Source organism: Poecilia mexicana, unplaced genomic scaffold (assembly GCF_051168715.1).
Source record: "Poecilia mexicana isolate PSO_F unplaced genomic scaffold, ASM5116871v1 scaffold_5, whole genome shotgun sequence".
In the NCBI taxonomy this organism is placed as follows: Eukaryota; Metazoa; Chordata; class Actinopteri; order Cyprinodontiformes; family Poeciliidae; genus Poecilia; species Poecilia mexicana.
In genome coordinates, this window is record NW_028263374.1 from 18,015,100 (window position 1) to 18,299,747 (window position 284,648).

Genomic DNA, 284,648 nt, shown 5'->3' on the forward strand with positions numbered 1-284,648 from the left:
CAAAGAAAGGTGGGGGGGAGCATGTTTCTCTAAAATATTATGATAATAAATTCCTTCCATTTTAAACATCACGCATTGCCATGAGCAATAGTCAGCAACTCTGCAAGGCAGGAAAAGGCAGAGGTTTTGTTGGCCCTCTGCAAGCTGATTATGCGAGTCAGAACTCCAGATGGATTTGGTGCACAGAGGCTATTTTGGCTCTAAAAGGCTGAGTTTTAAATCAGGTAATCCCATTAATCCTGTGTTCAGTGATATCCAGACTCGTGAGAGCGAGTAGTGCAGCAGTGTGATGGGTGACGTTGCTAAATGCTGACGAGAATTTATCAGGTGCTCATTTATTTGAGAGATATCAAATATTATATACATATACATGTGTGTGTATATATATGGGTATATAATAAAAAAATCAATCCTATCATACACACAAATTGAAATTCAGTGACAATATAACAATTGGACCCTAGTTACATTGTACGCCAGTGAAATTTAGATTATAATGCCAATTGATAAAAGTTATCTATGGAAGCTTAGATTTAATCAAAACATTGACTTTGCAGCATCTCCGGAGCAAACATATGCAGACAATTGAGAGAAATGATTTGCTTTTAACAGGAGAAGATCTCCAACAGGTTCTGTTGTAGCATAAAGATAGTTCAGAGAAACCCAAGACACTCTAAGACGAAGCTTTATCATAAAATAGACTTTTATGCCTAGTCTTAAAAGTAGATAGGTCTGCTATTACAACTGGGAGCAAATTCCACTGGAGAGGAGCCTGATAGCTAAAAAGATCTGACTCCCTTTCTACATTGAGGAACTCTGGAAACCAAGAAATCAGATGTTTAATGTGATTTGTATGCTGATTATTCAGGGCTTTGCATGTAAGAAGAAAACTTTAGGGATATTAAAATAAAAATATATATAACATTTTATTTTGAAATATTTACAAAAATAAAAGAATACATCTAGTATTTTAGATTGCCTTAAAAGTCCATGAACTTTTTCAAGCAAACCAAAGTAACATATCCCATGATGTGTAACAATTTTGCAAAGTGGAAGTGCAGCAAAGAGAGGTGGTGCCAAGTATTAATATCTGTGGGACTCCATAGCTAACTCTGATGTCAGAAAGATTTATCATTGATATGAACAAACTCAAATCTGTGTGACAAATATGACCTAAGCCAGCCTATAACCATCCCTACAGCCTCTGTAAGAGAAGACAATGATCAGGTGTATCAAATGGAGCTCTGATAATATAATCAGAAAATGAATTACAGCTAGTCTTTCCATTTCCTTCCAATGCAGTTCTGCTGGATCCTCGAACGAAGATGTGGAGAACTGTAGTTTGCCATGTTTGTAGTTTGGCAATGGCAGGTGAGGAAGTGAATGACTCCGCTCACTTCGTATTAACATTTACAGGACTTCTCTCTGGGGTGATGGATGTTTACAGCCCAGGCAATTTCTGGTAACCTTGACAGCATAGCTTCCTTCATGATCATATAAGCTGCCATGGCCAAACATTAGAGACTGGGTGAAATCAGATGCAATTGTTTCAAACTTGAACAGAGTTCATGCCTCCAACAAGCAAACGTTTCTCAGGAGCTGAGAGTCCAGACCCTCTGTTTGAAGCAAAGCTTATAAGGGCCTGGATTTTACCACGGTAGCAAATACAGGACCATCTTCAGTTACTTTCACCAGAGATGTTTCAGGGCTACTCTGAGCTCTGAAACCTGAGTGAAACTTTGCAAACAGGTCAATACTGTGTAAATGGTCACTCAAGTTGCTACTCAACTTTTCTCAAGAATTTTAATAAGAGAGAGGGATTAGATAGGCTCCTGTAATTGATTAGGCCTCTAAAGCAAATTTTGTAATGGAAAATCCGTTCAACAATTATAGGATAATCCAATAAAACAAAAAGCAATATCCAAACAGAGAGGTCATTTCACACAATGGAGTATTTTTTGTTTTTGTTATTTTGCCAAGTGACAGTAATGACGTAGGAAAAATAATATTCCCTTGCAGCAGTCTACCAACTGTGCATCTCTACTTTCCCACCAGGCTGTGTCAAAAGATCCAGAGGGATTATGAAGCCCTTAGCGCACCAAATAATATGCCCACATGTTGACAGACACGTTGAGCTGCCTACATCTGCAGAAAATATCACTGGCGAAACAGTGATTGCACACACTTGTTCTTGCCGGTGCACACAAACCAACAAACATGTTCTCATTAGAAAAGTCACAGTGTAATAGGAAACAGCACATCATGTTTTTATATATATATTAGGTTTTAAACATACATAAAACCTAAAGTGATCAATCAGATGCTGAATTTAAAGATCTTTGCTTGATTTTCTCGGCGTCTCTCAATCTTTATGCAATGTTTTTGTTGTTGTAACCTCTGTGGTATTAATTACAGTCAATTTCAAACATAGAACGAGTGGATCTGTTGAGAAACAATGTACTATGTAGGAAGAGAAAGTCTCAACGTGGTCATCAGTGGTGAAACATACGCTTCTGGATGCATCTCTCAAGCGGCCCAGAGGCTGCTTAACACTCCGCAGAGCAGATGGACTTCCTTTAAGGTGCAAAGGGCAGAGAGTTTATTGAGCTAAAATCCTCTGGGTATCTGCCTGACTGCAAAGGGGGAAGTTCATTCTACAGTCACATGCATGCACACGCTCAAAGCGTTAAACCAAAAGTACATGGCTTTTTTTTTTTTTTTTCCCCTAAACAGTGGAGATACGGTTTTTAGTCGTGCGCCGGCTGCACCTGGGGCCTGTCGTCGTGGTCTGGAAGAGGGGCTTTGTTTCACACATGGCAGAGCTGATGTGAGTGAAAGGTTTCTGCCTCCAGTTTTTGATTACATGACCTGGTTTCAGGGCTCCAACAAAAAAAAAAAAAAAAAAGGTGTGGAATGTGGAAAACAGTTTCTCTAACAATACCCAGCTGTAATCCCACTTTATATCTAGACGTTAATTAAAAATTGCGGTCATACAAATAAAAAGCACCATTTACTGTGCAATTGTTGGCTGTTTTACCCACAGATTTGTTTAAATAAGAACTCTTTTATTGCTTCATAGAGTGAAGAATTTCTGTGTCAGCAGTAGGTTGACATTTCCTGGAGCAATACATGTTTCTTTTTGTGGTATTAGCTGTTTGGACCATGTAAGGTAATGCTTAAACAGTGTGAATAACATTTCATCACAGTCACTGTTCGGCCAAAGCTCTGTGGAAGCAATTATATTAATGTGTTATTTGATTCCATTGATCCATTCGCAGTACCTGCTCCCATCCTTAATATTTTATTGTATATTTTTAACAGTTTGAATTTTTAAACGTCATTATAGACAGCTTAGAAGTTATAATTACTATATTACTATTATAATATACTGCTACTATATTATAATAGTAATATAATTACTTTATTATAGTAATTACTAGTTAGTCATTACTATGTTATAGTAATACTAATAATATCAATACCAATAATTGGTATTATTATAATATATAATTACTATTATATTGTTGTCTTGAAAGAATATTCACATTTCTTTTACAAAATTGCATAGACCAACACAAAGTACCCGATAATTTTGAGATGGTTGTAAACAATAAAGATTAGATTGAAATTTTTTTACTACTAATAATCAGAAATGTGCAGAGTTCATTTGCAAAGTCAGACTGTTAAGCAGATAATCAGGGTTGACCTGGATCTGTGCCAACCCCACACATCCTGGACACAAACTGTTTTAGGTCAGCGCTACAGAGCATTATTTGCAAAATTGAGCCTCCACAGAGACAATTTATTTTCTAAGGCTGTCTTAAATTTAACATATGTACAAAGCAAAGTGGATGTTAAATTCTTTGCTTATTCAAAAAAAACTTAGCTAATAAAGCTGACTCTGATTGTATTGAACCCCTTTAACTCTGACACCTCACAATAAAGTCAAATCCAATCAACTGCAAGTCACATAAGTAGTAAAAATAGCCTACCGATGTTTAATTTAATTTTAGTTTAATGCAGCTCATCTGTGAAGGCCTCGCAGGATTGTTGGTTGAACATCAATAAGCAAACATCACAAGCACCAGGGAGATTATGTTAATCATATTTTAGAAGCTCTGAAATCTAACTAACTCCACAAATTTAGCTTTTCTGGATGAGAGGCAAAAATAAATCAATTGTAAGTCAAGTTCAGGATACAGCAAAAACATCAATCGAAAGCTAACCTTTTGGTTTACATTTAGAAAGCTAGCCGTGCTGGAAAACCAAATACAGAAAAAAAATGAAAACTGCACATCCTTTTTTACTTTCATGCCGTGGTTCATGCTTGTCTATCAAATAAAATTGCAATAAAATAAAATTATCAACGCTAAAGGTTGTGGTATTTATGAGGAAAATGTGAAAAAGTTCAGGTTTTGTAATTACTTTTGCAAAGCATTTTTGATGTCCTCTGTGACTAGTAAAAGGCTTAAAGCATTTGATTTTTGACAATGAAGCATGCTCTTACAGTTACAGATCCAGTGAAAATCCTATTTTAGCAGCCAAACCAGCCATCTGCCTCATCTCCACTGCTAATTGGCTGCAGGTTCAACATTTGCACATTTTTTTTTTTACTTTCCCTTCTCTGTGGATATATGGTTTTATGATTTATAAGACCTTACATGACAAGCTAGAGCCCAGAGTATTTTTCATTTTCTCTGTTTAAAATTGTAAAACTATATCTTAAAGCCATACCTTTCAGCAAACTAGCTGCAATATAAACATAAATCGTGGCGTGTTTATTTTCAGAGAAAGTTGCAGTTTACAGTCTTATCTTTGCTCTCGCAGTGCTTCTGTCAAGTCCCATACATACACCCAAAAGACCCTAACAAAGCTGCTCCCCATTACCTGCTCCTAATGATACCTGGCCTTGTCTGGAAACACAAACAGACATATACACACAGAGAAACACACACCCTATCTCATTAGTGGGCTTTGTCTCTATGGAAACACAAAACAGGTAACTATATTCCGATGGGGAAAGGTTTGAGGAACTGACAAGCTACCATCCTGCATGTGTATGTTGGAACGACTGTGTGAGTGTGTGTTGGCGTGCACATGGTTTGCTGTGTTTCCTGTGTTGGCAGTGCAGCTCCGGACTCTTGCAGTGAGTGCATTCAGGCTTAGCTGTGTCTGGAAAGACAGGATGGTGCCAGGTCACACTGACAGGATATGTCAGCTGCTTCCTATCCACAGAGAAATGCTGCAGGTTGGTCAGTCTTTCACAACTTTGAATTAAAACCTTTGCAATACTCACACAAGCCTCAAACAATAAAAACACTGACATAAATGGTAATTTATCCAAGTGGTTTTACTGGAAATAATTGTGAGAAGAACATTGTTGTTGTGTTTTCTTTTGTGCAATTGACTGAATCAGATTCTTCATTTGTTTAATTCAGAACAAATGTCCTAAACAGGTCAACTTTAAACTGTGGCTCTCACAAATCACTGGTAAAAGTTCTGTGATGTAAAACTGAGACAAGAATAAATTATTTAATGAATAACCAGCCATTAATGTTGAATTATGTATCTGGAAAATACACAAATCTGTTGGATTGGGTGTAGAAAACGGTTCATTTTCTTTTGGGCAAATTATTCAGAAAACCTACAGAATACAAATAAACCTTTCTGAAAATGAGGTAGGAAACAACAATTGTTAAAACTACAAACAGTGGTACTCAGTTTAATTCGGAGGGGAGTTGTTGATTTTTCAGTTTTAGTCTGACTCTTCTTGCATAATGCATGCAGCAAGTCTTGTCTTCATGCAAAGACTATATTTAGATTATTTTACAAGACCAACTAATACCCATGGCTTAAGGCTGGGTGTAATGTTATTTTATTAAGGACAGTCAAAAGTGACCAAAAACACTTTTGTATCTTAACAGAATCTGAGTAAGCCAATAAATACCAAAACTTGAAAACCATGTCTCAATTTCTTTCTGCATCCCAATAACATAAAATCCTAGGGGCTACACTCAAGCTTGTGTTTGAGTCGTAGCCTAAAATTTAATTTGTGAAAAACAGTGTATGTTTGCCTTTTTGAAGCATGATGAGAACAGTTACTAATCATGCATCTCTAACTTTCCCTCTATCTCTGGAATCCTGCTTTCCTATGACTTGTTGCATGAGAAGACTCTCAGAGACCTGTAGGGTTTTATATCAACACAGTAATGGATCAGTTCGGATCCGTTAGGAAATAATCAAGCCTGTGCAGTATATTCAGATGTTTTCTGCGGGTGAGCCCTCATCAACCCGCAGGGTGCTGAAGCACTTGCACGCATACAGCTGTCAGCTGATGAACAGGTTGGGGGAGGAAGAGAGAGAGAGCGAGAGAGAGTGTGTTAAACACTTGTGTGTGTCAGCAACTCTGTCACCACGGTGGGCTGTTGTACACTCAAAGTCCTTTCCTTCCCACCATTCCTGCTGATTGTAGCCTGCACTGCAGGTGAGTGCCAGCCTTAAGCTTCATTAATATTAAAAATCAAACCCACCATCAGGAATCAAGCTCAGCTGAGCTGGAGAGCTCATTGTGGGTTAGCTGGAGGATTCCTCCAGCTGTGTGTATGAAAAGAGAGATCTGCAAAAAAGGGTATGAGGTGTGGGAACAATTCCTTTTGTAGGGAGAATGAATAAAACAAAAAGACACCAACTATAAAATGTAGGACATCGTTTCTGTGCTTAGATTAATTTAATGCTACAGTAAACACATTCTGTGAAATTAGAAATATTCTGCATTAGCCCGGTCCCTGTGGATGTACAGTAGACAAGCAGCCTACTCTAACCTGACGCTTTATGCTAATGAGAAGTGACACTAAGGATGTGGCTGATTTCCAGCACGACCCCAGGAGTCGCTCTGCATTAGCAGGGATGACGGATGATTTAAGGGGGAGGCAGAAAGTGGTATCTCGCTGAGTGACAGTCAAATGAGGGGAAACATAACTAAGGCAACGACTCTGAGAACCAGGAGCTTGATTACTTCAGCGTTCCCTCCTTTGTTGCTGCTGAATTCATGCAGACTCCCCAGCAATATTTAATGAGAAAAAGATGTAGATGTAGATAGTCCAGCTGAGTATCTATTAGTGCTAGGAAAATAAATGTGTGCATGTTGAAGGATTTGGTACCAACATGCTGTTTATTGTAATGTTGCACGTAGGATGTGCCAATGCAGTAACAGCAAAAACACTCCACAGTTCTGAAAAATTATGCATCGGTGCCATTTATAGACTTGTAGCCTTTCTCAGTTGACATTAAGCGTTTCTATCTGACATTTAACTGGTATATTGTACAAAAATGCCAAGGTCAAATAATATCACTTGGCTCCACCAACATTTAAGTCACCATCAACTTATTTTTTCAGGGCACCACAACATTTCATTGCTGTAGGTACAGTTTCTTCCATTTTCTTAAAGGGCACATGTCATGCTTTTTCAACTCTTCCTTTTGACCTATGCTCAGACTTGCAGATCATGACAGGCACATTCATGTCCATGTACGTAAACAGAGAAATATGCATAAAAAGAGTGAAAGACAAAATATTAAGCGCAAGGGAAAGTTTGTGAAAAGAGTGATGATGTTATGTCTCATATTCCAACTCAGGCATATCACAATGGCTACCAAACACAATATAGTGACAGCAAAGTCTTCAGCTTGAATTTGGTTTCATGAGGTAAAAGATTTATATGGCGGTTCATCCAGTTTGGAGTAGGAAGTCAGGGTAAATATTGTCTGTTTGAGGACGTTTGGAGACCTAGTAAACAGGCACCATATATGGGGATATATAAGCACTCCATGATTGCCTACTCTGCCTGTAATTCACACAGGTTGAAAAGATTATATGTAGCCAAATTGTAGTTCAAATCAGTGAAATTTCAGATTCAGATTAGCAATGCTCTGGTTCCCACCAGTGTTGTTGCTCTGATTCATAAAAGAGTCAACCCTCCCATTTCTCTAACAGCTGTGTCACCATCAGAATATTTTACATTAGCAAGCCATGAGCTGAATGTGTAAGTCTGAGTTTTCTACATATAATCAGTCTGAGTTGTACTTGTGGTGATTGTAACTCAGTGCTATTTACAATCTGAAAAAGATGGACTCATCACAGCTTCTTGTTTATCGATCTATGAATGTGTATTTGGTTTGTAAATGGGATCGGAAGAATGTGGCTGTAGTGTAAATGTTTCAGCAGAAAACTGCTGCATAGAGTTGCTCTGTTTACTCAAGAGGTTTTAACAACACCCAATAAGGTAGAGGTCTTTGCTAATACTATTTAAGTCCCAGTGACATGATGTCATACACCCAGTCGGGGTGGTTGGACAGGAAGTCAAAATACTCAACATTATCTTCTCATGAGAGAAAAATGGTACACATATATAATGTGTACCATTATATATATATATATATATATATATATATATATATATATATATATATATATATATATATATATATATATATGCATATAAAGCCTTCTCTTACCTTCTGTATCAAAAACAATGTTTTTAAATTGGTTAAATCTGTTTGAAAAACCAACTGGAAAGCTGCACGCACTGTGATTTACTTATGTTTTATACCTTGAGGGTCTTCAGGTTTTGTGACTAAATATGACCTTTTAAATATTTACCCTCAGTTGCTTTCGACTGACAGAACTGCACTCTTAAAAAAAAAAAAAAAAACAGGAAACCATAGCTCTAATTTGATTTCAAATGCAGCCATTTTAAGAAAAGTATCCCACTGTTCTCTCTCACTCGATCAAATCACCATTTCCTGACATTTAAATACCTAACCATCCTTGTTTGGATAATAAAGGGTTTTCACAAAATTTTCTCCCTAGCTGATGGCATATCACTCTGGAGGACACCATAAATGATGGCCTGCTGAGTGTATTTTGTGCTTCCGGGGGAGCAGGATAAATGGTTTTCCGCAGTTGTTTAAAGGACAGAGATCTGTGAATGTTTTGTGGTATCTTTTGCTTTCTGCTGAAACCATTTTTATTTATTTATTTATTCTTTGCTCGGAAGGCTGTAGACACTTTTTCCTGAAACATGTTAGCTTACCAGAGTCTGTGCTCCACTACTGGAGTCAGTTAATTACCACGTCATGTTTCACTCAAATGAACATGTTTCACTCAGATCTGGAGACGTTTCAAAGGAGAACAACAAAGCAAGCACACTACTTAACATTTCCCATACATATCAATTTACATTACGCTGATTCAGTAAGTAAGTACCTAAAGGTGAGGGGTCGTGTCAGCGCCGACGGTGACCCGGGTCCAGGGGAGAAGTCTCAGCGTGATGCTGTGGAGTGGCTCATGTTCCATGATGTCTAAAAGTCGCAATCCCTCAGGAAAAGACGACCAATATCACATTAACCACTGAACCCCGCCGACCTAAACGTCGGCATGATGAAAACTTAAAGGTCAATATTTTCTCTTAGTGACCTTGAAATGAATAGTTTGCAAAACATATTCGCTCAATATTTTCCTGGTAACCTTCAGCTACAATTGAACAGTTATAATTCCAATAAATGATCCACCTCAGTGCCAGGAAGTTACTTAAAAGCCTGGATGAGGTTCAACAACAAACAGCACTAAAACATTCTTACACTAAATCAGGACACAAAGCAGAGATTACACTTTTTGGACTATCAAACTTTCACATCTCTCAAAGCTCTGAAATGGGGCCTTTGGGTTCTGAAAATAAACTTTTTACAATCAACTTTAGTGCAATATTTGGCAATGTTTTCCCATTTGAAAGGCAATTCCACACAGGTTTTCCAATTAACGGTTTATGCTAAAGTGGCCTCATTTCTCTCCTGGACTTTGAAAGAGTGATTCAAACAATAATCTTATCAAGACATGCCTATTGGAATAAATACACAACATGTTAGTGTTTGCTGATCTTTCCTTGCCCCTCTGTAACTGGACCAGAATACTGACAAGCAAAATTACCAAGTCACTATTTTAGCTTCTGGCTCTTAATTTATTTTAAAACCAATTTTAGGATCTTTTTGTTTAAATTTATTTTTTTAGGTTCTTTGCTAGTTTGTTTTTGGGCAATGAAAATGTTGATCACTTCTAGACATTTCATGACATCACACTCTGGGACTTTATCGTTCAGGATGCATGTAGCATGACACACTGCACGCTGGTTTCTTCCCAGGATGGATTAAATATGATATACTTCATATATCTACAGGGCTGTCACAAATGAAAATGCCAATGTGGAATATTAAGAGCTAACACATTCACATGCACAGATGCTCAGTTCTGTAAATAGCCCAAATTATTTTAATCTTTTGCCAAAACTCTTTCTCAATTTTATCAGCTTCACATTTAGACATAATTCAGATGGGTTACGGATTACGTCAAGCAGCGTGTCAGAGATTGTTGGGAATCCTTGTGTCCGCTTTGAGGGATGCTAGCAAAGCCTGGACTGGGCACGCCTGCCAGAGGAAGCCATCCGTGGCCTCTGTCCTGGGCACCGTGCCACAGGTCTATTGCTGGACACATGAACTCTCGGGAATGCTAGGATGAACAGTAGCCCACTGTGTGATTAGATCGCATGTTCTTTTTTATGTAACACAACAGCAAAATGAGAGTGTAAATATCAGGTCTGCTTGGTCAACTAAATGGGAATCTGCAGGCAGTATCAGTAGTCGTCATGTTGATAAAAGAGATTGAGAATTAGACTAGCTTGCTGATGGTAAATGAAACATTATACCTTTGTCTATTTAGCACAGAAATTAAATTGTTAAGATGGTTTGTTGCTTTAGAGAGCTTTATATTTGTTGGCCATAAGTCTCATGTTTTTTTTTCCATCTGTTGCAATCACAATGTGTGCTTCTAAAAGCTTCTGCTCTAAAGCTGTGTGCTGTTATTTTCAACTCAGACAGTCACAAGATCTACACAAAGTATCTGACAGCAGAGAATATATCACTGTATTGTCCTCAAGACCAGGAGGAGATACAAAAAATTAGAAAATCTGATTTCAGATTCTTAATCTTTGGTCTGCTGTAGGATCAAATAGTTAAACTATAACTTGTTTATTATCTTTATTTTGTTGAACAGCTTTCCTTTTTTCTTTCTTTTTAAGTTTCAGGGCAAAAATTACTCAGATACAGCATGTAGCCTTGGCTGCATGTAGAAGGTTCTTGGTTTGAAATCCAGCCTGCGGTTTTTCTGCATGGAGTTTGGATGTTATCTCCACCTCTACATATTAATATTGGAGGCCAGTCCAATAAGCTGTGGCTCTGGGTGCATGTTTTGGGTCATAGACCTGCTGGAAGGTGAACTTCCACTTCAGTCTCAAGTCTCATGGCCTCCTAAAGGTTTTCTGCCAGCATTGCCCTACATCTAACTCCAAGTCTTCCCGTTAACTCTGGTAAATGTTTCTTGGCCCCGTTGAAAAATAGCATCTCCACAGTATGATGCTGCCAAAACCACATTTTACCAATAGGACAGTGTGTTCTGGGTAACTTGTAGTATCTGCTTGTCAATCTGTCTGAACTGTGATTTAGAAACTATTTTTCTAAATCCTAAATCACTTCTTTCCATTTTATAGTAGCTCAGAGAGATGTTTAGCTGCATGCAAAGGTTTTCTTTACAAGTTCAGGAAAGGGCATGTTGTCTTTCATGCAGCAAAACAGTCTAAGGCATTTGAAAAAGGTCTCCCACCACCTACTGTTTAACACAGCAGGTTTTTTTTTTTTTTTTGTTACTTGAGTTGGGTGCACTTGCTTGTGATTGGCAAGCCAGTGGATAGAGGTTCAACGAAGGCTGGGGGCACACCTGAGAGGCTTTGGCCCACTTGTTATGCAGTTGGCTCTCCAGGGGCAGAGAGGAAGGACGGGGTTTGAGTCTCGGCTAATCTAGTTGGCAGATGACTGACGTCTCCCGCGTCCATCAAAGTGTGACCCGGGGCATACTTTTAATGAGATCCATTCCACATGACAGGCGCCACCTCTCCCTGGGCTGTCTGACTGATCGCCTTCTCTGTTTCAATCAGGTTGCTGTCTACATGTGTTGTTGCTTTATGTACAATGTACATGTGTCTATTGAAGCGTCTTGGAAAGAGGAATCGTACCGAGGCTATGAACAACTCTTGGATGTGTTTGTTTCTGAAACTCCTCCTTTGATTTGGACAACATCCCATTGTGATCTTCACAGAATAAAAAAGACGCCGGATCTAAAGGCTTACGCTGCGTAAAATTTAGGAAAAAATAAATAAAAAACACATGCAACAATTGAGAGAAGAAGCTTTTCTGTGCTGATTTAATTTGGATTAGGAACCCATCAAGCAGGGAGGTTGTAAAACACATGTTGGGAGAGTCAAACCCTCTGCTTTAGCTTGACAGAGAAAGTAACAATAAAACAGGACAAATCTTCAGAAGAGGAGAAACACATGGGGTCTGCACTCTCTTGGCTTGTCCAGCATTGCTCAATCTTTGTAGTAACCATCGCAGAGCGCAAAAGCTGCTAACCATGTGGTCTGAAATAATGAAATAAATGTGTCTGCACTGTGTGAGTTATCGGCAACAAAGGGAAGAAACTTTTCAGTCAACTAATGACAGATTCGAGCAAAAGACAAACACACAAAGTCTCGAGCTCTTGTGTTATAGAGGACATAAGCAGCGAAGTCGAGAGACAAATTATCCGGCTGACATCTTCACACAGAGAAGATAATTATGTTGGCTTACTTTGGCTTGCAAATGCTAGAACGACTGGTTCAACTGGGGGCCTCAGCTTTTTGGGGGGGGGGTAGAATTTGGCTGCCAGATGTGCCCAATGCTGACAGCTGTTGGAGGCTGGACACTGTCCTATGACACTGGTCATAAAATAGGCAACATGCTTGCATGCCCATTTACAGTCTTGGTACAGCAAATGAATAGATTTTGGGATAGTTTTATTGATAAAAAAGACTAAATTCAAATAAACTTTTAAATAAGTTATATGGCTAATATAAGTCATGAATAATAATAATATGCCTTTTGATTGCTTTTTAAAGCAGGTGAGTAATTTTAAGTGCTTTTTGACAGGAACAATGCCTTTGTAGCCACACCTCTTTAAAACACAGGAACTGATTACCTTATATAACAATATGTCATCTGGTGTTTTGCCGCTAGTTTGATAAGAATGGTGTGAGCATCTGTACTTCACCAACAGACCTCAGCCATACAGTGAAATGAGGGTAAGAGCCATCAAATTAAAAAGACTGGGCTTCTCCTTCTCCTTCCATATCAAAAACAGGTATATCTGCATATTGTTATACAGAGACTTGGCTTCAAGAAAAAGAGCAACTGACTCAACGGAGCACACCCAAAGGTTCATTAGCCAAGGTAGAAGTCTTAAGAGATCAACAGGCAAACCGGATGAGCATGCTGATGAGAAAGCATGCATTGTGCTGTTTACATTTATATGCAAGTGAAAAATCCGTGATTGCTTTTCCAAGCAAAAATGTTTTGATGTATGTCCTGCATGTCCCAGATTTGAGGAGATTTTGTTACAAGCAATTTGTAGACTCTATAGCGTTTAAAAACTGTAAAGAAGCTTTTTAAAAGAATAGCATGCAGGTAAAACTACCAACACCATCGATGTGGATTGTAACTGCATGTATAATGCAGTTGGACTTGTACGTGTAGGTCATGCAATAGTGGTTTCAGCTGGAGGAGTCTTTGTGTACAATAAGTAGATGTTGGATTAGCAGCTACTGTACTGTGTCTGTCTCACTCTGTGGGGCAGAGAAGAAGGAGCATGTGTGAACATCTGTGCAAAAAAAAAAAAAAAAACAGTGATAGAGGAAAATTGGTTTAGTTACAACAACTCTATTTTCATTGTTCATGTTAGAGACACATTCAGAAGATTTGTCTCTAACATGACAACATCTCAACATCTACAGCTGTTTTTATTCCTCATAATTCTAACACTGACAAATGTCGAGATGTGCTATTTAAAGCTGTCGCTTTCTAATAACACTTGTAGTAGAAATGATAATGTAGATGCTGTCTACAATATGCAAGTATATTATTCTGTCAAATGATGTCTTTCCTTATCTTGAGATAAGGATTATTATGAATGCTCTCTTTTTATTGTGATTGTGCACATCATGGTCATGCAAAACAATCATTTAAAGCGTCAAAAACAGAGATAGTACCAGTCAATATTTACTGTTCAGCTTAGTCTATTGCCTCCTCCAGCTTCATTCATAGCTTTACCCTCTCCTTTTCTTTGGTCAGGCTCAAACTGAAAGGCTGTGGGGACATTAGATGTTCATGTTATAACCTCATTGTTAGGGCTGCACAATATATTGCAAATTTATCATCATATTTCATGTCAGTCTATGAAATATACATATCGCAATAAGTTTGCTCAACATTTAAGTACCATGCATTCATTTTTCTCAGTAAAAGCTTGTTTTTTGAGATGGAAAAAAATAAATTAAAAAAGTTTTCTACAGCCGGATAGACAACTTATTTTCTGTGGTTCATGTTTGCAATGAACTCTAACAGAGAGACATTTTTAATTAATTAATTGTTTATTTATTGTAAGTTATATACTGATATTTAAATTTTCACCTGCATCATTGCATGTTGAATATTTCCCTGATATTCTGCATTTCTTCTTACTGACGTATTTGTCCTGACTTCCTCCTCCTTTTTTTTCCTCACTCAAACAATTATCAGCAAAGTCTCCATCATCACGATCACTGCTTTCTTCCATTGTGGAAAATTAAGGTCCTCCATGTTTTGTCAGCCTTCTGCTGAGTACTCGGCTATTTTATTCTGCTTTTCAAAGTTTTCAACATAAATCTCAACATCAAACATTGAAATTAATTTAACTATCATTAGCACAACCAATCATCAAGAGAAAATTGTGTAAAAAAAAAAAGAGTAACAAATTAAACATGAAACACACAGTAACAAATGAATAACTTGAGTTTTTTGGAAGAAGAGAACATTGACGGGAAAGCAGACGGTGATAAGACTGAGTGTCTCTCCTCTGGGATTGACTGGAGAGCCACCGACAGTTGTGACATCCCTCCCACAACATTTCCACAGCTAATTAAATTGCGAACTAATCCACAGAGAAAGACATAGTTTAGAGGAGGCTCTTGATCTCCTATGCCGTCTCCAGACAACGTACTGCAGGGTCTGACGCAGCTCGACTGGTGCAGGAAATTCTGGGAACAGATGTCAGCGAGTATTTGCCGTCTTTCTGTAGAACTGAGAAAACCTTAATCTGCTGTGGATGTCCGCAAACAAATTTGTCATGTTGAATACCCTATTGCAGTTGGAAAACCCCTTATCTGAGTCCAATTAGCAACACAAAGTCAAAGCTGTGAAACCTTTTGTCTTGCATGACTGGTTCAGATTGTTTCCAGGCACGGGAAACAATCTGAAATAACCAACTTCATATATTAGTAGTAAATATTGTCTCATGCTTTCCTCTTCCTCCAACACAAGTATCCAAGTATTGGACATGGATACTTCTTGTGAAATTCTTCTTTGTTTCTGTGACACATACAAACTTGCTGGAGGTTCCTTCTGTGTAATTTTGGATTCTTGAGCCACCTGTTTCACAGACTCATCAGAGCGAGTGACGACAGGAGGATGAGAGGGGAAGTCGAGTGGAGGGGGGGGGGGGGAGTTCAAAGGATAAGAGACTGTGTCCATTTAAAAGAGAGCCGAAGAAAATATCTGTGAAGAAAATGCAATATGTTTTAGGTAATCCTCAACAACAAGTCTTGCACTGACTTTCCAGTGATATTCTGTTTTTTAAGAACAACATTGCAGTCATAAATCCAGCAACATTCACGTTCACTTAGATGCTCTCAAACCTGTCAAAACACCGACTGCAGAGGACGGCTTATCTGTCATCTTTCATTTCACATCATTCTGGTTATGGGGGAATCGAACCACTGATATCCACCTCACATATTCACTAAGGTAAATGCTGACCTAAGTTACAGGAAGAAAGCATATTAACAGAAGGGTCCTAAATAAATCATACTTTTGGACACAGTTACACAGATCTGTGGCTGGGTTTAGAAGATGAGGTTTTAAAGGTTTTTTTTTTTTTAAGAAATTAACTGAGAATCTATATTTTGTTTATTAAATATTTTATAAAACATTTTTTTTAATAATTTATACGGGGGAAAAAATTGTGTGGCAAAAATCAGCCACACAGTACAAATTTAACTTTTTCATTTCATTCAGGGTTTTTCAAATATCAAACCTTGAAAAAATTAGGTGCACCCCAGAAATCCTAGAGGCGTATGAAATATGCTGACATTTACATACTAATTCTAATGTTTGCAACTAATGTTATAATCTGATTAGAACAATTGTATTAGATCCCTTGGCATATTTATCTGCTTAAACAGCTGTCTGTACAGTGAACATTTCAAACACACCTTTAGTTTTCTACTGTCCACCGTAAAGTTGATCATTACTGCAGCCTGTCTGTAATTATTTCTGCTTGCTGAGCGATTTGTTATTTGTTTTGCTGAATAGCCCAGCTAACTACTATACCTATAAACATTTATATGTATCTATGTAGCTTATGCTACATAAGATTCTTCAAGATTCTGATTGTGACATTTAGTTTAGCTTTTCTGAATAAATGACCGGAGCTTAGCATCCCAATTTTGTTGGTGTCAAGCATTTCTACCCTTTGCACTATGGACCTTGAACTGTCCTGTATCTACAAAACCCCAAGTTGGATTTCACAAAGGTTTCACGGGTTACTGCTGAATTTTTGTTTTTCCCTTTTCCCCTTTAAACACAGTTTACTTGTGTGCACAGATGTTTTCAGAAGGAGCGTTTCTCTTATAAGAGGTTCTTACTGTATGATCTATTTTCACACTGTAAACACCTGGTATTATTAAATGTTTACTGACTCAACACAAAGAACAGGGAAGACACATTAAACAGTCGTGTAACCTTTTTAACTTTTATGTTTTTAACTCACTGACTTTAAAAAAAAAAGGCAGAATGACGTGACTCAAACAAAAACAATGCACACAAAGGTTTTATTTTCTTCAGTTATGGTGAAACCTGAAAATTCGAGGCATTTCCCTGTCAGACCACAGAGTACAGTAATCTAAGCACAACTACTAATCCTCACTTTTTTGGCTTGGAGAAGAAAGCCGGCTCATTTCCTCTCTTGTCTACAGTATTGCCCTCAGGTCGGCGGCCTGCGGCTGGAGCCCCATAAAGAAAGACACTGAGACAAGACTCACAGAACCAACACGAGATGGGAAAACTGTTACGCAACCCTCCCCCCCTCTAGCCCACTTATGACTGGTATGGTTGTAGTGCTATTACACATAAAATCTTGCTTAATACAATACCCTATATTTTATGCATGAGGTAGAAAAGACAGGAGAGAATGAGAGCTAAAATAACATAATGCACTCTTTACTCCAGTTGTGGAGATAATCCAGCGGGAAAGCAGCGGACGGGATCAGACCCCGCGGAGCCTGTTAGGAAACAGCTTTAATTCATACCAAATCATCCCACCACAGCTGCCCTCCTCCTCTTGTTCCCAGGCAGAATTCATGCGAGCCAGATACAATGAGACAAACTTTTATCATTTACAAAAGGCAGCTGTACCATTTTTAGCTCCGCAAAGCCCCAGCTGAGTCATAGTCAGCCTCCGTGACAAAAGAAGGAGGAACAAGAAAAATGACAATCAGCTAAACACGCGGAGATCTGGAGAATGCAGAGCGGGGTTTGATTTTTGTTTTATTATGAACAGCTGAAAAGTCTTGTCATGTGAGCATAACTAAAGAAAAAGAGAGGAAAGTAAAGCAAGAATGAAATTTACAACCTTGTGTAAGAATCCAGATCCACTTGTGAGACTGTTTCAACAATACAGTGTGTTAAAGTCAACACGGTCAATGTCTGGGCCGGCCAACAAAAATAGCAAATGTCCAAGTTGTTTTTTTATTGCTTGGTTCACAAACTGTGGTTTTAAATGGGAATCTAAAACCACGGGGTGAATCTCTCTCCTGAGGACATGAATGCACTTCATGGAATAACAGACAAATATTTCTCTATTTGTACAGCAAACACAAAATGTGTAATATTAATAAGAAATACCAACAAGTTCTCCGAAAACCTCACTTAAGGTTTGCAAGCAGGGTTTTTGTTTCTCATGTTTTCTAACATTTCTTTCCCCGCTAATTAAATAACTAGAAATTCTACTTTCTACACATTTTCACATAGTAAAAGTTTTTACAGATAGATGTGACAAAGTGATTCATTACAAGAGTCAACTCAACAACATACACAGTAAGAGAGTAAACAAAACTGACATGAAACAATCATTCATAAACTGAAGTATATATGTTAATTCAATTAAACTGATTTTTTTAATAAGGGCTTAATAACACAAAACTATCACATTCACACAACATGAATAAATATGTTGTGAAAATGTGAAACGTTTGACGCTATTTGTCTTTGGTGGTAAGAAAGTCAAATCAGACGTCGATGCATTTGTCACCCTGAACAATCACACACCACCAACATACATTTCTCACACAGATTTTCTTGCAAAGCAAAGATTATTAAAGTTTATGCTTTAGGTTGTTTCGGTGCCATTTGAATTTAGGCTTGTGGACAGTTGTACGTTTCCAAACTGGACAAAAAGTTGTGTAGTAGTAGCACTTCTAAGTAGCTAATAAGAGAGCTAATATTTCTTATCTTGCTGTCTGTATCAGTCATATTTTCCTTTGGGTCAGCCGTTGCCTTACTTCTTACCTGGCTGGATTCAAACTAGTCATGAACTTCACTTAAAGCAGAACGTTGATGTAATGTGATTCTTTTGTGCTTTGGCATCCATGAGCACTCATAGTTTGGATGATGGCTTTTCCTTGACATCTAGGATGGTCCAGTCTGTGGAAATTTTTCTTTATAAACTTTCCTCTCAATAACTGCTTCAATTCTTCCTTTCTCAAGTGTTGCAGCACATGTCACCATAGTCACATTTGTTTTGTTTTTTTCTTTTTTTCCTTCAAAGATGGGTCATGGGTACATTTTGTGACATCGCTGAAACAACAGTGAGAAGGGGCTTCGAAACATGAGAACATAGCAACAGGACTATTTTAGAAGCTTTCCAACTTTAAATTTTAATAATTTATAACTGACTCAGGCCTCATTACTTTTGCATTTGTACATTTTAAACACAAGTTGAGGTTTTGTGTTTTTTGAGGGTTTTTTTTTTCCAACAAATCACTTCATTATCAGATAGCCTACCTCCATGCCAATTCTGTGAATGGCACAGCAAAACAAAATCAGCAGCTGAACAAACTTAGTCGTCAGATGTGAGGTAGCTGTTTCCAGCTGTAGTTGTCTAAAACAGACAAGTTTTTATCCTCTAATTCATTTTTTTTCTCTCTCTGTCTGGCAGCTTTGTGATGGGGATACGAGTCTACGAAGTGCAGAGTTATCTTTTCCCCATTTAAATGCTAATGAGCATGCTGCAGTACCAGTCAAAGCACGGCAGAAACAGTGTGAATTTTTAATATCTCATCGCACCAAAAGGTAACAGCTCTCCTGGTGAGGTTAGAGGAATGAGTACATGTTCCCTCATTAAATTCAACACAAGTGATGTGTCCCTCCGAGTGTGCGGCGGGCCACCGTGTCGCAGCTTCCTCGTCTGCGTGTCTGTGGTCAATTTGTGTGTAAGAATGCGTGCACACTCACATCTGCCCGTTTCATTTGGGTGGGTGCAGACTTCCAGATGTGCACAGCGGATTGCACTTGATTCCTCACCTCATTGGTAATGAACAGCTGTTAATTGCCTCCCGAACACGAGGGGCAAGCCAGGAGACGGGGATTGAGCTCGTCACAGCATGTTAATAATTACTTTATGTGAGTGATTAAGCCACTGGTGGTAAAAGGTTGGAGGTTAAACGGTATTAAATGTGATGACAATCGTATTATATAATGACGTCTGCTCATGTGCAGCTTCAATTTGTTGTTCCTGTATATTTGCCACTTCTGTAAATGATTTTCTTTTGCCTGTTTTTATATTGATGATGCCTTACAATGCCGACAGACAACTACCGGTGGCATTTGAATTATTTATGCAGTGTTATTGCAAGTCTCTAGAAAAAGAAAATTACATTTTTAAATAAACATGTTCAGCTGAGAGTCAACCTCATCCAGTACCTTGAAAACCTTTTTTTGGATTGTGTCACCTTCCAGCCACAAACTTCAATCTGTTGCTTGTGGATTTTATTCAATAGACAAAGATAAAGTAATGGTTAATTGTGAAGTGGAAGACAAATATATTTAAAAAAGAATACTTTTCAGAACAGCCTTTCTCTGAAATGAAACCTGCAGGACTTTTGTTCATTCTCTCTTCCTTGGAGATGCTACATATTAGTCTAGTACATGTAGGTCAAACAATTCAACTTTGGTTTCATCTGACTATCATGTAGGAGACGTTTCCTGTCTCCTACATGATAGTTGCAAACTGCAAACAGGACTTCTGAGACATTTCTTTTAGCAATAGCCTTTTTCTTGAAACTCTTCTAGAAAGGCCAGATTTCTAAAGTTTATGATTAATAGTTCATTGCCCCACCTGAGCTTTAGCTCCTGGGTTACTCTGATGAATGTTTTCCTTGCTTGTTCTGTCAGATGATGCGGAAGACCTTGGCAGGTTTGTCAGTGTGAATTGCTGATTTTCTTTCAGTGATCGTGCTGGTTGATATTCTAAGCCTGCTTCAAATTTCTTCACATGTTTATCTCTGACTTGTCTCTTTGTTCTTTAATATTATTATTATTATTATTATTATTATTATTATTATTATTATTATTATTATTATTATTATTATTATTATTATTATTATTATTATTGTCTAATATTAAGTTACACACTGATTTGTCTACAGGTTAGCTTACTTGTGAAAGCAGCTAGCTTTAATTAAACATTTCAGAGTTTAATTAATAAAATAAATTGAAACCCATTTTATTTTTTTCCCTCTTCTGACTTATCCTCAAATGTGAAACACATTAGAGTTTGTGGTTTTTACACTGTATGGTGACACAATTTTACTAGGAGGAGAATGTTTTTATCTGCAGTGATGTCTAGGAAATATCGCAGACGTCATCTAAGAATAATTTTTAAATATAACACCAGTTCCTCTTTTGGAAAACAGAAGGTCTCAACCACTGTTTTTACAGAGTCCCAGGGACTGATTTTTCTGGTAGCCAGCTGTAATCTTTGGTTTCGTCGACATTTTTCACTTTTCACTGCTCAGATAGTTGCTGCAGAGAGCCAGAGGAAAATCTGGAAAGCACAGAGGGACTTTTGTGAAAGCAGGCACTCCTCAAAGCCAGGATTCAATAATTGCTTTCCTCTTGTCTCACGCAAGTGACAGATGGCGAGGCCACCAGAGGGCTGAAGATGGGAATAATATTGTTGATTAAAAAGAAATATAGGAAACAACATGCAGCTGTTGGCTGCATGACAAAAAGAGAGACTAGGAGTGGGACAAAAAAGAAGAGAAAGAGCCGGTTAGCAGTGACAATAAAACTCATCTGGCCCACCCACATTTTAATTCCAGGTCATTTCAGCTGCCGAAGTGTGAAGGATTTCTGGAAGGTGAGTTATTCATGAGAGCACAAACCCCTTTCAAGGATCGCACACCTTTATGTATTAATCTAGTTTTTTTTGGGGGGGAGGGGGGTTGCTTTGTTTAACTTGGACTCAGACACTTGTCTTTTAAGTTCAAAGAAACTCAGACATCATAAACATCTGTCTGGTGTGTGAAGGCATGTTAGTTGTTTCTTGTATTCAGAAAAAATAATTTCTGCAGAAGTCATAAGGATCCAACCTGCACAGCATCTTTTACGCATGCTAATATATTTCCAAGAATTTCCTCAAAATGTGGAAAACTTAAACTTCCTACAAAAGATGTAGTTTTTACTTAACACAAAGACGCCCAAGGGGCCTTTTTGTAATGAGCTGTCACAAAAACAGACATCTGTGTTTCTCGTTCCAATGAAATCTTTTGTATTTTTCTCTAGAAATAGTCCAGCAGACATTATCCCCTCATATAATAAAAGGTGTGCAAAGACTCAAAAAATATCTTTATACAGTTGTCTTTTCTTTTCATCTTGGAAATTCCTGTTTGACCTCACATGACTATAAGGTAACTCTAATGTCTTTAACAGTACATGCAACCTAAGCTACTGTATCTATGCTTTATAGTACAATAAATATGCACGTTGGGTGTCAGCTGCGTTGTATGTTGTCCGGATAAGAAGGGAAATAAGCCTCTGTGATCGGCTGGGTAGATCAAGCGAGATTAAAGGATTTAAGGCTCCATTTGCCCATGAATATCTGATGCCTATCTGAGGCAGGAGCTGGCGATCCTCCGTTAGGTCACTGAGGTGTTGGTGGAAATCCGCCTTATCTGCATCTGGCCATTTTTTCCCCCAACCGGCTCTTTTGTGAATAGTCAGCCCTTCCTTTCTCTTTCTCCCTGCCTGAGTCAAAATATAGTAAATGATTCATCCGTTCGTCACACATCAAAGCATTTTCAGAATCAAGATATCGCCAAAGCAAGTAGAAATGAACTATTGTTCTGTTTTGATTTGACACGCAGCCTGGTGCTGCTTGGCTGCGCTAAATATAAATCAGCAGCTGGCAATCAGCGGTTAATTAAAGCTGTGAAATGACCTGGGTCTGATTGTGATTCTCCGGTGGTCGTGTAAGACAAGCCTCCTGTGGTTTCTCTAAAAGTCATCAGCCGCATATCTGAGAGTTCATGGCTCAGAGTTCAGACACGACACACACAAGTCTGTCTATATGTTCTCCCCCTTCTGCTGTTAATCATTTTGGGATGTGTGGATGAGAGTCACTGAAATTAGAGAACTGAACTCAGATTGTTTTATTCGAATGTGTGTTAATCACCGTCTTTTCAAGGGAGGAGTTCGATAAGTGGAGACAAAAAGTGTTACAATCATCCCCTATTCATTTTTTTTTTCTATTTTGTTACAAATTCTGCCACATTGCAACCCTCCACTTTCATGTGATTTATTGGAAATGTACTTGATAAAACAACACAAATAGGATTCAAAATATGTAACAAGTAAAACAATCTGAAAAGTGTGGACTGTATTAGTATTCAGCCCCCTTCACTCTCATCTCCCTCGGTAAATCTTTCAAACAAATGAATCCAGACTAACAGCTTTGCTGCTTCAGACTTGAGCGTCGCTGCACATTTTTCATCCATGACAACGAATTGAAAAGCCAGAAACATCAGTAATAAAGTTTGCTTGTTTGTTTGTTTATTTATTTGGATCTCCACTAGTCATTACCGTAACAGTGGCTACTCTTCCAGGGATCCACAGTAACAAAGTTGTGGAGAAGCTTAAAGAAAAAACAAATATCTAAAGGTACAGTTCAATCTTTCATGTAATGCACTTAAACTGACAGAGCAGAGAAGTGCTTTGAAGCAGCCAAAAAAGACACAAGGTAAATCTGGAGGACATGTAGAGACGCACACAATCTGCAAGAATAAAACCTGTGAAAATAAAGGAAGTCATAATAAGCTCTGATTAAAGCAAACATCTGTTAGCAGGTAGGACCAAAATTTAACTTTTTGTCTACTTGCAAAATGCTGTGTGCATCAGAGAAATGACAGGAGAGTAAACATACTTCTGAACACACATCTATGTGATGAAACACGGTGGTGACTGCATTATGCTGTTGGGATGTTTTCATGAGGAACAAAGGAGCTGCTGCTAGTCATGCAGGTTAATATTGGAAGAGAATTGTTTGGAAGCTGCAAAAAAAAAAAAAAAAAAAAAACTCAAACTGAGGTGAAGATCCACCTTCCAGATGGACAATGAGCCAAATCATACGGCCAAATCAAGAATAGAAGGATTTAGATCAAAGTTCATCGATTCATTAAAATGGCCCAGTTAAAGCCCGGAGCTAAATGTAACAGAGAATCTCTCAAAAATGTTGACTATTTATCCACATTTTAAGTTCAGTCTCTGCTAGAAATAGCTGGTAGAAATTTACCCAACACACTTGCAGTTGAAACTGCAGCAAAATGTGCTGCAGTTTTGAATATAAATTTCTGCTGGGCTTTTTAGATTGTATTTGTAAACCGTTTTGAAAACCATGTATCATATTCCTTCTAAAAAATGTGTGCCACTTTGTGTAGTCTAATCACAGAAATCCCACTCGTTTCTTGATGACAAGATGAAAAAAAAACACTAGAAAAATAATATTTTTGTTAGGCACGCAATATTGGTGATCAGAAAGATAAATGTTCATGGTAATGAAAATAAATTGAAGCCACCTCTCTTATTTCAGTATCTACTTTCAACATTTTGGACTAGATTCTTCATTTTGAAACAAACTTGAATGACTTTTGGCTCGAGACGAAATGGAGCACTGTTCCCACTCTTTATTACTAAAATATAGTTTGAATGTGTGGAAAATGTGGTTTGATCCTTCATGGGAACGATAAATACACGCGGAAAGACTAGACGAGGCCTGCAGAATAAGCTGTACTGTCGTGCAAATCATTTAATAAAATGTCCCAATAAAACGAATGAAAACATAAAGTTAACGTTCTGAAACGAGACAATAAATCAGAAAAGTTGAAGGGTGGTGTCGGATAAAAATGTAGGATTTTGTGAGATTTTAGGGAGGGCTGCTAAGGTAGGTTCCCTCCCCCTTGGGTGTGTCCACAACCGCGGAGACTTCAGCCTATCCACCTGCAGAAATCCGCTTCCTTCCACTCCAGACTTGAGCGTCGCTGCGCGCGGGTTGAATCTCCGCTCCGACGATTGTGTCCAAGCGAAAACTCGTCCTTTTTTTGTTGTTGTTGTTCACCTTTTCAAGGGTAGAAATAAAAACCCCACGGAATCTTCTGTTGCAATAAAGTGCTCACTTCAAGTTGAAGGGGCTCCGTGAAGGTAATTTAAATCCAAGCTTTGTTTGGCTCTGGGATAATCGTGCAGGATCTGCGATTGATACGCCTGCGGACGGAGCAACCTGAGTGGATGGTTTTAAATGGTGACCAGCCGTAGTAAAATCTAGGAGCATCTAGAAGGTAGGTGATTATTAAGGAATTGTTTTGTTTTTTTTATGAAAAATTATAACCTTAAACTATAAGTTCACTTGTGACATATGCGCTTGAAGAATGAGGTGGGGGAAATAGTTGCTTTATGAGTTCAAATGGATATTTGCAAGATTATTTGGTCATTTATTGAAATACTTAAGCTTTATATTTTTTGGTGCGCCTCCCTAAACGCGTGGGAGGTCGTTTTTTTTTTTTTTTTTAATAATGAAACTCTATTGAAAATCACGCAAGGCGCAGAAGCCGCGCGTCATTGTCCGTGTCTGTGCGTTTTGGTGGACATTTAAAGTTTCTGCTGCATGTGCATTCTGAGATTTCAAAGTAAGCACACATCCATTCTCCAGACAATAATTTGGATTTCATGTAAATGCCATATTTCGCTTCCAAAAGGCATGTGGATCATGTCCTCCTAACTCGGAGCCCATGCAGTCGGGCTTTATTTTGGTTAGCGGCTCTCCTTTGGAGCTCTGCCTTCTGTGGCTCAGTGTGGAACTTGATCTTAAACCCTGACTGTAAATCTGACCTCAAACTCTGATCCACGTTTACAAGGAGATCAGTGGCATACATGGATGATTACATCGAATCCCCCCTCCATCTCCTTGCTATCACTGTTTTGTTTCCAAACCTAGACCATCATGCATTTTTTTTGCACGTTTTTCTTTCTTTCTCTCCTTTTTTTTTTTTTTTTTTTTTTTTTTTTTGCAAATCCGTCCACACTCTGATTTCTTGGATAGTCCTCAGAACCCATTTATGAGGATATTATCTCCAGCTCTCTTTGTGGCGGATGACAGCATGCTGATGCGCTTTGTGATTTAATCTGTGAGCGCAGCCAGTGCGCGCCAGGCTTAAGGGGCAGCAACTCTTTCCAGCCTTGCTATCAGGGAAACAGTGCAATATCTCCTCAAATTCGTTGCTATGCATTTGTAGCAAACACGCTATGTAGCTTTAGTCAAAAAGTTCAGTCTTGCCGATTTTTATAAGGGCAGAGGCAAACACCAGCTGGATCAATCATGGAAAAAAAAGCTACAGAAAAGAGTAGCTTGTGATAAAAAAAAGTAGATTTTCTTTGCAAAAAAGATTCACAAAGCATGATTTAAGTTGCATGGCTTGGTGATACAAAAAGGCAGCCAATCATGCATGTTGAGTTCCTCATTAGATCAGCACTCAGATGACAGAGTTTAACCCTGAGGCCTTATTTCCTTCACTTCAACACAAAAAAATTCATAATTAGCAGGTGCAGTTCTTTGGATGAATAAGCACAGAGCGAAGACTTTCTGCTGCCAGCACATATATAACATAACAGAATAGGTGGCCACTTCCCTAACTAAGCGTAAGACCTTACAGATAAATGTATGGATATTTAAAATAATCAGAAATAAGCCTTAAGCTTCAAATATGAAACTGACTTCTGTGTCATCTGACACCTGCTGTACAGTGCTAATTATTTTTACAGTGTACAAAATGCACAGCTGTCAGATTGGGGATTCAAATAAGCAACAGGACTCGTGTTCAGGTGCCCATCTGACGGATTACTTTTATTTTACTTCATGGCAATTCACATGACAAGATAAGTACATACGGTTTAGTAAGGGTGAGATTTTTATTTATTTATTCTTATATTGCTTTTTGAATTTAAAGGGCCTGTGGATTTTTGACGCCTGGTGTTGTCTGTCTCACAGCTACGGGACGTCTCCTCTGTTAACAAATAGAGGGACAATGTTGTGGGACAAACTGTCCTGGCTGCTGGCCCTCCTGGCCGTGTTGGCGGGCGGGCTGCCACCTTCCAATGATCCTCTGTCTGCTCCCAGAATCTTCCTGTCCTTTAAAGGTAAGGCACTTGAAAACACTGTGGCCTTTCTTTTTGTGTTTCATCTGCAGACCTGGTACAACACCTTCTCTCCATTTTGGTCTCTATCTGGAATGGGTTTACTGTTGGCAACAGCAAGATTCGGGGTTTGCAACCCTGGCTCTTGTTCAGCCAGAGCTTAACTGGGGTTTGATTGTGTGCGAGAAGCCGGTGAGAATAATGAGATGTGCCGCTGATTGTCCGAACTATTCAGGGCCACAGAATTTGTCTTCATCAAATTGCACGGCTGTTATTAGTCCCCCCTAAAAACAAGCCTTTGTGTGACCTCGGCTGCTTTCTAAAATCAAGTCAAATTTAACACTTGGCTGTGCACGTAGTCCGGGTGCAGATCCAGCATGTTATGAATGTCGGTCAATGCCAGCGTGAGAGCCTGTGTGTTGAATTGTCCGGCTAAAATAGGTCCCAGCAGAGCTGTTTCTGCTGCCTTGTCAAAGTGGCGTCCAAGATCGTCCTCGAGGTTTTATTGTACCTGTCTCTGCTGACGACTTTAATATCGCTGAGTTCGGATCTGTCTCCTTTTATGAGATCACCACTCTTGAGTACTGTTAGCCAGACAGCTTTCATGTGAGAAAATTGAGGAACGCAGAATGAACTGCAGCTTTGAAGCCTTGAAAACCAAACCTCTGGGTGATTCCAGATGAACTTAGGTGACGCGTGCTCATAAAAACAATAAAAATCCTGGATTGTCTCACACAGTTTGTGTTATTTAAGTCGGTTAATACAGAATTATTGATTCATGACGCTTGTTTGTCTGTATACATGATACCAAACAAGGGCAGCACTTAAGTCCATAAAAGTAGGTCGAGAGGTGGAGCATGGCCAAAGGGAAAACCCATTAACTTTTGTTACAGTTTCTCTCAAAATTACAACATAGGGCATTGGTTTTGATGGAGGCCTGTACTCTATTAATGCCCTTCAATTCCCCCTTTTGGTTTAACCTTTGACTCCAATCTTTTTCTCTCAGCGGGTGTTTCACTTGTGAATAGTCTCACATTTACTTTGCTGGGAAATGTCAATTTATTTTCTACTATCTTAAATTTGTTTGCTTGTTTTTAATTAGTTTTGGAGGTTAGTTTATGCACGACGGAGCAACTTCAAGTGGCCTGAGACTAATAACGCATCTAATCTGTGTGATCCGCTAATTGTATGGATTTTTGCACTGCTCCACGAGGAATGCTTTATTAATTTTTTATGTGCCGGTGTACTTAACAAAGCACTTGGCTTTAGGCTTCATAATGGCAACGTACAGCAGTTATCTCTTGTGATAAGTGCCTCATGATAATGTAAACAATGAAATTTCCAAATAAGCATTTGAATTTCTAGCCAATATCAGAGTAAGGAAATGCAGAAGGTGAAGGCATTAAAGGTTGCTGAATTTTGCTGCACATGACCCAGCCTCACGTCTTTATCCATAAAGGTCTCTGATTATTTACATTTTAGGAAACTGGTGGGGAGGATTTTGCTACATTTGGCTGCCATTCAAGTTTTTTTTTTTTTTTTTTTCTTATTCTGTATCCACAGTTCATATTTGCCTTTCTGACATTTGCTCTCTGTCGGAGCCACTCACAATGAACCATAGATGGAGCTAAACATGGCTTTTAATAGGAAAAAAAGACACAAGTAGAGCATTTTTGTATAAGGACAATGCTTAAAAACCCACTCTTTATTTCACACTCACATTAGGCTGCATCTGAGATGTGCATTAATATGCATGATAAAAAAAAACAACAACTGACAAATTATATAAAAGCATCGCTGTGATATAACAGCACTTTTGCACCATGTTTGCGAGAGTTGATGTTGGCTTTTTTCCTTTGATGCTGATAGGCTGCGGTTTATAAATCCAACATCTCCATCGTTGAAATGAAAGGAATTAGTTCCTCGTTTTGAAAGGAAAACATGATTTCTTTGATGAAATGAAGGAAATTGTCTCTACAGAACCAAAGCTGCTTTATGTATCCTGTCTTTTGAACTATTTTCCTTGCAGCTGATTTGAGTGTGTGTAGTGAACAACTGGACTTTTTTCTTCACTCTTTCTGCTATGGGATGTAAATCTGATTATGGTTGCAGACACACAAATCACTCTGGAAAGCTGACAGTATTTTCCCTGATGGTTAATAACAGTGTGCATTGCAGACTGAGTTTAGACCGACAATCAGTGAGTCAATGAGCTAAAATCTCTTTACAGTTCATCAAGCTTTTGGGTTGCTTTTCTTGAGTATGAGCAGGAAACTCCTCAGAATCGATGGGAAAGTGGTCGGATCTAAATGCAAAACAATCTAGGAAGAAAACCAGTTAAATGTCTCAAAAAAAATTGAGAATGGTAACACAAAATAACCTTAAACAAAAAATCAAATTCTTTAATTCATAGCTTATCAGAATGTTCAAATGGCCCAGTCAAAGTAAAACCTAAATCCAAATGGTTAAACACTACAAATCTAATTTGAATTTCATTGAATCTGAGATATTTTCCAGAAAATAAGATGCATAGACCTTGTAGAGAAATACCCCAAAGGATTTGCAGCTGTGTTATATTGAAAACCAGTGATTCAGGAAAGTATCGACTTGAAAGCATTTATATGCCATAATGTACTTTTTTGTAAAAAGTTTGAGTTGTAGGCATACTTTTCCATCCGACTTAACAGGTGTGCAGTATCTAGTATTTGTCCATCTCTGAAAAGTATTATAAAATGTACTGAAGCTTACAGCTGCTGTTAAGAGAGGTATGAGTACTTTTACAAAAAATGTAATGATATCACTTCTAGAAGCAATACATTTAGTGTCAGGCAATTTTATTTATTTGTTTATTTCAATCATTTCACATGTTGACATACAATTTCTGAATGAAAATGAGTAGTTTGAAGTATGGTACCATGATGCTATTTGCATTAAGAACTTTGTGAAACTGCATCATATAAGACGAAAGGAATATCGTCAAATCACCATGCACGATTCCATAAAAACACAGCTGAGAAACTAAATCCAGGCGGCACACCTTTCAATTTCTGCATCATCTTCATTAGGATTAATTGAAAGGAGTAACTGACGATTTAGCACAAGATTTTATTTAGAGAAACAGGACAAAAAGGCTCAAATTTGTGCGAGTATGTAGCTCTTCTGTCTCATAAAGGCTGAACTAGACTGGCTTGTGTCATCTGCTGGGAACTCCTATAGTTACATTTAAACAAGGTCTATAATCACCTGCTATTTTAGTGCACAGGGCTCAGCGAGGTTTTGACCCTTCAAACAGGAGCCAGTCACTCCCGAGGTTAACTGCTCTCAAACTGTGGGAGAATGGCACCATATTAACCAATAATAGCTTGTTAGGGCAATCCTCAGGCACATTTGAAAGTGTTTAACTCTGTTTTTCTTTGGCCTCTTTGTGGTCCACAGAAGAACACCTGGGCGCAAGGTTAGCTGTGGGAAGAAAGCCTGCAGGAGGAAGATAAACCCAGGCAGTCCTGTAATTGAACTAATTTTCACGGATGGTCTTTAGGTTCGTTCAGCCTTTGTAGTCCCCCTCTCCTTTGGACGGTCTTCCTCTGACACGTAATGAGCTGATGGTTGTCACGCCTGAACAAAGACTTCACTATCGTGCTCATCTTTCCTGACAGTTCTCAGGGCGAGCGTCAGGAATGGTGACATGTCCTTCATCTTCTCATTCTCTGAATAATAAGCTGCTGCCACTGAGTTTGAACTTGCCGTTTTTAACTTTCCAACAATGGGGTGCTTCTGCAGATTATATCCCACTGGCAGATTTGTGAGAGACTTTTAGTTTCCACATGTGAAGTCAGCGTGACATTCCTCTACGTAGGTGGCCCTGTTCTGTTGTCATTTATTGGGCTCCTCTGGCAAAGGGAAAACATTAATCACGCCTGTCATGCCTGAGCTGTATCCCCAAATAGTTAAGGGGGTATGAAAGCATGCACCGTTGTCCACTTAGATTCAGCTTAGACGTTACCATGTCAAGACTAGAGAGCCGATCTTCATCTTTTCAGCGTTGACCTTGCCACTACTGCTTTTAGCTTGTTCTGAATTCTCTTTAGCATTCACAATAATCTTTAAGTAAAACTTTACCTTAACGGGGAGATTTTCAAAAGTCTTCCAGTATTTCAGCGTCCAACCTTTTCCATGACGGACTGAAGCTTGAAGCTCAAAAGGAGAAAATAAAGCAGGTTAACACATTTAGCCTTCCTGTTATCTCTCCTCTGGGTCAATTTGTCTAAATTCTGCTAAATATTTGTCCAGCTGATACAAATAGAGCCTAACATATAAATATGTATCAGAAGAGATGAAGTATAAAACAACCATACATTCAGAAATACAAAGCAGTGAAGAACTTCTCTGTGCTGCCTCTGACTTTCATTTAAACACATACGTGATCATGAAAATAGTTATATTTGAGTGATTTTCCTTCAGTGACAATTTCCACATTGAGGATTGTTATAGGCTAGTAGCACTTAAGTATATGGTGGGTTCACTCATCAGAGAGGTATCATAGTTTTGAGTTTTTGATCGATTGATCAGCGAACCGTGCTGGTCAAGGTGAACGTCGTCTGATTCCCCAGATGATTTCTTGGTGCATCCTATACGGCGGATATCCTTTAATTAATCGTTGCTGCTGAAAGTTTGTTGAATTTATTGTTGCAGGATTGTTTTTTTTCTGAAATCTCTATCATCATTGTTTTAATCTTATGATGATGATTCAAAGTGATGCAACGCCTATAAAAATCAGTGCAACGTCACAAGCCTGTTGCAGACCAGATTAGTTATTCATCAGACCCCATGATTGACTCTGGGTGATATGAATCATCAGGGAAGGTTCAGAGTCATTTTGTTTTGATTTCTACATGCATGTATAATGCTAAGACAGAAACTGACTGTAAATATTTTTGAACTTTTGTAAAGAAATGACTCGAAGAAAAAATGTCTTTAAAAAAAATACAAACTTTCTCGTTTTCCATGAAACGAAGTTTGTCTAGTTTACGTTCGTCATCTTTCAGGTCTTTATGTGACCTGGAAACTTTAAATTCAAATTGATCAAAACCAGCCATAAAATGGACAGTAGATTTTATGGCTACTGTCCATAAAATCTCTCACTGTCATTCATCTGAATAAATTTGCATATTGCCTATTTGAAAAGCTTTTGTCAAAATTCTGTGTCCACAATGCTTCATGTATTTCTTCTTGCTATGATGCATTCACCTGTTATTTTCTTTAAACATGCAGAATTGCTGAAGGAACATCTAACCTTACTTGATCTAAAAAAATATGTGGAAAGCTTCTGCAAAATAACGTTTGGTAGCTGTAGCACGTGAGCCCCTAGCAATTATTACAATACTTAATTAGTTTCTTCCTCAGAGGCGATGCTAGTGGAGAAAGGTTGGTGTATCCCAGCAACCTCTGCGCCACAGGATGCGTTGTGTCAAACTCTGATTATTCAGGAGAGCCAAACAGAAGGTGACAGCTCCACTGCTAAATATAGTGGCCCTCCTGTCTTCTCTTTTTTTATTTTTTACCTCCCTTCCCTCCTCTGCATCGTCATCCTCCTCTGCTTTTACGCCATGCTTACCCTCTCTTCCTGCCTCTTGATGAGAAGCTGGCAGTGTGAGCTTAAGGAGGAGAGCACCCAGTGTGCCGCCCACAGCAGGGACACTGTTTTACCACATGCACAACAAAAAGAGAGGGAGCATGGATTTTTAAGTGGCCACAGTTGAAGGAGGAAGCTCACACTGGGCTACCAATCTGAGGGCAGGAGCATGTTTAATTTGATTAACTCATGCAGAATAAGCAGAGATGGTGTCTCGGGCTACGTTAGGTTGTATATGGTTGGTAATAGTTGCTTGATTGCTATAGCAGACGTGGGTTTATTGTGATAAAACAATATTAAAATGTTTCTGTTTATTTTTTTTACTCCCCTTTCTGTCCCTTTCATTCTCTTCAACGTTTTCTCTTCCATGAAAATTTTTGTTTTCGTTTATATCTTTTTTATGTACCTTCTCCTTGTGCTCTTTAATTTTTAGAGCTCCCTAGCAGGAGAGACATCTGGTTCGGAGCATTTTCTTTCTTGTTTTTTTTTTTTTTTACGCTTCACTTTTGCCCTCAAATGTTTTCCTTTTAACCGTAGCTTGGTAGACGTAAAGGTTTCTTGACTGTGTCTTCTCCTTGCGTCACTGTGTACCTTGTAAAGGTTATGTTTTATGTCTCGGAATAAATCAGCAATTTCACATGATTAAAATGTGTGCAATTCTCGACCATAAATCAACTTCTACTATTCTTCTGCTTAAATCAAGCAGCAAGTAAAAATTACACCACAGTCATTAAACAAAACAAAGAAAACACAGCGCTCTGATCTCTCTTGACCTTTTCTAGTGATCTTTTGAAGGTGGTGTCAGAAATTCCCTCTTGGTATCCAACAATCTCATTGTGGAAAGAGCAAGATCACAGAAGGAGGCTGTTCTATTTCTGTCTTTCTGCTGGGATTGTTCTGCTTTTGCAAGTTCAGTAAATCAGATAAAAATATTGCAACTACGACTGAATCTCCACTTGTTCTTGTTTATATGCAAGCTAATGTTAGCACTAGATGTAATATGGGCTTCTGTTGTATTTACTATAAAAATTATGATAAAAACTATTTTAAAATTCACTTCTATCCTTTTTGGGAAACACCTGCGACTTCAGGATGTCAGATCCCCAAAAAACGCAAATAGTGCTGTAAATAAACAAGTTAGCAAATAGCCTACTTTAGCAGACTAATTGTTTATAAATAAATTAAACAGGATATCGGGTACATTAAGTAGTGTGATGAGGTGTTTATTTTTCTTGTTTTTCAGTGTGACAAGTTTAAAGATGAATATTGAAAAGGTTTATAATGGCCACCATATTTCTCACTCATTTCAATTTGAGTGTAGACATTTAAAATATCACATTAATAAATCAAATGGCAAGCAAATAGGCTTTTCAGTGCATCCTAGACCTCTTAAATCTGTAAAAAATCCAATGCCATAGTACTTTAGGACAAGTTACCCTAACTTCTATCGTCAGGTGTTGTCCGTACAGCTCTGTAAAAAACTAGGAGCCCACTGCACTGAACCCCTTTGAAAACCTCCTGGCTTTTCCACCAAATGTTGATTTCTGAACTCTTCCTGAGTTAAAGCATTAGTTTTGTTGTTTCTAAATGATTACAAACTTGTTTTCTTTGCATTATTTGAGGTCTGAAAGCATTGCATCGTTTTTGTTATTTTGACCATTTCTCATTTTCTGCAAATAAATACAAAATTTTTGCCTGGGATTTTGGGGACATGTCAGTAGTTAATAGAATAAAAGAACAATGTTCATTTTACTCAAAAGTGTACTTATAAAAAGTAAAGTCAGAGAAACTGATCATTTAAAGTGGTCTTTTAATTTTTTTCCAGAACTGTTTTTTGCAGCACAAAGCAGGAAAGAACAATTCTCCATTGACCCACAGTGCGTACCTATTCTAAAAACCCGAATCTCAGTCTCAGGCTCCGTCCACTGCATTAAGAGGGACAACCCTCAGCTGAAACACATCATGATTTGTGTGAGTGTGTCGGTGACTGTTTGCATGTGCCTGCTAGTATGTTTGTGTCTCCTGGTCTCTGCTGTTGCCACTTTTTTACATGGAAATGTGGCAGACGGGATATAAATAGATGCGAGCCACTGTGGCACATCAGACTTGTCTTCTCGTTCTCTCATTCTTAGGAAGAAGCTTTCTGATGTTTACGATTGTTTTCTTCTTCACCCTTGAATTTTCTTTCAGAAGCAGTGATTGTGGTTTTGTTCATTAAGAAGTGCAGTTTTTATACAGACTTGTCATAGACCTCGGGTGAAGGAGGATGTGGGATGAAAACAGGGTTCAGGATTATAATGGATTTTATACCAGAGGTGGTTTGGTACAGATTTAAAGTGACAGAGAGGAATGTTTTAATATTCATTTCAGGTCCATGTGGCTATGTCTGAGTTGTTTGTTGATGCCTGTGTGTCTCTACGTGTGCGAGTGTGGGTGCTCGCATGCTTGCACAGCTTCTTAAAAAAAGAAAAGAAAAAGAAAACTGCTATCTGTGACACTGCTTCGGTTTGGTTTCCATAGCAGCCTCTACCTGTCACTCCTCACAAACTGAATCAGGTTCAAATGATCCCCTCCGAAGAGAGGAGGTGGGATGCAATCACTGCCTTGCGCTTATTTCCCCAGATGTCGGCTGTCTTGTCTGTTGCAGGAAATCCTGTAGCACGGCACCCAGTACTTGGCTTAGTCAAGACAATTGTGAAAATAAATTTACTGAAACAATTGAGTTGGAGGCCAACTCGGAGTGAAATAAAACTGACATGTAAAGAATGATTTCTTTGTCAAGCTCCAGACTACATGGACATTCTCTCCAGATATGGCTGAAATGCTCGAGTCCTAAGGGGGTAAAAGGGAGGCTGCTTGCAGTCGATCCTGAAATTAAATAGAAAGCAGGTCAAGGACACTTCTCCCCCTGTTGACTTTTGACAGCTATCATTCATTTTCATGTGTCTGTTAGTGTTTGGATCATGTTCCTGACCAGACTGTCATGATGGCCAGTTTTAACATTTCTCAAATGCGCTGAATGCGATCACGCAGTCATCCTTTCATGAAAGCCATGAAAGCTTGAGACATTCCAACACTGGTAAAATTATATTCTTTTTCCAAAATATATTCAGGTGCAAAATGTTAAAAGGTGGGGTTAGTTCAGAGTATTTTAGTAATACTTTTCTAGGGCTGGTTTATACAATTTTGACACAAGAAAGGGAAAGAAAAAATACCTATTAAAGACACAAGCTCGCCTTACAGGGTTTTTACTGATTAAAACATTCATTTACATTGCTCTATTAGATGATTTTAAAAGAAAAACACTCATTTAGATAGAGTTTGAAAAGTTCATACTCAAATAAGGTTGCCTGCTCCGTTGGAACAGTTTAAGCATAAGAAGTTCAGAAACGCCAACAAACACGTTAAAGACACTCAAACTGATCATCCTAAGAAATTATTTCTCTTCTCAAAACACAATGTACTGCAACTAGAGTCCCAATGGGCGAGGGGAGCCAAGTTGTTTGGCTACTACGTCTGAGTCTATAATCGGGAGCAGTTAGCTGCTCGGCTAACATCTTGTAGCATGTGTGGGGTAAGCAGGCTTGGAGCGTGGCGTCTTTGGCTAGTGGCTACTACAGGTCAACGTTTCAGTGTGGGGTGGCCTCTTCCTTCGCTAAACTGTTCTAATTTGCAGCCTTACTCTGCAGTAAATTACAGATCAAGCAACAAAGTAAATGCTTACTTTTTGTTGTTGTTTGTTTGTTTTTTTCTCAGAATGTCATTTGAACTTGTCTCGTTGCATCCTAGATGCTTCGGAGAGTGGATGTACAGCATGTAGGAGTGAAACATGCAGAAAAACGAGTCAGCCAGCGGCTGGGAAAGTAATAAGAACTGTCGGGAAGATGAGCTGAGAGGAGGAAAGTGTGAGGGGAGCAGCGGAGCAGAATCAGACAGTGCTCTGAGAGCGCTAATGGACTACAGGGCATCAGTGTCAGGTTTGCTATCTCAGCCAGAGTGTGGATAAATGGAAGGATTTGAGAATGAAGAGCAAGAGAGCAGCGTGGGTGCACAAAGGCATACTCTGGACAAATTGTGTGTCTGCTTCCCATTAGCTTCGTGTGAGTGTTGGACGAGATGGTTTACTTCAGATGCTGACTGCCCAGACAGCCTCCACAGGTCAGCTCTATGACGAGGCCCTGACTGTAACCTCATGGTGCAAAGTTTGTTGTTGGACTCAGTGAAACTGCCAACTTGGTTCACACTTGCTCATCGTCACACTGATTGCTTTGGAGGGATTGTTGTAATTTGTCATTGAAAGGTATTTTGACCTAAAAGCTGAAATGTGTGCTTTGAACAATACATTTTCTCTTCAACAGAGCAAAATTATTTCAAATGCTTTTAGAACTTTTAGCAACATTTTTATAGGAAACTTATTCTTTCCTCAAAGTTGCGTCGGAGCTGTTTTTGGGGCGAAAGCTTTGCAGTCTCATGAGATTTTCAGGTGTTGTAGAGACAGTACAGTAAGTGTGTGCATGTGGGAATTTGTTTTGGGTGAAGTCCAATAAACCGCTTAGGTAAAAATGAAACCTTTAACTGACCCTGACCCTGAACGTGTGGGAGGCTGCAGTGGAGACTTTGGATTCAAAATGCCAAAGAATTCCTCCTTCTCTTCATGCCTCCCTCCGGAGATGCAGTTAATAATTTTTGCTACTCTTCGCTCCCTTTCCGGGTTGCTGTATGATGCTTAACTGATAAAAATGGAGCCCTTCTCAAATGCTTACCACATTACTCACATACGTCAAAGTTTGAAATTTAAATGGTTAGTAACTGGGATGAGATGCAACAATCTTTTAGCCAGAAACTACATTCTTCAGAGGTCTGCGGTCCGCTAATGTCCCTGTCCTGCAATTTTTGGATGTGACTTTTCTCCTACACACTGCTCCATCAAATAAAGGATTCACGACCAGACATTTGAAAAAAAAAAAATCCTTGCTGACGTTACCAGAAAAAAAACCTGGCTGACGCCATCCTTTTTTTATTCAGGTGTGTTGGAGTTGGGATGCATCCAAAATTTGCAGAACAGTTTCACTTGAGAGCTAGAGTTGCTGATCTCTTATCTAGCTCATGTTTTGATCAAAAGACAGTGTGAAAAAGAGATGGAAATGAAATACTGCTTTCCTCTGGTTACTTTCCTGGAATGGAATTGGTCAAAATCAGAAACGCAACGCAAAGAAACGCACAACGCCGTATCATCCAGGAGACGCATGATCTGTGCATGTCTTGTAATAACTTGTCTCTTGAAGAATTACATTCCCTAACTTCAGCTAACAGCCGTGGCTGGAGGTAATAAAAGCAGACTTTTGAGGTCAGAACTCAGAGTGAGACAGAGCCTTTGGAGCAGAGAACCTCCTGAACTCATCTTGTCTTGGAAAGACAACACAGAAAAATTGAATCCGAGAGGAAGGGCAGCATGTGGTGGAAGATGTAGTTTCCAAACCTCGTTTGAGGGTTAGCACACTGAAAGATTCTTGGGACGGGACGGCCTCTCATTCCCGATCTTTGTTGGGGCTGCATTGACACTATGCCAAGATTTTCTCCATGCCTGCCCCGGTCACGCCCCTCTGCCTCAAAGCATTGTTTCACAGCTATGTTCTCAGGAACCTTCTCTAGGTGTCTCGCATGGTATGTTGGCAGTGCCGTCCGTGGTGTTTGTGCCATATGTTTGTGTCTGTGTTCCTGCATTTACAAATGAGAAATGGGAGTACGGGCCTCCTATGTTGCTGTTGTTATTGTTGTTGTTGATGTCTACGCCTCACTCATCCCTGTGAATGGACTGCATGGACTCAATAGGCAAGGAGGCGTTTGTGTGAGTCGAGTCCATCATTCATTTACTTCATTCGTGTCCCCAGGGAAGCGGAGGGGGAGTGGCGTACAATTCTGGCACAGCGTTAATGCTCTGGGCACCTCTGCCTTTCCTTTTCCTCTCTCCGCTCACGCTCTATCTATCTATCCCTTATCGTTTGGGTCTCTTTCCTTTTCTTCTCTTGACATAAATGGTAAAACAGTCATTGCTCTGATCTCGTGCTTTCACCTTCTGTTAGACATCACTTTGGCTGAAGCGGTGCTCCTCTGGATGTTGTGCTTTGCCACACTACGTTGATGGACGACCACAGACGGCCTTTCACCGAGCAGCACTTCCTGGCACAGATACGCACAGACAAACTTTTTCTATTCCACGTCTGACAAATCTGCTTTTAATGCGGTCGACTCAGCTGAGAGGAAATGTTGCATGCTTTCTGGCACTGAAGGATCTCCAACACATACACGGGCTTTGTTCAAACGTAATCACATTTAGAGAGAATGGGATGATTGCTATTCATTAGTCCATAGCCTGTGTCATTAACAAACAGGATCTGTGCACAGTGTGAAATTTACCTTTTCTCTGCTGTGGCTTGATTGTGCTGTTCTATGAAACCATCTGTGAAAGATTAATTAGTTACAAATCATTACAGCCATTCACACCACAAGAAAAAAAAAACCCTGAGAGAACCTTCATTTATCTCAGCTCCTGCACAATTTGATTAAATGTTTAGCTGAAGGGTTGGGTGATGTCTGGCATTATAAAAACCGCTGGTCAAAGTTGTAAAAAAATCCATCAGCGAAATGTGTGTGCATGTAGTGATTTCATTAAGTTTTAATATTACAACAAATTTGGAAAAATTATTTTACATGCTCTATCAAGTGTGTTTTCAACCTATGTGTACAACACAGAGTAAACTCTGGTGCCTACCTCAAGGAGTCATTTAGCAAGAGGCAGGGTACAGAACAGACAACCATGCATGCACACAGAGTGTTGCCGGTGTTAACTATTTCATTTTTCTTGGAGTCCCACTCCGAAACAAGGGAGAGGAAAAGGTGGCAATGTTTTTGACAATGCGTGGTATTTTGTCATTGTTTTTGTATTTTGCTAGTGAAAGTGTTAAACTCGCTGTCAGTGAGGCTGTCACTCCGGACAACCAAAGACCTCTTCAAATGATTTAAAAAGAAAACACTTTGCCAAACACTTTGTTTGGTTTTGCACAGTGTGAACCAGGCTTTAAACACTCACACTTACAGACCTGTGCTCACAACCTGCGGGGAAATATTCCACCTCCTTTTTCTTTGCACCAATACTTCTCTCTTTGTGGTACAGAAATATGTCCATAAAAGGAAAGTTTTCTTTGTGCTGGTTCTGCACGCTTTTTATAGAACACATTGCGACATCTGAAAATTGTCTAAGATGTGACTTTAGTTACTTTATTCTGTAGCTGCTCGTTCTTTTAGGAAGAAGTTTGGACAAAAAGTTCTACAGCTTGTGAAGATCATCAGGCAGTGGAAGAATAAAGTAGACGTCAAGAACTTTTTACCATTGTATACGTCTTGTTGGTGTCATGAATCATTCAATACCTGCACTCTTATATTTACGTGCATGTGTGTCTGTTAGCTTTGCAACAATTATTTTCCATGCAAAACCTGAAGACACTGGAATCAGATTTTTCTTTGCACTTTTAACTCTATGTTGACAGTGCTGGAAATGACTCGCACGTACGTTACATGATCATAACCAGATTGCCGGAAAAGCAACAGAAAATAAACATGGGAGACTGTGCATGAACCCAAAGAGAGAGAAAAACAAAACTGCCTGCATTTCAGATGAATGAAAACAGATTTAAAAAAATGAAAGGGAATGTGAAAGTACTTGGTGAGAGAAAACACTCATGGAGAAAAAGCTTCTTTCCATTTGTGGTGTGGAGCAATCTGCATTTGGGCTCCTTATCTGTGCAGGCCGGATAGCTGAGCGCTGATTTATAACAAGGTACGACAGCTGAAGATAAGAGGGCTCTTAGTCTCCGTGGATCTGTGAAATCACTGGCCTCCTTTAGCACCACATGTGAGAGCGGATGGAGGGTGACTGTCACGAATGTTGCTTCATTCAGGCTGATAAGACTCTAGCCATACTCTGACTTTTCTTATTGTTGGACCACAGTCGTCTCTTCCAGCTAATAATATTAGCGGCTACAAATATAATGTTTGCGTTCCAGATGTGGTAAGATATTACTCGTAAGCCTTTTGGAAGAATCAGTTCAAATTTTCTTCTGCAAATTCATCTCTAGATCAGCTTGAGCAGAACTTTCAACAAAAACAAACCAGAGAAACAGAAGCCGCCCTCCGACTCGTTGCATGCAGGGCTTTGTTTTCCCTGCGGATAAAGTCGGTTATCTCAACGAGGGGCGTCCCAGTAATTGCTTTGCAATAATCAACATGACGGGCTTCTGAGAACAACAGGCCTTGATGTGGTTTGTTTTACCTGTTTGATTTTTTTTTTTCTTTTGTCCATTACAGTTTTTCCAAATCTCCACTGAAATTTCACCCTGTCAATGTCAGAATCACATGGGTATAAATATGACTAAAACCAAACAACTATTCACATCTTCTCCTCAATAGACGTCGTCAGCACGGTGACCTTTATGGTCCCAAGTGAAAAAGAGGCCACAGGGGTCAGAGAGTAGGACGTCCCGGCTGTCTGTCAAGCACAAAAGGCTCCAAATTAACAAGCTGTGGTGGGTTAGAAGGTGCATCAGTCAGCATGAAGTTTTTAATAAAATATCACACATGACGACAGTAATATATAGGTTTGTACAGACTGCCACTTTAGGGTAGCTGCGGTTTAATTGCGGGGTATAGGTGAGTGAGTAGGGCCCACCTTTGGCAGATAGTTCACATTATCCATTAAAAGAGTAACAGCTGCCAGCAGGTTTTATCTTGACTGACATTTTTTTTTTTTCACTACACACATTCAACTTTTAGGAATGTAAGTGGTTGTCATCAACTTGTAATTACTCTGTGTGAAACAGAGATGGGGAGTCTGGAAGTTAGACTGGAGCTGCAAAAAGAAAGACTTCATGCTTTACTTTTACAAAGGGCATTTTCACACCTGAAAGTAATGTAGACTCAATTTTGTTCAACTGCAGACCAAAATATCAGTATTTGTTACATTTCCAGGTGGTGCAAATCCCTTTAACATTGAAACTGTGTCAAATGATCCAAACCCTTTAAAAAAAACTTGTTCCTCTCCCCTCATCTGTGGCGGCATAGTAGAACAACTGTAGGAAAAAAACACGATGACCTCCAAAGAAGACATGAGCGCAACTTCATTTCTTCAAAAAAATGTAAGCAAAAATGGAGTTGTATCAGATTTTAGCGTCTGTAGGATTTCTCTTTTGTCTTTGGTGAAAGACGACTAGTGCAACACTCACCCGTTTGTTTAGGGTGTATTTACCCAGAATGCCCTGCGATGCAGCATATTTCCTGCTTTTGTGGCGGTCTCTGATCTGCTTGCTGCCACATATGCATTCAAACCGGGCCAAAGTTCACTTCAGCCAAACCAAGACGTAGGATTTTAGGCAGACCAGAGTTTGCTTTTTGGTACGTGTCACAGTGTGATTACACATTCACACCTTTCCAAAAGAACCAGTGATATGGAAGCTAAGCGTCAAAAGCACATGCTAAAAGCATCAGATTAATTTAAGACTTGAAGAAAAGTGAGTTGTGAACTTCTCCGTGAAGAAAACAACTTTTTTTTTGTTTTTCCCAATAATTTGGGAAAAACAAAAACCCATCCTTGCAAATTTACCTTGCAAGTTGCTTGATTGGCCATTTTCCTCTTGTTTCATTCCTTTACACAGCTTTGTTAAAGAACACTCAAACATAAACATTTTATGTTTTGTTTTTTTCCCCCCCTAAATATATAAGAGATTAAGCTTTAACAAACAACATGCACTGTTTGATTTTCGTCTTCTTTCAAGCCGACCTCAAATGTAACTCGGTTTGACATTTTATGATCACTAAAATATGACTGTGCACGTTTACAGATGTTCCCACATCTAACTATTTCCATAACAATGTTCTCAATTGCTTTCCAAATGTCTGTATTTCATCTACTCCTCCTGGCTCTTCTGTTTCTTCTCCTCTTACCCCAACTCCCACTTATTCCCAGTACGACCGTGTCCATCCTAAAGGCACTTGGAAAGAAATAAATGCCCTTGACTCGGGGTCATCATTCCTCATGTCCTATTTATGCTAAGCAGACAGACAGGCAGACAGCAGATGCATAAAGTGACACAAACTCTCACTTATGCCCATTTAAGTTAGTCAAATGATTAATTTTTCCCACTTTCCTGACACATTTCCAATTGGTTTTCACAAAATATTTAAATTAAATCATCCGTTTTGTAAATGTTTGTGTGGATGTGAGGCTGAATTAAATACCTCTTATGCTACATATTCTCCAAAAACGCAAAACAAACACTGGTAGCTTAAAGTTGCAGTCGACAGATGTCACCGGCTGAATGAAGTTTGCTCCTTCGTGAGGCTGCACAGATGGCCATAAAACAGATTTTTGTGATCAAATGATATCTACAGAGAAGACAGCTGGACTGAGAACAGATTGAAGGACACACCGCCTCATGTGACCCCCTTCCTGGGAAAGTTTCTGGTGATACAGGATAGGCTGAACACGAAACTCTAGAAAGCACCATCACACATTTGCAAGGCGAGGCTTTTATCCAGGTCTTCACAAAAAGAAACAACATTTTTCCTGGAATACTTCCAGTAAGGCATGGGTCGTTAAAACATTCTCACAGTACGATAACTTTGAGTCAAACAGCCCAACTTTATGGCGTCAAGAAAATATTTATATTTTGTTTTAACTAAAACTGAAAAATTCATTATTCCTACTTTTGCTAAATTAATGTAACGTGTTATTATGGTCATAGTTTTGTCTATAGAATATTTTTGTTTATTTTACATGAACTTCATTTAACTCTATTTTAAAATAAACACCTGCAATATTTAGTCGTTGCTCAGATTTGCCATTCTGCTTTGCAATAAGAGTGAGAGTCTAACAAGCTACTTACTACTAATGGGTAAATCAGTCATTTTGTCATCCTGACGTTGACTGCTTAACAAAGATTTAACTTGCAGCTTACCAATTCTAGTTCTTAGCACAGAATTACATTAATTAGAGTAATTGTCTGTGCTCTTTTAGGTCACAATTACTGCCTGTGTTTCCCATGATCAGAGACATTTTAAACTGACACGTTTTCTTTTTTTGTCAGTGAGGTAAAATTGAAAGAATCTTCATTCAGTCAGCAGATCAGCACTTTGTAGCAACAGACAGAGGAGAAACAGAACCACATTACTCTGCATCATTCTCTTGCATCTAATTAAAAGGACTTTAAATCGAAAAGTTTAGGGGGTTATAGATTTCCTAAACTTTTATATCTCGATGGTGAATACCTCCAAGTAAAGATAGCGTCTGTATTATCTGAAATAACTTGTCAGAAACTGTGTTAGATTTTGTTTGAGAAACTTAAAAAAGATCCGCAGTTACTACTTTGCCGAGTTTGTTGCTGCAAAACAAAACAAAAAAAAAACTGAAGCACTTTTCTCTTCTGTGTGCAATTACGTACCCGATTCTCCTGGGATGTCAGAGCCGTATTGATTTGTTAGTTGTCCATTACACAGTAGGGTCGCTGATGAAATGGATTCCTGGAGAAAAGTTATGATTGATTTCTTTTTCAGACAAGGAATGTCTCAAGAGACAAATCTTGACCTTCTGGTAAGTGTCAATTAGCAATGTCCACTGGAGCAAACCTTGATATTTTATTGGATATCTGTAATATTGGTCAGCAGAAGGCAACATCTGTGCAGAGGTGTGCTACGTCCAACATAAAACATGATGACAATCTTAGTTTCACATGTTTTCTTAATAAAACTTGCCCTCTGGCTTTAACTTGTTTTCAGGTCATATCAGATTGATTTACAAGTCATGAGAGATTAATTAAATTAACTCCGAAAGTCTCATGGGATCTTGATAACGAACCGTTTTAAGACAGAAAAAAAAAACAGTCATTTCCAAAGAGGCATTTCAAACTGATTGACACCAGAACACGAGCTGCCAAGTATGAGATTATAATATTTATGAGCATATATTATATCAAACATAAAAGATTGTATGACTGTGAATTAAGAATTCAATGCCTGAATAGACATTGAAGTCGTCCTTTCAGCAAGTTTTCACATTAGGTCTTGTCACAAACACCACGGCCATGGATCTCACCACACTGTGCAACAACTAGGCGCACCATTGTGCAGTATTATCCGCCTGTCCCCTGCCTGTCATATGGCATTAGTGCGCAAGGTTCGGCTGGAGGTTCATGCTGACATGTACCTGGTTGGGGGGGCGACCCTACCATTGTGTGGCACTGACATGAGGTCAAGTGGGTGCATGCATCAGCGGGGCATGCAGTATTATGTCCACCGAAGAGAGGCAGATGGGCTTCTGACACACATTCATTTGGGTTTTGCAGACGATAAACTCACAAATGCTGATGACTCTGGAGCTTAACTAGTTGCTCTGTATTCCTGCTGAGAGTCAGAGTGAAAACCGTCGCCTGACGATGCAGTGCGATGGCTACCAGAGTTCACCTAATGCTAAAATGACCTTTATGCATTTAAATTAACTCCTGTTTATAATGAAACTTTGCATGTTTTTTTTTTTTTTTTAAGGAAAGTCATAATTCCTCTCTGCCTTGCAACTCTTTGAGATATTAAGTTGTATAGGTTTAGGTTGGATTGTGCAGTTTATCAACTTTGTATTGCAACTTTCATTTCTACTCCAATCACAAAAGCAGTATCATCGACAAAAACAAAATATGTCATTGCAGTCATTTTGACAACATTCTGCATTGCCAGTATTCTTTCATTTTAAGTCAATTATATGTAACTTGTGTTCCAAAATTGACCCTATGGTTCTGTCATCAAGTAATGCAAACAATAACTTTAAAAAAAGGAAATCTTCATGGATGAGTACATTCTGAGTTTTGGCATTCATTTTTTATGTAACTCTCAGTGGGACAACAGAGGTAAACAATGGCTGCAGATGAAAAGCCTGTAACTTGTCAAAAAATTAGTTGTTGCTTTTCTTGAATATTTTATTTTAAATGTTTCCCAGACGTCAGAATATTTGCATAAATCATGTCCTGTTTAGAAGTGACACTTGTCAACCTTATTCTGTTCAAGCAAGAGTTAAATGCTCTCTGCGAGTGAAGTATTAATCTGTTAGCCGGAGCAAAACTGGTGCAGTGAATTCTCCCCATCTCCTATTTCCACCTGTAAAATGCATGGTGTCAAAGAAAAGAGAGAAGGAATCAACCAAAAAATGGGGCGTTTGTCAGCTCTATGAACTGGTATGCAGACAGTGGCTGGTGGATGCTGGCAGGACCAGACAAGCCAAAGCAAACAAAAGGTGTCAGAGGAAGGCTCTAGATAAGCAGAAATAGAATTAGAAAAGTTTGATTTAAGATGGATGTAGATTCTGTAAATGTAGGTAGATGTGCGTGCATGACAACATCTTTAAGGAATTCCCACTCGATGCTGATTTCTGCTGGAAATTCTCAAACTGCAAGACAGAGCGATCATAACTGAGATATATATATATATATATATATATATATATATATATATATATATATATATATATATATATATATCTCCAAAGCTCATCTGAGTGAATGTCTTATTGAAATGATTTAATGGAATAAAATGTTCTGTTCTGGCTTTAGGTCAATATAACATGAGTTAGTTTTTCAAAATATATCTAAATCTGTCGTGCTTTGATGATCTGGTTCAGCTGGTTTTTCTTAATCTCATTAACTCCAAGTCTCACTACATTTATCATCTCTATAACAGACAACTACATAGTCTACAACCTGATCCAGGAATAAAAATCTCAAAACTGTACAATTTGAAAATATCGCTATATTGTTGGAAAACATTAAATTCATCCACCAAATTTCAGAGAGCTCAGAAAAAGGTATAACTTCAGATTAACAATAACTCCTCCTCTTACGGAGTCTGTATCTAAACTTCATTTATTGGGTATAATTTGGAAGTTACTGTAACTAGCTAATAGCTGACTGCTAACAACATTGCCTTACAGTCTCTGGTAAATTAAAGTCCAGTGCTTTGAGTTTCCCTAATTTGTCAGATAGTTATTAGCAAAAATAATCAGAATGCAATTCAAACAATTGGTTTCAGTTTGTTTGGAGCATCCTGAGGTGAGTGAATCTTGTATTCACACATAAAGAGCGTTGACATGAAACTACAAAAAAGTTATTGAATAATTGGATAATCAATATTGGATAATCATTACTTGAGTAGCCTGAATTCTGTGGCAGTGGCTCAATGTATAGTTTCAAACCTATCATTCTTTCTTTGCTTGGTCTTTTATACAAAGGCCAGGAGTAACGAGATGCACAAAGGTTATCTTGTGTGTATCTGAGAAAAAACTTTAAAAGTTACAATTTTTTAACTCCCAACTTCCATAAAAACATTTCGGTGGTAAGAAACGGCGGTAGGAATGAACATCGGCCTCTCCTGACCTCCCGACAACCCTGACCTCTTTCCTCTGCGTGACATTTGAACAATGTCACACCAGTTTTTTTGTTACTCCTAAGGGACGCGAGTCTGCAAGCTGCTCAACGTTTATGGCACTGAGATGTGAAACGTTTGAGAGAATTAGCAGAAACAACTGCTGCTGTTGTTTTCCTTCGGAGGACAGTCCGCCCTCCCACCAAGCTCAGAGCTGTGTGCCTTCTCCCCATCTGGGAAAATATTTCCCAGAGAATCCAAACTCATGTTCACAGGTTTCAGTTTCATCATTTCTTTTTTTTTTTCAAAACCCCCTTCCAAAACTTAATAAAGCGTCTTACAAAATGCCTGCAACATTCATCTGTTCTACTAACTATTTGGCAATGCGTTTGCTTGACAATTACTTTGTTTCCCTTAATTTTTAGGGTTAACCTCAACTCTGCAATAATTTCTCATTTTGTTACCTAAGCTGGCAGCTGAGATCCTAATCAGGGTTTATGCGTATTTGGGCAGACAATCAGGGTTTCTTTGTGTCCTCATTCTGAGTCATGATTAGTACTTAGTAGTCTCTGTGTGCCTTTGTGAGCTTTGTTGCTCTCAGCAGCAGTAAAGGGGGATTTCAGTCTTCTCTCTCTGCATCTTGGCTGTACATTGGTGCTTTCTTCGAGTTTGACTCAGAGTTTCCATGGCTCTCTCTGCTGCCTGATTTGATAAATGAAAGTTCTTAGGCTTGCTGTCAGGCTCCTCTACCCTCGGGACTCCTTCCTCCATTCTCACTTCTCTACGACAACATTTGCTGTTGCGGGTGAAAAATGACCGCAGGGAATAGAGTAGATTGTCAAAGTCGGTCTGCAGAGTGGAACACCCAGAGAGGGCGGAGGTGCCCGCTGTCCCCAGCAGACTCCGAATCAACACTTGCTGCTAATGGTCTCTCTAAATTTACCTACTAATTACCCCGGCTTATTGCCCCCAGCAAGCAGCACTCTGGCTATGACCTTGAGTCAAAGGGAGGCAAAAATGTTTTGAAAAGTGGGCTTTTTGTTCAGATCAGATTCGCCTCAAATCAAGAGGAAGGGAACGGGTCAGTCAACGATTTCACCGTTTCTGATCAAATCAAGATTCTGCAGAGGTCTATAAATAGGAATGAGGAGATTCTTTTGAGAAAACAGACTACATCTGGCTCTGTGTTGGCGCAGCTGACACAGAGAGAGTATTTGCTCTAAGTGCCAGGTCAGAGGTCAGCCGGGGAGAGGAGGATTTTTCACTCATTCATGCCACGTCGTCTCATTATTCAGCCCGTTCCATAATCCCTCTAACCTGTGTTGTCACCACTGACCGCTGCCGCTGCCCGGAGTGACCCACTGCAAGCGACGGCTCAGCTACACAAACAAACAGGGCTTCATCATCATCATTACAGCTCAACTTGCAGTATCAGCACAACTGACGGCCCACCTTTACTCGCACGTGTAAACATTTGTGCACGCAACAGCCAGCCGCAGATCCGGGAGAGCTGCTGGGAAAATTGCTGTAACCAAAACATGGAAACAAACAATCCCGAATTTCATGTTCTTTTTAAAAAATGGCTTGTTGGACGAAAAGAAAATCTGGAAAATTAAATGAAAAAGAAATTCAGATGTTTTTTTTTTATTATTATTATTCGACAGAGGAATTAGATTTGTTCTGGAAGATCTCATTTCACAGTTCTGTATGTAAATGAGACATTAAACTTTGTTTTACTACGATGAGACCAAACTGAGCTCTGGACTGGGAAATGCATCCAACAGATCTTGTGGCTGAATTACCAATTTCCAATATTTTCTTTAGGAAGTATAATTATGTTTGTCCTTTCACGAGAAACTAATAACTTGTATTAAGAGTAGAGGCAGTCACTTTGTAACCTAGTTTTACTCATATTTTAAAGGGGATACAGAAAACCTCACTGATGCAAAAAGTGGCTAAGTTTGAATACCATACTCTCCTGAAGTAATCCAGTCTGATGGTGCCCTCCCAGGTCACTTGAGTAGAGAAGCCATGATGAGTTTTCACTTCAGACCCTTCTTGTCCTTTAACCTTTCACCTGCAGCCACCACAAGCTGTTAAAGACAGCTGTCCGTAGAGAAAAATCAGTCTCATCCACACCGATTTCTGTTTACATGTTAAGATACGTCCAAGTGAGTAGATAAAGGTGAAAAGTAGAAATGCATAGTGCTTCTCCTTTTAATAACTTTAGTTTGCAGAGATGTTTTAAAACACGAAGTTACTGGTGGCTCAGAGGCAGAGTAGAGAAACTGTATGACCTTTGCTGTCAGCTTTGAACCAGAGATCTTCCCCCTTGTGCTTTAATTAACCTCCTCCGTCATGTGAGACAGCAGAAATAGATTTGTTGTAATCTCTCATTTCCACTCAGGATGAGAAGGCGCTACTTAAATCAATCTCTCTATGCTTTTGATTCATGCAAAGCGAGGACCTGTGTCTTCTGATTTGATATGAGGCTCAGGAAGCTTTTGGTTTAATTCCACCGAGCGCACGCAGACACGTATAAACACACAGTATCAGTGGCAGACGAGTGTGAAGAGCTTCTGAGTGACAGCCCCCAGAAGCCTGGAGATAAGACGTTATCCGGTGCCAATTATTTCTCCTTGACAGGCGCAGGTAAGCGGTAATCAGCTCCAGCGACATGTGTTCTGAGTCAATAGTCCTGACTCTGTTTGGTGCAGGGAGGCTGATTATTAGGTGCTGAACTGAGGCAAATACAAAAGACAAACACCGTGACAGGCTGAGGCCGATAAGGCTTCCCACTGCTGTTCAGCCGCTGATATCTGCAGTGACCTCTACTTCCTGTGTTTAAACAAAGATACGCTGGTCTTACAGGATTAATTCACCATTCTGTTTATCACTAATAACAGAGAAGCTTCAAATCCACAGCACGCTGCACTTACCCATCAAAAAAAGTTTCGCTTATCTCTCCAAACTGCTTTTTTCACAGAGTCAAATTAGCAGGTTTTTAGCAGGACTGTGGAGAACTTGACTGGTTGTTGAGGAGGTGATTCAGTCATTTGGTTCAGGTCTGTTGGATCAGGGACACGTCTAGAAGTTGCAGGATTCTTGAGGACTGGAGTTGCAGACCACTGCTGGGAGGTCATTTCTCCTACATTTTCGGATCATATTAAAAGTTGTGATCTCCAACAAGTCGTAAACTCTCAACGTAAAACTTGTTGAAACGTTTTGATCCTTGCTGTGAATGTAAATGTTAAAATGGTTGCCGAATCTTTTTTTTGATTGCAGCCACAAATACCCTGAGTATTCATCAACTCTAACCATCTCTGTGAGCTTTCCAAGACATGGATTACGTGATCAACGGAGCTCAAGTTTGACTCTTTCAGTTTAAATGGTATTCTGCTATTACAACATCACAAAGGTTTTCCAGACTGTCTCAATGAATTTAATTACTTAAAGCGACACATCCTTGCACGCTTGGCTGCAGACGGGCTTCAGCAAGGTGGGGCCACACCTCTATTTTAAGCAAAAGTGAACGTGAGCAAGCTTAGGGAATTCAGACAACAGTCCATGGGTGCCTGGGCAGGTATGTGGGATTTTCTGCTCTGTGCACCCTAAAACCTCCTCCTTTTTCTTTTACTCCACAGACAAACTGCTGCTAAGAAAGGGACTTGGATTACAGAGGCTTAAAAAGGGGGGTGGTGGAGGTTTCTGGGTGGTGCATCCTCCTTGATCTTGCAGATGCAAAGAAAGGTCCACTTTCTAGGGTTACCAAGAAAGCTTCTCTTATTTTACACAAAATTTGACACAAGTAGTCAATCATTTGGATTCATTGGCACCAATAAATAGAGGAAAAATGTGACAATACCGCAGATGGATGTTCAGTTTGTTAGCAGGCATTTTTAACAACAAAAATCTAAGGACATTTTAGGACACGAAGAACAATTTTCCATGTCTCTCTCTGTGTCTGGTAGTCATTACTAAGGCCTTGTGAGAAAGCGGGATGATGAACACCAGATCCTGACATTTGTCCCCCATCAATCGCCGAACCTACCAGCTGGTTGTAAATTCAGCCGCTTAACGTCATGTCAAGGCTTTGGTTTGTTTCACAGCATTTCTCTTGTCCTGATAGGGCTTGTTTTGCTGACCCATAACACGCAGGAATGCTTTTTTTAGCGATTGAGTTTCTGTTGACGGTAAAGTGTGTGCACACTTCGAGGCTGATCGCTATCATACTGTACTCCTTATCTAGCCGAGCTGTTCGAGTTCAAAGGAAATGTGTTTTAGCATGCTTGTGTACAAATTCTTCATCCAGGGTAAATTGTTGTCATTTTAACAAAACCAATTAAAATGTCAGAGTGAAAGGAGTGGCTAGTGCTAAAAAATAATTTTACTAAATCTCCTAATTTATACTTGAATTATTTAAGATGAACAAAATGTCAAGGAACTTTTACTTGGTAGTTTGTTAATTTTAGCTTCTGGGCACCAGTCTGGATGCAGCGCTATAGTTTGACAGGCAGCTGAGTGAGGAAGATGCTAAGGAAGGTAAAGAACAAATCGCTTAGGCTCAATGTTGGGGAACTACTGCAAGTAGTGCAATTACAAACCATTGGATGTGAAACTCTTCGCATACCAAGTGGTTGTTAGGGAGACAAACCAACTAAAAGCCTGTTTCATACATTGAATATATGTAGAGTTGCTACTGAAACTTTGTCGCAGTGTACTTTGGTGAGCAGAGACTAAGATTAAGATTTTCTGTCGCAAACTGTCCAGGGACGTCTAGAAAAAATTTAAAATGTGTGCAAAATCACTTTGTGCATATTTTTATTTATGGTGGAGCATCCATAGCACTATGTATCAATTTTAGTCTTTTTTTTGTTTACCTCTACTGAACAAATGTACCCAAATTGATGGCTAACATTTTCTAAGGTTTTACTGTTTGAAAATGTAGTACAGCACTAAAATATACATTTATTTCAAGGATTTTTTTTGTTTCTATAAATGTGAAATGAGCTCCATGTATAAATTTATATGACACTACCACTAACTGATGTGGATTGTTTTCAGGGATCATACTGCTGCAGCTTGGACTCTGTCTCACTCATTGCAAACCACAACGTCGCAATTAGTTAAATTTTTAATAAAGCTGAAGAACAGGACTGCATGATAAAAACATGCGCCGGTGATGGAGATGCGTTAACTATTCATTTCGTATGCTAGCCTGCATTTGCCTTTAATTTAGTTAGTAGAAATGTCCCAGACTTGCATGAAAAGATGGTGTTTTCTTTTGCTTTTAGAGAAAACATTTGCTCTATCATCTTTATCAGCTGTATGATTTGAAAAATAAACTGAGTAATGTGTCAGGAGGGTGACTGTTAAATAAAGAAAAAAACTTTTTCACAGTTAGTTATGCTTTGATAATTATTTTGAACGTTTCAATTTGTTTGACAGGATTAAACTTAATTTTCCAGATGGAAAACTGACTTCAATTAGGAGGCCTTAAAGTTGGTTCCCCTTAACGGTTAATAAGTTGTGACGACTGTTTATTCGTAACTCAGGGAATTATCCGTCAGTCTGCTTGTCAGGTTTTGTTTGCAGTGGCCCGAGTGTCCTTCCGACTTGTAGCAGCCAATTTTTGTCCTCTTACTCTTGAGTGGGAATAAAGGTCCACAGGTGATAAATATGAAATATCATTTGATGGCATCTGCAGTCCTTAAAGCCCAAGTACAATTCAGGAAAAGTGTGGTTCCTTAGAATATGACAAAAGGTTTCTAGAAAATTATTTCTCCTTATCCTTAAGGTATATTTCCTTTTTTTTTTTTTTTTTTACATCAGATTCAGATAAGTATATATTTCACAAGATCCATGTAGAATATAATTAGATTGCTTGAAATATAGACTGGAGATTAGGGATGTAATCCATATCAATTAAAGGTGGAGTTTCCTATGGCTTTGGTGGATTTTAATAATAGCAGTGTTGTAACCAAGTTATTAAATTTAATCAGATAAAATCAGAGACATGAGTACTAACCGTTCTGAAGAAAAGAAAGGGTTGGAAAAATAAATGCACAGACCTTTGAGTTCTGTTAAATACTTGACATAATTCTAAAACTACATGCAAATTTTTTCCTTGATGATAGGATTACTTTTAAAATAATCTCCAGCAGAAAGAACACCAAAAATCTGAAGAAAATTTGGATAATCACTTTCTCATTGGAAAATTTTACTGTCTTTATGTACTCAGAAAAGTGTTTCAACCCTAAACATTTCCTCTCCTTGTTTTATCGTCTATAAACGATTAGATCATCTCAAAAGTTTCATATCAGAAAAAGATATCCTGGGTAAATTCATGTTGCCATTTTCAAAACTATTATCCACAAATGAGCAAAACATGGAACAGTTGGCAACTCTACCAACATTTCTCCAACAGTGCATTATGTACATCTAAAGTACAGCAGGCCTCACTTGCCTCAAATGTTCATGGCTCAACAACAAGAAAGACACCAGGAAAAGGCGGCATTTATGGGATCGCTTCAAGGTGAAAACCACTGCTGACTAAGAACAACACAAGACTTGTTTGCTCAAAAAATAAAGTGTACTGTCTTTGAGTTGTCAAACTGAGGAATCCTCCAATACAGATTGATCATATTAACTCACCAAATAGAAATAAGCCACATTTCCTCCTCAGTAAAAAAAACTCTGGGTGGTAAAAGCAGTTCAAGACTCAAGCAATTTTTCACATTTTTTTATCTTGGTTATTACAAAAGTGCATTTTGTGTTTACTCAGATTACATTTATCTACTAAAATGTGCATGATGTCGTGAAACAAGACTAGTTCTGTAAATCTGCCGTCCACCATTTGAAATACCCCGTATTTTTTAATACGGAGGGTTGTGAGTTTGTGCAGCTATATGTTTAAACACAGTGGTAAAGTCTGTTCACACCGGCTGGTTCTTTAGTGCTTTGCAGGGAAACTGGGAGCTCAAATATATAAACCTGAGATGCTACTAAATAAATCCTGGAAGCTCTTGCTTTACTACCCCCATATACTATTGCTTAACAGATACATTCAGAGTTAATTGTGGCACATTATTCTTTTATTTAGAATGTAAAGCAACAGGAACAGGAAAGCAAACAGCTGCAGCACAGCCAGATGAGAGATGAATCTATAAACAGCCATTCTGGATTACTTTAGGCAACATTTCCTGGAATCCCTCGTGCAAACACTCTCAAAATCCCAACTTCAGCAAGTAATCTTCTTATTCTTACAGCCGAATTTTTAAATCCTGATGTCACCACATCCCCGCAGTGCGCTGCTGCACTGCAAGTTTACAAGTGTGCATTTGTGGGAGTGGAGACCAATATATTAGCATGTTTTTAGAAGCAGCTTGTGAAAACTCCCAAGGGTGACAGCCATATCCGTTGCCTTTTTTTCTCCTTTTTTTAACTACCTGCATGTCGGAAAGCTGCACTGTGACGACAGCCTGTTGGTGTCTGATGGGGCTCAGCACATCAGCAGCTGGGAGTGTTTTTTTTTTTTTTTTCTGGGAGGATTCGTGTGGCTGTGTTTCATCATTTCACTTGCTGGTGGAGAACTTGAGGTGTTCCTTCTGCTCAGTGTGTGACCTTCCCTCTGCTCAGGGAGGGTTTCTTCTAGCTGTTCTTGCGAACCTTTTTTATTATCAGTGACTGTCAGACCTTGATTCACAGAGGCATATGTCTGCACCTAATCAAGCAGAACTGGAATGTGCTCTTTAAGTTTTCTTCCTTCTCGTCCAGCTTATTTTTCATTTAAAAAGTAGGTAGAAAAGACGCACTTAGTTTTGTTTGCACTTTTCTAAGGACGAAATTAGACGCCGACAAATTTTCGTAGAAAATACAGCTGCCTATTAAAATCCTTCTTATAGCTTTTCTGTTTTCACTGACTTTATTTTCTTTTTTAACTTATCCGTTTCTTTTTTTATGTCTTCTAACACAAATTATTTTTCACGATTGAATGACGTTCCCAGAGGAACCAGCTGTGATAACGTAATAACCACAATAACTCAAGATTCAGAACAAGCAATTAAAAATCAAAGCTCCGAAGCTCTAAATAAAAGGTCAAAGCTCAGACGTCCAGACCTTGAACTTTATTAAATATCTGACCTTTAATAATTTAAGATGCGCCGTGTGACTTCTTGCAGTTGTCGTAGCTCATTGGCTGCTCCAACTCTTTCAGACTCTGCAGAGTCAATTACTAGTCTTCTTTTCTTTGTCAAGCCTGTCAATAACTAGATTTATTCCATCCATAACCGCATTAAAGCAGGATGTGATTGGGGGAGGGGAAGACCAAACGGATCCTGTAAATTCATTTACGAGTGTCTGATGGTAGCATCTGAATCATTAGCATACTTAAATCCCATTAACTTTCCCTCACCCAGGACTCCGTCTGTGGTTTGTACATTCTTGGCGTATTGTTGTTATTTTAATCACAGGCACAGCTAAAACAGAATCCTCTGCTATTTTTACAGAGTTGAAGTCCACTGGTACTGCTCATCACTTCTCCTTCCTGCTCAACTCAACCGACTATCGGATACTGCGCATGGACGAGGACCACGATCGCATGTATGTGGGAAGCAAAGATTACATTCTTTCTCTGGATCTGCACGACATCAACAAGGAGCCGCTCATTGTAAGAAATGTTCCTGAGGCACAGATAAAGTGGGAGGGAGCAGCATGCGTCTGCAGCTTAACTACTCTTGGATTTTTCTTTCCCTGTCAGATCCACTGGCCCGTTGCGTCCCAGAGGAAGACTGAGTGCATCTTGTCGGGGAAAGACACAAATGTGAGTAACTTAATTGAGTTAGAACTCACCAAACTCTAAAATTATGTTTCAACTTGGATAGGAATGCATTTATTTTAGTTTTATTCATTTAAGAACTGAACAAAAAAGGTTAATTTGCTCTTTTTTGAAGACAGCAGAAAAGCCAGGGATAAAGTCATAGAGAAGTTTAGAACAGGGTTGGGATATAAAAACAACTTTCTAAAATTTTAAGCATCTTATGAAGCTCTGGTATGGCAGAATCCATAGTAACTCTGCTATGGATTAGTCCTATTTGTCAATAGGACAAATCTGGCAAACTATTGTTTAAGAATCACAAGAAATGCAACTTTTTAGCCTATATGCAAAGCTGTGGTGTAAAACTACCAAAATACATCATCCTAAACAACCTGTCGCCAAGCTATGGTGCTGGCAGTATCATGCTGTGGGAATGTTTTTCTTCAACACAGAGTTAGAGGTGATTGTAAGTTGAATACAGGGCAACCCTGTAAGAAAACTCCATCTGCAAAAGACTTGAAACTGGGATTGAGGTTCACCTTTCAACCAGGTCAAACGCTTACTTTATTTTTTAGAGAGGCCCAGTTAAAGTAATACCAGCATTCGGCTGATCACAATACTTGAAAATAGATGTTCACATATATTCTCCATGTGGCTAAGATTGAGCTTTTTAGCAAAGTAAAATGGGCAAAAATGTATCTACATGAGCAACGCTGGTGAAGTTTGATAGACTCTCACTTGTAAATGAAGTCAAAGCTCCTTAAACAAAGTATTGACTTTGAGGAACCTGAATATGAATCCATGTTTCGCTCTGTTCAGGTTTTATTGTACAAATTCTGATAACCATTTATAATTTGTAACATAAAGGGTGTAAAAAATGTTATTAACATTAAGGCTTTTACAAGGCTCTTACTCTCAGAAATAGAGGGGAAATGTGTATTATTTTTCTTTCTTTTAAATAATCCTCTTTATAGCAGCTAATAAAATTTAAAGGGTTTTTTGTTAATTTTATTATTTTATTTTTTTATTATTTTTCTTTCTTTTAAATAATCCTCTTTATAGCAGCTAATAAAATTTAAAGGGTTTTTTGTTAATTTTATTATTTTATTTTTTTTTATTCTCATCTGCCGTTTTAAAAGCACCACTCGGGTCATTAGGGGACATTTTTTTAAGCCCTTCCCAGCGTGCTCCTCTCTATGGCGCTCTTATTTACCGGCTTTGCATCCCTGATTGCTGATTGTGTACAGCTGCCACCAATTAAGCTCTTCCAGAGACTCTAAACCTGCAACATTTTGCCTTCTTCATTCCGACCTGAAAGCATTTCTGCATGTTTTCTCCTACATCTCTCGTTGACGTTTTAATGTCATTTGTTCCTCCATTTTCTCGCTGTGCAGTAATTATTTTATCCTATGTTGTCCAGACGAGCAGACAAAATGAACCGGCCAACGGAGGCGACAGTCCCGTCTGAAGTGTTAATAAGACTCAGACATTCAGACGCAGCCACCGCCTGCGCAGCCCCCACAAGAGACGGAGGAAATCCGTACAAAGAAATCCCAGATCCATCTCTTTTGATTTGGTTCACACATTGCGCCACCCCGCATCCTGAAGCACACACATTCATGTTTTATCAGCGGTTAGTTTAAGGGTGTTGCACAAGCACAGAGCGACGTACGACGAGGTTTGTACTAAGCTGCTTTTCACCCAACTGCTGTGTGCGCTTGTCGTTTGCTGATTCTTGTTGCTAACCTGCATATCTGTGCACAAAAGCAGATCTTTGTTTATGGCTGGCCCTCAGCAGATGACGGATGACGATTCGAGAACAATTCAGGGCAGGACATGGCGAGGTCAAAGGCAATAAGTCCCGCTGCGCTCGCTGTGGGGAGAGCACAGCCCAGCAGGGAATATTGTTGCACGCAGGCCAACATGTGGAAACACACAGAAGCCCAGCCTTTGAAACGTCTGACTCGTGCATCTGTCATTTGGAGACTATCTGCCAAAATAGCTCATCCCACTTAGCGATTCTACAATTTATTTTTGGTTTACTTTGCGCATCCTTTTTTTTTTTCCATCACCAGCTGTCGCCACTGGAAAACACGATGGACAAATCTGAACATATCTCTTCATTTCAGTGACGGGAGCTGCAAGTTGTTGGCTGAAGCCAGGGAGGTAGACAGCTGGTCAGCCAAGAAGAATAGAGCTGCGCTCATCAGTAGCAGCAGCAGCAGCTCTTTGTCTTCACTACTGATATTTAAAAGAAAAAGAAAAACGTACAAATATCTGAGAAAAATACCCTAACATCATAAACATTTTACATGTAAGGCCACTATTTTTCTCTATGTGGTCGAAGCATGATGTTTTTCATTTGTCAAGTTTGAATTGTGCTTAACCTCAGTAATTTCAGGAAAATGCTCTTGACATCCCACAGGCACTGATTTTCCATGGTCTGCCTGCTTATACAATGTTTGGAAACATTTTAGCTCTTGCATTGTGGTCTGATATGAAGGAGCCAGAGCAGCTAAATGGAAGCCAGCCAACACAAAAAGTAGATTCAGCTTCTCACGATCATTCATGAAACTTTTTGTTTTCAGTAAAAAAAAAAAAAAAAAAAGGAAAGAAAAACATCCCAATGTGTGTGTGTGTGCTCTACCACATGACTCGGTGGTAGAGCAGCAGCATCACATACAAAGACTACAGTCCTAAACACAGTTTTCTGTGGTTCGACTCCCGGCTCCGGACCATTTGCTGCATCTCATCCCCTTCTTCCTGTCCGTCCGTTGCATAAAGGCAACTTGTACCACAAAACCTTTCAAAACTCCCAATTTGAAAAGAAGAAGTGGACCTGAAAATGATTTCGATGCACAATGGAGTCTGTGGGGAAAAAAAAAAATTGTATGCTCAGTGGGTGGAGAGGTTGTCTTGCAATCATAAGGTTGTAGGTTTGATTCCTGTTAGTGTCTCCCTTGACAAGTCACTTATCAATCTGCATGTTAATGTAGAAATGTATGTGTGACTGGATGAATGTGGCTAAGGTGCTTCAAGTGTAGTGCTTTTATAGTATGACTATAAAAGCACTACATTAATTTAGCTTATTAATTTTTACGCCGTAATTTGGAATAAAATCAGTATTAAGTAGCTGCAAGCAAGCACCATGATGCCCCAACTCAACAAAAAACAAAACAAATTAATACTTTTTGTAGATTGGAAAATAAAGAAAAATTAAAAGAAACAGACAAAATGTATATTTTTTGTAGAAAATATATGAAAATTAATCAGTTTTTGAGAGTTCTAAATAAATTATTTCATTACCAACACCAGATGTATTTCTCTTTTCTTCTCATGACAGATTTTCCACAAAAATGTGCTGTTTTAATTATGTTAATTTTCCTAAAATGATCAAAGATATGAAAAATGTATTGATTTTTGTATTACCTTATTTATTTATTTGATAGGTTATGTTGTCTTGTTTTGTCCTGATTGTGATCCTTTTTTTTTTCTTTTTAAAAAAAACATATTTTAGCATGTGGTGAATTGTGACATTTGTGATTAGTGGAGGATTGTTCATTAAATCACCTTGTTAAGGCAACACAAAGCAGAGACTGTGACAGCAGATGGGGATTATAATGCAGATCAGTCTTGGTCGCAGAAAGGATTTTTATCTGAATTGCCATCTTAACTATGCTTTTGGTCACTTTTATGGTCACTTTTTTCTTTCGCAGTCCAAACTTTTTACCTAATCCAAGAGACCAAGATCTACAGCAGACAGATTTGCTGAAAAATAAAAAGATGTCCTATAAAATATGCCAACAAAGACCAAACAAATAGACTGGTTTTTATCCACGAATGGAATCTATAAAGCGAAGCAGTCTGGGGAATTAAATATTATGTAACAGTTTTTTTTTTTATATATTTCATGTTTTAGCTTTTTTTTAAGACCTAATCCTAATCTTGTTGATTTTGTTTTGCCCTTCCTCAGGGGGAATGCGGGAACTTCATCCGTCTGATCGAGCCGTGGAACCGGACCCACCTGTATGTGTGTGGAACAGGAGCATATAATCCCATCTGCACATACGTGGATCGAGGACGTAGATCCCAGGTAACCAAAAGATGCATCCACCCCTAGAGACGTTTTGACCTTTGCGCCCTCGTTTTTAAAAGAGCCCTATCAGTCGATCAATCTGAGGTCAGAGTTTCCCCGTTTAACCCCTCTGCCCATCAGTTTCTCGGGTTCTGCTTCTCTTCCATTATTTTCCTCCTCTTAGCTTTCATTGATTTTCCCCCTTCCACAAGCTCCTGGCTGGCCCTGTCCACATTCCCATTATCATTCCAAAATTGGTCTTGGTGCGATTTCTAACTCCTGCCGTTTGAAGCCTCTTTCCCCTGGGAATGTTGTGGTGTCACTTTATCTAGAAAATCCCCCCCTCGCTGGGGGTCCGATGTCTCACCTGTTTACACACAGCAGTGCCTGTGGCCTGTCTTTCTTTCTGTCTGGGTGAGAGCCTCTGAAAAGCCATCATTACTGATGGAGCTTCTCATCCATCATCAGGCTTGTAGATTCCCCCCCCACCACCACCCTCAGCCCTACCCCCACCTCCATGGACGCCCATGCAGAGCTGCAGCAGCTGCTGGCCGCGTTATAATCGGCACACTTACATTCATCCGCCGCTGTTTAGTCTCCCTGTTCATTTGGAGGCTTCAGGTTTCGATGGAAAGGTCAGTCTGCCTCTTGTCATTCTGCTTCCCCCCTGAGGTCCGAACATTGCGCTGCTTCACACTTTAAGGATTTTCCTCTGCAGGAGTAGATGTAAACATAAACGCATATCCTTCTTTGTGTCGCGCAGTGGGCTTTAAATTATTTGTATTTTATTTTTAGCGTCTGCTCATGCTGCTCCAGGGTTGCCTCTATGGATTTTTGTTTGTATTAGAAGTTTAATTTTAACACTGGAATATTTAAATAGATACATTTGTAAATGCTTAAGGGTTTTTCTTAGTAATAAATTGCTATACAGTAGTACTACGCTGTAAAATAGTTTATAATATTCATTTTTTTACATGTATTTTGTAGCTAAAATATATATATTGCACTTTGTTCATTGTGAGCTGGTTTAAATTATATCTACTCATGAATGTTCCAACAATTTGGACTTCATGATGATTTATTTAAACTTTTCACACAACAGCTTAAAATCTAAAAACTAGAGCTGGGAGCTTCGGTTTGAATATCTGTGGATTTTCTCTAATCCATACAGGTCTAAAAACTGCACATGTAGGCATTTATACAGCATATTTTATTTTATTTTTAAAAAAAATAAAAAACAGTGGTCAATGTCCTTTCATTACATTTATGGTTCATATTTTGACTGAAAATATCTACATTGGCCTGCTCTTCATTTCACTTTATACATTTCTTTCCTGTTTTCTTCTTTTAGTTTTGCATGGTTTCTTTTTTTTCTGCACTCTTTCTTGCACGTGTCTGAATCTAATTCAAACATGTCTCTCTTTAGCTCTTCACTCTGTCCACTTCTTCATGATTTATCTTTTCATTTTTCAGAGTTCCTCATGTTGTTGATTTCTCCAGTCCTGTTTCACGTACATTCTTCTTCAGTCTCCATCATCATCAGCTGAATCTGGACTCGGTCTGGGCTGCGACAGGTTGCTAACAAGACGGCTAATTGTTTCTGCTTTTTAGGGTTTCAGCAACCTACAGGCACTTCAGTCAGGAGGGAGAACGAGTCGAGCAGCAGACTACAGCTCAACATCTGAGCCTTTGAGCAATAAGGTGGGCGGCGGGGTTTATTCCAGTAATGGTGTCCACCAAGTGAAGAATTGGGGTTAAAATTGCTTCAGGTTTACTACTGGTAAAGGCAGATTTCCTTCTGCCAGATTTGTTGAAAAATTGCAATGCAGATAGATTTTTGAGTGCAAAACAAACATCAGTCAACAAAAAAAAGGTTATTTTTCAGTCTTTTAATGGTCTCATACAAAAACACAAAGAAAATGGGGGGGAAAAAAGCTCAAACTTTTCAGCACATTGACCATAGATGGATCTTAATTAAAAGTATTTTTGTTCAAACTTTCGTCAGATAAAATTCAGCTGCAGCCAGTCCCGTGTATATGAGAACTTTTGGTTTAAATGATGTCCACAAAGCCGAACACTTGACATTTTTATTGATTTATGGAAATGTTCATGTTTTTCCCCAGCATTTTTGCACAGATTTTGCTGAGTTACTCTTTCAAAAGATAATATCCAACTGCAGGTTACAAATACAACTTTACCCCCGTCTGTGCTCTGCTGAACATTTGTTGTACCTGCGAGACAACATAAAAGCATGAGTGTTGACACAGATGTGTAAAAACTCCTCTTGCGCACAGGAATAATTGAAATTTGTTAGGGCAAGCAAACACTGGGCCTTGGATTGTTCCCAGCCTTTTCCTGCATCACTTCAGATCCTTGACGTGTGTGCCTGTTTCTCCCTTAGAGTGATTTATTTTGCTTTTAAAATGTTGCACAGTGCCTTAATGACCACACGTTGCTTCCTTTACTAATTCTTACTTTGTTTTTCCAAAGAATGTTTAGAAAATATTTCTCCATCCCTCTCTGTTACAGGAATACATTTTCCGTCTGGAACCTGGCAAAGTGGACTCTGGAAAAGGGAAATGTCCCTATGATCCTAAACTTAACAGCGTTTCTGCCCTGATCCGTGAGTTAATTCTTTTTCTGATTCTTTTCTTTGTGCATAAGGTCATTCAAAATGCTTTAACGGAATACGTATCAAAATTAAAATTAGAATAAAAACAACAAATGCATTGGAACTTTAGAAGACAATTAAGGCATCTCATTGAAATAAAACATAATGTAATGTAACTGTGACACAAAGATACATAATTGTGTGTTATCAGTGAGCCACTGGTAGGAGATACAGTGCTACATAATTTGTTGTATGGCAAGCATCTTGAAACTAGATATGTAGAATAAAAGTGGAATCTTTGTTTGCTGATATAATTACAAAAAGTTTTCCTTGACTACCAACCCAGATCCTAACCAGTGTAAACCCAATAAAAGATCATTTTATCCACTTTTTCCTCTTCATTCTATTTTGATATTATTATTTCATTTCTTTGCTTGCAACATTTGCAATATGTTTATTTTACAAGCTGACTAAGTAATAATTTCATCAAGAACTGCAAAGAAAATCTACCTGTGTTCCTGAAATAAGTTAAAAATAATTTAATGAATCGAGTGGCGATAATTGGTTAGTTGTCAGTGGATTATAAGTAATCACTTATCTTTTCACACAGATGTGTGTGCTGTTATTTCAGTGGGTGGTCATCAGTTGTCATCATCTTGCAGGTGGCCAGACATGGCTGTCGATAATCGACACCTCTGTGTGAGTTCATGTGTGTGTCAAAGAAAGAAAGAAAGAAAGAGCTTATGTTTGGCTGTGACACACTTCATTTGACCTTAGAAAACCTGACTGATGCAACAAAGATATCCCACAATAATAACATTATTGTAAGGTTTCTTCCCATTATGTCTGTGGGATCCCAGTGCAGACAAAACTAATTAGACATAGTTTTAATTTCATTGGAAATGAACACTGGTGCGCAAAATATAATCTGTCTTTGGATGAAAATGGTTTTCAATGATATGAATTTGGCTCTGGAAGAGCTGTAGCATGAGTGTCGTTACAAAAGAATTTAACATGTTCAATACTGACACGTCACATACACTAGAATACAGTTTTATCATGCATTCTGCTGCCTTCCTTTAATGTTAGCAACTCCCTTGAAAATATATGGCTGCTTCAAGTGATATCAAAGGGAATTTAGTAAAAATCTGGAAAACAAGTTTCTATTACTAGTGTTGAACAACATGTTGTGTGTCTTTTGACCTGGGAGTATTTCCTGGTATCCTAATTCTTTCTTCTTCTCTTTTCCCTTCGCTGTGACTGGCAGATGGAGAGCTCTATGCTGGAGTCTACGTGGACTTCATGGGAACAGACTCCGCCATCTTCCGTACTCTGGGGAAGCAGACAGCCATGAGGACCGATCAGTACAACTCCAGATGGTTAAATGGTAATGTCTTAGCTTACCGCTTGATCTGCATTTGCCTTTTATTTCTCTTCCTCGTCTCTCGACAAACCATTTTGAATTTATGCACCAGGAAATTGGGAACACAGTTTGAGCATTTTGCAAACCTCCATAATGCTGACGCATGCGTGTCATCTGAGCTTCCTGATCTTTTCCTCCTGCTCCACCAGACCCAATGATGCTTTGAGTCATTAAATCCTTTCAGATCCTGCGGATGCCTGCAGACTCGGCCGTATTTGTTGGGGAAATCCTGGAATGTCAATAACGACTCAGTTTTCTCTCTAATGAAGTACAACTGTTACAGTGATATTATTGCTGGTCTGCTGCTTTTTGGTTGATTTTTGCCAAATCAATAGCAGACTCCCCGTCTGTGTTGTTGGCTCCCAGTTTTTCCACTGACCCTGTTGCCCTGACAACAGTCCCCTGCTGGCAATCTGGCGAATCAGGACACCTGAGTCCTGCTAATCAGCCGTTTTGAAATATCTCGGGTAACACCCTCCCCCACATTATGGGGGTACTGGTTGCTCCCCTCCTTCCTCTGGCTTTTTGGTTTGTCCCTGTTTGGGATGCTGGTCTTTCACAGCGGGGTGGAGGGGGTGGCGCTGTGTGTGTTGTGAGTCCTGTGGTGACCCAGAGAATCAGTGCGACTGTGTGTGCACTATGTATGATCCCTCACATAGTGCAAAGACATTAATACCGAACAGAAACATAAATGATTTCTGTTCCCTAAAATTAAGTTTTGTGACTGTTTGGCCTTAAGGAGCAAAGGTCTGCTGCTTCTTTTTATTTGAGAATTATAATATAGGTGCAACTGCATGAATTAAACTATCTTTGAAAAGTAAATTTACTATAGTGATTGAATTAATTAGGATCTTACGGAATCATTAAAAACAGAGTGATACATTTTAGCCATCATTTTCTGTTAATTTTTATCATTTTAGCTTCCAGTTTTTTTTCTTCCACCCAATTTTCCATCAGTGTTCCTTGCAGATCTGATCCAATTTACTGAGATGAATTTGTACTTAGAAAAAGATAATATATTAGCTTGACTCATTTTACAAATATTGTACTGTTCATTAGTCCAATCCTTACAGCATGAAATCAGTATAATTTGGTGGTTGATTTGAAAGTCATCAAATATCCTAAAACTTGCAAAACATAAGGGCAACCTCTATATTAAATTTAGTTGAAAAACATATAAAACAACCCACTGCAGGCAGGTCTGGACAGCAAATGGGCCAATCATCCTTTTTCCGTTTTTCCCTTCAGATCCGACTTTTGTCCATGCTCACCTGATCCCAGACAGCGCTGAAAAGAATGATGATAAGCTCTACTTCTTCTTCCGTGAGAAAGCCTCTGAGGTGGGCCAGAGTCCCATGACGCAGTCCAGGATAGGTCGGATCTGCTTGGTGAGTTATCACACAGGTCCGAAACCACAAGCTGATAATCGCCAGTGAGCTTTAAATAAATCGAAGGGCTTGGTGAGTGATTGCCTTTGACCTGTTTTCATTTGTTTTGTCCTCCTTTGAGGGTGGCCATCCAGGATGTTCTGCAATACATGCTCTTCATAGAAAAAACAAATGAATAGAAAAATGTAGCAGCCTCCACAGTTACTGACAGCTCTGGTAAAATTTGTAAAAACCCCTTAAAAATATTTATAATTGACACTGACATAAACCTGAACTGAATCCAAAACTTTAAAAATATTGATTTTTCAAATAAACAATACAGTTAGTGGCTCCCCTAACAATTCTTATATTACATGTGTAATTAAAGGATATCTTATTTTTGCATTTTCATGGAAAAAGATCTGATTGTCTGCAAATTTTTAATTAGTTTCTGTGAGCTACAAAGGAGATTGACAGAGAGGCTTGTTTCTAAGAAATGGTGATGCTATTGAAGTAAGGTTGGTGTGTTTTGATTTTAATAAATCAGGAAAAAGATCCAAGAAAACAGCTACCGACTCTGATGTGGCAACAACTAAAGCTTAAAACAACTGAAACTGATTAACAAATCCTTGTTAATAAAGATTCGTTTTGATCTAACTTCTTCTGGGTGGATGGATGATAAAAACGAAAAGATGAAAAAAAAACACTGTTTGAGTTTATGGACCTTTAATAAAACATAAAATTATGTTGGTCTTTTTTTATAGTTCTTCCCCAGGGGTACTAATTATTGACAGAGGTGCCATATGTTTATATTTCTTGGATAACTGTTTATTATCAGATTTAAAAATATTCCTATTGTTATTTATCTTGCCTGCAGGGAGGAGACAGTTTTGAATGTTTTGGATTAGTCACACAAATAAGATGACCTGAGTAATTTGCTTAGTGATCTTTAAATCACTAGGAGCAATGATTTTATTTTTTTTTTAAATTTGTCTTCATAACTCAAGGTAAAAGTTAAAACGTGTCTTTTTAATCCTCACAAATCATCCAAGCTGAGCTGAGGTTTACTCACCAACTCCTTTTTCTCAGGACTTTATGCTTCACCTCAGTAGCACAAGCTGCAGCTGGCTGACCCCTTGTTCAGGCAGATGATGGTGACCATTATTCATGTTAACTTTGGCTAACAGCTGTTTCAGACACCTGTTAGACAGATACTGTTGGAGTCGGCCTGACGAGTGACTCTGGATGTTTGTTTGGATGTGATTCCTGCAGAACGATGACGGTGGACATTGCTGCCTGGTCAACAAATGGAGCACCTTTCTGAAGGCTCGTCTCATCTGCTCTGTGCCTGGAGTCGACGGCATTGAGACGCACTTTGATGAACTCAGTGAGTCATATTCATTTTCACTTTTAAAGCTTTCTGTCATCTCTGACTCTCGTTGGTCCATCATCAGTTGTGTAATGCACCTGTTGGCCATTACGTCCAACCTCGCACTTTTTAAACCTATGAGCAAAGTGCCGCTTCATCTTCCTTACAAAGGACGAGTTGCAGCTCTGGCCATTTACAGATTGATTTCTGCAGCTCAGGGGACCTATAATGACTCTGCAGGGAGCCGGAGTGAACCGCATATTGAATGTCTCTGACCTCAGAGGAGAACTAGCAGATGGAAAGGGACCATTTATAACCTCAACTTTCAAAATAAAGCTCCGCAGATGGACAGATTCAGGACCAACAACTTTATCATTTCTACAGTTTGCTTCACATTTGCTCTGCATAGTTCCAGAGTGATGCTAATTCCCAGTTCCTCCTCAGTCTGTTTCACAATGTTTTCATTTGGGGCTGATGATAATATCATATTGTTCAGAAGCAAAAAGTGCTCCGCCAACCTCTTATGTACGGCTACGTGATGTAAGTTCAACTGAAGCTCAAACTTTAGGTTGAGACATAGGTGGAGCCTTTAAGGTTCAACTGTCCCATTTGCAGAACACACTGATCCATTTATTTTAGTCAAGTGGTTGGAGAAACTACATTTGGGGGATTTTGATCCGGGTTTTCATGCTGTAATAGACCAACTCTGGGATTTTCCAGGAACTCCACTTCTTACAACTGATTCAAGCTGGATTAGTCAAATAAAAAAATTCAGTGAGACAAAATTAGCTGGCAGGAAGATACACTTACAGTCTCTGTTATAGCTTTGCTTTGTCTCCAAGGCGATGGGCACCAGGAAGTCTCTGAGTGCTTGTATTCAGAAATAGAAATATGGTATTTTTATTGTCCCGCCATGGGGAAATTCAAGTGTACCATCAATAAGTTAAGGATCATTAGGAAAAAAATAAGAAATTGAACAGTAAAGTAAAATATGCAACATAAGATAAATGATAATTAGGATTTAATTCTCTTAGATCAATCTAAAATAACACATTGTTTTAAAGTGGAAGGAAAACTTGAGGTTACTTCACTCTGATACCCTTCAATAAATTGCTGTGCAGCCAGACGTCACCTAATTAGTAATAATAGTCCAACTTAAAATGAGTTAATAATTACAGCCATTCTACAAGATAATTAAACAATAATAAAGATGCAGGAGGCCCATGGTGACTGTGGAGGAGCTGCAGAAATCCCCAATTCAGGTGGGACAATCTGTCATCTAGACAGCTGCAGGGTTAGTTGTGTTTCCACAAATCTACCCTTTCTGGGAGAGTGGCAAGAAGAAAATAATTCTTGAAGGAAGTAAAAAATATAATAAAAAAATATATTTTCAGATTTCTACAGGCTACAAACATGTTCTGATCAGATGAGACCAAACTTAAACTTTCTGCTCTATGCGGAAAATTGTTGTCTGCATCACTATAAACGGCAACAAACAGGAAGAACTGTAACTGCGGTGAAAGGCGGTTCTCATTCAGTCCCACTCAGTGGGAGTGAATATGCAAACCACACTTTACAGATTTGTATTTAGCAAACATTTTAAAAACCTTTTCACACATATCATCTTCCTTTCATTTTAATTTCATGCACTGCTCACGTTAGTCTGGCACATAATTCCCAATAGCAAACATTACAAACTTATAATGCTGTAATGTGAAGAAGTATTACAACTTTTGTATTTAAACTGACAAGTCACCATCAGACAGACGTAATAAACCACAATCGGAAACGGCTTCTGAATAGCTCAGAGTTGAATATTTAGTAGCATCTCGTACTCATGCTGTAATGGTGTTCTGCAGATGTTCTTCATGCAGTAAGAGCACTCTGTGTGACAGAAAGCACTCTGGTGTCAGTGTTACTGTAGTTTTAGTGGTGCCGCTTGGCGGTTGCAGCCTACAAGCAGATCAGCACTCGCGGTGAGGTTAATGTGCGTCCTGAGGTGCAGCGTAACAGCCCACAGAACCACGGCCATTTTTACCACAAACCACAGTCGGTCTGGGAGAAATGTACTGCTGGTCCCGATTGGAGCCCAGCAGAGGCATCGGAGTGCTTAGATGAGGACTCAGGGGGCACAGAGTGGGGCGAGGTTTACCAGATGAGAAAGGATTCAGTGTTTTTGCCAGAGGAGAGGACGACTGCTAAGGGACAGAAAGGCAAGCAGATGCAAAAGAGATGAAAATGTTTGCTGGAGAAAAACAAGAATGAATTTATGGGACGTTAAGTTTTACACTCTTTTTTTTTTTTTTTTTGTAGCGTAATAATAACAGAAACCTTATTTCCACATGTTTTGGATGTCAGGGCTGTGTGCCGAGCCCAACATTTCTTAACACTCATGTTGCTTTATAAATTAATTTCAGTGGGATATTTTAATACATTAGGCTATGTTTTTAAAAAGATGACTTTTCTTTTCCTGAACTGATCATTACTCCTCTCTTTTGTCCTCATGTAACACCTCTTTCAGTTCATCTCTTTGTATTAATGCATTTCCAGTAATTAGTGACGTTTCCCAGCATGCATGTTACTCAGAGGCCCTCAAAGTCTCTGTCTCCTCTGACACATCAGAAACAAAAGTCAGAATGATGCAACCTGTTCCCAGTTCTCTGCTGATTTATTTCTTTTCTTCGCTTTCCATAGCCAGGGGCTCTGTCAGACTGGCGTCAGATGGGTTATGACTCTCTGCTTCGCTTGCCAAAAGTTAATTTTCGCTTTAGTGAGCAGACATTACCTGTCATTCTGTACCCTGGGACGTTGGCATAGTTTTTCGTTTCAGAAACGATTTCAAACATTTGATCAAAGGAGGGCTTGTTTATCTTTAAAACTGTGCACAACATATTTTCTCGTGCAAGCAATTTGAGTTTATGCTACTTGTTTATTGAATCTTTGCTGATTAAAGTCAAAGGCATATGGATTAAGTTTCAGTCAGTTATAAAATACATTCAGGTTATTTGAGATACATTTTTGTTTTTGTTCTGCTTGGGGAAAAATGTCTCATTTTTTTTAGTCCTTACAATCCCTTGAACAAAAAAAAAACATTTATAAACGAGAGACTCGTGTATCCCTAGTTTTCAATGTAATGGTGTTTTTTATTAACGGTAAACTACCAGGTAATATTGTTGTGGGTTTTTTTAAGCTGAACTCTTCCCTGTAAAGCAAAACAATAAATGAACTGGTGTGTGCATAGCCTGTCTACTTTAAATTTATTTCACTTTTCCTCTGCTTTGTTATTTCTTTCTCTTTTCTCTCATGAAAACATTAGAGGATACACACTGCACACCGCTGCCATGGCCCCACAGTCCCCGTATTGCATATGGCTCCTATTAAAGTCATGTTTCAGCAGACATCTCCGTTTCACTCCTATTCCCCACTGAGACCGGAGCAGTGTAGCTCCAGGTTTGGAAGAGTTTAGATTCAGGATCTCGCTGGGACTCTGGAAACCACAATTCACGGGGAGCTCATTCTTAGCAAACCCCCCTCAAAGGAAGCAAAATGTCTCCATATGTCACAATTAGGATTTCTTGGGTTGGAAGTGATCTTAAAGTCTCAAGATCATTTAATATGAGACACTAATATTTTCCTTCAAATGTTTTCTGCGAAAGAAATGTCTGACCTTGTTTAATTTGAATTTGAAAGAGGGTTAAATTCAGTGCGGCACAAATCCCAGGAAGCGATCTACATTTGTGCATATACATCGAAATCATGTTTAGAACTATGAATACTTATTGTGAATTAGTAACTTTTCATAATTCATGGATGTGACTAATGTGTAATTCATGTGACTGTCTACAGGGGACGTGTATATCCAACCAACCCAAGACACGAGGAACCCAGTCATCTATGGAGTCTTCTCAGTTTCAGGGTGAGTAATGGCTTTTTTTAACTCTAATTTCAGTGTGAATGTTAGGTGTGTTTTAATGTCTGTCAGCAGTACGTGCTCATTTGCACTCAGCCGTAAGGTGTCTGCTCTTTGTAATGTTATGAGTCTGTATTGGTTTGTAAGAATCCGCCTACAAGCAGGAGACAGAAAAGTGACTGTTCAGCCCAGAGGGAGACGCCGTCCGCTGAGTCTTTTATAGAGACAGTCAGGTTTGATAGCAGGTTGTCAGTCACTGAAGGTGGACAGTGTTGTTGGGTTTTATAGATTATAGACCCAGACATTAACTATAGGATTTCCAAGAGGCTGCAAACATTTCTAAATTCAGTCAGCACGTTGGATAACAACGGCTGAAAGCTCAAAAGGATAAAAAAAATTAAGCATCGTTGCTTCTTGTTGTCTTTTGAAAGTCTTACTCTCGATAACTCTCTTGCTGTCTCAAGAATTCAAACATTTTGTCATTTTTTAAAAATTACAATTTCCTTTTAATTCTCTTTGAACATCTCTTTGGTTCCTCCGATTTATTTTTTATCACCTGAACTGACGACAAAAATTACCAATTTGGAGTTTTCTGTTTTCAGTGACAGCCTCCTCACTGACTGTTTAAAGACCTAATAGTGCTAACTATGATCCATTCACTGACAGTTTTCCAGGTTTTTCAGTTTTTGACTGATAAAACAAAGACTTGTCCAATTTCAGTCAGTTGCTGGCTTCCCAGTGCATCTCTCGTTTTCTGCTGACCTGACATATTGAATGTATCATTTATGTCAGTATTGTTTATGTGATATGTAACAGTGAAGACTTAATGCTTCTATCCACTTATTGTTTATCTATATAGGCAAAATGGCATAATGAGTAATCCTACATAATGGTATAATGTGTGTGTAAACCTTTCAGGGATTAGTCAAAACTAAGTTTCTCCTTAATTGTTCCAGAAGGTTTTTCTAATGTAGATAAGATACTGACTACTCATTCATTACCTCACTTCCAAAAATACACACAAACTCTTTGAGATTTGTAAACTGAGATTCTGTCAGCGCACAGGTCAAGAAAGGTGTTCGCAAAGTCATAATAAATGCATTTTGATTAATGTGTTGGAGAAAGAAATACTGTTATTGTTGCAATCGCCATTATAGCCATTGAGAGCATTTAAGCCCAGCTGATAGAAGCACATGTGGTGCTAATGATAGGGGCTCATGACACAAGTTGCAAACATACCACACTGCTCTGCAGCAGTGAGAGCCTGTATTCTGGCGATTCTTTGGGATACGTGGGTGTTTGTATGTCAGTATGTCAGACAACTTGTCTCTGCTCGAGTCAGTCTGAGTGGTTCTGCATCGTGATGTTTCAGCAAGTTCTTGCAAACAGAGGCAGACTGAATATGTGGAAGGAAGTCAGACTGAGAAGCCACAGAGATACCTTGCAGTAATTACCTCGGGGTGTGAGTTAATCTGCATCCTGTCTTGATAATATCTTTGCAATAACTTGTGCTAATCTGTCCTCCTGCAGGTCTGTGTTCAAAGGCTCGGCGGTGTGCGTCTACTCCATGGCCGACATCCGTATGGTCTTCAACGGGCCGTTTGCCCACAAAGAAGGGCCCAACTACCAGTGGGTGGCGTACACTGGGAAAATTCCCTACCCTCGACCTGGCACTGTGAGTTCAAAAATAAAGAAAATCAATGTCCATGACATAAACCGCACTCATGGGGAAATAAAGCAAATGTCAGAGGAGCAGATTTGACATTAAAATGTTCCATCTGTCAATAGTGTCCTGGAGGTACTTTCACTCCCAACATGAAATCCACAAAGGATTACCCAGACGAGGTTATCAACTTCATGAGAAACCACCCCACCATGTACAACGCCATTTACCCGGTGCACAAGCGCCCCCTGGTGGTCAGAACCAACGTGGACTACGAGTTCACCACAATTGCTGTCGACCAAGTGAGAGCGGCTGATGGGAGCTATGAGGTGCTCTTCCTGGGAACAGGTCAGCGCTGTGAGACCAGAACATTTAAAAGTTACTGTAAAGATACATAGCTGAATGGAGTTTTGTGTTTATCATAAATGTTTCCAGTAAAGCTGTTTTCAGTGGAAGGTTTTATAATATGAATTGATATTTTTTGGTGGTTCAGATCGTGGGACGGTGCAGAAAGTCATCGTGTTGCCAAGAGATGACTTACAAACAGAGGAGCTGGTTCTGGAGGAGGTGGAGGTGTTCAAGGTCAGTCAAAATAAAACTGGTCCAAAAACTCCTTTTTTATTTGTCTTACTTTATACAAAGGTATTGGTCAGGCTTTTCCTGACCGATTTTGATTTCTAGTTTTCTTTGACATCTGACTGACTATTTGAGACTTTGACCACTCGACTTTTATTCAAAGGGCTACTAAATAGGGAATAATGTGCTGCAGATTAAACAGTGCGCTATTTTAAAAAACAAATATTATTATTTTGCAAATCTGTCCTTTAGTGTATAATCTCTTATTCTTTTCTTATTTTTCTATTTATAATTTATTTAGGTTTGGCTAGAGAGGCAATTTCTTCTATTATATGCTTTGACATGTTTGTCAACTTTTTTTCTGTTTTTTCTTACTTTGTGTTGATGTAAAAATTCCATCTGCCACTTCAGGTTCCCACCCCAATCACCACCATGAAGATTTCATCTAAACGGGTAAGTTACCACTCGTTTTGCTTTTGCCAGTACAGCTTAATCTGAGCCAAAGTATTTTTATTCATCCAATTAACTTAGTGGGAGCTATCTATCAGATTTATTTCATTTCCGAAATTATTCTATTCTAAGCCATTAGAAACATGACTTATGAAATGAATTTTAAATGTCAAAAAAAGACAATTTGCTCGGGTATTTGTAACCATTTTACTATAAAATGTGTTTCTAAAATGTTTTAAAACTCTCCAATACATACATTACAGAATTTATTTTTCATAGTAATTTAACGTTTAAATTTATTGGTTTAAATTAGGGACCCACGCATATCGATTGTTTGAAGCGCTCAAATAATCTATATTGTTGCCTTTACTTTTGTCTTTAAAAAAAACTAATCGAAACCTAATTAGGTTTCAATAATACTGAGTGCTGATGATGTTTGTGTCGTCATTGTACCCTGTCTCATATTATTATTGGTTATGCTAATACACTCAGCTCTTTTAATATTTTGTGGATCAGAAGCTGAAAAGTTTTGCAACCACTGATTCATTAAATCCAAACTACTACTGTTGCTACTTCTTACCAGTTCTGTGTTTTTTTTTTTTTTTTAATAGCAACAACTATATGTGGGGTCTGTCCTGGGTGTGACCCACCTGGCTCTGCACCGCTGCGACGTGTATGGCGAGGCCTGCGCTGACTGCTGCCTGGCCCGGGACCCGTACTGCGCCTGGGACGGCAAGTCCTGCTCCAGATACTCTGCCTCGCAGAAAAGGTGAGACCGAGACGGTCTGGACGTTTACAACCTCAGGCTCACATTATCTCTGCGGATTATTGTAGCACAGGATATTTAAGAACCGTGCGGATGCTAAGCTTTATTTTCGGCTGTTGATTCGATCTCCCAGACGAAGCCGTCGACAGGACGTAAAGTATGGAAACCCGATCCGCCAGTGCAGAGGTTACAACTCGAATGGTGAGTTTCTCTGTGGTACAAGACGGATTTGTGATGCAGTTTTCAGTACAAAAGCATTAAGTAACGTCTTTCGCATGTTTCACAGCAAATAAGAATACGCTGGAGACGGTTCAGTACGGAGTGGAGGGAAGCACAACCTTCTTGGAGTGCCAGGCTCGCTCTCCTCACGTCTCTCTGAAGTGGCACCTGCAGAAGGAAAACAGCGACAGGAGAAAAGAGGTGATTAATTTTATTTCTTGTACAACAGATGTTGACTGATGTCATATAAAAGTAGTAAATGGATCTTTCACACTTTAGCTGCTAATTGTCTTATTTCAGCACTAGTTGAAATTAATTGAACTATCAGTCTTTATGACAGGATGAGGATAAGGTGTGAAAACTGGCAACAGATTTGTGATTCAGAATTTTTGTTCTAGGTTTATTTACTTTTTGGCCTACATGTAAATTGCAACGTGAGATGGAAAACGAGCACTCCATGTGAAAAACCACCCCCAGTGTAAAACATGGCGGTGGCAGCATCAGGCTGTGGGGATGCTTTTCTTTAGCAGGAACAGACGAGCTGATCAGAGTTGACTGGAGCTAAAAACAATCCTGGAAGAAAACCTATTAAAGGCTGCAAAAGCCTGGGGACTGAGGCAATGGGTCACAAAAACCAAAGCATACAGTCAGAGTTGCACTAAAACACTTAAGATCAAAGCATATTCCTGTTAACAGTTGGGTGTAAATTGATGTTCACATATGTTGTTTTTTTTCCAGTCTGACTGAGCTAGAGCTATTTTCCAAAGATGGGCAAATTATTAAAAAATGTTATAGATGTGCAAAGATGTGTAAAATCCTAATAAAATACATTTATATTCTGGTTTGCTTTTGGAAAGCGTTGTATTCTTTTACCTTTTTAACTGATAATTAAATATTCTGTGCTACTTTGTCCGTGTCTTTCCTTAAGCTGTAAAACTTCCCTCCCTGTGCTCTCCAGATTCGCTCAGAGGGTCGCATCCTGAAAACCGATCAGGGCCTCCTGATCCGCTCGCTGCAGTCCTCCGACGGCGGCATCTACCACTGCACGTCCACTGAGAAGAACTTCAAGCACACCCTGGTGAAGCTGCAGCTAGTCGTCCTGTCCAGTCGCACGGTCAACAACGTCCTTGTGGATACGGGCAACCCAGCCCTCCCCCAAATTCAGTCCAGCGCCTGGACCCCGAGCGTTGGGCAGTACAAGGACCTGCTGACCATCCTCAGCCAGCCGGAGATGGGGCTGATCAACCAGTACTGCAAGGACTACTGGCAGCACGGGGACGACGGCCTCGGGGACGGCAAAGCTAAAAGCCTGAAGGAGCTGAAGGAGCAGAAGAAGCCTCGCAACCGCCGGCATCACGACGACCAGACGAATCCAGCTGAGACATGAAGAGTTTGGGTTTTCAGCCCGTCGCGTTCAAACAGCACCATTTGTCTACCTTCTAGTTTCTCCTCACAACCCTCCATTTAAGGGAAATGACTCCATTTAACAGACCCTGCAACAGAAAGCATCATTTGTATGTGACTGTTGGAAGAACAAACACAATATTTATTGTAGGTTGTACAAAGTAATTCTTTATACCTATCTAGAAAACATGTTTTTTGTGAATAGATCTGTGCAAATATTGTTATATTATTATTGTTATTATAATTATTAGTGTTATTGTTTATGACATTGTGTTATTATGTTGGGAATATCTTTGGTGTTTTTTTTCTTTTTTTCTTTTTTTTTTTTTTAAATAGCAACTATTACTCTGGACTTTAACGGTGTCCAGACAAGGACTGGAGTGGTTAAGCTTCCCATTTCTCTGCAATTATGTCTGAACAATTGACTGCTGGCAGTATCTAAATCCAGAATTACACCAGAAAAGCCTGGCATTTGTTAGGTAATCTCACCTGGACAGTCATTGCAAAGGTGGACACTATTGTACTGTAAATAAAACGCCATTGACGATGGTAGGAATGCCGACAAGCTGCAGCTGCAACAGCACATCACAAACTCCCAGGAACGTGAATTTTAAGCTCTTTCACAGAAGGTCGACGGACCTAAGGTGACAATTTCAAACTGCACCGTTCATATTCTTCCATGATTAGTTGCTGCCAAGTGTTTTTTGTTTGTATGTAAGCATCACATCTCAGTGTTGTGTTCTCGGCATCTTGTTATAAGCTGTTTATCTTTGGAGGAAGTGTTCTTTTAACGAAACAGAAGTGGAAAACAGAACATTGCCTTCTCTTCTCTCTCTGTGGAGATGAGTTATTCCAGCAGGCAGCTAAATGTGAGTCTGTGATTAAAAAAAATATATATCTATATTATATTAGAGAAAGCACCTTTTGTTGCCAGATTGGTGATTTTTCTTTAAATAAATCTTAGAAAAGTTTGTTTCTAAACGTATTAAACACCCTATAAACTACAATGCTGTGGAAAAAGTATTTGCTCACTTTGTGATATTTTGTCACTTAGAGATTTCTGATCGTCAATCAGTTTTTAATAACGGTTACAAATCTGCTGAGTAAATACAGCATGCACTTTTCATTTATGGATTACTTTAGATAAAGTGAAGGAAAAATCTATCTAAACTCACCTGGCCTTTGGTGAATATAATCAGTCTTTTACATCTGTGGAGAAGATTCAGACACTTTTTGTTTGAATTCAGCCACATTGTCACATCATCTTTATCAGATTTACGTCCAGATTTGACAAAGAAACTTCCTAATTTTTGAGTCTTTGAGAGATGAAGTTGTTGGTGTCTATTGGACCATTGTTCAGTTGTACGACTCGAGTGCTTGAGCTTAAGTTTTTAAAGGTTTTCTGCTAGTGAGTAAAACCTTTTATTTCATCAATTATAGAAAAGTTCTTGAGTAGCAACACACTGAAGTGAAGTTCATGGTGCTTGTTTTGGTACCTCCTGGATGACTGATTGATTAGGTCAGCCACTCATCCATGTTTTCCCCATGTATGGCTTTGTATTTGGTTCATTGGAGTCCAAAAGACTTCAGAATGGCTTTATAACTCTTTCCAAACTAATAGGAAACAAAGTTATTGACATTTGTTTGTCCTTGAATATCTTTAGCTCAGGGCTGGATGTTTTTTTTTAATGTTATGGGCTACTTCAAAACATTTAAACATGTCTTTTTGTAACTTTTTGGCCCTGCATAGCTTTCAGTAATCACAACCTGGATATTGCACTCACCTCTCCAAAATATGTTGATTACACTTTATTAAAGGGCATAGAGCAATGTTATTATTTTGTCACACCGAGCCAGGTTGTTTTGAATAGTTTTTTCTCTTTACCAAATTAAATGTCCATAAATCCACTGTCTATTCTCGCTTGCTGTTGCAATATCCCCATCAGTCATAGGGCAAAAGGCAAGGTTCACCCTGGACTGGTCATCATTACACCATTACAGAGCAACACACAGGACTAACGACATTTATGCCTAAAAGCAATTTAGAGAAACCTGTTTACCCAAGAGTCATGTTTTTGGACTTTAGGAGTACCTGGAGAGTACCTCCACTTGCATAGGGAGAACAGAAAGACTCCAGGCCAGGACCTAAACACAGTACCTTCTTGCTCCAAGGCAACAGGCTACCAACCTCAACAAAACTGCTTAATGATCAGAAAAATGTAATACTTTTTCACAGCACTGTCGTTGTTGTTTTCTTTTCCATTCCTTCCATTTTTATGTAAATATTGGTGAAATTAATGTAATCAGTCTATACAAGTGTGCAGATTTATAGTGCTATGATGACTGGTGCTGTACTTTATGTATCATCTGGTTACCAGAGAGCTCCTGCCGCTCTATTTGTCCTGGTACAGAGCCATCCTTTATTACTGGTGCCACAGACTTCACACCAACTATGGAAACGAACACCTTTACACAGTAAACATCATGATAACTTGCCAAACCTGAAGAAAAAAATCATACCACAGTCTTGAGACAGTGAATTTTAAATGTGCATGGCATGTACAGTGTATGTATGTAGTGTTTTGTCTAAACTGTTGCTGTGGATGTCTTTTTATTGTTGTGGGAGTTCGGATCCTTTTTGTTTTGGGAAATGCTGAAAGATCAGAAAGGCTGATTTCATCTTTGAGTTCTCCTTGTCAGATATAAGAAGTAGAGGAAGAAAACAGGTTTTCATATATTTCTACTGTGGGAATCTGTTTTCTCTGTATGACAGCTCTGTGAGGTAATGTATAATAAGCACACTTTGTGGTAATGTAATGACTTGTAAAAACTACTATCTTTTCTTCCTCATCAATGTTGCTAACTAATAAATTAAAGCTCTATATTTTATAATAACAAGTGTTCTCCTTTGTTTAGTCTGCATGGTGACTTTAGAGCACTTCATTTTTAATATTTATTTTTCTGCATTAGCATAGCAATTAAAATACTTCCAATTACGTTAACATAAAATAAGAAATAAGAATCAGTCAAACCCATTATAACATCAATCTAAAAGATAAATTCATGACGTTTATATTGAGTGATTTTTAACACATTTAAAAAAGAATCAGCAAACGTCTGTATATTTCTTAATATTAGGATTTATTTAGGATCAATCAAGACTAATTACAACTTTATTATGAATCAAATTATATGCATTTAATCATGATTACTTAACTGCATTTTGTGGACTTCCTGACTGCAAATATTTACATTAGTCCAATAACAAATGTATGGATCACATGGTGGCCTGTACTACTTTTTCAGCGTCAAAACTAGACAGAATATTTTTAATTTCTGCAATATTCTAGAAGAGAAAGAAGGAATCCTTCAAACATGTTTAGTATGGGATTTAAGTGACATACCTTGGTTAAAAATAACACAAAGAGTATTTACTTTAAGAGTCAATTTGATGCCATCAGTTATCAATGGATTGACTCAGTAGTTTCTCTTTCAAAGACTCTGGTCCAACGTTGACACTTTCTGTCTTGTCAGAATTTAAAATTTACAGTGGACAGGATTGTATCCAAACAAAATGGGGTTAGAAGTAAAAAATTACCTCAAAAGAGAAGCAAATACGTTTACAATCAAACTGCATCTACACCCAGTTACAGATGTTCTATGTTTTGATCCTGTGTATGCCTTCTGATCCAGGCGCTAGAGATAACACAATAATAACACTATTCTTCAGTTCCTGAGTTTGTAATGAAATATGATGCTGTGATCACGAACATACACTCATGCCGCATCTTCGTGCACGCAGAACTGAAAGTGTGAGTGGATTAGGATCCTTAACCAGCTTCAGATTTAGGTCAATGAGATCTGTCTGGTGAAACTGCAAAGCTCTTTAAGCACTTCAGAACTCACCCTTCAGGCTATTGGATCCCATAAGGAATGTTTGGACCCATCTTTGCATTTGTGTGTGCATAATGTCTCTGTGTTTAGACTACAGGTTGATGGTCTTGACATGCATTTCCTGATTTTATGTTGGTTCTAACAGTCTCATCACATTCTCATCCCTCTTGCAGAAATAAAACCACAATGAGTTCACCATCAGATTTCACTTTTATTGTGGTCACATCAGATACTAAACTTAGTTTTGGTAGCAAGACATGAACCAAGTTATTTTAGTTTTACTGGCTTCTCTTCTGAAGGAGCCTAAGAAGAGCATGAGATAAGCACTTGAGCCGATGTTCATCTTCCGCTGAGCGCAGCAAAGTACCCTAAAGGTTAGAGCACTCCTACAGTGATGTATGTCTGCTTCCCTTCACACCTCTGCCCTGTAGCTGTCTTGTCCTTGTGCTCCATTGGCCACCACTGGTCAGGTGGGCTGAGGGAGCCCAAAATCCTTCCCTGTGATGGGAAAAAATACTCAAACAATCCCCAGCTGCCGGCAGTTGGCGCATCAGCTGCGTGCTTGAAGGCACCGGTCAGACAGTAGCAGGCGAGCAGCCAACCGGGACCTGCTTCCATTTTCCCTGACATTTGGCTTTTGAAACAGAGGGGCCCTAGCCGGGAAAAGTAGGATGGGGGCCGGAGCTAGCGCCGAGGACAAACACTCCAGGGAGCTGGAGAAGAGGCTGAAGGAGGATGCTGACAAGGACGCAAGGACCGTCAAGCTGCTGCTGCTAGGTACAGACACCTGTTGGACAAGTGATTTAGAAGCAATGGTTTCAATACATCATGATCTGATCAGAGCCATTCCCACACCTTAGATGGTTTTAGTGTGCTGTTTTAGTTGAGCTGTAAAATTACCTTACTGTGACTTCCTAACTTGTTTTGGTTAAAAACTTTCCCTAAAACAATTCCTGCTTTGACTTTCACAAGCAATTTTAGTTCTTGTTTAGCAATCATAAAAGCAAATGATGTCGGTTTATGCATTGTTGCAAATAACACACCTAATTAATTTCCAGGGCTGATATTTTTTTTACTCTTTAAAGTCTCTAACTGTGCATGAAAAGATGCAACATATCAAGTAAGAGCTTAATAAACTGTGTCACTGAATTGCTGAGACACTCAGATAATCATGCAAGGCAATCCCTGCTAATCCTGACACAACAGGTTCTTCCGCACAAAGGGCTTAACACTGAAGGACACTGACCCTGAATCAACAAACCAAAACAGATTTATAGCACCTTCATTTTACATCTTCTGAATTTAGACTGAATGAGAGAAACTGTCAGAGTTACAGTTTATTCTATAAGCTAATAAAATACAGAGCATACAGTCAAATGTAGTTGGGCTGCTTGAAGTAATTCAGAGTTGTAATATTAGTTGACAGTTGAAAGACTGCACCATCTGAAAATACTTTGCATACACATAAGAACCTGTTTCAGACATTGTTTCATGCACTGCTTCATCCTCTCCTTATGGTGATGCAGGTCAGGGGCCAGTAAAAAAGATTAGGGCTGAAGTAAGAAGAATTATGCCACGCTTGTTGGGAACATCTTTTGGAGGATATAGTGGAGGACCTGAGAAAAACAGATGTTATTCCAACACCTTCAAATCAAAGAAAATGTTGGGATATTCTGATAAAATAGGCGAAGATATCTTCTAAAATGATTTCTTGTCTTTCATAGGGGCTGGAGAATCAGGCAAGAGCACCATTGTCAAACAGATGAAGTAAGAACTTTGTATCTAAGCAGCATTTATTCCTTCTTGTCCGAAGCTATATTCAATAGTAATGCTACACTTTCTCCACAGAATTATCCACAAAGATGGTTATTCGCTTGAAGAATGCTTGGAGTTCATCGTCATCATCTACAGCAACACCCTGCAGTCCATCATGGCAATCGTGAAGGCCATGAACACACTCAACATTAACTACGGCCACCCCGATCAACAGGTGACACCACACGTCTATATAAATCTTAGGTCAAATGTTCCAAGTTAAACTTATTGATGTGACTGTCCACCTGGGTCCTTCCTGCAGGATGATGCTAGGAAACTGATGCATCTTGCAGACACCATTGAGGAGGGAACCATGCCCAAAGAATTGTCAGACATCATTCTGCGTCTGTGGAAGGACTCTGGCATCCAGGCCTGCTTCGACAGGGCTTCAGAGTATCAACTCAACGACTCAGCTGGATAGTAAGCAACAACACATTGAAACACTGCTCATGAAATCGTAAAAATAAGTCCACTGACAGAGTTTAATTTTCACACAGCTACCTCAATGACCTGGAGCGACTGGTCCAACCAGGCTATGTGCCCACTGAGCAGGATGTGCTGCGATCAAGAGTGAAAACCACTGGTATCATTGAGACCCAATTCTCCTTCAAAGATCTTAACTTCAGGTGAGTCTACGAATTATTGCTCATTAGTAGGAATTAGGATTGATCGGGCGATCACACAGCAAATTGCCTTTTGTTTTGATCCAGAATGTTTGATGTGGGTGGCCAGAGGTCAGAGAGGAAGAAGTGGATTCATTGTTTCGAAGGTGTCACCTGTATCATCTTCATTGCTGCTCTGAGCGCCTATGACATGGTGTTGGTGGAGGATGACGAAGTGGTATGACAGAGTTGACCGTTGCATCTCATAATTTATGGTAAGAAGTAAAAATCTGGGTGACTTAAAAGTTTTTTTTTTCCTTTCAGAACCGAATGCACGAGAGTCTCCACTTGTTCAACAGTATCTGCAACCACCGCTACTTCGCCACCACCTCCATTGTCCTCTTCCTGAACAAAAAGGATGTGTTCCTTGAGAAGATCAAGAAAGCCCATCTCAGCATGTGCTTCCCCGAGTACGATGGTGAGATTTTCATGAACTACTTAGATTCTTTTTTCAATGTATAAATGACAGTATCGTTGGCAAAACATGATCTAGCTATGTGAAGAATAGACTAGCTAGCTGCAAGTAAGTTTAGCTCTTCATTTTGTTTGTGGATGTTAAAGTGGAAAAACAACTCTTCCTCATTTCATCGATGTTGTTGTCATTTATCTTTTATATCTCCCTGTTGTCCTGCCCAGGGCCCAATACTTATGAGGATGCTGGCAACTACATCAAAATCCAGTTCCTGGACCTGAACTTGCGCCGAGATATAAAAGAAATCTACTCGCACATGACCTGCGCCACAGACACAGAAAACGTCAAGTTTGTGTTTGACGCCGTAACCGACATCATCATCAAAGAAAACCTGAAAGACTGCGGCCTCTTCTAAGAGCCAAGCAGGGAAACTAAATGAAGGTGAGCAAAGTCAAAAATCATGCAAGTCTAACCGAGAGTGATTGTTCTCCTATCTAACACTTGTGTTTCTATGTTATTTGACAGGGTAGCATCTTAGCCCTGTCACATTCCTCAGATTCCTCCTCAATTCAAACAGGGAGACAGCCCTATCAAAAAGCCATCATCAAACCAGTGAATGCAAAAAACAGAAATAACATTTAATTTGCTGTGTTTAAAAACTAAACTTGTAGCTTTGACCAAAGACTCCTTGTCATTGAGACATGAAAATAATCCTGTGCAGATTTTAAGATGAATTGATTTTTTTTGTCAAACTTTTCTCATTTGCCCATCTTTGGAGATGAATGCAATCTGTAGCTTTTGTCTGCATAAACTGATTTCTTTTCAGATGTACTCATGAATAGACGCAGTGTCTCTAAGCTCAAGTAATCAGACAGCATATAATTAAAGGGCTAACAAGATGGCCTCACCACCTGCATATGCACTTCAGCATCAGTTAGACTTTAAGATGAACTGTCATTAGAAAAGGCTTTTTCTAAAGACACAAAACAGCACAATTTGTGACACCAGAAGATTATAAATTGAACTTCTGAGAGAAGCACTAGATTTTTTTTGTCTTGTTTTATTGCAGTAGTTGAAAAAGGGCCATTGTACATAACTAATCAAATTTCTAATGGTGTGTTGTAATACTGTTAATCAATAAACTGTTAAGCTAGAGATTAATTTAACCCCAATTTGAATCTTCCTGTCAAAAAGCCTTTGAGTCAACGTATCTGTACTGAAATTCAGAGAAATATAAAAATGTACACGTTTGATTAAATTTATTAAAGCTTCTGTAGAAAACTCAGCAGTGTGTCATTTTTTTCCAGAATTAATGTCTTGTTTTTAATCTCCTCAGGTTCATGGAAATCCCTTTTATGACTGACTGATTTAGACTCAAAAATTAGCTATTACATTTTTTTTAAATCATTTTTGTCTTGGATTGACAAATGAGAGAAAAACTGCAAGTGCTAAAATGGAATAGCTTAGAACAGTACATATTTATGTACTAGTGTGGCCAAGTCAAATTTCAGACCTACATTGAATTTAAAATTGGCACGATTTCATGTTTTCCGATGATTCTTTGTTCGTTTGCAAAGCGCAGATACAAATTTTAGTCTCTAGATGTGGAAAAAAAGTGAATGTTTTCAGCATAAGAGGGCTAATGTCTCAGCGAAAATATATCTGTGCATTTATTTTTAGTCAGATTGATTACTGCAACAGTGTCTACAAGTCAGACAGCTGCAGCTGATCCAGAACGCTGCTGCTTGTGTTCTTACTAAAACCAGGGAAACAGAGCACATCACCCCATTTCTGTAGCTAGAGAATTGATTTTATAAATCCATGAATGGCTTAGGACCAAAATATGGTATATTATTGCATCAACTTTCTGGACCACTCAGGTCTTCCTGTTCAAATCTACTCTGCATCCCACAATTAGAGCCAAACAAAGAAAATTAATCTGGAAAACTGCAAAAACTGCTGATTTTTGCAGTTCATTTTAATCAAGGCTAATAACTCATTTGCTTAGGGTTGCATTTGATTCATAATAACTTTAACATTCTAGACTGTTTAATTTTATGAGTTTGCAAGCACTTTGTGTTGCCTTGCTGTTGAAATGTGCTGTACAAGTAAATTTGCCTTTCCTTGAGGCATAACCAAAACATAAAGGTGTAACTGAAAAAAAGGTGCTTCTAAAAAAATTACAACTGCATGTTTTATTTTTCTGATTTCTATTTGAAAGACATTTTTGAAACAAAACAGTTCCTTTAATTTTAGAATTATGCGCTACCTTGAGTTGGCCTCTAAAATATATTAGGTAACACTTTATTTGAAGGGGGTTGAATAAGACTGTCATGACACTGTCATAAACATGACATAACACCTGTCATGAACATGAATGAGCCTTCATGAATATTTATGACTGTTGTCATAAAGCGTCATTCGGTAAATTATGACACTTTTAATACAAAGTTGACATTATTCAAAATGTCTTTGTCATGACAACTTGACATTAACCAAGAAATCATTACTGATATAAATTTGTTATAAAAGTATTACTGATTGCACTTTAAAAATTAGGTAACTTTATGTTATTAAAGGTAAAGTTTAAACAGTAATGATTTCCTGGTTAATGTCAAGCTGTCATAACAAAGACATTTTGAATAATGTCAACTTTGTATTAAAAGTGTCATAATTTATCGAATGACGCTTTATGACAGCAGTCATAAATATTCATGAAGGCTCATTCATGTTCATGACAGGTGTTATGTCATGTTTATGAAAGTGTCATGTCAGTCTTATTCACCCCGCTTCAAATAAAGTGTTACCATATATGAAAGCTTGTGGTTATGATATAAAATGTGATGAAAAAGGCATATGAACAATTTTGCAAGTCACTCCATTTGCATTTGCCTCCCTCACAAAATTCACCAGAATGGGAGGTGCATCTGTTTTCCAATACGTCAATGACCTTTGACCACTTCTGAGAACTACATGTGACTGCATCACATCCTGAAGGGAGGCGTTAGTAACGCAGATAACTATGGAGGATTTCTACTTTATTCTGAGAAAAAATGAAGTTAGGTGTAACCACATCTACATCTGAATATGCGAGACGTGACCTGGGTATTTGTCACAAACGCAGACAAAATCAAAGGAAAGCGGACCTAAACAAAGACCGCAGCAGAATTACACAGTAGCAGAAAGATAATTTCAATGTATCAAATATTTGTAAATTATATTGAGTAATATTGCATAGAAATGTACCTCAGTATTGTGAACAATATTTAATGTTGGAAACAATAATAAAATGGAAAATAGTAGGCAACATTGCAATTTTATTTCTTACAAAAGCATTCACTGATTCTTGCATTTCTAATAAACCCTGAGTTTTTAACCACATGACAGGTATGAAGTGCACCAAAAGAAACAGCTCCAGTCTCTTCTATACAAGTACAAATCATAAACAATGCAGTAGAATTGTCACCAATACAAACTTAGCATTTAAAATAAAAACATTTTATGGCTTGTGATGGTTAAAAGAACCGCAGATAGACATGGAATGAAACATTTGTGCAATATCAAAAGTGGCAATAAAATATGTTCAAAAATGTTATCCACGGCTAATATGCACCACATGGCATCCAGAAATACTAAGACAAATAGAAGGCACTTAAAGAGTCAGCCCTGAACCTCATTCTGATGGGGGCACAAAGCCCTAAGACATAGAGTCAATAAAAGTTTGAAAGATAAACACTTATCTCAATATTGTATTTTCTCAGTATTGTCAAACATGAGTCAAAGGCAAAAAAATGCAGTTTACTCCCCAGACTTTCTGTCTCTGCCCAGATATGCATAGAGATGCACCAAGAACCTGACTGACAAGCAAAATAAGAAGATTTTGGAGAACTGACTGGTGACCAGATCCGTTTCTGAGCTCTCCCGGTGTGTGCATTCTATTACTAATGGAAGAAGTTTAACTATCATCAGCAGGTGATCAAAATTGAAGTGAAAGGAAGTATATAAGATGTAAAGAGCCATTTCAAATCAAAGCATTTTGCATAACTTATTAAGACGTGACTGCTGTTCATTCAGGCTGCGGGGGACAGCAGGAAACTTCACCAGAGTACAGCAAAGTTGCTCTTTCAAACGTGTAATGAAACAAGCTACATTTAGTAATGTGTGCAGCCTTTCTGGAAATCTAACAATTAAGATAAGAAACTATGTTCTCTAGGAGAACAGAGACTACCCTCTCATTACAACACAGTCATTTTGCCTTTGCTCTGAAAATAAATAATTTGTGATTTCACGTAGCACAAAGTTAGAAAAAAAGATCATTGTTCCTATATAGTTTTACATCTTAAAGAGAAATTAGAATTGGCTAAAAATCTATATTAGTCTGCCATGAGACTCTGATTGGTGCATCTCTAGTTTTAAACACCAGAGTTTTGCAGTAATGCTGTTCGATTAAAAAATATCTGGAGTGAAAAGCAGCTCTTTTAAGAGTTTTATCTCACAGCCCTTACATAATAGCACTGATCTAATCAGGTATATCAACTTAAAAAAGAGGCATTGATTCTCAGGTTTAGAGAGTGGCTTGCTCAAAGGTCAACATTTGTTTATAGGCTATGCACTCCTCTTAGTTCAGACAAAAACTAACAAGCAGAACTAATTCTCCTGACCTTGGACGAGTCACCTTTGTTGGCATCATTCTCTAAAACCAAAAACCCTTCGCTTTAATACAGTCTCGTCTTCTCAGGATTCATTACTGTCCATTTCCTGTCTAGATCCAGATCTGAGAAATAGATGGTACAAAGACTCTGAACTGAGGAAGTCCTCCTCTCCAGTCCTTTCAAACAAGCGTAACCACATCTGTCCTTTTTCGTCAAAACACTCCCACCATATGATCAATCTGCCTCATGTAGACACTCTTTAATGGCAGAGCATATCGACGCTCCTCTGGAATCCTGTTACACTGCAGAGAGACGGAAGAAAGAGAATAAATACAGAGTTCCTTCACAATGATTGAAAAGAAAAAAAAATCACTTTAATTTATAGAGAATGGATGAATGGACTGATGGATGGATGAAGGAAAAGAAATGAGAACTAACAGATATTCTACATACTTAATTTTCTTTTTCCATACTGATTCACGCCTGGAAAACACTCCGGCCAAGTTTTATGTTTTTCCAGACTGAGAGTGAACCCTGAGGCGAGCTGTTTTTCTGGTCAAACTCGCTGGCCACATTAAATGAACCGGGATGATGATCTTACGTTGCTGATGTTGCTCGGAGGCGGCTGGTTGCTTGTTTCCGTTTCTGCCAGCGCTCCCTCTTCACATGGAGACAAGTCGTTCCACTGCTTCTCCCTGAAGCGCTTGTCTATAGGCACAACATGACCTTCTGTAGTGAAGATATATTTGTTATCGGATTTGTGCAGTGGGTTGTCCTCGTCAAATAGCTGCAATGCAGAGGAAAAGACAATAAAATTCCCCAACAAATCAATTCATATATTCAAAATGGTGCATTGGGGGCATACAGTATTCAGATATCCTCTTAGCATGTGGAAGGTAATCAGAAATAGAGTATTAAACATATACATATATATTTATTTTTTACACTCATTCTGGTATAGTACGATACGTAGACCTTCATGCGTGTTAACACATGAAGTTTGCTTTTCATCAAACTTTAAAATGTGATTCAAAGATTGCAAGTCTTGCATTTTAGCACAAGAGGTCACCAAATCCTACACTTTTGTCTTTAAAGTGCACTTATGCCTCAGGAAACAATAAAGTAAGTTCCTCCATATCTGAGAGTAAAGCCTCAGATTGAAAACTTACAAGATAAAGGTATTTGCAGGTTTCACTGAGAAAAAAGCTCTCCATCCGATCCTCTTTGGATTTATCCACAACATGGTGGAGTGTGGCATATCCGCATCTGCAGTAGCAGTAACACAGAGCAGAAAAGTAGGCAAATGCATATCTTTTTTATATATATATACATGTCCAAAATCAGTAAAAACATAAATAGGTACCTGACTTTGGCATTTTTCTCAAGGCTCTGGAGAATATCCATTCCAACATGCAGATAGAAAGGATTTTTTGTTGCCTGTGAGAAGAAAGTAAGGAAAATTGATAAAAAGCAATCTCCCACAAACAACCACTGCTGTCACCGAGTTACTACCTGGTACAGCAGGTAGGTGGACTCCACCAGCTCTGGTCTTAAAGGGTAAAATAACACATCGGGAGCTTTGAGCTGCCAGTTGTATCTCTCCGGCAGCGCCCCGAAGCGCTTCCAGATGGCATAGTAGAAGGCATGCAGGCAAATGGCGTCATCGATATCCCCGTTCAGCACCTATGAGTTACATAAATCCTTATTTTAGTTTACTGGAACTATATACATATATATATATATGTATATGTATATATATATATATATATATATATATATATATATATATATATATATATATATATATATATATATATATGTGTGTGTGTCAAAGGAAAGTAACAGAAAAAAAAAAAAAAAAACACCTGCAACCCGGGAAAGAAGGCCTGAAGGGAGTCGATCCACGTGTTCATAATCTCACCACTAAACATGTTCACATTAACGTAGAGAGGCGGGTCACCCTCACCTTCATTGCAAGACTCGCGCCTGAAGGAGAACAACAAAGGGAAAAGATTTCACACAATTCAGTTATACAACATTCCTCTCCACATTAAAAAAAACAAAAAAAAAAAAACATACAGTGACTTTCTAGAGTACGATGACTTTTTTCATATTTTTTCACATTAACACCGACATTAAGACCAACAAGAAGGAGGCCATAGCTGGAAAGTAGAAGGAAATTCATTGATGGTTTTATTTTTTTAGCCTGTTTTTGTGGGTGCATTTCTTCCAGCAGCAATGGGGAAACTACTGGAAGAAATGCAGCTAAAGTTATTAACCCAATAATAAACTCAAAACTTTAGAGTTGCAGCTTGACACAATGTAGAAAAGTTCAGAAAGTTTGAATACTTCAACAAAGCAATGTATATAAAACATGACTATGCTGTAAACATTTCTCAGTTTTAATTCCTCTCTTTGGTCATTCCCAGACAGACTCAGATCCTGTTGCTGCGATATTTTCACATTTCGGCTGCAACCAAAAGAGACTCTCAACAATGCAGAAAATTGGAAAATGAACAAAATCAATCTCTCAAATTGTTTTTCTCCGTTTGGGACTCACCCTCTTCTCAGGTGGTTCTGAATGCTCTCATAAGCTGCCTTAAACATGCGGTAATCCTCTTTCTCACCAAATAGGATGTAGGATTTCAGCAAGTACTCATAAAAAGAGTCCATTCCAGCTCCAAGCCCACTCTGCTTGCCAACCCACTGGCCTGTTTGGATATTAATGACATTTCCTGCAAAAAGAAACCAAAGAGGGATGTTTGCACCTTTGGCAACATCAGGCGAGAACCAAGTATTGAAAAGAAAAGAAAATCAACAGGCAAAGTGGAATTAAAACTCCTCCACCCCAAATGGAAGCTGTACTTACCCAACAGGCCAGTTTCGTTGCTTCTCAGATTCCACAGAGCTCTGACGGCTCGCCTCGCCACCCATTCGAACGTCGAATCCCCGATCAGGCGACTCAGAATGCCAAACTCCACCAGCAGGGACCCGGCTCCTGCGGTGCACGTCTCATTGACGCCGTCCTGAGGGACTCCCGTCTTCAGGTTCACCTGCACGCAGGACACAGGCAAACAATCAGCCTCGGCCTCGCGCACGGAAGAGGGATGACTTACTTTGTAATCAAAGAGTGATCTCTCTCACCCTGGGGTAAGGAATGCCCGTGCTTGTGTTCTCAAAAGCAGGAAGCAAGCGCACAGCCAGGTCGTGAGCCAGATGCAGAAGTTCATTATCATAATCTCTGAAGCCCACCTCCCCGAATGGGTGCTTGGGGTCAGTCAGCAGAATGTGTGCTGAGATAAGGCTTCCAAGGATCCTTCAAAGATTAAATAAAGAACTAAGAGACGCCTTTATTGCTGTCGCTGCAAAATTGTATCAGTCTTACAAAGAAGTACAGCTACAGCATTTATGTTTTTTTCAGTAAATGTACAGCTTTATTTTTTAATATCATTGGAGATGCACGAAGAAATTGACTGCTGACCAGCATTATGCAAATTGCTGATTGATCAGCCCTGACCAGTATTAATATATATACTGTATATACCCATAAAGATAAATGTAATTAATATTTTCAGTGATGTATTGTTGTTTTTGCTATAATGTGTTAAATTTGCAGTCATTTTGTTTTTACAGCTTACAGCCACTATTTGGGCCTTTACATACATTCCTACTCTACTTCTAATGTAGATAACTAACTAGCACTCATACCAAGCTCAAAAGAAAATATAACGATATAACATAGTTCTTGAAGAGAAATTGGAACTGAGTAAAATTGGTCAAAGCTTTATAACTGAAAACTGGGCAAAACATGTTGAGCAGAACAGAAAAGAATGACCCAATCAACTCATAAGATGCTAAATGAGTGATAATTTGAGATAAATGCTCTATAACATGTATTGGCGAGCACCTAGAAAACTTTACGTAAGAGCAAAACTTTAAAGTTGATCACAAGTTGGAGAGTTTTTGGACATTTCTAAGGTAACGTTTGTACCTGATGTTAGCCTCGAAGACTTGCACAGTTGAGTCCTTGTCAAAAGACACGGTATCTATAACCAGTTTGACGGCTCTCTGGAACTCTGACACATTGCCAAGCACCTGGTGAAACAAGACACCCAGTTTAACCACAGCGTATTCTGCGTTATCTTTCTGGTTTGTTTAAGATTGTGAATGCTGCTGCAGCTGGGTGAAAGGAAAGCCCTCAATTGCCAACCTTTAGACTGACAAACAAACACATAACTAATTCAAAAACGGGTAATTTTGAGAGCAGTAGACGACCCACAACTTATACAGGAAGTGTTAACCACCATGACATAAAACACACCACTTGTGACTAGCAATGTGTGCAAAACGATTATTTTCTATGGAAAAAGACCAGAAAGAGTTCAGATTTATATTCTAGTTTTGTATTTTCATTTTATTTTTCTTTTCTGCTGAAGTTATAAGATCAAAACCTCTAGCATGTCCTCAAGGAGATTTTCTGTGTTAAACAAAACCCAAGTGGAAGCTAACTTACCAGCAGGGTGTCTAAGGTGTCAATGAGTGTGAGTGAATAGTTCCCCAAGACGTCGTTAATATTGATATTTGACCTACAACAGAAACAGGAAACAGTGGGAAAGCTTTCTTACGACACCACAGAACAGAAAGTACTTTTTGCTGAGCAGTTTTGATGGTTACACAAAATCTAATGTTAGTGGAAGACATCTAATCAGTCTTATCAGGTCTCCAAAGTTACAGTTTGCTTCATCTTGGGAAACACGCAGCTGATTTGGAAACAAAAGGATCTTGTTATTAAAACGGATTAGTATTTTTATCTTCATTTCAGCTGCAACTTGTCTGCAGCTATATTGCTTTCACTCCAATGTAATCTGACTCACATTTGGTTAAAAATAACATTGAGAAGTTTTGTAAAACTGTTCATTAAAAGTCTCCCATTTGTGCAAAACAAAACTTATATGTATGGATTTATTTAGTAGATTATTTTAATTTTGTACTACACAGTCTGTACTTTTCATAGAAGTTAAATGACAGTAAAGGAATCTTTTCTTAATTGAACCGAATATAATTCAAATATAACTAATTTTGCAATTTATTTTCCAGTATTTCAAAATAACTACAATTAATGTGAGCTTCATTTTAAACAAAAACACTGTTCATACACCAATTAATTATCTGCTTAAAATTAAATTTGTCTGAAAACAGAAATTTGTGAAACTCAATTATATTGTTTTAAGAAGACTTCCTGTCAGTTTGTCTCAAATAACAGTTTCAGAAAGAAAAAAATGTTTCTTCATTTCATGTTTGATGGCCTTTTTTTTTTTTTTTTTTTTTTTTTTTGCTTTCAGAATTACTACAGCCTGTCCACTTCGTTGCCTGAATCTCTGGCAGTCTGTTTTACCTTTTAATTCAATTGTTCAACAAGAGAAGTTCCATTCTGCTTGTCTGCATTTGTAGAGCAAATCTGGTTGGAAACTGTTAGGCAACCAGATTCACCATATTGTTTACTTAGGCTGTTAAAACAGAATTAACAAAAATGTAATGAAGTTTAAAATATTTCATCTGAAAGTCTTTTTCTAGGTCGCCATATGGAGGGCGCTGGGTGGTCAAAATGAACAAATTTGCTGTAGCTAGGATTTTGATGATATAGGATAAAATGTATATTTTGCTAAATAGAATAGAGACAATATACATTTTAAAGCTGCCCTGTGTACTGTTGAGCTTTGGATTAAAATGTTTTCAATGTCTCCCAGCCATGCAACACTCTGATCTACATGCCTAACAAGTTTTTATGCCTTAACCTACCTGATTTAAATTTGTAAGCTTCAACATAAAGGAATGACAAGCTGCTGAGGTAATTCATGCCTTTGAGTCAGGTATGGAATATCTTAGACATGCAGGTCAGTGTACTCACACGACCCGAGTTGGTCAACACAGGATCAGTCAATGAATCTTGTGTGTGAATCTGAACCATGACCTGCTTGTTTCCTGGGCCAGCTTATTTGCTGCACTTTAAGCTGATTTGCCTACAAACTGCAACTGGAAATCTCAGCTTATTTAAAATAACTAAAGGACCAGGACCGGCCAGATCAGAGAGAGACTCACGGGTTCAGCACGTCTGGACCTCTCCCCTCACAATCAATGGGATTCAGCTCGTCCTCTGGAAAGGCATATTTCATGTAGTTCTCGTATCCAAAGTAGAACATTTCTTTGGCCATGTCTTTCATTTTCACCCTCAGCGTGTCAGGGAAGGACGTATACCTCCGGACGTACTCATCCTTGTTGCCATCGAAGAGGTTCAGGTAGGACCTCCTGGGGGAATCCTCCCCGATCTTTGCGCAGGTGGTCGCCGTCTCGTCATACCTGTGATCCTGGATTCTTTGGGACCAAGAGGCAGCGCTCGGGTCGGCTTCCTTTTCCTCGCGGAACAGCAAGTCCAGTTTGTGCAAATTAAAACCGAGGTGGAAGTTGAACCCGGAGCTAATCTCAGGTCCCAGCCCGAAGGCTAGCCACAGAACCCAGCTTACAGAGAGTCTCAGGACCACCAGACCCACTACTATTGACCTCCATTGCATCTTTGCCCCAGGTCGGTCTTAAAGTACATAATCCAAGTCCTCATTACCTCCGAGGTATATCTGAACACGAAAACCGCTGTTTGTCAGGCTAAACTACAGGCACGGAGGCTCGTACGGTGGAGATTCTTCCTCACTCACTTCCTGTCAACAAACCAGCCCATCCCAAATCCGGTGATGCGATTGGCTAATCGTTCTCGTCATTATTTATTTGGAAAGGCGGGCTTATTGCTGATTGGCTGATGACGAGCTGTCAATTCTCCTGTTAAGTTTCGTGGCACTCCGGTGAAACGCACCAATAAAAATGAGCCACAAGAGTGAAACTGTCAGAAGCCGAAACATTATTTGGTTACATTTAAATCTAGGACTGTACGTTAGACAATTTTGCAAAGTAAATGGTGCGCTTAACTGTTATGTCAATCAGCATGGTCAAAAACAAACTGTGTATATGGGCCACCCAATAAATGAATAAATCATTAAACTCACAATAAATATACAATATATACTGCTCAAAAAAATAAAGGGAACATTTCACTTTAATTTTGTGTGTGGCTCCAAATCCAGGCCTCCATTGGTTAATAAATTTGATTCCATTGATGATTTTTGTGTGATTTTGTTGTCAGCACATTCAACTTTGTACAGAACAAAGTATTCAATGAGAATATTTCATTCATTCAGGTCTAGGATGTGTTATTTGAGTGTTCCCTTTATTTTTTTGAGCAGTGTATGTTCTTTTTCATACATATCCACTTATACTTATAAATGATAACTAAATGTGAGACTTTTGTGTGCTTTTTGCCAGTGGTGGTTTGTGTTTTAAATCTCTACCGTGAGTGCAGTTGTTGCCCGCTGTCTTTTTTTTAATTACTGAATCACAAACACTGACCCTGACTAAGCCAAGAGAGGCCTGCAATGCTTTATATTAGTTAGAGATGTCCGAAACACGGCCCCTAGACTGAAATTGAAGAATGTTACACATTCAAGCTGAAGCAGGCAGTCTTACAATGTGAAATATTTGAAACAACACAAATTATTAATCTTTTAATAATCATGCTTTCTGCTGTCCTAATTTCTTATTATATAAGACCACACATGTCCAGCGATTGTTTCTAAAAAGGACCCAAAGGTTCACCCCAATCTTGCATTTAATTGATATATTAAACTTGGATAAATAAAGCAAATTATTTTTGTCTAGATCCAAAGCCAATTGTTGCCGAGACTAGACAACATGGAATCAAGTAAACCTTGGGAAAAAAACAGTAAAACATGGAGAGCTGAATGGTTTTTGTATATAAGGCAAACTTACAAAACCCTTTTTTGTTTATGGCCTGAAATGATTTATAAATATCTTTCCTCCAAAATGACTACATATCTTGTCTTACTAAAATATTGCATGTGTAGTTTATTGTTAAACAGGCTAAAACATTGATTTTTAAAAAAATAAAACAAACTCATATTTGGTGGCTGCTGGAAATATTACTTTAATTATGCTGCTTTTAATGCTAGCTTTAACTTTAGCACATGTTGAAATATTAGACTGATCCTGATTGTTTTGAGTAGGCCTCAATTTAGGTTAGATTTAGACTCATAGTTTAATCAATATATAACTTAATCAGTAGAACATTTTTCTTAGCTATAATGATCCTGATTTGATTAAAATTAGCCTAATCAATACTTTTTTTATAGTAGATCATATTCTTAAGAGTCTATAAATCATATATTCATCTGAAAATGTTTTAGCTCATTATAACCAAAGAAGTTGAAAACTAATCAGAAAATATTGAATGTAACAGATGTTTTGGTTATGTCTGTTTTATAAGAGTTTGAAGATATTATATGAAACGTCTGCTAATTTTTATGTATAAACAAAATCTGCTGTTTGATGCACTGGGTCACAGGAGACGTCAGGAGAGCCAGTTTGAGGCAGTTTGAAATGAGAAACACAGATAGCTGATGAACTTTGGTCCCGCTTTCTTCAGTAAAATGTTTCTGTATGAAAATGAACACATCTATTGTTCGTACCCTGGGAAAGTACGCAGGGAGGATAGCTTAGACAGCGATGAATTCATCCCTTGGCCTTGGTAAACACCTGCATGGTGGCTGGCATGCAAACAGCAACATATTTCGGGCTCTTTGAGTCCACCTCTAAATGGTATGTTAGACTCATAAGACAGATATATAAGTAATTGAGCTAAAACAGCTGGTCAGATCACTGGGGTGGAACTGTCTGAACCACACACAGTGGCGAAGGCGCGTCTTCGTATTTTTTGTATTTTTCTAAGGTGATTCATTTCTTCTTTGTGGCTTTGGTTTCTGATGATTATGTTGAGCTGTTGGTGTGATTTTATCCATTTGATTGTTTGAATAAATTCTGGTTGATTGTTGAAGTTGAACAGCGATTGCTGTCTTTATAGTTTCACTTTTACACCCGACATTAACGGACCTGGGGAGACGAGATAACGAGCAACAGGTAGTAAATATATCGCTTTCTCAACATGGCCCACAAACACTTTTTATTGGCAAAAAAATGCTATTGATATTCTTGATTTTATTTTATGACCATGTGACTTAATGATGCTTTTGGAGACATGCTAGCATACTTCATGTTCTCAGACAGGTTCCATTTAAGACGATTTATTAATCAAGCCTAAAACACCTTAGGCTGATGAAACTGAATTGTGCTTTACAAAAGCACAACTCTTTGATTGCTCTGGTCTCATGATTTAACAAGGGGAAGTGATCATTTCATCAACTTGATTCATTCAAGTTGGTTTTGGGTAGCTTTTTTGAATCTTGAATGAAATCATTGTTTTAAAACTGCCCTTGTGTTTCCACTGAACGTCTCTGATGAACTATTAGCCTTTGTGTAATCATCTGAAACATGCAACTTTGACAAAAAAAACAAAAAGCAAAAACTAAATACTATTTCAGAGCATTATGTTCCAACTATAGTATTTAAAAACACTTGTGTAGATACACAGAGCCTAAATGATATAAAAAGCCAAGTGTTTTGTCATCCGAAATCCAAATAGTTTAGGTTAAATTACACTAAAACTATGCTTTAAAAGCAAATCAAAGCATACAAATAACACAACCAGGTTTAAATTAAAAAGCATGCCTTTTTATTTTCTAACACATTGAGGTGGAGTCGTTGTGGCTCTACCTTACATGCTGCTTTGTTCAGAGGAGAGAGAGAGAGACGCTGCACAAGGCACTTTAATTTCTGCCACTCTCTCAGCAGCACAGAAGACATCATCAGACTATATACCGAGGCCAACATGAACCACACGAGCCTGTACAGCTTTACTTTTGGTACATTCAGACTTTAAATAGAATCATATATTCATACACACACATCCCACATTGGTAAAAATCATACTAGCAAGATATTTGTACAGATCTGCTCAAATTGAATGCAAAGAATGCAGAATTTTCTAAAAGAAAAAGACGCGCACTGATCCAAGCGAAGAGTGACAGTCATCGGAGGACATTCACAGGAACAGAGCGCGATAGAAATGAGGTCCAAATCAGCCACATCCTGGCATAGTACCCGCCTGTGAAGAACATTTCCCATTGTGTGAGGTCTGTTGGACAAAATAAACACCTTTCTGTGAGAGTGTGCATTATTATACCCACTATCGGTAGCCATTCCCTGGATAATGCTTGCAAGAGAAAAGGTAACTGAAAAGTCAGTCTCCTTTTTCTCTGTAAATTACAGCTTCACTTGATGCATTATGTTAACTTCCTTCTTTAAACCTCGAATCAGAAGTTTAAGTAGTGCATTATGAGTTTGTGAAAGAATCGCTGGGGGTAAAAAAGGTAAGAAGCAAGCAGAACAGGGCAGCACATAAAGTGAAAATGCGGCTGTACATCATTGCGCGGTAGTGAGAGTGTGACATGACAGCAACATGGCAAATACAGAAGAGAAAATAAATGCAGTATTCAGCTCCTGCGAGACTTCGAGTGCTGGATGAGCCATTGAAGTGTGATATCTGCAATTGAGAGAAAGACACAAGCTCAGTTTTAGAAGCAAGAATTGATGTAAAAAAAACATAGTTCAAATATACCATATTAGAGCTAGACAGCCTAAATATCTGGGAAATATGGAAGACAAATAAATCACAACTGGCATTTTAATTGTCTAAAAAAAAAATTCTGATGGAATAAGAGCCTTCAGAGCCGCAACTCTAAAACAAACGCATTTCAGACGAGGTGGAACTTCAGAGCACTGCATCTCTCTGAGAACTGCTCATTTCCTGACAACAAAATGCCTCTTTAATTTAATATGCTGACTGGATTTGTGCCCCTTACTGAGAACGCATAAACAGATGAAGTGAGCACTCCTGCAGTCACTCTGTATGAAGGAGAATATCTCTTCTTTCCTTACCAGGATTACGAAACAACTGGGATATTGTTTTAAAGGGGAGGAACAACCGAACATTGAGGGATAAAGACAACACAGGTCACACTACCAGAGTGAGCAGCCTAACAATCAAGGAGACTACACGCGTTCTTTGTAAGCATCAAGTTTCTCAGGTCTGAAAATGTATTGTTTTTACTGGGTTACTTTTTTTATGTGTCCTCTATCAATAAAAATACTTCTGTCTGTTATTTCAACTTAAATCAATTATAATTTTGTCCAAACATTCCCCCTACATGTTTACCCCTGATATTTAGCTACAACAGCAACTCTTTTTTTCTTCAATGCTTGAGCCAAATGAATAATAGCGTATCAATAATTCGACTTCCTTTCCATCCACTACAACCGTAGCATGAGCTTAAAGTGACTTTTTAAGGATAATGAATAGATGCTTGAAAAACTAACTCCAGACATGCTTTTAAAGATTAAGAGTCTAGACCAGGAGTCTTCAAATCCAGTGTCCTGCACCTTCCTATTCCAACACATCTGAATCAAACAGCTGAATTTCCTCCTCAGAAAGCAATCTAGTTCTTCAGCATCATTTTAATGATCTCATTATTTCATTAAGGTGTGCTGAAGCAGAGACACATCTAAGGCCCTGTGAACATGAAACGAGTACAGTATATTTTTGCAAACAATTAAGAAAAATGTGCATCCACACTGCAACGTGCAAAACAAAAAAAAAAAAAAATTGAAGTAGTTGATATTCTGGACCAATCGGTGGCGCTCTAACACTGCTGGAGAAACACAAAAAAAAATCACAATGACATTTGTGAAAGTGACACATGGGGGATCAAGAGAGATGGAGATGGAGCTTCAGCATTATCATTTAAAAAAGAAAACAGAAAAAAGAACAGGCTCGCAGTGGTTCTGAAAATTTTCCACTCTGGAATATGGATTCAAAAATGATCATTTCTGGTCTTCCAAGACGTCAAATCTGTGCTGACATGCAGCCTAAACAACAAAAACATTTTTGCAGATCCACCTAAAATCATGTCCATGTGGATGGGGACAGAAGTTGCAGGACACCAGGCTTCAAGGCCTGGACTTGAACTCCTCTGGTCTAGACTGTGTCCTCAGCGCACATTACTGTGGAACAGTTAAAGCTTGACAAGAAAAAAGCTTATTGACTACATCTATGAAAATTATACTTTCAGCTGCTGCATCATCAGTGTACATTTTAAATACTGGTCAGAACTGCAGCACACATGTCATCTACCAGACTGCTGCCGAAGTTTTATAGGGTTTCTACAAATTTTAATAAGTTAAATTAAAGACATTTTACAGTCCCCCATTACATCAATCTGAGGCTCACCATCAATTACAAAAAACAACTTTGTTTTTATAAACAACTAATATATAATTCTGAATACCACAACAAAACCTTTTGAGTATAAATGCTTAATAAAACTACAAAAATGCTGTTGCTGAAGCAGAATCCTCCTACAGGTGAAAGGGCGAGTGTCACAGCATCCACTTACTAAATGCAGCACAACACATTTATCAAACGAATTCCTCACTAACAAAACTTAAAAAAAATATGAAAAGGTTAACAGAAGAAATGACGGGCATATTAAGGAACTAAATTTAACTGAAGACCTATTTCTCTGGAAGACCTATATCTGTGGATAAATTTGCTTTATGACTTTTTAATATTCTTCAGAAATCCAAATTTTAACTTCAACTACAGGTGGAAATAAAACTGTGCAGTCTAAATACCTGTAAGCATAATGCTTCAATAGAACAACACTACAGAAATTAAGTGCAACTTGCCAATGTTGTCTTTCTCTTTGCAGGAAATGGAGTAGCAGCATATCTCTCTGTCCTGAATAGCTGCAAGGTTCCTGCAAATGGAAACAAGGGTGTGAACATACATGACAACACATCCTCTCCCCAGTTTATTCGCCGTCTGGGAGATGCATGCATATTCTGAACTTGACACTAGATGGAGCCAGTAATGCACAAACGATAACGGCTGCAGTTTAAAAGAAATGTGGATGAGGAACTTAGGCAAGACCTGTCAGCAGGACAAAAATGTTTGAAATGCTGCAGGACTTAAAAAAAAATTACATTACATTCATAATTGGTCAAAGTTTTAAACACAGTTAAACTGCTCTAATCTGCAGGTTTTCAGCTGAATCAATTTCAGACGTTGGCACGTTTTGTTTTGCATCACTCATACCCACATTTTCTCAATGAGCTGCTTTTCATCTAAAGCGTTGGGGAGATCCCTTTTGTTGCCAAGAACCAAAACCTAAACAGAGAAAGGAGAAACACAACATTACTACTGCAGAGTGAAACTGCAGGGATTAATCTAAAGGAAGCCACAAAGTTTTCCGTAACCGGTATGGAAATTACACACATCTGCAAAAGTGCTTGCAGGGAGACACTTACAGGAATTCCTTGCAACTGAGGTTTGTCTAATAAGTTATGAAGCTCATTCCTGGAGGCCTCCACCTTTTCTCGATCTGCAGCGTCAACCATGTACCTTCAGTTTCGTACGTATGAAAAAAAAAACTGCTTTAGTCATCATTAGCAAGAAAGTAACACTTTTGTGTCACTCAAGCTGTCCCTAATTTAAATAAAACCAGAGAAACGGTTTGGATACTCACACAATAGCATTAACTCCCCGGCAGTACCTCTCCCACATGCTCCTGAACCTGGGCTGCCCTCCTATGTCCCAGATCTGCAGAAAGAACAGCAAAGTCACTGGATATTCACTTCTGCATTTGGGCTGGAACTGTAGTTTTTCCACAAAATATTTTAAACATTTAGAAGTGAAGTGACTGTTAACAATAGATGAAATAAAGCTGAACCTTGATGGTGACATTTCCTTTAGTGACTTTCCTCATGTTGAAGCCGACTGTAGGGATCATGTCTTCACTGAAATGACCAGACTGGAAAAACACGAAGGTGAAATTAATTCTTCCTTGGTTCACCGTTTCTGCACATGCTACACATCTTCACAAATGTTTATTGAAAAAGGTCGTTTTTGAGCTTTCCTATCAAATGTCATGAGAAAATCAAAAGCTATGAGAACCACAATTTTAGTGGAGTGATTAAAACAAACACACTTTAGCGTCAGCATCCCAATAAATGAGAAATTTTAAGTACATCACATCATAAATTGAAACCAATTTCAGAAATATTTATCACAGACACAGACCAATAAATTTCAAGGTTTTATTTAACTTAATTTGCATGATTATGGCCTACAGATAATGAAAACCCAAAATATACTTTCTTAGAGCAATTGAATATTACAAACCAAAGAAAAATAAAGGATTTCTCATACCCCTTGCCAAAAATATGCTCATGTTTTCTACAGTATCCTTTGCATAAATTACTGCATGAATGCATAACACCATAAAGGTAACCAGCCTGTGGCTCTGCTGGGGTGGTAAAGCAGCCCAGGTTGCTGTCCTGTCTTCCCATTTGCTTACACAAGCATTATTTTTCCTTCCACTCTCTTTTTGTATACCTGGATATAACGTCAGCTTCTTCAGCGATGACATTTTGCGGCTCACCCTCTTTCTGAAGAGTGTAGTTTTTCTCATGATTATGTAGGTCAAAGCATTTCCACATGAAAATTTATTTTTATAAACTTATGCCACATTGTGATTTCCAGAGAAACTGAATTTTTGGTTTTATTAATTGTAAACCATAAGTATCAAACGTACAAAAAGTAAATCACTGAAATGCATCACTATGAAGAAATGTGTATGAATTTCCCTCGATAATTTAAATAACTGAAATAAATAAACTTGAAAACAGTCTAACTTATGGAGATGCACCAGTAGCAACGATTTCACCTGGACATTTTGTAAGTTTACGCTGTTAAAGTTACCACAAAATAAAAAAGGAGTCAAGTGCTAATATATGAAAACATAACTTCTAGAACCTTAAAAGGACTCTTTACAAATGACAAGTCATATGGGTAACATAACATATGACTCGTCTTAAAATAAACCCAAACTATAACTTGGATAAGGGTATTTGCTTTTGAAATTACATCAGCTAGCAGTACAAGTTTCTGAAGATAGCTGTTCCTTCTCTGCAGGAAAAGTTAAACTGTTGTAGGAAGGTGAAACTCTTCGCAATCCAATGCAACGTGTGTCAACATTTCCTCTTGAAAAACAAATGAAGATGTGAGAACAGAAAATGTTCCCCTGAATTCCTGTAGGCGGAAACAACTGACTACTGTGAGCTACTTTATGTTCAAATTGTTTTATTCTCCCTAAACTTTGATTACTTTGCAAAGTAAGAGTGCATATGCAGCTTTGATACACAGAGTCCGCAGCACATGACTTCCCGGAGTCACCTGATGAAGCCAAGTGGCTCAGCAGTCTTATGACTGAGAGGAGGAGAAGCCACCCCCACCACAGCCATTCATGAAATCAAAACTATGCGTCACTGGCTACATGGGCCGGGTTTTTTTAAGCCTTTACACATAAAGGAGGGAACAGAGTCACGCTCAACTGCCAAACAAATTTCCCTTCTAACAATCGGTAGAGTACAATGCAAACTGCAAAGTTATTTAAGTACAGGTAAATAAAAAAAAATCAATTTGCAAATCTTTGGTGTTCACTTATATGTCTTAAGATAGTGGTGATGGTTGCAGCTTTAGGCAACAAGCATTCTTAGTTCCTTATTTTGAGAGTTTTCTGCGTATCTGAGGTCAACAATAACCTATTTTCAGTTGCAAATAATTGGCAGTGTTAATAATCTGACCAACAAATGGCTAAAATGACTGAATATATTACAACATCAGTTCCTCAAGTTTGTTTTCAAATGTTTGATTTTTTTCTAAAACATCAGAACAAAGATTAAAAAAAAGGTTAAATGGCCACTATTTGGTATTTTCTACAGAAAAACGAGTATTAGTCATTAGTCAGAAAAACCCCAAAGAAATCATAATGGTGTCTCTCACTTGGTGCATAGACCCCAGTAGTAACCTAATAAACATTTTAATTGAAGAGCTGAGCCCAAAATGCAACAGGAATCTAGAACTAATGTTTGTTATTATGTAATCAGAAAAAAAAGACATGCTAATATTGGCCAACATTAGCTAAGATTAGCATGTTGCTACAAAATCTTATTCTAAACCTCATCATGCTCACATTGGCTGTCATACAAGTAGAACCTTACAAGCTACTAAAAGAATGCTAGCCAACAGCAGATAACACCATTAGAGATAGCATTCAAAATAAAACATCTACACTCTTAAAATGACAGATTATGTTGATGCAATGTTTAGACATTTATCTTCCCATCGATGTTTACAAAGTGCTATTTGCAAAAACCAAAACCACACAAGACAGAAACTTCTTCCCCTATGCATACGGTGACTCAGAAGGGTCAACAAAATGCAAAATTCACAGCACAACAACAAAAGCCACAACAGAAGTCATTCTAAGTTGGTATAATTTCCTTTTAAGCATATCTTCTGTTGTGGCATTTGTTGTCACGTTGTGGGATTTGCACTTTGTTGACCCTTCTGGGCATCCATACAGGCTGCCTCATACAGCTTGATTAGTCAGCTCCTCTACTGTGAACAACATAAGCATATCTGACCCTCCACAACCTGCTTTCCTTTTATTCTTGTTCTTTACACAAAAAAACTGGTTGAACATACACACCATTTCTTTTATCCCTCATTTTATTTCTTCTAACATTTATACTTAATGTCTGTGCACTGGGTGTGAAAACCAAATGTCAAAGTCCTTGTTTATGTACACAACCCTGGACAATAAAGCCGAACCTAATAATTTGCAAGCCAATTTCATGTTTGCTAACAGCATGCTAGCTAGTAGAAGATAATGAGTTGTCTTGCTGTGGATTTACTGAAAAAAATAATGATTTAAGTTCCTAATAATATCAGCAGTGCTGACGAGAAGTTACAACTACAAGACAAGAGGGAGGTGTGGGGTTAGCATGTTGGCTATGAAGGCTTAGCAGTTACTGATAGTGAGCAAATGCAGAAAGACTCTGATCAGTATCTAACACATCCTGCCATCTTTTGGCTTCCTCATCTAAATTTTAAGTCTACAGTTTGGCTAACCATTTGCCTTTTCAAATAAAACCTTCTTTTTTAATTTGCTGAATTTCACTAGTTAATTCTGTTTAGAAATTTTCTGTTTTGCTTTTTTTCTACTAGGGGAAGCAATTATAAAATCATTAATGTGATAAGGGGTAAACGAATCAAATACTGAGATAACGCAGTTAACATACTTTACTAACCACTCTCTCTATTCCATCATCACAATGTGCAATGACGCTCCAAATAAAAATCCTTTTCATTGTGTAAAGTAAGATTTAATTGCTCCACAGACAAAACTGATGGAGAAATAAACGAGGCAACAAGGTACTGATGAGCTGCTCAAGACACATCTAAAAAAGGTAGCACTGAGAAAAATACAACACTAAAGTGACCCAGAAGAAGGAAAAGGTGCAACTGGACGTTACGCTAATGATTCATTGTCCTCTGAAATCAAATTGCTAGTATTGAAATCAAACAATTCGTGTACCAAATCCAATTTCAAAAACCAGTGGGATTTGCTAAGGATCAGTGATCTATCAACAAATAATTTTAGTCATTTATTGACATATCAGTATTGGTCTCATAAGTAAAACAGAATGGTGTTATAAAATGTAGCTTTGTAGTTATTTTTCATTTTATTGACCAGGTAAAACTGTACTTATCTGTCATTTACTTTGAAACACTGCAGAAACACATTCACGAAATGATAATGAAATCTAATAGGCACAAATAAGCAGATTTAATTTAGATTTTTTTCTTTACAGAAGCCATCAATAAGTTTCATTTGCAAGGCTGCCATCTTGAATTTAGAAGTAGGGTTTGATGAGAAATCTCAGTTTCTCACCTGGAATATCAAATAGAGGACAATCATTCCTTTAACTTCTCCAAATTAAACATCTGAGCAGAAATGCAGCATACAATCAAATGCCAGGTTTCAAACATACATGCAGCTCCTTATATAGAACTGTGCGTTTGTGCTTCTTTGGTTTTTAAGTTATACAAAAACAAACCGAAAGGGTGCTGACCCTTATACTAGTTTTAAAATATAAGTCTGTATGAAGATACTTAAGAAAATCTGTTTTGGGTGGGGTTCCTTTTTTTTTTTATTACCGAGTTGCCAATTATGATAAAAAAGTTAGAGCATCCCTGGATTAGACAACATTAGCTGCAACCAATATTTGAGAAATCTCTGCAAAAGTTGCATAAGAGAGGCTTTCTCAAACATGCAAAAGAAAACTGTAACACAAGTATATCGAAATATTTCCATTTGTTTTGGTCCTGTAAATAACTAAACATATTTGTGCAACATAGAAAGTTAAACTGAATCAATATAGGCATAACAAAGAAATGACAAGCTGTTATGTTGTTGTTTTCACAAAATTCCGCATATTCATCCGATTAATGGAAGCTCATGAAACTGTGGCATTTATTTGATTCACAGTCTCATGGTGTGAATGACAACCACACGTCGCTCTTGCTGACTTGTTACAACAGTAACACTTAGTCTAGAAGTCTTCACATGACTGTGAGATCCATCCTGTTTGTGTGCAATTCTTGCAACAGTCGACATGTTTTTGTCAACTTCCTGATGACAGAAAATTTCTAAACACCTCTGTAAATTTCCCACACCTCGAAGGTGACAAAAACCACAAACGACTGGGAAGATGTACAGTAATAACAGAGTTAACAAGAGCCGAAAAGCTGCAAACTAGTTAGCAGACGTGTTGACAAAACACCAACAGCGTGGCTACCACAGGTGTGTTTTTTACTGATTTCACATAGGCAACGGAGCGACAGCTGTAAAGCCAAAGAAAAAAACACCGAGTTTCAGTTAGTCCCTGCCCAATCTGGGTGACTAACCTCCTATTAAAAAGGCTAATGGTATTAGCATTAACCTAGCAAAAGTAGCTAGTAGTAATAGCCGCTGAGGACTTACAGCGATCACGTTTACAAATGTTGTTTTTCCAGAGTACTGCAGGCCGACCAGTGTCAGCTCCATCTCTTCCTTCCAAAACAGGGACCTGAACCAGTCCAAAAGCCGATTTATTAGCGCCAGCATCTTGATGTCGCCGATCACGCTCCCCTGTGGTGGTTTTCTTTCTCTCTCTCCCTGTCAGATGTGGCGTTTTCCAGCAGTAGCAGCAACAGAGGGGGAAGGAAGGGAACTGGGACACATAGGCAGTGGTCATATGATCAGTCAGTCAACACTGTTTCACAGCGCCCCTACTGGTAGATAGACGAATTACTCTTGCTTTCATCTTGATCTTGTTCTTCGTTTTCTTGTTCTTTTTCTTCATTCTTCTTCTTAAGGTGCTTTGTCGCGGTTGGAAGACCAACTATGTAGGTGCATTACCGCCACCAAGTGGACTGGAGTGTGGACAGGAAATTAACAGAAAAAATTGATTATTTCAAGAAAAATTGTTTTTCAAGAATCGCATGACTTGATCTTTTATTTTAAGTATATTCATTCCAAAATAATTTTCAGCTATATGTTTAACTTATGATTTTTTTCACTGCCTTTTTGAGATGTTTCATTATTGGATTGTATGCATTCCATGAATTCCATGAATGTTTGCAATGATCGCCCCTTATTAGTGCTTAAAGCTTCAATGTGAAGCTTTTGCATATTTGTTGAACTATGTCGTGATAGTATGGTATGAGACAAATAATCTGTGGAAAAAACAGAGCTCCGCTGCTTTCTTCCAGTGCTCCAGTTTTAGAAACAACCAATCAGAACTAGGAGGCAGGTGTGGTGCTGCTCATCCCCTTCTCACTACTCCTCTTGTTCTCTGCTACCGCTACAACTTCTCTAAGTCAGCAGAGCCGGTCATGAATGTTCAGACTAATTATAGCCACTGATAACAATAAATAACAATAGAAGTGCATGAGGTTGGGTGATTCCTCCTGACTCTGATTTGTTGTTTTTGGTCTGGAGTCATGCATATCTTCAGACGGCTTTAATAGCTCAGAGGAGATGTCTTGAGTGAAGGATCAGAAGTGATGAGAACTAATAAATATATAAATAAATAAATACATAAATAGATACTCTTATATCCATGGATATTTGTGAAGTTTAGAAACATATACTGATGTCCAATTATTATTTGTTTCAGAATAAAGGAAGTAAACTCATCACAAATACTGCGATTTATGCAATATTTATTTGAAAAACACAAAAAGTACACTTCATAGCGGTTCCATTTCAATTGTATTGAAGGGCAATACAGACATTGGGAAGTCTATAATTTAAAGTATGAGGAGTCTTGAAATTATAATTTTCCCTTAAATCCAGCTGATGGATACAGAGAAAATATGACAAAACACAAATAAATTACAGTTAATACATACATTTCAGTGTATTTTTCATCATTTGTAACTATCGATCTGATGATCCTGCTGATTGGAATTAACTTGCTCATATAATGGTGTTTCCTATTTAAGTCTTCCAAAACATTTCTCATCATATAATATTACATCATAAGAAAAAAATGTGATTTAAAAATCATTAAAATGTAAGTTTACGCAATTTCTTGTAACATAAGAACTAGCAGGACCAGTTCTGATTATGTTCATATTCTAAAAGTTCATATCAGTTTTTAAAATGCTTTAACAAACATACAATAATTTAATATAAATAACCAAGCTCCTTTGCTTCTTCAGCAAAACATCAAAAACTTGAAATCAACATAACATTTAAATACAGTTGAGGGTTCTAAACATTTAAACAACATTTCATTTATGTTTGACACATAAATTTATATGTTTCTAGTAGGACTGATCAAAAAATATGTTTAGGTTGGAAAAAAAACATGCATTTTCCCTTTAAATACTGATAACTTATAAGAATTACTAAATTAAACGCAGAACAAAAACCTAGAGACTGGAGCAGTGCTCCACTTTCCTATGCAACAACCATAAACACACAGCCAGAGTTGCAATGTAAAAGTTTTATATCTAAGCAAATTTATGTGTCAGAATTGCCTAGTCAAAGTACTGACCAACTTTTCAGATTTTTGTTTGTCTCTAAATTATGTGCTAGTTCATCTGTCACACAGAAGGTGGTTGCATTAACCTGAAAAAATGCAAAAGGTTCAATGTGGTGTGTACACTAATGCATACATGTTCCAGTGGTAGTCATAGCTTATCAGAACGAACAAGATATATCTTGATGAAAAAGAGATGAGTCCAAATGAGTCACACTGCAACAGTCCTTGAGTTCATCCTGGATGATGAGCTTGAGTCCGCTCTCCTCCTTTGAAAGGTGGAAGTCACTGGTTTTGGATGAGACCGCTTGGACTGAAATCTTACCTGAGGCGGAGACATAATTTAGTGACGGAATACTAGAAAAGTATTTGCAGACAATGTTGGTTCTTCTAAGAGTGGTACTCCTTCTGTCGCCCCTAAACCAATCATAATGCAGGAAAACCACTAAAATCTTCAGCCAGATAAAATGCAGTGCCCTAATAGGCATGAAAAATAATCTCCCTATTCCCAGCAGCAAGTAAGGAACATTAACTTTTCATTTACAATATATCCAAAAACCCAATTAAAAACTTGCTAATTTCAACTTTCACATTAGTTATATTTTACACCCCCCTTTCCGATGCTACCTTCGGGAACTGTCCTAAATGCCCATAAATAAGAAGTTTTAACAAACACTGTAGTTCAAGTCCTACACACAGCGTGCCATAAATTCTGCAATTGAAATGTTTTTAATATGTATGAGGTTGAATTCAGGTTTCAGTTACAGGATTTTATCCATCTATCCTATAAGTCCAGGAGGGACACCCAGACATCTCTTTCCCCAGGGGCTGTTAGTTCATTCTGGGGGAACTCAAGGTGTTCCGATGCCAAAAAGGACAAGTAGTCCCTCCAGCATGTTTTTGCCCCAAGGGTTTCTTCTGTCTGAGAAATGCCTGGGAAGCCTCCAGACTCCTAAATAGAGGCTTGACCCTCCTTAGCTTACCAAGCATCCAACTAAGAGATCTTATCAACTTATTTTTAACTCTGAGCCCTATGGAAGAAAGTCACTACAGCCACTTGTGTTTTAGGGCCATCTTAAATGAATACTGACAGCTATTCAACACGACAAGCCTTTTTTTCTCTACCCTGCTACTTTATGAGTTTTTCAGTCACATTGCCATTTCATAAATTACTGCTTTGTAGTATCATCATACATTATGTCTGCATACATGCATCTACTCTTGCATTTATGTTTGATGAAAATCAAACATAAATTAGTCCTGCAGAGTCAAAATGATATCTTAAACTTGTTTACTTGCAACACTGTTCTTCTGGTTGCTCCTCAGTTTCTTCGAGCAGGCGTAAAGCATAAACAGAAAGAGGGTCAGGGAGAGAAAAACAAAGCCAATGCTCATGATCCAGTGAGCATTGCCGTAGTCACTGCCATCTCTTTGTGGATCTGGAAAAAAAGTCAAGTAATAGTTAGCTTCTCAGACTGACAATTCTTCATATATTCATCCATCCGTCAGTCAGTCAGTCATATGTTTATCCAGGGTTGGGACATGGAAGTAGCACCTTAAGTAGAGAGGTCCAGACTTCCCTCAGCGACTCCCCTTGCCCTCCCATATCGCATCCTGCATCTATTCCTCTTAGAACATGCCTGGAACATCTCACCAGGGAGATGTCCAGGAAACACCTTAACCAAATGCCTGAACCACCTCAACTGGATGTGCCTCTTCTGGATGACTGAGCTTCTTATCCTATTTATGAAGGAGAGCCCAGACACCCTGTGGAGAAAACTAATTTCAGCTGCTTGTATATGCGATCTCATTCTTTGAGGGTAAATCATAGATGGCCGGTAAATCAAGAGCTTTGCCTTTTGGCTCAACTCTCTCTTCACCACAACAGATCAGTACAGCGCTTGTATCATTGCAGACATAGCACCCATCCACCTGTTGACCTCCCACTCCATTTTTTCCTCGTTTGAAGAAAAAATCCTGAGAAACTTGAACTCCTCCACTTGGGGCAGGACTTCATCCCCCATCCATGGAAGGTATTCTACCCATTCCCCACTTAAGACTCCCCACATGCTCTCGGATTTGGAGGTACTGATCCTCATCACCGACTGCTTCACACTGAGCTGTAAACTGCTCCAGTAAAAACTGGAGATCATAGTTTGATGAAGCCAACAGTACAACATCATCTGCAAAGAGCAGAGACCCCATCCAGAGGCCACCAAAACATATCTCCTCAACACTTTGGCTGCAAAAACAAGACCTGTCCAGAATTGTGACAGAGGACAACTTTGACAGAGTCTAACTTTCACCAGAAATGAGCCTGACTTACTGGTAGCAAAGCAGACCAAGCTGTGTCATACAGGGACCTACCAGCCTACAAAGGGCTTGTTAACCTGTGCTCCTGCAGTGACCCAAACAGGACTCCACACCTTCTCCAAATCCACAAAGAACTTGTGGATTGGTTCGGTGAACTCCCATGTATCCTCCAGGACCCTTCTGAGGGTGTAGCACTGGTTCAGCTGGTGTTCCACAGACAGGATAAAAATCACACTGTTCCTTTTGAATCTGAGGTTCAACTATCCAGATGACACCTCTCCAGAACCCCTGAATAGATCTTAACAGGGAAGCTTAGGAGAGTGATCATCCTTTAGTTGGAAGACACTCTGCTACCCTTCTTTTAAAATATGGGAACCGCCACCCTGGTCTGCCAATCTAGGGGAAATACCCCCGATATTCACACGATATTGTAGAGTCATGTCAATGAACACAGCACCACAGCATCCAGAGTCTTAAGGAACTCTTGGGGAATCTCATCCACCCTACCAATTTTGTAACATACTGGATGGGAGAAACATGAAAGAAATTACAGCCAAAATATTGTCATGGAAGTATTCACATGTTAACGTACCAATACAAACAGCGTCGTGAGTTTTGCTTCCTGGAATCTTTTCAACAAGTCCCTTTGCACCGCATCTGTAAATCATACAATATGTTAATGATAGTCTAAACTTTATCACTCTACACAGTTTTTTTTATTTTTTTTTCCTTTTCCTCAAATACAATTATTATTTCTTGGTGGCTTGTTGAGTGAGACTGATTGTTGCCACTATAAAATGCATGAGAAGAAAAAGAATGGCAAGAAATGGGTACAGTGCCTTGAAAATATATTTGAATTGGGATTCACAGTTTCACTGAAGTTTTAACTTTGACAAGGCTATCATAGCAAATTCATGCTTTGGTCTAAACCATTCCATTGTTTCCTTGGGTGTATGTTTTTCCTCCATCTTTGCATCAACTCTGACCAGCTTCCATGCTGAAGAAAGCAATCCAGCAGCAGGATTCTGCAACCATTGTTCAGAGTTAAGTGCAATGTTAGAGTTTTCCTTAGTCACTTTGGCACATTTCTTAGATCTGAATTGAAATTCTCAAAGCTGCTTATCCAGTCTTCATTGCAAAATCTAAGAAGGATTTAGAGAAATCAGTCAAGCTCACAGTCATGCTTTTGGACTGAGGAAGCCAGAGTACCCAGCGAGAACCCAAGCAAGCGCAGAAAGACCCCGGGCAAGAATTTGAACCCTGAACCTTCTTTCTGCAATGCAATAATGCTGCCTCCTATATCTAAACTTGTTTTTTTTTCTAAATCTGTCCAAAACTCGTACATTGCTCCCAGGAGAATCCTGACTTTCTCCAACCAACGTAAAGCATTATATCAACAAATGATCAACCAGTTTTCTGAAATCAGGTGTAGAAATGCTGCACTGTAATTCCTACAGCAATGCATGAATAGTTTTCTTTAAAAAGATTGTCCTATGTTCCCATTTCTACTTTTGTTTTTTTTTCTCTGCTCCCTGCAGTGTTATCTTTTCCATACAGCGAAGACATAGTCTGTCAACAAATTATTGTATAAATATTAAGCGTAAATTTGGATCTTACAATTAATCTCCAACAATTACATTTTACAATAACTGTCACCAAAGACAATAGTTCACATTAAACTATCCCTCCAGAGAACTCTGTTATATTGACAGCATAACTAAACAATTTAACTGCCTAACCTGTACACAATGACACAAAGTCAGCACCAACATGATTATTGACACAGATGAGAAGGGAACTAAGGATTTTGAGCAAGAGACCTTTTATGGTGTTGTAATATTTTGTACTGTTTTACTGTATTGAAAATATCAAAGATGATTCAAGTAATGGTACATGCCATGGTTTTTTTTCCAAAACTCATGGCATTTTTTGCAGGCGTTCACTTTTTGTCTCGTCTTACCACAGCACATACTTCAACATCTTTGGTTTTTCCCTACATTGCTTGTCACAAACCACAGGTGGGGATCTCTTGTGGCTTTCTTTTAATGATGACTTTCGATTACCATAGAATAACTACCGTATTTTCCCAACTGGGAAATTTTGCGCACAGTAGAAACGCATGACAGTCGAGAAAACAAGTAAGACTTTATTTTTCCCACTCATCCATTAAGATCATATGTGGATAGATTCTTCCACCTGTTTTGCAGATTTATGGATTTGCTCTTGCTTTAAACTTCTCAACAACTTTATCCTCAGTCTCTTAGCACTGTTCCTTGGTCTTCATTGTGCTTAAAGTTAAGTAATATCCTTTAGCAAACCTGTTAGGTCTTGACAGAGTAGCTGTATATATACTGAAAAAATTACACACTGGGCTATCATTACTTTATTCTATTTTGGTCAATATTTTGGCATCAGTTCCACTGGATTTTGTTTAGGGCTGTTTGAAAGGGGGAGAATAAACGCAAGAATGTGTTACATATTTTTATTTTTGAGAAATATTGAAAACCATGTATCATTTTCCTTTCATTTGCCATGAAAACTCTGCTTTTGTTTGACACAGTCTTGGTGATCTAAGAAACGTTTGTGGATTTTCTGTATTTTTAGTCAACTTTTGAGCTCAGAGAAAGTATTTAATTGGCTTAAAATTGCACCAATTTCTTTACAATCAAAAATAAATGATCAAAGATCAATTTCTTTTAAAAAGGAGATTAAAATACATGCTGTTACTTGCTTCTATATACTCGAGTTATTAAGAGTTAGTTCCAGTAGTGCATTGCCTACAAATTTACATAAGTTTTTTTTTTTTTTTTTCTGTGACTCTATAAATATATTGCAACCTACAGCAATGGTAGAAATGCTAAGAAATTTGTCTTACTGTGTCCATGGCTTGCAGGTGTCCTCTTCTGCATCAAAGAAATGATTTTCACGGCATTTAAATTCACAGTCATAAGAATTGTTTCCATTCTCCAACTCTATAGATAGACAGACAGATTAATCATTTCCGTTTGTGTAGATGTGGCAAACTTCTAATGCCATCCACACTCATGTAAGGGATAAGGAGTAATATCGTCACCTTCCTAAAATAATGGCATTTCTTTTTTCACCAAAAGTGAATTTGGCAAAACAATCACCACCTCACTACCTGCCAAAAGGTGACATCCAAAAAAGGAATCACTTTTGGCAAAAAAAAAAAGTGATTTCCGTTATTTTAAGAAGGTGACAATATGTAAATAGCTCTAGCCTAGTTGATGACACACAGATATCTCATGTCACCAAATAATTAATTTCTGATATGTCTGAATATGTCCACTCTCACCTGTCTTTATTGGTTTCTCTCCTGCGCTGCATTTGTTTTCCTCACAAAGTGAGCATGACTTGTCTGAGCACAGGAAGCCAGGTCGGCACTGACAGTTTCCCTTTGTGGTTTTGGTACAGTTCTCGGCAAACCCTGCAGACAAACAAGAATTCCAACCTTTTTTTTTCATTTGCTTTGAGCCACTAAGTTAGGTGAATTGCTATTGTACATGCAAAGTGTTACCTTGCTGGCATGAAGGACATTTCTCACAGTGGTCAAAGGCATTGATGTATTCTGCATAAGTCCCTTCTGGACAGGCTATGCAGACAGTTTCCCGAGTTTGAGAGCAAAAGTCCTTCATATAAGTTCCTTCCAATCAAACAACACATTTTGTCAACTCCAAGAGTATTCAAACTTAATCCTCAGTATATTTTATAATTAATGTCATTATTAGATCTAACAACACAAAACACCTGCATAAAACTATGCCTTGCTTTCACAAGGTTTATGTAGGGCTTTAAAAATGTCAAAACTTTAAGCACTTACCAGCCTCACACTTTTTGCAGCATCGTCCATATTTTTCATACTGATCATCTCCACAATTTTCTGTCTCTCCTATAGTCCAAGTGCTCAGTGAAAACACTATTAGAAGTGCTCTGGAGAAGCTGAGATGAATCATTTTAGTCAGAGCTGCATTTGTGTGTGTGGGATTTTATATTGGCTTTCTGCGTGACGTCACTGTCTGGGTTTTTTAACAAGAGGTGGTGTTAGACTCCAGGAAGTGAAAGACCACTCATCTCTACGCAAAGACATTCAAAGAACATTCAACAGTACAGGATGAATCACAAATGTGTTCATCTTCATTTTTTTTATAAATTCACTACAAATCTGTGCTTTAATACAACTTAACTCATGAGTTGTGGAGTTTGAGTATTAAAACACCATTTAAAATTTGTTGTAAGAATCATAACTTTTAAAGTAATGTCAGACATACATTCACTGGCCACTTTATTAGGTACACCTTTTCAACAATTCAATGTGTCAGCACTTCAACCAGCCATTTCATGCCAGCTACTTGATGCTCTATGGCATGTAGATGTGGTGAAGATAACTTACTGCTGAGTGTCAGAAAGGAGACTGAAGTGACTTTGGATGACTTTGTCATAAATTGTGAGTATCATAAATTGCTAACAAGAAGATCAAAGAAGATCAAAGAAGGATCTGAGAGAGAGTGAGTGAAAAAAAATACTTGTTGATGTCAGATGTAAGAGGAGAATTAGCTGAGTGCAGTGTGATACAAGCAAAGTCTTTGGAATAGCATTTCTGGACAAAGTACACATCTAACCTGAAGCTACAATTATCAAAAGTGGACGATAAAAGATTGTAAAAATGTCGCCTGGTCCAATGAGTCTTGCTTTCAGCTGTGATATTTACGTAGATAGTAGAATCAGAGTTTGCTGTAAATGGATCCATTTCTACCTGGTATCAAAGGTTGAGTGTGCCATTGGTGTGAGATATTTATAATTTGTTGCCCACTTTAAGTCTCTTAGCACCAATGGAAAGGACACAACCCACTTGAGTACTGCTTTTAATAATTTCCCTCATCATTAAATCACACTATATCAGTCTTTTGATGACTGATATAGTGATATAGGAACTAATCCTGCTTGACTAGTTCAAGCAGGATTATGGATTATGTTACAAAGCTCAAATATGTTCAGTCTGCTTTCTTGACAATGACAATAAGTTCACAGAAATGTCCACAGTCACCAAAACTCAATCCAACTAAGCACTGAGCCGATGTGGTGGAATAGTAGATCCTCTGACAAACCTGCAGCAACTCTTTGATGACATTGTCACTACAGACCAAAATCCCTTCCAACTGTTGCCGACTATCTAATACATACAACCAGATTCAACACAAAGCTTCATGAAGACTTTGAGAAGTTCTGTAAGTGACCAGTGAGTGAAGTCGACCCTCTAAAAATCAAAACACTACAACCAGTTTTCCATTTGTTTAACTTATTTAACTGTGCAAAATTTACCCTTACAACAAACCAACTTCTACATTTCGCAACCGTCACCCACATAAGTTTGAGCCATAAAAGGAGGGTGTATGTTAACAGAGAGAGTGCCATTGTCTACAGTTATTGTACTACTATTACTAATAATGCTTCCTGTGTCTGATCTTCATTGAGTTCATTGTATGTCCCTCAGGTAAAATGTCTATCAAACTAGATGAAAATTCTTCAAATCCATCAAAAGTGGCTTAATCAGGACAGTGTTTACTAACGTCAGAAAATTATCCTTAAACTGGACCCATTATGAAATAATTATTTTTTGCACATTTTTTACATTTCCATTTTGGTCTCTACTCCTAAGTGCTTAAAAATCCCTCTCAGTTGTTTTCCAGCAATAAGTTAGCGTTTTTGTTTTTTGTTTTTTTTATTTTTTTGCTTTTTTTTTGTAGTCTGGAAAATGAACCGTTTCAAAAACCTCCACATTATTAAGTCACAACCACGAGGCACTGCCTGTGGCCTAGTAACGCTAGCTGAGCCCCCACTCCTCACCAAGCAACCCAAGCAGGAACTCGGGCATGTTTGTGAGCTGGTTTCACCACTGCTAAGCTGTACAATGGCTGCTGAAAAAGGCAAGTGTTTTGCTCTGACTCAGGGTCATTTCACAATTCCACATCTGGTAGAAATCAAACAAGCAGCAACTTATTTTGATTTACAGAGATAAGAGGAACTAACACAGCTCATTCTGAAAGCTCATATCAGAAGAACTGAGCAAAGTGAAATCTCATCATCTGAGAATGATTTTGTGCAAAAAAAATGTAATGAACATGTTTTGTATAGCCCATAAACAAATCCTAACTTGTTTAAGGAGGCATAAAAGATAACCTTTAACCTAAATTATTTTTATCAATCTCTGCTGTTTACTACTTTTGTTCCAGTCCTTTTATATTATATGATGTTTATTATGAGGAAACACGTTTTATTGAATGGTTTAAAACTTTATATTTCATTGAAATCCAGCCAAAGTTGTTCAGATTTTATTTTAATCCTGCAAGTTTTTATTAAAACGTAAATGTCTCTCCCTGCAACCTTTTTCTTGACGCTATGATCTATTTGTTTGTGACTGATTTATCCGAAATAACAAACAATAAGGAGTATTTTTCAAACAATCTGGAGTATTTTTCAAAGTTTTACAATGTTTTTTGACACTAGACCTAAAGAATCCTGAAAGACAAAATTTCTGAAGCACTATTACCATACATAGCTTACAAACAAGCTTATTTTATACAATTTATTTTGAAGAATGATAAGTTTTGATTTCAAAAGTCATTTCATTTGGCACACAATGAGAGGAAAGCATGAAAATGTACCTATATTTTATAATTTCAATTTAAGGTGCATTTCAATTTACTTTACGTTATTTTTCATTTAAACTCAAGCAAGCTAATTTAAAGAGCTGAAAAAAATATTTTGGTGTGATCATCAAGTTCATACCAACCCCAGTTTTTAAAGAAAAATACTAAAATGTGGTTAATAGACTTCTGAGACTTAAAAAAAAATCTGTTTTGTTCCCCTGAAAGTGTATGCATGATAAAATCTCTACTAGTAAGCTCAATGTGGGTTTTTTTGTTGTTGCTTTTCTATGAACCTCTGTTAAAACAGTTTCCGGTGCCCAGAACCAAATGTTCAAGTCTGTTGCTGAATGTTGAGTTTTATAGTTTCAGAGACGTCAAAAGAACATTTGAACATCTGGTCTGCAAAAAAACAAAAATAACGATTGATTTGGACACCTAGTCCAAATCAATGAAGGTTTTCATGTACTCATGTACTGTAAAATGACATGTGAAATCTTGAGTATCACAGAGCGAGCTGGGTAGGTTTATTCAGAATAAATGACTTATGTTACGAATGTTTTAAGCCCATCTTCTGAATCAGGGCCCTGATGTTTGGTTTGGTTTTGTTTCGGGGTTTTCTGCACTATATACATTTTCACAGAGGCGTTCAAACATTACTGTTAACTGATAATGCATGTTACTTTATGGGTTTAATTAAATTATCTCCCTAAAATACGACCGTCTCGTCGTATCTACCTCTGTTTGATACGGTCCTTCCGCTGGGCTGCAGCAGCTTGTAAATGTACTTACTGTCATGCAAGATACATTTCAGACAGAATCTCAGAATAAAGTATTATTGTTTCGTATGCGATCATAAGAGTTGGGCAATAACCAGTTATGTTTACTCAATTATATTTACTTGAGTAATTTTTTTTTAAAGAATGTACTTTTTCGTATACTTTTTACTTTTACTTGAGTAGTTTTATTATGAAGTATTGCTGAATGAGAAGAACATGTTCCAATCAAAAATTCGCCAGAGACAGACACACTCCTGCAGGTTTTATTAAGATTTCATTTGTTTTTATTGAAAGAAACTGATTTGGAAACATTTTTCTTTTGCCTGATTTTGTTATTTTTTTGCCACTTATGTGAATTATTGTTATTTTTGTTCGTAAAATCCCCAAATTTTCACTTAATTTTATACGTTGGTCCATCTGATCATGTAATTTGATCAGTTAGTCAGTACTTGAATGGACTTTTCACCACGTACTATTTTTTATTCTTAAGTCATTTCTCGGATACCTACTTTTTACTTTTACTTGAGTAAAAATACGTTGAAGTAGTGCTGCTCTTACTTGAGTACATTTTTTCATCTACTCTGCCCACCTCACCTAGATTGAAGTTTTTGCAGCTGATATTCATCAACTAATCATTCAAACTATTGAACATCTGATTTAAAGCTTGTCTTCTTTGAAGAACCCTCTAAAGAAAATGATAAAATAGCTTTATTATTGGTGCACTGGATTACATCTATTAAGAGAAATAATAATTGATCAATAAAAGTGTTTATTTGTCTTTTTATTTTAAGTCTTATGATTCATTGACTATCTAAAATAAAATATTGTCACCTTCCTAAAATAATGGCCTAAGTCATTTTTTGTCAAAAGTAATAAAGAAAAACACTAATAGATGATTTAGGAAAAACAATGATACTTTTTACAAAACAGTGAGTTAGGCCGTTGTTTTGCGAACTTATTTGTAGTTTTGAAGAGAGCATAGGAGGGGAACAACATAGTTTTGCAGACCCTCTATGTAGACGTGCAAACTCCACAACTACGTGAAGAAATGTAAAGCATACTGCTTTTAGCCTGCTGTCATTGTGGTCTGGCATACCTGTCTTGTCTAGCCTGGGGTTTCCTGGCAAATGAAACTCAGACTCTAGACATGCTGAAATTAATCCTCAGTAAGCCAAATGTTTGCACCATTAAATGGCAGAAAATTACTCTGAGCAATTCAACAACTCAAAAATCCTTTAGGTTAACCATCAACTACAAGTACATTTTATGAGGACGATGAAGCACGAAACCCACCACAATCCATCAATCTCCAGTGCTCTCCCCAGAGACCTCATCAGCCTTTAACCCAGTAAGACTCATCAGAAATTATTCATGTGGATTATTCATTGCAAAATTCTTGCTGTACCTGAAAGCCTCCCCTAGAACAAAGTTAACTAAGCAATCTGCATATTCTTTAGCAATTTTGCTTTCTAAATAAATATTGTTGAAGTGTTTTGTGAGTTACTTTATCGAATGTCAAACCATGACAAAAGGCAGAAAAGAACAATATACACAGTAAAAATTCCAGTGTTGAATTAATACCCAAAAGTGTCTATATGTGTCCAAGTCAGCTGGTGTTAAATTCAACAATACAGAGTGTCACATTAACATTACAATGGTGTTAGTGTTAAAATATATTAAAAGTAACACCAGTGTAGTGTTGATCACAAAACATAATGTGGTGTTAAAAAAAAGTAAATAATTGACCCACAAAGTGTCAAAATCAATCAAATCCAGTGGAAAATATTCAAAAAAATACACAGAAATGGAAAGTTTAGCTTTTCTTAAACCCATTTCAGTATTATAGACCAATGTAAATTTAACAAAAAATGGGTGTCAATATTTTAACACTTTCAGAAGTCTTACTTTTACACCTGCTGACTTGGACATATAGACACTTTTGGGTGTTAATTCAACACTGGAATTTTTACTGTGTTCAAACCGTCAAGCCAAAGAGTGGAGAAAACATTCTTGTTGTGTTCTTGCTGTAGCCAAAGATAACACAATGAGTTAGCCAGTAAAAGTAATGCTGTTTCTTTCAGATGTCACCGTCTGTGCGTTTGAAGTAGGGTAAGGATTTTCCTCGTTTTGCCTTTGTTTACAAAGTGACACAAGCATACTGTTTGGGTTTAAGGAAAGTCTGCATAGATGTCGATTGTTCAGACACATTCTTGTCTGTTGGAAACAAAAATAATCCACTGTTCACAGGAATAATCCCTTCTCAATATGGCTGCATGACTCATCCAGAGAAGCTTCATGTCAGTGAAGGTGAAACCTCAAAACGAGCAACAAGTACTTGTGTCTGAGATTTGTAGGAACATGTCCTTAGGTGTGTGGATATTGAAACGGACAAACAAGAAGCTAAACTGCAGTCAATGTTTAAAAAAACAGAATTTAAGTCTGAAGTAATGTATTTTTTATTTAAAAAAAACTCAGTCGATCTGTCTACAAAACAAAGGTGTAAGATTTTCTGTCCTGCCCTGATTGTGTACAATCTAAGGAGTACCTCAGCACTTACGTAGTGTTTTAAATGTGAAAACACTAGACTATTACTTGGTGCTTGTTGGCGTGTGCTTTTCTAGAGACAAACAAGAAACTGAACTGAAAAAAAATCTTCCTCCATAACAGTGAAATTAATCTTTGTGTTACAAGTTTATGAACTTTACGGAAGCGCATTGCTATCATGCAGTAAAAAAAATTTTTCGATCGCTATCTCGTTAAAACGAGATACGTAACTCGTTATAACGAGATACGTAACTCGTTAAAACGAGATACGTAACTCGTTATAACGAGATACGTAACTCGTTAAAACGAGATACGTAACTCGTTAAAACGAGATACGTAAGTCGTTAAAACGAGATACGTAAGTCGTTAAAACGAGATACGTAACTCGTTAAAACGAGATACGTAACTCGTTAAAACGAGATACGTAACTCGTTAAAACGAGATACGTAAGTCGTCAAAACGAGATAGCGATCGAAAAAAATTTTTTACTGCATGATAGCAATGCGCTTCCGTAGAACTTTGTACATAACGTAAGTTTATTCCGTCACACAGGTGTGTATTGCAGCTAAGATCTTTCCAGAACATTCCAAAAAATAATAAAACTTGGAATTAAAGTGATTAAAAAAAAGAACAAATATATTTGAACTGAAGAATAGGTGGAAAGAAGTCAAAAGGAAAATGGTTGGCAGGCAAAATCAAATTTAAAATTGAAACATCAAGAGAAGTTGTAGCTGAACACTTTCAGCAAAACGGAAATCAACGTTTAGCTGTGGTTGTTCACACTCTCCAGCTAAGGTTAGCATGTCTGAGTGACTCAAGCCACAGTAGATTAAGATCTTTTTTACATGATGTAGTGTGCAAACACTTTAAGTTAAATTTGTTAATTTACTCCAAGTCTACCGTGAATAAAATATTATATTTGAGAGTTGACTAAAACATGGCTTACTCTGTGAGCAGCATTTTAGAGATTTAGATTAAACTCTTTTTTTCCATACATTATCACAACTAATTGTGATTTGTAATTTTTTCCCCTCCATATATCTGGACCAGCTCATGTTCCGTCTGTAGGTTACATCTGGTTTTGGTGACAAGCCATGCATCTCAAAGTTTGATCTTTCTTTCACAGTAGTGATGCCTTAAAGCTGATGCTTTGCAGTGAATCAGAAGATCTGGCTCACTCACTGAGAGTGATGGAGTCACTCTCAGTCTGGCTCATGGCAGAAATTTTGTCTTAATTGGCAGCACAGCGGCCTTGTGGCCGGTCTAAAGTGAGACTATCTGATCGCACCACATCATGTGAAAACAGAGAGGGGAACAGATGCGACAGTCAGGTGGATAATCTGTCCATCCCCTCAGTCAGTGGACACTGGTGAGGAGGAAAGTATCCTGCTAAAACCCTTGAAGGAAGCACCATCTTGCTGCAATTTAAAATCATTGGGATAGTTTGGTTTTAGAGTTTGGTTCTGTTTCTGTTATGGTTCTGTTCCGAAGATTTTTCAGCAGTGTTTTGTTGTTGTTGTTGTTGTTTTTGTTGTTGTTAAATGAAAATTAAAAGTTTGACTAAAACTTTACACAAAATTAAGAATGTCAAAAAATGTAACAGAACAAATGCATAAAATTAGGCAACCCTAAAAGCCATATTAACATACGAAATATTAATATTTGCTAATTAGTAACCGTTTGGGAGACAAAGGAGTCGGCTCTTCTTTGGGACCTCAAGAGCCTAACTTCCCATCACTATTTCCCCATCAGTGCAAAAAAACTTGATACCCAACAATACAAGCCCACACAGATACAGACGTAACTTCTGACTTTTTAAAATCTATCTAAAGCAACATTCAACTTAAGTTACAGTCACGTCTTCTGCTGCACATCTGTGGTTAACAGCACAACCACACATTCAGCCTTCTTGTGTTTCGCTCACGACACAATTACATCAAACTGCCTCCTCAGACTTTCTCTAATTAAAGAAATGTCAAAAGTGCACTCCACTCAGCTATCACTGCAGACCGGACCAAATAAAAGGTCATTGATAAAAAATAAAAATAAAAAATGGGTGAGAAAAGTGGAGGGAAAAAAACTACAGCTAGTCTGCACAAAACAAAATAACGTAAAATATATTTGTAAATCTGTAGGAGCGAGTGTTTCATATTTAATAATATGTTCCATGCACATGATTTCCTGCCCAATTATTTCAAGATGTAGGGATAAGAAGCTACACTTTTAAGTGCACCCACGCAACAAAAATAAAAAATCAGCCCAAATCTCAGTCTCTGCTGACACTTGTGTTGAAGCATATAATAAGGAGCCCATCATAAGCACACAACTGCACTAAAACAAACAAAAAAGTATCCAATACTTACATGCATTTGTGCCAAAAAAAAAAAATAAGAAAAAACATATTTTAGTGACCCGCTGGGGGCGGTTCACTTAATTCTTTTGCAAAAGCAAAAGAATTAAGTGAAATTAATGTAAATAAGTCCATAAGATGAACTGCAGCCCAAATACACTTTTTAGAGTGTAGTTGGCCTTGAAAACCAACCAGACTGTGATGCACGTTTGTGAAAGGGGCATCTGGATTCCCTTAGTGCATTGCCAAATCTATGTAATATTCTAGGCTAGCTAAATTAGGGTCAAAAATATTATTGGAAACAACAATGAGCCTGTTTGCTTACTCACTGGCATTAAGGTAACCTACAAGTAAAATAATTTGCAGATACCTAATAAATTAATAAGTCCCAGCACTCTAGACTTACTGTCTCCACTGGCTGCTCTGGTGTACTTGACTTGTTTTTGGTTGCACCAGCCCAAAAGTTCGATGCGCCCAAATATTCGACAGGTATCTTATTTAACATCACAGCTGAAGGGCTTTGCAGAGAGCGGTCACTTGACAGAATGTTTTAAATGTGCTTTTTAAGTGTTTCAATTCTAAATGTATTAGAACCAGGAGGCATTATGAGAGGTTCGTTTACATACTCGAACAGAGACATCGGGCCGAACACAAGGAGAGTCAGAGTGGAGCGCGTTTGAGAACTGCGACAGAACCGAGAGCGAGCACAGAGCAGGCAGAGCAAGAGTTTGTCAGAGTGGAGTACATGCCGAGGTTTAAGAGCACATTTGACAAATTGTTTGTTCACACAGACATATGCTTTAGTGTCACTGCATACTCAGGTTGGTGGCTGTGCATTGAGGTTAGAAGCACAGATAGAACAGCATAATTACCAGCAGCGCAACACAAAGGAACCAGACTGGAAGTGATATCTCTGATTGGCTTAGACTACGATAAGGGTCTAATCTATGTCTGTATCAGAGACGTTTTTTTCTCAGTAGCACCAGTGCAACCTCAGATTTTTTTTTATTGTACTATTGAGAAATTTGGTCACATTTACGAGCACATTGGTCACACTCCAAAGCCCTGACACCATAGGAGGCTTCCTCAAAGCACAAACAAGGCAGCACCCTCCAGAGATGTGACGAATCATCGATTTTCAAACATCATTTTAGCACAATCACAAATCATGATTAATTAAAGGAGATATTTATAAGACAAAAGATGATTAGCTTATCCTACAAGTGCATAATACGCCATGTTGTCTACATATTTAATTTCATATCTAGGTATCCCATATTTCCAGAAGTAAAACCACAAGGTTTATAGGTTTTTGAGACATCAGCAGGCCAGTACTTGGGCTAGGAAGTCTAAGCCTACAGTTAAATGTAGCGCACGCACATAAAGAAAAATTAATCTATACAGTGAGCGTGAATTGTTGAATTTTAGACAGGCTGGGCAACAAAATAAAACTGGGGGTAACAGCCAATAGACAAAGCCAGGTTTTGTGTTGCACTGCATGAAACCAAGTAAGGTAAGAAAAGGTATGGTAATTGAATTTATATAGCACATTTTCAGCAACAAGGCAGTATAAACAAAACAAAGTATAAAACAAAAAAGCCAAAAGAAAGACAAAAAGGTTAGAGAGGTATAAAAGTAAATGTTGGTTCCAGTTGTTCTGGGTTGAGTTTTAGATTTGTATAAAGCTACATGTTGGTTCTCCATGTTTGATGCTTGTTGACTCAGTAAACTAACAGGAGTTTCTCTGGGTCTTTCTCTGATATTAAAAGTATAAAGCTAAATGTTGGTCTAAAGTAATAAGTACTCCACAATTTATAAAAGCAATAAACTAAAATGTATAAAGCTAAGTAGTTCTCCATTTATCTGTCTTTGAAATGTTCAGTTGCCGAAGCTCCCAAGATGCCAACTACATTTGCTATTTGGCATCCAGAATGGGTCTAGTAGTTTATTTTTGTTCTACAATTGATTTTATACTTGGTTTCTCTAATGTTTCTGTCTGTGTTGGCAGAGTTACAGTCTCTGTTTGCTCTCCAGGTTGACCATTGGGTACTCTGAGTTCGTCTTATATGCTGAAGCCATTCCCACAGATGGAGATCAAGGCGACAGATGGCAATGCCTCAGTGCTTCACTGCGCCAAACACATTCCTTTCTCATTACCATGTATTTGCAGTAATTCTTTTATCTTATTCTGTGGTCCTGTTTTGCTTCAGTCTGAGTTTGCTCTCGTTTCAAACGTCATGATCTGTAGCTGTGCCACCACAGATATCAACCCTCTCTTTTCGGTTTATTAAAGACATGATACAACCACACATGTAGACAGCTGCAGCGAAACACCTCCTTTAGGACGTGACGTAGCCAGTGACTAGCATTTGCGTAGCTCAAACAGTAGTCGGAGGAGTCTGCCGGTGTAAAACCACAAATGGCATTGATGACACTGTGGAAGCAATTTCTTCCATACACATGGACACCCCCTTCTGTAGCTCACAGCGTAGGCGGTGGCTGACAGAAACGCATATAATGTCTCTCCACATGCAAGTAGAAAGTGCAAAGCTGAAGCACGCAGGTGTGAAACAACAGTTTAAGAAGCAGATATTATGCCCCTGTGTTAGAAATATCAAGTAAGACAAGAAAAAGATGTTAGTGGCTAAATGTATTAATGAAAATTCAATTCTTGAGCTGAAAGTTGTGTGTGAGTCAAAGTTAAAGAAAACCAAAGAAAAATGTCATTCAAACCTACCACAAATTTACTTCATTGAACCAACTGAAGAAAGTTTGTCATTTACCCAATTTTTTTTTGTGGTATTTTCCCTTTGTGGGGGAAAGGAGATTTGTATGACTAATCAGAAAAAACATATATGTTTTATGTAGCCTTAGGTAGCAGATGTATGTTTTGTTCTAGATTAATTAGCTTTTCTTTTGTCAGGTTAAAAAAAAGATATTTAGTTAACTGACAACTTTCTTCTTTCTTCTTACCTGTCTTTGTTTTTGCTCCTTGATGTATAAACTAAAGATACTCAAACAAAGTTGACAAAGGATCGCAGTGACAGCCCTCACAAGAACAAAGGAAGTAAATGGAGCAGAATCCATGAAAGGAAGCGGCCGACCACAATGCAGCAGGGACCACAATTCAAAACAGAGCTGGAGAAAATCCAAAACCATAAATTACAAACCCAAAGATTATGATATTGGCACAGACCCACTGATTGATCAATGCCTGTGTAGCAACAGCAAACTGTGATCCATGCTGTGATGGACACACACACACACACACACACACGCACACACACGCACACACCCACACACACACACACACACAAAACACACAGGCACTGATTGATCAATGCCTGTGTAGCAACAGCAAACTGTGATCCATGCTGTGATGGTTTTATTAGAACCACTAACACTGCATACTGGGAACAAGAGCTGCAGCTTTGGAAATGCTAACCATCTGCCCATTATTATTTTTTTTTTTATTTCCAGCACCTTTGATGATCAAATGTTCATTTATTGCCTAATATATCCTGGTCCAGTTGTTAGAAATAGCTTAACCACCAACGCATAGTCCTCAAATCAAATCCAAATATTGGATGTCTTTAAAACTGTTAACTTTTAAAATAAAATGGATGAGTTCATATTAGTTGACATGAATTTTTGTGAAGATAAGATTCTCCCATTATGTAGCTATTTGAAAACAAGAAAATGATAATGATAATGAACGTTAGCCCATCAGTTCTAACCAGAGAGAGGTTGAAGAGTGTGTTTTATCCTTTTATTGTTGCTGTTTTGCGTGCGTGCGTGCGTGCGTGCGTGCGTGCGTGCGTGCGTGCATGCGTGTGTGTGTGAGTGGTGAACCAAAACTTGCTCAAATCCAATGGCCCATCCTGTTTATCTTCACTTTTTAAGTAATCGTAATGTTATGTCTGATCAGTGTGATTATAATAAGGTCAAGTTCAACTGGTAACAGAAGAGAAGAATATTTGAAACTCACCATACTGTGATGTGCACAGTGGATATTGTAATGTTAATCAACTACTTAAAATGAGGGTCAGTGAATTTAAAAAGCACACCGATAGCCGTCTTACAGCTACAGAAATAGCACAAAGAAAGTCACAAAGGCTTATTCAGAGACCAATACATTTTTACTCAAATAATATACAGAATATAAACACAAGTTTGTCATACACGCACATTAAGAAAAAACGTGCAACATGGGTAAAAAAAACAACTAGAAATATATATAGACATGAATGGATGTATGATATTTATCTTCAAGTGCTTGTAAATCAGGCTACAACTCAAAAAACCCCAAACAGGTTTGTTCCGTGTAAAGTACGCTTAATTTCTCTGAAACTGCACACCAGCTTCCTGAATCAGTGACATTTACAGGCAGTTTTGGGGAGGTACTCTTTCATCTGTTTATTCTGTCTGCAGCAGATCTTCACAGTTAGAAGCCATGGTGCCTGAATAGCACCTTGGGTAAGTCACATCTTGTGCAACTCAATCCATCAATGGTACATAATAAAATAAAAAAATAAAACTTTTCTAGAACACTTAAGATATTGATCTGCAAAGGTTTCATTCCAGAAAGGCATTAAATTCTCCTCTTTTATATGATTTCACAAACAAGATGATTTTTCATTTTATTATCCAGTTCTAGATTTTAAACTAGAGGTAGTAAAAAGCATCTGAGACGTCTAAAAAAAACACAAAAATAGTCTCTGATGTTGTTGTTTTATTTTACAGTGCCTAAACTTTACATTCCACACGAGGGCGCCCACCCTATTGAACTAATTTGAACATAAGCAGGACAACTATGTAGGATTCAACAGAGAATTGTTTTTGTTTCGTTTGTTTTTCTATTGTGGTGTCTCCCCCTTGGCTAGAGAGAGATGTCATCAGTAAAAAAAAAAAAAAAACACAAAACTGCTCATAAATAGTACCAAAAGCTGAAGAAGTAAAATGTTTATAACTTCACATCAGTATCAGTGATATTATTTCAATAAATAATACATTTTCAGAAAAACTTGAATAGAGGAGGCTTTACTTTACACTGCATATGTAACATGCTCATTTTAATGTAAAATAAAATAAACAAATCTAAAATTAATCCAGTCATGATATATTTAAATATTTTGGTAACACTTTATTTGAAGGGGGTGAATAAGACTGTCATGACACTTTCATAAACATTTTAAATAAACTGTTTAAACTTTACCTTTAATAACATAAAGTTACCTCATTTTTAAAGTGCAATCAGTAACACTTTTATAACAAATTTATATCAGTGATGATTTCTTGGTTAATGTCAAGTTGTCATAAAGACATTTTGAATAATGTCAACTTTGTATTAAAAGTGTCATAATTTACCGAATGACGCTTTATGACAACAGTCATAAATATTCATGAAGGCTTATTCATGTTCATGACAGGTGTTATGTCATGTTTATGACAGTGTCATGACAGTCTTATTCACCCCCCTTCAAATAAAGTGTTACCCATATTTTTCCTAATTAAACCAATGCCACCTTCTTGAAAGGAGCCTTCAATTCTTAGAATTAATCAACATATCTGCAGTTTCCCTTCGGGTCCATTTTACAACTCACTGAGACTCAACCAGGCATGAAGCTACTTAGTGCTCATCTGGCAAATGGTGAAAGGTAATTAGAACAAAGTTTCATACTCCTCTGACTGCACTAATCTGAAAAAATATTTCCAGCAAGGCACAAACAACATGAAAGTCTTCACATTTACAATATCAGTCTTTCCAAACACCAGAACAAGAAAACAGAGGAGGCAAGTCTTGGTGGGGGGGGAAAGTAGCACATTTTGCTCCATGTGGTACTTTCCCTCACCCCACATATTTCTGAAAACAGATTTGTTTTTTGTTTTTTTTATCTTGTGCAAAAGAGACATATGACTGTTGGAACAGACCAAGGAAACACTGAATAACACAACAAAAGAAATTTAAAAACAATGTTAAAGAAAAAGAGAACTTTTATTCTATATATTGTTTTAACTTCTGTATCTGGTGTGTTTTATAGTTTCTACCCACTTTATTATTGTTCAAAGTGCGTATTTCTCAGAGTTGTCCCAGCCCTGTTAGAGCATGTACAATGTCAGCAGAAGGTCTATAACACCTACATATAAATGCATATAGTAGAAAACTCACCAGGTAGTATTGGCAAATATATACTTATAAGAAAAAAAAATCCTTATTGACCATGTCAGCCATAATAACTCCTCCTAAGAAGTATAACATCAAGAGGATGGACGTCTACCTTGAATGGTTTCACAGTTTTAAAAAGCGAGGTATTACTCAATAATCCTACACTGTATTACAACAGAACAAACAGTCAAATTTTGACAACTGTACATATTAAAAACACCCCTGTTACAATGCAGACGTTGTGTGTTTAACACACAACAAACAATACAAGGAGCATCTAAGGGGTCTGCAGTAAATTAAACTTTTCCAGGGATGGCTCTCTGAAGCATCAGATGAGGATTTTCGTCAAAGGAAAACTTCACCTCATGGCTCTGGGTTAAGTTTCAAAGAGGACTCACTGCTGTCACCGCTTTCCTCAACTGGCCTCCGACACAAAGAGTCCTTGGCTGCAAATAAAAATGTACACATGATCAAGAAAAAAGTAATTAGGAAACATTTTGCCACTATTTTCCATCATGCTATGCCAAACCATCCTGGATTATTAAATCAAAAAACACAGAAAAAGAACATAAACATTCAACAAAATGCACACAAATGTTTTTATTTACTAAATAAAGCGTTGTCTGGTGGTAAGTTAAAATGGACAATCACCTGTGCAGGAGAAACACACTAGCACCTTATTCCAGTGTAAAAGCTGAATGACTTTTTTTGCTATAGGTGTCTTCAATGTTCTTGCACTTAAATGAATAAATACAGCTCAAGAAAGAATCAAGAGACCACTTAAAATAATCAGTTCCTCTGATTTTACTCCTTATAGGTTTATATTTGAGTAAAATGAACATTGTTCTTTTATTCTATTAACTACTGGCAACATGTCTGAAATTCCAAGCATAGATTTTGTATTTATTTGCAGAAAATGAGAAATGGTCAAAATAACAAAAAGATACAGTTCTTTAAGACCTCAAATAATGCAAAGGAAACAAGTTCATATTCATTTAGAAACAACAATTCTAATGTTTGAACTCAGGAAGAGTTCAGAGATCAATACCAGGCAGAATAACCAGGAGATTTTCAGTGCAGTGGTCTCAGTTTTTTTCCAGAGCTGTATATTTTTTCACTAAATGAAAGCATGTGAGCCCAGATTGCCTTTAACTTACTCTGTACTGCTGGTTTTGACTGCCAGCAGTGGGTAACATGCAGCTTGCAGGTCATTGCCGTCAGCCCGAGCAGTCCGGCAATTCCCAAAATGAGAATGGCCGTACCTGGAATAAAACGAGACAGTCGGGCTACAGCTTACACCACCCTGGAATCTGAGCGTAACAGAAAGCAGGAAAAGTCTTACCTATGTGAATGCTTGTGGGCTGCGTTGGGGTTATCACATTGGGGCGCTGAACAGTAGTCGTGGTGGTTCTCGAGGATGTCTTCTGTGTTGGAGCCCCCTCATGTGGGCGACGTGTTGTTGAGAGCGAGGAGAAAACCTTTGTGATTGTTGTGGGGGCTACAGTGGTCTGACTGTCATTTATCATCTCATTACACACGACGTCAGAGGTTGAGCTTCCAGCCTGTTTGATCCCTGCAGACTTACAGCTGCAGAAACATAACAAAGACAAAAACAACAGCTTTTAGCTACATGTGAACTTGAGGTTTAAGATGGTGTGCAACTATTGAAACTTACTCTTTCCATTTTTGACATTGTGTGTCAATCTCTTTGGTGAAATAACCTTCCTTGCACTTTGAACAAACTGCCAGTGGGAAAATTTTTTTTTTCATTAAGGTTCAGCCTTTGGATCAAATAATGGAAGCTAAGAAATTTGTTTGAGTCTATAACTTACCCCCGTTTTCCAGTCCAGATCCTATATCACATTTACAGTAGCTTGAATCTCTTGAACGTGGAACAAAGCCATCACGACATCCACACACAGTATTCTTCACTTTGGTGCACTTCTCTTTGATAACACTTCCTGATTCTGAAAAAGCAAGAAAATAATGCCTTTTAGGATTTAAACTACAGAGTCGTTGGTTTAATTTGGGAAAAGAAGCTAAAGGACAGAATCAGTGGCTGGGATCAACTGATAATGATAATGTTTGTAAACAATGTAAACAAATGATAATGTTTGCACTTTATCATTTGCTGTTCATAGAACAGTTTTCAGTCAGTACATGTTGACAAGGTTTTTACTTCTACCTATATAACACGTCATGCATCCATCACATCTTTTGGACTTCTTTGGCGTTGCCTGAAAAGTTCCTTCCCCGCATGGCTCACATACTGTGTGGCCTGAAGGCAGTTCCTTCACTTTCTCACCTATATAAATCACAAGTTGGAGAAAAACAACAGTTTAACTTCTAAGTACTTCAGAAAAAAGACAGAAACAAAAAGAAATCTACATCATTACACAGAACAAGAACAATTTTCTGTCAAATAAAGCGTTACCCAATTTTTTTAAAACACCCAAAAGGTTATGTTTCCTACCTATGTTGCATCCTGTGGCATCCGAATCAACAATAAACCCACTAAGAGTCGAAATGAATATAAGCAGATTAAACAGAAACATGTTAAGTCGTTCTCTTTGAGTTGACAAGGTTGTTTGTGCTCAGCGACACTCGACTGTGAAACAGGAACCCTTTGTGGGTTTTTAGTCAGCATCACATCGCCATTTCCCCTAAAGAAAATGAGAAAAAACCCAACCCACTCGTGTCATGGTTGGTTATCTGAAAATCTATAGCTTTAAAGCTAAAAGTAATTTCAAGAGAATATTATTTATTTCCATTCATAATTTCAAAACCCAAGGCTCTAAACATTAATATGCTTATATTACAATCTCTTTTTTTATTTGATTTTTTAAAAAGATAGCGAATTGCCATAAAAGAAAATCTGATGACATATAAACTTAGAAGGGATGAAGTTCTGTGTCTCTAAAACGATAGTAGCAAAAATAAAAAAATAAATAAAACCAACAAAACCTGATCCTATTTGTAGGGATTGAGTTGTCAACACTGTCCTTTTGTGTTAGATTACAATTTCTCCATGAATATTAGTGTCTTCTCAGAGGTGTTTAACAAAGTCCCACACTAGATCCACTGTCCTTTACATTTTCTCTTTATAAATATAAATCTCTTTTATTAGTCATTTTTGTGCTTTAGAGCCCAACAGTCCGATGGACCATCTACCTTGATTTCCCTCCTTGTCCAACTCTTTATTCACATGCTACATCCATCAACCAATCTTCTCTCCTTTAATAAAGAAACACTGGTAAAGCTAAACCTGCTGAAAAAGCAGCTCATATTTTTGCTTCTCCACACTTATCCCACTGTAACACATTGTTTACTGGGCAGGAAAAGGCTTTCCCGAAACCATCAGTCATAAAAACGTTCTAGTCGGGTTTTAAAATGTTCAAACAGTGAGTTTCTAATTCATCTCTGTGTTTGTGTGATCTTTGAACTAGTAATTTCATTGACTCTAGCTCTTTCTGTTCTAACCATCATTCCCCCACAAAGAAGGTCATAGTTTCAGGTTATGGCTGAGGATGTTGCCTAGACAACTGCACTGGTTAATTCATTGAAGAAAAAGATGTCACAGACCCAACAGGCATTTAGAGTCATTACTGCATCTTTACATATAGTCATACTCAGTAAATGACTCAGGTTATACATACCGATGAGGTTTGTTACATTAAAATTACCTTTTGAAAATAACAACCTTAACGAAGTGTTAAACATACTTTTCAATAAGCCCACGTCAGTCTGTGTCTAATGAATCCTAAATATGTTTTTCAATGGTATTCTAATTTAATGAATGTGGCTGTATATTATTTTTCCTTTATTTTATTTTATTGCCTAGTTTTAAAATTGCTCCATACATTTGTTACATCACTTTCTTCTTCTCCTTTTTACTTGTGCAGAGTATAGACAAAGTCCCCTTACTGTTTCTGCACATTCAGTAAAATCAGCAAAGCTGATGTCTTTTATCACCCAAGCATTAGAATAAATCATTTCATTTTTACACTGTGTGTATCCTCAGCGATTTGCATTGGTTGGAGTGCGTGTGCGTGTGTGTGTGTGTGTGTGTGTGTGTGTGTGTGTGTGCTCTTACCCTCTCCCAATGCAGGGTGTGACTGGCAGGTGACTCCCACAGCTGATGCTCATCAGGTGTGATCAGGAGGAGCTCACCTGGAGCAGGTCTCCCCATGAGGCAAATAGTTCCACCTCGTAAGTGGTACGCAGACCTCATCTTGTCAAAGCTGTACTTTATTACGCATAGTTCCTTCCGAGGAAACCAGTTCCCATCCACACTCTGCTCTCCGGAATCACATTTTTTGGATCTGCATAAAATGCATGAACTCCGTTAAAGGAGTTCACGCATCTGATCAAAATGCCTCCATTCTGAGGTTTTCCAGGTCAAATCCCACTGGAAGGAGATCCAAAGGGAAACCCAGAGGTCAGTAGAGGGACTAAACGTGCCTTTGCTGTCGGAACGCATTTGTATGGTCACAATGAGTTGGAGCAGGGCTTTTCAAAAAGAGGGGCATGCCACAGCTCTTCAGTGGGGGTTGTGACATGAAGGTGACGAAAAGATGAAAACGTAACTGTGGTCTTCAACCAACCTTCCCATGTCAGTGCCAGAAATAAAACTGAGAGATTTTCAACCGTGTACAGTTGAGTGCAGTGTACAGTCAACACAAATTAGACTAAATGACCATAAAGTTGGAATTTTCATGGGCTGGATCTAAAATATGTGCCACTGCCACAAACACAACGAGTTTTTGTTTTATTTTAATTTTAGCAGTTGTTGTAAAAAGTTCATACTTGACAAGGTAAATGAAGCTTCATACCTTGTAGCGCTCCACATCGCTAAAGCAGGGAAACACCACAACATCAGTGAAACATATGAGTGTCTGGAATAGGAAGCATAGCAACAGCGAAAACATTTACAGAAATAATAGCAGTGATGTAGTTTGGGAAGGGGGGATAGCTCTACTTTGAAAACTCTTGAATTAAGGGTATTACTGGGTTGTTTCTCTCCAGTAATGCTCCCTTTGGACGTGGTATCCCTGCAACCAGTTCTCACATTAGGTGGAAAACGATTAATGGAAGATTTTTAACATAAGTATGAAGCATTACTTCATAATAAAGAGGGTAACTAAAACTGACAAGTTAGAAAGTTTTAATACTCACACATAGTTTTAAAAAGTTAGGATCCTATGTACATTCATCTGGAGTCCTTTTTGTTAATGCCCTCCTCTACATCGATTAAGGATCCTTTTTGTAGTATGAGTGACCTGCTGTCTGTTTTCAATGTTCGATTTCAGCTGCTGGATAAAAACAAGCTCTAGGATGAGTCACAGTCATATGCTAAATGTATTCATTCAGGCTCAACCAATCCAAGTCCAAACATCTCTGTCTCTACCCTGAGGACAAACTCTGTGTTTTTGGATGGTGATGAGACTAAACCACATTAAGAGCTGGAGTAGCTGACATTTCTCAGATAAAGGGAAACATTTTAGCAAGTTTACTGTCACATCTTTGGTTAAGTATAATAACGTTGGCGAGTTCATTCCAGGTTAAGTCAATCTTTTGTGCGTGTCATGCAATAACTGTGTTGGTTCTGGTAACTCAAACTTTGTCCAGGTTCCTCAAGCATAACATCAACACTAGATCCATTCATGAGTTTTTGGCATGGTGTATTGTAACACAGCAAAAAAGAAACCTTACATTGACAGATTTATAAATTGCCCTGACTGGAAGCTAGCAGGTTGTAAAACAATATTTTGGTAAATTACCCATCTTGGAGTTTACTCTATGCATGCTGTTGGTTTTTGACTCAGCTGTACAGAGTTTAAGTCCTGATCTTGGGGAATTTGTTGCATGCCTTCCCTTTTTTTCTAGTTTGATTACTTTCAATAAAGGCCAGTAGTGCCACAGAATTAAAAATATATTGTATATTCAGTAAGTTTTACTTCCAGTTTTACTTCCAGTAAGACTGGAAGTAAAACTCCTGACTGTTTGCTTTCTAACTCCTGATTTTGGGGAATTTGCTGCCTCTGGGACCTCCTTAAACCAGTTTTTCTTGAAAAGGGATTAGTTCCCAAATCCTGAAAAAACTGCCTCGGTCTTACACTAAGTTTTGAATGTTTCTGAAGTAATTAGCTCAGAATCTCATAAACTTTCTCATTTAGGCATTGTGAACTGCATAAATATGTTTCCTAGCGTTTGCTTCTTGAGCTTTTCACGTAAACGGTTGGTATAGCAACTACTTTACCATACAATGTTCTGTAAAATAGTAAAAATATGTTTTTCTTTGTAATGTTTATTACAGGGAGATTAAGATTGAAATCTGTGTTTTCCCGTCTTTTCAGCAGTCTCCATTACAATAGAGGTTATAGTTAGGAAACAAAACATTATCTTCAGTAATTCAATTCTACATTAAAAGTATTTTGTTATGTTTTTCTAACCTATATCTGGACCATTTCCTCTTTTTTTTGAGGGAAAAAGTACACTGCGGTTAAGGTAACGGAAACTTAGCAGCTTTTCGGTAAGAACATGACAGTGTGTGTTTGCATATGGAATGCACATGGAAATAACTACACACTGATGATTAACCTGCAAGATATACAACCACTCATAAGCATGCTTCTTAGTAAACTGATGTCGAAAACACCTCCACTCTGGTTTGAACTCGCATATAAGTTCGAAGACAGGTTGATTTTTTTTTACAATAGACACGTCTGTAACGCTGCTCAAATACTGTCAAAAGTCAGCTTAACGTTACTGTGAAAACTGCAATCATTCTGAGAATAAGCTACAGATGAGATGATTCATCTTTTACTCACAACCTGAAATTACTAGATGATAAACATCTTAAATATTAAAGAAGCAGAGTATTTGTTTCTATTTGACTTCACATGAATGGAAGAGTACTAAGATAACTACTTTAAATTGGGGTGATAGTTCACCAAACATTATTGCTCATAAGATAGCAAACCAGAACCTTTCTTTTTGGATCTAGTACATTTACAGATATTTTAAATACACTTTATGCGTATTTTTGGATTTATTTGTGTGGGTATTTTTTTATATATATATATATATAGTGGATTTTTCTGAAGATGTGCTTCACTTTTTAGAAAATAAATGAAGTAGTCGGTAATTCTAGACTTCTCTATTAAAACGTCCTTCTGTAGATCACCTTTGTGTTGTGCAGTCTTAATTTCATTCCACCCAAAACCACTAAACAGGTTCGACGTGTCTGAAGGGACAGTAACACATGATCTTCTGAGAAATGCAGACTCATCGATGCAGAATGTCATGAAAGGAAAATAACCCATTAACCACTTTTGTTTTTTGTATAAACAGCAAAAACCTCTAATGATGTATTTTCTGGGAAGATAAATCTCAAAATTTGTAATTTAAGACACATAATTAAAATACCCCTGCTTTGCAAGAAATGTATCTCACTAGTTTAGAAAACAACACAAAAAAGTAAGGCTTTTTGCAACTGCAATTAACATTGAGCTAAATATAAGGATGAATTATACAAACTTGTGCAAGTTGTATATGTAATAATAATGTACATTTTAAATATATCTACTGTACTTTTGCCTAAGACTAAAGAACCTAAACTGAAGTTGCAATATATGGAGTTTCTTTACACAAAATAAACGATATTAGTCTTTCATTGCTGCCTAAATTGTGATGTCCCGACTTTGACATTAAAAGAAATAAAAACTCCATATGTATAACATAAAAACTATTGGTGACACTTTATTTGAAGGGGGTTGAATAAGACTGACACGACACTGTCATAAACATGACATAACACCTGTCATGAACATCAATAAGTCTTCATGAATGTTTATGACTGCTGTCATAAAGTGTCATTCGGTAAATTATGACACTTTTAATACAAAGTTGACATTATTCAAAATGTCTTTGTTATGACAACTTGACATTAACCAAGAAATCATTACTGTTTAAACTTTACCTTTAATAACATAAAGTTACCTCATTTTTAAAGTGCAATCAGTAATACTTTTATAACAAATTTATATCAGTAATGATTTCTTGGTTAATGTCAAGTTGTCATAACAAAGACATTTTGAATAATGTCAACTTTGTATTAAAAGTGTCATAATTTACCAAATGTCGCTTTATGACAACAGTCATAAATATTCATGAAGACTTATTCATGTTTATGACAGGTGTTATGTCATGTTTATGACAGTGTCATGACAGTCTTATTCAACCCCCTTCAAATAAAGTGTTACCAAACTATTTAATTAAACTGTTTTTCAACTTTAACCTCTTTCTGTCTTTTTCATACACCTTTACCATGTGAAGTCAATCGTACCTCAATGCACAGGATGTGCTCTGATGTATGTTTCCGGTAGCGGCATCAGCGACCTGTATTTGGAATAATAAAGAAGGAAGACTGTGGTTAGTCTGATCTAATCTGTGAGCAAAGCAGAAAATGTTAGGCTGGGAAAAACTAAGCAAACTAACATGGCAACATTTCTACATTTTACAAATGTAGAAATGTATTTATATGAATCAGACACTAACAAGCAACATTGAAAAGGAAAAAGTGTCTTGTCTAAGATCCTATTAGCATGATTTTCCTACTATTAAAACACAGTACATGTAACCATAGCAATAATAATAGAGAATTGAAAAACATCAATGCCTCTTTGACTGATGTGCATTTAAAGCCTGATAATTGCATTTTGCAGTAATAATAACAATATGATTCTTATACTTGCCAAATAGTTTTTGGTGGAGGCAATAGGTGGGCTGTAGCTACTTCAATACAAATAACAGCACCATTTCAGGCTTGGTCTTATTCGCTCTCCGCGCTGCTTCTAACACAGTTGATCATAATATAAACCAGTTGAAGAAGAACTAGGTGGTACTTTCAGGCACAGCACTCACCTAACTGGAGTCTTACTTAAGACTATTTTGAGTCTTTATGTAACTATAAATTAAAACAAATAAAAAATTGCATGTGGAGTTCCTCAAGGTTCAGTGGAACCATACAGATGATCGGCATCTGTATGATTCTGCATTTCAGCTGTTTTGCAGTTTTCTGGAAGTTTGTTTCAGATTTATGCTGCATAGAAGCTGAATGCTGCTTCTCCGTGTTTGGTTCTGCATGTCTTTATAACAAATTATGGTGTTTGGAGCCAAAGAAGAGCATTTAAAAGTCAACACTGAGCTTTAAGCAATAAAGTTAATAATTCCTACATTCAGCTGCAGTTAATTTGTTTTGTAGCCTCAGAAAAAACAAATAAAAGAAGGCGACATATTAAGCAGTTAAACCAGACCACAGAACTTTCTCCACACCTGTCAGTGTGGCATAAAGAAGTTTATACAGAGAGAAGCTATTTATGTCACTAACACATTTAACCACCTGTGTTTCAGTGACACACTGTGTACCACAAAAATCAGTCCCTCTTGTCTGTCATGTAATAGATTTTAAATTTCACCTGCTGGTTTCGAAATATCTGAATGGTCCAAATATTTCTGATCTCTGGTCCATTATGAACCAACTAGAACAGATCATGAGGGTCATGGCTACTCTTTGTACTCGGTTACAACCAAACACGATTATACAGCATTCAGCTTTTATACTCCTTACCTGTGGAACAAACTCCCTGAATGAATCAGTCCTGCTGAAATGTTCAATTGATTTAAGTCAAGAATTAAAAAAAAAACTATTTACTGTTACATTTCTGTAATTTATTGTTATGCACTATATGCTGTTGTATGTGTTTTTAAATGTTGTTTTAAGACTTTTTTTGTTATTATGCAAATCATTTTGAATTCTCCTGCACATGAAATCTGATATAGTCTACAAATAAACTTGCCTCGCTTTAAATAATCGCTTTAAAAGAAATTGTTTTCCTCTCATTATGCAACACAGAACAACATGAAGAAATAGCATTCCAAAAATAAATTAGGAATAAAAATCAGTTTATCAATATATCAAGTGAAGCCAGCAAATAGTTTCATCTCACCAAATTGCCATGTGGTTTAATAACATGAAACCACATAAACAAGTCTTTAAATAAAGACCTGCATAATGTTTCCATTACATAGACATCTAAACCTTCTTGCCACTGATGATGTGTGGGAGGTAGAGCTGTGAGCCAAATATTTATTGTTATTATTAGCACCATTAAACAGATTTTGAGAATTTGAACTTTCTTTCCTATCCACGCAATTACATAAATCTCAAGATCAGGGGCGATTCCAGGATCTGACCTATAGGGGTGCTTAGCACCCAGCAGGGCTAAGACCCATGAGAAGATATTCGTTGGTGCAGTTTTCTAAATCTAACAGCTTATTTACATACATTCACAAACAAAATTAAGAGACATGTTGTCAGTAATTCATTTAATAAAAGAACAATGTTCATTTTACTCAAAGAGTAAAGTCAGAGAAACTGATAATATTTTCCAGAGGTGTATAAACTCAGTTTGAAACAGAATCTCAAGATTACATCATACCTGCCAACATCTGCTAACATTAATGAGACACAAGCAGCTGTGGAGTGACACAGTCCTGTGGTCTGCTGCCCCGGAAATTAAAATAAAATCTACTCAGAACTTTGCATTTACACTCATTTGAAGAACATTTTACTAAATTCATAGGATTAATAAACCTAAAACCAGTTAATAATCAAGGTAGTTGATAATAATAAGATACGGAGGCGTCAATACGGGACGCCTCCGTATTTTACGGGATGGGTGGCAACCCAATTCAGGGGTGCTTTAGCACCCCTAAAACAGGGCTAGAAACGCCACTGCTCAAGATATAAAAGTTTGGGTCAAGTGGCAAGTTAAGCTTCAATATATGGTTCTGATTTCTCCTTGGATTCCTTACCAATAAGATCCAGGCAATCCCATAAAATATGTAAATTGTACTTTTTCTAACTTTTACCCGAGTAGTTTCTTGGGCGTCTTCTTTTTACTTTTACTTGAATAAAAATATGTTGAAGCGCTAAGTACAATTATTGTGTACATTACCCTTTTCCTTCCTGTAGGCGGTGCGCATTCCCATGAAATGCTTGCAACAACCACAGATGAAGAAAGTACTGTTGTGCGACATGCCGTAAATCATGTGGCACTGTTGAGCAATACTTAATATTTTGTTGTTCTTAAAAGAGAAACTGTCACATCAGGCGTTCACCAATTGAGTCCAAACAGTGCCTGACTTTCGATTTTACAGTACTTTCGATTTTTGATGTCATTTGTACCGACATACACGTTTCAATTTTTCGGAAAATCCGCGTAGTGATCGTGTTTTCCTGTCTGACATAAGGAACTACACTAACCGCATTCTGTTGTAGAAGAACAGGGTTTGTCCAGTGATCCTGTTTCTGCCCCCCCGCTCCACAAAACGATGCTGGTCACCGTTTTCTGCGCGCCGAGGGATCGCCCAGAAACCACGTTTGCCCTCGACGTTTCCCCGGAGCTGGAGCTGAGGGACTTTGTAGCACTTTGTGAACTGGAGTCAGGAATCCCAGCTGGGGAAATCCAGGCAAGACCCAAACTGGATGTAGCCGCGGAGCTAACTCAGCTAGCAGCTAACGTAGCTAGCATGAATCGCTCTGTTGATGATTTGACGCTTGAGCTGTTGCGAAACATGAGTTATTAACAACAAATATGCTTTTAGATATATTTTTCACTCATTTATTAGAACATTATTGATAAAGTGTTATCTGCCATAGCGTGAGCTTAGTTTTAAACCTGTAAAGTTAACTGTATGTGAAAAAATTAAGTAGTTATCTGTAACTACTTATCAAACATTTAGCTTGGTTGGCTTATCAAGATAAAGAGAAAATGTAAGCTTAGAAAATACTCTTATAGCTTAAGGCCCAGTGAATTTTTAACAGCTTTAACACTAAACATAGCTGTATAAATCTGGTTTATGTTTTTATGGACTAATTGGAAAGTTCAGTATTTTCATTGGCCTTGTGCTTGATCTCAACTAATAACTATGTAGATGCACCAATCGACTGGCTAGAGGTCGGAATTAGACTATTTTTCCCTTGGTCAGGTCTAAACAGAGATTGACGAGTCAAATAGTGAAGTCATGTTTTATTTCATAATTATGAAAAGCATCAAAGGAAAGAAATCCTATTTATTAGCTATAAATATATCACTGAATCCTGTGTACTGTGGTCTTCTTTTGAGTTTAATAGAAATAACCTTTATTATCCCTCAGTAGGGAAATTCAGGAGTACCAGCAGAAAAATCGAAGCATGCAGTTTTACACAAAAGTAAAAAATATTTATACATATAAAATATACTGTGCAGTTATTAACACTAACATACTCTTATTCAAAGAAATGTGCAACAGAGTAGGAAAAATTAAAAACAGTACAGATTGTGCTTGTATTTTTGCACCAAAGAAACAAAATGTGAGTCTGTTACTGCTGCATGCTTTACAGTTCAGCAACAGCTTCACACGTGGGGTGGGAAAAAATTATTTGATGCATAAAGAGATACTGTCATAATCGCTTCAGTTTAAAATGTGAAAATACTACCTCAAAAAACCTCAATAAAATACACGGGAATATGTATGAACCACAAAAGGCCTGACTGGTGGATCTCTAAATATTTTTCATTTAAGAAAATTTAAATAGAACGCACTAACACATAATTGTATACTCTTTGGTCTAAGACCGTACTAAAATTAACTGATTTAGTTTGTCTTCAGTCTTCAGCTATACTTTGCCAGATTTCTAACAGAATCTTCTGACATTTTTTCATTTGGGATGTAGGCCCCCTGTGTCAGAAACGTAGAGGTCCTGGTTATTTAGTTATTGGTTCCAGCAAGTGCAGTGTGTTAGGAGAAAAAGCAGGCAGTGATGAATCTGATAGTACTAATCTCTGTCCTCTGCTCCAAATGATAACGGTGTCTTCGCTGTGTTAATTGTTGATTTTAGATTCATACAGATCTCTACTAAACATACTGAAAACAAGAATGTTAAATTAAGATAAGCTATTGCATTAGATGTGTTGCAAATGGGCATAGACATGTATATTCCCAGATTAAAATAACCTTGATTAAAAGTACCAAACGTTCATATTATCACTTTATTTAAAACAAAAAAAAAAACAAATAATACTGTTACTTCAAAACATTTAACATCAAGTTAAATGTTTGCAATGTGACATTTCATCCCAGTATTCCAAAATCTGCTTCGATGCAAGATTTAGTGAAACCTGATATTTTAAATTTCTCCCATGCATTCAAAGTTTGTCGGTAATCTAGCTGGTCAGGAAATGAGTTTGTTCCAGATCTTCTTGACCAAGATGCTGAAGTTCAAGCAGGGTGATGCTGCTCAGAACTGAGATCTTGCAATGTTTTGCAAAAGTATTATGATTTTATGTTTTACTGCATTAATGAATCCTCTATTATTTTCCAACAAAAATAAAACTACTCATTATGCAAAATGACAAGTTACTGTTTCATGTTATCTCTTGTTGTGTAAAATTCTTATAGTATTTTAAATTCAATTTACTAGAGCAAGATACTTGCAAGAAGTAGCTCATGGTGAGTGCAGCATTTTTGGACTGCAGTGGGATCTCCATCGATTAAATAATCTTAACCTTTCTTCCAAACAGATCACGTATGTAGAGCAGCCCCTAAAAGACCCCACCCGTGCCTTGGGGACTTACGGTGTGAAGGATGGAGATGTGGTTGTTCTTCGACAAGCTGACAGAAGGCCTCCACAAACTCAACCAGCTTTTCCAGGTAACATGTCTGTTGACATTTCCTTTGACCAGCAGTCTGGCTTATTAGTTTTTAGGCCTTGACACACAGGAGGCAACGTCATTCCCTCCCCAGTTATTTCCTTTGGAACTTTTGCAGTTTGGTGACAATCACTTGTCCTCCTCAACCAAGCGACCGGCAAAATTTGTGCAAGCGAAATTTGCACAAATTTTGTGTAAATTTCATTTTGTGCAAGTGAAATTTGCACAAATTTCATTTACACAAATGTGAAAGTGAATTCACATTTGTGTACATGCAGGTTAGAGATGTGAAACAATGTTGAAAATGTGAAAGAGATAGTATTACGTATTTTCTAGGCATGCAGTGACATTTTTAGCACAATCAAGTAACTATATTACCGTCAGTTCTTATAAAAATGTTTTATATATCAAGCATAACTTAAGAAATGTGACTTCTGCTCTTTCTGACACTCTGCCTTCAACAATGCCTTTCCAGTTTACAACTGTTCTTTGGAGCGTTGTTCTGAGAAGTAGTTCCTATGATATGTTTCAGACATGGTTTTGATTGAGGAATAACATTATGGCTTGATACAAAGCACAAACAGTTAATTTTAACTTTTGTTGCTGCTGCTATCGTGTCCCATGTGTCGGGTTAGCTTTTGTCTTTCACGGTCATTCGTCGCTCCCTGAAGGCTGTCAGTTCAGAGCATGTTTGTGCATGTCAGGATAATAAGCTAAGCCGTGTACTTTGCCTTTCATCCGGTGTCAATAGGCTGTAGACTCCTCCACCCCACCAGTGGGTGGAGTCAGTGGATGGATGGGTGAAAAGTCTAACTTCTCTGCCTTTCTCCTCCTCACCAGGCCTGCCCCGTATCGACTTCAGATCCATCACAGTCCCTGGCACCTCATCTTCACCCAATCAACGTTCTGACCCGCAGCCGCGGCAACAAGCTCCGCAGCAGCAGCAGCAGCAGCCGCCGCCGCCGCCGCCGCAGCCGCGCCCCACACAGCCTTCTACGCCAATGGCCTTTCGCGGCTCTTCGCCACAGGGCCTGGACAACCCCGCCTTACTGCAACAGATGCTTTTATCCAATCCACACGAGCTTTCTCTGCTCAAGGAGAGAAACCCTCCACTTGCTGAGGCCCTGCTGAGTGGAGATTTAGGTGAACACATTCAAGTTTTTAGTGCCTTAAAGAGGCTTAGTAACTGGGGAGGTTTTTAATATTTTTGTCGCATTACCAACACAAACTTAAATGTAATTTATTAGGATTTTATGTAGGGTATAATTGAGACGAGAAATACAGAAAAGTGAGTTATTTGTTTTAGTATCTTCAAGTCAACACGTTTTAGAACAACCATTTTCTGCATGTCAAGCATGTCTGCAATCTCCCATACATAATTTTTGGCACACAAGATTTTTCAGTTTTTTCTTTCAAAAATGCCTTTCCTCTTGCTTGTTTTGGCGTAAACTACTTACATTTGTTGTATCAGCAGACTCCCAACTGGCATTTATTTGATCCCTCGGTTTTTCTTTTCCCAGAGCGTTTCACCAAAGTGCTGCTGGAGCAACAACAGGATCGAGCCAGAAGAGAGCAAGAGCGAATCAGACTTCTGACCGCTGATCCGTTTGATTTGGAAGCTCAGGCAAAGATTGAGGAGGACATCAGGTAGGAAAACATTTGGAAATCACTATAGCAGCTTATGACAATGCAATACAAAATACAACACAGCTCTGGTTTCACTGGTAATGAAAGTGCAAAATTTGAACATGATTTTTGTGCCATTTCTTACCTAATTCAACCATGCATTAAAATTCAGTATTTGACCACCATGTTTTAACTGTCTTCCTTTTTCCAGGCAGCACAACGTGGAGGAGAATATGACAATTGCAATGGAGGAGGCCCCAGAAAGCTTTGGACAGGTGGTTATGCTGTACATTAACTGCAAAGTCAATGGCCATCCTGTGAAAGCTTTTGTTGACTCAGGTAATGAACATAAAACCCTGATGCCTGATAAAGTTTCTACAAGTTTGTTGGTCAAGAAACGGAGTGGTAATGAAACATGCGAGCGCTGAACAGCAGTTTAGTTTCAGCATGTTCAAAAATGTCTTGGCTTCAACGTTAGTGGGAATGTCACTTTTAATTGATCAGGATTTGTTTTATATTTGAATTTGCCTTTCTGTTTGTCCTTCTCTCATGTTTGAATACATGTAAAAAAAAGCAACATTAACTCACCAGCCGTCAGTGTCGGACTTTAGTTACAGTCGTTAATGCCGACATTCAAGCATGAATAAAAACGACACAGTATGTTTGATACCAAAATTGCACCTTTCGGTCCTGTTTTGTCAATTTTTGTCCTCCTTTTGTCTGTTTTTTGTTTGTCATGTTAAGGAGCGCAGATGACCATCATGAGCCAAGCGTGTGCAGAGCGCTGCAACATCATGCGACTGGTGGACCGGCGCTGGGCGGGGATCGCCAAAGGAGTGGGCACTCAGAAGATCATCGGCAGAGTTCATTTGGGTAGATGGCTCTTCAGCATGTTGAAATGGAGTATATTAAAATACAACTAGAATGGTTTTATATTCACTGAATGCATTATCCTCTTTAGTTTTACAATCCTTTGGTTGTGATTTCATAAGCGTGAAGCGACTCGTTGCTTTTCTCTGCTTGCAGAATCAGATTTTTAAAATCCAAACAAGCAGAGCTCGGTTAAATGTAACTATTTGGATTCTAAATGTCCTGATATTATCTGGTTGTGGAGCAGCAGAAAATCCTTCCCTCTGAAAACGGCGTTTATCACATTGTTTATAATTTATTGTGATAGAGTTTTTATTTATTGCTGTCACGATAAATATCAATTCTTGACGTTTGAAAACTCCCAAAACTCGCCACATGGCTCGGATTGTTATTTCAACCATTTCCTCAACAATATTTCTGAAAATATGATTAAATGGAGTTACTGTGTGCAGTTTAATGCTGCAAATAACACGACCGGTGTCCTTATTGCAAATGGGATTGTTTTTCAATCCCAGACTTTTCAATATATGTGTTTGTTGGGCTATAATTGCTGTGACACACAGTCATATGCCTTCCTTACAAAATCATGATAAAACTTTAAGTCTGTATTCTCCTTTTTCTCTGTTTTCTTCCTTCCAGCTCAGGTCCAAATAGAAGGAGACTTCCTTCCTTGTTCTTTCTCCATATTGGAGGACCAGCCGATGGATATGCTGCTAGGCCTGGACATGCTGAAGAGACATCAGGTTAGCTGTATTCAAAAAGTACATTTAGATGATAAAATAAATAAATGGAATAAAATTTACTGAGATGAGTTATACAGATGATGATGTAATTTACCAAGGCGCACATGCAGACAGGCATTTCTTATTTTCCTCTCGATAATTTAGGGATAATTTTTTCTGTCCGTTTTTCCTTGTAGTGTTCAATCGACCTGAAGAAGAACCTGCTCATCATCGGCACCACGGGCACCGAAACGCGCTTCCTGTCTGAGGCGGAGCTGCCGGAGTGCGCCCGGCTCGCGTACGGACCAGAAGGACGCGAGGATGCGCGTCCAGAGGAGATCGCCGACAGAGAGCTGGCAGAGGCGCTTCAGAGATCTATACAAGAGAGTGGTAAGAAGCTGTGTCAGCGCTCTGGTTTCACCGATTAGTTTTTTTTTTTCTCTCTCCAGCTCTGTTAGATTTACATTTGCATGTGCCACTTAAAGCTTCTTACTCTCAACCTCATTTACGCACTCATCTGAATTTCCAGTCACTTCATGTCATCACCTCGACAGTTTGAATGTGTTTCAAGAAAAAGATGAGATAAGATCGCTGTCCAATGAGATTAGGATTTTATGTCATCAGAGCTAGGCTACTGGTTACAGAGAAACTGATATTTATGAGGTGAAACTTAACGTCTGCGTCTCGTCATTGGCGTAACGGACCTGTCAGCTGTACCGCTCATGGTGGGTGACTTCCTTTCTGTACCGAGTCAAAATTTGGAGGAAATCCCCTCCAAAATTATGCATTAGTGCCAACTTACAGTACCTGTTTATTATGCAAAGATATGAAAGTCTAGTATGAGCTTCTGATGTCTGAGGAGCCCGACAGAACCACTCGGAGCCGCCTACTCAGATACACTGAAAAGAACATGCAGTTCAAGCCGAGACGTAGGAGGTTATTTTTTTTCTGACATCAGATTAATAAAATGCAAACGGAATATAAACATCCGGTGGCAGGAATACAAAAGCAAGAACAAACTGGAGACGATTTTCCATTAACAGAAACTCTCTGGTAATTGGTGCGTTGCGTTTTGTGTTCTCTCTGAAGTGGGAATATCAAAAGCTCATAAACAAAAAGAAACCGAGCAGAGCTTCCCCAGACGTAGATTTCCAACTCGGAAAATTGGAGACCTGTGAGCAACGAGGCTGCTCCGTGTACAAAACATAAAAGCTTCAAGAATAACCCGTTTATTTTCTCTTCTGACCACCAACCTAGAGGTGCACATCGTTCTTCTCAAACTCTTTTTGAGTTCCTTTGGAGTTGTGAAGCCAAAAAATGAAGAGAAATACGTTTAACATTCACTTTACTGTCATTCAGAAAGTCAGAAATACACAGAATTAAATTAAAGAGCATGGCTAAAAAAAAAAACAAAAAAACATCTGCACAGAAAAAACAAACACATTGTGCCAGATTTGTACTGATAACTCAAACAAATAATACTGGCAATCCAACAAAAGTCAAACAGTGCACGTTTTCAGACATGAACCTGAGACAAAATGAATGCAGCATTGTTAACCTGAAATGTTACAAAACATTACATAATATCCATCATCTTATAAGTAAAACATCTCATCTTGAAGAATAGAATGTGAGTTATAAACACCAGGGAGTCTTCCCCGTGTAAAGTTTAGTTCCCTTAGACAACACAGGTTACATATACTTAAGTTAATTATGAGTATTATGAGATTTTGAAGATGCACTTAAAACACGTTGACTGATTATACAAGAGATAATTTCACAGATTTTTCAGAAACTAGAATCGGCTGCACTCATTTGAATTTGATGTAAATTTTCTGTTTTCAGAGACTGAATTATAAATACACACTTAAACTCTAATCTTTTAGTTTTACAAGCGTCCTCCTTCTGACTGGACTTAATGTTATTAATGTTGCTGAGTCAAAAAAAAAAAAAAACTGTTGAAGTTTGTGTAGAGAGCTTAAGATTGGGGTGATGCCACAGAGCCCTTCCAGTCTCAGACACATGGAGCTCATTTTAAAAGATAAATGATCAAAAACAGCAGTGGAAATATCAGTCAGCAATTATAAGAAGCGTTTCATTGCTGTTAAATTAAAATAATGGTCAACTGTAGATGAATGAAGTCCCTTGGTTGGAAATATTGGCTCAAACACGATGATTTCTTATGGTCTGATAAATGTTTAAAAGTAGCTGCAGCAAATTATGCTCAGCTTGTTCTCAGCCGGAGTAAAACAATATATGACGAAGTTCTAAGAATTGGTTTAAAACGTTCGGCCGAAGTGACTTCATTCAGGAGCTTCTGCGGTTGACTGATGGGTTTGTGAACATCCCGATGAAGAACCCGGCCCGGGCTCAGGTTGTTTTCAGATGACACTTTTCACATCTGATGTGTGTGAAAAGGCCGACAGTTTGGTTTGGTTGCATGCTCTGTGTGTGACTGCTAACTTTCTCCGTCCCTTTGCATGATGTGTGTGGTGTGTGCCCCTAACCCCTGAGCAGGAGAGCACTGATGCATTTGGAGACAGCTGAAGAGGGCCCGACCAACCAGGTACTGCAAACTCACAAGACCATTGCCAGAGCTAAGTCCATTGCTGTTGAATCATTTAGTTTTTTTATTTTGCTGTTATTTTGCTGCTGTTGTGGTTGTTGTACCTTTTCATGTTTACTTATTGGTGTATTAAACCTGAGCTTACGACATTTAAAAGTAGCAGAAGTAGCATTGTTCATGAGTTATTAGTGTGAGAGAGCTGAACATTCATAAATGTGGTTGAAACGTCGTCCGGCTGACTGATTCCCAGTTCTGTTTTCTCCCATATTAGACACTGCAGATGGACAAACTACCTCACTGCAGCCCTCGCCATTTATATTACCAAGACCCTTAGACCGAATGGCCATACCCTCCTCTTCCTCTCAAAGCCCTTCCAGTTGTCAATCACAGAACCCGACCTTGGATCGCTCCCAGTCTGCGCCGGCCGCCGTGCAGCAGGCCCCACAGCTTCCTCAACCTTTGACCCCAGAAAACGATGCTTCTCCACCCCATGGCGACCGTTTCCACCCTCTGCCTCTCCAAAGCGAACCCGACCTGTCCCCCGCTCGCAGTCCAACATCGGATATATTCGCCAGTGAGTCCCAGGAGCCCAGCGGGGCGGCGCCAGCTGACGGTGTTGAATCTGACCAGGTGGAGAGCTCTTCACGTGAGGAGTGTTTGCCCGAACAGCCCATGGACCAGGAGGTGAGTGAAAGCGAAGCGGCGGAGGCCGACTCCGTCGAAATGGCGTGTCCCGCCGACTCCGCTGAGAGGGAGCAGCCTGACGGAGACCGCTGCTCCAGCTCTGACAGCATCCCGTCCCTGGCGGCGGCGCTGAAGGAGCTCCACGAGCTGCTGGTGCAATCGCAGAACCGCAGCACGTCCTGCTCCCCGTCCCACCCGCATGGGCAGGACTCGGACAAAGTTTCCCCCGAGCCAAGCACACCGACGCCAGAAGACACCCAGCCTGCCCCTTCTACTGCCAACGCAGCTGCTGCAGAAACAAGTGATGCCAAAGCTAACTGTGCTGCTGACGAGGAAACGTCGGAGAGTCCCGTCCCCGACCTCCAAGGTCAGGCTGAGTGTCTGCATGAAGACGCAGCAGAAATGGGGGAAGAGCTCGAACCGCCACGGTGCCCCGACAGCTCAGAGGATAGAGAAGAGACCTGCGTTAGCGGCGCTTCTCAGCCTGAGCCAGAGGTTTCCCCTGGTCCTGCAGCGGTCCCCGAGTTCAGGGAACCACCGGAGGGGCAGCACGGACGAGGAGTCGCAGACGGACAAGCCGCCAACACCCCGGATTCCCTCCAGACGGAGCGAGCTTTCCTCAGCCCTGCATCAGCGGCTGTTAGCCCGCCACAGGAAGTGTCAAGCACCTCGTCCTCGTCTGCTCCTCTTCTCACTCAGGCCCCTCCACCTTCGTCGTCCCCGTCCCCCGTCCCGCCCTCTCCACGTCCCTTTATGGAACAGTTCCCAGCCGAGCACATCCAGAGGATCCAGGCAGCGGGTTTTTCTGCCAGGGAGGCGGTGGAGGCACTGGAGCAAGCCCACGGCGTAGTGGAGATCGCTCTGCTGGCTCTTCTGGCTCGCAGCATCACTGTGCCCACCTAGACTCGAGCAATCACACAAGAGTCCCCGGCCTCCCGACTCAGCGTCTGTCCTCTTTATACCTTGTTGCAGATCCAGATGTCTCAGTCTCCCGTTTGAAAGGGGGCTTGGAAAAGCCACAGGGAACACAAAAACACAAAATCTTATCTAGTACTTCTGGTCTACTTTGTAACACAAGTATCTTTAAATACTCTGGAAATAAGACAGATTTAGCTGACAAGTAGGTTTTTAACAAGATGTAGGAGCTTGTTTCATGTGAATAATTCCTCAAGTACAAGTTCTACTTATAACATGTGAAAAACCTCTTGTTATAATTCAATCTGCCACTGAAACCAGTACTTTTTCATCAACATTAAGAAGTTATTAACTGAAAACAAGCTCCTACATTTTGCTGAAAAGTTGCTTAGAAGTTAGTTTTATCTTATTTCAAATGTAATAAGAAACTAGACCAAAAATACTTAGTAGTATTTTGTGTTTTTGCAGTGAATCCTGTCTCCTGGTTTGTCATAAAGAAAATCTAAGAGGAAACAAGACAACTGGTAATTTGTTTTTGGCTATTACAGATATGTGAGGTGTGTTTGCATGCAGATGTTTTGGGTAGCCCATCAATCAAATTGGTTTTTTAAGCAATTTGGTATCATTGATTTTTTTCTCTCTTTTTTTTGGCTTGTTTGGTTTCCCAACATTGACTTGTCAATACATACAAATAGTACAATTAATTTTTAAACCCTTAAATATTCAAAGTTTCTCTTTCTGAAAGATCTGTTAATCATGAATACAGTCTGTGCTCCTTTGCAGATGTTCTTGTTTGTAGCCCAAATGATGACAGAACTGCATATTGGGAACATAAGCAGCTCATATTCAAAGTCACAAATAATTGGAAATCTTTAAATTAACAGTAAACATCACTAAAATACCAATTGTATTTAAATGCGACAATAGATGGCATTTTCTGGTTCAGCATGTCTCTTACAGAAGGTATCTTGTACTGTTTGTATGACTGCAATCCGAAAGCTTTCCAACATGTAGATTACAGAACCTGTTTTTTAGCTCTTGTTCTGAAACTTTCTATTTTGTGTCAAATCCTCATAGTGTGTTTATACTTGAAATCATCCCTTTTTTCTTTCATTTTGAGTCTGGCCATCTTGTCAGTGCATCATATATCAAGGATTTTCATGGCTTTATTTGAGTCATACCTACAATATTCAGGCAGATTTCATTATTTACTTTTATCTTGTAAGAAATTTTAAATTGCAAATAAAATGAAACTAGTATTTGTATCCTTTGTCTGTTTCAAGTCATTTTGCATTATTCATATGCTAAACAAGCAGGGGGGTATTTGAAATACTGTTTTTTAACTTTCGTATCTTACTGCTAACATTTTGTTTCTCAGGAAAGTGGAATATTATCCACAGTTCAGCTATATGTTATTCATAACCCTTGCATTTTACTTTGCAAAGATTCCAATTTAATGAGTTCTTACTGCACTTTTTGTCATTATTTCATTTTATTCATTTGAAAACAAATTAGCATTTTAAATCAGTACCATTTTAATTTTTGTGTGTAAAGCGGCAAGAAAGGGGCAGTAAAAGTAAAGTTCTATAATATTTGTTGAATTGGACTGTGTGTACTTGAATAAATGTGAGTACATGACTGCATTATATAGAAATGAACTGGGTATATTTAGAGTTCGCGCCACGTGAAGACGGAATACCCCGCCCTCGCCTCCCTTTCCGGCCAGGTCATCCGCCGGCTGACTGTTAGGGAGTGTTGCTGTCCAGCCGGGCGTTTCTGAGATGACGCACCGGTTTGTGCTCCTGTGATTGCTGCTCACAGTGGGTGAAAGTTTATGTAGTTTGACTGCATCTGATGCTATAGTTTTAATCTAAGCAGAGTGTAGGAGCTTCTTCAGACAGTGTTATATGGGAAGTTTTCGGCCCGGATTCATTCTTTATGGCTTCCTTCAATGTCCGAGCTGACGGCATGTATGGCTTTAAAAACGACGTTACAGACGATCTGGAGCAAGGCAATGAACTTCACATCGGGTTTTCTAATCTGGAAAATGACCTTCAAGGAAGTGGCGACAACACAGACCTTCCTGAGGATTACAGGTGAAGTGAAACAGGTGGACTCGGATAACACAGGATGTTTTGATTGTGACTTTTTGTTCCTTTTTAGTCATCTAGATTTGTCTTCAGCTCTGAAATGCACCAAACACGAGCAGGCGTGGGATTTGCTGAGTCCTTTAATAGACCAACACTCTTGCCCTAAACCTCAAGAGGATGATTCATCTTTACCTGAGGAGGAGAATCTAGAAGAAGGGTGACTGAGGTGTAAAAACTGTACTTTGTTTTAACAGGGTTATAGTTTAACTAATGTGGCCTCTTCTTATAAACCCAGGGAAGCAAGTTCAGATGAGGAATTTCAGAGTGTGACATTCCAGTCAAAGTACATCAGTATTTGTGAGTTAAAATAAATATTCTTTATCTCTTGTTTTTGCTGAAAAAAAATGATTGAACACCTGGGACTCTGTTTTTCTTTGCAGTCCCTTTGTATCAGGACTACTCCCTGCAGGCTATCGGAGATGGGATTCAGAAACTCAAAGATGGGCTTTTGTCAGACCTGGGCAAATCTGAGTCCTTTTATGGTCTCTTTTCACATTTGAGGGCTGGCAACCATTTAGAGGCCGAGTCTCCTGTTCTGACCCCTGACTCGACTTCACCTACATCTCCAGCTTTTTTTCACGGCCGGCGGTCTGCTTTGAGACGCCACAGCCACTTTGGAGTAGTATCCCCTCATCAGTCTGCTGATTCGATCTCAACCGAGTCTTGTTCTCAGGGACGAGCTTCTACCTTAAGCATCAGCAAGCGTTTGGAGTTTGAGGATCCATCCCCATCTCAACCACCCAGTATTAGGCTGACTTCTTGCACACTCTGGCAAGACTTGGAAAAGGTGAAAGCTTCTGGTCTGCCCAACATCTTGACACCCAAAGAGATTGGCCTTCAGGAGGTACGTGGCTTAAAATGTTGAACAAAATGATCTCAGCAGATTTGGTATTTGACTTCTTTTCATTGCTTTACAAGTCCATGTTTGAGCTGATCGGCTCTGAAGTGTCTTACTTGAAGAGTCTCGGCGTTCTCGTCAACCATTTCTACGCATCGAAGGTGCTGAAGAAGACGATGTCCACAATGGAGCATCATACTTTGTTTTGCAACATCCGACGTGTGATGGAAGCAAATACAAAGTGAGTTCCTCTGATGCGACTGGATGTCTTTAATTTCAGTATGAATGACTGTTTCCAGTTTGAACTGGTGTCTTTTTAAAGATTCCTTCTGGATCTGGAAGCTCGACTGGGAGAAAGCCTGATAATATTTCAAGTTGGTGACATTGTGCTGCAACACTGTGGAAACTTTAAGCAGCACTACGTCCCATATGTGACCAATATGACGTACCAGGAGTCGCTTGTCAACCAGCTGATGTAAGCACATTCTGAAATAAATGATACTGGACGAACCTTATAGTCTACTGGGGAAAACTGATAATGGGTCAGACTGTATGTTTCTAATTACAATTAAAAGCAACTGTGTTTTTTTTAGATGCGTCTTGATTGGAGATGAATTTCTGTAGTTCAAATCAAAGTAAAACAAATTTATAGTTGCGTTACGCAGTGAAACCTCAAGTATCAAGTTGAAAAATGGCTTACAGCAAAGGAAGCCTTAAAAAATAATCTTTCCGTTAACTTTCAATATTGCAAATAAAAATGTTTAATACAGAAATTTTGGACCACCGAGGGGCAGTTTAGTCTTTTCTCGTTACCCCAGGTAGGATATCTCTGGTTGAGGTCTGACTTAACCAAAGGTGTATGGCAGTTTTTACCAATATCCTGGATAAATCCATGCAATATCCAATATCCTGCAATCCGTTCCTTGTTAAATCTTGAGTGGACTTTGCTTCACAGTCACTGCTGTAATCGGTTTGTGTGTCTTCCTGTTTGACCTTTCCAATAATGCGTGACTACAGCAGCATGAGTCAATATTCTCCATGATTCTCATAACAAAACTGTAAACTTACAAATTGAATTTTGGGGGTTTGTTACCAGTGAACTCTAATTTGTGATGCACCTAAACTGGGTCTCTTAAGATAATCTGTTGAATGTTTAAAGCTTTTCCAGTGATTTGATTCCAAACATCTATTGTCTGAAATTGAAATGTCACAACATTTTGACTTATTTTATGTACTACGAACATTTGGACTTCATTGCACATAACTAAGCTAATCTTTCCCTACTTTAGGCAGCAAAACAGAAACTTTGTGTATGCTCTGAAGAAGCTTGAAAGGGACCCGGTCTGTCAAAAACAAGGACTGAAATCATTCCTGATTCTCCCATTTCAGAGAATAACGCGTATGAAACTTCTACTGGAGGTAAAACTTAACATGGGCTGATTATGAGTGCCTGACTTTGCACACTGCTTTAATTTTCAATTTTGATTTCAGAGCATCTTAAAATTGACCGAGCCAGACTCTGAAGCAGCTTCAAATCTCTCAAAGGCCATAAAAGGCATCCATGAGGTACGGCTGTTTACTCCGAGTTGCAGAAATTACTTCTTTTTTTTTTTTTCCCTGTCCCTTTGAGTCCAGAGTTTATACAAAAGTTTACGCAAAGCAATTTTCAGATTTTATTTTACAATGAAATTATCTGTAAACATAGTAACTGCATAATGTATTGGCTGCACCTTCCTAATGCTCACTTATGAACAAGCCAAAAAAATATAATTGGGAATTGTTTGATTTCATCCTAGATTCATTGAAATAAGATTTGGTGTTAAACGTGGCCTTTACTTCCATTCTCTAATTTTAACACATTTCATGTTCTTTCCTACATTGAGAAAGATTGTGTTGGAGTGTGACCAGAAGGTGGAAAAGATGAAACGCTTGGAGGAACTGATCCGCCTGGAAACGCTGATGGACTTTGATGACATTAAGGTGTTTTTTTTTTTGTTTTGTTTTTTTTCCCCAACATTTCTCTTCAGGATTTGTAACGGACGCCCATTTATGACTCTAATTTCTGAATTTATCCCTGTCCCTGCCAGTTGGTTCCTCTGGTGAAAAGCACACGCTTCCTGGTCCTCCACGGACCCCTGGACACTGTGGTGACCTATGGGTCAAAACTATCGACAGTCAGGATCTACCTCCACCTCTTCAATGACCTCTTGATCATCTCCTCAAAAAAGTACAACACTTAACTCTTTAAAAAAAAAAAAAAAAAGCTGAGGTGTTTGTGCTCAGGAAGTGAATTTTGCAGGGTACTTTAACTGATTAAGTCCAACCTTTTGTACTCCCACTTCCAGGTATGAACGCTTCGCTGTGCTGGATTATGCCGTCTTCCCTGAACATGTGACTGTGTTGGCGAATAAAGTTCTGGGACTTCCTGTGGATTCTTTCATATTAAATTTATCTCAGAGTCAGATAGGACCGCCGACTGCCATTATATTGATTGCAAGTAAAAGGTAAAACTAGGCAAACTTTGTTGTTTTGTTTTAAGTTGAAACTGGTGAATTAAACTTTTTTTTTTCTTCTAATTGCAGCTTTGAGAAAGAAGTATGGATAAAAGCACTTTCAAACAAGTGATGGCTTGATTTGGATAATTTTTTTAATCCGGGGTGGGATGCATCTTTTTTTTTTGTTTTTTTTTTTTCTTTAGATTTGTTTCTTTCACACCAGTGCACACTCTTGGGGAAATGTTCAACATAATGTTGGGAGTATAAAGGTGTCGCCATTTCATTGCATTTTATAAATAAAAACTTTTATGAGCTGGGTGGTTCTGAATGTGTTAATAACTTGGTAAAATCTTGTGCTATAACAGGTTTTAAATCTGAAGAACCTCCGGTTTGTGTGACTCACACAGTTCATCTGAACATCAGTTCACGGAAACTGGTCATATCAGTTTGTGTGAACCAATAATGTTGGTTCACACAAGCCAGCATTTCTGCCCTAGGTCTCCTGATGCTGTACTACAGAGGCCTCAAACTGCATTCCTTGAGGGCTGAAGTCCTGTAACTTTAGATGTGTCCGACACAGTGAGTTAAATGGCAAAACTGACTCACTAGCATGCAGTCGAGCTCTACAGAGATCTGCTAATGCTCTGTTGAAGCAGAGCGGCATCTAAAGGTTGCAGGACTGGAGTTTGGCCACTCCCTCAATCAAGTTTATTTGTATTGCATGCATCAGCAACAAGGCATTTCAGTGATTCACGTCATGAAATCATTAACACATCATAGTGTGATGTGTTGATTATGAAAACCAGTAACGGACGATGCATTTTATCAAACGTCACTGTCGATGCAGAGCAGATATTTTGCTGTACTATTTATTTTCTACTTAAACACTTTTTTAGTTTGACATGATGGGTCATTGTAATGGCAAGACAGAAACTCAAACACTGAAATTAGGTGTGTGTGGCTCCTGAAGCATCTACGGCAGCAATCTAAGGCCTGACTTCATCACTTAAACCTATAATGGGTAGAGTTTCATCTCAAATTATAACTTGTTGAACCCATAACGTGACAAGACTTTGACAAAGATTTGCAATGAGGAATTTTCTGCTACACAATAACTGGGAAGAGAGCTGAAGACCAATGATTGCTGATTCCAAGTATTCAAAGGTTCAGAAGTTAGAAAAACTGCACAGGCACCATGTATAACAGCAATTTGGATTTTGAAAACTAACTCTAAAGCAGAAAAAACCTGTTCATATAATATATGAAAAGGAGTTTTGCCTTGAAATTGTAGCTTTTTTTAACCACACATATCCATTAGATTGCTGCTCCCGTTGTCGTCACTGCATGTTAGGAGATACCAGTCGCCCCCTTTAGGCTGCCTCCACCAAAATGACTTTGATCAGGGATTTTTAAGGTAGAGTCCTTGTCTCGTGCTGCTGTTGCCGACCAGTTGCTCCAGCTCTAACACAGTCCTGATGCCACAGGTTCTCGGCGAGGCAGTTGAGTATGGGGGCTACGTCACCCAGCCCATCGCTGACCTCCCCACCTGAGTGGAGCACCGGTAACCTCCATGTCTCCTGGAACTTCCTGACGTCCCTCTCTGCTACGTCGCAGTGCATGAAGAGGTCAAACCTGAAGCAAGCGTTAAGGGAAAACATGCATCTTTTGGTGTCTACCTGCTAGTAGAGCGTCTTTTTGATAGTCAAGTTGACCAGTGGACGTAGACAGTCATATGAAATTGCTGAAATTGAAACAGTTGAGTTACCAAAACAACGGCCAATTCCGGCGCACTTCTGGCCAGCTGCATGAACTATGCATTTGTCTTTGCAAAGACAAATGTACAGCTGCATAGTAAAAACGGCTGTGAAAAATTATTTCTTCATAAGGATACTTTGTACCAACCACCACTTTGACAAGACAGTCAGTTGACTCGGTCCATTTAGTAATTTGATTTGACAAATCTTGGAAGGATGTCCGGTCAGTGAAGGAGAAAAGGAAGAGGACAGCGTCCACCTGTTCCTTACAGGACTGGAGGAAAGAAAAGAGGAAAAAAAATCAGGTGTTAAAGATCTCACAGACTCTATTAAGTGTTTTTTTTTTCTGTTTATCCCCTTGAATTCTTCTCAACTGTGTATAGCTTCATATTCAATACATACCGGAAGCAAATGGTCAAATCTGCGTAAGGCATTCTCTCCACAGTCCCACAACTGCAGACGGAAGAAAAGCACTCTACCATTTTCCCTCAGCTTCACAGGCCAGTACACCACTGTCGTCTGAATCCCTTGAACAGCATCAAAGACATGAAAGGACAGTTTAAAAGCAGAAAACTCTCCAAGTGTTCTTATAGAGCTGTTAAAAAAAAAAAAAAAAAAGATCAGTGCTGCAAATCAAACCTACCTGTAGTTTCATGGTGCACACTAGGAATATTTAGACCAGCAAGGCGCGCAGCGAGAGCTGTTTTCCCAACTCCACTCTTACCAGAAATGAAAATCTTATAATCAAGTGTATCCACGGCTGCATGTGGAGGCATCACAGGAGACTCCAACAGACCTGGTTTAAGAAGAAAAAAAACTATGTTTACTATGCTGGATGTTTTCAAAGAGAATGCGTGTCAGTAAGTGGTGTTGAGATCTCAAAAATAAGAATTGTCTTTGCATTTGATATTCGTTTCAAAACGTTTAAATTCATTTGAGTCTAGGTGTCATAGAAGAAGGTTATTTGTACTGGCTCATTAATCAGTTTTTCCATCAATGGACATAAATGTTTTAGTTGACTTCTAGTACCGAGAAGTCTTGATACTGGAAATAACTAAATTAAAACTCAACTTAATGTGTTAATAATTACCAAAATTCTTCCGATTCTTCTTATGTATAATTTTGTTGAAGTATTCTTTGCTATCCTTACATCGATGCCAGTCAGGAACAATATATGCTCTAGGAGGAGCTCTTGCCATCATATATGCAACTTATGCAGCTAGCATCACAAACTCTTCGGTTTCGTTCCAAACCCAAATACCAAGTTTTGCTTAGTTGATAGAATCCAGCATTAAAATAACGATTCTTCACACAAACATGCCCCAAAATCAAAAATACAATGAAAGTGAAAGGTAATGAGGAAAAATATATATTTTAGCAAAAATGCTAGCAGTTCCGTAAACTAAAATCCGTCCCTTGACAACCGTTTATGTCACTTCCGTTTTGAATGTTGCCTTCGTTGTCTGTCGGATTTAACATTACCACATTTAATAGTAGTATTTCGAAAGAAACATATTGTTGCAAACATATATTTTGTAAGAGATTATGATAAATTTGAGCTCAAATCAGACCACATTTCTTTCTTTTCAGCAACAAGTTATGTGATTATTCCATAAGTTTCAAAGAGTTTATGTGCTGCTGAACTGATAACAAAGCTGAATTCAGGTTGGTTAGTTTCAAACTGCTATTAGGGAACTGAATTTCATATATTTGAAAAAAAAAAAAAAAAGACCATAACATTCTCTAGTCTGGGAACTTTGGGAGGTTAAGATTCCTATTTTCGGTCACCTTTGAATGTTACACAAAGACATTTCGTGATTCACCACGTGGGGTCGCTAGAAAACAACATTTCCTGAAAGGTATGGACGTTTTTATATTAGTGCTGAAGAAATATTACAAAGCAACTCAATAATTATCCCTTGAGGAATTATTTAATTTTTGTGTTAGAGCTGTCTCTCTCACACAGAAAAATATTTTGTCATCAATATGTTTGTTTTGTTTGTTAAATGAATACTATTTATTTAACTTTCAGAACAAATATTTACTTGATTTCTAAACAAACAAACAAAAAAACCGTGAATGCCAGAATTAGTGATTAAATTCCCGCGAGAAGAGCAAGAAAACCTGTTTTAGCTTGTCATTTCAGGAAAATAATTGGAATTCAAACGGGGAAAGGGCAAAGCCTGCAGGATGTTGTTCTGTTACTATGTCCACAGCAGAAAGCTGACTGAAATCATTTTGCAGAAGTCCTTTGTCTTAAAACAATAAGCAACTTATCCCTTAGATTAGTCTTATATTAACAAAGGTTTAAGAAATACTTTGTAATGCTGTCTGACTATGTGAAATTATATCCTCTAAGATAAACTAACACACATCACAGGGCGAACTGGAAAATGTTGCTAATTAGCCACATTTCCTGTAGGATGTGGACATATAAAAATCTTTGAAAGTGGAAAAAACTTTTTTTACACAGGTCATGAATCTTCAGAAGCCTATTTGTTTCTGTCTCCAGGCTTGTAATTTACCTCCCTTTTGTTACAGTTGTCAGCACATATGAGGCTCCCATAATAGACTGTGGGTGCCTGTGGAATGGGTGTGGATGCTCCATCTCCGCTGATGGAGACACAGTGGAATATGACACAGATATTGGACATTTAATGTGTCAGAGCTGTTGTTGGACTCCTGTTTGGAGGGTTTAGCATTTTTAGCCGCACCCTAGCCTGGTAGAGTGTCATTATTTGTGTACGAGTGTGGGGGAAAAAAGGTGTGGAGATGTTTCTGTGAATGACTTTATGCTAAAATGATAAACTGTTACAAACATTATATATATAAAAAACTCAAAACAGGCGAAAAGTTCAGATTAAATCCACATAGGAATGCATGGGAAGGAGTGTCTCACATTAGCCGTGCATCAGCAACGTCATCTCCAGCGAGCATTAAGCCGAGCCGGACCATTTTAACTTGGCTGAGTAACAGATGTGAAATGGAGCGCAAATGGTGTGAGATTCTGCTCCGCCTTGCAAAGTCAAACTTCCTGACAGCCAGCAAAGGACGAGCTCTGTGAGGCAGAACAGCTAATTAGAAAGTAAAACAAACTGTAAGCTGACCTTTAAAGGTCTTATTCACAGCCGTCGAAGATGTTTTATTCATGCGTAACGCATCATAACAGACATGCACGAAGCATAACGCAGTGGCTTGCTACAGTACTCGCCCTGATCCTTAAACTTTTTCACATTTTATTTTACAGCTGTTATCTGTATTCACATCAGTTGTTTAACTGGTTTCCTTTCAGGTTTAACCATGTATTAAGATACATCTATTGTCACATCAAGTCTGACCAGCTTCCCTCTTCTGCCTAAAACAATGCATCCAAGCAGCATGATGCCGCCATCACCGTTCTGCAGTCAAATGCAGTGTTACAGTTTTTCTCCTTTCAACCACCTGAGTTTTCACAGAACTGCAGAGCTGCTGTGTTTACGAAGAGACTAAATTACCCATGTGAACTCTGTTTGCTAACTGTCTGACGTCTGAAGCAAATGGATTTTATTTAGGGTTGTCAAGGTAAGGGGGAGCTAAGTTCACACAGACACATAATGAAAAGAAAAAAATGCATCCAGCCAGTACAGGTGACAAACGTTTTATTCCAACACAAAAAAAAAAAAAAACAGCTGGGTTCACCTGCACCAGATCTGTTATTTTATATGACAAATAACATAAATATAAAATACAATAAATATTAAATAAAAAATGAACAGTTGTATTAAGACATGATGTAAACACACAAATGAAGATTTGCGATGAAGACACGAACTGCAAAACATAAGAATCTGTGATTTTTGCCCTGAGTGAAATGAGATTTACAAATTTAAAAACAAGTCACAAATCACAGAAAGTAAAAGAGGAAACAGGCTGACGGATCCAGAATAGAAAAAGGTGAGCGCTTGGTATATTTCAGTCAGTTACTACAAGTGCAAGCACTCTCACATTATGCATGTTTTCATACAGCTTTGTAATCTACATCATAGAAATCGTATATGTTCAACATATGAGACTTTTTTTATATATAAATTACTCTCCTCTGTTATGTTATGGTACACAAATGTGCTCAGTTCTCAGTCCTTTCTGAGTGGCTTAGTGGCTCGTCTTTAATCATCCAATGTTGGGCCACATAAAGACGAGAAAAAAAAAAACTCCTTGCAGCTTGGTTCGGTTTCACTCCCCCCCTTTCAGTCCCCTCCTGGTCTGAGTGAAATGGCATGGCCGGTCAGTGCACTTTGATTTGAAGGAATGCTTAGATCACACTGCAAACACGCTGAGGGAGCTGGTCTCGTCTTTCAGGCCCAGGATGCTGTACGCTATCCTCTTCATGTGGCCGGGCAACCGAACGCCAATGTTCCTAATGTCTCTGAAAAGAAGCAAACCAACACGCCGCTGTCAGAAAGCTGAACACAAGTGGGAATCGGTAATGTATGCAGATATAAAAGTCACATTCCTGAGCTAAATGTGCTCCTGTGGAGTAATTACAGCCCAGAGCACCAGAAAGTTTAATTTGCACAGACAAGTAGGGTGTGTAACAGTCTACATTTCCTTGAATATTTAACTTTAAAAGTTACAGCCGTGCAAGAATTGTTTAAACTCTCCACACATAATTGTGGCAGTTTATGACAGAAATTAAATTAGCCCACCAAGTTTTTATAATTCCTCAGTGTGTCGATAAAAATGCAGCATGCTGAAAGACAAATCAGCGCAGAACTTACTCATGCCTCAAGGCGAGCACATGGTCCATGGTGGTTATCCCCGCTCGAGCAAAGCTTTCGTTGTACTGGCTCATCTTGATGGACTCGAGCCACTCGGCCACCGATCTGAACATGGTGTTGTCACAGCCGCTGGTGCTGGGCAGGCGGATGGACACGCTGCAGGGAACCACAGGAAATCAGGATTCACAAGCACAACGTGCACATTTCTGTGCAACTAATGATGAAAATACACCAAAATCTATTAAACGCTCTCTCTGTAAACTTTCTCACAAACTTTATAATAAAAAAAAAATAATATATATATATATATATATATATATATATATATATATATATATATATATATATAATGGATTAATTAATTCGCTTTAAAAGAACAAATATTCACATTTTGCATTTCAGATAAAACCTTCTTTATCTGTAAATATGTTTCACCCAAAACTCCTGAAGTGACATAATTTTCACTTCAACCAGTTCAAATTCGCTAAGGGAATCTTATATTAATGCATTTTATTTTAAAAAATGAATTGAATTAATTGTTTATTTGCATCTTTTCATGAATTTCTAATATTGTATGAAAAAGCTTAAGAGGCAAAATGAAAAATCTGCGGAATGTGCTCTTTTCTTATCATATTAATTGATTAATTGTCAAAATAACCACCTAAAAATAATCATTACTTCAGTCTTAATATATAACACAATTCTGAATATAAAAGTTAGGTAAAATTAGGTATGCAGGAGCTTTTAACAATGCAGTGAAAACAATTTAAAAAATGAAAAAGATGAAAAGTTAGGATAAGCCTCAACATCATAAGCAATATATCAGTTACCTCATGTGTCTTTCTCTAAGAAACAAACATTTTGTCCTTACCGTGGGTCAAAGTCAGCGATGGTTTTCAAAGACTCTGGACTCTGCAGAAGTTTGTCCAAAATGTTGACGATGTCTGAGAAGCGAGGTCTCTTGGAGCGGTCGTGCTGCCAGCACTGAAGCATGAGCTGGTAGATAGCAGACGGGCAGTCCATAGGCGCAGGAAGCCTGAACGCCTCGTTGATGGCCTTCATGACCTAAGGAGGAGAGGGGGGCCGAGTTAAGGCAGCGCTTGAATTTAAGGTAGATTTATGACCTACTGTCAGTTTGAACAGGCAGCAGTCCAGCAAGCTGCTGCGCACCTACACTGACATTAAGATTTGATGAAAAATGGTGAGAAACCGCACGCTTGGCCGTAAGGTTGCTTTCAATCACCACATTCCAAACACAGGCCAAAACAATCAGTCATCACAGCCATAAGGGTCGTGACAGATGAAACATACCTCATGGTTGCTCATGTCCCAGTAGGGCCGTTCTCCGAATGCCATGACTTCCCACATTACTATCCCGAAGCTCCACACGTCGCTGGCCGAGGTGAACTTCCTGTATTCGATGGCCTCTGGAGCGGTCCAGCGGATTGGGATTTTACCTCCCTGACACGAGAGAAACATCAACAAACCAAGCTTAACGTGTGACAGGAGAGGAAATATGAGGCGGTGAGGGACCAAACGCTTATGAGTGGAAACACAATTAACAAATATGCAGTGGACAGAGACTGAACCCAGCAAGAGTTGGAGTTTCTAATTCTGACTTAAAGCTGCAGTAGGTAACTTTTACAAAAATATGTTTTTCCATATTTGTTGAACATGTTGTGACAGTACAACATGAGACAGATAATCTGTGAAAAGACTATCTGTCTTAGCATCAGCCAGTCAAAAACAACCAATCAGAGCTAGGAGGAGTGTCTTAACGCTGTCAATTATGCTAGCACATTCAGCATCACGTAATGCTAAATGTGCTAATGGCGTAGAAACAACTCAACTTTACAGGAAAACCATTTATCCACCGTCTCGGTGGCCATGCTAACTAGCCTTAGCATTCATGGCTATGTTGTGGTGAACCAGCCAAGTGTAAGCGGGATGGAGTGAGCACAAGAGTGATTGGCAGCGCTAAGACCCACCTCCTGACTCTGACTGGTTGTTTCTGAAATAGTGGTGTATTTCTGCATCCGGTACTGGGAGTACCAGCTGCCGCTTTATTTTTTTCAGCTTTAAAGACGGCGAAATAAAAAGCTGGACTCACTCTGGTCGTGTAGGTTCCCTCGGCATCGTCCTCCAAGACACGAGAAAGACCGAAGTCAGACACTTTGCACTCCAGGCTGCTGTTGACCAGGACGTTCCTCGCCGCCAAGTCCCGGTGGACGTAGTTCATGTCAGAAAGGTATTTCATACCAGCAGCTATTCCCCGCAGCATTCCCAAAAGCTGGTACGGAGGAATCTCTGTATCGTGTTCCTAAAAAAAAAAACATATTTGTTGTTTCTAAGCATATAAAAATGATATAGGAATGATCGATTAATTTTCTCAATTTTCACAAAGTTTAAGGAAATTTAGGCACCTACCTTCAGATACGTATCAAGAGCTCCATTCTCCATGTATTCTGTCACTATCATGGCATGTTTGACTGAAAGAAACAAGTAAAAAAATCTTTATAATTCAAATTAAACTTTACATATCCATCCAGTTGAACAGAAGGTCTGATTTAAGCTTCACACTTACATTTGGTGACGACGCCTTCGAGCCGGATGATGTTCGGGTGCGAGAACTGGCCCATAATGCTAGCCTCGCTAAGGAAGTCCTGCCTCTGTTTCTCTGAGTAGCCGGGCTTCAGCGTCTTGATGGCTACGGCCAAATCTCCTTTCCTGGGAACCTTCATCACGCCCCGAAACACTTCGCCAAACTCACCTGACGAGCACAGATGATGAAAGGAAATGTTTCAAAATGGTTCAAAGAAATGTCGTTAAATTTGGAGTTGAAACCCTAAATTTAACAACTTTTTAACTCTTTGATTTTGCTATCAAAATGAAACAGAAATAAAGCATTTTGAAATTCTTAATGACTAAAATCGATACGATTTCGGTGAAAATCAGCCACAAAACCTCCAATCACTGTGTCTCAAATTAAACTTATGAACATTTACCGACGCCGATGACTTTTTCCTTCCTGATAATATTTGGGTCGATTTCTTTGACAAACTTTTGGATGGCGATGTTAGGGTCCTCGTACGTATGAGGGTCGACGTACGCCTTCAGAGGCTTAAGCTGGTCTGAAGAAAGAAAACAAAACAAGCATAAATAAGTTCAAAAGAAACATTTCATTATCGTTCGACTGCTTTCCTGGTTTGCTGACCTGTAGAGAAGTAGGGATCCTCAGGTCCTCCTCTGCCCCGGGAGCTCAGTCTCCTGAGAGCAAAAACAAGACCAATCACCGCGGGACTAAGCAGAATAGATGCCGGCTTTTAATGACTGCAGGTCAGCCTCGGCTGAATCAGACAAAGGATTTATTCCACCACGGCCCTAACTATTACTACAACCCCTCCTTTGTTTTGAGGCTGATAATAATAGAGCTGGCAGGTTTGTAAACGGTACACAATATTTATCTCAATGACACACACACACATGTCGAATGTGGCTTTGGAGTCTGTTGAAACGTACCGTCTTCGCAGCAGCAGGACGGCCACGACGATGAGCAGGATGACGGCCACTCCAACCACGGCTCCCATCACCAACGTCGGCTTGTTTTGTGTCTGAGATTCAGCTGCACAAATCACACACGATCATTGTCATTTTGCAAAACACACACACACTTCCAGGACATGTTATTCTGATGTGCGTTGGGTTTGGCAGCTTTTATGGATGTTTGTACCTAAGGCTGACGTATGAAACGCTTGGTCCTTGCTGTAGCTGCCAGGCATGGCTTCAGGACTCAGCTTGACCAAAACTCTGAACACGTAGGTCGTATCTGGGGTGAGGTCGTTAATCAGGACAGAGTTTTTGTCCAGAATCAGGACTGTGTAGGTGGTCACATCGCTCTCTCCCTCGGTATCCTGCGGAGAGAATTTAAAATTGTGTTAGAAAGATTTATCCTAATGCTAATCTACATTATGACAGCGCTTCATACGTTTTACGTGGGAAGAGAAAAGCTCTCCGTCTTACTTTTTTGCGGTACATAAGCTCATAGTGGTGACTGATGTGGGCTGGAGGTCTGCGAGACAGAGTCCAGGACAGAGACAGACTGGTGGGACCACGGTCATCCAGATGGATCGACGTCACCTTGGGGGGATCTAACGGTCGGCGAGAGACAGAGCGCCAAATAATGGTTAGTGACTAATCATAGTGTTTGGAAATGAAAGCCTCTGGGATTCAGCGGGTCAGACCAAATTCCTCCCTGTGTAGTAAGTCCATCTTTTGTAGAAGCCTTTAATTGAGACGTTGTACAAAAACAGCTTTTTGCTCTCTTAAGCTGGTTGGAACCCGAGCTCACGGTAACTCAATAAGTGACTCTTATCTGAATGCTTTAGTTGTATCACAGAGCCACACGGATGTGTGAAAAAAGCTTAAAATGCAGCAGCACACTGACATATTCAGAGGAAAAATCACCTTTTAATTTGATTACATTTACTCTGTAAGTAAATTAATTGTATCAATGAGTAGCAAATTATATTTTTTCTATATGTAAGGGGAAAAAAGTTTTTTTTTCTTTATATAATATATAATAATAAAAATATATATATAAAGAAAAATCTACATATGTTAAGAAATTCACTAGTGATTCACAATTATTGACAATTCCTATAAAAAAATGTAACAGACACATTTAAATTGTAGTTTTGTACATTTATCCAGGGATTGTTGTAAGTAATCCATGACTAATCCCTTAAATATGACGTGACACAAAGGGCTGCTCTTTAAAAACAGGCTTTTTTTTTATCTAATTTTAACACCTAGTGTTTACTTTGTTTTATTGTTTCTTTTTTTTTTATTTATTTTATTTTTTATTTAGACTGAACTCAAGAAGCATTATTCAGATGAACTTTAGACGTTATGTGATGTCTGACGTTTAGTCGATTTGTTTTATGTTGATATTTTTAATGATATTTCACAAACTCTGTTTTGGCTCTCTGTTTCTATTTTTTTATTTTGTGCAAGGAAAATTTTCCTAAGCTGACACAAATAAGGTAATACTGAACATTTCATATTATTTATGTATTTTATTGTAAAGCATTTGTGATTTACAATAAAATCACAAATTATTTTATTTGTGATTTTACCTCTCTTTTATATTTGTTATTTAAAAGAGCTATGTATAAGGCCGAAGTCAGAAAATTACAACAAAAGAAATCCCAGGTGAGAAACTATGTTCTCATATATTTTCCATTTTGATAAAAACGGCCTCTGTATTTTCTAGGAAGTTGCAGATTATTGGTCAAAAGTCCCTCAACAATAGTGAAATTAAAATAAGTAAATTATTCATTTTCACAAACTCCTTTCATTTAAAGAAATTGTTAGAGATATAAATGATTATTTAAATGTTTTATACTTCTGAAATCTTGAGATTAATTAATTTTAAGGCCTTTTTATACGTTTTTATCACAATAATTACATGGTGACACGGTAAGCTTACGCTTATGATCGATGAACATTTAGAGAAAATGAGGCCCGTAAATCTCACTTGTATAGTCCAGAGTAGTGGTGATGCTTGCAGTGGCCCTCTCTGAGCCGTACTGCGACACCCCGCTGTGAGCCTCCACAGTGAACGTGTAGTTGTGATGAGAATCCAGGTCACTAACAACAACTCCGGGCTCCTTCAGTTCTGTCGGGCCGGTCTCAAAGTGGATCTTCTCGCCACAGGCGACGCACTGGGACTCGTCGCAGATCTCACACGCCACGCTGTAGGTCAGGTCGCTGCGGCCTCCGGTCTCCAGAGGTGGGCTCCAGGACAGCAGCAGGCGGCCATCTCCCGACAGCGTGGTGGAAGTGAGGTCGCGTGGGGCGCTGGGCGGAGCTGAACCAGGAAGTAAGTCAGTCAGAATGAGAACTACGCGACCCAGCAGTGAGTCCAGATGGAGCTGGAAGCGAGCGGGATTTCTCACCAGAGCAAGCTGCTGTCAGAGGATCAGACGGGGATCTGAAGAAGCCGTCCTCGCAGACACACTCGGTCGCACCGGCTGACGACGACTTGGTGTTTTCCGGACACACTTGACAAATCTCGTTGGATGCAGACGGCTTGAAGTAGCCTGGTTTGCATTCTGTGTGAGAGAAGAAGGGTGTGTTCATTTCAGTGTGACAAATGAAAGAGACAAACAGAGGAAGGAATGAGCGATCAAAAAGCAAACAATAAGCTTGTCCCTGTCAGTCCGGCCCCTTTTCAGCCAAAAGGAAGCATTTGTTGTGACTAGCCTATAATCACATAGTCTTTGCATCCGGAAGAATGAGAAGGGATTTCCCTGATGATGTGCCTCCACTCGTCCTTTTTTTTTTTTTCTCAGCCTGAAGGCATGATCTCAGGTCACAGTGCCGGAGCCTACCGGATGGCAGCGGGGGCAGTAAATCCATCAGGTGATCGGATCTCTCCTCTCCCCTGTGAACTATGCGGCTCAGATTTCTGGTAGATAATATTTTTGTTGTTTTTGCCAAAGGAAATGGCAGCTTGGAAACTGCTGGAGTGGTTTAAATGGACTTTTCATTGTGAAGATAAAGAGCTTTCCAGGGCATGAGAGGTTAATGAACATCCATGCAGGACAGAAATCAGAAAGTGAGAAGCAATTCAGTCTGAGGCTGTTGTTTCCGGCTTTCTTCCTTCCTTTGTGGAAGCAGATGTGCATACTTTCTGGCTGGGGTAAGGCCTCAGCGGCCGCTGGATGTTGGGCCTCCGCCCCAGGCGCAACTCTTTCACAGATTTTCTTCCAGGTTTCCCCTGTATTTAGTTCCATCCATAAATATCTAACCAGCTGTCAAGAAAAGGCTCCCTACAGCATGATGCTGCCACCACTATGTTTCATTATAGAGATGGTGTTAGTTTTCTGCCACACCTAACCTTCTGAATGCCAGGGCTGGACGATATGCCTGAAAACTTATCACATTTAACATTAGTTGATATAGATACTTAATGATTTGGGGGGGTTTTGTTTAAAATATTTGAATTACTAACAAACTTCCTCTTGTATCCACAGTTTTCACTTCACACTATTATTTTTTCTATTTTTAAGCAGTTATGAGGCAAAGTGGCAAAATCTTAAACTGCTGCTGCGCCAGTTACTGAACAGGTTGTTGCTAGGTAACCACAAGTAACTCAACAGGTTGTTGCTAGGTAACAAAAGAGGTAGAATTCTTCAGCCTACCTCCCCAGAATGCTGTGCGGTTCTGGATCAAAGTTCAATTAAATTATTAAATACTCTATCAAACAATGATTTATTGTCCAGCCCTATTGAATGCTTGCCTAAAACTTTTAATTTTGGTTTCCTCTGTCCAAAGCAAAACTTGTTCTAAACGTGTGAATGTGAGAGAGGCGTCAACTCTTAACTACCAGAGCAGTGGATAAAAAAAGCGACAAAGCAAAGTTGTGCGTTTCATTTTATTTTTTTAATATTTAAAGATCTCGTCACACTCTGCTTTCTGAGGACCTGCCTTTAGTCTGGCGCCTGCTCTGAAGAGAGAGAGAAGAGGTCGGGGGGAACGTTGGATTAAAGACGTGGGCGCGTTGCTTCCCCACCAAAGCAGAGGGACCTTTGCACCCCAAGTAGTGCTGGTGCACAAGAGGAGAAGGAGCAGGTTGAGTGTGGGATGAAGATGAATAGAGGGGGAACGGCGGGGGTTAAGGTCTGGAGCACCAACAGAAGCGCTCTCTGGGGAGTCACTCGGCGACAGGGGGAGTGTAGCCGAGGTTATTTCGAATAAGAAAAGGGGGCCTGCCCATTTTATCTGGAGCTGGAACAGCAGGACCTCTGTCACGTACTAAAGGAACTACGGCCCCATTCATCCATTGTCTGTGAGATTGGACAGAGTGGTGCCATAAACATGTTGCATTGCTCCGTATAAAGCTCATAAATGACAGCATGTGTATAAAAACCCAAAACATTGTTAATGCAAACTTTGGCAATAGGAAACGCCTATCTAAATGCTGACCATGTGTTTGCATTGCATATCTGATGCAAATTCCAGTACAAAGCATTTGCATCAGATGGCTGGAAGTTTTCCAAATTATTATCTCTGCGTTTATTCTTCAGACGCTCTCACGCTCTCTTGTGCTAAGACTCTCAAAAGAACATGAATTACGCACCGCTGCATCCAATAATCGAAACAATTTTTTCGCTCTTTGTGGCTCAAGCCATTGTTATAATGAGTGAGAGCGTGGATTAGGGAGCTCGTTGCGTGTGTTAACAACCGGATGAAAGAGTAAAAGGAGACCGAGTGGGGCATGTCATTGGCTAACAGCTGTCCTGTGGCTCTGCTAATCCTCTTGACTAAATTACACCCCACACCTAACTAAGCAGCCCTCAAATCTAACCTCCCCTCATGCACCAACTGTCCACTAAAGAACAATCTGCTTATTTGTGTCAGTCAGCATTCCTCCTCATGTCGCTCCTGCTTCCTTTTCCCACAACAGTTGGGCCCGCCAGTGGAATCCACACGCAGGACATGAGCCTGTTAGGATATCACTTTCTCTCGTTGGCTGACAGAAGATCACAGTTTTTTCTTTCCTCCCCCCTCGTGTAACAACAGATGTTTCCTCTGTCTTATTAATCAGGTTATCATCTAAACTTTGGAATCATACATTTCCCTGTTTGAAGCAAATTTCCTGCCTTTTTGTGCCAACTTCCATTTCCATCTCCCAGTTTGGCTATTACGAGAAACCTTAAAGATTAAAACATTCCTCTCTTCCATCTTGATTTTTCTTTTTTTTTACAAAGTGATTGCGACACTTGTGCTTTGAAGTGCAGTGCTTATCAGTTCCTGGTATGTTGGGCTGAACTTTTCAATATCAGTTAATTGGCCTTCTAATCAATTGTTTGTTTAGTCTATATAAAGCAACGCAAAATATGCGACTGCAGCTTCCCCGGTGAGTAACAGCAAAAAAGATTAAAATAAATGTAAAATATGAATATTATTTTGACAAATCTAACCTTTCCTATGAAATTACTGTAATCACAATTAATGGTTCCTGTAAAATAAATGTAAATTAATTATTTGTTGACTTAAAATCCACTTTTTGAAGTTATTCAATGTGTTTAAAAAACTCTTTATCTTCAATTCATGACTTCTGGTTCAAAAAATGATATGAAACTCTTTAAAATGTAGAACGTCAGTGAACATGCCTTAGTTTCTGGCACAGTTCCTGTTCATAAAGATCAAACACATCTATTTTACATAAAGGAACAGATAATATTTGTATTAAAAGGTGCTTTTCCTTAATACCTGCTTAATTATTATTTTATTTCGGTTCTTTATCACTTATATTAATTAATTAGCTTTTTATTTGTATTTTAATCATGTTTTGATAAAATATGTTTATGTCCCAACTTTTTAAACTGTGAAAAATAAATCAGATTAATTAACTAAATGACCTGTATTCTGGTCTATTCCATTTTTTAACAGAAGCGGAGACCATATAGATATAATTAGGAAACAGAAAGTCATAAAAAAGCCTATTTTAAAAATGTAATTGACTTTAAAAAATGATTAAGAATGTTAATAATTTTATAAGTTTTTTTTTTTTGTGGCCACCAAAAATATGAGGACGGTAAAGGACGTTAAACACATTCTCCAAATCCCATTGTTAGCCAACGGCATTAAAGTATCTATTACAAGAATGCATTCTAATTTTAGTTGCACAATATTTTACAATAATTGTGGAGGAGGTTGTATCAGTGAATAAAAAGTCAAAATGTAAACAAGAAGACCATATTTCTCCACATTAAACAGCTTCAAAAGCACATCATTAACCACTTAAAAGATTATTTCCCTTGCGTTTAGAACCCATAAAAGCTGATCCCTTGTCTCTGCGTGAATGATCTTACAGGAACAGGTTAAGAAAACAAATGTCTTCGCCAGTCAAGGTGGCTCGGACTGCGAGGAGTCATAAAACCGCAGCCTGACTCAGTCTAACCCCTGAAAGGTGTGTCAGCCTCTTCCCTGCAATCTGTGGTTCTGGTTGCCTTAGCGACCTGCCCAAAACAAATTCCAGCGAGGAGAAGACACACAGCGCTTTCAGGTAGTCACTGCGACACATTCACACAGCCCTTCCTCGTGTCAGTCAGCGCTGAAGGTACTGCGGTGACATGAGGAAGAAAGAATTCCTCTCTGAAATCCCCGCAGCACACTGACGGCCCTTCCTCCCTCCTTCCTCTTCACTCCGTACCGTTTCTCCTCCCACGCTTCCTCCAGATAGTTCAACACACCACACCCCAGAATACCAAAGGACAGACCAACTTTTCTATACATGCAAACAGAGCACATAGAGCATGAACGCCAGCGCTCTGTCCTTTTCTTATTTTAGAAACGTACTTCTACTTACATTTATATTTTGACATCCATTTTATTTTTCTTAAATGTAGCAAGGTTTTGGTGCATCCATATATATATATATATATATATATATATATATATATATATATATATATATATTTATATATATATTTTTTTTTTTTTTTTTTTTTTACTTTATTTTTTCAAGATTTTGGAAAGTTGAGTGGAAGAAAAAAGTGTATAAGAAAACTGTTCAGTAGTAGGGAAAGCAGCAGCCTTTGTATGTAGTAATATTTTATTCCAATAAACAGTTCTGTGTTTTCATTAGATGTAATCCTCAAGATTAATTCAATAATTCCCTTAAATATCTATATTAATCACTTCCTATATCTATCTGTGTGTAGATAAGGAACATATGAAATTATATTGCTGAAAAAATCAGTCAAAAATGGTCCTTCCTAAGAGGCTGGCTGTTCAGTGAGTTGTGTATGCAAGGATATATTTAGAAAGTTGTGTGGAAGAAAAAAGTGTATGAGAAAACTGTTTAGTAGTAGGGAAAGCAGCAGCCTTTGTATGTAGTAATATTTTATTCCAATAAACAGTTCTGTTTTTATTAGATGTAATCCCCAAGATTAATTCAAGTAAATCCCTTAGTGATTAATACAGTGATTAAGTGATTATTAATCACTATATTAATCACTTCCTATATCTATCTGTGTGTAGATAAGGAACATATAACCTTCAGTTTGGAAATTATGTGGCTGAAAAAAAAATTAAATCAGTCAAAAATGGTCATTCCTAACAGGCTGGCTGTTCAGAGAGTCGTGTATGCAAGGATATATTTAGAAAGTTGGGTGGAAGGAAAAAGTGTGTTAGCAAACCGTGTAGAAACAACAGGGATAAGTGCAGCTTTGAGGTAATTATAATGGAAAGCCGGCTCAAAAGTTTCACAAGATCTAGAATGAGTCATTTGCAAGGTGGACGTTGGGAAACGTCTGATTTTTCCACTGAGAATTTCAAGTTCAGAAGCAGCAAAAAGGGAATGTTTAATTAATTGGCCTAATACATTATATTTAGAAAGTCCAACTTTTCATCAGTATTGTGTTGCCTGGAAAAGCTCATTTTTGTTGTGAAATTTTAAAAACCAAAGTAATACATAACGCATTGGGAAATTTTAACTTCATGTAAAAACGTGTTTCTGAACATTGGACTTTGAATGAATGTCTAAGAGGAGAAGAAATGACATTTTATGTCAGTTTTAAATCTTCCTGGATTTGTATTTTTCATAATAGAATTTGTGTTTGAGTTTTCAAGAAATGTAACGTTAGCTACATATGAAAGACAGCAATTTTCCAGCATCTCATACTAAGGCATTCAGTTCACATTAAATACTTTTATGACATAAAAGGACAAAAATTTCAACGGTTGTATAGAGTTGCATTTTCACGGGAAGTCGTAAAACCGTGTCTGAGCCCTGCCTTGTTCTTAAAACCGGAGACACCAGGGGTGGAAACAAAGGGCTGTTGGGCAACAGGTACAAATATGATGATGCATCAGAGGGAAACAGTTGAAATCTACTCTCAGATTGATTCTTCTGCGTGATATGAAGAAACCTTTATTTGCTGCCTTCTCTTGGCACTTATCTCCAAACAAACCTGATATAATTAGCATTCCGGCGCACTCATTCCCCCCCCACCGCCGAGACAAATTTGTTACAACACCCAAAGCAAGACAAACACAGTTGAAGGCAGATTTCTGGCAAGGCTTACCTTGGCAGGAGCCTTCTGTGGCTTCGTATCCTGGGAGACACTGGCACTGCACCACGGGAACCACCCATTTACCCTCAGCTGTGCAGTAAATGCGTGGGGTGGTCTGACTGATGGCATTCTTCACGCAGACTCCCTCCACCTCCCTCAAGGCATCTGCAACCGTCTCCGGGAAGGCTGCCAGGCTGCGCACGGTGGACGGACACGTCTTGTAGTAAACCCTGACGGACAGCAGGGCAACGCAGGCGCCCATGTCCTGGAAAGCCAGGTAGAAGCCCTTTTTGGACAGGGGGAACACTGTCCTCGTCTCGGTGTTGACCTTCGGCACCCGGCCTCTTGTGACCTCATCGGGGGCGATGGTGGCGACCTTGCGGAACTGCCCCTTGCGGAAGCTGGTTCCCACATCGGCGTCGGCCTCCGACATGAAGAGGTTGAAGGTTTCCTTGCAGGTGACAGAAGCGCCGTCGAAGGTGTTGCAGTCCCGGACGATGAACTGGAGCTCCACAGAGACGCGGCTGCTCTCCGGGCGTCTCTGAATGAAAGTCGTCCGTACCCAGTTGTCCTGGTCAGCAGAGTCGACGTTACAAACACTGTAGGTGTATAAAAGTGAGCTGTTCACCACCGTCTGAACAATCTCCCACTGCAAGAAGAAGATTAAAAAAATGGCATCAATATCACCGAATGAAAGAGGACAACTCACTCATGCTTAGACCTGTCATGATAACAATCATGCCGGATGATAAATTGTTTCAGAAGTTATTGAGATAAAAGATAATATGGTTGTTTTGAGACCATTCTGAACTAATACAATGGCAATGGCATAAAAATGCAAGATTAATAAACAAACAGAAGCAACAAATGCAATGAATTGTCAAGTCTCCGTGAACTAAACTGTCCTTCAAAAAAAGAGATATGCACCCCACTGAAGACATTTGTCGTCTAATTTTTAGCAGAAAGAGACAGAAAAAAGAGAAAGATGATAAATCGTGCAAATAGAAGCTAATTTATAATGTGATTACTAGATTTATAGCTTATTGCGACAGGCCTGCTCAAGCTTTCTTGAAAGCCCCTGAAGCTCAGAAGTCTGCTGGAGCTTTTTTCCCAAACATTAACATCGTCTGGGCATGTGCAGTGCGCTCTCGACGTGTGTGGTTTTCCATTAACACACATGGCTGCATGCGTGGAAGGAATCAACCCAGCAACTACTACAGTAGAACCAACATTTATGGCCCTTAAACAAGCTCTGTAAGAAGAGCGCTGAGAGAGGCATGGCAGCAAAGTCACCAGCAATTAGAGGGTTTTTTATTAGAGGGAAGCACTGACGTGTAAAAAGATTAAAAGGCTTAAGTCTTGATTAAAATTTAACACATCATATGTTAGCAGTTCGGTAGGGTTTTAGGGAAAGCTTGAGTCCTCAAACTTTACAACTGATGTGGAAAAGACTGTGAACCGCAGATGAGTTGAACGCAGACACAGAAGAGATCGCATTCCTGTTCAGAGTAACTAACTAGTCGAAAAGTATGTCTTTGTAATAAAACAGTAGCAACTTAAAGCACTATAATCTCTGTACTTTTTAAACCATTTTACTTTTATTTCAAACAGGAATCTGACTTGCATGCTCTGTTCACTGGTGGCGCATCATTTCCTGTCTTTATTTCCTGTCTCAATTTTACTGAACTCTTCAGTCAATAAACCAACGCAAATTGGTGGCAATGGCTATAAAGGTTCATAAAAGATCAATCGCATGGAGTGCAATAACATTTTAACCATTTTAAAATAGAAAAGCTTTCTCGATTTATTCCATTTTGCTACATTTTAAAGATGCTGCAGCCATATTGGATGCTGAACTCTTGATAAATTCCAGCTTTCCAGCTTAATTTCGACTCCATGGGAAGTTCTTGTCTTCTTTTATGATTGAGTCTACTAAAAATGTCAAAATTTACAACTTCCCCAGGTAGGGTGTAAACTGCTTAAAGTCTTCCAACATGGCAATCCCTTTAAATATGCAACTACTAAGAAATTTTACAGCCAAAAACAAGGCTCCAGAAAATAATGATCCTACGTGCAAAACTAAATAAATCTTGCAAGTGGAGACAAAGTTGCAGTAGAACAAAGCTCAAATTGGACAAACAGGGAAATCCTTTTCAATACAACGCCAATCCGTACATTCTTAGATCTTTGAGTGCAACAAGAAACACAGACCACGCTCTGGAAATGGCCATATCCTGTTTCTTATTTTGGATGGAAAGCCACTGAACTATAGATAGAGATGGGAAAGATGGCTCTGTACATCTGGATGAGACTTTTTTTTTCCTCTCTCTCTCTGTAACGTCTTTCTATATCTCTTCAGAGTGTTATCTCTGCTTATAGAAGGAGAGAAAATTTAGCTTTATGGTTTGGACATAAAGAGTAATCCACTGTAGCCCTGTAAAACGCACTTTGGTAGAGTAAATGTAAATGTAGGTTGAACCCTGACATTTTAACGGCATTCATAAGCTCTTTATGAAAGGGTAACATTAACACAAGACAAGCTGCGCTCTGCCAAACCTCATCGAGCTGCCGTTCATTCCATCTCTCCCAGAGAGCTTTTTTAGTGGAGCTAAATGAGCAGGAGGAAGGCCTCTGTCATTGTCACCAGGCAGGTTTTACACCAAACTTTCACAGAAGTCGTCAGGTTTCAAGTCGTGGATCTGGAATCCTGAAAGTGCCTGTGGAAGCATAAAAACTCACCCCGTTCTCATTCGGCGACGTCAACCATCCCAACTCTGACCCAGAAGCTTTCATATCTAGCAACACATCTGCAGGGACAAACAGAAATATATGACTTAGTTACAGCCAGTTCTCGCTCAACTGATAACGTCTGACTCACCGACATAAAGCCGTGACACGACTGTCCTGTTTTATTTAATTTATGTAACCATTATTTTACCAGCAGGGACCTTGAGAGAAAATCGCTTTTTGTGAGGGAGAACTCCCCAAAAGGCACACTGACTAAAACTAAAAAAGGGCAGACAACTATTGGACAAACAAACGTTATAAAATTCACTTAAGTATAGATGAAATAAAAAAAATAAAATAGTAGCATGTGAGATTAAGAATAACAATTACACACTTTAGTTAAGCAGTTAAGTTTTAAATTTGTTCATCAGAATAAATTAAAGTACAAATTTGCTTTAAATGTGAATGGGTCTAATTTAAAAGAGAAAACAGCTCTCAAAGGAATTGTAAAAAAAAAAAAAATCTCAATAAATTACAATTTTATGAAATAATGTAGTTATTTCAGTAATTCAGCTGAAAAGTGGTCATATATAAACTTTTAATTTGGTTCTTAATTTAGAGTTACATGTGAGAAAAAAAAAACATGTTCACTTTCTCAGAAGACAAGAATGCCACAGTCACACTTTTTCCATCCACTCAACTTTCCATTTCCATGCTTGGATAGAGTAAGAGCAGCTCCTTTAGCAATGGCCTTTTGTGGTTTGCTTCCTTGTGGACGGTATCGGTGACGGTTTATCTTGCTGCTAACGTGTGGAGTAAAGATAATGTATAATTTAAGCTAGAGCTGTAACAAGTCTACTTTAAATTTCATTCTATTTAAGTTTTCTTGGAAACTGATTTGGGGTGTCATTAGTTTAAAATAATCTATAAAACACAGAAACTTCAGATTCTGAACTGGAAGGAAACCCCAAATTAAGTTCTTCTTGGGTCCATTTGAACAATGCACCGTCTCTGAGTTGTATTACAGTATAATATATACATAAGTAAGCACAGAAATCCCCTTTGGACAATTCAAGGTTTAGATATAAACTATTGAGCTGTTAAGAAAAACTCTCGGCTTTGATGTGAGGGTGGGGAAGCTGTTTTATGGGGGGCACATGCCTCGCTCTGACGTTTTAATCAGCCATGTCGGTCTGATTCAGATTTTCAGGGACCGTGTCCTCCAGGGCTCAGGGTGCAAGATTTAATAGTGTCTGAGAAAGGCGTGGGCTTTTAAACGACCATGAAGCGGGGAAATACATGAATCTGCGTGACCCGATTGAAACAAAAAACAAAAAAAAGTGTGACATGTTAAATCAGGAAACAGGTGCCCCCCTTCAGCAGCTCCAGAGGCAGACGCCGATTCAATTAAAAAAAAAGACGGATGGAGTTATTTAAAAAAGCGATAATCAAAGTATTTTTATAATGATTCGGTTTTACTGCAACTGCAAGTTCAATAAATTAACAGAAGAACTCAAAACACGCTGCTCTGGATTATTTTTGGCTAAGGATAAAGTAAAAACAAATACAGAAAACAAAATAAAAGTTTAAATAAAAAAATCTAAAAGCAAGAATAGTTTACGCTGCTACTGGAAAACAATAGAGCTAAATCGGAAGCATAACTTTAAATTCCAGCCTCCTGACTCATAAGGTGCGGTCCAGTGAAAAGCCATTAAACTACTTTTCTATACAACGTGATTTAAAAAGTACTTACGTTCTTTTGACTGAAGGCTGATTAAAACCCGAATAATAAATAGAAAGAAGAAAAGGTTGACCCGAGGCAGCCCCATGTTTCCACACAACTTTTAAAAAGCCGTGTATCCCGAACTCGTGTGCTACTCTCCGCCAGTCCCACCGTCTCCGGTCCCTGAAAACTTTGTCCACACCGGCTGGCTGAGCTGGAGCCTCACGGCCCATTCAGAAACAGGTGGCGTCATAGCTCCGCCCACCGGGCCGTGGAATGTGGAAGTGCTCCAAATATGGACATGTGAGGGCGGAGCCAAGCAGCTGTTTCATTCAGGAGAAGTTGATCCTTTTTTAATTGCTCCAGGAATGTATCAGCCATAAACTAATTCGTGAAATAAAAATGTCCTCAGGACAATAAAACGAGAGCTGATGAGAACACCACATGGCTCACAATGTAAGAAAATAACTATAGATGTAATTTATTTAACTATATTATATTCATATTAATATATAAATAGAGGCAATTCTGGAAAAAATGAAGAACCCCATTGAAACCTCCTGGTCATTCTGAATTAAAACATCAGTATTGTTGTTTCTAAATGAATAAGAAGCTGTTTTCTTTGCATTATTTGAGGTCTGAAAGGATTGCATTTTTCCCCTTATTTTGACCATTTCTCATTTTCTTCAACATTTTTTGTTTGGAATTTCAGAGGCATGTTGTCAGTAGTTCATAGAATAAAAGAACAATGTTCATTTTACTCAAACATATACCTATAAAAAGTAAAATTAGAGAAACTGATCATTTTAAGTGGTCTTTAATTAAAGCTTCCACTGATATTTTATCAATCTGTTTTTGCTGATGAGTTGAGCAGTTGAGGCTGGAGGGTAGTATTACCATCACCCTAATCTTTAGCTCCCTTGAAATATTCCTCATCAGATTCAAGTCAGGAGTCATCTGGGCGTTAACATGTTGATAAGGTTAAAATATTACTTTATGCCTAAATTTATCAGTATTTAGGCATCTCTCATCTCTCAAGTAATTGCCTGAATCCTCCACAACTTGTCCAGGTCTTGTCTTTCCCACGGCTGGTAAAGGAGGGGTCAAGTGGGGGGGTGGTCTGGTATGAATATATGACTACTAATGAGACGTTCCTCAAAAAGAAGTTTAGGATTTGGGTATGAATATGAGGCCACAAAGAAAAACCCAACAATGGCGTCACCTAGCAACTGTTATCTGCAGGAATGTCAGAGTCAAGTCTCCTCTGTGGAGCGGCGTGCACTTGGAGAGAAGAGCCCCCTCAGGCTGAGAGCAGCAGAAATGAAGAGTGAGACAAACTGAGGTGGAGGGGGCAGCAGAGAGCATCCAGACAAAGAGTCACCCAAAAAAATCAGCTGAAGGGTCGAACATTGTCTTGTCCGACGCTACTAAACACAGGCATTAATCACACAACAGAGAGAATGGAAGATGCTGGTAAAAAGAAGCAGATTAACAAGTTAAGTGTGGGTTGAATTATGACTTTCTGACCTTGTAGGGAAAGAAAAACGATCTGACGCTTTAATTACTTTCAAAATTAAATGCAGTTTAAGTCAAAACTCATGTTAGCTGTACATTTTGTACTGTGTTCTATCAGAGGCGAATATGTTTTGTGAAAATAATTTGATTTGTGGCAAAGTTAAAAGGAGTTCAATGTTATTTTTTCGTATTTTAATCTGCTCTCTTACTCTGTCAGTTTAAACTTAACCAAATACTCTGCTCAAAGCACCTCTTAAGTGACTGAACTTTTGTAATAAAACTCCCCTAAAGAGGATAAGAAAAATGCAACTGCACTCCTTTAACACCTACGTATCTCTTACCAATCAATTACACAATCCACATTCGTTTGAGTGCAGACCAACACTTGAAGGAAACGTCCATCCCAAGCACTCACATTGCCCTTTTCCTTCACTCTTCACTAGTTTTTGAAAACACGTTTACGTGCGTTTAGGTGCCGCTTTCAAGTGTCGGTGCTCGGGCTCTGAGAAGTGCTTCCCGTTGTCATCCTGTCCTCGAGGGTGTCAAAGGTTAACACCCTCTCTAACGCACAAGTATGCAAATGCTTTTCATTACAATACAAGCTCCTTTTCATTTACCTAACATAGCATGTGTCCTGCTGCAGAGTGTGGACTGCTGCCTCGCCCCCTCCCTCTGTCCGTCTCTCATTGCCGGGCTTCTGAGGGTGATGACAGCACAAAAGTTCTTCACACAGGGGGTTGGGCCTGCATTTTGTGGGTCAGCGAGCAACGGCCGATGCAGCAACGCCATGTCATTCAGACCTGGTTCCCCACCCCACGCACCTCCCCTTAAACTCCTCTGTTCCTGTAGCATCAGCAAAGATGGAGATGGAACGCTGTAGAAAACACCAGGGAGTTTCTGTGCATCGCAAGCATGAGATCTACCAGCTGCTTTCCACAACTCACAGCGAGAAACCTGACAAACCTTGTTGAGAGACGATGGATTCACATGTTTGGTTATCATGTGAATATGAACATGGATCCTCATTACATCATTGCAAGATTTCACCCCAAAAAAGCAAACAGGCACAAAGCTGTTTAACGTCATTTTTATTTGCAACCTCACAAATTCATTAGTTTACTTAGTGTAATATTATATTTCAAGTGGCATGTATCCATTCACAGCTTGCCAGTATTATATTTGGCCCCTTCGTAAGTCTCTAACTGCCCTTAATGCCCTAAACAGCTGTATATTTTTGGTGGCTAAGATGCAAAAGCTCACAAAAAGCTGGTGGAGACATTGTAATGATAGACAAATTCAGAAAATTTCATGTCCAATGCAATCCATACCACATAAACTTTGAGTGCCAAGTCCATATCTTAACAGAAAAAACTGCAGATGCAAAAGAAATTAGGTCAAATTTAAGCTAAACATCAAAAAATAAATAAAAGAAAAAACAAAGACTGGAAAACTCCAGATGTACAGTTCTGGTGAAAAGTTTATTTACCTCAGTTTTGGGCTTATAACATTCATTTGAATCATTCTTTTTTTCAGACTATCATACAACAACAAACTTCTGTGAATTTCAAAAGTTCAATATGTTTATTTTGGATTTTCTCAAGTCACAAAGTGGTAAAATTATTCAGACATGCTGAAATATACACACACCACCACTAAAATTTACTTGGGTGTTACGTTCTTTTGCTGACATCCTCAAGCTTCAGGAATAATTCTTATCTGGGGTCGTTCCAGAAGCCTATTCCATCCATTCCAAGACAGGAAGTTTGTTTCTAGACGAGTTGAAACATCCAATTATATCCAAATTCCAGCTATTTGACCCAACCTTTCAAGTAAAGCAAGCTGGTTGGAATGCTTCAAGGCCAATCCACAAAATGTTAATCCAATGAAGACTGCGTGGAAGTTGTCACAGCACTAGTAAAATGAATGGAGAGAGCATAGACCAAATAATAAGCTCCAGCTCTATAATGGACACCTTCTGTCTCTGACTCACTTTGGGGAAGAGTTTCAGGGTCAGACAAGGCAAACGTGGTTTCACCACAACATTTACATGCTTTTGTATGCTCAGACGAGACAAGGTGAGACTTTCACACCAAAGACCTGACCAAGCATGTGGGTGGTAACATCACGTTTAACTATAAGAGGTAATGATGAGTTGCACAATATGGGTGGAATGATAGAAGAAGACCAAATTCTTCAACTTGGTCTAAAATAATCATCCGCTAGATGATTGAAAATTGACTCAAATGAATGTCAAACAGGACAAAGATCACATCAGGACTGGTTTTGTAATGGATAAAGCAGATAGAAATAAGACTAAAGAGACATACTGACATCAGCTATACTGGAAATATTCCGACTGTGGTTGAAATTTGTGTTCTTTAAAAAAGAAAAACATTATTTTGCTAAACCACATCTAATCAATCGTTTGTAAGGGTATATGTAATTTTGAGGAAGTATACATCATTTTGGCTGCATGGATTAGTAAAAATATACAGAAAATCCATAATTTCACATCCATAACTTCACCCTTTAAAACAAGTGGATGTAAACTTTTCATCTTAATTGTGTCACAAATTGACACACAAACTGAACATATTCTTTACAAAATAACATCTAATTAAAGAAACAGATCAATAATTTGCCTTTAAATCAGTTATAAGTCCTGTTTCTGAGGTTTTCCCCCACATTAAAGGAGTCATTAAAGCTTTGGAGTTAATCCTCATGAGTTTTAAAGGAGATCTCATGATCCTACAAAATATAAAGGCTTTCAAACCACAGAACATTGTGCAATCCCACATCTGATAACAGAAACCACACAAAGCATGATCTGTGAAAAGAAAACAACAACAAAACTATGTGCTGACAAATCCAGGAGATATCCCTGCTGGGCGACTACAATGACATACCTCTGTTCACCACCCTTGGTGTTTTAGACATGACTGGGCATCACACTGGATGGAAATTTCATCGACATGAAAGAAGTATGCAGAAAACCTCTGCTCTAATGACAACACAACAAAAGCAACATTCTTTCATCCCTGCAAACATTGAATGGATCCTGTAGTCGTTTCTTTATCCTTTACTCTCTTGTCTACCCTTTGTAGAAAAGCCTGCATGTTTTTTTTTCCCCCCCTTCATGTCTTGAGTCATTTCCCTTTGAAAAGTCCTCATGCCACCGCTGAAAACACTGCCTCCTTCAGCTGAAGCTCAGGGCGGGTGTCTCTTGTCTATAAAGGCTCCCCCGTGTGCGGGAGAGCACTCGGAAACAAAGCAAACAGCACGTTCTGACAAGTTTTGTATCATGAACAGAAGAACTGTGAGAATGTGGTTAGAAAGCCAGGAAGTTACTCACAGGGAACATCGGTCTGGTCCCGATTAGTCAACGCTGCCCGCAATTACACTGACCTAAACCAACGAGCAGCGGCAGACGAACGCAAAAGGTCCTGTAGCATGACGGCAAACTCAAGATGCTTTGAAATGTAAGACCATCATTACAGCCACAGTCATTTTTAAATTAAATATGGATTTTTCACATTTTGTCACAACTGCAAACTTCCACCTGCATTGCTGGACTTTTACGGGATGCTTTTCAGATTTTTTCTTTTCATATTAAAAAGTCAAAAGTATAAAGAGTATTTGTTTTTAACTCTGAGTCAATACTTTACAGAACATCTTTTCTCTTCAACAACAGCTGCAGCTTGTTCTGCCTTATGTCTCTACCATGTTTGCACATGTGCAGATGGGAATCTCTAATCATTCCTGTTTGCAAAATAGAGGAATCTTAGTCAGATGTCAATGGATTTCAATTTCCACAGAAGTCTAGTTCTGTATAGTTTACTTCCTAGTTCCTCAGTTTCAGTTAGATTTAGGTCTGGATTTTGATGTGAATATGCTTTGATGTTAGTCTAAATTTAGGGTTGTTTTGCTGCTGAAAATTAAACCTGTCCCAATCTTTGGTCTTTTACAGCTTCTAATAGGCTTTCTTTTAAAATTTCCCTTTGTTTTAATGCAGCCATCATCCTGTCAACTAGCTTCCCTCTCCTTGAGGAAGAATGCCATCCCCACAGAATGATGCTGCCATCACCATGCTTTATGTGAAGCTTTGCATGTACACAAAACATTTTCTCACATATTTGCTGTGTTTCACATGTAGGAAACTGCAAACATTCCTTCCTATGAGTTTCAAAAGTCAGCTTTTTATTGCCACAATTTCATTAAGAACAGATTCCCAGACTGACTAATTGTATGCTGCTCAATCAATCAGTCAATCAAGTTTATTTGTATGGCACATTTCAGCAACAAGGCAGCTCAAAGTACTTTACATCATAAATACACACACACACACACACACACACACGCACACACACACACACACACACACACAAAACACAAAGCTGTACAACAGTCAACAATTGTCAAGTGCCATTGTTACACATCTAAATGTTAATGTTTAATTTATACTGTTTCAAAAGCAACTCTAAACAGCTGGTTTTAGTCTCAGTGTTTCAGCTGTTTTACAATTTTCCAGAAGATTGTTCCAGATTTGTGGTGCATAGAAGCTGAATGCTGCTTCTCCATGTTCGGTTCTGCGGACGCAGCGCACACCAGAACCAGAACCTGAAGACCTGAAAGGTCTGGAAGGTTGATACAACAACAGCAGATCTTTAATGTATTTTGGTGGTAAGCCGTTCGGTGACTTATAAACTAAATCAGTGGCTACTTCTCTGATGGATGTTGTATTTGCTTACAGTAGATGGAGAGTCGTGCCTTTGTAGGTTTGCAATTGTGCCATAATCTTTCTATTTTTGGATGGGATATTTAACCATGTTCTGTGAGACATACAAAGCTTTGGTTTATGGTTTTAAAACCAAAGTCTGATTTAGACTTTTCCACTACTGAACTGTCTGCAACTCTCCAATTTGCATTATTTACTGTTATTTCCTCTGCTAACTCTACGTTTTCTCTACGTTTTGTTTTTTTCTTCAGTTTTCTGATTGGCTGAGTTGCCTTCCAGGAGAAGCTGATCAGCTGAGATAATGCTGCCAACAACTAAACATTCACCCTCTGCTGCTATTAATGTTTTACTTTTCATTACCACAGAAGGTTCTCCTATCAGTTCTTCTGTTTCTTTCTTGTGTATTTGCTGCCTTCTCAATCCTCAGTCGTGGCAGACCGCCGCTCGTACTGAATCTGGCTCTGTTGCTGGTTTCTTCCTGGTAAAGGTGAGTTTTCCCTCTCCGCTGTTGCTACATGCATGCTCAGTGTAAGCCAGGGGTCCCCAAACTTTTTCCTGTGAGGGCCACATAACTTTTCCCTTCTCTGCTGGGGGCCTGAGTCAGTTTGTAACAGAAAAAGTGTGACATTTGCAGGAGTGCCTAAATGTAAAAAAAATATTGTTTTCCAGAAAGCACAATCAAATAACCCTCTCTGAGTTCTTCACAGAAAAAATCCAGGAAATAACACTATTTATGAAATAAATACCGTATTTTCCGGACTATAAGCCGCAGATATTCTCTTCCGCTCCAGCAGAGGGGCGCAGACACCCAACATTTGAGTCATAACAGGTTGACTGAATAACACATTTATTATGGTGGAAAAAGAAAAAGTTGCCAAATTTAGATTTAACTGAACTGATTACGATAGTTTCCGAACGGTAACTGTAACAGTAAAAGTGCTGATCCTTCGTGTCTGCATACTAGCATGTGCTAAATGAAAATGGGCGCTTCTTCTTCTTCTTCTTCTTCTTCTTTAGATCTCAACGGCAGCTTGCATCCATTATTGTTGCACTACTGCCATCTATTGGATCCTAATATTTATGCCTCAAATTCTCATAATGATCCCAGTATTATTTAAAAAAACAAAAAATCTTCTTTTTCCCCTCAATATTATTTAAATGATCAACAACATTTTCAAATTTCAATTCCCTATTAAAACCTAATTCCGTTTTAATGGCCAATTTCTTCTTTTATTTCCAATTTTGACTTCCAATGATTCACTTCCTGCTAAAGAGCCCCCTGGTGGTTGAAGAAAAATCCACATATAAGTCGTACCGGACTATAAGCCACATGGTTCAAAGTTTAGGAAAAAAAGTAGCGGCTTATATGTATATGGAAAAAAATCAAAATGCTCTCTGGTATTGTTCAGGGGGCCGGACCAAATGTGGAGGCGGGCCGGATCCGGCCGTAGTTTGGGGACCACTGGTGTAAGGGATTGTTGTAATGTTAACAACACAATGCATGGGAAGTTCAAATTACATTCAACAAACCATTTAAATCTAATTTGTATAATGAACTGCTTGATTCTTGGAATGTAATATTGATTGAAATTACTATTTTTGCATAGTGCCTTGAAATGACATGTGCTAAATAAATAAACTAAATCAAATTAAATTAAAATTGAATCTGCTGTGTCTTCATGATTTTGTTTGTTTACCAATGTTCTAAAAAAAAACTGGAATTATACTAAGATTAAACAACACCGGAAAAAAGTTTTAAACGGTGGTTTGTAAAGACCAGTAGCTCCACTGGGTTTTATTCAGGAGTATCAGAGAAAATCAAATGAGAGTAGAAGAACTTTTTTGTGGAAAAAAAAGAAAGAAAGGAAAACAAAAGAAGTAAACCATTTTGTTTTCCTTCCAAGTCACAATCAGGCACTGATTTGTGTTGATCTATCACTCAGAATGCAAGGCAATACAATGAAGTTCGTAGTTCTCACAAACTATAAAGTAGAAAAGATCGAGGGGTATAAATACTCTCAAAGTGCATTGTGTATATCAAATAACTAGAGCTTAAAATTACTGCAGGTCCTGTGAGCCATTTAAAAATGGGCCTGTCAATCATTCCTGTGTGTTATGCTCACTTATTAGCATGCAACAGGTTGTGTATTCAAATTTATCCCAAACTGCAGTCACTATAATCCTCCTCGTCTGGCAAATGAGGACTGGGGGTGAGGACTGAGAGTGAAACTGGCTTTAGTAAAGAGCCGTGTTAATTCTAATGAGTGTTGGCAAAGCAGCCTAATAAAGATGACAGCACACATTCATATGCATTCATTTGTGTGCTCAGCTTGACGAAGTCTGCCCCGCAGGCTTAACAAAGGGGAGGAAGGAAGCCGGGGGGGATGTGAGCTGTGGAGAATGATTGGGGACGGGGGGGTGGAGACGTCCTGAAGTCTCTCCGTGTCTGAGGTTATGGCAGTGACAGCTGGCTCTGCTGGGGCTTATTCTCTCTTAGGCCGTCTCCAGCCATCACCTCCACAATAACAGCCAGACTGCACGACACACACACACACAAACACAGGATGCTCCATCCTGTTTACTGTTTACATTTCACAGAGGCTGGCCAACTTGGGAGGGCTTGATCACAGGCATTACAGCTGTCTGAGAGGCAACAGTTTGTTTTTCTGACCACTTCTCTTATCTGTCACACCTCTTGAATGCTTCTCCAACCTTTTATCTGAAATGCTGCAAGTTATCCTACAAGAAATATAAACAACCAAGTTCTCCGAGGAGCGAGAGGGTATAAAAATAGCATTTTGAGTCTAGTTTTCAGAAAGTGAGACACTAAGTAGCTATGAAACATTGAACAGCTGGGTCAAGAGTGCTCTGACGGCCACATCTGTTGAGAGGAATAAAAGAGCAGGACCACAGACAACAACCTGCAGTGTGGTCCACAACAATAAGATCATTACTGAGCCAAAAGGGACACATGATTTCTCTGAGGGACGCTAGGAGACAGCTGAACAATGCAGGTCGAACAGAAGCTGATATTTATCCATCAAAAGTCAGCTGCTCCTCATCAGTTTTCGTTTTCTTTTCACTTTTTAAAGTAAAGTTGTTTACTATGTAAGAGAGTTGTTATATTTAGTATGTTGAGCTAATAGGATCAATGGTTTTAGATGCAACAAGAGGACGGCTGTGAAAAGTAGCAGTATCACTCAATGACCAAAAGAGGGCGCTATTAGTTTAACAACACAGCAAGTGGAAGCGCAGTCATATTATAAACAGTAAAAACAGCTGAGAAAAGCAATTATGACTCCTGAATTTTTTATTGTTTAATTGAATCACTACCAATTAATTTTAGAATACATTTAAAAAACCTGATTATGACTTTCAGGGCTCTGCATGATCAAGATGTTTCCCATATTGAACAGCAAGACAATACTATAGATCTCATGATCTAGACCAAAATTCTAAGCTCTAGTCCATTCAGACTGTTGCACCTTGACTGTGGGAGGAGAGGGGGGTAATACAACTAATTTATCAGATTTTTTTTTTCTTTCAGTGGCCCTAGTCCTCTTCCATACATTTATTTGAAACTAGTTTTCAAATAAAACTTAATTTCAGCTAAATTATGTAACTTCAAAAAGTTCAAATCAAATGGTAATAGATTTGAACAGATGAATAGTTTGCTCAAATATTAAACTATTTGAACAAACCAGTTGTAGAAAGGGCAGATTCTCTAACAATCTGCCCTATAAAGACCTCATTGATGACACCCTGATTAAGAGAGACCAAACAACCACACAGTCAGCTTGGATTCAAAGCCAAGACTTTCTTGCTGCAAGGTAAATTCAAATTCGAAATACTTTATTGAGTCCAAATGGAAACTAAACAGCTCCTTACTAGTTGTTTTTATCAATAATCTGTATGTATTTAAACCTGGGTAGAAAAACGGAGAGGAGCTTCAGGAAGAACTATTGCTTCAAAACACCGTCGCGTGGAACTAAAACCAGCGTAGATCACGTGACCGGGACAGGAAGCGTCCTTTGATGGAGTTGTAGGCAGCTCAGTGCAGGTTCGTTGTTTCGCTTTTATGTAGCTTGTATGTCCCGTTTATACATATTTATTTACGGCGAAGAGTTATCATCACTTTCTGTCGATTTTTACATGAGACCACAAGCAGCAACAGCGTTGTGTTAGCAGCGGAAGTGCAGTTTGACAGCTAGCAGGTGGAATCGAGTGACCAACGTGTTTTTCAGCAGTAAATGTTTGTCTTTTGCCACATGAACAAACAGCTTTGAGGATGTAATATCGATGAGCAAGTTTATACCTTGGCCACTTGTTTCCGTAAGCGTTGTAAGTCCTATTTGTTGCTACCTTTGTTAACGTGTTTGTACTTTGAAGCAGCAGCTGTTCGTGTAGTGTTTATTTCGCGTTACTTGTAGCAGTTTGGTGACATTTATTCATTGCAAATGTAGCTACAAGGGATGGACCGAGAACTAGTCTCCAGATGTTTAATGGTGTTTAGCCGGAGCTGAACGAGATTGTCGGGGTAGCAGGAGAAGAGTACAGGTAACCGGGGCACCAAATTTGACACAACGTGAGCGATATCGGACATCAATACACGGTGTGTGTGTTAATGTGGGGGGCAAACTCCAACACTTTGTCATTGTTTAGAAACACTGACTACAGCTTTGCATTCAGTTAAGAGTAACCTATTAAACAAATATTTGTTTACTTACTTAAATATATATTTTAAAAACTTGCACGCGTATGTTCTGGAGGGGTATATGTAAAAACAAACAATATAGTGGGGAAATGGCATTAAAATATTTTAAATTCCAAGACCAGATATGATTTTAAATTAACGCAGTGCAGATCTCTCCCAATTAATAACATTAACATTTCTGATCCAATATTCCCCCAAATCCGTCTTTCAAAATTTACCAGTACGGTAGTTAGAATATTTCACAAAAAGATCTTGGTTCTGCAGATTATGATATGTTCATCACTAAAACAGGAACAGGAAATATTCTGCTTTGAGATAAAACTAGTTTCATCCTCTTTCTAAATTAAATATTCTGAAATTGGGCTATAACATATTCAACCATTTTTTATTAAAATGGATTTTATGTGGGCCAATTATACCATTTCACATATAAAATCAGTTGGTTTTGTAAAATATAAGAAATGGGAAATTTGAATCAACTAAAATCAACTAAAATTTCAACAATAAACTCCGGCTGTGTTGCCAATAGGGACGAGGAAAAGACATTGAATAGTAATGCTGTGTATATGTTTTCTTTAAGGACTTCTGAAAATTATGCAAGCTTAAATTATGTTTCCTTCAGGATGTTTGTTTTTCCAGAATATTTGTGTTTAGGGAGTGTGCATGGAAGAAGAATATAAAATGATACCAGTTCTTAATATCATTTTATTGCCTCTACTCTGCATATACTGTGCAGGAGCCAGGCAATGTAAATTACTGTTCAATGACCCTTTTTAGAACACACACAGATTGTTTTGAAACCAGCATTTGTGATGTAATAAAACATTACTGCACTGTAAATATTAAACTCAACCATTTGAGTTTATGAACATGATGTACTTTACTGAGGGCTTCGTTGTTCGCTGCAGCGTGTTGCATGTCATTTATTAGTTCTAGTCAATAGAGAAAATGTGTATCAATGCTGAAGCTATATCTGAATGCATAGCTCTTACAAACAAAATCCCAAAACAGTCATATTAAATAAATAAAAAATTAAAGAAGGTAATTGTTTCAGTCACAGGATTTACTAAGTGAAACGCATTATGCAGATTAATTACATTCAGACAGATGTTTTCAATCATTTATTTGTGTGAATTGTGAAAATCTACTCTCATGAAATGAAAATTCAAACTAAAAATGCGTATTCTAACTTATTGAATATTATGACTGTACTCCGTGACGGGGACAGAGGAAATATTAAAAGTAGGAACGGCACCAGAATAAGAATGTGTCCTTTTTGATAATTTTTCTTTATTTTGCAGCAATTTTAGGAGGAATAGAAATGTAATTTAAAGTTCTACTGTGGAGAAACTATGCAAATGCCAGCTGGGATGTAAACTTTAAATGAGTCTGAAACTGCTGGAAGCAGTGGTGGTAGGAAGGATCTGCGATGACTCTCCTTTGTGCACCCAGGACGCATCAGGTTGTTGATGCAGGAGCTCTCCAGTTCACCATAATAATAATAATAATAATAATAATAATATTAATAATCGATCTGTGCTCCAAATGTTGCACGTGTCTTTTTTTTTTCTCTCTCTCTCTATTTTATTTTTGCTCGCAGACTGAGACTGAGGAAGTAATAGGCTAAATCAGAAGCTTATATGTTTAAGACATTTTCTAGTGGAAAGCAGTAAAATAGTTTGGTCATTTTTAGTTGTCTGGGCTACATTTAGTATTTTTGCATTTGGAAAGCTGGTATTTTGTAGCTGCTGATGCAGTTTGGCCTTTGCCGTTTGCATTGCCACAGTGCAAACATTACGATCAGCAGCTGGGAGTCCAGATGTTGCTCATAAAGTCATCTTCATCATCCTGTGTTTTAGTCACTTTTTGCAATGTTCAGTCTCCCTTGATTGTGGAAATTAAATCATTTTTACTCTGAAATGATGAAAATGCAGGTGTTTTCATTTACTCAGCTAAATTATGTAAGCTGCAAAATTTTACAATCATGTTCTCATATCTCGTTCTCCCAGTGGAAAAAAAATGAATTAAAATCAAAAATGTTATTAGATTTCAATAATCAAATTTTGATTTAAATATAAATGGCTTTTTCAATATTTGTGCTTTTCATCTCTTTCTGTTTGTATTATATTCCAATTAGTTTAAGCAATGCAACAACTCTAACCTTTCTTTTTATTATTTCTAATTAGAAAATATTAGACTAAATATAAAATATAAGAATTCTTTTACCTCCAAAAAACCTGATTTGGAGTGATTGCTCTTTAAACATAAACATTTAAATGGGGCCTTATAAGTGGAGTAAATAGACAACAGCCAAACCAACATTGTGAGCTGAATATTCTTTTCAAAATATCAGAAAAAATAAAAATGAATGACTAAGGAGTATTTTGCTTTCTTAAAATCAAGAATTGAAGCCGTTATCCATTAAAAAAATACGTAAGGCACCAGTTTTTTATTTACTTATGTTATATTTCCAGTTAATTAAAAACTGTTAACTATTGTACATTAATTCAGACATAGAAGAATCGACTAATATTGGTGTAACATGTGAACCATTCAACATTTTGATCCGTTGTCTTCAACTAAATCAATAATAATCTACTGACCAATAACTTTTTTTCATATAATCTCTTCAAGTGTGGAATAGGATGATTTAATATATTGAAGATTCAAGCCGCTCGACCATCCGCCTTTTCCCATTTTCATCAAAAGATCCATTTTGTTTAAGTTTTTCTGTCTTTCTCAATAGAGGGCTTTTATCCCTTGCAAAATCATCAGTAAGTGGGCAGGATTTTCCCAGAATTCCCAACTAGTCCAGCTCTCAGACTGGAAGCTCAACGCCCCTGAGCAAAGAGCAAAAGTCCACATCCCTGGCTTGTGTTGCTGCACACCAGTCTGGATCGATGCCTCTAGAGCCTAGAGGAACAAAGAACGAACAAGAAACGCCGACCTTAAGTAAATGATCTGTTCTGTCACTGCAGATGGAAACGTTTATGGTTTTTACATTTTTTTTGTATCTCTGCTATGTTTAAATTTCGCTTGAGAAATTAGATTTGTTGCACTAATATGTACAATAACAATGTGTACATTTTTATTTTTATTAATGCAGTTCAACCTTGTCATTTCACCCTATCCCTAAATATTTGGGTTGGATTAAAACATTGATAATTTTGCTCTTCTGTGTCCATACAGGACTTTTGGAGTGTTGAGACTAGAAAATGTCTTTAGCCGTCTCACTGCTCCTCGTCGCTCTGTGTGCTGGCGCAGGATACGGCGAGGAGGGAACGCGGGCTCAGAAAGCTGGCCATGTTTCTGTGGTTGTAGTCGGAGGAACTGGAGACCTGGCGAGGAAATATTTGTGGCAGGGATTCTTTCAGCTGTATGTGAGCCAGGTCAGTGGCGGAAACACCTTTTCTTTCTACGGGGGAGGCTTGTCCCCGTCTGAACAGGCCACGCCGGTCCTCTTTGAGATCCTGAAGGCGGTCACCTGCTCCAAGGACGTTTCTCAGGACCGCTGCGCCATCCTGAAGGACCAGTTCCTGCGGCTCTCGCAGTATCGGCAGCTGAAGACTCTGGAGGACTACCAGGAGCTGGCCCGGCACATCGAGCAGCAGCTCCAGCAGGAGGGAATGACGGAGGCCGGACGCCTCTTTTACCTCTCGGTCCCGGCTTTCGCGTACGCAGGTGTTGCGGAGAAGATCAACAGCAGCTGCAGGCCGGCCGGCGGGACCTGGCTGAGGGTCGTCCTCGAGAAACCGTTCGGACACGACTACCTCAGTGCTCAGGTGTTGGCGACCGAGCTGCTGGGTGCATTGAAGGATGAAGAGATGTACAGAATCGACCACTACTTAGGGAAGCAGGTGAGAAAAGATCCATCAGACCATGTTACTGTCCCTCCTGGCAATTTATATGTTTAATTACATTTTTTTATTCTTCTTTTCATGAAAAAAGGTGGTGTCAAAGATACTTCCATTCAGGATGGAGAACAGAAAGTTTTTGGACCCCATCTGGAACAGGCATCACATTGAGAGGATAGAGATCGTTTTGAAGGAGACTCTGGATGTTAAAGGTGATTAAAGGTTTCCTCCATCTTGTTTTTACACATCTTCACGCTCACTGCTGGCCAGATAAATTCAAAATGTTTGGATTACACTGAAACATTTAGATAAACTGAGTTAACCGAGTCAGGGGGAATAAATCCATGTTTAGAAATATTTTCTAACAAAACCATCAGTGTATTAACAACCCTTACAATGTATACAATAGAACAATTTTAATGTACACTTTAATTTTTAAGTTAATTAGCGTGTCTAGGAACTTTAATCAAGAATCCATGACATATTCTTCTCTCATTGTATAAATATAGGTACGTGGCATCATGAACTCTTGGAAATAACAGAACGTTTCCAATAAAAGCTGTTTGTCGCTACAAAGAAAACAACAATACCTCCTCATTTAGTCTTTAAATATAATAATGATCCAAAATATAAGGCCAAAGTAACACAAAAATGGTTCATCTTGGTCTCAAAACCTAAATTCTGCAGGAAACATGTGCAGAGAATAGAAGAGAACAAAGGACTCTGGAAAATGAAGATATTTTGTAAACAATTCTCTTTTAATGTCATTTCTTCTTATGTGGATTTTTTTCTACAGTTTTTAGTGGGAGAATATTGCAACAAAGGGTCTATAAATGACATAGACATCTTTAAGAAACTTATTTAGTTCTTTCATCAGCTCCTATCCTGAAATAAATGTCATTTAGTGTAAAAGTCTTTGCTGCTTTTAGAAAAGTACTAAACATTAACCAACTCTGGAGGTTGTGCACCTTTACCCCTTTAAGGCTTGTCAGTCACCCCAGGCTAATTGCTCCATAAACGGCTGTATAAGACAATAAACAGGGCCATCATGTCATCTGCTGTTCTTTCAACAATACCCAATACAGAGAAGCTTCAGAGAGGGAGGTCAAAGGTCACATCAGAGTTCATATCCTTAAAGTGCTTTATTCTCTGGATCAGAAAATATGAAATGTGAATGTTTGAATGTGAAGGAAGTTAAGGTGGTCATCGTGACGGTTTCAATCTTGCTTTGAAGATTTTATGCATAATGTAAAATGAAATATATTGAACGTTTTCATCTCTACAGATTGTTAAAATTAAGGCACTGCAGCCCTACTTTGGTCAAAACTGTCTCAATCCATAAACACACATAAACAAGTTACTAAATAGATATTCATGGAATATATAGTCAGTCTGTTAGATAACTATATTTGAAAAAAGTAGTTACAATTTGTATCTATTGTATTTGCAAAATCATACAGAAAATCATACAGAATAGTTATAGTTAGATAAATTAGTTAAATGTCATGAATAACACCTCTGACCAACACTACATTTATTAAAGGGACCAGAGTCCAATAATTCAAAACTTAAATATATCTTTAAATATTTTTAATTCAAAATGATTTAATTAATATTTAAGAAAACTTTCAAACTTGTGCATCCATTTCATTTAAAATGTTTATATTTCCATATAACTTATTTAGATATTGTTAAATTGTTTTGTTTTTCAAGCTTGTCAGGGTGGGTGGGTGGAGCTAAACTGATGGTTTAAAGTGTGTCATAATGGATTAATAATGCACAGAAACTATAAAATTACATTTACTAAAACATATGTAGCATTTAAACATAGTAATGAATTTGCTCAAATATGTATGTATTTAATTTTAATTTAATTTATCAAATAAGATATTTCACTTGATAGATATTTTGTGTTATATGTTTTTCAATATAACCCAATAACTGATTTCATTTTTGAAAACATGTCTCCATGCTGCCTCTTGTTTTGACGCCTCAGGTCGGATTTCCTTCTACGACGAGTACGGAGTGATCCGAGATGTCCTGCAGAACCACCTGACTGAGGTCATGACCCTGCTGACCATGAAGCTTCCTGCCAATGTGAGCAACAGCGGAGAAGTTCTTCGAAACAAGCGGGAGGTCCTCGGCTCCATGCTGCCGTTGGGAAAGAATCAGGCGGTCGTCGGACAGTACCAGAACTACAAAACCGAGGTCCAACAGGAGCTGAATAAAACCAAAGAGTACGTCAGTCTGACGTCAACGTTTGCAGGTGAACACACAGCTTTCTTTCGCAATGTTTCCTGTCTTTACTTTATGGTAATCACACTGCTTGAAGTTCTCATTTCGACATGCTACACTCTCAAATGTCGGTGTAATTTTCTGGTATTTTGTGAGTCATAAAGTGGTTCATACAAATGTAGAAGAAGGAAAATAATCAATCGATTTGTAATTTCAAGAAGGTTGAGAGATTTTGGACCAGTCGTCTTAACAAAATGTCTCAGATTGAGTTCGGATGGAAGCATCTGTAAAGGTCAGATTCTCGGACTTAAAGTCCGGGCTTGGACTAGGCCACTCTGAACAAATGCTTTGTTCTAAACTATTTTATTGTATGTCTGTGATTTGGGTTTTTTGTAGAGCCTCCAACATGATCTGCTCTTTATTTAGCTTCATCCATTTTTCCTGTTCATGCCAAAGGAAGACATTTCCACAGCATAATACTGTGTAAATGAATGCTGTGTTAGGCGATAAAATGTTTATTTTCCTATTTTAAAAAGGAATTGAATTACTTTTTTTACTTGCATCTTTTAATGTGTTTGTAACATTGTACAAAAAAGGCTTAAGTGGTTGAATATAGCATATAGTGGCTATCTATATAAATAATCTTTAGATAATTAACAAAATAATCCATTACTAAAATGGTCATTAGTCGCAGCCTTTGTATTTTTTTTACTGTGTTTGTTTAATTTGTAAATATAAATTCTGCGTGTGTTGCAGCCGTTCTGGCCCACATCGAGGATGCGCAGTACGAAGGCGTTCCTGTTCTTCTGGTCTCTGGGAAGATGCTAGACGAGCGCGTCGGGTACGCGCGCGTCCTTTTCAAGAACGACGTCTTCTGCCTTCAGAGCCATAACAACGTCCACTGCAAACCCAAACAGATAGTTTTCCACTTCGGCCACGGCAGTCTCAAATATCCAGCGGTTCTGGTCAGCAAGAACTTATTCAAACCAGTTCTGAAAGGCGGCGAGTGGAAGGAAGTGACGGAGCACAAAGACGTCGACGTTTTGGGTTTGCACATTTCCGATTACTTTGTGCAAACTCCGACAACAGAAAGGGAAGCATACGCAGAGCTCATCCATCACATTTTTGCTGGACAGAAGAACAATTTTGTCAACACTGAAAACCTGCTGGCCTCCTGGGAAGTCTGGACTCCGCTCCTCAGTGCCCTGAGGGCGTCCTTCCCCCGGATCTACCCCGGCGGCGCCGACAACGGAGACATGCTGGACGTCCATCTGAGGGGGAAGGAAATCCGCTTCAACAGCGAGGCCGTGATCATCAGCCCAGATCAGGCGGGAGGGCCGTCGGCCAGCAGCTTCCAGGTGATGCAAGGGAAGTTTCGCAGCGCTGAGATGGTGTCCGCCTGGTCGGAGGAGCTGGTGGAGCGGCTGGCCGCAGATATGCAGGAAGCAGCCGAGGCAGCCGTGCGGGAGGGCGGGATCTTCCACCTGGCACTCTCTGGGGGCTCCACTCCGCTCGCTCTGTTCCGCAGGCTGGTCCTGCACCACTTCTCCTTCCCCTGGAGAGACACGCACGTCTGGATGGTGGACGAGCGCTGCGTCCCACTGACTGAGGCGGACTCCAACTTCCACAGCATGCACGAACACCTGCTGCAACACGTGAGGATACCGTACTACAACATCCACCCCATGCCGGTGCAGCTCAACCAGCGGCTCTGCGTGGAGGAGGACGGAGGAGCCCAGCTGTACGAGAAGGAGATCAACAAACTCGTCAACGTCTCCAGCTTTCACTTTGTGCTGCTGGGCGTCGGATACGACGGCCACACCGCTTCTCTGTTCCCCGGCGGGAAACTGAACGAGACGGGAGGAAGTCTGGTGGCTCTCACAGAGAGCCCCATCAAGCCCCATCAGAGAATGAGCCTCACCTTTAGCGCCATCAACCGAGCTCGCACCGTCGCTCTGCTGGTGATGGGCAAAGGCAAACATGAGCTGGTCACCCAGCTGAGCCGAGTTAAGGACAACCTGGAGAAATATCCCGTCACCTGGGTGAAGCCAGATAATGGAAGGCTAGTTTGGTATATAGATTATGACGCACTTTTAGGATAGGTGATTATGCACCGAAAAAACACAAACGCCAAGTATTTTCAAACTGTTTTCTAATGCAAAATATCTTTGTACGCCAGAAATAAGACGGAATTAACTTTTCAGCAATAAATAGGAGGTTGTTTTAAGTAAATGATTCCTATTGATGAAAATGGTGGAATAAAACATTTGTCCTATATCATAAGTTAAAATGTCATGTCCCAGTTATAAATAGCACTTCTGAAAAGTTACTTGTAAGTTAGTCTTGTCTTATCTCAAATGTGCCAAGATATCAGCATTAGAAACTAGATCAAAAATACTTGGTGAGATTTTGTGTTTTTGAAATGTGTTTTTCTTCTGTTCAATCAGAGAATGCAGCTGCTTTAATGGAAGTGGTGGTTAGGAAGCAACACCAAGGTGACCAGGAACTTCAGGTTTTTGCTTTAACCATAAATCGCATTTACTAAACATTTCCTTGTTTGAGCTCAGGACAACACAGCTCCAGTCACAAGTTTATGCAACATCTTCTAATTACCTATTTTAACCATTCTTTTGATTGATTTCTAAAAATTGGGATTTTTTTTTTTCTAAACATTTGTCCAAATTTTACATACCGGCTCAAATATATACATACACCTTAACTACTATTTGAAGTGATGCCTTAGAAAGTTACAGAGAAACCACTTTCTGCAGCCATGAACTGGGCTCGATGATCAATCTTCTTATATTTGACACTAAAACGCATTTAAATCAGTTGATATAATGACACAGACCAGTGCTTTAAACCTATTTAAACCTTTCTTTCAGGTTTAGAGGCATTCGAGCAGCTTACTGTTGGTTTCATTCTCTATTTCATAATCAGACTTAATGTCTTTTATGGTCTTTTTACTTCCAATTATGTCCAAATTTCAGCCATTGTTAAACTGAGGTGAAGTTGTTGAACCTGGAGGTTGTCCTGCTTCTACTTTGAGCCATGCTAAAATACCGCGATCGTTGAAACAAACCCTCAGAATGACGCTGTCACCGCCGTGCTTCACAGTCGGTACTGTGTTCTCCATCATCAAACATTCTTCTTGTTTTATGGCCAAATACCCGTCTCTGTTTTCTCCAGAAGTTTCCTGGTCGGAGCTGAAAATTTCACTAATTCCTGCAGGATTAAGTTTTAGGTTCTGCAATGATACTAAATGGTGTCACAGTTTATTACAGACATGAGCCTTGATTGAATTTTCAGACCAATTTTCTTTCCTCTGAGGCTGACAATTTTCTCCAGTTCCTAACAAAAACAAACTTTCTAGAGCTGCAAAACCAACAACTCTTACTATATAGGTAAGTCGTATTAAATTAAAGAAACACAATCCTATTTCTAAGAAACAAAAATAATTTTATAGCATTATGAAGATATTTTTTAAAAGAAATGTTTCATATTTATGAAAAATAAAGGAACAACATAGTTTGCAGCCTAACAAAAATAAAATTACGTTTTTGTATCACTAGTGCCATTCTGTGGTGGACATTTTATACAAATGTTGCATAAAAAAAAGCTGAACATAATGCTAGAACAGCAGGTTTTTTTTCATTACTTTAACATTTAAAAACATGGCTCCTTTCTTAATCACTTTTGGCAAAGCTTGGACGACCACATGTGCCAAATGAACTGCGGTTTGCAGCCTCCAGGGTGGGAGGGTTGAAACATGGACAAAACTGCAGAAAAATGATCCCAGTTGGACGAAAACAGAGCAGTTTTGGTTTGGCTAAAGGAGAGTAACACCAAATTCAGCCCTGCTGGCACTGCAGCGACTATAATTAAACACCACAATGGAAAAGGAGCTGTTCAAATAAATCTTTAAAAGACCCAAATTGGTAACATTTGTCTTCATGCGAGTGTATGTAAACTTCTGATCTGCACTGCCAGTCAAACAAGTTTATTAGATCAGTGGAAATCTACTAGGATTTGGGTCAGTACATTTCACTTTAAGAAGCCCTTTAGGCAACTAGTTATGAGTTATAAATAAAGTGTGGTGATAAAGTTAACCTTTCAAACACAGCAGAGTGCCCAGTATTTGCAGTTTATAGTTAATGGCCAACAACTTCTGGTTCTTTCCTATCAAAAGGTGAAACTTTATGTGAAATCTGCGTGAGTGAATGCAGTTGAAGATTTGTTTCATAGCGTTTGTGAAACGGTGTGATCTGAGTGGAGATGTAGACGAATCACAGGAATCCAAGTCTCCAGCTCAGAGCAGGAAGTTTGAAGCATGTGATGCTGTGAAATCTGGTGCTTAGAGCCAAACAAACACAAGAGAGATTTATTTTAGACAGAATCGGTGTGTTTGTTTGTGCAAGTCGTAGCAAATCTCAGGTGTTTCTGCAGATACTTGGTGGCAGGGTTACAATGCAATTAAGAAAAGTCTTAAAATCGAGGTTTTCTAGAGTGATGACGGTTATTTGTGCTGCAGAGATTTTTAATCAGCATATCAATAATAAACATTCCTTTCAGGTTATTTCTGTACAATCTGCAGGTGATTTTTATTTTTTGAAACTTTTTCGTTTCAGACAGAATTGATTGTATTTCAGTGAATTGTTTATGAAGTTTGCCTTGAGAGTTTTCTTTCAATAAAAATCTGATTTATTATATTCCTGCTCAAATCATCCTTTACTTGATTCATGAAAATGAATCAATTTTATTTAATTTCAGGCTGTTGCACCTACGAGAGATTCAAACATTATTACTAGTGTTATTTCCTAAAAGGAAGTATTATTTCTAATATTTTAGGTCTGGTTGTTCAGAGAGGGAAACAATCTGAGTTTTACTACTACAATTTCTGAACAGCACCAGTAAAAAATATGTGGGTTTGTTGCAACTTTAAACATTTAAAAACACAAACGTCAGCCATTATTACAAAATGCTGGTGAGCAAATTAAGACGAGAGAAAAAGGACAGAGCTACTTCCTGTGTGTTCTGACAAATTAAGTTCCTTAAGCCATAACAGTAATGAAAAATTATTTGATATTTAAGAAAGAAGGCATGACTTTCAAAGTTCAAAATGTTTCAGGGATTTTGAAATTGGTGATGCTACTTTTTTTTTTTTTTTTTTTTACATATTTTCATATTTTCCTGTGAACAACCCAGACTAACAGCCAGATTTCTTTACATCAATATCCATTGGACATATTGCAAAATGTAATCTAATTAAAGGATGCAAATTACAATAGTTTTCTAATCAATAGCTAACATCTAATCTAAACTCCAACTCAAATTTAGTGCTGGAAATTCTGACAAATCTTTACATTTTAATTAGACTTCTTATAAAATTTTAGAAACACTTTTCACCAATAATAAATCACTCTCTGATTTAATGTTCTAAATAAAAGTTAAATTAAAAGTAATTACTTGTTTTCAGTCTGCATGTGCATTATCTGTAGTTTTCAAACAGCTTTAGTCTTCCAGGAGTTTATTTGCTGATATTTTTAATTAAACTAAAACTGGGGTGACTTGTTGAAAGTTGGTTTCAAAGAAAATTCATTTTCCTTTCCAAAATCTGATGAATAAGCCATCAGTTGGCCTTTTTAAACCAGTAAATCTTATTTTATGTGACAAGGATGTTGAATCGACATCTTAAGCCTTTGTGCCTTATTTACAAACATGATGAATTTTAAAACATTAAGGTGATGGGAACGAGTAGAAATTAATGCTTCAATTTGATTTTCAGTCTAAAGTGTAGATATTGCCTTTTATTTATGAAATCACGATGCAAATGTCCCATCTGTTTTCAATCAGTTTGGCTTTACAACATGTACATATAAACACAGTTTACATTACAGTGTAAATTACACATCTTAGCTTATTTGACAGCATGTTGCAGACATTTCAAACAATCATCACATCTGTTTTTCTGCAGCCAGCATTAAACCCGGAGCTTGATTAACTCGCCTGCACTTTTGTCCCTCTGTTGACGGTTTTAAGTTTCCGTCTGCTGCCGGATCAGATCCCTCATGAATTCTTTAAAGTGAACTGTATCCGATGTCGATGGCGCGGGGACAGCTGGGTCTGTTTTATCACGCGTTGTTCCCGCTTGTCGCCTGCCTGTTGGTTAACCACAGTCCTGCTCTCACCGTGAAAAAGCCTAAACGGACAGAAACAGGTGTCAGCTCTGCGGCGACGCAGACTGAAGCCGCCAGAAACGGCTCACCTGCACTGAACGCAGAGGCGACCGTCAGAGCGACGGACAGGTAGTACAGCTCTGTGGTAGTTTTGGCCTGTGGGTAGAGACACAACTCATTTTGATGCTGCAGTTTTGCATTTTCTCACTATTGCTGCTTTTCTGTTCTTTTCTTACACAAGCGGCTGCTGTGAGAGTCAGGATGGCGGTGCACAGACCGTGACCGCATGACAGAAGTCCAAACACATGATAGGCAGCCCACAAGCCCTGAGGAACCGGATCTAGCAGCGTGAATAACACTGAAAGACCTGAGAGGAGAGCAAAAGCTAAAATTATTCTTAGTTTTTTTGTTTGTTTTTTTTAACTACATGTGATTGGACTTACCTGAAGCAACGATGGATAGGGCAACAGAGGCCGACAGGTTGTTCAGAAGAGGTTGCCTGCAGTATCTTAAGGATTTTGACCTTTTATGGCAACAAAAAAAAACAAAAAGCACTTTTACACTTAAACCCATGACCTGTGTGTGACTTTACGTGATGTCTACATCCCAGTTACCTCCCCATGACGTAGAGCTGGGGGGCCAGCACCACCACGATGAACACTGCATTCACTATTTGGCTGTTAATGAAAATTACACATCAGTTGTCATGCATGAACGTAAATAACTCCCTCTCTATAAGAGTACTTACAATTTTAACCTCTGGTTCAGCGGTATCCATCTGCTGCTGTGATAGGCCATGAAGACCAGCATGTAGAGAAACATCGATGCTGTGCATTCAGGCGAGGGCGTGTGGAAACACTGCGCTGCTGGCTAAACGTGCTGCAAGGACAGATTGGGTTTCATTCACTGCTACAATACAATCCACATCAGATGTCGCAATTTTTCTTATATCGCCATGTTTATGTAATTTGGCCCGCTTCCTCTTTGCAGATTTGTTTATTTCATCAACACAGGAGGATTTTTGAGGATGAACAGCTTGTCTTACTTTTATTATGGTACAGTTTCCCCCGCCTGTTGCCCAATGACCTGGTTTGCTTTCCAGTAACACTATGAATAAGCAGGAACAAACAATGGATGGATGGATCACACTATCCTAAGCCAAAATAAAGAAGTGTACCAAGCAGTAGTTTAGAAATAGAGTTCAAAGCATAGTCTAAACAAAGAGAGGGCAGACGGAGGAAAAGCAGCTCCACCTCGTGTCCCTGAACAGGTCTGGTGCTCCAGTCAAAAACAGATTTGTTTTGGGAAACCAGAGTCTTTGCCAACCTCAAGGCTGAGAACCACTTTGTTAAAAGTTGCTAGAAAGTGGACCAAAAACCAACAGCTCTTTTGGTTAAAGTCAAATTCCTTTTACTTTGGTTAAAATACCAGCTTCATAATTTTCTATTTCAGCCTGCAATCTGAAACGTTTCTTTAGCCGAGCCAAATCCACTTCAACACACCTGCAGCCTGTTGACGTTTAATCAACAGGCTGAAATGTGTGGCACTGCTGTGTTCTTTCACGCAGGGAGTTTCCTCATATTATGCAAAAACTACTCCTCTTCCTGTGTGCTTTGAATAAGAGAGGTGAGCGTTGCAACGCCCTGCCTCATGCTGACGCTATAAAACATCCAGGAACTCACAGTGCCAAGTTTTCACGACAGCCAAACCTCCAAAATGCCTGCAGACTTCAATGGAACATGGGATATGGTCAGCAATGACAATTTAGATGGCTACATGATTGCACTTGGTGAGGTTTTCTTCTTTTAATTATTAGCTTGATGCATTAGCTGTGTGGATGTCTTAATTTTAGTCAGATTAAGTGTTAAAAAAACAAGCCTGTGTTATGGATGATTTTCTAAATTAAACTGGTTTATGTCATGCAGACATTAACTTTGCAACACGCAAAGTCGCCTCTATGCTGAAGCCTCAGAAGGTGATCAAACAAGATGGAGATTCTTTCACCTTACAAACCATCTCCTCTGTGTTAAAGTATGAGTGCTCCTTCAAAATTGGAGAGGAGTTTGAAGAGGTGACGAAGGGCATGGACAACCGCAAGTGTCGGGTAAATGAGCAAGTAACGTTTAAAACTTTCAAATTGGCATAAAATTGAAACCTCCAGAGAATTAGTAGTTTTTCTTTTACACCTCTACCAGTCTGTGGTTAACTGGGACAACGATAAGCTGGTGTGTGTTCAGAAAGGAGAGAAGAAAGACAGAGGCTGGACTCACTGGATTCAGGGAGACGAGCTCCATCTGGTATGCTGGCTCACTTTTTATATCCAGTTAGAAAAGACACATTAGTCCTGTATGCCATATTTAGAATTAACCCCTTTACTTTGCTCTACTAGATTATGATTTTACTGTTCATGTATGAAAAAGTCCTACAAATTTGATAAAGCTTTCATTTTTCTCTTTCAGGAGTTGGCCTGTGAAGGTCAAGTGTGCAAGCAAGTCTTTAAAAGGATGCGACCCTGACTTTGAAGATAATGCTATACCTCATATATGTTTTCATCATAACATGAGATGCATGCAAAATAATAAAAAAAAAAGCAGACCAGAGATCTTGATTTATTTCAACACTAAATGCAGGAGCTTTGTATTTTTCTCTCTTTTAAAATTCCATTATGAGAAGGCACAAAAAAATATACCGTAGGTAAAACAAAATTATTTTTGACTTGACTGGAAGTGATGTTGAGCAGCAAACTGGGAGTTTTTTCCTCTTGAAGGCCTGAAACAGCTGGGTGGGAGGAGACATCCCTTTAAACCAAAAGGTCACTTCCTGCACAAAACAAGTCTTTCCCCAATGTGTCTAGTACAAGTCAGAGTGAAGAGACTCAGTGACTGATCTATTAAACTATGTTCTAACTGTGCAAGCAGAGAAATTTTGACTGATTAGGATAATGGTAGCTATTGCATAACTTCCAAAGTTAATCTGAAAAACAAAAAAGTACTGCAAAAACAAAACGCATCAACATGGTGTGAAAGATGCAAATCTTGCGTTCCTTTTTATTGCTCTTGTATGGAAAGCAGTCATTAAATTTTGAGGTCTGAGTTAACAAAAACAAAACTCCAGTCTTCCCTGAGAACTTTATTATATAACCAACTTCAAAAGTCCCAAGTCCTGTACCCTATCATTTTATGTTGGTCAGCATAACGGCACTTGGGAAAACTTTGTAAAGTGAAATCACTTGTAAAAATGTTTGAGGCCCAAATTCTTTGTTTTTTATAAACCTTTCAAACCCGATTGAGTTGGCTACCTTCTTTGTTATGGCTCATTTAACATCCCTTTGGGATCAAAGTAGCTTTGAATTTGAATTATGGGCAGATACTTGTTTTGCATAAGGGCAGATATGACCTTTCAGTGCAATTGAAATGTCTTTGCTAACATTTCATGTTAGCAAAGATGCTAACATGAAATAAAAGTAGAACACCCTCTGAATTATACAGAGACTGCAATTCATATTGAGTAGATTCACTGATCATTTATCCACATATTCTAACTATACATTTAAAGATGTTTTTATCACGTCAAACTAGTGTAACATTTAATCAACAATCAAAACCTTTCTAAATTTGGATTACATCCGGAGGTGGGCACCAGCTCCCCATGAATGTGTATTATTGAAAGGAAATCCAGTCAGTTAATAATAAATGTAAACCACTTAAGCAGCAGCAACACTCAGATAGCGCTGAATGTGACGTACATTGTAGTTCAGCATTACGGCCACGTGGGGGCGCTGTGTAATTTCTCAACTCGGATGTTAGAGTCGTTGGTTTGTGCCGCGAGTTTTTGTTTTTGTCAGCGTCTAAAAAGTTCAGTTAGCAACCAGATAAAACCATGAGCTAACAGTACGCTTCAGCCAGGTATAAATCTGATCTGTTCGACATTTTGGTTATTTTTAAACTTATCTCGCAGCCGCTCAAAAATGTCAGTTGACAAAGAGGAAACTCGTCAGGTAAGAGACATTTTGTTACCATTGCCATAATATCCACTTAGCCAGGGGTAGCTAAGGTTGCATCAACATCCCTCTGTCAAAGTTTTTAATGAGTTGTTTCTGTGTTTAGAGGTTGAAGGCAGCGGTTCATTACACGGTGGGTCGTTTGTGTCAGAAGGTCGGAGAGGAACACCGGAGGGAGTTCAGCCGACAGACCATAGCAGCCATAGCGGAAACGACATTCAGGGAGTGCGGTGAGTTTCAGTGCGACTTTCACACAACGCCGCCGCCTTACATAGTGACGGAATAAGTCATTCAATGTTTCACTTTTATGTACCTGCCAAACAGGTACATAAACATATAAACTAGGGATGTCCAACATGTGGCCCTTGCCCCACAAGCAAAAAGAGCGATTTTTACAAAATCTTCTTAAACATGTTTTCAGATACAAGACGACTGTTTTCCTTTATTAACGATGTTTCTCTTTTCATTGATTGCCCTAAACAGCAAACACTGCCCGATTTGTTTTGCCTTGCACAAAAAATAAAAGAAAAAATGAGAATGAACCCAAAAAAGGTTGAAGAATATTTACATGGTATTTAAAACTTACCCTGCTTACATTTCTATCAACAATACTTAACTAAATTGACATTACTTTTATATTAAAAATATTGTTCATTTAGTAAGGGATAAAAATAAAATGTCTTCAGAAATATGTTTTAGGCTAGAAACTTTTGCTATTTTTAAAAGCCATTTCACATTGCAACCACAATGTATGGTATTTTATTCTGATAGACCAATAATTCGTCTATTACATTAGGTTTGTTTGGTATCTTCCATTATGTTTCAATTTTCACTGTTAACTGAGATAAAATAAAGCAAGAAACAGGGGATTGATGAATGTGAAATGTCACAATGCCGTCCTTGTTACTAATGAAAGCAAGGTTTTTACGTTACCTCAAGTGTAATGTTTAAAATGTATTGCATTTAATGCAACACACATAAAATCCTGTGTGGGTCCAACATTAATGATCTTCTATCTTCAATTCAAAATTAGGCTCATAATGTTGAATTTTAACCTCCAGAATGTTTTCTTCACATTTTAAAACTCCAGTCACAGTTGTGATGTAATACTCCTTGAGTTTAATTAATAAAATTAAATGTTGACAGAAAACATGATGTAATGGTTTTCCCTCTGTTCAGACATCTTTGCCAAGGATCTGGAAGCTTTTGCCAGGTAAGGCTTTCCGAAGCTCAACCATTTTCAATATTCAGGGTTTTATTCCTCTAGTAAAAACAGAAAAACTTTATATTACGACTGCTGTGTTTTGTTTCGTCTCTAGACACGCCAAAAGAAGCACGGTGTCTGCAGAGGATGTAAAACTTCTAGCCCGCCGCAGTAGTGCTCTGGTAGGTTCGAGAAAAATAACCAAGTTACATGATTCCTCGACACACTTTCAGTATACTACAGTTGTACATGTCATATATATACACATTCTACAGGAGACGGCACATTTTTATTGTTTCATTTGCCTTTATTTAGTCCAACCACATACAAAATAAAAGTGAAGAACTGGCCCAGGAGCAGAGAGATTCCAGAAAGAAGAGTACAGTGAAGAGGAAGAGCAGAGACACCGAGGAGGAGAGCAGAGAATGAGGACAAGCCACAGGGAAACCTGCAGCGTCTGACTTTCTGCCCAACATGCATAGAAAAATAGGAGCTTGACCAGAACAAACTGCTTTAATGAACTTTACAGAAACAAGACTGATAGAAAGCTAAACTCGTCTCAGGAGGCGCCGAGTTGGCATGAAGTGACGAATGATGAGCAACAAAATCTTAAAAGAACTGTTCATGTAACATTTACTGCGACCAATAAATCCTATATTCATCTACCTGGTTTGGCTTGCTTAACAGACCATTAAATCCTCTAAAATACTGGTTGACGTACCGAGTAAAGCTTCAAGGCAGTTTGCCCCTTCACCATTTTGTCCTGACTGGTTCACACCCAAAAGCCTATTAAATGGTGGTTAAGCTTTTTTTTTTTTTTTTTTAACAATAAAACCCCAAATAAACATCATGCATATTATTTACCTTAATATTTTCTGTAATTCTTATATAAAAAAATTTGGGTTTGGGGCCAACATTTTTCCTAAATATGCAATTTTGGTCTCTGATCAAACAAAACACTATGCAGGTAAATAAACATTTATTTAAAAAAAAAAAAAAAACTGGAAAAAAAGTTCATCAGCAGGTATGAAGTTTCCCTAAGGAGAGTAAAAACTGATGCATGGTTACTACTTTCTGTAGATTTGACGGTTTAAAAGCAACTGCAGAAGAAAGAAATGGCGAAGGGGCGAAAAGGAAAGTACCCGCAATTAAAGTAAACCGTCTGCTTTACAATTTTTATTTAATCCATGCATAGAGCTCAATATTTATAAAGCAATAAAGTAGAGATGCACCGAGACACTGACTAATCTTATTTCACGATGATCTGAGACCAACATCTGATCTTTCTTCTGATTAGTAGAAGTACCAACAGATCACGCAGAAAAAAAAACTCTCCTCTGTGACTAAAAGACTGTTGGCTATTCTCAATGTCAGGGTAATTTTTTTTTAGTTCAGTTTATTTGGATTTTGTGTCCAACAATATTTAAGTGATAGAACTTAATAAATTTGGATTTTAAAAATGAGCTTGATTATTTCCAATGTAATATTTTCAGAAGGCCAATTCTGTGTAGAGAAAAATGTATCCATTTATGGTTTTGGTTGTGTGTGCTATTAATCTGTTTCATTTATCGTTTTTCATTGTTAGTCTGGATATTTAAAATGTCTTCCAGTTCCGGTGTCAAGAGTTGTTTAAATATTAATATTGTATTTTTGAGAACAACAAACTTTAACATTTATCGCAACAACTACTAACGCCATTTATCATCCAGCAAAATTTAAATTTAAAAGAAAATTCTGATTCTGAAAAAAAAAAAATCTATATTAGTAACGGTAGGTCAGAGGTTAAAAAAAATTTGATCAAAATTCAGCAACTGCATCTCAGATCGGTGCATCTCTACAAACAAAACTGTCCAAATGCAATGTTTATATTTCCTTTAAATCAGTTTAGGAGAAAACTAATAAAAGCCAGATAACTGGGTGCATGTTTGTTAAAAGAAACTTACCACAAACCGTCAAAGTTGATGGTTATAATTGGGAATGTGCTCTAAAAAGCCAACAGAAGCAGCAAAAGGACAGGTACTACCCCATGTCATGTCTGAGAAGGCCACACACTGAAAGTGTTGGAACTTCCATCTTCTTCCTTCAGGTCAGGGTTCAAACGGAGACCTCGACCAGCAGAGCCCAAGGTCCCTAGATATGTGAATCGAATTAGATGCTTTGGATTCCACAAACCGACACAAGCAGTATCAGCTAAGTAACTATTCAAATGAACTTTATTTAGAGAACTCCCTTCATTTGACATGTTTTTTTCTTTTTAAAAACACCTCACAAACAACAAAGAGCTACCGGGCACCATTGGACACACACGTCTCCACGTTCTCACATCCTCACTCGCGGCCGCCCAGAGTCTTCAGCAGGTGTCATCCACATCAAGAACACGCTTACAGATCAGTTCAATTAACATGAAAGCACACACCATACAGCATTCAAATCAGATAATATAAGCAAATACAAATATTCATCACAACATTCCACTACAGATTTTATATTTCTGCACTTAGACATACTTAGAAGGAAGGAAAAAAACTTGCAAAAAAAAAAAAAAAAAAAGGGACAAATCTTGAAGTACTAATTAAAGAATGTCCATGTTAGGGGGGGGGAGGCGCTCGTCGCATCCGCAGCTTCCACTCACACACTCAGAAAAGCAGTCAAATTGGGCTCTACCACCGCACAACCAGTCCTTTCCACGCGTCTCTCTCCGTTCGCTCACTCATAGCTTCACTCCTCGCCACAAGCCATCCTCAATCGCACTCATCAGTTCTTAAAATGTCAGTTGCGCAGTTCTCTCCAAATTTTTTTTTTTTTTTGCTCTCTTAAAAAAAGTGGATAAAAGTGAAAACACCCACCGTCTCTTAGAACATGCGGAGTGAGGCCGTTCTTTGATGGCATAGCATTTACAGGTTGGAAGAGGGAGAATGATACGGGTATCACCCCAAGAATGCTGCCAAAGAGGAGCTTCGTCGCGGGGAAATGGAAGAGAGGTGAACTGCAGAAGAGATTTCAGTGAAGGCTTTTCCACAGAACTTGACTGCAAATAAAGTTGCACTTTAAAAAAAAAAAAAAAAAAGACATTTAAGTTTCAACCAGATTCTTTCCAATGCAAGATTGCCTCTCAAGCCGATGGTGACAAAAGCCGGATAATGGTGAACCGCAGACATTCATGCATTTTCTAAATGGGCATCACATTTCACAATACATGCATTAGAGAATCCAGTTGAAATGGATACAAACAAACAAGACAGCAAAAATAGCACTTTAGTCAGAGATCCTGGTAAACAATTCACTTCAACAGTTCCTAAGTTAAATCTTTAGCATTTTTTTTTTCTCCAAATGTACAAAACGTCTTTCACCAAAGTGTTTAGTTTTCAGATACGCATCAACACTAGAAATAAACTTTTGAAAAGACTCATCTTTCTCACAATACTTACCATGGAAACACTTAACTTACATACCCCACCCAGAGGACTTTGACTCCATGCTGGACCCAAACCCTGAGCTAAACCCGCTGCCGCTGGTCGTAGAGTTTGACCCTGAGCCCCAGCCCAGACTGGCCGAGCTGGTGCCGTAGTTGCTGTTGCCTGTGCTGAAAGACTGGCCCTGGTCCCTGCTCGAACTGGTCCCACTAGAGCTGCTGCCTGACGTGGACGTCTGCTGCTGGCTCGCCAGCATACCCATCATGCCCCAGCTACTTTGCAGAGCGGCCTGAGCAGCGGCCATCATGGCGGGGTTCAGGCTAAACGACCCGAAGTTAGCCAGACTACTGTTAGCGCTGCTCCCCAACCCACTACGGTTGCTACCGAACGCCTGGGCCCCGAAGCCGTTTCCAAACCGGGCCGTACGGTCAAACTGCCTATTGCCGTGTTTGGGCTCAGCGTTTGAGATGTGAACACTGACTCCTTTGATGATAAGGTCCTCTCCACAGAGAGACTGGGCGACCTGTCAGGTCAAAACAACAACAACAAAAAAAACAGGACTTAACCCCTTAAACGCATCATCCGTTTCTGCTTTTACGTCACTTTAAATGTTTCAGCTCAAACTAATTTTAATAGAGAGAGAGATAACCCAATTAAAATAACAATTTCATTTATTAAAGAAAAAAACAATCCAAACAATAAGTAAGCGCTCCATGTTATGAGGAATTATTTTAATTATATGTAATAATTAGCAGAAGGTCTGTTGGAATAAGCAAAAAATCAATTAATCGCATGATAAATTAAAATGAGCTCAATAATTTCCATTTTCATGATTTATTGTTTCCATCAAAAACTGGATACAAAAGTCTTCAGTCTGGTGCTTTGGTCTCAACCATTTCTATTTTTGAAGGACAATTTTGTTTTCAGACACTTCATTATTAATTATTTCTTATTTACGTTGGACATTTAAAACCTCTTCCAGTTCCAGTGTTAAATGTTCATTAGAATCTAAAGTTTATTGAACTTTGAGGATTTGTTCTTGGATTACCATGATACTATTTGAAAGTGATCTCTAAACAATTGCAATAATTTCTGGGACAATTTAACATCCAGCAAAATGTGGCTTTGGTTCAGGCCTAGTTGGCAGTTCACTCAGTTCCCTTTAACTGTTAGTTTGTCACATTTTTCTAAATGCTGCATCAGGTGTAACATTGATGCAACTTCTCAAAAGTCCCCGAAATATTTTCTCAACAATTTCTGCCATGAAGATGATTTTTTTTTAACTGGTATAAAATAGGATTAGTTGGGTTGTTTTTTTTTGGAGTCAAGAGTGGAGTTTACCTTAAAACCAGTTTAATGAGCTGAAACATTTTAGTGTGATAGAAAAGCAAAACAAAAATGATTCAGACATGGCGATATATTTCTTTTGCATTTAACACAGTACCTGATCATCTGCAAATGTCACAAAGGCAAAAGCCCGGAATGGTTTGGGGATGAAGACGTCTGTGACTTCTCCATACTGCATGAAAAACTGACGAAGGTCGTCTGTGGTCATGTCCTCTGTGCAGCGTCCGACAAACACTTTCCGGCTCCTCAGTGGCTCATCGGGACCCTGCTGTAACAAAGCAGCAGAGGGGAAACGTAAGTGTTACAGAGTGTTGATAGCGGATTTTTTTCTGGCCAGTACGTGAAGCTATGTGGATGGACATTACCATATTCACCTTCGAGTTAGGAAGCTTGCAGTCACACCATCTCCCATCAATCATGTGGCGCTGGGAAATCACTTTCTCCTGAGATTCGTACTCTGTGAATCTCACAAAACCAAATCCTTTGGAGTTACCAGTCTTAGCATCTCGTTTAACCTGAGAGAACAATAATCAATAATAAACACATATCCACATAAAAAGCCATTAAAAACTGCAGTTTATCAAACAAAAACATTACGGGACGCACCTGGACCATTATGACTTCTCCAAACGTGCTAAAGTAGTCTTTCAGGTCCTGTTCAGTCGTTTTCCAGGGCAGACCCAGAACAATCAGGTCAGAGGTCTTCATGTCTCCCCTCTTCATCTTCACAGCCGAAGAGGCATCAATTTCATCCATTTTCCTTTTGTTATCTAAAATTAAATACATAAATTAACCTTGAACAGACATAAAAACCTATTCTCTTCTGATTCATAACTCTGACCGTGTTGACACTTTTTAGGTGAGCTTACAATCAAATAGAAATTTTTATTCAATGTGTATATGAACAAAGGGCAGATTTAGCAAGTATCTGCTTGTTTTATGCAATCTATACATCGTACCATTTATAATTAAAGGGCTTTATTGGCTCTGTTGTACCCAAGTGTTCCCCAGTAAGAGATTGTGTTTTTGTTCCAAAACCCATAAAAGGAATTATTGTAGTCATTTAATTCAGGCAAACAAAATTGGTAGCTATAAGTCACACTGTATTTCATATTTTAGCTGGTCTTGTTTTTTCCTCTTCATGATGCATATTTTTGACTGATGGGGATTTTACTTTGGAGCAATAGTCCAGAAAATGTTATCTTTCAACCTTTGTACCATATTGTAAAACTAAATCACTTTTGCAGCCATATAAACTTGATTTAGCGGATCGTTTATTTGACAAAACATTTGTAACATTCAGTCACATTAGATCCAGGAACCATGAAACAACATGCAGAAGTTGGCTTCCCTGGTTTGTTTTCAGCATCTCTTACCCTTATTAAATCTGGACTGAATTATCCTACACAATCTTTAAAGCACCGTTGTTGGTCAGTGAAACATTTATGTTGTTTATATTAATTTAAAAAGAAGCTTCATTACCTTAAAACACTGATCTAAGAGTTTTTTAGATGTAAACAAATGAACCCCAGTTTAAATTCATTCATTCATAACTTAAATCAGTGTGGAAAATAAAGATGACCAAACTATGTAACTGGACAAAAACTGTTATGTTATGAAACTTTAAAGATGAGACATTTTGAATAAAAAATCATTCTAAAATACCACTTACTAAAATTCTGATTTTAAATGTCATGTTATGTATTGCTATGGTGGCTGTAGCTCAGAAGACAAAATATTTTTCATATTTATCCAGAGTTTCAAAGTTTTTCAACTCTGATAAATGTTGAACAAAGTTGTAACAACTTGTGACCTTTCAAGAGGTAACATTTTAGAAACTTTCAAATTTCACTGGACACTTCATGAAACCGTGTCCAGTTTCGGCTGCTCTGCTCTAACTTGGAGGGCGTGGACAAAAATAAGTTAACTTTTTCTTCACTCCGACTGCGGGGAAGCAACACTACGAATCAAAATAAACAAAACGCCACTCTGTCACACATAACAAAACTGTATTTATAAGGTTTCCGTGTTTACCTTTTGGGTAGTTTACTACGTATACAACGTTGCCCCATCCGTTTTCTGGCGCGTGCAGGACCCCCTCTACGAGACGCACTCCACGCATGCACTGGGACACGGGGCTCCTGAACCGCAGGCCGCACGCCCCTGGAAACTGAGCCGCTACTGTTGACAGCAGAACCGTACCGTCGTCCTCGGCCGGGATCTCCATAGGCTCCTCGTTTTCCTCCTCCGCCACCCGAATGTACCCCTCCGCCATTCTCGTATTTAAGGGAAAAAAAAATTGTTTTCTGAATGAAAACAGAAAAGCGGTTAGCCCCCTGTTTGTCCGGCTAACCTTAGCTGATGCTAACAGAGCTGAATCAGTCAGCCCAGTCTGTTGGTTCTGTCTGACGGAGAAAAACTTCTCAACTTAACGTCTCTTCACACAACCACGCCACGATATGTTTAACACCAACTTTCTTCAATAATTCCCGTAGATTGTGCTACAGGACGAACATCAGCTTTGTTCTTCCTTTGTTCGATGCAAGACGGGACAGCGATCTGTGTCGTCAACACCGGATGACAACAGTTCCAATGTGCTTCTACGCCGGTGGGAACAAACTTGACAAAACTATTTCCCCTACAAACTAATGCTCGAAAACTGAAAACGTTTAAAAACTTTTGCAAATGACTCGTCTCGACTCACAAGTAAAGCAAGACACTCGGCAAAGGTGAATGTTTTTCCACGAGGCGAAAACAGACGACACCACGTAAGGCCTTCCAAAATGGCATGGGCTAAGTGAAGCAGGAACTACGTCACTTGATTGGGCGGTATCATTTTTAGGAGGGATACTTTTCTGTACTCTGCGTCGTTGAAACGACAAACCAAAATATCTTTCGATATCTAACGAACAAATCGACCATTAGATGTTGTAAAAATGTTAATCTATTACAGCATGTTCATGGCTGTGATGAACTACACTGCAGATAATCAGTTTGACTTGTTGTTTCGAACCCTGGACATGAATCGTTCAGGCAGAGTTTTTTCATCCATAAAGACGACTTCCGTCAGTTGGTTTGTCGGGAAAGGGAAGATGGCGGTTATCCCCACAACTTAGTAAAGACAGTAGCATTTATACTTGATCTGCTTCGTTTGGAACCACTCAGTTTGGCATAGTTGTCATAAATACTTTTTACCATACTAAAAGAAAAATAAATTATTAATTTATATTAAAGAAAAGCCTATAATATTGTTTTAAAGAAGAAAAAAGTATGAGGACAAAGGTTTATGTCTAAAGACAGATTTGCAATAATAGTAAGGTTAATTTTTAAATTTTTATTTTTAAGAGCTTTAAATATGACCCATTTACACCATTTCTAAAATCATATATATATATATATATATATATATATATATATATATATATATATATATATATATATATATATATATATATGAGAAGAAACTCATTTTATAACCATCATACTTGTAAGAATATTGAAGTTGAATTATTTGTTTTTGTTGTTTCTAATTGTTTGGATTCAACTAAAATGGGAATCAGTGATTTTGAAAAGTGACCACTGATACTTTTTGCCAGGCCACAAAACATACCAATATTAGTAGGCATATAAAGTGTATAAAATGTGTATTTTATACACTAACAGACTGTTTTCTTTGTCAGAAGATGCCAAACGCATGAAGCTGCTGCTTAACTGGAAAGCTTTCTGTGAGACTACTGAATCCTAGGTGCACTAAAGCATGTTATAGTAGGTCCTTCCTCCTAGCAGCTGTTAGACTCTATAACCATAAATTGCAAATGTTATTTTCCTCTTAATTCAAAACACTTAGACTGATCTTAGAATAGGAATCAGCGACAGATATGTGCTTGGGCCAGTTTTCAGTAACAAGATCAACAGTATTTTTTAAAAAGCTATGGTTTCAAAACTGCTAAAATTATCTGCCCCTGCAGCTCAAAGTCCTTTGCATTAGATGTTTGAAAAATTCCAGTGTGGGTTTTCTCAAACTGCTGATTAATGCAGCACTACCTCACTGTCACCTGTTGCTTCACAGAGAGAAAGCTGCTAAGATGTTTCCTCCCTCAAAAGAAAAATACTATTTGGAAATATTTTTGGTGTGGAAAAACAGTCAGCCACAGTCCTAAGAATAAAGCGCCACTCTTTTCAGCATAAAGGTGATGTGATTATCTGTATATTAGTTTAGTTTAGTATATTAGTAATTCTTGATATCCTGGTTAAATTAATTATTTTAAATCCAGATTATGCAACTCTCAAACTTAAAACATCCTAAGGCCCAACAAAAAATAAGACAATTTGAATATAGCTATAGTTTCATAACATTAACTAAAACTAATGTTATGAAAGTTTAACTTGTACATTGTATTGCCCTTACAGAGGGAGTTGTGTAAAAATAGAAAAAGGCTTAGTGGTTAAAAATAACTTGCTATAACTTGATGAATGTGAACGCAAAAACATGTAAAAGTCGATTAAAAGATTTTTAATGCACCAAAAGAGATCTCAAACAGCTTTTTATTACATTTTTCAATCAATAACAGTACAATTTAGTACAGTATCTATCTTGCATCCAGCTCACCGTGGAACACCAACAGACTGAAATGAAATACAAAAAGTGGAAAGGTACATAAGGGTGCAGAGCTCTATATTATCAATGGAAAGAGAAAAGGAGAATCCATCTCAGTTGAATCGCATTTTCACTTGTGGCCACACACGAATACATCACATTTATTGTACATCATTGCAGAAAAAAAGAAAAGTGAAAGTATCTCACAACCTTAACAAAAGTGCTTCTGTATACAGTGAAATGGCATTCAGATGCTCCGATTTTCAGTTTAAGACCAAAAAAAAAAAATAAAAATAAAAATGTACAAAAGTTTTAGTATGGACAGTATGTGAGGACATTTTTGTTCCATTGAGAGTGAAGATTGGAAGGAGAGGATAGATTTATCACAATGATTGTTATAATTATATTTTTTAAAAATGGCATCAATAGAACTGGTAAGCATAATTTACACTAAGTATGAAGTTAATATCAAGCCTATCATCATTCTTGCCCACTCTGGTGCATAGCATTACCAGTATTAGTACATGATGTATGCAGAGTTTGAGCCAAAAAATGGCCTCTATTAAGTTCAATCAATAGGTTAACTCTCCTTTTTGGTAACAAAAGAAAATCTAGGATTTTTTGCACCATTGAAAGCAAGTCTACAGCATGCACATCTAAATTAACTCATGGCAGACAAAATTTTATGTCTCAACTTAAAACATCAGACCATTATTTTCAGACATTGATTTGTACATTTCATTCACAGAGTTGTAACTGCAGTCCCAAGCAAAGGAAGTGTGTATTTAAGTCAGGTGAGGTGTTTCACTCAAAGTGGATACAGAACACAAAACCCCTTCTATATTGTAAATTCAAGCCATGCCTTATTAAACTCTGAGCCTAAATCACTACCCTACCGTTCCCCACCAAAAGCCAAAAAGGCATGTACAAGAATTGAGGGGTTTAACTGGATAGTTTTCCTCATAATAACTGGAACTGATACTGGAATGAGCATTCATAACTTATAGCATGTGCCTGGTTAATTAACAATGTTATTAGTTTAGAGGCGAAGCTTCATGTGCAAAAAGCCGTGATGGAACAAAAACAGCTAGAATATAAATACATCCTGGACATTTTCGAAAGCTGCTCGTGTAATATGATCCAAGCTTTTACTTCTGCATGTTTTTTTTTTTCTCTCATATGATTTTACCTGGATTACAAAGACAAGCTGTAATTCAAACATATCTAAAACCACTAAAGAAATATGACAAAGAAAAAAGCCATCAAGAATAATAAACCATCAGAATAGAAATCTTAAAAAAAAAAAAAAAGTTAAATAATTTGTACAATTACACTCCAACATTTGCTTTCAAGACGCACACATTTGCATGGGATGATAGTGTTGTTTTCTCTTTCAAGGTAACATAAAATGGTCCAAGAAGGAATGCACAAGTTTCTGATTTGATACCACAGGAGATCCTTTCTTAACTAGGTGATAAACAATTGTGCTCTTCTTTGTGTAGGAAAGGCATTGGTTTCCCTTCGTTTTTGTGGTGTCCAAGTCAGTTTAAACAGTGTTGAAGATGACGCTGTGAACATTCTCAAGTTGTAATGGTCTTCCAGTCAACTTTGGAGTTAAAAGAACATCTGGGGGAAAAAGAAAGACATTTTGAGAAACAATAGAAGACAGAGTCGTGTAGAAACAGGGGAGCAGAATAGCATACAGAGATGTTTAAGCCCGGCAGCTGAGCAGGCCCATGAATTCTCAGAATATTTATCAAAGTCAAGATAAACTAATCGTCTTCAATTAGAGATGCACCGAGAAATCAGCTGGTGATCGGAATCGGACGATTCTGTGCCTCTCCTGCCCTAACCGGCGATCAGCTGGTCAAAAACTCAAAAATCCAACGGATCCATTTACAGTGAATGAACTGTTCCTACGTGCCAACAAGAGTGTAAAAACTGCACTTTTTAAATCTAAATGAAGTCAGAGCAAACTAATCTAAGAAGCTATATACAAGGAACCTTTTCTATGACATAAGATGTCTTTGTGGTTCAAAAAGCTGAGAGAAAGACAGCAAGACCTCCAGCTGAGAACAGGAAGACTGAACAAAGTACAGTAAAGTCTGAGCTTTTACTTCTGTCATAAAACTTTTAAATGGTGGCAGCCTTTTGGAAACTTCAGAGTTCTATTCTATAGAGATTACACAGAAGTATTTTATAGAGATGCTAACAACATGTTAATAGCAAACATGACACTTCGGCTATCATAAAAAACTAATGTCCGCACAATAAAGGAAGGCTGGCAAAAGGTAGTTAAAATAATGTTCCTAAAGAGAAACTGGAATCTGATGAAGTTAGCAGGTCAAAGCTTAACAAAAAGCAGAAATAGAAAGTCAGCTACAAAATTCTGATCGGTGCATCTCTACCTTTAATGCAAATACGACAAAAAGAACCTTCAGGCTTCAATTCCAGATCTTCAGAAAACTGTCCCAGGATCCTGTTGCAACTGCCATGCCATCGTCAGTAACTCCCAGGCAGCTAACGCGGTTGTCATGTCCAGCCAACACACCTTAAAAAAAAAAAAAGAAGAACCATTAGTTGTCAGGTCTGACAGAACAGTGTGGTGCCACACTGACAGGTCAAATGTAATCACTTTGGGAGTTTATAGACTTTATCCTCTGCTCAAATCTTCAGCAAGTATCTGAATTTCTTTAAGACAAACTTCTTATCAGTCATAAAACTCCAGCACAACTACATTTAAATTACTGATAGTCGAAAGTAAGTACAATAAGTCTACTTCATGAGCAGAACTTTAACACACAACTAAACCTTAGTGTGGTAAATCTGAAAGTATTTTGACCTTTTAAAGTTTAAAACTTAAATTAAGTAATTTAAGGATTTTCTGAGACTTTAAGAGACCTCAGGAAAAATGAATGGTAAAAAAATTAACCTGTCTAGAAACTTCCTGTGACCTTAAGATGCTTTAAAAAACTGTTGTTTCACAGCTGTAATTCCTGGTTTCTTCTGCATGTTTTAGCAATTTCCCAGCAGCCACTCCCACAACTTAATGAATGGGTGATTAACAGGCATCTGTGGCATCTGCTAAGGTAGTGCAAGCCTTTGAATGAAGCGTGAGAACCACTGTTCATACTGTTAGCCAGCCTGCTGACAAAGAGAGAACTTCATCTTACTGCCATTAAGATGGCTGCTGCCTAATGCAGAATATTAACTCTAAAACATAATGCAATGAAAGAGTCTATTTGAGACAAACCTGTTTAAGACATTGCCCAGTTACTCACCAGCACGGTCAGCTTTTAGTGTGTCCCACACATTACAGTTGAAGTCATCATATCCTGCCAGAAGAAGGCGGCCGCTCTTGGAGAATGCAACAGAGGTAATGCCACATATGATGTTGTCGTGAGAGTAGATCATCAGCTCTTGATCAGCTCGCAGATCAAACAGCCTGCAGGTGGCGTCATCAGAGCCCGTGGCAAAGGCGTTGCCATTAGGGAAGAACTGAAACGTACAAGTGCAAATATTAAAGCACGACAGCGGTACATAACTTGGCCACCTTCAGAATGCGCATTTAAAAAGTGAAGCAGAGCTTAAACAACTTACACAGATAGCATTGATGTCAGACTCATGGCCAGTGAAAGTCTGCCTGCACATCCCCTCTCGAACATCCCAGAGTTTAGCAGAGGCATCGCAAGCACCAGAGACGAATGACCGAGTGTCGGGGCTAAGAGACAGGCTCATGACATCACCTGTGTGTCCAGCAAATGTGGTCGTCTGCTGGCCTGTCTCGATGTCCCAAAGTGCACTGCGAAAAATAAGACAGTCAGACTGTTTTCTGTTCCCTTCATAGGAAAACACTTTGACAAGTTAAGAGTTTCTAGCTATTTCTTTTTTAACTTACCAAGTGGTATCTCCAGAGCTTGTAACAATCTGGTTGTCGTCAAGAAAGCGACAGCAGGACAGGTATCCTAACAGTCAAATAACCAGCAGATAAATAACCCAAAAGTCCACTGCGGTTTTATGTAAACCTATACTTGTACACAAATGCACTGTATTCGTGAAGTATCCTATACCTGTATGTCCTGCGAGCTCACGGCTCACACGTACATTCCCCTCACGTGTTTTCAGGTTGTAAATGGAGCAGATGTTGTCTAAGCCACCACAGGCCACATAGTTTCCTGAAGGTGCATATGCACAAGTCATGACCCAGGAAGATCGAAGTGGAATGGCATGAACCTGCAGAACACAGCAACACACACAGAAAACTGTTAGCTCAGAGAAAATGCAAGTTTCAAGCACGAATTTTATGTTTTTGATGGAGGAAAAGATAGAAATTTAAACAGATGAGAAGCTTGTTCAACTTTAAACAAAAGGAATGGCAGTAAAAAATATGCAGAACTGACCTAATCTCAGTACTGCTAAAGTTTTTGCTACAAGATGTGACTTCACTTTTATAATGCAGAAGATATTACTGAAAATCAACACAAAAAAAAAAAAAAAAAAAAAAAAAAAAAAAAAACTTGAAATGAGATTTTAAAGCCTCTGAAGATATTAAGGTATACAAGATGGGAAAGGAAACTTTCTAATCATAACTCGACGCCTGCTGATGTTGCCCTGCATTGAAGCCTGATGGTGTAGAGGAGGAGTGACCGTCCCACAGAGGCCGTCAGTCCTCAACTCGGCCATCTGGGGTTCAATTCCTACCCAGGAACCTTTGCTGCATGTCTACTCTACCTCTACCCATTTCCTGTCTAATCTGCCACAAATAAAAGCCGCTAGTGCCAGAAAAAAACACTTAAAAGGGTATTGGGCAGAGTTTTGACCTTGATTGGTACTGACCAGTCAGAGACTCAAAATCCTCTCTAAACTATCAGATAAGAGTTAACTGTTACTTAAATTCAAAGCCTCCGACTAAGTGATGTTCGATATCAGAGAAAGCAAAGACTTGTAGGCGACATGTCTGTGGTTAAATCAGGGTGAGAGCGCAAAACGTAAAACAGATAACAGGAAGGTTGAATAAAGTACCAGAAAGTCATTCTATGGTTAAGAATTTAAGCTTTCGACCTGTTTGGATTTGGAAATATTTGCAGCGTTTTGGGAAATCTTTAGAAAAGAGCTTTGGTAAGGGCAAGTTTTAATAATGATGGCCATACTAATCATTAACGCAAAGCCTAAAACTGTCAAACCTGCTGCCTTTTGTTATAAAATGATTATTTTTTACAGCAACTGCTATCTCATACTCACTGCATGACATTGTTTTTCCTCCTATTGTGAATAATTAATGACTTCTATCAGCAGGAAGGCTAGGAAATATACTCTGAATGCTGCGTTAACATGTTCTTGTAATACAGTTGTTTAAAAATACTGGCATAGACATAAATTTAAAGTAGCAGATCAAAACTTGACATCAGCAACAAAACTGCTTGTTGCACCTTTAGTAAATAACTCACTTTTTTATGCTTAAGCAAAGTGTACAGGTTAGAGAAAACTGGCGTATCTGAACACCAGAAGGACAACTAATATTTTATTACACATTAAAAAAACACATTTGCTGTGAGTTTACCTCAAAAGCATTTTAATGTACTAAAAAGAACAGAAATTAAAACCTACTCATCAGTTCTGTTTTAAGAACTAAAGTATCGGCTTCAGCACATAAAAAAATGGGTGTTGCGGTATAATTCTGTTTTTGCTTGGATCAGTTCAAAGAACCACCAACAAACTAAATTTCTTCTTCTGAAAGAGGAACATATTTATTTATGGAATAAAAAAATTAAATTGTGCAAAAAGACAAATCACTGATTTGTGCATCCATACTGCTGCACATTTCATTTTTACTGTATCCTTAAATAAAACTCACCTTGTTTGTGGTATAGCTATCCCAAATAATGAGTTTTCCATCTTGAGAGGCGCTGACCAAAAGCCTAAAAACAGGAGCAGGAACAACATTAGACAGCTGGAAAAGGATTTAAGCTAAAAATCCGTGTTTAGAAAATATCGTTGACGTACCTAGAGTCTGTCCCCCAGTGCATGGCATAGATTTTGGCCAAATGACCCCGCAGCGTTCGTCTTGTACGCATCTGGATTCGGCCAACGGCTTCGACATTAGCTGTAATCTGCAGAACGTTACAGACTTTTGTTAAACTCAGAATAATCCACTGAATTTTACTGTATTCACAATGAATCTTTCTGAAAGAACTCTGTCAGACATTACCTGTGATAGTGTGGCATCTGCACATGCTTTTCTAGCATCCTGGAAAAAAAAGAGAATTTAGCTCGTTAGCATACATCACATCCGCCAACTTCTATATGGACAACTTAATGTTGTTACTTACTCTTATCTGATTTTTGAGCTGCTCTGCCTCTTGGCGTAACTGGTCCAGTTCACTCATCTTATCCTGCTTTTTTAATTACCTTACTCCAACTATCGGGGCACTTGTTTATCTAAAAAGGGACAAAAAAGAAAAGGGGAGAGAAAAAGGTAAGCATACACGGTCAATCTTTTTTTTTTTTTTAAGAGCAACATTATATTTAAAGTTAGTTTAGAAATCTAAAATGCAAAATGGTAATGGCCCAAAAGCAATTTTAACCAGCAGAGAGAACAAAATGGGCAACATACAGTTCCCTGTTCAACCTTATAATTCTGCTGCAATGTCGATGTGTCCTGACACACAATTCAGATCAGCAGACAAATCCTGTTAAGGCATGACTTTCCTGTGATCCGAAAAGCAGTCATTATCCTGTTGACCTCAATCCCTGGGATAGTCAGAATTTTCGCCAAGTGATCAATAAGCCACTTATATTAATAGAGCACCAAGAGGACGTCTAAATGTCCAGCTAATAAAGTAAATATATTCAATTCAAGCCATAAAACTAGTTTTTATACTCGCACTAAACCAACTAATGTCTCATTTATCAAAAGTTTAGAACGCAATTAGATTAATTGGCTTGCAAAACAAAAGTATTTAGTTTAAGACGATTCTTATGCAACAGCTCATTAAATTGTATGACAAGAAAAACTCTAAAAATTGCAAATCCTTAAGAGTATATTTTATTTGTAGGTAGTCACAAATTACTTAAAGATTGCAATTATAATTTAATACATCCTTGTATTAATACGACTACAACTGGGAACACATAATTACACTCCATTGTTTGTGATTATTAATATTTAAAACCATCATTCGTGGCCCTCTGCCAGAGTTGATGGATTTTCTGACAGTGGGAAACATTAAAATCTATGAATGAACAGGAATACATTTAATTATTTTAAATATCTCTTCTGCAAACTAAATTTCTACAGAAAATAAGCATAACCTTTAAAAAGATACTCCTGACATGAGCTTTAAGTACAAATTATATTCCATCCAGAAGCTAAATCTAAATCAATTAAAGCTTCACTAATAGCCACACCCAAGACAAACTATAAATAACGACAGCGTGAGATAAGCGGTAAATAGCTGTGAGTTTGCCTCTCAGTTCCCTTACCTGGTGTCTTTCAGTCAGTACACTAATGTCACTGGAGGTTGCAGGACGTGTTTGACAATCTTCTCTACTCGTCTACATCATCTTTCAGATTTGCTGATTGGTTGACCTTTCTAACATAGATGATCCTCTTACGCTCATTAATCTTGTAATAAAACGTGTCATGGAATATAGTTATTATTTAGTTGCATCCAGAGACAGGAGAATGCAATCTTTGTCACAACAGAATTTAAAGTTAATATCTAAACTCAGATTTAACCTCTTTGTACTTTTTCAACAGATTTGATCAATTTTCAGATGATTCTGTTTATTGGTGTGTAATTTGTAGTATTGCACTAGTTTGTTTGTTAAGCTTGCTATGAACAAATCTCAACATTAACACAATTCCATATTTTTATACATAAAATATTACGTAGCCCTAATCTTCTGTGAATTATTTATGTCTATTTTGACAGTAATTAACATTTTTAAATTAATTTACATTTTTCTTTTCATCTACGATTAGTTTTTTATGGTTTTTAAATCTAATATATAACATTTTTATTACTGAACATTGCGTATAGAAACAACAATAAAACCCCTCTATTTCCAGTTTTATCTGAGGCGCCTGAAAGCATCTGGAGGATATTGTTTAATTTGGGTTTCAGAACCACATTACTTTGCTCTCAGATGTGATACTAACTATTTCTGCAGCAGTCCAAATCACTTTCAGTACCCATTAAAGTGCTACAGCCATTTTTCCCCCTACAAATCTCATTTAATTATTTAGATTTCTTTCTAACCTAGATGTGATTTGCATTCACAACTTGAACTTTGATGTGTAACACCTTTGTGCCATAACCAAATTTTACATATCCCACGTCGAGAACAGAAATAGCTGCACATTTCCCATTAAGATCTGTGGATGCCTACAGTTACGGAGTTCCTCTCTCTCATCACTTCTCCTTTCCAAGCGCCTGATCAGGGTCAGCTGACTGCATGATAAACAATGAGCAGTAGCAAACAGCCTGGAGTGGCAGCTCACTAGCTGTTTCCAAGTCCTGCAAGGCTTAAAGAGATGTGTTTGTTTGCGACTCCTGAAAGTGAAGCTGCAATTTTAACCCACTTAGAGGAAAGAGGGGCACATATAAACATCTGCTTACAAAAGACGGCTGAATTCTGATAATGCAATGTTTTACAGATCTAAAGCTGGATCATGGAAAAGACCATAACTAGCAATATCACTGAGCAACTCCATAATCCTAAAAGCTGAAATCCTCAGTCAATGAGTCCCTAATCCAATCCATGTCTGCTAACAGAAATAGTAGCAAAGCCAGTCCAGGCATTAGAAATATGTTTTCAGCTTAATAAAAGGATGAGTTTAATCTTAATTCTTTCATAAACACATGAGAAAAAAAAAAGATCCAGGCACTCTGTTTGAAGAAGTGCCTAGATTAATGGCTGCCATTAAAGTCACTGTCCTGAAGCAGAAATTCTCTTTCAGTTCTTGTACAAAGAGAGGGGAAATGTGCATTATTAAAGAAGGTATACATAAACTTAATACTAAAAATTAAACAATGAGTTTGGACATTAAAAGTTAACAGAAATTATGCAATATTTTACAGGGCAGCTGTAAAATAAACTGCATTAACAAACCTGACAGGTAATCTCTAAGTGTTTGCAGTGTGCATGTTGAACCAACACTGTATTCAGTGTGCAAACAGCTACGGAAGAAGTTCAGTGTAAGCACTGTGATTTGCCTTCAACACTGTTACAAACAAATCAAATACTTTGCATTGTATTTGAATGCCTCTCTGAAAGCTTTTCAGTTAGTTTGTTGTTCATGTTGTTTGTAAGGTGAGAACATGTCAGTAATTCCGCATAATATTGTGTCAAGAGGCTAAGAATCAGATTGCTGTCAAAGTCCAATCAAATATATGAATTTAGTTACCAACACACTATGTGTTGATAATATGCTATGCACTAATGAAAATGTGAGAAGATGCAGCTAAACGCCATCTTGCAGACTGCTGTCTGCTAGTTAGCTTTGCTAACAGATTGTCGGTGTAGGCCTACAGGCAGGGCAACGCTCATATTCGGACGAAAAACTCACATAAACGCTCAAATTCCTATATTTCACTTAAGCGTCAACAACGATTTACCGGAAATGTAGTCCAACCATAAGTTTCTATGAAATTTACGCCACGGAAACCGAACGGCTACATTGTCTAATGCAAAATAACGAAACCACAGCCGCTTTCAGGGAGGACTCCGCTGATCTTCCGCAATTACACGGAGTGCTATGTAGTTAGCTTTTAAGCCTACACCGGATAAACCTAGAAAGTGTCTTGTTTACCGTCCCAGAGAAATCCACTTACTCGGACACCACCAATCTCTTTAAACGCTACTAGCCCTGGCTAATTTAATTGCACCGTGTCAGAATATTTACGGGGTTGTTTAATCCTGTAGTAGAACCCAAGAGTGTAAGGGAAAAAAAAAAAAAAAAAAAAAAAACAGCAAGGTCGGGCGTCGGTGGCCTGTATCGCCTCAGTGAGATAAATGTAATTAACACTCGGGGTGTTTTATTTTTCCCCCCCAAAAAAGTAAACGAAATTTGCTATTATACGTTGTAGAAATTTAGATGATCTCCAAGGAAAGGCGGTGCACCTCTGGGGCCGAAGTAAGCTAACGTATTGGCTTCCATAAACAGGGTGTTAACGCGCCCACATTAATGTTCCCTCTAGCCTAAAGTGTTGACTTTTTACAAGCACAATTAAAGAAAGCTAATACTGACAAGGTACAGAATTAAGCCATGTTAGCAGATTAGATATTATTGTAATTTACAAACATCTGATGGCAAATTTGTTTACAGGACGTTTGATTCAGCCCAACCCTATGTGTCAACCTGAATCCAAAGCAACATCTTTACATTTAAGATTAGAATACAAATCACTTTGCATGCAACATATAAAACACGCGATATTAATTATTGTTATTTTTAAAATCTCTTTTTTTTATTTTCAACGACTGAGTAGCTCAGAGTCGTATTTTAGGCCAAGAAGCACCTCCCCTGACTGGGCCATTATTGCCTTCACTGACAGCAGTTTTGAAAGGCTAACAAGAACGCTGCTTTAACGAATCCCAGAACCGTTCGGCGACATTAAGAGTAGTTAATGTTTCGTAATTGGCTGGATGTAATACACACAAATGGCTGCCACTATCTACCCACCCGCTGCTGACACAAAGTTCCGAGATTAACCCCCACCCTTACGGCAAACACCCATGCAACAGCTCATAATAAAATAAGCTTATCGTTAGCAAACCGATGCTAACTGATGGCTAAGAGGCTAGCTGCTGCTACCCCACCCCCGGGCAGTTCGATTATACCACAATTCACCAGCTAATGGGATTAACATTTAACTGTTAAATTGCGATAACGCAATATAATAGTTTGATTTTGCCTTACCTGATTCAATCTGCGCCTGTTTTTGCGTTTTGGCATTGACTGGAAACCAAGACGGCGTATTCCTCCGATCCACGCATCAACGAACAGCACAGTGCTAGCTTTCTAACTAGCTAAGCCAGCTAGCGTAGATTTCTGAGGAGCAGCCCTTCCCGAACGCAGGCTACGGCTGGGGAGCTTGACAACCAGGCGGAGAGGGGAGGGGGTGGGGGAAATCACACCCACAAGCCTTGTGTGGATGACAGTGCACTGGCAGTCAACCCAGCTAATTTTAAAAGTCACTATTCTTCACCAACAAGGGAGCCTAGATTCTCACCTTTGCAAAACCCAACACCTGCCCTGTCCGTAGTATGACTCTCAAGCAGCCATCGACCGATGAGATGGGCGCGGTAACCCTGCAGTCGGCGCTGGGAAACCCCACGTTGCAGCAGCAGCGATGGAAAGAGCAGCTTCGATTCGATTGGAGTGTTTTTTAGAGAACTGAAGACGCAACTCCTAATTGTTTCTTTTCAGCAGTCTTTCACACATCTCATTTGCAACATGTATATTTCACTTAGATGCTTAAAGAACATGATGTTCATTTTAAGCTCCCCCACCACCACCTCGCAAACCAGCCTGAATAAAACGGTCAAACTTCTAAAGTAGGAAACAGAGGTGGGCTGAGTATCCAAACAATGTACTTAGTACAGTAGCACTACTTCAATATGTTTACTCAAGTACAAGTGAAAAGTAGCCGTCTATTAAATTACTAAAGTAAGAGTAAAAAGGCTACACAGTAGAGAAGCTGATTGTAAAATCTCTTTAAAAATAAAAAATAAAAAATTATATCATATAGACAAGTTATGTGGAAATCCGTGTAGTTTGAAAAAAATAGACAAATAAATAACATGATTACAAAATAACAAATTAAGCCATAGAAACCGTACACATCACTTTTCCAATATAAAACATATTGTTTATCTGATATATTTCAAACTATATCAGACAGACAAAAGTAGTTATGTGGATATTTTTGTAGTTTAACAACTAGAATGAAAAAAAGACATAAATAAATAACCTGATAACAAAATAACAAATCAAGCCAGATGAAGCTGTACACTTTTTAAATATAAAACATGACACTAATATTTACAGTAAGGTATATAGAGATGATATTTACATACTGAATATAAATACACAAATGATTTTTTTCTCATTGTTCAATGTTAAATCAAACCATACATTTATTAATTTAGATTAGTTAGAATTACCAAAACTATGTCTATTTGCTAAGTGCCAGAAAACTTGGTGAGAATATTTTTTGTAATTTTTTTTGTAGCTTCCCTTGAATTCAAATGTTTGTAAACACTTATCTGGGATAACTGTATTTAAAACTGCATGACTTGGGTCATAAATACATTTATGTATGTGTTAGAAGAGAGCCGAGTACCACCATTGTTAAGTTAAACTAAACATAGACAATAAAGTTTCAATTTTAAGATCTACCAAATTGTCACAGGATAAATTGGACACTGCCAAACACACCAGAGTTTATAGTTTCAACATTGTCACTGTACAAAAAAAGGTGTTGTGAAAGTTGCAGAGGTAAACTGTTTATTAGCATTTCTGCTGGTTTATGTTCTCTAGAGGTCAAACAATGAAATGAAGAGAATACATTAGAAATATACACAGATGATGGACGTGACATTATTACAAGATCTGGGCTCTAATTTCTTATACAAATCAAATCCACCATTGGTGTTGCCGTTGAGAAACAATTGTGTTAAAGAAATTTTGTGGGGCATATTTAGATTTAATTTCTGCTTGTAAACCAAATAAAACAAAGCATTTAAAGCTGAATTTTCAGACCAAGCAGTGTGGCTAGGTATTGAAATATTCATTTCTACTTCATCTGGATGATTTTAGAAGTCAAATAACTGCACCACTGTTGTCCTGGTTGTGGGGAATGTGCAGATGTTCTTTTCCAGAAGTGGTTGTAAACAAAGTAGGCTGGGATTTCTTCATTTTGCTCTGCCCCTGCCATTTTACAGAGGCTTTCTCACCCGATCCCTGTCATCTTCCTCTCATACACCAGCTCTCTCCATACTCTGCCTCACAGCGTCAATTAAACTTCTCTGTCTGCTTCCTCATTTCCTCTCCTCCATCTCGACATCTAACAGGATTTTCCTATATATCTGCCATCCCTCTGCTATCTCAGCCTCGCCTCTTACATTTGTTTCTAAACTGCTCAGCTTGATCTGTCTTTTATTCTCATTTTTGCTGTTTTGGTCTTCAACAGGGAAACTGTTAATATAACTTCTTTCACCTTCAACTCTGTGTTTGAAGGTGAAACACAAACCATCATCCGGATGGTGATTTTCCAGATGGTGACGGAAAATCACCATCCGTCTGCTTCATGTAGCGTTACTGAGGAATTTCAACATTGAACTAAAATTAGTTTGATTTCACACAAGCTGTAAAATACATTTCTGCTAATATTTTTCTGTGTCTTCAGTTAAAGTCCAATTTTTTTATGACTACATCATTACATCAGCTTTCATTTTCAACCATTAGAGAAATGCCTCCTACCTGACAAAGTTAATTAGTGCTGGTCTGTGAAGTAAGCAAAAAAAAAAAAAAAAAAAATGTGATTATGCAGAAATTTTCTGACTTAACAGCCATTTTTCTTTTCAAACAATGCAGTCAGCTTACATGCAATAAAAATAACTCAGAAAAACACAAAGGCACTTTATACTGATTAGAATGAATTTAATACGAAACTTGTGTTAGGGTGCAGGAAAGGTATTCAGCAGAACGAAATATATGAGAGGATGATAATCAGAGACCTCTGCTGAGTGTATCCAGTTCAACATATATTTAGCTGATCATTATTCTTTTGTTTCTCTCAGTCTCACTTTCCCACCCTTCACCTCACTCATTCAACATTTTATCCCATGCATCTTTTTCACTCATCCTCTTTCATTAAAACCTCTCCCTTCTCTCTGTCCTGCAGATATCGAGGGCTCAAAGTGGGTTCAGATGGCATAATGCCTGAGATAGTCCCGCTAATTGCACATTAATTTCCACCACAATGGCTCAACTAACATGCACTGCTAACCCACATCCTCGAATTAATGGCTACAGCGCGGTCCATCAATGTTTGTCCTCAGTAGTTTAAAACAAAGTTTTACCTAAAAAGGAGGCTCAAGCCCAAAAACCTTACATGGTTCAAAATCAGCATAAACAACCAATGAAAACATAAAACTCTGTTACGTCTTAGAATTACATCTCCCACAAATGATTAGGATTATCTTTGTCATGAAGGCATCCAATAATGTTGATGTAAAATTGCATTACAACATTTAAATGAGCTAATTTAAAGACATACGTAAATGTCAAATTCTGTCATATGCAAAAAATCAAAACAGCGTTTGAAAGGGATAAGGAGGTAAAAATGGATCAGAGACACAAAAGTACACAACATTTTGTTGGTAAAATAAATGCAGGTTTCATGTTATTGGTTTCCTGTCCCTCATTTGTCACACCAGTTTCTCAGATCCAGCCGAACCTATGATCTTAATTTCAAGACCACAATATAAAACAAACTAGCTAAGTAATGCCTGGCTAGCTAAAAAAAACAAGATATTAGAGTGGCCTGGTCAAAGTCTGGATTTAAACTAAACTTGCATTTGTTTAGATTAGACTCAGTGGGCAGAGGACCTTTTTTATATCACATGTTGATGTGTCCATGGGTGACGCACTTACACCCAAGTTGCATGTTGGTGTGTAAATGAGTGAATGTAGCTCATTCACTCATTCAGTGCTTTTAGTGGTCAGTTTGCTTAGAAAATCACTCCAGTCCATTTCCTTAATAAATTAAGTCTCTGAAAATTTTTGTTTTTTAGATTGATAGTTTCTAGTTTCAGATAGTTTCAGATAGTTTCAGTTTCTAGAAACTATTCTAACACCATGTTATGATGCTGTAAGTCTATGTTAAATTGGGAGTTAACTTTGTTTACAATGTGAACTGCATCTACAGGTGTATATTTTATTGTCTTTATAAATCAATAATTAAAATGCTGCAATAAAATGTATTTGTTGCTCTGAACAATTTGAGACAAATGTTAATAATATTGCATATTATTCATATAACCCCATGAAACTAAAATAATTAAGAGTTTTTCTATAATCATTTTTTCTGTTTTCTAAATCAAAGATATAAGTCGCGTATGTGAGAGAAAAGCTTTGTATTTTACAAACACAATATGTTATCTAATACTGCAGTACCGCTGCAGTGACGCCACATAATCACTAGGTGGCAGTGGTTCGTAACAGTCAAACCATTAGGCTGAATAAAAGAAAAAAAAGTTCCGATCACATGAAGAAATCAATCCAAGAGTATTAGAAGAGTATATTCATGTACTGAAGACAAACACGTTCTGGAGTTCAGCACAATGTAAAAGTCTTTGTTAAAATGTTTTAAATTAAGAACAATAAAATAAAATATTTATGTAATATTCCAGATTGATTTTGTTTTAAAATTTCCTGGCTCATTGCTACATTCTGAAATCAGATTAAAGCAATTACTACTTCAGTATTTTTTGTTTCATTTCTGTGATAATAAACAATTCAATAAAGTTTTGTACACAGGAACATTATCTCATTTTGAATCACAGCAGTAAAATGCTCATTTCTTTCAGCCTGTGATATAAACTTTTAGTTCAGCAGGCTGCTGAAAGTTTTTATGGACATTCCCTTTCAGAAATGTGCACAATTAAGCTGTATTTTTGTTATTTCATCTGTAGTGCTGGAGGATATCAATACCATTTCCTTTCCTGTTTCCTATTTCCCCTTTTGCTTTCCTGCTCGTCTTGTGCCTCCTTTTTCTCTGTGAGCACAGAAGAAGAAAGAACTGGTGTAACGTGAGATACTGCAATTTGAGATTGTGTCTGAGACGCTCTGTAAATATTTGAAAAGCGCGTCCCTTTTATTGAGCGAGCTGCAGTTCACAGTTTCACAAACCTTGTGATGCTGTGCAAGAACGTACATACAAGCAGCATGGCGTAACCTGAAAAATATGCAGGGTTAATTGAATGAATGGACGTGTTTTTTTTTAAAGAAGGGGAACATGTATCATCCCCTTTACTTTTAGAAAGACTGCAGCTATAGGAAGAAAAGGAAAGTTTTGTAAAGTACTTTCTTATATTCTTGTGAGTCATCCTTAAAAATCTGACTAAATACTAACCTCACCTAATCCCGTTCATACTGACGGGCTGCAGCATGCTGCATTCACAGAAAAACAAAACAAAACAAACTATGTCTGCTCAGTTTTGTATCTATTTAGAAATGCAGTTTTTACGATATAAAGCACTTTGAATTGCTTTGTTGCTGAAATGTGCAAAACAAATAAACTTAATTGATTGATTTAACCAAACATGCATTGATTTAAATGGTGAAAGGAAGGCTTGGTTCGGTGTCAGGCAAAAGCATTCATGACCTTTGAACAACCAGCGTGTGACCGGTTGTTTAAAAAACACAGGCTGAATATTTCTCTGGAGGAGCTGCAGAGATCCACAGCTCAGGTAACATGTCAGCTGGTCAACTATAAGTTATAAATCTAGACTTTATGAAAGAGTAGCAAGAAGTAAAAGGAATTGCTGAAATGAAATCATAAGACTTGCAGCTTGTTCTGCAGCCATCTAGCGGAGAGTGCCGCGATCGGATGATATCAAAATTAATCTTGTTCACCTGCAGAAAAATTCCACATATGGCAGAAAATAAAAACTGCATTTAACTCTCAAACTATTGCCTGCACTGTGAAACATGGTGTTAGTGGAAGCAAGCTGTGGGGAGTCTTTACTTCAGCAGGAAGAGGAAAGACCGTAGAGTTTATGGGAATGTTAAAGGAGCAAAATAAAAGTCCGTTCTGTAAAAAAATCCACAAGGGGCAAAAATCTACCTTCCAGCCGAACCATGAGCCTGAAGCACAGAGGAATGGTGTTATTCAAATCATGACCAGATTAAATTACAGATTAACCTAAATAAAATTGATTGTGGCATGACTTCACAAATGTATTTTTATTAATATTATCTATCAAATCTGACTGAGCTTGATCTATTTTACTGGGAAGACTGTGGAGAAATTCAACCTCGATGCACAAAGATGCAGGAGACATGCAATAATAAATATGGAGACCACACTTTTACCATTTGTACCAAAAAAAAAACATCTCTCTGCTTCCACACACAAAATTATGCATAACCTTGTGTTGTTCTATTAAGGTAAATAAATAAATAAATAAATAATAATAATAATAATAATAATAATAATAATAATAATAATAATAATAATAATAATAATAATAATAATAATAATAATAATAATAATAATAATAATAATAATTTAAGTGTGAATCAGATATGACAAAACATGAGAAAGTTCAAGAGTTGTGAACACCAATGCAGGCACTGTGAGAAAATTATAAATCCATTCTGAGAGTCCTTCAGGCATTATTGGTTAAAGGTTCAGCTATGGTTCGAACTTCATGCTGGGAGGATAAGGCATGACCACTGCGCTGCCTAATTTTGATTGCTAATTCTTCTACATAGAACAAAACGCAGGCAAGCCACCTTCACTACAGAACCACCGAGTTTTAAAATTGAAAACATCAATACAGGTTAGCATACATGAAGCAGATCTGCAGGGTTTTTTATTATTATTATTTCATTAATCCATTCACATCAGAGACTCTAGCTGCTTCTACCCTGTGCAGATCATAAACCAGATGATCTCATGCTTCTTCTGCTCTCAGGGTGCTTTGCCCTTCATATCCAGCAGAAATTTAAAATCTAATTTGTCACACCACAGGACGCTTCATTTCACCTCGGTTCATGCTAAAAGCGTTCTGGCCCACAGAAGCCGTCAGTTGTCCTGGATCTCTTTTATATATGTTTCTTTTACATCTATAGCGGTTTAACTGTGCCATATGAACGCAACAATGAACTCCTTTTACTGGCAACGATTGTGGGACGTCCTACTGTGAACCTGTGATGCATGGCCATAACCTATGCATTGTACAGCAGTGTATTCTTCATGCTATGCAGCGCGGCCCATGATTCTCAGCCATTTTCAGTTCTCTGCATGTTGCTGGCATTACCAACAGAAAATTACATGGATTCCTAAATATATTTTAATGTTGTGTAAACAATGCACCCCCTAAATTTGTTCCAGTTTTGCTGAACCCCCACAACACAAACGGGGAGACATTACACTTCTATATGTTTGGTGTAAATCTCACTAGATTCATCATCATACAGAGTAATCAGAAACCCTTAATATGCTATAGCTCTGCATTTCTAAAATACAAAGAAAGTTTTTCAATTAAATGATCCTGAATAATTTTTAAAATGTTTTTCAAGAATTTTAAACATTTTGCTTTCAATAAATTGGTGCAGAATGATCTGAAAATTGACATAGGGCCTTTTTGACCTTTTTAAATAACACCTCAGCATCGTAAATGGCATGAACAGTATGTCTGCAGATCCTTTCCTGACTGATTTTCATAAGAGTTGAAATAATTTTTTTTGTGTGCACAAGTAGTTTAATTGTAACATTTGCTGTACTGCTGCCCATTTTGGACAACTGTGAAATGACATTTAATCCCAACTAGGATTTACTGTATACTAACTAACCAACGAACTACAACTCAAGGTTCCTAAGAGTGTTTTATTATCTTCTTTTTCTTCTGTGCTCTTCAAAGTTAAATTTAAAACACTGATAAAAACATAAATTTTCAGTGGTTTTTTTTAATCAAATTTCAGGTCTGAGATCATTTAACTCTCTGGGTTTGTGTCAGAACTAAGGATATATCAGATATATTTTTATTTGGAATAAATTCCAAGCATGTTTTGGCAATTGGATCTTCCTCATCAGAAACCACTCATGAAAAACAACAGATTTTAATTTTTGTTTTTAAAAACAGCATATTTAACTGTAATGCAGTCTTTGGACTTTTGTGATCAACATTGGAGGAGTAAAAAGTGTATTTGTTTGATTTTTGTGTATTTTATTTTATACTTCAAATAAAATTCCCAGCAAAAAAAAAAAAAAAAGAAAGAAAATCGGTTTGTGGATCATAATAATAATGTACAATGGGAAGTGATTATCACATGGTAATAGGGTAATAACATAAAAAGATCCAGCTTTTCCATTTCTCATTTAATCATTTTAATTTTGAAAACAAAATAATCTTACATTTAAATTTCTTCTCCTTTAAACCACAAAATAAAAAAAAAATCTTTCTACTGAATGCTACTAATTAGTGTTCTAATTTAATTGAAAGTATTTTATAATATTTAATGAACACAAACCAAACTAGGAAAGATCCCTTATTTTAGAAATGGATCTCATACATCTACATTCATATTTATAATGAAATACATTTTTATGTTTAGACATAAAAACAATTGCTTTGCTTTTAATCTGAGCTGTAGCTAATGTTAAATTTTCTGCATGCTTTTCTTGGCTAAAAGGACTTTAACTTTCTACACAGGGTCCATATAATAAAAAAATAGCTTTTATTAAACATCCTAAGCTAACTGTTAGATTAAAGTTTATATGGTCTATAGCACAATTTTTTGACATAGAGATGAGCGTACACAAAAAACCTTTTTCCCCAACTATGTTTTTGTTGTCAGTCGCAAAAAAAAAAAGATTTACAAACTTCACGTATAAATTTTATAATTCAGAAACAAGAAAATAAAAAAAAAAAAATATTAAAACATTTTTTGGTATCTACTTTTTGCTTCACTTTACATATTTGTGTTTGTGATTTCTGCCAAATTACACGTAATCTGAAAACTTGATTTTGTTGACACTCTCCTTTTGTTGTTGCTAAGCACACTATTTGGCCTAGAAATGACTTTGAAAAAAAAGTTATGACTATTAAAAAAAAAAAGAAAAGAAAGAAAACCTGAATAGTATTGTATCTCCTGCTTGTGTGAGTAAAGTCACTGGATTGAGGGTTAGCCATCACAGGGTTAACTTCCTCAGACCTACCACCCGGATGCAGTCATTCACATGGCTCTGACAGCATCTGGTGGTCACAGCCATTAAATCCCATTCTCATCCCTGTAAAGCCAAACGGGCAGCAGACGCAGCCAACCACATTCACCATCTTGAAACCATCGGACCAATTGCGGGGTGAAGGGGGAGGGAGCTCGCAGCACTGATCTTCTGTTTGCAGCATCCCAAGAGCAGCCTCTGTTGTGTGAAATACAAGAAAAAGGGCAAGACAGCGGCAGTGAATCCAAGGAAGCAACTCGAAGAACTGGAAGGGTGGAATCTCTTGGGGGGTGGCAGCCAGGATAGGGTTACTTTTGATTTGTGGAGTTCATCCTTAGAGCAAATGGCTGTTGTGTCAGTGTAAACAGCCTGTGCAGTACCTGCATTGCTGAAGGGGAAAGGAGAAGAGAAGGAGGAGGCGGCACAGACACTGGAGCAAATGTTACCTCTTCCTATGAATGTTTCCTTCTGTTAGGTAGCCCCAGTCCTGCTGCTGCTCACCTCTTAACATGCATGTTGTATGTTGAGGTACGTATGCATATCTAATCTGAGGGTAAGACCTGCTCATGTTGGCAGGATTAGCAGCCGAGATGCAGCACATCTTAACTAAAAATAACATCAAGAGGAGCATGACATGATCCCATGCAAAGAGCTGCGAGCGTTTGTTTTTGTGCAGAGCAGGGCAACGCAGACTGAACTACAGCAGCCGACTAAAACCAGCCTTTGTTTTTCATTGGTTGGCTTCAGTTGCACATGTTCCTCATTAAGAGCAAAAGCAGACAGGATGAGGAGGGAGGAATGGATCATATGTCTGTGCCTTCCTGTCACTATAAAAAGCATGCTCTTTTAAAAAAGGAACCTCTTCATATGTGTAAATCTTGGGGGAAAAGTGCTATTCGCTCTCATGGGAAGCGTGTAGTACACAAGTAGGTGGGAGGAACATGGGCTCAAGCCATGCAGTGGATATTTATGGAGCCACTGTGTGTGTGTGCGTGTGTGTGTGGGTGTAAGTTGAGTTTGATGTCTGAAAGTGCTGCCAGCACATTTCCTAGAGGTGAACGTTACAGTTAGAGTGGTTAGTATTCCTCTGACTTTATGAAGTATGTACACCAGATTCCTCCTGTACGTTTGTTACCCACATCCTACCACAAAAAAAGAAGAAGTAAAAAAACAGAAACTCCCGCCACAACCTTGCTGGTACTAACAGCCAGGAGCTAAATAAAAATCTAGATTTCTAAAAAAAATGATTTAAGCATATCATCAACAGACAGATGTAAGGCATCTTTTACTTGTGTCTCCTTTTGCAGCTCATATGGAGGAAGAACCATCAATGCCTCAGCAGACAATAAACCGACGGCAGGATGGCTGTATTGACCATGAGGCACGTTAGAAACTAAGCAACACGTCAACATCCACACCAAAATAAAGGGAAAAAGTTTGAGAAAATTTGCTTGAGAAGCCTACACCCGACCATGGCCGTGAACACTGCCAAGACAGCGTCAAGTTTTCTCTCGACAACTGCAACAACCGCCACGGACCCGTTGCTCTCAACGAGCCTCGGACCCAGAGAAAACATCACCTCAAGAACATTTATGACTGTTACCCTAACAACGACAGCAGCAACAACAAACGAGAGCAGCTTCAACGCCACCGCGGCTGCAGACGTGGTGATTGAGGGCTCCAGTGTTGGAATGCTGCTGGTGCCCTTCGGCATCATCACCCTCATTGGCTTAGCGGTGGCAATAGTAAGGAACTGATTCAAGATTCTCCTACGTTGCTCTTAACTCCTTTTGATGATCTAGTTAATAGATATTTTAATGTCTTTTTAATACAGATGCTGTACATTCGGAAACGGAAGCGGTAAGTCTTTACATTTTGCTGAATTATCTCTACAAGAGGCTAGAGGAATTTTATTTTTTTAGTTTGTTGCATAATTTGCATCTAAAGATGTAACTTAAGATGGACAAATGTGTGTGTGTGGGGATTTGCATGCAAATCAGCTTAGCAATTTGCATCATCTTTATGCAACCTCTAAGAAAAGTGGCTGATTGACCAGACATGTATAATAATGATGAGAGCATCATTATGAGGCATTTTGAGGGAGGTTCACCCTGCTAAAACATTTAATTTGATGCGCTGCTGACTGTTGAAGAAAGACAGAACACCATAGTGAGATCCAAAGAAAGCCTGAGGCCTTCAGAAGAAAGACTTGCAACTTTTGAGTCTGAAAAAGATTTAAAAAAACAGCCATTCTGTTATATATGAAAGAAAGAGACAAAAAAAGTTGACTTTTCCAGAAAGGAGGAAACTTCTGCTTTCTAAGAAAGGCATGAAGGCCAGAGAGAAGTTTGTCAGAGAGAATATAGACAAGGATCAGGATGTTCTTTGCACATCTAAGCCTAAAATTGAATTATTTTGACACCAGAACAGAGGAGTTTTAGCGTAAACCAAATATTTTTTAACTGAGCAAAACAAGCTTAATTTCTATAATGTTTTCCTATAATTAAATCCTTTTCTTTTTCATAGCCAAATTTAAAAGATGTCGATGTGAATATTCCTTTAGAAAGAACACAAAGAGGGTCACCTAATTTTTTCCCATTGCAATATGAAAAATGCTATCAGGTTCACATCTATTCATCAATACTCCAACTCGGTCCAGCTAAAACAATTTCCAACGCCAACCAGAACAAGAGCAGTTTGTAAAACAAGAACTATTTATCAAACGTCCTTTTGGATGCGTTCGCCGTCCTGTAGGAAACACGAGGTGACAGTGGGGAGGAACAACTCATTTCTCACAGGAAGAAACCTCCAGCAGAACCAGACTCTGTCTGTGTTTCAGGTTAGAGAAGCTGAGACATCAGCTCATGCCCATGTACAACTTTGACCCGGCTGAAGAACAGGACGACCTGCTGGAACAGGAACTACTGGATCACGGACGGGACGGCAGCCTCGCAGGTCCAAACGCCAAGGTAGGCCGGACGGCGCCGAGAAAACATCAGCACATTTCTAATCTAAGCTACATATAATTATAACTAAACCTCGTGATCTTTTGGTCAAAAGTTTTCTTTTTTAGTTGTTAATGTGTACTTGTGTATAAAACTTTCATTTGGTTAGTATGAGGTTATTATGATTTATTCTGTCTTTGTGTTAATTTTTTCCTTTTTTTTATTTCTGTTTAAAGTTTTGACAAAAGGGCAAACATGGTAAAGTATCACCCGTATGACCTTTGAACCCCTTTTTCTAACCTCACTGTTCTTCCCTCATGCTGTCCCTGTTTCAGTATCCATAGTAACGGCAAGAAGGCAAAACGTTTGAAACATTTTTAAAAATCTAATCTAAAGAAAATTGACATAAAATAAACGGTTTTGCTTAAAGTCTCTTTCTGTGAACCTGCACCCTTATAATCTATCACTGACTTTCATTATTTATCCTTCATCCATGAATTCGTAGAAGATGTAGCTACTGAAGGCCACACAAAACTGAGCAAAGACCTTTAAAATGGAGCCTTGTGATGCAAAATGTGGGACTAACAAGAAAACTAACATACACCATGCAGTACAAGTAAAATCACCCGGTGTAAGTTTATATTTTAGACAAAAAAATCTACATATTTTTATTAGTTGGACACATGAAAAAATTAGTATCTGATTTTAAAAGTTATTTAAGCATTGCTTACAGAGGTTTTCAGCTGCCCTCAATTCATTCATCTGTTTAATTACTACTGGAGAAATTTATTTGTACCCCTGGTAAATATGTGCCTTAATGTGAATTAGTATTTGATTTACCAAAGTGATAAGTAAATAAATGTACATTAAAGTCAAGGTTGTATTTTCCAAGCTTTTCAAATTAAGATTTTGTTGCTGTAACAAAAGTTGGTTAATTTTTGGGGGGGAGTTTTACTCGTCTTTATCAGGGATAACAATAAATTTACCTACATTTATGTTTGTGGCATCTGGTGTTAATTGTACAACTGATCAAAATCTGAATGTTAGGATTAGAGCAGGAGCTTTAATTACTATTTAACATGTAAAAAGTCTTTTCTCTACATATAATTGTTACACTGTAAAACGTTTGGAGGTGGTTTAACTTGAAAATGTAATTTAAGTCAACAAGAAAATTGTTTTGGTTTTAACTCAGAAATTAAAGTTCATGAAGTTGATTTAACAAAGAGACGAGTTGCGTAAACATTGTTTTTAAGTTCTTTAATCTTGAATTGTGAGTTTTAACTTAATGCTGCAATTTAAACCAAATAATTATTTCATAATATGCAAGAAAAAAACCTGCTTTCTCCTAATGAAAGAGTCACATTTCTCTGTTATTTTCATTCACAGTATCAAGTTAAAATAAATACTTATTTCACTTTAGAATAATTTAAATTCTAGTTTCAAATTGCATGAACAAAATTTCTGATCTGATAATGAATTTTATTAAACATGAAAATGAATTGTTTAAAACAGGACATTATCCTCAAGCTTTAAAATTAACATTTGCATTAATAACAAATAGTCAGATTGATGTAACGCACTTCTCTCTCAAGATACAAAAACACGCCGCTAAGCAGTCTGGGAAATAGTTCCCACTCCTGTCTTTTTCTTCAGTTTTTTAAGTGCTAACCTAAAAACTCTAGTTTATTCAACTTTTGGAGGTTTGACAAAATAAATAAGAAGTTAACACAACTTACTGCTGTAAGTTTATCTTTCACAAACTCACATTCAGATTAAAATCTAAAACTCACTAAATTTATTTGGCTTAAAGAGTAGCAGACAGTAGACACAACTAAATGCGTCTCAAATGTTTTACAGTGTAAATAAAAACCTACACTTTTGTCCGCATCGACACCATTTCTAGACAAAACAGCAGCAGTTACAGTGGACTCGTTATAAACTTCCTCTGCTTTCTCCTCTGCAGACTCTCACAACCTCCCAGGGGACGACGCAGCGACCCAGTCGTCTGGTCTTCACAGATGTTGCCAAAGCCCTCAATGCTTAATGGCCCCTCTGCCCTGCCTGGTCAGCCCCAGCCTGCAGGAGAGCTGCAGACCACATACCCAGACACAGACTGTCACTAACGAGGGGAAAACAAAGGGAAGCTGGACTTAAGCTGGAGGTCTGATAAATATTGTCTTCACAACGTGTCAAGTGGTTGTATCAAAGAAAAAACTCTGAGAACAATGCAAAGGGTCAGTAATGATCTTGCACTATTATTATTATTATTATTCACTGGGGCACAAATTAAGTGTGGCACCCTTGTTTTTTTTAAACTATGCTCCGTCATTGTTAAAATATTTAATAGCTCGTCAGTTTCTTGCATCTATGTTTCTGTTTCATACGAGGAAATTGTGAATCTGTTCTAGTGATTTTGTGGTCTTACGCCTCGTATGCTGGATGTGTCGCCCTCCTCAATCTGTTTTCCTCCCTATTTGTCTTCTTTACAGACTGTGGATTAATATCATTTCCATCTGTACACATTAAAAATAAAAATCCAGAGGAGAAAAAATAAGACAGCACAAATCCATGGCAACAAATGAAGAGTGTGATATTTTTATTGATAAGCGATATAGAAGCAAGGTAACACAAATCACAACGTAAAGAATCATAACAAAATATATATCACAGGTCTGTGAGTTGTATTAAAGAAGTGGATGAGGACATATCAATAACATAACTATTACATTGTGTTAAAGGTAAGGCATTAAAGATGATTTCTCAAGTTACAGTTCAACTTTTCAATAGTTGAAACTAGATCAAGTACTGTATGTAACTATATCACTAGCAGTAAGATCACAAAACGACATTGTCCCCTTACAGAAAGAGTAAATATCCAAACACAGCTCGTGTAAAATAACACACTGACTTAGCTGGAGTTAAATTAAGAGGCGCCTTTCAGGCTGACTCTCATTCACTTCTGGTCACATCAATATAGTGAGATGAGATGTGTGTGTGTGGACTACTGCAGTACTATTCAAAAGTTATTTCAAGATTTTATGATCCACTCTGCCTGCAGGTCTGATGGAGACTTCGGGCCGTAAAAGGCCCAAAGTCTCCATATATCTCCATATATCCCTAAAAAATGGCCCAGGCTTGGTTCTCTTCAGAGGTAGTCCAGGAGGGCTAAATAAGTAAAGTCAATGCAACGCTGAATAAATCGGTAATGTGGCAGCAGCTTAGGCAACGGTGCTGAAATACATAAAATAAATGATGTACTAAAAGTAAAAACAGAAAAAAAAGTGTTTGAATATAAAGTAAATGGGTGATTTTCAAGTAATAAGCGATGCAAGAATGACATGTTTGATGCATTTTTGAGAGATTTTACAAAAATAATTTAAAAAATCTGTAAAAATTCTCATGTTATGAGGAATACTTTGAGATGTCAGTGTAAGAACAGAAATCCCAGCAAGAAAAGGTGTCCAGATATTTTAGATGAACTACTTTTAGATTAATTACTTTTTGGAGGTTTGTTATCCGCTGCTGACGCAGTTCTAAGGTAGGGTTCTGTGGATCAGCAATCAGTATTTTATCGTGAGCAGAGAGCTGTCTGAAGATTTCAGACGTCAGACAACTGCTAACTAAAAACTCAGACACTTTTTATCATGTGTGAGGTTGCAAACGCTAGTAGCTCAGCGTTTCTTAAAGATAACGTTACAAATAGTGTTAATTTAATCAGTAATAGTGACTACATGTTGGAAATTATTATTTGGTTCAAATTATGCTTTTACTAGAACTAAATTAGCAAAAGGGCTCCATTTTGTAAATGGGTTCCTGCTCCAACCTGATGACAGTTCAGTATTTCCTTAGTCTGTCATCAAACCCTTCAAAATAAAAGCATGACCCATTCATTTAAATCAAGTGTGTTCAACCAGGAAGACATCTCAAGGAGGTAGAAAACCAGCAGCTCAGAAGGACTGGTTACAACATTTGGATGTTGACTCTGATTTGCTATTTTAACACATTTCACATGAAAAACAGGCAAATAACTAAATTCACAAGTTCTCAGCTCTAATCTCTTCTTTTACAAACTCAAGTAGTTCAGACATTCTGCAACAGGTACGACTCTGACTGATAGTAAACACCAAACAGAACCCCCATAAAATATCAGAACCGTGTCCTTACAGCATGTTTAGGATGATCTGATGATAATTAACAGTGGTAATAATGTGGATCTATAGTGACCACTTGGTATTTGGAGGCACACATAGCTGAAGGAGCATTTAGTCTGCCATGGAGAGACTAGATCAACATGTTGTGAGTGTTTCTGCTCTCACTCAGAGCTGACCAACGTGTAACCAGACGAGGCTGGTAATGAAACTGGCAACAACAAGAAAACTCTGTAATTATACAGTATACCTTTATGATTTGTTATAAAAACCAGATCAAATACGTATGTATGGAAAATAAGTGACATTATCAATGACTTTTCTGCCCTATAATAACCAAAAATGTAATATTTTCAGCTTTGACCAGGGTACAAACCTGAGAGTTTTGCTCTTAAGTTGATTTATTAACGAAGAATCAACCATTTTTTTTTTGTCTATGGGGGTAATTCCTGTAATTATATGCCTAATTTTATAATTATATATTTTTCTATTCTTCTTGTTTCTTCTAACTTCACCAATATAAGATCTAAAAATTATCAACACCCCTGCAGGAAACATGCAGGTTTAACGTTCATGTCTTGGGATTTCTGGCAGCACTGAACACACCGTTAAAAAAAGTTGCATTTTATTTATTGTGAACATGAAAGTAAACGGAAACAAAACGTCTTACCCGGAAAAAGCAGCAAACCTCTTAGAAGTTAAGGGATTTCATTGAATCACTTCAATGAAAACTAATGAGTGTTTTATGCCCGACTAATAAAATCCTCTGTGCTTAACTGATGCTTAAATACAGTGGCTTGCAAAAGTATTGAAACTTATTAAACTTTTTAGACATTTTGTTATATTACAACCAGAAATGGTAACGTATTGTACTGGGCTTTTTATGCAGTAGACCAACTGGAAGCGATGCATACGCATAAACTGGATGGATGCATGTTTTAAAATGTATTTAAAATACAAATCTGCATTTAAACCCAGATGATCTGATGGAACCAATTGCCTTGAGAAGCCACCTAACCAAAGGGATTAAACCGAGGAACACTGCAGGAATAAAGCTGTGGAGAAGTGGGAAGCTGTAAAGTTATAAAACAACATCCCAAGCTGTAAACTTCCCACAGAGATCAGTTCAGTTCATAATCTGTAAATAGAGTATGGCACAACTTCAAATCTACCAAAACATGGCCTAAACCACCACGAGGAAAGCAGGAGCTGCAGAGATCCAGAGAGAGATGTGGCAAAAGTACAAAACCGAAGTTCAGAGAAGCTTTGTCTTGAACTAAATGTTAAAGAAAACGTGCAAAGCTGGAAAAAGACATACTTTAAAAGCCTGCAGCAGTAAAAAGTGATTCTTCATCTTCTAATCTCTTCACTGTGTTGGTCAAAAACATAAAGTCCAAATAAAACACACTGAAACTTAACAAAGTATGAATAAGTTTAAAAGGTTATGAAGAGTTTTGCAAGGCACTGTAAGTTCAGAAGCAAATATTATCCTTTAAAGCAAAAAAAATCTATAAGACCCAACTGTTTTCACCTCGAAGTAGTAAAAAAAAAAAAGAACTCATAAGCAATAAAACACACTATCAGTTCAGTACAATCGTGTCGTGTTATTGTAGCACAATTGGGTCAAGTACATGCAAACATTGAGGTTCATCTAATGTATTTCAGCACGTTGCGGCTATTTTGCTGCCAAGAATTAAGTGTCACACATACATTTTACAGTGTAAGAATCAGAGAAAAAAATACATGATGTAGTAAAAATAAGAAAAAGAATAACAATCCCCTCCCCGTCCCACAAAAAAAATAAAAATAAAAAAATACAGGTTTTCATAAGGTACTACACTCTAAAAGGCAAGTATTTCATCAAGTTGTTGTAAACTATTGGCTGCACTTTAATTCCCAGGAGATCAGAGTCTCGTTTCAGTTTTTTTTTTTTTTTTTTTTTTTAATCAGATACAGTTATTTTTATGAAATGATATTGATACTTTATCTGTACACCTCCGCTGGAGTGTAACATCCTCTTGTTACTTGTGTGTATTTGTTGATTTGTTGGCATTTGAGCCCTGAAACTTGTTGATTTGCATTGGTACACATGCGAGTGGTTGTGTGTGTTCGTGCGTGTGCGTGTGTGTGTGTGTGTGTTTGCGTATACAGTATCACTTCTGAGGGAGTGAAGGATAACTTTGCAGGAGGATCTTCTGTGTTTTTGTGTCGCTGAGGTAGAATGAGAGATCAAGAAGCTGAGGCTGACTGAGGTTTTTACATGAGGTCTTTGAGTCAAGGCATACTGGTAATGTCAAATACAGATCAGAATCGCACAACAAACACAGCACCACAATTATTACTGAGTAGATATCATGTTCCTGAATAGATATGTACCTGAGGTTTTCATAAATGACGTAAGAGAAGAGCACTGTTAAAAAAGTGAAATCCTGAGAGTGGTAAAAAAAAAAAAATAACACGTCAACACTGAGGTCGACTCAAGTATTTATGAAGGTTTTGTTTTAGTTTTTTCTTTTTTTGTTCCAAAATGAAATATCCATTTCAACCTTTGGATTTGAATCAGTCACTTTCTGCTTGGAAGGATTTACTCAGCTGAGGTTAAGAAGTAATCTCTGAAAATGGATATTTCAATTTGAAATCACACCAGCTTTCACAAAAATGAGTTCAGCTTGCCATGATTGTGTTGTTACATTGGTTTAAAAATATCAAGTTTAAAACAGCTGAAACGCGGTTCAGTTTGGTTCCTTTTGTCCTTTTTTTTAAAAATTCTGCCTCTTTCTTTTTGTCTTTCTCCGCATCTCTCTCTCCGTACAAACACAAAACATACAGACATGCGTTTCCACACATGCACAAAGTCTCACTGAGAGGCTCAGGACAGCTGGCAAAAATAAAGGGACAGTTCCACTTTAAGGGAGAAGCATTCTCTCAGGTCTTCAGATGGGTTTAAAAATGTACAATCCAGGCGATTACATTTTTAAATTCTCTTATAAATGTGAGACATAAAGGTTAAATTGGGTGCATTTAGTTAGTGGGGTATTAAACCACTAATTATCCCATACCTTTGAGCTGATAGCTTGGTATAGAGCTAGAAGGCACAGGAGGAACTTAAACATTTACTAGAAATCTTACATAGAGCTCATATTCAGAGATGCACACATCTGGCTTTTCCTGATACCGATTAATTCTTTGATTTTTGACTGATTGCATTTGTGTAGCAGTTTTTTTTAAACAGGCTGCAGCTTTGAATCCAACAAAGATTGAGGGAATCAAGCTTTAAAGCATTAAAGCGTCAAACCTAAAGGACTGAAGAGTAGATAAAGTAAATCTCATGAGGCCTTCTGATCTGATCGGAGCCGATCAAAGGAAAATTGGCTGATTCTGATCTCTGATTGATTAATTAGTGCACCTCTAGTTATATACACACTGCCCTCCATCTTTATAAATAATTAAACTCTATCTTTTATTGCAGAAGCATAATCTCATAATCTCAAACAATTTAGAAAAATACAACTTTTAATTTGACTATATTTACTTTGTCTGGAAAAAAAAATACATCTCATGGTAGAAAACAATTGTTTTTAATAAAATGACCCTGCGGAAGCTATGAAATAGAATTTTATTCAATGATTTACTTTTTAAGCTGAATGTTAATTACTAATTTTAATTAGTATTTCATTAAAGACGCCCATTTCTTCTAGCCATCCATTCAAAGCAGAAAAACAAGAGAACAAGTCAATCAATTAAGGTATGTTGATAATTATAAATGGACGTAGAAGCAAGAAAATAACTGAAATATTTAGTTCCAAAATGAATTTTTTTTATGTTTTAAAGCTCTGGAGTTGTGACGGTTGTTTTTTTTTTTTTTTTTACTTATATTGTTGAATTTCTTTTACCAATAACTATGGAGGGTTTTGGAGAACCTGTGCTATATCACTTTAAAAGGCACATTCATGCTGTCACAAGACAGGAAGCGTACGTTTTTATTTTATTTTCTGCCTCCTGTCTATATATAAACACAAATTTTAATACTCTGCGAATACTTTTCCCAAAAGCTGGAACCATGCCTTTACCAAGGCTCAAACGATCAGATACTCAAAGCAACAACAAAGCCATGGTGCTGTTTAGATCAGGAGAGGAAACTGCTGTCTGCGAGGATTTTCTTTTTTGGGTGTGAGTGTGTGTAAGTGTGTGTGTTCCTGATTTCCCATCACAGATAGGGAGTCAGATTGTACCCCTGTTTGCTTGAGGCCAAACACTGAGGTAGGTAGAGAGGGATCCCATCTACTCCGATTCCTCCTGAGCAGGCACCTGAGATGACGAGGGGCCCTCCTCGGCCTCCTCCGAAGGGCCCTGGAACGTCCGAGGAGCAAACAGAGGACACAGATCAGTTATTATCTGAGCGGTGACTCACGCAGCTCAAAAAGGTTCTGAATCAACGCTAGCAAGAGCACGAGAGTACAAGAATGAGTGGCAAAAACTTCACGGGGCAATTGCGTGCGAGAGAGCGAGGCTCCAGCCGTCAGACCTAGAAATGTGAGGAAGACGACGGTTACATCAGGAAACCAAGAAGACAGGGGAAGAGAGCAGTTAGATCAGGTTTCCCCTCGCAACACTGACTCATTCTTCCCCTTCGTGTGCGTGCCTCTGAGAAAGGAGTCTGTCTCAATGGTTTCAGTTCTTTTAGACGCCCTAACCTCTTTGACAAACTGCTCAGCGCAGAGGATGCGATAAGGCGAGGCGAGGGGCATCGTCTTGGTAAACGCCGTTGTGCAACGCTCTCGACAAGATGGCTAAAACAGCCCGAGGTTTCTGAGAAACGCTCCAAAGGTGGATGAGACCAAAGGATCTTTATGCCATGTGGGGAATTCGGCACCAGAGTCTGTGAATTTCCAAGAATTCGCCACATCAGCATGAAGTCAGTTCAGAAGAAAGAAAACAAAAAAACAACGAAGCTTGTGCAGAGACGACTTACTGAAAGTTGTGCTTGTGTGCAAAAAACGGACAACGCTTCCTGCATTTTTAATATTAGGGGTGATTAATTTTAACTTTTGAAACTGTCACGGGTCTGGGGAATGGAAAGTAAAAAAAAACAATCATATAATTATATATGTATATATATTTTTTTTACTTAAAACAAGTTTTGAAAACTTTTTTTTACATTTATAATTTGCTGCTTCACTTTTGGATATTCATACATCTACTAATTTAGTTGTTTCTCACTTTTTTGCTAAGCTTAAAAAAAGTAAATTAAAGATATCCCAAACATCCAAGTTTAAAGGTGAAATGAAGAGTAGGCTAATTTTTGTTAACCTTTGTTTTCTGATCTTTCTACATGAGTTCAGGTAAAAACAACACTTTATGTGACAAACAATTAATTAGCAAGCAACTTTCAAAACTTGCATAGCTAAAACCAGGCTATGTCTGGTTTTACTAGTGCCCATTAACCCAAACAGCATGACACTAGCATAGACATACAGCTCTGGAAAAATCACTTAAAATGACCAGTTTCTCTGATTTTACTCTTTATATGTAATGTTTGAGTAAAATGAGCTTTTTATTCTATCAACCACTGACAACATGTCTCCAAAACTCCAAGCAAAAATGTTGTATTTATCTGCAGAAAATGAAAAATGGTCAAAATAATCAAAAAGACGCAGAGCTTTCAGACTTCAAATGATGCAAAGAAAACAAGTTCACATACATTTAGACACAACAATACTGATGTTTTAACTCAGGACGAGTTCAGAAATCAACATTTGGTGAAAGAACCAGGAGGTTTTCAATGCAGTGGGCTCTTAGTTTGTTTCTGTATTTATAGTAACATCTAAGATAGAAGAATGTCTCAATAAATGTCAACATTCTTTTATTTTTTAAGTCATTTATATTTATGAACCACTTTTATTCTCAATAGGAAGAGTCACCAAAAGATTATTAGACTTATCTGGTCACCCTTGGAAAACCTTCTTGCCCAAAATGATCAGTAAAACTAGAAAGTCGATGAAATGTTGTGACATTTATACATGCCCTTATCTTTATTATAAAATAACCCAAACACACAGCATAAAACATGAGTGAGGATGTTTTACAGGGTGATGCCCTGAAGCAGATGGCAGGAGATTAACAAAAATCCCACAGGAGAGACGACCTGCCTCTTCATCCACCTCTGCTTCGGAGCAGTTTCAGAGGGAAGTGAGATGAACCCAGACTATTAACTATTAACAAGTAAACTGTTAACTAACATGCGAGTCTGGTTAACAGGTGACTTTTTGACGCTTTAATCATTGTAATGCAACAACCTGAGGCTCCTGGTGGCTTAATGGATAAAAAGCCCAGGCGCATTTTTCCTGTCTTCCAGTATCAGGATTTGAGGGAGATGTTTCCGGATCAGCACGACGTTTCCAGTCATTCTACAAAGACTTACTTGATAATGTTCTTCAATTGAACCGCTGAATATTGAGGGATGATTACAGCATTTTTTAAGGTTTTTAAATTAGTGGTAGACATTAGACCTAAACCCCAGCCTAACCACTGACATTTAACCAAACTCTTTTTTTTGCTGAAACCAGTCATGAACCAGTTACCGTTATTGAGGAACACCAAGCTGCTGTTTCTAAACTACTTAAAACTTCTGCCATCTCCTCCTCTTCATTAGATAAAACACAAAAATTTAAAAGTTTTCTTTAACTACATAGAGCACAGAGTTTCAGAGTATTGCCCCTCTCCCACCTGTTGCTAGCTACTACACTTTTTCCTCGCTCAAAGGAAAAACAAATACGGCCATAAAACGCAGCGTGGAAACTAAAAGTTTTACCACACTTATGAAGGTAAAGCTGTTTTAAAACTAGAGTTGGCCAAGGCTCTAACAGAGCAGACAGACTGACTGATTAACCAGCTAATCTCAGCTAATAATGCAGAGCGGCAAATACAGAATCTGCAGAATAAGCACTTAAAAAACACAACATGTGACATGTTCGTCTTTGTGTCAAAATCAAATAAAAATACAACATTTATAAATGCAGTAACAATGTCTTAACACAGATCAGACTGGAGATTTCCAAAAATGTCAGCATAAGATTTCCCCCAAAAGGTGATTTTTTAAAACCTCTAAAATTCTTAAATGATTAAATCAATGAGCAATTAAATGACTCGAAGTATCACATTTTAAAAAAAAGCAAAGCTAATATTCAAATTGTGAAGACAGGTTTGTGTTCTAGTCTCAGCAATCATATCATGACTACTCATTTTTCTGTATTAGTATTATGTTTAAAGTGAAATGATATGAATCAGATAGGCCAAACGACAGCCTACTTTCATAACTTATCATTTGATTCTCTATCGCTACAGTGCATCTTAAGCACTTGATCTATTATGCATACTATGTATTTATTTAAAATACTTCTAGATGCAATACTTTAAGTATTTTTATGTTTTGTTATTAAAAAAACTCAAATAATCGTAGCCAGATATTTGCATAGCCTTTTTTCTTAGTGTCTGGCATTAAATTAATCAAAGTTTAATGACAAACAACAAGATGTCTGCCAATATCTAGATGCAACATTCAGTTATAAAAGGGAGCATGGGAATGTCCAGCCATAATAACATTTAGGAAGAAGATGGATTCTCTTTCCCTGAGATCAACATGTTTTCTTGTATGAAATCAGCTTGCATGAACCGCAGGACATAAATAAAAGATCTTGTGAAGATGCTGGGTGAAGATGGTAAGAGAGCCATTATGGACAGAGAGATCAGTCCTGTATCTACTTGGGCTGAAAGGAACAAGCCGATACTCCAAAAGCAACACAGAAAGCCAGACAGCAGCCTGCACAAAAGCTGCAGTTTTTGGAGAAATGACCTTGAAGAAGCAAAAGCATCAAAACCTTTGGAGGAAAGAAAATGGAAACTTGCAAATTTGAGAACAACATCCCAAACTCCGGGGTGCAGGGAATCTAACAACATTATGATTTTTTTTTTCTGACAAAGAAAGGACTGGTGAACTTTATAAAATACATGACGTGGAAATATTGAAGCACATCACAAGACATCTGAGAAAGCTTGGGGGTAAAGCATCTTCCAACGGGATCAATGACCCTAAGCATGCCACCAAATTAGAGACGAAGTGGCTTAAGGATGGAGCGGCCATCGCAGAGCGTGTTCGTGAGTCTGACCCAGTCCCATCATGTCAGCCAGGTGGAACGGGCCCAAATCACACATAAATCTATTGTGAGAAGCTTGAGGAAGGAAAAGCCGATTTCAACAACCACAAATGACACAAATGTAAACGTCTCTTGAGAAATGTCTATCATTTTTCTGGCATTTAGGGAACAGAAATAACTTTGCAAGTCCTGACATAAACAGGGGAAAAGTTTTGACTGATTTAATGCCAAACGGTAAGAAAAAAGTCTTTATAAGCTGCACATGTAAATATCTGTTTCCAGTTGAGCGTTTTTTTTTCCTCCAGAAATGCTGCAGTTACGCTAAACATCTAAGGAGTAGTCTGATCACTAACTACCTCCGACACATATTTACTGTAACAGCTTGTAGATCAGATTGTACCTTTACAGAGCACGGCTGTGGATTCGCAGAACGTAGTGACTCTGCAGCTGAATGTAGGTTTAAATGTGATCAAAGCTTGACACAAGAAGACTTGCAAACTGGCACCAGTCAAAAGGCAAACGTGTGACACAGAATGAAATTTCTGTTTAACTGAGGCGGCACTCTCAAGAACTCTCTCCACCTTTAGTTTGATCTGATTGTAGATGTAAGTTAGACTATAAAAGAGTGGCAACAAAAAAATATGCTGAAATGCAACTTGGTGCAGCTGCAGTCAAAGACGAGTTTACTAAAGGGTATGTATGGGTTGAGGCCTCAGTAATGAAGAGCAAACATACTGAAAATGTTATATATTAGAGGGGGAGAGAGGTTATTATTATTATTTTATTATTTTTGCCAAACAACTAGGCTTTAATGCCTTAAAGAGCTGCATTAAAACAAAACTAGACCACCCTGCTACACCTTTTCATTTTCCTCACCTGCTGCTCTTCAGTCACTTCTGGAACAACTTTCCGGGGCTGTAAAACAAAACATAAAACACAAGACAGTAGAAGCCATTAAAGACTGATGGAAAATGAGAGTTTCATACTGAACAGCTCCAGCACACACACACACACACACACACACAAAAGCTTTAGACACAAAATGTATTGCAAAAGCATTCCTACCCCTTGGACTTTCAACCACAAACTTAGATTTTATTTATTTGGATTTTATCTGAAGATTTTTTTGAAGCAGTGCAGTGAACATCTAGACACAATCCAGTGCAACTATAGGCATTTAAAAGTCACATAGTTAGTAAGAAAGAAGGAGGGAATACTACAAAGATCCACTATTCATCTGGGAAATCGACACAAATCTAGCTTTTATGGAAGAGCGGCAAGAAGAAAGTCACTGTAGAAAACACTATGTAGCATAAAACTAGCAAAGCTCACCCCCATGGCAAAATATGGTAGTGGCTGAATTGTGATGTGGGGATAATTCTCATTAACAAGGAAAGACAGCCTGGTTGGAAAAGTTAGACTGGGCCAAATATAGGTCTATCCTAAAATAAAATCTGTTAGATCCTATGAGTCCCCATATATCAGGACAACTAGATCAATACATATTCAAGTGTTAAAATATCCCAATCAAAGTTCCAATCAAACCCAGTTGACAGATTCTCTTTAACTACACTGGGCTGATTTGAAAGGATGAATGGTCTAAATGTTAATTGTCTAAAGCTGGTAAAGACATTCCCTTTAACCTTTAAGGTGGCTCCACAAAGTATTGACTCAGAGGATGAGAACAAATGGATTCCACACCTTTTAGATATTTATTATTAAAAAACTTAGAAGACTATGTATAATTTCTTTCTCTTTCACAATTCCAAATCACTTTATGTTGGTCCACTGCATAAAATCCCAGTAAAATTCTGAAAAGGTGGGGGCGCTGGGCGGTCCAGTTGGCAGAGATTGTGCACCATGTGCAGAGGCCACCGTCCGTGACGCGGTCGTCCTGCGTTCGATTCATGATCCGGGACATTTACTGCATGTCTTCCCCCTCTCTCTCTCTCTCCACCCTGTTTCCTGCCAGTTTACAGTTCAGTAAAGGCCACTAGAGCTAAAAGTGTGTGGTTGGATCTTTAAAAGTGTGAAAAAGTTCAAAGAGTCTGAGTACTTTTGCAAAAACCTGCACATTTTCAGTCCATCCATACGGGCCAGTGAGAACGCCATACCCATTTTCTCGGTCGCCCTCGTGGTCGCCTCTGGCCAACAGGCTCTACTTTCTGAGGAGAAACCAAATCAGTGGTGGAAAAAGTTTAGATTACATGCTACTGTATTCACATTCCTCCCAGGAGGTTTTATGCAGAGCTAACTTTTGGAATATGCAATCTTCTGCTTCCTGAATGTAAAGAGCTGCGTTGATACTGAGCAAAAGTAATTTGCCAAATCCCTCCTCAGCATGTCGACATCTAGAGCACCTGCACAGATTTCGAGTGCTAAAGATGCGCTTACCTTGATGTAAACAACTCCACAGATTAAAAAGATTGCATCTAATCAAACAGTAAAACCTTCGTGAACTCATGTTGATGTTTTCTCTAACTGAACTTTCCACAGAAAGATGGATTTGTGTGACCGGCATGTCTAATTGCATCCACTAAATACCTCAATCTGCTGTGTTTTAACAAGTTTTAGAAGCTAAATTGACTGGCAATAATTGCTACCTCAGAGCCACTGATGCACAACAAACTAGTTTATTCACTGGAGGTTTAATAAATGCAACTCAGCAAAACTCATCCATAAAGCAGAAAAAAACTTGTTTTAAGCTACAGTTCTACCTTTTAACACGGTTCAGAGATGTGAAAGGAAGGTTTTAAACAGAAGCTCAGCATTTGCATCTATTTATATGACAGCTTCCAAAAGTGTTCAAAGTGAACTATAACAGGATTTATTAGCATTTATCAGCAAAGCAATTAATATCTGGATATTTACAAGTTAGCAATCAGGTGTGAGATTGTTTTTCAGAAAATAATTGCTTTGTTAATTGGGTTATTTATATCTGGTCTTCAGCAGTTCTTCTTAAAGTCAACAGTGGGATCACACTGAACAGGTAACACTGTCCTGACAGCAATACAATTTTTTTTTTTTACGTTATTGTTAACCGAATGGTAGCATTTGTTGCGCTTTGGCCAAATTTCTCAGAACATTTGTCATTTATCTATGGAGTCCCCCAAGGTTCAATCCTGGGCTTCTGTGCTTTTAGTCAATGTGTTCCCTTACACAGAAGCTTTAAAGAACAGTGAAGAGATGATACGCAATTATGTTTGTCTCTATCTGTTTCCTGGATCACTTTAGTTTTTGGTTAGTAGCATTGATAAAATAAACATTTTTAATCTTTTCTTATTAAATTCATTAATAGATGCAAAAGACACTTACAATAATGTTTATGGAGTTTCTGTCTTAAAAACATAGTTCTGAAACCTTAAACACTTTTGACACTGATATCATATTGTCACATGTGAAAGTTTCAGAGCACATTTTTGTACTAATTGAAAAGTATTACTGTGTCATCTCTCGTTGCATGTATCTCTTACATGAATCTGAATCTTAAATGATTTTATTTCTTGTCCAACATCTCCAGGACGTTGGCTCCTGTGTCTGACTGAGTGGATTACCAGGGATACTCTGTCCAGATTATTAAGGACGGCCACTGATAATCTGGAAATCATTCATATATATAAGTATATGCATATACTTCCTGCAATAATTTAGTTATTACATTTTATTGATTCAGCTGGTGTGGATAGGATTGGGGAAAGTTTCTGGCACACCTTCACTGACTCCAAAGATGCGTGGAGAAGGTCTAAGATCTGCTAAGCTGAAGATCCCAGCAACATATGAAGTGGTAAGAAACATTTTTTTATTTGTAGGCCAGTCACTTCTGCCCTTCAAACAATCCTGATGAAGGCCACAAGCTGAAACGACTCACAAGAAAATGATGACTAAGACTTCCAATCATTTCATCCTGCAGAGTCCATCAGCAAGTGGCTGAAAATACAGACCAGATTCCCACAGATAACTGATTTTGTATGAGTTTGTTTTTTCTACTTTTGTAAGGTGAAATATTTATTGTAGTTTTGTAACTGATCCAGATGCACTGAAAACAGAAAACGAGAAAAATCGCCCGTTCCCTCTGTGTTACGTGACAAAATGCAAGTATTTCTATTCCATGTCAAAAACTACAGCGACTGTCATCACATGCATGATTTCACCATCAGTTTCTGAACTATTTACAAACGTCTGTACAGATTAATACTTTCTTGGTAAAGAAAAAAACGTTGTTGATCTTTTGACGTCATCGGTACATAGTTGTGTATAAATATGAAAGTGTTGTGGTGAGTTTTGACCTTCAGTGCAGTTCTGGGGCCTTTGCTCTTGCTGCCTTTTGGTCGTCCTCTCGGCCTCTTTGGGGTCGGTGGTCCAACAGGCTCCTTTGGAGAGAGATCACATCTCAACCAATCAAAAATGCATTTTCTACCCACTCTCTACAAAAAAAAGACAATTCAGCTATAACGTAAAGCTAAATACTACAGGTTTTGGAGGCGAGTGCAGCCTCTGAAGCTTTACCTGCTGCTGTTTCCGAGGTCGACCCCGACCCCTGCGCTGGGGCTCCTCAGGCGACTGGGCTGTGCTCGACTGAGGAGACGGGTCTTTGGTCCCACTGTCGCTCATTCCTGCGTCTGTCCACCTGCTTTAGAGGGTGTTGGCATCAAAGCCTGGAGCAGAGGCCTCTGGGGCTTTACCAGGGGAAAGAAGTGACTTTTAATAGCAGAACAAGACGAAATAACAAACTGAATATAATGAAGCGATGCAACAACCTTTGCCAAATTGCTTATTCAAATATTAGCACTTTCAATCGTCTACTTCTTGAGAGGTTTCAGACAAAGGTGTTTAAATAAGAGATGACTGTATAATAACAAGTATAATTGAGAACCATGCAGGAAATTTTTCCAAGAGCAACTGTGGGAACCACTCATGCTCAAGCCTTGGCACTGGGACCATCGGAACATAGACTCTGGCAAATGTTGAGAAACATGAGAATGGTGTGCAGAGACTAAAAGTAGCACAGATATTCACAACTCAATCTGCCATTCAAGATCTGCATCTATTGCACTGATGTCTGCCTGTCCAGCTGATTCTCGATGGGAAAGAAGCGAAAGTTGCTGCAGGTTAACTTACAGCTGTGGCAGTGACACACAAATACGCAGACAGGAGGAAGAAAGAAAACAAACAAACCTACTGGCGAATACACAAAACTGAGAAACAACCAGACAAAAGCGTGTTTGGGACTGCTGTGGCTGATCCGTTTTGTTATTATGTGGACAACTGTAATGATTGTTTTATTTTAGTTTCTGTCACTGGTTTGGGATTTACGTAAAGCATTGAATTGTAATAATAAAGGCAATGTCAATGTTTCTTATACTGCCAATGTAAAGGAATGTTGGGGTCAGATATGTGGGACATTATTACATTTCAAATGCCATGAAAATTGCATATTTGATCAACTGGATGGACATCTATGTCTCTTGTTGCCATCACCTGAAATGGATGTTAGTGACCAAGCTGCTGAAGATCAAAAAGAGTGATGGGAAAATTGTGATGATGATGCTGATTCAGATTAGACCACGTTTTCCTCTCTCTCTCTTCCTTCTTTTCCACTATCACAATGTGTCTCCACTATCAGTCTTGGTCACTGAAATCTAGCAGCATCAGCAGAGTCTGCAGGTGTTGGCATAACGGACAGTAAACGTTTATCCACATAACCAAATATTTTATTGCAAAGTAAACTTTTAATGGATGGTCCTAGAAATATTCCAAATATTGCGTCCGCACAGTCTTTTATAGCTGAAACATTTCTCATATTGATAAAACAATAATGACTGAAATTAACATGATGTGCTCAAGAAAACAAAGTGAAGAGCAGAGGTGCATGCAGAAAGCTTTAAAATGAGTGGTTGTATTAAAGCATAACTAACAAACAACTAATTAATATATTATGAGCCAATACTAGCTTAGTGTCATGCATTCCCACCAGCTTGTATTAATATGGTAAACAATGAGAAGCATATTACAGGGATTTAATAAATAACAGAAAATGGTGATCTCCTTGAAACTTCAGCAGCTGAATATGATCCTTTATAAAGTCATATTAATAACAAAGTCTGCAGAATTGCAATTGCAAACAAGCGCTTGAAACCAAATGATTATAACATTTGAAGTGCCAAACTTACATTTGGTGAGCTGGACAGATTTATACCTCCCTCGATGCATACACCTGAAGGAAGTTCTAGTGACAAGGATGCTAAAGCTTGCAGGGAATTATGGGAATGTTGAGATGATGAAAAAGGAAGTAGAGCGGGAACATCCAGGAAGTTTTGAAAGGGAAGACCAAAAGGGAACCACTAACAATCTTGGACTGGCACAAAAAACCCAAAGCTGCTGCTGAAATTTCTTATGAGTTCAACCAAAATGTATGTAGCTGAATTTGAATCTGATTGGATTGATTTTGATTAAATAAATCAGACATGTTTACAGTGAGACGACATATGAGTTCATTAAATAAGATAAATAAATGAATAAACATTGTTCAGGATAACTAAATACTCATGTGCTGCTTTTATTTATAAGGGTTTCCTATGAAAAAAGGAAAACTGACATAAAAAAAAATTAGTTAAACAATTAATGCAACTATTTAAAGCTCATTGGTTTCTGTCTTGAATCCATATTTTATGAAAAACATATTTTGAACTTTGAAGTAATAGGGTTTATTGCACCAGCATCGTGATTTCAATATTCAAAAATAAATATCACAATGTTTTGTTTGCTTTAAATGGCCCGTTTCCTTTTAGAAACTGTTGGATAACTTAATTATCAAAACGGCTCAGTCTGGAGCTTTATTATTATTATTATTATTATTATTATTATTATTATTATTATCTCCAGCATGCAGTGATATGGTGAACAATGCGTCCTTGTGTTATGTAACCTATAACAACTTTATTTGCAGGGATTTATGAAGTTTTCGGTAACAGGAAAATCCGAATGGGAGCCATATATCTCGCAGAAACTAGGTGTCCCAAGGTGGTCATTCACTCAGAGCCTGGCTCTGTGAGGAATGTGCCAAACGCTAATTGCCATCACAGCCTATCAAAACGGCCGCACCGAAGCAGGAAGTCGGAGTAATTCGAGAAATGCGTCCTCGCTGGACGAATTTAAAGCCAAACGAGACGCACGACGTCGCTTCGTCGTTCGCAAAACTCACTTCTCGGAACAACAACAACAACAGTACGCGCCGATCTGATGTGATGTGATCGGCGGCGCAGCGTCCACTCAGACCGCTCGGTGTTTGGCTCTCCAGTACGGGACTGAATGTACTTTCTGCATATGGGCGGCAGTACCATAGTGAGCAGAAATACACACTAAAAGCCGAACTCGACAGTAGGAAACAAGGCGAATCCCCTGTTGAGTAGCTGGCGCATGTTGACGCCAAAATAACAAGTAGAAGCCATCGGCTTTTACGTCTCCTTTCTTCTTAATTTTTTTTTTTTATTTATTTTAAAAGGCAGAAAGTCGACAACATCCCCCTGCTTCCATCACTTGCGCAACCCATCTCTCTCTCTCTCTCTCTCTCTCTCTCTCTCTAAAGTGTGTTTGTTTTTTAGGAGCGATAACACAGCAGGTCTGCATGGGGGGAGAAAATTGGGGAAATGTCGCGCTAAAGAGACAGACGAAAAAAGAACAACTTTCCATAGGACAAAAGGCAAAGAAACACAGGTGCAAAATCTCTCCTTTCAGAGCCTGCATGTATGCAGATATATAGGCTCCATGTTCGGGCTGAGGAGTCATGCAGCCACACACACTGAGGCGGACAGAGGGGGGAGCAGAGGAAGTTGATCCTTACCTTAGGTCGGCTTGCAGCTTTACCTGGAAGTTCACACACACTCCGCTGACTTTGTGCTCCTGCACAACTATGAAAATCTTAGTGTATCGCCTGTCTCATTGGCTGGCTTGAAATGGTAATCTCTCTCTCTCTCCCTCTCTCTCTTTCTCTCTCTGTTTCTCTCTCTCTCACTCCCTCCCTCTCTCTCTCTCTCTCTCCTTCCTAATCGGAAATGTGTGTGATCCCCCAGACGTCCAGTCACGAATACCCCAGATGCAGTATAGTGGGGGGTTGCACCAGAGCAGTATGCATTGCATACTTTCTCTATTAAAGCATGTTTCAAGAAAGAACGGGGGTAGGAGGGTTGAAAACAGAGGACCCCGCCCCAAGGGCTGCTCCACCGGACCACCCACTTGAGAGGGGGAAAGAAGACAGGGGTATTACCAGACTAGAGGGTCTGGTTCCGGGGTTCACAAGGAAAAAACAGAAAAAGAAGAAGAAGTGGGGGAGGCTGGGAAGTCCCCCCCCCCTCTACTCACCCCCCCCCCCCACAAAAAAAAAGAAGAAGGGAGGGAAAAGGTTCAGTTTGCTTCATAGTGAGAGCAGACAGTCTGCACAGTTTCAAGCAGAGAGTTTCACTCACTTTCCCTGCTGTTATCTCCCCACCTACATGGCCAGAGATACACAGTATCACTAACCTTGTAAGTCATAAAGGGCCGCTGTATCAAAGGGCTTCATGGGAACCTAATCTGCTGAGGCTGTAAACTGTTGTGCTATTGTTTAGAGGGGGGAAATACAGAATGCATGCTTTATTTAATCAGTTGTTCTGCAAACATGTGTTGCAGACGTCTTGAACATTTCCACATACTGTCATGTTACAAGCACAAACTTCAGTGTATTTAGTGTGGCATCTGCATGGAAGTAGCACATAATTGTGAAGTGGAAGAAAAATGACGCATGGTTTCCAATTTCCTTATTTAAAAAAAAAAAAACTGAAAAGTGTGGCGTGTAAGAACGTATCCAACACCTCTGAGTCAGTACTCTGGAGAATCACCTTCAGCTGCAGCTGCCAGAGGAACGTCTTCCACATGTTTTCCTCTGTTTTGTTGCCGCTCTTTTGTACATTTTTTAGATTTGTGGCGTTCAAAATGAATAATTATCTGAGTTGTGCATCTCTACACCTTCTCCAAAGTTACTATTAGCATCTTGGATGCTTCTCTGATTAATTTTTTCCCCACCTGGTCTGTCAGTTTATGTGCACCAAAACTTTTGCAGTTGTGCAATGCTGTTTTTATTTTCTTATATTTTAGTGAACAGAGTCCTCTCTCAGGCTACGTTTACATGGAGCTCGACAAGAAAAAAAAATCAATAATAATAAATCTGAGAGATTATTCAATATTCAATAAAATATTCTGACCCAAAACCGCACAGCATTCTGGGGGATGTAGGCAGAGGAAAAGCTTTGGTGGATCAACCGCTCACAGCAAGCTAAACAAGGTTGGTGGATCAACTAACTCACTCATTCCTTGGTTACCTAGCAACTCAGTCATTCTTTGGTTACCTAGCAACAACCTGCTGAGTAACTGGCAACAGTTTCAGGTTTTGCTTCTGTGCCACACAACGGCTTAAAAATAACAGCAACAAAGAAAACTGTGGTCACGCCACCGGTTTGGCAGTATTTAAAAATAAATAAATAAATAAATAAATAAATAAATAAATAAATAAATAAATAAATAAAACAAAAAGCAAATCAATAATTGTCAATATCAATAATTATTATTATTGATATAATAATTATACTAATAATTATTATTATATCAATCATGATATTAGTTGCATTTTAATTTAGGGAATCCAAGCAAAGGGAGCTGAATACGAATGTGTGCTCCAAGACAAGATTTCTACAGCACTTAACAGTGTTTTTAAACATATTAAAACATTTTATTTGATCTATTTTGGAGCTATCTTGAACCAAACAGCAAAATTCACTCGTTTTCCTTCAGCTTTATGTGGAAGTTTATACAAAGTGATGAATTCAGATGAAAAGAGTTTGCAGCTCACATCCCGGCGGCGGCTAATGCTGGACCTCTAGTGGAGTCATGTCAGGTGAGCCTGCTGGCAAGAGCCCAGGACATAAAGCTGTACGTTACAAAAGATGGAGCCCACCGCTGAGCTGGAACCACGGCAGTGACAGTTTCATGATGTAATTCTGAAATACCCAGAATGAATATCCAGTGAAACCACAATATTACACAACATTACATTCAGTCAGAAACCAATACGGTAAAGCGTTTAACTCACTAATAATACACGGGGCTTCTCAAGTTATTTTAGCAAAAAGCAGAGTAACGAGGAAAACATTTGCATATTTTTGTGGCAGTTTTTCTCAGCATTTCAGTCAGTGTTACCAGAAGCTTCTGCAAGTGCTGCTGAGAACTTGCACTCATTTAAGAACTGGACCTGTCATCATCTTTACATATTACTAAGTGAAAGTGAAGAAAAATCACCCATCAACGTCCACAATAAGCCTCTATTAGTTTCTGCTTGTGCAGAAAAAAACAAAACAAAGTTGTCGTATGCACAGGTAAAACGTTGGTGCCAAAACCAACAAGAGGAAGACACTGCAGGGAGCTTTTTTTTTTTTTTTTGTAGCGTGTCCACGTGTGAGAGTTCAGTGGCCCTCTGCAGTCGGAGATTTGGTCGGACTCTGATCTTGAGGTTTATTTAAGCTGAATTCCGTGGGCTCATCAGGACCGGGTTACAAAAATCCTCCTATAGAACTAGAAAGAATGTGCAGCGCATACAGTTCTGCATAAGGCACAAAGGCATGTCTTTGGAGGTGGGGGCAGGCATCAAAAGACAGGCAGAGGAGGGATTTCTTTTTAGAGGCTGGGGGCAAAGAATGTATTTTGGAGCTCCCACTCAATGCCAAGGCGAGACAGGGGGAGGCGTACAGTTTTGTAGTAATGGGAGTACTTACAGGGAGGGGGTGAACGTTCGGATCTTTAAAACTCTTCTCTTGCGGTGCTTCTTATCTCACCCAGATGGGAAACAACTCATTTGGTATTCACACCTCTTTAACTTTACTGGGATTTTGTAATTGGAAATTTGAAAGTGTAAAGAAAATGATTTTCGGTGTGGATATGTATTCATCCATCGTCTATACCAGCTTGTTCTTGCAAGGGGCAGGCGGACGACTGATATCCCCTCCCTCCAGTAAAATATGGTGGAGGCAGCATCATGCTGGGGGGATATTTTTCTTTGGGGATGGATGGAGATAAACATAAGAAAATCCTTGATGAAAACCTGCTAATAGCTTCACCTTCCAGCAAGACAGAAATCTTAATCTTATAGCAACAATTAAATGGTTTAGCTACAAACATATTGATGTGTAAAAGTGGCTGAGACCTAATCGAAACCTAAAATTCACAAACTTGTTCTTTTTTAATCTGACGGAGCTTCAACCATTTTGCAAAGAAGCATGAGGACAAATTTCAGTCTCTAAATTTACCAAGCTGGTAAAAATACCTGAAAAGATTTGTAGCCGTGATTGCAGTGAAAGCTGATTCAAGGTTTTGAGCCAAACATTTTAGATTTTAGTTTGCAGTAATATTGTACAAACCAAGTGTGAAGCTTTGTGTTGGTCTATCAAACAAAATCTCAATAAAAGACAATACCATGTTCAAGGTGCTGTTCGTGTTTCAAAACCTTTTTTTTGTTAATTATCTTTTCATATTTGGCATGAGGCTACATTATATAACTTTAAAAAACAGTAGTTATTATCAGGAAGAATATTTATTAGAGCAGGAGTCAGAGTGTAGATGTACTTAAATTAATCATGGAGATGTATGCATTAGCATATTATACATTTCTATACAAATTTGACTCTGAAGGACTGAAAAATCCCAGAGGACGCACCAAAAAGTTGGATTTCCAACTTGGAAAGTCAGAAATGCCTCATCTGCTCCTCTAAAATGTGGTTAGAAATTGAACATTTCACCTCTTACACTTTTGTCTGTCCCTTTGTCATACAATTACTCCAAAACACACATAGCGACTTCTGTTAGTAAATGTGTTGTTGGAGGGATTGAATGCATTAAAACAGATCAATTTGTACTTGCAGCTTCTCCTCGTTTCAAGATGCAGCACTCAGCTCCTTCAGACTAGCCAGCAGCAATTAGCAAACACCAGGTGGATCTGCATCTGCTCAGTTCATCATAGGAGCAACTTCTGAGTGAAACTCTGGTAAAAATGTTGTTAAAGGGTTAATGGGGGAACGTTGTTGTGATGACTTCCTGAAGGCGGAGTTTCAGAAAGAGCAAGAGCTTCTTAAAGAGACAGAGGCCCAATTCAAAGGCATTAAAATAGGAAGCAAAATTTCTTTTACGTTGTGTTTGATATATGCAGTATTTTTATAACAGCTGAAAGTAATGTGCCATCACATGCCACTATATGTCTTGAAAATACTGGCCCTTTAAAACGTAAGGAGTCCATAATGTAAAGCATAGCAAAAAATGTTAGCAAACACCAACATTTTCAGAATGAATTATCTCCAAGTTTAAGTGCAATAAAAGAACTTAGAGCAGATACAAAAAAAAACAAAAACAAATTACACTGTGTTTACAGTAAACATTAACACTGTGGCATCTTAGCTATAAAACCCTGGACATAAACCTCAATTGTACGGTTTGATTAGCACAAGTAAAAATGTGCATCTCTTGCGAATGTTGAAGCGTTTGCTCAGTTCCTAGACGGCTAAGCCATCTCCATGACCTTCTTGATCCAGTCTACGTACACAGACACGCGGATGAAAATGTTGGGCTGTCCTGGGTGTCCACAGCGCCTCATGGGGATGATCACGCCCTCCAGCACCCAGCAGTCGGCATTCTGACACGCCAGAGGGCCGCCGTAGTCTTTCTGCAGACACACAGCAACAACACTCCGGAGTCATTATTTGTCTCTGTTATGACTGAGTGTCACTGCCGAGGTGGGAAACATCTTGCAGTCACATCTTGCCAGTTCACTTACATTGGCCATATGGTGGATGTGTTTGATTTATAGGAACTTATAAATAGCTGTATGTTCTCTCCTCAAAACAGGATAAATCAACAGGGTTTTTTCTGTATGAGGGGATTTAATCTACAGCAGTTCACATGCTTTACTTCTTGTCAAAGGAACAGTTTCGTATTTAGTTTTCACATTTAGTCACTTTTTATGAAAGATTTGGAAAGCATTATTTATTAGCTTCTATTTTCTGGAGTGACATTTCTATTAGTGCTTCTTTTCTGTTATATAATTGTTTAGGGCTATTGGAGACTTTAGTAAGAATTAAAGAAGATGCTAAGAGTTTAGGTTGTCTTGTGGGCTTGGCAGTGGGCAAAGTCCAATGTTCTGTGTTATATATGCTGGTGTGTAGTAAACATAAGGTTTATTTCCTCTCCCTGCCATCCCAACAGCTCTGGGAACATATTATTACTTGACCTAAAACAGAGTTTAAGTATTTGGCTCTTTGGGCCCTTCACAGTGACTCGTAACCCACCAAAAAGAAAAAAAAAAAAGAAAAAACAACAGTGCTTTTAACACCGTTCCTAAATAGAGAAGATAATTTAAAACACAAGTGTATTTTAAATGTAATTTTTGCACAGAATTTCCACAACAGATTGACAATAACGATGCAAGAAATATTAGAAAAGGAATGGTTATTTAATTAAATCACAAAATAAACTTAACATCTAGAAAATCAACCTCATGATCTCCAGGATGCTGTTTGTCCACTAAAGTTTTCAGTTGGTGGCACCGGATTTCATTTAGGGGCATCAAAGTGCATGGGGTTGGATTACAAATGCATAAAATGCTTTTTATAATTTTCACTTGTAGTTAAAGTTGAAAACTTTGTTGTATTTTCTTTTCAATTAATCACTCTGCTGGTTTATCACTTTAAACCATAACAAAGTGCATTGAAGCTTTGAGAAGACGCTGCTACCTCTGAGCTACCACAAGGGGTCAGCTTAACGCTTGCATGATAGTCAAAAAGTGTGTTTATTGTATTTATAGTTTCCATTATTTCTGTATACATAAAGAAAACTGCATGAACTAAGAAGAAAGCAGCCATCGACAGGTTCACTGCAGACACCTACCTCACAGGCACCAACTCCAGCCTGAAAAGAGTTTGTGCACATCTCATTTTCTCGAACGCGACCTCTGAAGTATCTGTTGCATTCAGTGTTGCTGATAACCGGCACGTGTGCAACATTGAGGACAGTCTCATCTCCTGTCCCTGAAGAAACAGCGACAAGAAAACTACAGCAAGCAGTACGCTTAGAAAAGGTGCAGAAATTTTGCTCTCTCTCTCATTTGCATGCAACGTTACTTTAACCTCAAGTTTTAATCTTTTGCAGGAAGCGCATCCGTAGAGTCCAGAGTCTCTCTTACCTCTCGTCTCACCCCATCCGGCTATTTCACACTTTGTGTGCTCGGGCACTATGTAGCGCTCAGGAGGGAGGCAAATCTGAGAGACGCGCTCGTTGAACTGGGCCGGACTTGAGACAGAAAGAACGCACAGTCAAAGGAGAAACTTTGGCAGCTATTATGTGCAAGTGGTTGTGTGTGAGGATGTGTCCTGATGCACAATTATACACACTACTCCAGCTGCAGCATGACCAGCTGAGACTCAGAGGGTCCACACACAATCTTGGTGAGAGGAATGGTTTGCACGCCAGGCTCTCCTTCCTGCGGGTCCCGGAAAAGAGTTCCCATCATGGCGGAGTACCCAGGAAGGTCCACATAGCTGTCAAAAAAAAAAAAAGAAACATGAAGACAAGCATCAAAAAAGCTGCTGCTTAAGTGTTTAAAATAAAACAATAAGATCATGTCATGCATTTTTGTTTTAAATCTTTTTTTCTGTAAATACCAAAAGGGTCGTGATGTAACCCAAGCTTATCATAAATCTCATACAGGCCGGTGCTTGTGTATAAATACAACAAATAAATGGTTATATTTTTCTGGAAAAAAAATCCTGTGTTAGAATACACTACCACAATAAAAGATTATTTAATTTTATTTTTTGCATCTGCCAATCGTCGTTTGAGTTATCTTAGGATACAAGGTCCAGCTAACAAATGCATCGAGAAAGGGACGCCATTTTTAAACCAAAATAATGTAAAATGTTAGATTTTCTTTTCCTTTTCTGTATTTTCAAAGTTAATAACCTGACAAGAACTTAAAAAAACAAACAAAAAAAAGTTGTAGTTTGAAACTATTACAATTTATAAACTAAAAGTAAAGGTTGGTGTACCACACTCACTGACTAAAAAAAGGGTTTTTCTATCTGATATGTATTTATATGTTAACTAATAAATTAACCATAGTACATTGGCATTATCGCTTCAATTGAGCAATGTTCACTGTTATTATATTGTCCATTTTACATTAAATACATTAAAAATTAGCTTGCTGTGCCAGCTCCACGTTTGACGCGTAAAATCTTCCTAAATGAACTACCAGGAGGAGAAGCACTGCTTTGTGCTGATCACCCATCTGGGATTCACCAGAGATCCTCCACAGAAGTGGTTTCCTTTCCTGCACACAAAGAGGTCAGAGGTTACTCACAGCGCAACAGAGACTGTTTTGATAGTTCATCACCAAACGCCGTCAGCTGTCAGCCTGACCTGTCTCTGAGGCTCACAGTCCACGGCGAGTTCCCAGGGATTCCATTCACGATACGCAACCTGGTCGGCTGGGGACGGTCGTCTCTCTTCCCGCACTCGCTGAACTCCACCGTCTCTGCGTTCACAAAAAGAAAACAATGTGACCGCGCAAGAAAACCGCAGCGTCTTCTGAGCAGCTTTTTGTCCATGTTAATTTGCAAACTAACCTACTGTTTCTGTCAGTGGCAGTTTCTCTCCAGCTGTTTGAAAGCAACAGAAAAAAAAATTTAAAGTAATAAAAAAAGAGGATTGGATAAACGGTTTTCTTGAACTAGCTTAAACTTAACACACAAAACGCAGAGGTAAGTACCACACTGTTTAATGGCGCAGTAGTCAAACTCAGTTTTGGGGTCAGTGGTGTAGCACCAGGGCCCGTGTTGGTCCCCGTCTGGGTTACGACAATAGTTCTCCGTCAGGTTGGCATCCGGGTGCGTCCGTGGGTTTATCCTAAAAAAAATAAAAATCACACAAATCAGTCAATAGTCAATAATATGCTTTGCTTTGCAGGAGGAGGTTGTCTTTTACTGCGGATTGTTTGTGTAAATGCCCCAAAGTGTCACCACACCTGGTCTGATGAGGTGTGTTCACGTTCCATTTCTGACAGGTGATGCCTTTGCGAGTTTTGCGGACGACGCCTCTGTAGTTTTTCCCATTTTCATTGTAGCAGTCTGGGAAGATAAAAAGATTATTGTCATAAGTAGAGCTGGATGATATGGCTGAACGACTTATCACAATACAGGCGTCTCGATACAGAACTTATCACGATCCAGGCGTCTCGATACAGAACTTATCACGATCCAGGCGTCTCATATTAGTTGATATTGATTATTGTTGATTTGTTTTTTTTTTTGTTTTAAATTTCTGAAATACTGCGAAACTGGTGGCATGACCTTTCAAGTTTTATTTATAGCTTTCACTCCATGCAATTGTTTATTATTTGTAAGCAGTAATGAGTGAAACCTTAAACTGCTACAAAAGTTACTCAACAGACTGTTGCTAGGTAACCAAAGAACGAATGAGTTGCCAGGCAACCAAACAGCACAGTGAGTTAGTTGATTCCATCAACCTTGCTTAGCTGGCTGCGAGAGATGGAGCATTTAAAGACTTTCATCAACCTGTATCAGACGTATTATCTGTTGATATTGATCACATGTCTATTGCAGTATATACTGTTATTGATTTATTGTTTAGCCCCAGTTATAAGTGAAATAAAATTGTCATGGAAGCGGAGGAGTGCATTGAGACCTTCACTGCATTTATTCTCAGATCATTTCTGAATCGAGGCGACGTACCCTCGGCCTCTATGTCGTCAGCGCAGCGTTTGATCTGCAGGCAGAGAACAGTCCTCATCTCTGGCACCGACGTAAAACACCAGGGAGCCTCAGAACCGTCTGGGTTACGGCAGTAGTTCTCCTCTAGACCCCTAGACGAGACGTAACCAAGAATCAGTTTAGCACACCAATGATCCTGCTAATTTAGAGAATTAGACAGCCCACCGAATTTGCACAGTGCCTGGCAAAAAGTGTTCTCACATTTTAAATATTTTCACATTTTTCCTGTTAGAGTCACAGTCTGCTATATTTTATTGGGATTTTATTCATACAGTAGTACAGAATAGTGAAATAAAAAGACCGCTGGCAAAAATAAAAATAGTGCTTGTACTTTGATCTTTTTCTTATGGTTCAACATGTCTTGCTACATTTAGTTCATCATTATTGCCTATAGGGTGTTTCCATACATTTTAATCCTATTCTTCTCTTCTTTCTCTTGAATATTGGTATTTATATCCATTTTGGTTTTAGATCTTTTCAGTCCATTTCAGCCATTTCTTTGTTTTATCATTCATTTTCCCTAAATCTACCTGTTTGTGTTTTAATGCTAAAGCTAATGATGCACTTCCACCCGAACACACCATGTTCACAGCAAAACACAGTGATGGCAGCATGGTGTTGTGGAAAGAATAGTTGATGGGAAGATTAAAAACTTGTTGTAAAGGTGGCAAAAGTAAACGATGTAACATTTCCCTTCAATGATCCACTACTTTGTGTCGATCGATCACTAAAAATCCCAATAAAGGACATTGGAGTTTGTGTTTAACCTGTGTGATCGCTTTTACAAGACACTATAACTGGAGAACAACATTTACTAAATGAAATTAAGTAAATCGTTGCTGAACAAAAAGTCTCAGGAAAACTTAAAACACGAAATGCTAATAACCTGCTAGCAAGTGTTAGCAGAGAAATAAGACTGCAAGTTATTCCCTGCAGCTGCACTTGCACTAATCCTAATATACTACCCCCGCCATTAAAATGGACGCAGTGCTTACTTGCACTCATAGATGTTTGGGATGAAGGGATGCCGATGAGGAACCTGGACGTCCCACCGCTGACAGGCGATGCCCGACGCCGTCTCGTTGACTTTGCCTCGATAGTCTTCGCCCCGGCCTCTGAAGCAGTTGGTGGTGAAGCTGGAGCGCTGCCTCTTCTCCACCAGGACTTCAGCTAAAATCAGGGAGAAGTGTTTTGAAGAAAAATTAGCTTTCGCATGGAGGACAGATGCTATCGTCAGAAGAAACCTAATTTATTTAGCTGCTGGGGAAGTATTTTGTATTTTCCATGGAACGTAATGACATTTTTATAGCACAATCATGTTACCTTTAGTTGTTATAAAAATGCAATATATGCCAAATATAACTTAAAAGGAATTTAACTTTGTAATTTAACACCTTGAAATTGGGTCTCAGTCTCTTTAAGAAATTCCTGCTCTTTTTGAAACTCACACAACATGACTCCTCTAAAAGTGCGTTCACACTTAAGGCTGAAGTAACCCAATTCCGATTTTTTGGCAATTCCGATTTTTTTGCCGGGCCGTTCACACTGCCAGTAAATGCGACCTGTATGCGTTCTGCAGTGTGAACGGGGAAACGACCTGAAAGTGTCCCGCATGCGCAATAGCGTCAGGGTTCTCAGTGTTCTGCCAACCGCCATAAAAAGAAGAAGTGCTCAGTGTTTGCGGAAGTAAACATGGAGGCTAACAGTGGAGCTTAGCTTACATATTTGAAGTTGTTATCCGACCGGAGCAGCATATTAACAACTTAATCCTCATATTTTCCATCATGGTTGTTGTTTTTCTTCTCGCTTGCGCATATCAGGACACAGAATAGTGAGATTTGTTGAGAATCAGTGACGTTCAGTTCGGATGAATGCGACCTGGACGTTAGGTCGCCTTTGAATCGGATATGTATCGGTTATGGGTCATATTTGAAAAAGAATCCGACCTGTGCTGTTCACACTGCCATGAAAAGATCGGATACAGGTCGCATTACATCAAAAAATCGGAATTGGGTCACTTCAGGCTGCAGTGTAAACGCAACCTAATGCTTTTACTAGCGATTCATTGAGAAGTAACTCCTAACGAGCTCAGCTGATTGTCCACCTGACGTTTGCTAATTGCTCCTGGCTAGTCTGAAGGAGCTGAGTGGGTGAGGGCTGCTCTGTGAGGTGGAAGTTCAGTAGCTTGGAAACTGCAGCTCTCAGGATGAATGTTGAAGGTGGATCTATGTCCATTCAAGCATTTTGCACAGCTGAATGGTTGCCATGGAGATTAAAGGCTTTCTCAAACATGCATGAAAGAATCGAGCATTAAAACATGACGTAAAGCTCAAAAAAGTTGATTTTACATAAAACTCAGTCATATTTTAGACATGTCGCTGCGTAATTCAACCTTTGGACTTGGTGAAACACAGTGAATTAACACCCAGCTGGTTACATGGTTCCTCAAATTATCTCAAACGGTGGAAACTGCTAGTGTGGCCCATGTCTTTCTGAATCACATCTTTCTGTTGTGGTTCTCATGGTTTGTCTCAACTGAAGTTTTGAATGTTCTTTCCTTTGCAATGCTCTCAAGTCCACATTTATCTCCATGTTTTCTGCATTATCTTTTGCCACATTTTTCCTTCCACTCAACTTTCTGTGCTCTATCACAGCCAACTTTTTTCAGCGATTATTCAGTGATTAAAGAAGACAGCAGTCTCTCTAATGATTGGATATCTTATATTTCTGTTTAAAAGATGCAATTGTGTTGGTCTAGCTATAGGTAAAGGTCATATTAATCCAGATAAACAGAAATAAAAAAACATTCTATGTTGCTATGAAAACAGTTACTTTTCTACCAGGGACTTTCTTTGTTGAAACTTTTAAATGTTTATTTAAACATAACCAGCGTTTCCAAATAGATTTAAAAGGACTAAAAAAGTCAATAAAAGGGAATCAAGAAAATATAAAATATACAAAGCAATTAAATAATGTAAAATAAAGTATTAGAGAGTGGCTGTAATGTTTTCATCAATTATCTCACCACAAGATGGCGCTCTATTCAAGTTTATGTTGCGCCATTGATCTGATTTATCGCCAGAAAAGTTCATGCTGTTCTTGACACATTACACATGCTGAATGTTGGGGAAAACATTGAACTGCTGCTTAAATAACAATTCAATAATAATAATCCTTCACATTAAATTCTATTAGTTTTCCACTGATCAGTGAAAACAAAGCAGCAGAAAAGAACAAATAAGAAACCAAATAAATAAAAACTAATTTAATCCTTAACAAGTTGCATGAATAGTAAAATAGCTTTAGGGAGTTTGCTTCCATTAACCCTCACTGAACCGAAAGAGTCAAACTTAAAATCTTGGACAAGCATCTGTTTGGTTCTGCTGAACCCGACACACCGGCACCAACCCTGAAATGTGTCATATTTAAGAAGCTAATGTGCCAAACAATAACAAGGTAATTTAATTACTGCGAATTAATAACACAACCCAGTCCCATTGTGTTTTCCAGGAATCAGTGTTTTTTCTTTCCACACTAAAGCAAATAAATAAATGAAAACATTAAACTAAACTTTATAATAAGACAGAAACCATTGTCTAATTATTAGAATAAAAATGTTTTCCACAATGTTTACACTTTGCATTCAGTGACCTAAATCTGTATTTTCAGCTTTAAACATGGAAAACATGGACAAGCTTAGGATTTTTGTGCAGAAAAATGAATATTTTCTTACTGCATTTGCTGATGTCACAGCTCTCTCTCTCTGTTTCCGGGTCGGTGGTGTAACACCACGGCACCGGAGAGGCGTCCGGGTTACGGCAGTAATTATCATCTAAGCTCTTGTCAGGGTACCTGAAAAAGAAACACATTACATTAAAACATAATAAAATATTAAAACCAAATATCAAACAGCGATGATGAAACTGCCACCACAATTATTTGCACCTCTTGCAAAGATATATTTTATCTTACTGTCGTTTCTACACAAGATTTTATTATTTTTGTGACTGAATATATTGGTCCGTTCAGTTTAGCAGCTATTCTCTACATTTATGTGGTTTACTTTAGAAGACGTGTTGTTTTGTCTTTTCCATTTCAAACAATGTCTACAAAGAAATAGGTTTCAATTTTGTATCCTACAAAAACAGAAATGCCTGGATACATTTCTGAAGGAAGTAAAAGTTCCTCAACACTGAACATGAAACGGTAGCAGGTAGATAATCTAAAATTTGTCCAGTTTAATTTATCCTGAAAAAAGTAAATTGAGGTACCAAAAGGTGCAGATGATTTAAAACAAGATTATTTCATAATGCCCCCATGTCTATGCTAATAAAAATGTTACTTTACCTTAAATTTCTACCCTGAGGTGCATTTCTTAACTACTCAAACACAGCCGAGTGTAAAACTAAACGAAACTTTAAACTTTAAAGATCATTACTTCATCTGCTGTGCATGTATTTTACTCAGTGACATCACAAGAGGCACATGAATCAAAGGTTCAGCTAGCATAGCGTTAGCTAACACCTGGGGGATTTTTGACTGAATTTGACAGACTAATGCATTCAAGTTGCACGTGAAGGAGTTTAACCATAAATGAACCAAAGTTTTACTCTGATGACTCCCGCGCTTTGGAGGATACCAGGGGCGTAGGAATAAGTTTACAATTGGGGGGGACACATGTCGGAAATCTGAGATTCGTAAATATTCAACAGAAATATATCTTAAGTACGCTACTTAAAAAAAAGGCTATTTAATCTTTTACTTTATTCCTTTATAAATTGTGTCTTGCAAAAATAATGCATTTAAAATTTACATAATGCATTTGTTCATAAGATGTGAGCATATCACCAAACAAAATGACTGGAGTCTTTTATTAAGCAAAGGGAGATGTCTTTCAAGGGCTTCAGCCCTTGGCATATTTAGTGTCCGCATACACACTAGAAAATCAAATATTTCAGTTGGATTAAAAACAATTCAGTAGGCCACACAAGTGCAAAGTTTGATATGTTTTATTTTGTCAAACTTGCAATAATGGTCAAAAATGAATTTATATAGGTTGACTGACCATAGAACCATTTCTTTGATTAAACAAAATTCTGAGATGAAAGAGCCCTCACAGACAATGTAGTGAACAAATTATTCACACTTTTAACATTAAGTAAAAGAAGAAAAGAAAATCAATCAAAATATGCTTATTCAGTTTGTCGAACTGTATGACTAATTAAACCAAATCAAAAATGAAGAAATATTTACCAACAATAAATACACATTTAATAGACAAGCTTTTTAACTCACTGACTACAGTGTGCTTTAACTGTTGGAAAAGCAGTTAGCACAGAGATTATAGGCCACATAACCCTAGGTAGAGATCAACACCTCTGTGCTTCTGAACAATTGCACTTTACAGCCATGCATTTATAATTCGCCAAAAATGTGCCGGAAACATAAAAGGATGGCAAACACTGGCTTAGGCAAAAGAGCCAAAATGTTTTTTCCGCCTTTCATTTGCAGCCACAAATTGCTTGCAAACTGACTTCTTGTCCAGTAAATCAAGTTTATCTTTATGTACATGACAGACAGCAACATGATTAAGCCTGTTTTGAGTCATTGTAGACCGGAGCCACGTTTTGAGTCTACGAAGCGCACTGAAACTTCTCTCTGCCTCAGAGGATGAAACAGAGACCACCAAAAGCAACCTAACCAGAGTTTCCACTTGCCCAAAAAGTCTACGGACCTCTCCAGGCAGTCCACCAATGATCCCTGCAGCTTCTGCGCTGTTGCTAAATGAGTAGTTCAGTCTAAACATAGGAAGTTGCACTGAAAGTAACTCTCTATTCAACTCTGGGTATTTCCCAATGACTGCAGCATCAATCGTTCCACTGAGAAGTGTCTCTTCCAACTTTTGCAAAGTCAGCAAGTCATCCTGGTTAAATAGCCCAGTGAGCTGTGCATCTACAACATCCAATACTTTAAAGAATTCACCTCTGTAGTGGTCATTGGCACATTCAGGTTGATGTGTCTTAGCTCCTTCAGTGAAGCGTTTTGGGGGTGGCCTTCTCTGTGTAACTGTGATGGGTTTAACACCCAAAGACTGAACCTCAGCCATCGCCTTTTCAAACAGAGTGTTGAAACTTTCTTGATTTCTTTTAGCCTTAAGTGAAGTCTGAACAACTTTCACAGCAGTCCTCATTCCAGCAATGGTTTGAGTTCTCTTCTGGAAAGAGATGCTCAGGCATTCAAGCTCATCAATCACAGGTGAGGCAAGGATGAGACCCAAAACTGTTTTACCTTTCCTAAACTGCCCCAGCAGTCCATTAGCAGTGGATGCTGTGTTTGAGGCACCAGAAGCCATCTCCTGCAAGCTAGCCAGCACTGACCCATACTGTGACAAAACATCTCTGATTGCTTTGCTCCGTACTGCCCATCTTGTGGGGCAGAGGGGTTTTATTGCAGTGCACGATGGATTCTCTGTATGTGCTGTTGCTGCATGGATTGCCTTAAACTTCCCTGACTGAGAGAAAAGAACTCCAAGCTGGTTCACCCAATCCAATGCGTCTCTGATCAGAACTGAGGCTAAGCAAGCTTTCTGTGCAATTAAATTAGTGCAGTGTGCTCCACAATGAACAAAAAGTGCTAGTGGCTGCTCTTGCTTTATCAGTGCCTGTGCACCTGCATGCTTCCCAGACATATTGGCTGCTCCATCATAAGTTTGACCTCGTAAACCATGCATTGGTAAGTTTAATCTGAGCAGCACATCTTTAACAACAGCAGCAAGGCTTTTTCCTGTTGTTTCAGAAACTGAGTACAAGCCAATAAACTCTTCATGGGGCTTCATGTCACTGTCAATGTATCGCAGACAAATGCTTTCTTGTTCTTTCCCAGAAATGTCCTGTGTTCCATCCATAATAATTGCAAACTCAAAAATTGGTAGGTTTCTGATTGTATCTGCTATTTCACTGACAATACTATTGCTCATAGAACACAAGATTTCATTCTGTATCTGTGGACTTAGGTATTCTTTCTGAGACCTCAGCAACCACTTAGCCAAAAGGGCATCATCTTCTGCCAGATTTTTTAACAGTTGATACAAATTGCTGTCATCATCGTCATGCCCTCTCAAAGCTTGTCCCTGCCGTACCAAATATTTTATGGAGCTCACAATTTTCTCCAGACAGTGCCTATTGTCACCTTGCTGAGTTGCCAAAGCACTGGATAATTGGGCATTTATAGGATGACTTTCTTGTGCAGTCACAGAAACAGCATGACGATGTGTGTGACTATTTTCATGTGCTTTAAATTTTTCGCATGCTTTTTTCCAATTTTTAAATCCAGAAGTGATAAAGGCGGGTTCGGATTTTGCACCAAATGGTGTGAGTTTGTCCTGGTAAATTGCCATGCAATAAAAACACAAAATGCCATTTTTCACTGCATCATAATGTAGCCAGGGAAATTCCTTGTACCACTTTCCTTGGAAATGTAAAGTTCTGTTGGCTAGAGCTTGAGGGTCTATGAATTTTGGATGTGGCTGATTTGGCTCTGTTCTCTGTCCACTGACTTCAGAGTCTCTCAGCTGTGTGTCCCTAGTCTGAACTCCCTAGAAGGAAAAGTTACAATGTCACTCAATGCCCCTGAACTACACTTACTACAAGCAAAAGATTAAAATTTTCAACTTTTTTTGTGGACTCTCATGAAGTATCTACTCGTATGAGTTACTCTATCTTACCTGTTGATCCACTCCTGTCTCTCCCTCACTCTGACTTCCTGCCTCTAGCCCAGTTGCACTATCCTCTCCTTTTCCTGTCTCCTTTGTGCTGTCCCTGCATTGTTGCTCCTAAACATATGAGATGGTTTCAGAAATGAGGTACAGCTCTTGAGCCTAACATGGCCAATTTTAAATCAAACAAAACATTTTATTTGTCACATTACAGACTTTACGCGCAGAGTTAATCGCAGAGGCAAATAAAATAAATCCATTAAAATCCTTTCAGAGTATTATCTTATGGACTCTGAACTAAAGTCTTTCTGACAGGGAGCTGACAGTGTGTTGAAGAATTATGGACAGGGTGCTTTGAAGCATCTGGTTCAAAAACGCATTCTAAACCTTTGGTAGAAATCCATCTATCCTTCCATTTTCTGTACACCCTTGTCCCTTAGTGGGGTCTGGAGGTTCTGGTGTGGGGTACACCCTAGACAGGTCGCCAGTCTGTCCAGACCTTTGGTAGAAATGGCGCCTTTAATTCCAGTTTGCAGTACAGAACAGAGAAAACTACAGAGTTGTCAATGTTGTGTTAATCTATTTATAGTCTAAAAAGAGGAGCCAGCAGTTTATTTGAGGAAATAAAGGTGCAGAAGTTAATTTGTTGGTTAGCCGCTGCTAAGAATTAAAATTAACTCTCCCTGTGGTTTTAACTAACGATCAGGAGCGCGGCAGGTATAATATCTGTCCATTTCGGCGAAGCAAAACCACGCAAAAAATAAAAAATCCTCGTAAAACGCACGCCCAGACCGGGCTAATTTCAACACAAGGGCAACACAGGTGTTGCCCTTGTGTTGTGTGACTGTTACTCACACTGACGTTACTCTTTTTAAAAAAGCTGAGCAAGTCCTGCTGCTGTTTCAGCCTTTTAGTTGGTGGTGGCATTGTACTGAAATGAGATATATATATATAAAAAAAAGACATTTTGGCTAGCGTAGCAAACGTCTAGAGAAAGTTAGCAGTTAAATATTGGATGAGTGATCATCCCAAGACTAAGATGATTAAACCAAAAAGATTCAGTTCCTATATATGAAAGTGAACTGACAACAAGACGTTATAAATAAGCAATATTCATAGCAGCATTCCCGACAGACCATTTTACCTCATTCGCAAGTTTCTGACTTCTGTGTCGCTGTTTCCCTCCCTTCTGAGTGCTCACTCAGCAGTTCAGAGAGGGGAGGGGGAGTACCGTGACGTAACGCGATGCTGCGCCTTCAAAATAAAAGCACGCTAGTTAAAAAAATGTCAAAATCCAATATTTTGCGGTACAATTTTTTGGGGGGGACATATCCACCTGGCTTCAATATTGGGGGGGACATGTCCCCCCCGTCCCCCCCGCTTCCTACGCCGCTGGAGGATACTGCCACTGATGATAAAGTAAAAGCCAGAGCTAAAGCTAAGGTAGTTTTTTAAACTACAGCTGGTGTTATTCTGATTCTGAAAACGCTCTAATCTACATATATCACCTTAAACAGCTGCGTTATTTCCCTTTACAGTAAGAAGAACTGCAGGTAGACTGAACCCTGCTCATATTCCCAGAGCAACTTCTCTGTTCATCTGAGGATGGAACATTTTTATTTATTATCTCCTCTAGTTTGCCTGGAATTATCCATCAGCTAATAATGACACAATAATGGCTGAATATCTTCCACAATGAAATCTGGCCTTTTCACAAACTGCTTCTAGGTTTTTATTATTATTATTATTATTATTATTATTATTATTATTATTATTATTATTATTATTATTATTATTATTATTATTATTATTATTATTATATTGGACGATATTATCGAAATCCATGTTAAATTTTCTCCTAGCGCACAAATGTTTTGCTACGGCTATAAGGTAAATGGAAATGGAGAAATTTGATTGAAAACATGCAAAAAAGGGAGGAAAGACATTTCTGCAGAGGATTTCAAATAAGTTGCCTTCTACCTTTTGTGATGTCATCCAAGGATATTGCACATGGAAGCTTAAATTGACTGTTTATCCTGATTGAAACATTTAAAACTGAATACCTGGAAAAATAGCAAAACCACAACATATTTCCCTATCGGTGACCAGCAGCATCTAAAGAATAGCAATGCATTGCAGCAAAGAAGCCAATCAATTTGGTAAGCTCACTAACTGCAGAGCAGCCATGCATGAACATGTACTTTTCAGGCTGGTAGATGTGTTGATGAGGGAATTGCTGATCCCATCTCTGGCACTCTTTGCCGCTCTCAGTGTGATCCACCTGGCCTCGGTAGTCTTCTCCGTTGCAGGTGATGCACACCTCTGCACACACAGGCAGACATTTTTATACAAGCAATGAGAAAAACTCCTCAAAAATAAGCAAACCAGTATATCATTTGTTGCTAATAGAGTTACACTTTTAAAAAATTTGTTATAATCTATTTGTAAAACAACGTAAAAGGAATAGGAATTGATTAATTTTTCTGTTAAGGATCTGGGTTTTTTTAGGCAAATGTTTTTACAAAGATGCTGAAACTCAGAAAACTGTAGCCATGTTTTCAGTGCATATGATATTTCAACAAATCAAAAGCTCAACAGATCAACTGTGTGTCTTTTAGTTTCTCTTCCCATTGAAGTCGTACATATAACAATCTTTTTTTGCAAAAACATGATTTTTACAAAAATTATCTTTTTCTTATTCGGTGAAAATGAGTGAGAACCAGAATTTTTCAGGCAGATGTCTTTACAAAGTTGCAAAAACTTGAACTCAAAGCTGCACCATATTTTCTGTACAACATTTCAGCTGCGCGTTCTTCGGTTCTCCATCCTGTCAGAGTCGTACCGTCTTTGCACTGTGGGATGTTGCAGCTTTCGTAGCGCCGCTCCGGGTCGGTGGTGTAGCACCACGGGCCGATCCGATCCCCATCCGGGTTCCTGCAGTAGTTCAGCTCCAGACCGTTGGTAGGTGAAGGAGTCCATCTGAGACAAACAGGGTGACGGATTGACCCACATAAAGTGTGGGTGGTGACATTCACTTTACACGCTCACGGCGGCTGGATAAACACAGGACTGAGAGAGAAAAGCCGCAGCGCTCTGATGAGTCACTGCCATGTTTGTTTTAGTAACATCTACAGAGATCTGGACGTTTCATCTGGAGTTGCACAATTTGGGTTTCCCATGAGGCTGGCACACAGTGTGGCGAAAACAACTATTCAAATGTTTAACCAGAGTAATCAGACCATCTTTATTTATGATATCTGTTTCTTTTTACATTATTTTGATGTGTCTTTTGCATGTTTATGAAGAAAACCGGGACCAGATTGCTTCTGAACTGCTTTCTTTCTCTCATCTTTTTGACGTTAACATTGGTTAGACTGGAAACTGACGGCAAAAAGAAAACAGATAATCCAACTTTTAAAAAATTGAGTTAATAAGAAGGAATTAAATCAAGTTTAACCGAGTAAATATGTTAAGTTTAAGTTGTCATGTTAAACAAATGTAAATAACTTAAGTTTGACCAATTTTATTCAATTACATGCAACAAATTAAGTAAATATTTTAAGTTGTGCCAACTTAACATTAAGATTTTAGTTGTTGCTCATGTTTTGTTTTTGCAGTTCTATGGAAATCATTCAGGTTTACTGTCAAGTTTTGATATTTTGCTGTAAAAAACAGATTTATGTACACTTATTTCTTAATAAATATTACAAACAGAAACAGGAATTAGATATTCTATTTTTTTTTTATTTTGTTAGTTTGAAGTTAATATTTTTCTGTTTCCTTCACAGATGTATTTAGTTTTAAGCAATCAAAGCAAAAACCGGATCTTCTAAAAATAACCATAGAGTAGAGTATCCTTTATCTGTGTTTATATATTTTTAATGTTTGAAAGAAGGTTATTTTTTGTTAAATAAATATAAGATAGGGATATATAAGCAATACAACTTGACATTTCTCAGTAAAGAACTGACTACATGACGATTTGTCATTTTTTAAATTATTTGTTTGTCACATTGGAGTTTAAAGGTATTTTAATATTTTATTCAATTCAAATATAAATTATTAATTATTTATCAAGATAACCTCAATCACAATTAATAATAATAATTAAAGTAATAGTAACACTTCTAATTTTGATAATAATAAAAATAATTAATAGTTTGTCAACTTTAAAAATAACTGAAAACAGAAATCCTGAACGTGGTGATAATAAATCAGTTCATCTCATCTTTTGCCAAAGTTTTTTTTAATCATCTAAATCATCTTTTGGCAATAAAAACAGCAATTTTCCTTTTCTTTTTTTTTCTCGTTTTTATGCAAATATCAGTTTTGGCAAAAGAAAGAAAGTGAATATTCTTGGTATCTTTAAATAAATCATTTGTAAAATCAAATTGACAGAAGGAAATATTAGAGATAAACTCTTAATAAGTGATGTCTTTAAAAAAAAATCCTCTATTCGAAGCATGTTTATGATACTTACTGACTTGCACAAGAGAAACAAATCACCTGTGATCGTGAGGAAACTTTGACCACCACTGCTGGCAGGTGAGTCCACTTTTTGTGGTGAAAACTTTCCCCCGGTAGTCTTCCCCTTTACCTACAATGCACTTCCTTACATAAACTGCAAAAACAAACCAAAGCAGTTATGTTTAAAAATATATATATATATATTTCTGCAAAGCTGATTTTCACCAGTCACCTCTTCACCTTTCTTTTCATAAAGATCACAGTTGACGTTTCTCTTTACTTCTGCGTTGCTTCCGTCGGCCACCCAGGGCAGATGTTTACAGGTGCCAACTGGACGAATCTCGTAGTTGAAAGCTCTGGAGATGAGAAATGTTTTTCAGTGTTTTTTACAACCAGATAACTTACTAGTTATGCATGTTTGGAGAGGGAAACTGTGAGCGATGTTATCGGGTGTGGGAGATTTAGTGTCTAGCTGCAAATCAGGGAGAAAATGTGTGCAAATAAAACACCTTTTTGTCACAAACAAAGCTATAAAAAGTAACTTTGAGGACAAAAGTATATCTCACAGACTGTTTCCCTATTTAGGAGCTTCGGCAACTGCTCAAACTTCCAACTCTGACAGATATGGATGAGGGGTCTAATGCTGAATTTGCATCATGATTATCACGATGTAACATGGGGGGGGAAAGTGTGCGTGGATAGAGTTTCTCCTCTCTTTGGGCAGCAATTAAGATGTTTAAAGTTGACAGCAGGAGATAAAATTAGCCTGGAAGAGGACAGCGTTTAGTGTAGGCTGACGGCAAGACACGTTCTGCACATGCAGGCTATGTTGGCGCTTGTTTTCTGCTCACTTTTTAGAAAACCCAACTAGAAAATGCTGCAATTTTACTGGAAAATTTTACTAGAAAATGCTGCAGAAATCCAGAATATTTATGTTTAAAGTGAGCATAAAAAGAGACTGGAGAAATTTTTTAAAGAGGTTCAAATTACTGTTATTTTGTTCTGAAAAATTCCAGTGTAACTAACAAACAGGGATACGTTCATACAAATTAACCTAATTTATGAGCTTTATGAAGGTTTAGTTGGGCAGAAAAGTGCGCTTCACATCTCTGCTGACTTCATTGATATCTGAAAGCAAAACCTTTAGTTTTAATATAAATACTACTGAATATATTGACCCTTGCAAAGGTTTTCAACCACATTAAACTTATTTTATATTTGGTAACAACCACTGACTCTGATGTGTTTTATTGGGGATATCAGAAAGCACTGGTTGTGTTTTTCATGTTATATCTGAAAATATACCAAAAAAGAAATACTATATATCTACCAGACTGAATTTTAGGCCCATTTTTCTTGTCAAAACAGCACAAGTGTAACTAAATTGAAAGGAGAGAGTCTGTGAACATAATGTTTACATTTTTGTAAAGTATTGTCAATTGGTTTTGTGTTTAGACTTTGACTAGGCCATTCAACTACTACTTTGTAGTTCTGGTTTATTATTTAGGTAAAAAAAAAAAACAAGTAAACAAATAAAAACTAAATCAAGCCCAGTGTAAGTCTCTTGCAGCCTCTAACAAGCTTTACTTTACATAAATTTCCTGTAGTAACAAAACAATTCCCACAGCATGATGCAGCCGCTACCACACTGAAGACAAGGGATGGTGTGTATTCAGAGAAATGCGAAGCGATTCTTGTCTGCAGACGGTGCGGTTTCACCTGCAGTCCTGAGATTGCGAGCAGCGGCTTGCGCACTCCTCCAAGTTCAAACCCGGCAGCATCTGCATCCGAGCTGCGTTCCAGGCGGTGGGTACGAGCTCCCTGCCCTCGGAGCGCTGGTAGTCGTTGAGAGAGCTGCGGAGCGCTGTTCACGTACAGCAGAACCCCAGACATAATGCAGATGTGAATGTGTTGATGCTGATAGAAACGGTCAGCAGCAGATCAGTGGCACCATCAGGAACATTCGGACATGACCCTGCACACATGCAACCTTTGGACCAAGACTCTCCTGCTGCTGTTTTGTGTATTGTGACAAAGGAGAGCTTCGGATAGCTACATGTTTGCACTTAGCTGCTGAAACACACCTAATACTTTTGTCATTTTTTGTCATATACCCAAAACAAATCAATCTTCTAACTATTTACTGGGAATTATCGATTACTTTTTCTGATTTCTATTTTCTAAATCATATTTTTCTGTCTGTGATGCAGCTTAATTTCAGCGTAAATCTGGTAAAGTGTCTCTAAAAGCAAATACATTTAAAGGTTTTAACTTAGTTTAAATTTGGGAAAACCCAGGATCTTACCAGTAGTCAATCCAGTTGTCAGGAGAATACAGAGCAGAAATGGCTTCATTGTTTGCTTCTGAGGAAGATAGCACTCTTTTGTAATGATGCTATTATCAACTCTGATTTAATTACAATGAGGTGAGTCTGAATTTTGCACTTCTGACCACAAGCCCACCTCAAATAATTTTAAAAACAATAAAAACCCTTAAAGGTTCAATAAATCGTCAAAAATCTTCACAGAAAGTCAGAAAGCAGAAATCCAACAGCCCAGCGCAGAGCACTAAGCCGCTAACCAAACAGTAGCCTTAATCCCCCAAACAGCTAATCAATAAGCTTATTAATCATTAATAAGCAGTGACACATCGCCCTGTGGTCTGTAGTTGTCCAGAAAGCCGCTAGGGGGCAGTAGGGTCGTGTTTAGCTGAGTTTTCCTTCTTCTCATTTCCCGGGGAGTTAAAGTGAAACTGCTGCTGCTTCCTTGTTCGCATCTTCTTATTTTCTACAGATTAATCATCGCTGTTCGGGTAAGAAATGCTCACATTCTCACCGCGGTTGTCATGAAGGTGCAAATAGCGCGAACTAAATGGAAAATGAGTTAAGGTGGACTTTGATCAAACTCCGAAACTCTGCAAACTTTTTCACGGTGCAGCGATCACACATCAGCTGCAAGCAGTAGAAAGAAAAACATGTGGATGAACAATAAATGGAGACATAAAGCAGATAGACTATGTTGCTTTTTGTGTGTGAACGGCAGATTACCTGCGCGGCAGGTAATCTGCAACCTGTGATTTTATTGCCAATCCCTTATAAATCAGCAGGAAGTCACTTCATCCTATTGTTTCTCCGCTGTATCAGCGGGAATATTTTAGTTTTTGATGCAGTCTCAACAGGTGTTCCTACACTTATCAGAGCTTTTCTAATTTCTGCTTTGGCTCCACTGAGTCTGGAGTCTTTCTGTGCTGGAAAAATACAAAAGTGTTGACCCATGCTCCACATCATCCATTAAATATTTCTCATTTTTACCCTACTTTTATATAGATTTGTGTCATTTTACTTTATTGCTTCTTAAAAGTATTCACTACCGTAGTTTTTACAGCCTGAAATGGATTACAAAGCCTTTTCTTTGGCTTTGAGGCTGTAAAATCCCAGTGAGAGCTCAAAAAAATCTGCAACAATGATCCATAACACGTCGAAGTCCACCTCTGAGTTACGTAAAGCAAACAAACAGAAAAAGATTAAAGTTGCACACTGGTCTAGTCTAAGCCTTTACTAAAACGAAGCACAGATTATTGATTAAGCCATTAATTATCAAAATCTCATCAATATGGTTGAAATAAAAGCATTCTGCAGAGACGAGTGGGACAAGTTGTCTCCACAGCGATGTTAAAAACAGAAATGTATCCAAGTGTAAAAATAAGGCGTGTTAAAATGTAACACGCCTTATGTTACATTTTAACATAAGGCGATGCAGGTTTGCATAGCTTTTCCCCTAATAAATAAAGGAAATCATGACTAAAAAATGCTTTTTGCATTTACTCAGGTTAAAATCAGTTTGAAGATCTGAAACATTTAAATTTAGCAAAGCAAAAAAATAAAAGTTTGAAGGGGAAAATCATTTTTTTACAGAGCTTTGTTTTCAAAAATGCTATTCCAGGTAACAATTAATCTGAGTTGCTGATATGTTAC

At 38.3% G+C, this 284,648-nt stretch overlaps 20 protein-coding genes across 35 annotated transcripts in view; 9 read left to right on the forward strand and 11 right to left on the reverse strand.

Moving 5' to 3' along the window:
• The first annotated feature begins 24,514 nt into the window (after positions 1-24,514).
• sema3fa (sema domain, immunoglobulin domain (Ig), short basic domain, secreted, (semaphorin) 3Fa) lies at positions 24,515-78,605 on the forward strand. The gene is made up of 19 exons (XM_014984579.2): positions 24,515-25,121; positions 26,828-26,976; positions 55,567-55,727; positions 55,818-55,880; positions 59,848-59,967; positions 61,561-61,650; positions 62,479-62,572; positions 63,828-63,947; positions 65,232-65,371; positions 66,623-66,737; positions 70,566-70,635; positions 72,160-72,304; positions 72,418-72,640; positions 72,786-72,874; positions 73,280-73,321; positions 73,930-74,087; positions 74,218-74,285; positions 74,371-74,504; positions 75,262-78,605. The coding sequence occupies exons 2-19, from the start codon at positions 26,865-26,867 to the stop codon at positions 75,688-75,690; spliced, it is 2,373 nt and encodes a 790-aa protein (XP_014840065.2). The 5' UTR covers positions 24,515-25,121; positions 26,828-26,864; the 3' UTR covers positions 75,691-78,605.
• Positions 78,606-80,116: 1,511 nt separating this feature from the next.
• Positions 80,117-83,775, forward strand: gnat1 (guanine nucleotide binding protein (G protein), alpha transducing activity polypeptide 1). Its single transcript, XM_014984578.2, has 9 exons — positions 80,117-80,378; positions 81,326-81,368; positions 81,450-81,591; positions 81,679-81,836; positions 81,914-82,042; positions 82,127-82,256; positions 82,343-82,496; positions 82,715-82,931; positions 83,016-83,775. Exons 1-8 carry the CDS (start codon positions 80,273-80,275, stop codon positions 82,903-82,905), a joined length of 1,053 nt encoding a protein of 350 aa, XP_014840064.1. The 5' UTR covers positions 80,117-80,272; the 3' UTR covers positions 82,906-82,931; positions 83,016-83,775.
• Positions 83,776-85,787: 2,012 nt separating this feature from the next.
• edem1 (ER degradation enhancer, mannosidase alpha-like 1) lies at positions 85,788-93,875 on the reverse strand. The gene is made up of 12 exons (XM_088005675.1): positions 93,242-93,875; positions 91,656-91,728; positions 91,134-91,237; positions 90,287-90,458; positions 90,012-90,195; positions 89,703-89,877; positions 89,008-89,128; positions 88,655-88,825; positions 88,506-88,579; positions 88,312-88,408; positions 87,744-87,929; positions 85,788-87,444 (listed from the first exon to the last, which is right to left on the reverse strand). Exons 1-12 carry the CDS (start codon positions 93,709-93,711, stop codon positions 87,355-87,357), a joined length of 1,917 nt encoding a protein of 638 aa, XP_087861801.1. The 5' UTR covers positions 93,712-93,875; the 3' UTR covers positions 85,788-87,354.
• A 2,932-nt stretch (positions 93,876-96,807) lies between these two features.
• Positions 96,808-106,356, reverse strand: arl8ba (ARF like GTPase 8Ba). The gene is made up of 7 exons (XM_014984576.2): positions 106,105-106,356; positions 100,945-101,025; positions 100,741-100,814; positions 100,523-100,616; positions 100,315-100,382; positions 99,902-99,972; positions 96,808-97,700 (listed from the first exon to the last, which is right to left on the reverse strand). The coding sequence occupies exons 1-7, from the start codon at positions 106,225-106,227 to the stop codon at positions 97,651-97,653; spliced, it is 561 nt and encodes a 186-aa protein (XP_014840062.1). The 5' UTR covers positions 106,228-106,356; the 3' UTR covers positions 96,808-97,650.
• Positions 106,357-107,310: 954 nt separating this feature from the next.
• Positions 107,311-114,479, reverse strand: tnfrsf18 (tumor necrosis factor receptor superfamily, member 18). Its single transcript, XM_014984574.2, has 7 exons — positions 114,306-114,479; positions 114,003-114,128; positions 113,781-113,912; positions 113,340-113,436; positions 111,057-111,121; positions 109,447-109,590; positions 107,311-108,476 (listed from the first exon to the last, which is right to left on the reverse strand). Exons 1-7 carry the CDS (start codon positions 114,436-114,438, stop codon positions 108,313-108,315), a joined length of 861 nt encoding a protein of 286 aa, XP_014840060.2. The 5' UTR covers positions 114,439-114,479; the 3' UTR covers positions 107,311-108,312.
• Positions 114,480-126,919: 12,440 nt separating this feature from the next.
• On the reverse strand, positions 126,920-132,438 carry LOC106916324 (tumor necrosis factor receptor superfamily member 5). Its single transcript, XM_014984571.2, has 7 exons — positions 131,442-132,438; positions 131,154-131,273; positions 130,801-130,935; positions 130,644-130,710; positions 130,311-130,555; positions 130,126-130,230; positions 126,920-129,414 (listed from the first exon to the last, which is right to left on the reverse strand). Exons 1-7 carry the CDS (start codon positions 131,521-131,523, stop codon positions 129,332-129,334), a joined length of 837 nt encoding a protein of 278 aa, XP_014840057.2. The 5' UTR covers positions 131,524-132,438; the 3' UTR covers positions 126,920-129,331.
• Positions 132,439-140,058: 7,620 nt separating this feature from the next.
• Positions 140,059-151,373, forward strand: ddi2 (DNA-damage inducible protein 2). The gene is made up of 9 exons (XM_014984564.2): positions 140,059-140,503; positions 142,597-142,726; positions 143,566-143,868; positions 144,246-144,372; positions 144,563-144,690; positions 145,096-145,224; positions 145,861-145,964; positions 146,141-146,333; positions 148,781-151,373. Exons 1-9 carry the CDS (start codon positions 140,366-140,368, stop codon positions 150,094-150,096), a joined length of 2,568 nt encoding a protein of 855 aa, XP_014840050.2. The 5' UTR covers positions 140,059-140,365; the 3' UTR covers positions 150,097-151,373.
• A 441-nt stretch (positions 151,374-151,814) lies between these two features.
• si:ch73-15b2.5 (rho guanine nucleotide exchange factor 19) lies at positions 151,815-155,908 on the forward strand. Of its 2 annotated transcripts, XM_014984569.2 has the most exons (12): positions 151,817-152,204; positions 152,272-152,415; positions 152,494-152,555; positions 152,639-153,102; positions 153,177-153,337; positions 153,419-153,571; positions 154,386-154,515; positions 154,588-154,662; positions 154,984-155,076; positions 155,184-155,323; positions 155,442-155,600; positions 155,679-155,908. In XM_014984569.2, exons 1-12 carry the CDS (start codon positions 152,047-152,049, stop codon positions 155,719-155,721), a joined length of 1,782 nt encoding a protein of 593 aa, XP_014840055.2. In that variant the 5' UTR covers positions 151,817-152,046; the 3' UTR covers positions 155,722-155,908. The 2 variants fall into 2 exon arrangements, with proteins under 2 accessions (XP_014840056.2, XP_014840055.2); XM_014984570.2 differs by lacking the exon at positions 153,419-153,571 and having other exon boundaries at positions 151,815-152,204.
• A 538-nt stretch (positions 155,909-156,446) lies between these two features.
• Positions 156,447-159,153, reverse strand: cplane2 (ciliogenesis and planar polarity effector 2). The gene is made up of 5 exons (XM_014984572.2): positions 158,436-159,153; positions 157,989-158,141; positions 157,748-157,872; positions 157,483-157,619; positions 156,447-157,223 (listed from the first exon to the last, which is right to left on the reverse strand). The coding sequence occupies exons 1-5, from the start codon at positions 158,545-158,547 to the stop codon at positions 157,001-157,003; spliced, it is 750 nt and encodes a 249-aa protein (XP_014840058.1). The 5' UTR covers positions 158,548-159,153; the 3' UTR covers positions 156,447-157,000.
• Positions 159,154-160,966: 1,813 nt separating this feature from the next.
• On the reverse strand, positions 160,967-178,856 carry epha2a (eph receptor A2 a). Its single transcript, XM_014984563.2, has 17 exons — positions 178,669-178,856; positions 176,928-176,995; positions 174,201-174,837; positions 168,060-168,215; positions 167,639-167,971; positions 166,123-166,250; positions 165,833-166,013; positions 165,622-165,724; positions 165,317-165,369; positions 165,108-165,233; positions 164,687-164,872; positions 164,530-164,591; positions 164,213-164,422; positions 163,414-163,563; positions 162,974-163,167; positions 162,103-162,258; positions 160,967-161,750 (listed from the first exon to the last, which is right to left on the reverse strand). The coding sequence occupies exons 1-17, from the start codon at positions 178,742-178,744 to the stop codon at positions 161,642-161,644; spliced, it is 2,928 nt and encodes a 975-aa protein (XP_014840049.2). The 5' UTR covers positions 178,745-178,856; the 3' UTR covers positions 160,967-161,641.
• A 9,999-nt stretch (positions 178,857-188,855) lies between these two features.
• On the forward strand, positions 188,856-200,400 carry h6pd (hexose-6-phosphate dehydrogenase (glucose 1-dehydrogenase)). Of its 4 annotated transcripts, none has more exons than XM_014984555.2 (5): positions 188,856-188,948; positions 192,792-193,459; positions 193,551-193,668; positions 195,453-195,722; positions 196,448-200,400. In XM_014984555.2, the coding sequence occupies exons 2-5, from the start codon at positions 192,818-192,820 to the stop codon at positions 197,791-197,793; spliced, it is 2,376 nt and encodes a 791-aa protein (XP_014840041.2). In that variant the 5' UTR covers positions 188,856-188,948; positions 192,792-192,817; the 3' UTR covers positions 197,794-200,400. The 4 variants fall into 4 exon arrangements, with proteins under 4 accessions (XP_014840041.2, XP_087861802.1, XP_087861804.1 ...); XM_088005676.1 differs by lacking the exon at positions 188,856-188,948 and adding an exon at positions 188,955-189,229; XM_088005678.1 differs by lacking the exon at positions 188,856-188,948 and adding an exon at positions 189,280-189,445.
• A 1,291-nt stretch (positions 200,401-201,691) lies between these two features.
• Positions 201,692-203,390, reverse strand: LOC148159690 (uncharacterized). Of its 4 annotated transcripts, none has more exons than XM_088005683.1 (7): positions 203,121-203,390; positions 202,913-202,974; positions 202,616-202,746; positions 202,482-202,544; positions 202,311-202,390; positions 202,104-202,234; positions 201,692-202,023 (listed from the first exon to the last, which is right to left on the reverse strand). In XM_088005683.1, exons 3-7 carry the CDS (start codon positions 202,687-202,689, stop codon positions 201,823-201,825), a joined length of 549 nt encoding a protein of 182 aa, XP_087861809.1. In that variant the 5' UTR covers positions 202,690-202,746; positions 202,913-202,974; positions 203,121-203,390; the 3' UTR covers positions 201,692-201,822. The 4 variants fall into 4 exon arrangements, with proteins under 4 accessions (XP_087861809.1, XP_087861808.1, XP_087861810.1 ...); XM_088005682.1 differs by having other exon boundaries at positions 202,913-203,020; XM_088005684.1 differs by having other exon boundaries at positions 201,692-201,890; positions 201,957-202,023; positions 202,913-203,390.
• Positions 203,391-203,509: 119 nt separating this feature from the next.
• On the forward strand, positions 203,510-204,465 carry rbp7b (retinol binding protein 7b, cellular). The gene is made up of 4 exons (XM_014984561.2): positions 203,510-203,656; positions 203,793-203,971; positions 204,063-204,164; positions 204,327-204,465. The coding sequence occupies exons 1-4, from the start codon at positions 203,584-203,586 to the stop codon at positions 204,381-204,383; spliced, it is 411 nt and encodes a 136-aa protein (XP_014840047.2). The 5' UTR covers positions 203,510-203,583; the 3' UTR covers positions 204,384-204,465.
• Positions 204,466-205,661: 1,196 nt separating this feature from the next.
• Positions 205,662-207,736, forward strand: cenps (centromere protein S). The gene is made up of 5 exons (XM_014984562.2): positions 205,662-205,864; positions 205,974-206,097; positions 207,047-207,080; positions 207,187-207,253; positions 207,387-207,736. Exons 1-5 carry the CDS (start codon positions 205,835-205,837, stop codon positions 207,498-207,500), a joined length of 369 nt encoding a protein of 122 aa, XP_014840048.2. The 5' UTR covers positions 205,662-205,834; the 3' UTR covers positions 207,501-207,736.
• tardbpb (TAR DNA binding protein b) lies at positions 207,358-214,636 on the reverse strand. 6 transcript variants are annotated; one of them, XR_015762869.1, is made up of 6 exons: positions 213,866-214,633; positions 212,438-212,601; positions 212,197-212,346; positions 211,929-212,099; positions 209,918-211,007; positions 207,358-209,201 (listed from the first exon to the last, which is right to left on the reverse strand). XR_015762869.1 is itself a non-coding variant. In XM_088005679.1 (6 exons), exons 1-6 carry the CDS (start codon positions 214,619-214,621, stop codon positions 210,516-210,518), a joined length of 1,335 nt encoding a protein of 444 aa, XP_087861805.1. In that variant the 5' UTR covers positions 214,622-214,636; the 3' UTR covers positions 209,263-210,515. The 6 variants fall into 6 exon arrangements, 5 of the variants coding, with proteins under 5 accessions (XP_087861805.1, XP_014840036.1, XP_014840033.1 ...); XM_088005679.1 differs by lacking the exon at positions 207,358-209,201 and having other exon boundaries at positions 209,263-211,007; positions 213,866-214,137; positions 214,536-214,636; XM_014984550.2 differs by lacking the exon at positions 207,358-209,201 and having other exon boundaries at positions 209,263-211,007; positions 211,929-212,096; positions 212,206-212,346.
• Positions 214,637-216,358: 1,722 nt separating this feature from the next.
• Positions 216,359-227,775, reverse strand: gnb1b (guanine nucleotide binding protein (G protein), beta polypeptide 1b). Of its 3 annotated transcripts, XM_014984552.2 has the most exons (12): positions 227,666-227,772; positions 227,353-227,578; positions 222,758-222,866; positions 222,637-222,675; positions 222,432-222,538; positions 222,283-222,346; positions 220,499-220,661; positions 220,327-220,393; positions 220,029-220,230; positions 219,710-219,926; positions 218,837-218,979; positions 216,359-218,054 (listed from the first exon to the last, which is right to left on the reverse strand). In XM_014984552.2, exons 3-11 carry the CDS (start codon positions 222,812-222,814, stop codon positions 218,873-218,875), a joined length of 1,023 nt encoding a protein of 340 aa, XP_014840038.1. In that variant the 5' UTR covers positions 222,815-222,866; positions 227,353-227,578; positions 227,666-227,772; the 3' UTR covers positions 216,359-218,054; positions 218,837-218,872. The 3 variants fall into 3 exon arrangements, with proteins under 3 accessions (XP_014840038.1, XP_014840039.1, XP_087861806.1); XM_014984553.2 differs by having other exon boundaries at positions 218,864-218,979; positions 227,353-227,775; XM_088005680.1 differs by lacking the exon at positions 227,353-227,578 and having other exon boundaries at positions 227,666-227,768.
• An 8,718-nt stretch (positions 227,776-236,493) lies between these two features.
• Positions 236,494-241,916, forward strand: cunh3orf18 (chromosome unknown C3orf18 homolog). 2 transcript variants are annotated; one of them, XM_014999182.2, is made up of 5 exons: positions 236,494-236,920; positions 237,700-238,137; positions 238,227-238,252; positions 239,232-239,361; positions 241,301-241,916. In XM_014999182.2, the coding sequence occupies exons 2-5, from the start codon at positions 237,865-237,867 to the stop codon at positions 241,379-241,381; spliced, it is 510 nt and encodes a 169-aa protein (XP_014854668.1). In that variant the 5' UTR covers positions 236,494-236,920; positions 237,700-237,864; the 3' UTR covers positions 241,382-241,916. The 2 variants fall into 2 exon arrangements, with proteins under 2 accessions (XP_014854668.1, XP_087861811.1); XM_088005685.1 differs by lacking the exon at positions 236,494-236,920 and having other exon boundaries at positions 237,190-238,137.
• A 3,490-nt stretch (positions 241,917-245,406) lies between these two features.
• On the reverse strand, positions 245,407-259,870 carry si:ch211-161c3.6 (uncharacterized). Its single transcript, XM_014999202.2, has 6 exons — positions 259,479-259,870; positions 256,145-256,314; positions 255,925-256,008; positions 253,753-253,803; positions 252,515-252,553; positions 245,407-247,835 (listed from the first exon to the last, which is right to left on the reverse strand). Exons 2-6 carry the CDS (start codon positions 256,247-256,249, stop codon positions 247,767-247,769), a joined length of 348 nt encoding a protein of 115 aa, XP_014854688.1. The 5' UTR covers positions 256,250-256,314; positions 259,479-259,870; the 3' UTR covers positions 245,407-247,766.
• A 1,506-nt stretch (positions 259,871-261,376) lies between these two features.
• Positions 261,377-283,249, reverse strand: mst1 (macrophage stimulating 1). The gene is made up of 18 exons (XM_014999150.2): positions 282,981-283,249; positions 282,395-282,539; positions 280,916-281,031; positions 280,715-280,829; positions 279,051-279,187; positions 278,410-278,530; positions 272,228-272,346; positions 269,490-269,664; positions 268,456-268,586; positions 267,729-267,831; positions 267,474-267,610; positions 267,331-267,363; positions 267,125-267,239; positions 266,958-267,035; positions 266,098-266,244; positions 265,890-265,996; positions 265,595-265,734; positions 261,377-264,374 (listed from the first exon to the last, which is right to left on the reverse strand). The coding sequence occupies exons 1-18, from the start codon at positions 283,027-283,029 to the stop codon at positions 264,213-264,215; spliced, it is 2,130 nt and encodes a 709-aa protein (XP_014854636.2). The 5' UTR covers positions 283,030-283,249; the 3' UTR covers positions 261,377-264,212.
• A 129-nt stretch (positions 283,250-283,378) lies between these two features.
• abhd14b (abhydrolase domain containing 14B) overlaps positions 283,379-284,648 on the forward strand; it is a 3,830-nt gene continuing 2,560 nt past the window's right edge. Inside the window, exon 1 of the mRNA XM_014999174.2 lies at positions 283,379-283,486. The gene's annotated coding sequence lies outside the window, so the exon portion shown is untranslated. The remainder of the gene's footprint in view (positions 283,487-284,648) is intronic.

Coding starts and splice junctions, on each gene's coding strand:
- LOC148159690 (XM_088005683.1), bottom strand. CDS start 202,689: ATGTTTCTCTACATGCTGGTCTTCATGGCCTATCACAGCAGCAGATGG. Junction 202,235..202,310: donor CCTATCCATCGTTGCTTCAG/GTAAGTCCAATC, acceptor CTCTCCTCTCAG/GTCTTTCAGTGTTATTCACG. Junction 202,024..202,103: donor CTCTCACAGCAGCCGCTTGT/GTAAGAAAAGAA, acceptor CTCTACCCACAG/GCCAAAACTACCACAGAGCT.
- gnat1 (XM_014984578.2), top strand. CDS start 80,273: ATGGGGGCCGGAGCTAGCGCCGAGGACAAACACTCCAGGGAGCTGGAG. Junction 81,369..81,449: donor ACCATTGTCAAACAGATGAA/GTAAGAACTTTG, acceptor CTTTCTCCACAG/AATTATCCACAAAGATGGTT. Junction 82,043..82,126: donor TTCAAAGATCTTAACTTCAG/GTGAGTCTACGA, acceptor GTTTTGATCCAG/AATGTTTGATGTGGGTGGCC.
- epha2a (XM_014984563.2), bottom strand. CDS start 178,744: ATGGGGCTGCCTCGGGTCAACCTTTTCTTCTTTCTATTTATTATTCGG. Junction 166,251..167,638: donor CACTACTCTGGACTATACAA/GTGAGATTTACG, acceptor GCCGACCGTTAG/ATCCCCCCAAGGTGACGTCG. Junction 163,168..163,413: donor GGGACATGAGCAACCATGAG/GTATGTTTCATC, acceptor TCTCCTCCTTAG/GTCATGAAGGCCATCAACGA.
- mst1 (XM_014999150.2), bottom strand. CDS start 283,029: ATGAAGCCATTTCTGCTCTGTATTCTCCTGACAACTGGATTGACTACT. Junction 282,540..282,980: donor GACAACTGGATTGACTACTG/GTAAGATCCTGG, acceptor GTACGTGAACAG/CGCTCCGCAGCTCTCTCAAC. Junction 272,347..278,409: donor CACATCTACCAGCCTGAAAA/GTACATGTTCAT, acceptor TTTCTTTTTCAG/GTACCCTGACAAGAGCTTAG.
- tardbpb (XM_088005679.1), bottom strand. CDS start 214,621: ATGCCATTTTGGAAGGCCTTACGTGGTGTCGTCTGTTTTCGCCTCGTG. Junction 214,138..214,535: donor CCGAGTGTCTTGCTTTACTT/GTGAGTCGAGAC, acceptor GTTTTCATTCAG/AAAACAATTTTTTTTTCCCT. Junction 212,100..212,196: donor CTAACTCGAAGGTGAATATG/GTAATGTCCATC, acceptor GCTTTGTTACAG/CAGGGTCCCGATGAGCCACT.
- gnb1b (XM_014984553.2), bottom strand. CDS start 222,814: ATGAGTGAACTGGACCAGTTACGCCAAGAGGCAGAGCAGCTCAAAAAT. Junction 222,676..222,757: donor AGCTCAAAAATCAGATAAGA/GTAAGTAACAAC, acceptor TTTTTTTTCCAG/GATGCTAGAAAAGCATGTGC. Junction 219,927..220,028: donor CTGACATCAATGCTATCTGT/GTAAGTTGTTTA, acceptor TGTACGTTTCAG/TTCTTCCCTAATGGCAACGC.
- LOC106916324 (XM_014984571.2), bottom strand. CDS start 131,523: ATGTTTCTGTTTAATCTGCTTATATTCATTTCGACTCTTAGTGGGTTT. Junction 131,274..131,441: donor TGCCACAGGATGCAACATAG/GTAGGAAACATA, acceptor TGATTTATATAG/GTGAGAAAGTGAAGGAACTG. Junction 130,936..131,153: donor ATGCATGACGTGTTATATAG/GTAGAAGTAAAA, acceptor TTGCTTTTTCAG/AATCAGGAAGTGTTATCAAA.
- h6pd (XM_014984555.2), top strand. CDS start 192,818: ATGTCTTTAGCCGTCTCACTGCTCCTCGTCGCTCTGTGTGCTGGCGCA. Junction 193,669..195,452: donor GGAGACTCTGGATGTTAAAG/GTGATTAAAGGT, acceptor TTGACGCCTCAG/GTCGGATTTCCTTCTACGAC. Junction 195,723..196,447: donor TCTGACGTCAACGTTTGCAG/GTGAACACACAG, acceptor CGTGTGTTGCAG/CCGTTCTGGCCCACATCGAG.
- cunh3orf18 (XM_014999182.2), top strand. CDS start 237,865: ATGGCCGTGAACACTGCCAAGACAGCGTCAAGTTTTCTCTCGACAACT. Junction 238,138..238,226: donor TTGGCTTAGCGGTGGCAATA/GTAAGGAACTGA, acceptor TTTTTAATACAG/ATGCTGTACATTCGGAAACG. Junction 238,253..239,231: donor TACATTCGGAAACGGAAGCG/GTAAGTCTTTAC, acceptor TCTGTGTTTCAG/GTTAGAGAAGCTGAGACATC.
- si:ch211-161c3.6 (XM_014999202.2), bottom strand. CDS start 256,249: ATGAGCGACAGTGGGACCAAAGACCCGTCTCCTCAGTCGAGCACAGCC. Junction 256,009..256,144: donor GACCTCGGAAACAGCAGCAG/GTAAAGCTTCAG, acceptor CTCTCTCCAAAG/GAGCCTGTTGGACCACCGAC. Junction 247,836..252,514: donor AAGTGACTGAAGAGCAGCAG/GTGAGGAAAATG, acceptor CGGACGTTCCAG/GGCCCTTCGGAGGAGGCCGA.
- si:ch73-15b2.5 (XM_014984569.2), top strand. CDS start 152,047: ATGGCTTCCTTCAATGTCCGAGCTGACGGCATGTATGGCTTTAAAAAC. Junction 153,338..153,418: donor GTGATGGAAGCAAATACAAA/GTGAGTTCCTCT, acceptor GTCTTTTTAAAG/ATTCCTTCTGGATCTGGAAG. Junction 155,601..155,678: donor ATATTGATTGCAAGTAAAAG/GTAAAACTAGGC, acceptor TTCTAATTGCAG/CTTTGAGAAAGAAGTATGGA.
- arl8ba (XM_014984576.2), bottom strand. CDS start 106,227: ATGCTGGCGCTAATAAATCGGCTTTTGGACTGGTTCAGGTCCCTGTTT. Junction 101,026..106,104: donor CATTTGTAAACGTGATCGCT/GTAAGTCCTCAG, acceptor GTGTTTTTCCAG/TCTGGTCATTTCAGTGAAGA. Junction 100,383..100,522: donor CTCAGTTGCAAGGAATTCCT/GTAAGTGTCTCC, acceptor TTCTCTGTTTAG/GTTTTGGTTCTTGGCAACAA.
- cenps (XM_014984562.2), top strand. CDS start 205,835: ATGTCAGTTGACAAAGAGGAAACTCGTCAG. Junction 205,865..205,973: donor ACAAAGAGGAAACTCGTCAG/GTAAGAGACATT, acceptor TTCTGTGTTTAG/AGGTTGAAGGCAGCGGTTCA. Junction 207,081..207,186: donor GATCTGGAAGCTTTTGCCAG/GTAAGGCTTTCC, acceptor TTTCGTCTCTAG/ACACGCCAAAAGAAGCACGG.
- ddi2 (XM_014984564.2), top strand. CDS start 140,366: ATGCTGGTCACCGTTTTCTGCGCGCCGAGGGATCGCCCAGAAACCACG. Junction 142,727..143,565: donor AACTCAACCAGCTTTTCCAG/GTAACATGTCTG, acceptor CCTCCTCACCAG/GCCTGCCCCGTATCGACTTC. Junction 145,965..146,140: donor ACATGCTGAAGAGACATCAG/GTTAGCTGTATT, acceptor TTTTCCTTGTAG/TGTTCAATCGACCTGAAGAA.
- edem1 (XM_088005675.1), bottom strand. CDS start 93,711: ATGCAATGGAGGTCAATAGTAGTGGGTCTGGTGGTCCTGAGACTCTCT. Junction 91,729..93,241: donor GGTCCAGACGTGCTGAACCC/GTGAGTCTCTCT, acceptor TTTCTGTTGTAG/GTCAAATATCAATATTAACG. Junction 89,878..90,011: donor CAACGAAACTGGCCTGTTGG/GTAAGTACAGCT, acceptor TTCTTTTTGCAG/GAAATGTCATTAATATCCAA.
- tnfrsf18 (XM_014984574.2), bottom strand. CDS start 114,438: ATGATTCATCTCAGCTTCTCCAGAGCACTTCTAATAGTGTTTTCACTG. Junction 113,437..113,780: donor AGAGAAACCAATAAAGACAG/GTGAGAGTGGAC, acceptor GTCTATCTATAG/AGTTGGAGAATGGAAACAAT. Junction 111,122..113,339: donor ACCTGCAAGCCATGGACACA/GTAAGACAAATT, acceptor TATGATTTACAG/ATGCGGTGCAAAGGGACTTG.
- cplane2 (XM_014984572.2), bottom strand. CDS start 158,547: ATGATGGCAAGAGCTCCTCCTAGAGCATATATTGTTCCTGACTGGCAT. Junction 158,142..158,435: donor GAAGAATCGGAAGAATTTTG/GTAATTATTAAC, acceptor TTCTTAAACCAG/GTCTGTTGGAGTCTCCTGTG. Junction 157,873..157,988: donor TGTGCACCATGAAACTACAG/GTAGGTTTGATT, acceptor ATGCTGTTCAAG/GGATTCAGACGACAGTGGTG.
- sema3fa (XM_014984579.2), top strand. CDS start 26,865: ATGTTGTGGGACAAACTGTCCTGGCTGCTGGCCCTCCTGGCCGTGTTG. Junction 26,977..55,566: donor AATCTTCCTGTCCTTTAAAG/GTAAGGCACTTG, acceptor CTATTTTTACAG/AGTTGAAGTCCACTGGTACT. Junction 72,875..73,279: donor AGGAGGTGGAGGTGTTCAAG/GTCAGTCAAAAT, acceptor CTGCCACTTCAG/GTTCCCACCCCAATCACCAC.
- rbp7b (XM_014984561.2), top strand. CDS start 203,584: ATGCCTGCAGACTTCAATGGAACATGGGATATGGTCAGCAATGACAAT. Junction 203,972..204,062: donor TGGACAACCGCAAGTGTCGG/GTAAATGAGCAA, acceptor CACCTCTACCAG/TCTGTGGTTAACTGGGACAA. Junction 204,165..204,326: donor AGGGAGACGAGCTCCATCTG/GTATGCTGGCTC, acceptor TTTCTCTTTCAG/GAGTTGGCCTGTGAAGGTCA.